Below are 288,358 nucleotides of genomic sequence, written 5' to 3'. Positions count from 1 at the left end.
CATTAAACTGTTCCCACAAACTATGAAGTAATTTCAAGGACCCTTCATCTCAATATTTATTGCTTATTTATTTGTTGTTATTATAATTATTTTCTTTTTGTATTTTCACAGTTTTTGTCTTTTGTACACCCATTGTCATCCCTGTTGGTATGGTTTTTCATTGACCCTATTATGGTTATTGGATTTATTGAGTATGCCTGCAAGAAAATGAACCACAGGGTTGTATATGGTGACATATATGTACTTAGCTAAAAAAAATCATTTTGAACTTTTAAACTTTGAAAACACAAATGATTCTGTGATGTACTCCGGTCTCAGACTATTAAGAACTTTAAAATGATAGATAGATAGATAGATACTTTATTCATCCCCATGGGGAAATTCAACTTTTTTCCAATGTCCCATACACTTGTTGTAGCAAAACTAATTACATACAATACTTAACTCAGTAAAAAATATGATATACATCTAAATCACTATCTCAAAAAGCATTAACAATAGCTTTTAAAAAGTTCTTAAGTCCTGGCGGTAGAATTGTAAAGCCTAATGGCATTGGGGAGTATTGACCTCTTCATCCTGTCTGAGGAGCATTGCATCGATAGTAACCTGTCGCTGAAACTGCTTCTCTGTCTCTGGATGGTGCTATGTAGAGGATGTTCAGAGTTATCCATAATTGACCGTAGCCTACTCAGCGCCCTTCGCTCAGCTACCGATGTTAAACTCTCCAGTACTTTGCCCACGACAGAGCCCGCCTATTACTGAGTTAAGTATTGTATGTAATGAGTTTTTGCTACAACAAGTGTATGGGACATTGGAAAAAAATGTTGAATTTCCCCATGGGGATGAATAAAGTATCTATCTATCTATCTATCTATTAAGACGTGAGGCGTCCCTCTTCTTAATGCTTCCTCCCCAACACGCCACCACAAAGAAGAGGGCGCTCTCCACAACTGACCTATAGAACATCTTCAGCATCTCACTACAGACATTGAATGACGCCAACCTTCTTAGGAAGTACAGTCGACTCTGTGCCTTCCTGCACAAGGCATCTGTGTTGGCAGTCCAGTCTAGCTTCTCGTCTAACTGTACTCCCAGATACTTGTAGGTCTTAACCTGCTCCACACATTCTCCATTAATGATCACTGGCTCCATATGAGGCCTAGATCTCCTAAAGTCCACCACCATCTCCTTGGTCTTGGTGATATTGAGACGCAGGTAGTTTGAGTTGCACCATATCACAAAGTCCTGTATCAGTTTCCTATACTCCTCCTCCTGTCCATTCCTGACACACCCCACTATGGCCGTGTCATCAGCGAACTTCTGCACATGGCAGGACTCCGAGTTATATTGGAAGTCTGATCTGTACAGGGTGAACAGGACCGGAGAGAGTACGGTTCCCTGCGGCGCCCCTGTGCTGCTGACCACCGTGTCAGACCTACAGTCTCCCAACCGCACATACTGAGGTCTATCTGTCAAGTAGTCCACTATCCAATCCACCATGTGAGAGTCTACTCCCATCTCCGTTAGTTTGTGCCTTAAGATCTTGGGCTGGATGGTGTTAAAGGCACTAGAGAAGTCAAGGAATGTAATCCTCACAGCACAACTGACCCCCTCTAGGTGAGAGAGTGATTTGTGCAGCAAATACGTGATAGCATCCTCCACTCCCACCTTCTCCTTATACGCAAACTGAAGAGGATCCTGGGCGTGCCTGGTTTGTGGCCTCAGATTCTGTATTATCAGCCGCTCCATGGTCTTCATCACGTGCGACGTCAAGGCAACAGGTCTGAAGTCATTCAACTCCTTTGGTTGTGGTTTCTTCGGTACCGGGACAATACAGGATGTTTTCCACTGTCTGGGTACTCTTCTCTGCTCCAGGCTCATGTTGAAGATGCGCTGTAGTGGTTCTCCCAGCTCAGTCGCACAGGCCCTCAGTAATCGTGGGGAAACTCCATCCGGTCCAGCCGCCTTGCTAGTACAGATCTTCCTCAGTTGACCTTCCACCTGTGCAGCCGTAATCCTGGGCGTGGGCAAGGTCTCCTGTGAGTGGCTATTTTCCTGTGAGGGAAGTAAGCCTGGTGTGGATTTCTGCGGTGAGGATGAGATTGAGCTGTCGAACCTGTTGAAGAAGTTGTTCAGCTGGTTCGCTTTCTCCACATCTCCACTTATGTTCGCCCCCCGCTTTGCACCGCATCCGGTGATGATCTTCATCCCATCCCACACCTCCTTCATGCTTTTTTTCTGCAGCTTTTGTTCTAGCTTCCTCCTATACTGCTACTTTGCCCCCCTTATCTGTACTCTGAGTTCCTTCTGAACTCTTTTAAGCTCCAACCGATCACCATCTTTAAAGGCCCTCTTCTTCTGGTTTAGGAGGCCTTTGATGTGACTAGTGATCCAGGGCTTATTATTGGGATAGCAGCGAACAGTTCTAACAGGGACAACTACATCCACACAAAAGTTAATATAGTCCGTTGTGCATTCAGTGACCTCCTCAACGCCCCCACAGAGCCCCCCTTGCAGTACATCCCAGTTAGTAGTACCGAAGCAGTCTCTCAGGGCCTGTTCAGCTTCAGGAGTCCACTTCCTAAAAGAGCGTGTGGTAGTGGGATGCCTCATCACAATTGATTTATATCTGGGCTGTAACAAAACCAGGTTGTGATCAGCTTTCCCCAATGAAGGCAGTGGGGATGCACTATATGCCTCCTCTACGTTTGCATACAGAAGGTCAATAGTCCTATTACCCCTGGTGTAGCAATCCACGTACTGGGAGAAAGCAGGTAGTGTCTTGTCCAAAGTCACATGGTTGAAGTCCCCTGTAATTATCACCAGTGCCTCAGGGTGCTGTGTCTGAAGCCTAGCAACAGCGGAGCTGATGACGTCGCACGCTACCGTTGCGTCGGCACGCGGCGGGACATACACATTCACCACAATGACGCTTGCGAATTCTCGAGGCAGGTAATATGGCCTCATACTCACGGCGATCAGCTCAATATCTCTTTCACAAACGGAGATCTTTGTACTCACATGCCCAGGGTTACACCATCTTTCGTTAATGTAGACAGCGAGTCCCCCTCCTTTCTTCTTCCCACACTTTTTGGCATCTCTGTCAAATCTTACCGTAGTAAAACCAGGTAATTCTACATTTACATCCGGGATGTTAGCCGTCAGCCATGTTTCGGAAATCTGATACCTGATTCACCAGAGTCTGGATTGATTGCTGAAGCTGGAGCATATATGCCTGTGTGAAGCCCAGTGGGCCTTCTTTACCAGAACACAGAAGAGCCAACACTGGAAGAGGCCCTTCCAGGCCGACCATGACGTCAATCCATTCTAACCCAATCTGCCGTACATGGCCACAACTTGCCATTCACCTCTTGTCCATGTGCCTGTCTAAACACCTCTTAAATGGTTGTAGTAATATGTCATTGCAGAAGTCATTTTCCTTCCCTACAGAAAATGGCAATTATCACCTTTTTGCACCTCTGCTGCCTATATGTGTTGTTAGGGAGGGAACTACTGGATTGTGATTCAGGGACAGTGACTGACTGATGATGTTTGGAAGAGGTGGAACCCTTGTTCTATTCTAGTTAACCTTATTCTGGCCACTTTCTACCCCTGCTTTTGGACTATTGAATGGTCCCCTAGTCGGATAAGATGGACTGTTGACCTCATAATCTACCTTGTTATGATCTAGCCCTTAGTGACTATCTGCACTGCACTTTCTTTGTAGCTGTTACACTTTATTCTGCAATACGCTTAAGGAAAGTGGAGGAAAGTACAGGGATGGATGTCAGAAATAAACTCTTTAAACACAGAGTGGTGGACGCATGGGATGCCCTGCCAGGGGTGGTGGTGGAGGCAAATACATTAGGGGTATTTAAGAGACTCTCAGATAGGCACACAGATGATAGAAGAATGCAGGGTTATGTAGGGGCGAAGGATTTGTTTGATCTTAGAGTAGGTTAGAAGATCAGCACAACATGGTGTGCTGTAAAAGGACCATAAAACCAAAAGACATAGGAGCAGAATTAGGCCATTCAGCCCATCAGGTCTGCTCCACCATTCCATCATGACTGACTTGTTATTCCTCCCAACTCCATTCTTCTGCCTTCTCACCATAGCCTTTGATACCCTGACAAGTGTTCTGTGTTCTTTGTTCTATCGTGTACTATCTCAATGCACTCTGTAATTTCTTCTGTTTTTTATTATTTTATTGAGATAGAGTGCGGAACAGGCCTGCCAGCCCTTCGAGCCATGCTCCCAACGTTCTCTCAAGCTAATCCTAGCCAAATCACAGGACAATTTACAAGGACCAATTAACCTACCAACTGGTTCGTCTTTGAACTGTGGGAGGAAACCGGAGGACCCAGAGGAAACACACACGGTCACAAGGAGAGTAGATAAACTCCTTACAGGCAGCAGTGGGAATTGAACCTGGGCCGCCATTCTGTAAAGCGTTGTGCTAGCCACTGTGCTATCATGCCTCCTTATAATGATGTCAAATGTCAAATTGTGCAATGTCAAAGGCAGGGATTTGAGCTGAGATGTTGGCCATCTCTCTGCCTCTACTGATGCTGTATGAACTGTTATATTCTTCCAATAGTTCTGTTTCTTGTAACACAATGGCTGCCAGTTACAAGGAGCAAGGTGATAGAGCCAGACAGAATTACAACCTTTAAAAGGAACACACACAAAATGCTGGTGGAACGCAGCAGGCTAGGCAGCATCTATAGAAAGGAGTACAGTCAACGTTTCAGGCCGAGACCCTTCATCAGGACTGGCCTGCTGCGTTCCACCAGTATTTTGTGTGTGGTGCTTGAACTTACAGCATCTGCAGATTTCCTCATGTGAACCTTTAAAAGGAGTCTGGATAGGGAAAAAAGTGGGTGGGTATGGACCTAATGTGTGCAAATGGGATGGGTGTGGACAGCTATCTTGGCCGGCGTAAACAAGTTGGGCTGAATGGCCCATTTCTTTAACGTACACAAAATGTTAGAGGAACTCAGCAGGCCAGGAAACATCTATGGAAAAGAGATGACACTTTCGTCTGAGGACCTTCATCGGAACTGGGAAAAAGGATGAGAAGTCAGATTAAGAAGGTGGGGGGGGAGGGGAGGAAGAAATACAAGGTAGTAGGTGATAGGTGAAACCAGGAGACAGGGGAGGGGGAAGTAAAGAGCTGTCAAATTAACAATAGGAGAGGAAAGAAGGCCATAGAAGAAAGGGAAGGGGGAGGAGCATCAAAGGGAAGTAATGGGCAGGTAAGAAGAGAATGTGAGAGAGGGAAACTGGAATGGAAAATAGTGAAGGAGCAAGGTGGGGGGCTATTACCAGAAGTTCGAGAAAGCAATGTTCATGCCATCTAATTTCACTTATCACCTACCACCTTGTACATCTTCCTTCCTTCCCTCTACCTTCCTACTCTGACTTCTCATCTTCTTTTCCAGTCCTGATGAAGGGTCTCAGCCCGAAACGTCGACTGTTTATTCACTTCCATAGATGCTCCAGCATTTTTTTTGCGTGTTGCTTTGGATTTCCAGCATCTGCAGATTTTCTTGTGTCGTGGTTCATTTCTGTGCTCTGCAATCCTATGAAAATCACTCTCAGAGAGCAGGAAGAAAGAGAACCTTTAATGGATCAACCTCAAAGTTAAAGATACTTTTGAATGATAACTTTTAGGTGATTGATGGAATTGTAATTTTAAGGTGTTTGTGGGTGATGTCAGAGGTAGGTATTGTACACAAAGAGTGGTGGGTGCAAAGAACACCCTGCCAAGGGTGGTGGTAGAGGAAGATACATAGAAACATTTGAGAAACTCTTAGTTAGGCAAATGGATGATAGAACAATGGAGGTGTATGTGGGCGTAAAGGGTTGTATCATGTGCCTGTGCTGTGCTGTGGTGTTTTCAGTTCTATATTCTATGAACGAAAGAGCCAAACAGGTGTTAAAAGCACAAAAGAATTTTGAGAAAGGTCAGGACATATTTAATGTTGAGACAAAATCTATTCAAACTTTTGGAATTGGGTTAAGAACTCAAGGAAACGACCACATGTATCGAGCAAGGCAAAATTCTCTAATTGGTAAGTTGGTTTATTATTATTAATGAAGGGTGGCAGGTTGGAAATGTGTCTCTACCAAAAGAGGTGTAAGTAACTCCTTCCCTCCGCTGGACTGCAGGTCACCCTTGGGCAAAGTGTAGCACCTGCTTAGCCCCTCTGGTCAGAGTCACGTATAGCCATGGGAACAGTTGGTGGATGGTCGTATGAGCAGCCGGTGCATATCACAAGTCCTGGTTATGCCACCACTGATACCAGGCAGACAATGTCTGAAGAGTATAGATAATGACTGGGGTTACCCATCTTGCCCAGAGAAGGCAATGGCAAACCACTTCTGTGGAAAAATTTGCCAAGGGCATGATTGCCTGTGTCCTACAACACAACACATTATGTTGGTGATGATGATTACCAATGTACTGAGGTGCAGTGAAAATTATTTTTTGCCTTCCATCCATACAGGTCATTTCAATACCACAGTGCACTGAGGTAATACAAGGCAAACAATAACAGAATGCAGAATTAAGAACAGATATGAGAAAATCTGCCTTTTTAATTGGCTCATGAGGTATCTAGAGGAATGCACATGGCTTTGACTGCATTTGTCGTACACAAGTCTCAGAAAAGAACAGTTCACTTCCTGTGTACGTTGTGGTCATTTCTTGGAAAGCAGAGCACGGGAGCTTGCTACTGTTGTAACTTCCCCTGGAATTCACACACCATCCTCATCCTCTTGCCCAAGGTGCCATTTCAAATCACACAACCGGACTGAGAAAGCAAAAAATCCAGTGTGTTTTAGGCTGATCTAGCTTGCACTTTGCTCCTCATCCTGTGACCCAACTCCATTCCCACATTCCTGTCATCCCTGAGCTACCCATCCAACCTCCATTTGGCTTAGGAACTGACCTCCGGTTGCTTTGGTTTCAAGTTCGAGTTTATTGTCATCTGGCAATATACAAACAAATGAAATAACGTTCCTCTGGACCACAGCGCACCTACAAAAAAAACTATATCATGCAGAGCATCTGAAAGAAAATATTGCCACAAATAATTTAATAAAATATAACTCAAAGTGTATGCAGTGCGCAGCACAGGTAAACAGTAAACAATTTGCTGTCCTGCCGATGAGACCTTGGAGGTGGAAGTTTCACAGCCAGAGGGAAGAAGCTATTACAGTCCTAGTCCCACATCTCAACGTTTTATGATTAGGGCTAGCGAGTTGTGGGCATGCTACTCTTGCACTGAAAGCATGGTGTCAATTGCGTGTTATTCCCATCACATTGTAAAGAGCATGATGACACAATTAAAGCATTTCCCTGTACATGGGTGACAACTATTGTTAAGCTTTATCTCTTCATCTGTGTGATGACGCACTCTCTTGAATAGTTGCAGACTGTGTGGTCATGTTGCTCCCACTGCCCAGTCCATGGAACAAAGAACATTACTGCAAAAGAACAGACCCCTCGTCCCGAGCATGTGCCGAATGGCCAGTACAAGATCCATATCTCTCCATTCCCCGCATCTTCATGTGCCTATCTGGAAGCCTTTTGAACATTATTGTATCTGCCTCCACCACTCTGTTTAAAAAAAAGGCCCTGCATATCTCCTTTGACTTACCCCTCTCACCTTAATACCCTCTATATTATAAACACAAGGGATTCTGCACATGCTGGAAATCTTGACCAACGCAGGCAAAATGCTAGAGGAACTCAGCAGGTCAGGCAGCATCTATGGAGAGGAATAAAGAGCTAACATTTCGGGCCAAAACCCTTTCTTTCCATAGATGCTGCTTGACCTGCTGAGTTGCTCTAACATTTTGTGTGTGTTGTCCTCTGTATTAGACATTTCGACCCTGGGGGAAAAGACACCAGCTGCCTACCAAATCCATGCTTCTCGTTATCTTATGTACTTCAATCAGGTATTCCCTTAACCTCCACCATACCAGAGGAAACGAAACACATTTTTGTCCAACCTCTCACTATAGCTCATATCCTCTAATCCAGGCAGCACCCTAGTACACCTGCCCTGCACCCTCTCCAAAGCCTCCATATTCTTCCTGTGATTGCGATGGCAACAATAACCTCAAATCTCTCTTTCTTTTCCTGTTCTCTCTCTCTCTCTCTCTCACACACACACACACACACACACACACACACACACACACACACACACACACACACACACACACACACACACACACACACACACACACACACACACACACACACACACACACACACACACACACACACACACACACACACAATTCCCTGTCAGGAAGGTCACATCCCTTAAAATGTTGAAAAATTGGAAAGATGAACTTGTCACACGTACATTCGATACAATAACTGAAATGCGTTGCTTCCATCTGGGGTAGCCCTCAGGTGTCACCATGTTTCTAGCATCAACATAGCATGCCCACAAGTTACTAACCCCAGCCCTAACCAGTACTTCTGTAGAACATGGGAGCACCCTGTGAAACCCATTCGGTCATAGGGAGATACTTAAAGGAAGCGGTGGAAAATGAACCCTGATCTTACGCTGGCTCTCTGTAAAACATTGTGCTAACCACTACCCTACTGTAGAACCCTCCTTCTTAACTAACCACATACCTGGAGCAACTGATATATCATTACAAACTTATTACACGCAACAACTAAATTCCACACTAAATTCATTTGCAGAAAACTGTGGTGGGAAAATTCCACTTTATGACCACCTTAAGCTTAGAGAATTTTCTTTCATTTGACACCTCAGCTAAGGCTCAGAGAGTCACTTCCACTTTTATTTCAGAGGTCTGTGGTTTTGAGTTCTGTGTCAGCACTGATCACCAAGAAGAAGCTAATCTGACATTTTACTCAAGTACAACAAGCAGATGGAGCTCAATCCAGAGAGGTTTCTGACTCTGATTCTGCTTCTGAAGCATTCTGATTCACTTTAATCAAAAGTCAGTCCTGAAGGCAGTACAAGATTAAAGGATTCTTAGCAGTGTGGAGGAACAGAGGGATCTTATGGTATAGGTCCATAGATCCCTCGAAGTAAGATTGTTAAAATGGGCGTATGGTGCATTGGCCTTCATTAGTCGGGAGGGTAGGGGAGATAGAGTTCAAGAGCCATGAGGTAATCTTGCAGCTCAATACAACTCTGGTTAGACTACACTTGGGTCATTGTGTCAGTTTTGTTCGCCTCAGTATCGGAAGGATGTGGAAGCTTTAGAGAAGGTGCCCAGGAGATCTACTAGGACTCTGCATGGATTAGAGAGCATGCCTTATGAGTAAACCCATGCGATCACAGGGAGAACATACAGATGACATTGGAATTGAACTCAGGACTCGGAGACCCCGAGCTGTAATAGTATCACGCTGCTATTTCACCCCAGGTTCTTCATTCTAATTCTTTGCATCTTGCCCATTAACTTTTTCTTCATCTTTACACTTGTAATGTTTTCCAGCTGATCTGCACTAATCATTGCTGCTTCTGTGTTAGCTTATAATAGGCTCTTAAAAATCAATATAAGCTGCATCCAATATATTCCTCATGTACTCTACAATTACTTCCCTGCCTCAACTTGACCATGCCAGCAAGACGCCTGTCTGCATTATTCCTGTGTGCCTGCAGGTTACACATATAGGCAGGAGATACGGGCTGGGAGGAAAACGGATGAGCCATGATGAAATGGCAATGGGCCAAATCGCCTAATTTCCACTCCTATATCTTATGGCCTTATGGTCTTATATCCCCCTAAATTTTCCCTATCCATCTACCTGTCCAAATATCTCTTAAGTATTGTAATTGTCCCTTCCTCTACACCTCCTCTGGCAACTCATTTCATAGAACCTCCATCTTCTATATGAAAAAAATTTGACCTTCAAATCCAATTGAATCTCACCTCGATTTTTTGACTTCCCTATGCTGGGAAACAGTCTGCAGATAAGCATCTTATTGATCCCCCTCATAATCTTATAAACCTCTGATGATTGCAATATTTAGAGAGTATTGCTCTGTGCAAAAGATAGCACATATTTACATATATGTATGTATAGCTAGGGTGTTGAAGACTTTTGAACAGTACTGTAGTAATTTTAGGCATTGCACCGTATAGCTGCCACAAAAATAACAAATTTCATAACATATGTGAGTGATGATAAGTCTGATTCTGATATGGGTCTGTGGTGGACTGAGAGTGGGAAGGGGCAGGGAGAGGGGAATCATGGTTGGGAAAAGGGGAAGAGAGAGGGAAGGGAGACCAAAGTACCAGAGAGTTAGACCATAAGACAAAGGAGCAGAATTAGGCCATTCAGCCCATTGAGTCCGCTCCACCATTGCATCATCTCTGATCCTGGATCCCACTCAAACTCATACACCTGCCCTCTTGCTATATCCTTTGATGCCCTGACTGATTAGGAAACGATCAACTTTCACCTTAAATATACACACGGACTTGGCCTCCACCGCAGTCTGTGGCAGAGCATTCCACAGATTTAAGACTCTCTGGCTAAAAAAAATTCCTCCTTACCTCTGTTCTAAAGGGTTGCCCCTCAAATTGAGGCTGTGCCCTCTAGTTCTGGATAGCCCCCACCATAGGAAACAACCTCTCCGCATCCACCCTCTCTAGTCCTTTCAACACAGAGACATTCTATAATGATGAATAAACCAATTGTTTGGGATCAAATTACCTTACCTGGTGTCTCAGGGCTGGGTGTGTTTGTACCTGTAGCACCACTCCCCCCTGCCCAATTCTGGCACTCCTTCTCTGCCACCTATCCGCAGCGCTCCTGAGGCACTCCAACCCAATATCCTATGCTCCCGCCAGATTTACAAACAGGCTCTACGTTGATAAATACAGTACTGCGTAAATCTCTGCGTCACCCTAGCTATATATATGTGCCTAAGACTCTGGCACAGTACTGTTCATGGATGGGAGGTGTACAGAGGGCTATCTTTCAGGTGCAGATTGACGGGATTAAGCAGAGTGACAGTTCGGCACAGCCTACCATGAAGGCCCCATTTCTGTGCTGCAGTGTTCTACCACTCTGAGTCTCTGTAAAGTCACCACCTCAATCTGCTTCACTTCCTGAGCTTAATCACATCACACCGGTAGTGAGCTGACAAGAATTGCACACCATGATCTGAGAGCAGCCTAACCAACGACTTGTACTACTGTAACATGTTGTCACAGTTCCCATATTCAGTGCTCGAGTTAATAAAAGCAAGCACACCATGTACCTTATTCAATACTCTGTTTACCTGCATCAGTACTTTCAAGGAACTATGAACTTGCACTCCAGGTCCCACTATTCAATAACACTCCAGGATCCTGATATTCACTCTATATGTTCTGCCCTAGTTTAGCTTTCCAAAGTACATCACTTCACACTTGTCAGAGTTAAATTCCGTCAGCCATTCCTGTTTAAATAAACTGATGTTCTGATGTCCACTGTTTATTCCTCTCCATTGATGCTGCCTGTCCTGCTGAGTTCCTCCAGCATTTTCTGTGTGTGTTAGGTATGATTTGTAAACTGCATAGAACAGAAAAGGTCCCTTTGGCCCATCTAGTCCATGCCAAAGTGCCATTGTGCCGAGTCCCAAGTCCCATGGAGAGCACCTTGACCATAGTATGCCATACCCCTCTCTGTCATCCATGTACTTATCCAAACTATTGGTGTAGTAGACAGTGAAGAAGGTGTTTGAGGTTACAAGAGGACCAAGAGCAACTGGAACAGTGGAAAGCACACCATTGTCTGAATTAAACTCTATCAGCCATTCCGATTTATATAAAGTGATGTCCTAATGAAGGGTCTTGGCTGGAAATGTCAACTATTTTCTCCTCTTCATAAATGCTGCCTAACCTGCTGAGTTCCTCCAGCATTTTCTATGTGTGTATTGCCCTATTCCACTAGAGCTCAATTCCAGTTGAGCTCAAAGCTCAAATACCGTCTTCACTCTTCACTACACCAATAGTTTGGGTAAGTACATGGATGAGAGGGAGGGGTATGGAGATCTATGGCACAGGTACGGGTGGATGGGACTGGGCACCATGACATTTCGGCACAGACTAGATGGGCCAAAGGGCCTGTTTCTGTTCTGTGCAGATTTGGGGTTATCTACAAGCTCACAAATTATACTCAACACACAGAAAATGTTGGAGGAACTCAGCTAGTCAGGCAGCATCTATTGGAGAGGAATAAACAGTTGACGTTTCAGGTCAAAACCCTTCATCAGCACGTGGAAAGAAGGAAGCAGAAACTGGAAGAAGGGTAAAGAATAAGGAACCTTTATTCTGGCTTCTTACCCCTTCCTTTCCATTCCTGAAACAATCATTTACATCCCTCCAAAGATGCTGCCTGACTTGCTGAATTGCTCCGGCATTTTGTGCACATTGCTCAAGAGTTCCAGCAACTACAGAATCTCTTGTGTTTACAAATAGACCCACCTTCAGTGACATCTGAAACACTAATATACAATCAGTAGCCACTTTATTAGGTACACCTGTACAGCTGCTTATCAATGCAAATATCTAGCTAGCCAATTGCGTGGTAGCAATTCAATGAATAAAAGCATACAGATATGGTCATGAGGTTTAATTGTTGCTCAGACCAAACATCAGAATGGGGCAGAAATGTGATCCTAAGTGACTCTGGCCGAGAAATGATTGTTGGTGCAAGATGGGGTGGTTCGAGTATCTCAGAAACTGATGATCTCCTGAGAGATCATATAGTCTCTAGAGTTTAAAAAGAATGGTGTGAAAAACAAAAAAATTCTGTTGAGCAACAGTACTGTGGCCAAAAAAGCCTGGTCAATATTAGAGGTCGGGGAGAATCACCAGACAGGTTCAAGCTGACGGGAAGGTGACAGTAACTCAACTAACCATAAGTTTAAAAAGTAGTGTGCAGAAGAGCATCTCTGAATGCACAACATTTTGATCTTTGAAGTGGATGGGCTACAACAGCAGAAGACCACACTTGGTTGTACTCCTGTACCTAATAAAGTGGCCGCTGAGTGTATCTGACAAGTAATAAAGGACCCAGTACCAATCCTTGCAACATGCCATTGGTTTCTATTCCTCCATCCAGTGACACTGACCTTACCCCTCACCACGTTCATGGGGGTGGGTTTGGGGGCAGAGAGGAGAGTTAGGGGATAGGTTAGGGTTTAGGGACAAGGATGTAGGTGAATTAAAGGGCAGGTCAGAGTCTAAAACTCCATTTCATATTCAGGGGTGATGGGACATCCATGGTCAATTGTTCATTCAGCAGACCAGCATGGATGAGGGTTATTGGCACCTTCTCCCGCCATCATCAGTGAGACATTAAAATTAGAGATTGTCGCAATAGGTGTGGCAGGAGTTTGAGGTCTTATGTTTGGGTCCTGTATTTGGCAAGTCCTGCATTTGAGGCCTGGAGTTTAGGTCCTTATTCATTGTCACCAGCAGGTCCTGGGGTCAATACTGAAGATCAAAGCCCGATGAACAATGGAAGTCCTTAGCTCAAGGCCTGATGACCAGAACCCCAAGTTTTCAAATCTCTGCAAGTATGGTGGGGAATTCGAAGGCCCAGTGTCTGTGAGTCTAAGTCCACTGGAGGCTGGAGGAAGTCCAGAAGCTGGAGCCTAGAGGCCAATGGAAGTTTAGAGGTCAAGGCCTGATGACCAGAGTCCCAAGCCTGAGAATCTCTGCAAGTACCCCGGGGAGGCCAAAGACCCAATGCCTGTGAGTTCGAGTCCACTGGAAGCAGGAGGCCAAAGATGGTCTACCCGGGGTTTGGAGGACAGTGTAGGTGTGTGATTGGGGATTAAGAAGAGCTTGTTTTTCCTTGAAATTCGGCGTGAAATGGGTGACATCCTTCTATCCCTAGTTTTTATTGACTGCAAATCTTGATCTCTCTTTGGGTGCTTTGCTATTGTTTGCTGGGTGGTGGGCACTGGCAGTTTTTTGCTGAAATGAGTGTTGGGGAGGGTGAGGGTTTATGCTTTGCTGCTGCTTGTGCAGGGAGGGGGGAGAGGAGAGAGGGGGGCTTTGGCATTCTAACAGTTTTCTGTCGTTCATTCTTGTGAGGTTCTTCTGTTTTTCATGGGTGTCTGCAAAGACCAAGTATTTAATGTGGTATACCGTATACATTCTCTGATCAGAAACGAAACCATTTGAACCATTTGTTTTGTTTCTGCTTCCTCAGTTTCTTTGTGTTCTCTTTGTTGTGTTCTGTGTTGTTCTGCCGAGTATTGTGGGTGTGCTATGTGGGGCAGAATGTGTGGGCTGCCCCCAGTCTACCCTTGACACATTTCACTCTATGTTTCGAACTACATGTGATAAGTACAATAATAACAAAAATAAAGCTATTAGTGCAAATGAGGTGGTACTCATCCATTCATGGACCTTTCAGAAATCTGACGGGAAGAAGGAGTTCCTAAAAGATTGAGTGTGGGCCATCATCAGGCTCCTGTACCTCCGCCCTGATGATAATAATAAGAGGCCATGTCCTGGGTGATGAGACTCTGTAATGATTGACGCTGCATTCCTGAGGAACTACCTATTCAAGGTGTTCTCAGTGGTAAGGAGAAGCCTGTGTCTACCACCCTCTGAAACCTCTTATGATCCTGTGTATTGGTGCCTCATAGCAGTTGGTGATGAAACTAGACAGATTGTTCTCTTATATACAGGTACTCCTGCACCTCGTGTCATTTCATGCACTGAGTTAGTTAGGCCCATCATGCCTACAGGGGCATTGGCCACCATCAGAGTCCTCGGTCCTGGGCCAAACTTTCGAGCTGTCCGCAAGTGTACCCCAGCTTACATCTTCTAGGCGAAGATCCTTCCTCTCACAGGGATGAGGTCTTTGCAGCCTTGATTGGTGTTTCTGTAGCTCTGGGTTTTTAACGGGATGGGGGTGTTGCTAGCCCCCTGCCCAGCTCTCCTCCTTTCACAACTGGGCTTGGGACCATCATGGAGGAGTTCACTTTACATACGTTCAATCAATCTATGTACATAAGCTATTTTAAGTATTTATATTCATTGCGATTTTTAAAAAAATATTGTGTTCTTTATCTTATTGTGTTTTATGTGCTGCATCAGATCCAGATTTGCAATTATTTCAAACATGAGAAGATCTGCAGATGCTGCAAATCCAAACAACAGACACAAAATGCTGGAGGAGCTCAGCAGGCCAGACAGCATCTATGGAAAAGAATAAACAGTTCACGTTTTGGGCTGAGATGTCTGAAAGAAGGATCTACTGAGTTCCTCCACTATTCTGTATGTGTTGCTAACAACTATTTTGCTCTCCTTTTCACTTGTGTCCTGGAAAGGACATTAAACAATCTTAAATCTTGAATCTTGAATCATGGTATATCATAGGAGTTCGCTAATCTTTGTGACTTACTAAATTTTGTTAAAATTCTGAAGTATATCTACCGGCGTTCCTTCATCATGATTGTACCAATCAACTCTCCCCTGATTCTACTGCTGGTCCACACATTAGAGACAATTCACAAAGGCCCAATCTCACAACTTTCAGATGCAGGAAGAATCTGGAGTACCCAGAATAAGATCACATAAAAATTCCACACAGACAGATCCCGAGGTCAGGATTGAACCTCAGTCTCTGATGTTGTGAGGCCACAGCTCTACCAATTACACCTCTATGCCTCCCTGGAATTAACTTAGTTTAAATCTGTATTTGAACAGAGGGATTTGAATTTGAGACTTCCCATCAATAGACCTGCTTCAGGCTCCAGAAATTTACCCAGGTATGTAACATCTCTTTTCCTTTTTCCACTTAATCCTGAGGTTAAATCCCACAAATTACTACAAACCTGAGTGAGCACATTGCAAAATGTAATAATTGAAGGAATTTTAGGTTTTTTTTGCTAAAATTTCTTCTTTATTTTCAACCACTCTCAGTTAATATTCCCCAGAAAATGTAGTGTACAATCTTCCCACCCTGGATTTTTCATACATCAAAACTTTAAAAAAATTCCAAACTTAGACTGTAACAGCATTCCTTTCTTTAAGTGTCTCCATGTTCATTAAGATTTACTAAACAATATTGGGTGGGCGGGGGGTGGGGGCGAGGCTTTTCTCATACTGAAGAAAGCAGTTTTGACTGAAAGACATAGATTTTAAAAAACAATGAGGGGTAATTATTTTTGAGATTCTGAGGGGCTTGATTACCTGCTACTGAACAGATCTGAAACTCATGGGAGTATGTAGAATCGGGATTAGAATTGGAATTGGTTTATTATTGTGACAAGCTTGTTTTTCATACTGTTCATATAGATCAAATCATTGGACAGTGCACTGAGGTAGTACAAAGTAAAACAATAACAGAATGCAGAATAATGTGTAACAGCTGTGGAGAAAGTGTACTGTAAGTAAACAAAAAGATTCAGGATCAGAACACAGTAGACTGTGAGGTCAAGAGCCTATCTTATAGCAGGTTAAGGTTTTATAGCAGTGGCATCGAAGCTTTCCTTGAGCATGGTGGTACGTGCTTTCACGTTTTTGTTTCGGCTGCCTGTTGGGAGAACAGAGACGAGAGGATATCCAGGATGGGTGGGGTCTTCGATTATGCTGGCAGCTTTACTGAGCCAGTGACAACCGTGGACAGAGACTAAAGGGACACTGGTTCCTCTGTTGCTCCAATATGGACATCCACTCTCTGCCGTTTCTTGCATTCACGTCCAGCGTAATTGCCATACCAGGCAGTTATGCATCTAAGTAGGATACTTACAAGCTGCTGTGTATTGATAAACATTGTTAAGGACTAATGAGAATATATCAAACTTCTTTTGCCTCATAAGGAAGCAGAGGTATTGGTGAGCTTTCTTGGCCATGGCACCAATGTAGTTGAACCAGGACGGGCTATTGGTGAGGTTCACTAACAGGATCTTGAAGCTTTCAGTCCTCAGAATCTCAATATACCGTCCTGTGCACAAGTCTTAGGCATATATATATATAGCTAGGGTGCCCAAGGCTTTTGCACAGTACTGTAGTAATTTTATGTATTGCACTGTACTGCACCACAAAAAAAACAAATTTCATGATGTACATGAGTGATGATAACCGTGATTCTGGTATGGGTCTCTATTGTGGACTGAGAGTGGGAAGGGGGCAGGGAGAGGAGAATCATGGTTGGAAAAAGGGGAAGGGAGAGGGGAGGGAGTGGGAAGCACCAGAGAGACAATCTGTAATGATCAATAAACCAGTTGTTTGGAATCAAATGACCTTGCCTGGTGTCTCAGGGATGGGTGTGTCTGCACCCATGACATACCCCCCCACCTCTGACACTCCTTTTCTGCCACCTGTCCCACATCCCTCCCACGGCTCTCCACCCTCACCATTCCCAACCTCTTTTGCTCCCACCAGATTTACAAACTCACTCTGCTTCACGTTGACAAATAGAGTACTGTGAAAATGTCTTAGGCACCTAAGCTATATATATGTGGGTAAGACTTTTGTACAGTACTGTAGTTGATGCAGACAGAAGCATGTGACCTGCCCACTGCCATCCTGAAGTCAATGACCAGCTGTTTTACTTTGTTGACATTAATGGAAAGGTCATTATCATTGGAAAGGTCGTTACTAAACTCTCTATCTCCTTCTGCACTCTGAAGCTTCATTATCTGACATAGGGGCCCACTCCAGTAATACCATCTGCAAACTTGTAGACAGAGTTAAAGCAGAATTTGGCCAAGCAGACATGAGTGTACAGGGAATAGAGGAGGGGGCTGGCACTGTGCAGTGCCAGTATTCAGAATAATTGTGACAGAGGTCTTGAAGCCCATTCTTACTGAAGAGGGTCTGTTGTTCAGGAAGTATCTAGTTGCAGAGGGAGGGTCTGGAGTTTGGAGGTGACTTTGGACTTTAGAATAGGAGATGGAGTCATTCAGAAGATCACAAAGTTTCAGAATTAGCCTAAGGCAGCTGTGGATGTTGAGCGGGGTTGGAGCTTAGACCACAGCAAGAGAGGAAGTAAATCCAAGAAACATCCACAAAATGCTGGAGGAACTCAGCAGGTCAGGCAGTTGACTTTTTGGGCCGAGACCTTCATTGATACTGGAGAATAAAAGATCAGAAGTTTGGAGTTGAAACCAAGGGTCAGGTGCAATTGAAATGTAGTGCAGATTCAAGGGATTTTATGGTCAAGTTTGGCTCCTTCTTCTTATTTCTTAGAGTGGGAATTCCAGAGGAGACTGCTGAGTGAGTGCTGTGTGCAATTGAATAGGCAGCTCACCACAGATAAAAGGAATCTCCAACATTAAACAATAACCTTTCCTTTTGATGCAGACTTGACCTTTCTGAGAGAAATCTCTCAAGATTTCATCCTGAGACAATGCACAGGAAGTAATGTAATGAGCAATTCAGATGATGCTCAGATTTCTGCTTGACCAGATCTGTGAACTAATGTGAGGGAATTTTTGTGGGTTGAGGTTGGCTGAAGTTTCAGAAGCAATGGCAAGATTGAAGCAATCGATAGGCATCCATTGCTGATAAAGTTACCAGCATCTGGTTGCCCCATTATAGAAATTGGAGAGGATTTGGAAGGAATCCAGAAGAGCATTGTAGCTAATACTGCCTAAAGCAGGATGTTGAACCGTAAGACTATAAGACATAAGAGCAGAATGGCAGAATGGCCATTCAGGCCATTAGGTCTACTCTACCACTTGACCATGGCCAATTTATTTTCCTTCTCAACACCATTCTCCTGCCTTCTCCCCGTAATCTTTGATGCCCTTTTTAATTATGTTGCTAAAATCCAACAAAGCTGCTGGCATAGATGGGATTCTTAATGAATTCCTTAAACATCTTGGACCTAAAGCACTCCACTGGCTTCTGTCCCTTTTTAACTATTGCCTAAGATCATTAAAATTACCTAAAAAGTGGAGAAGAGCCAAAATTGTTGCTCTCCTAAAACCCAATAAAGACCCCAAACATTCCTAAAAATTACAGACCGATTTCCTTGCTCTGCACCCTCTACAAACTCTACGAGAGACTCATACGGAAAAGAATATCCCCCTTAGTCGAAGATCTTTTGACACCAGATCAAGCCGGGTTCAGGCCAGGCCACTCTTGCTGCGGTCAACCCAGTATATTGAGGATGGCTTTGAAATGCGACAAATTACGGGGCAGTATTCATTGACTTAACAGCAGCATACGACACTGTGAATCACAGAGGCCTTCTACTGAAATTATCTAAAATGTTAAAGAACGAAACCATAGTCAAAGTAATAATGAGCCTCCTAGAAAATCATAGATTTTATGTAGAAATGAATGGAATTAAGAGTAGGTGGCACCCACAAAAGAACGGACTACCACAGGGATCAGTCCTGGTACCTCTACTATTTAATGTTTACACAAATGACCAACCAACCTTTCCTAACACACGCAGGTTTATCTATGCAGACGACCTATGCATAGCAACACAAACTAACACCTTCCAAGAAGTTGAAGTACGACTTACAGCAGTCCTCGAAGCAATGAAGCAGTATTATGAAAAATGGTCTCTGAACCCAAATCCATCAAAAACTCAATTGTGTGCATTCCACCTGAGGAATCGAGAAGCAGCTCGGAAACTCAAGATTTTCTGGTGTGGGAAGGAGCTTGAACACCATCTGACTCCAAGTTACCTGGGCGTGACACTAGATAGGATGCTCTCATTTGCCACCCACAACCAAAAACTCCGAAGGAAAGTTGGCCCTTGCAATTCTCTCTTGAAAAAATTAGCAGGCACAAAATGGGGAGCTAATGCTCACACACTTAGATCAACTGCCCTAGCACTCTGATATGCACCTGCAGAATACTGTACACCTGTGTGGGGCAGATCAGCCCACTCAAAGAAAATAGGCCCGTTGCTTAACGAAGCCTGCCGAATAATCACGGGCACACTGAGCCCCACACCCACTATCATCATTTACAGACTTGCAGGCGTTGCTCCCCCAGAGATCCGAAGACACACTACAACAAAAATTGAAAAAGGTAAACAGAACTCATTTCCACAGCAGCCACTACATCATCATGTGCCAGTTTCCAACTGTCTAAAATCAAGGAAAAGCTTTGCTACAGTGGAGGAACTACCGGACGGAACATCCCCCCCAAACATACAGGATTGACCTCTGGCAACAAACAGAAGCCACAACCCCACCCACAATACAGTGCAAGACCCGATAGAAATGTTGCCAGACATGGCACTGCTTGACGGACGGAAGGGGTGCACTCTCAACAGAGCGAGAGCGGGAGTTTGTAGGACGGGAGACAATATGGTGAAGTGGGGTTTAAAGACCGGCGAATCCTGTGAGTGTGGCGAAAGGGTGCAGAACATTGAACTCGTTCTGCGCAACTGCCCACTCTCACCTGATTTAGCTGACACTGACCTGCTCAATGTCAACCAAACAGCACTGGAGTGGCTGGCCGTCTGGTGTGACAAGCTGTGATGATGATGATTATGTTGCCTGGTTTGGAGATTTTGGCTATAAGTTGGACAAATGTAGATTTCTTTTTCTGGTGCATTTTAGACTAAGGAGCGATCTGATGGAAATATATAAAATTATGAGGGAAGTAGATAGGGTAGATACTCAGAAACTATTTCCCAGGATGGAAATGTAAACATTCAAAGTAAATTTATTATCAAAGTATGTATATGTCAGCATATACTATCTGGAGATTCATTTTCTTGCAGGCATTCACAGTAGAACAAAGAAATACCACAGAATCAATGAAAAATTACACACAAAGATGGGCAAAAAATGTGCAAAAGAAGTCAAACTGCAAATACAAAAAATACAAAAGAACAATAAATAAACAAACAAATAAGTAAATAGATAAATAACAACACACACAAAATGCTGGTCGAACACAGCAGGCTAGGCAGCATCTATAGGGAGAAGCGCTGTCGACGTTTCGGGCCGAGACGAAGGGTCTAGTCTGCCTAGCCTGCTGTGTTCTACCAGCATTTTGTGTGTGTTGTTGTTTGAATTTCCAGCATCTGCAGATTTCCTCGTGTTTGTTAAATAGATAAATACCTTTGTTTATTCATGCATTATGTGCCGTGTCATACGACATGGGGGATCATGGTCTTTCCATGACCATGATTGTTCTTGGCAAATTTTTCTACAGAAGTTGTTTGCCATTGCCTTCTTCTGGGCAGTGTCTTTACAAGACGGGTGGCCCCAGTCATTATCTATACTCTTCAGAGATTGTCTGCCTGGCATCAGTGGTTGCATAAGCAGGGCTTGTGATATACACTAGCTGCTCCCATGGCTTCACCTGACCCTGATCGGGGGGGCTAAGCAGGTGCTACACCTTGCCCAAGGGTGACCTGCAGGCTAGCGGAGACAAGAAGCACCTTACACCTCCTTTGGTAGAGACAGATCTCCATCCCATCACCCAAAGATAACTACATAAACACATAATAGACTGAGTAATAAACAAATAAACAAACAACTACACAAATGAATAAGTAATACTGAGAATGTGAGTTACAGAGCCCATGAAAGTGAGTCCGTCCATAGGTTGTGGAATTAGTTCAGTGTTGAGTGAAGCTATTCACACTGGTCCAGGAGCCTGATGGTTGAAGGATAATAACTGCTCTAGAGTGAAATGCCAGAAGATGTTGATTCAAGGTGAAAGAGGGAAAATTTGAGGGAAACTTGTATGTGATTAGTGTTTTACATCCAGGGTGAAAGGTGCCATGGAAAGTGGTGGATGCAGATAGCAACATTTAAGGTGCACTTAGACAGACAGGTAATGGAGGATATAAAGCACATGCAGGCAGATGTACTGTTTAAAGTGGTATCAATGTTTGGCACAGACATTATAGGCCACGTAACCTGTTCCTGTGCTATACTATTCAATGTTCTCATGCAGTAGATCAAAGATAGTCTCTGAATTTGTCATTTGCACAGACATTTCTCCAGAGAGGTAAACTTTCTGAGGTGCTGGTATTTTTATTTCTCTGTAGGTTATTCCCCCAATCTTGGCTTGGGATGCACTGAGAAATCTCTTGGGATTTATTGACTAAACCTATGAAAACTTCATGACACCATAAGGATGAGATCATTGATAGGACAGTAGAAAATGTACTATGCTGGAGGTGATTTTAAACATTGTGCCAATGCATGTTATAAATGAGCTTGCCTGCACAATCCTACTATTTATACAATCCTACTGTTGGTTTAGTATCATTGCCACATGTACCAAGAAACAGTGCAAATCTTGTTTTGCATACCATTCATACAGATCAGACCATTACACAGTGCATTGAGGAAGAACAAGGTAAAACAATAACAGTGCAGAATAAATTGTAACTTCTACAAAACAGTGCACTGCTGGTTAAACAGCCAGATGCAAGTTCATTACAAGGTAGGTTGTGAGGCCTAGGGTCCATTTTATCGAACAAGATGTCCAATCAAAAGTCTAATAACAGTGGGGTAGAAGCTGTCCTTGAGCCTTGAGGTACGTGCTTTCAGGCTTTTGAACAGGAACATGGAAACATAGAAAACCTACAGCACAATACAGGCCCTTCAGCCCACAAAGCTGTGCCGAACATGTCCTTACCTGAGAAATTGCCTAGGGTTGCCCATAGCCTTCTATATTTCTGAGCTCCATGTACCTGTCCAGGAGTCTCTTAAAATATCCTATCATATCCTCCTCCACCACCATCGCCGGCAGCCCATTCCACGCACTCACCACTCTCTGTGTAAAAACCTTACCCTTGACATCTCCTCTGTACTTACTCCCAAGCACCTTAAAACTGTGCCTTCTTATGCTAGCCATTTCAGCCCTGGGAAAAAACCTCCGACTATCCACACGATCAATGCCCGTCACCATCTTATACACCTATCTTCAGCAACACACACAAAATGCTGGAGGAACTCAGCAGTTCAGGCAGCATCTATGGAGACGAATAAACTGTCAACAGTTTGGGCTGAAACCCTTCTTCAGGACTGGAAAGGAAGCGTAAAGAACAGCTGTCACCTTCTAGCTGTCCTCCTCCCCCCATCTTTTTATTTTGGTGGCTTCCCCCTTCCTTTCTAGCCCTGAACGAGCGTCTCAGCCTGAAACATCGGCTGATTACTCATTTCCATAGATGCTTCCTGGCCTGCTGACTTCCACCATTATTTTGTGTGTGTTGCTCTGGATTTCCAGTATCTGCAGATTTTCTCATGTTCATGTTTTGTATCATCTCCTCGATGGGAGAGAGGAAGAGAGAGGATGTCTGGGTTTACTGGGGTGGTGAGATGTACAGACAGGGTCCATAGATGGGGAGGCTGGTTCCTGTAATGTGTTGAGCTGTGTCCACAACTCTCTGCAGTTTCTTGCAATCAGGTGCAGAGCAGTGGCCATACCAAGCCATTATGCACCCAGATCAAATGCTTTCTATGGTGCATTAATAAAAAGTGGTAACAGTCGGCAGGGACATGCTGAATTGCTTTAGCCTCCTGAAGATGTAGAGCCAGCGCTGAGCCTTTCGTACGTGACACCTGCTTGCTTCTACAGACCCACTCATTCAATCATACTAGCATGTTCGAAGCTTAAAGACCACATCTCTTCAAACACGCATTCAAGTACAGTATAAATGCGTGAAAAGCTTCTGGCTCCATAGCCTCCCTAGAAATGATTTCCAGACCTCCATCAGCCTCCAGGCTAGAACTGCTTTTCTGATGCTTGCAATGATTGCTCCAAATATATTCTACCCGGTTTTATTATTTGTTGAATATTTAACATTTCAGTTATATTTGAGTAAACTTGTATATATGTACAGTAGGTTGATTAAGCATTCTTATTCTCTAAATCATTCATTGTGGGATAGACGTACAAATATGCGAACTGCATGTGCCATCATGTTACCACGCGATGCGTGCACGCCGCACTTAAAGTAAACCCGAAGTTAAACTCATACCTCAGACTCCTGTGTCTTCCTTTGAATTAGTTTAATATTTTGAAAGCTTCATCCCTAACCTGGGAGAATTTCATGCTTCTGGCAAGAACCTTCAGACTCACCGAGTCATGTCATATGGAAACAGGCTCTTGGGCCCAACTGACTCATGCTGGCCATGATTTCCATCAAAGCTAGTTCCATTTGGCCACATTTGCCCCATCTTCCTCTGAACCTTTCATATCCTAGTACAAGTTTACAAGCTTTTTACTTGTCCAAGTACCTTTTAAATGTTATTAATGAGCCTGCCTCAACCACTTCCTGTACAGCTTATTCCACTGTCCACTGACCACTCTCTGGATGAAAAAGTTGACCCTCAGGTTCCTACTAAATCTCTCTTCTTTCTACCTAATCCTGTGCCCCAACCCTGGGTAAAGACTGTGTGCATTGACCCTATCTATGCCCCTCATGATTTTATACACCTCTGCAAGATCGTCTCCCATTCTGCTACGGTCTAATGAATAAAGTTAAAACCTGTTCAACCTCTCCCCATAATTCAGTGCCTCGAGTCCTGGCAACATCCCCTAAAAATCTCCTGTACACTCTTTCCAGCTTAATGGCATCTTAAGCATCTTTCAGAACTTTATGTACTTCAATTAAATCTTACGTTAGCCCTCTCTTCCAATGAAAATCATTATAGACTATCCAATCCTTACTCAGAAGTAATCTTTGCGTTCAGTTTTTCCACAATCATTGGCATCTTTAACATTGTCTATGCACAGTAGAAAGGGACTATGGGACACCTTCTCTGTCAGAAAATTAGCTTTTCAAGAGCTGTACCGAGTAGAGGGTAATAACACAAATCTTGAGTGGAGATTCAAAAGTGATCTGTGTGTAGCCTCCAAAGGCTTTAACCTTCAATACACTTCTCACTTATAGAGGAGCACCATGCTACCTCCCACCTCCCATCCTGCATCAACATCCACTTCTCCAGATTAATTTCTAAGTTCAAAGTTCAAAGTGAATTTATTATTAAAGTATATATATGTCACTATATACTATCCTGAGATTCATTTTCTTGAGGGCTTTCACTATAAATAGAAAGAAACACAGTGGAATGAATAAAAAACACACACACAACAGAGACGAACGAGCAACTAATGTGCAAAAGGCAACAAGCTGAGCAAATACAAAAATAAAAGAAAAAGAATTAAATAAAAATAAAATAATAAATAAATCAAATAAGCAATAAATATTAATAACATCAGTCATAGAATCCTTAAGAGTCCATACCATGCAACAGGCCAGGCAACATCTATGGAAAAGAGTACAGTCAACGTTTCGGGCTGAAACCCTTCAGTGGGACTGGAGAAAAAGAGCTGAGGAGTAGATTGAAAAGGTGGGGGGAAGGAGAGAGAAACACCAGGTGATAGGTGAAACCTGAAGGTGGAGGGATGAAGTAAAGAGCAGGGAAGCTGATTAATAAAAGAGACAGATGGTCAAGGAGGAAAGAAAAAGGGAAGAGAGGAGCACCAGAGGGAGGAGATGGGCGGGAAAGGATATAAGATGAGAGAGGGAAAAGGGAATGGGAAATGGTGAAGGGGGATGGGGGCCATTAACCGAAAGTTCGAAAAATCAACGTTCATGCCATCAGGTTGGAAGCTACTCAAATGAAATATAAGGTGTTCTTCCTCCAACCTAAGTAGGGAATCATTTCAGTGTTGGGGCGAGTGAAGTTATCCCTTCTAGTTCAAGAGCCTGATGGTTGAGTGACAAAACTGTTCCTGAACACGGTGGTATGGGATTTGAGGCTCCTGTACCTCCTTCCTGCTGACAGTCTTGATCAACTGCCAGCCTCTCAATCACTCCTTCCTTGGATTCACTCTTTTATACAGCACATTCGTGGCCCCATGGATTAAACGCCTCAGAGAATAATCCATACAGGAAGAAAGAGTGGGTATGAAAGTCCAAGAGACCCTTCCACCATCTGGTTTAATGTTTTCTTTAAACTGGAGGTCAAATTGAACTTCAGCTACGCAGTAGCTTAATCACTTTGAACCTTTGATTCTGAGGAATTAAAGCAGGTTTAATTACTGCAAACAGACAGTAGCCTTGTCAGAATGACATCACTTCAACCGGTAGAGCGTCCAAGTTACGAAGGAATGTGGATGAGTGGAGGGATGTTGGGATTCAAGTTCATGGTTGTCTGTAAGTGCCAGTACAGGCGGATAGGTTGGAGAAGAAAGCGTAAGGCAAAAATAAGGTCAAGTTCAAGTTCAAGTTTATTGTCATTCAAAATTCGTAGTTCAAAGTAAACTTAATATCAAAGTACATATATCACACATATACACCCCTGAGATTCATGAGATTCATTTTCTTGTGAGCATACTCAATAGATCTATATGATAATAACCATAACAGGATCAATGAGAGACCGTACCAACTTGCATGTTCATCCAGTACTCAAAAGACATCAAACTTCGCAAGTGAATAAAGAATCATAAGAAGAAACAAATAAGCAATAAATATCAATGATGAATCCTTGAATGTGAGTCCATTGGTTGTGGGAATATGTTAATGATGGGGCAAGTGAGGTTGAGTGAAGTTATCCCCTTTGGTTTCAAGAACCTGATAGATGAGGGGTAGTAACTGTTCCTGAAACGGATGGTATAAGTCCTGAGACTCCTATACCTTCTTTCTGATGGCAGCAGTGAGAAGAGAGCATGACCTGGGTGGTAGGTGTCGTTGATGATGAATACTGCTTTCCTGCGACAACACTCCATGTAGATGTGCTCAAAGGTGGAGAGGACTTTACTGGTGATGGACAGGGCCGTATCCACTACTTTTTGTAGGATTTTTCATTCAGGAGCATTGGTGTTTCCATACCAGGCTGTGATACAGCCTGTCAATATACTCTCCACCATACTTCTATAGAAAGTGAATCTCAGGGTTGTATGTGGTGACATATTTATATTTGATAATAAGTTTACTTTAAAGTTGAACATTCTCCTCCTGACTGCATGGGCTTCCTCAAGGTGCTCTGTTTTCCTCGCACATTCCAAACGCACCCAGGTTTGGATTAGTAAGTTGTGGGCAAGCAGTGTTAGCACCAGCATCATAGCAAAATGCAACACATCTTTGCAATGTGTTGGTCATTGATGCAAATGATAAATTTGTGGGGCTCCACGGTGACTTGCTGGTCCATTGCCCAACTCTCCTCCTTTCACAACTGAACATGGTCCTGATCATGGCTGAGTTATATGGGACCGTAAGCCCATAAGGCACAGCAGCAGAATTAGGCCAATTAGCACATCCAGGCTGCTCCACAGTTTCAACATGAATGATCCAATTTTCCTCCTGCCTTCTCTCTGTATCCAATCTTGCCCCAACCAATCAAGAATCTATCAACCACTGCTTAAATATAGGTAGAGACTTGGCCTTCACAGCTGCCTGTGGCAAACATCTCCACAGATTCTGTTTTTCCCAGTTTGAATCAAATTGTTCCAGCTTATGATTAACAGATCACCACTCTCTGGCTAAAGAAATTCCTCCTCATCTCCATTCTAAAACAACACCCCTCTATTCTGAGCTCTGTCCTCTGGTCTTAGACTCCTCCACCATAGGAAACATCCTCTCCACATCCACTCTATCGAGGTCTTTTAACATTTGATAGGTTTCAATTAGGTCGCCGCTGATTCTTCTGAATTCTACTGAATATTTGACCAGAACCATCAAATGATTTTTATATGATAAGGCATTCACTCCTGAAATCATTTTCATAAACCTCCTTTGAAAGCTCTCTAGTTTCAGCACATCCTTTCTAAGATAAGGGGCCTGAAACTGCTCACAATACTCCAAATGAGGCTTCATCGGTGCTTTATAAAGTTTCAACATTACTTTTCAACATTTGCTTTTATATTCTAGTCCTCTTGAAATGAATGCTAACATTGCATTTGCCTTCCTCACCACAGTCTCAATCTGCAAATTAACCTTTAGGGAATCCTGCACAAGGACTCTCAAGTCCCGTGTGCCTCAGTATTTTTGTATTTTCTCTCCATTTAGAAAACAGCCAACCCATTCATTTCTTCTACCAAGGTGCATGACCATACACTTCCCGACTCTGTGTTCTATTTGCAATTCTTTGCCCATTCTCCTAATCTAATTCCTTCTGTAGCTTCTTTACTTCCTCAAAACTAACTGTCCCTCCACCTATCTTCATATCATCTGCAAACTTAGCAACAAATCCATCAATTCCATAATCCAAATCATTGATGTATAACATTAAAAAATCATTCCCAAACACAGACCCTTGTGGAACCCCACTAGTCACTGACAGCCAGCCAGAAAAGGCTCCCTTTATTCCCACACTTTGCCTACTTCCAATCAGCCACTGCTTTATCCATGCTAGAATCTTTCTTGCAATACCAAGGGCTCATAGCTTGCTAAGTAGTCTCATGTGTGGCACCTTGACAAAGGCCTTCTGAAAATCCAAGTACATAACATCAACCAATTCTCTATCTTGCTTGTTATTTCTTCAAAGAATTCCAACAGATTTGTCAGGCAAGATTTTTCCTTGAGGAAATCATGCTGACTATGGCCTATTTTATCATGTGCCTCCAAGTACCCTGAGACCCTACCTTTAATAATCGACTCCAACACCTTCCCAACCACTGAGGTCAGACTGACTGACCTATCATTTCTTCTCTTCTGCCTCTCTACCTTTTTTAAGAGTGGAGTGACATTTGTAATTTTCCAGTCTTCCAGACCCATTCCAGAATCTAGTGATTATTGAAAGATCATTACTAATGCCTCCACAATCTCCTCAGCCACCTCTTTCAAAACTCTGGAGTGTACACCACCTGGTCTGGGTAACTTATCTACCTTCAGACCTTTCAGTTTCCTCTAGTTATAGTAACTTTATACACACACTTCATGAGCCTTGACATCTGGAACTTCCACAATAAATACTTACTCAGTTCATCTGACATTTCATGTCCCCCATTACTACCTCTCCAGCATCACTGTCCAGTGGTCCGATATCCATTCTTGTCTCTCTTTTACATTTTATGTACCTGAAGAAACTTTAGGAATCCCCTCTTTAATATTCTGGCAATCTTACTTTCGTATTCCATTTTAATAACGTAATAACTTTTCTTAATAACTTTTTAGTGGCTTTTTGTTGATTTTTAAAAGCTTCCCAATCCTCCAACTTACCACTAATTTTCACTCTATTATATATCCTCTCTTTGGCTTTTATGTTGGCTTTGACTTCTCTTGTTAGCCACAATTGTGTCATCTTTCCTTTAGAATAGTTTGTTCTTTTTGAGATGTATCTATCATGTGCCTTCCGAATTGCTTCCGGAAATTCCAGCTTTTGCTGCTCTACCATCATCCCTACCAGTGTTCTTTTCCAATCAATTCTGGCCAACTCCTCTCTCATGCCTCTGTAATTCTCTTTGCTCCTCTGCAATACCAATACATCTGACTTTAGCCTCTCTTTAACACTGGTGGCCAGTGCTATCATGTTTGCTGATGTGTGCTGGGGCAGCAGGCTGAGGGTAGCAGACACCAACAGAATCAACAAACTCATTCGTAAGGCCAGTGATGTTGTGGGGGTGGAACTGGATTCTCTGACGGTGGTGTCTGAAAAGAGGATGCTGTTCAAGTTGCATGCCATTTTGGACAATGACTCCCATCCACTCCATAATGTATTGGTTAGGCACAGTAGTACATTCAGCCAGAGACTCATTCCACCGAGATGCAACACTGAGCGTCATAGGAAGTCATTCCTACCTGTGGTCATCAAACTTTACAACTCCTCCCTCGGAGTGTCAGACACTCTGAGCCTATAGGCTGGTCCTGGACTTATTTCCACTTGGCATAATTAACTTATTATTATTTAATTATTTATGGTTTTATATTGCTATATTTCTTCACCATTCTTGGTGCGGCTGTAATGAAACCCAATTTCCCTCGGGATCAATAATGTATGTCTGTCTGTCTGTCTTTCTCAAATTTTCTAGGTGAATTTGATCATATTATGATCACTTGTCCCTTTGTGTTCTTTTACCTTCAGTTCTCTGATCAATTCTGGTTCATTGCAAAACACCCAATCCAGAATAGCTGATCCTCTAGTGGGCTTAACCACGAGCTGCTCTAAAAAGCCATCTTGTAGGCATTCTAGAAATTCCCCTTTCTGTATTCCAGCACCAACCTGATTTTCCAAATCTACCAGCATATTGAAGTCCCTCATGACTATTGTAATATTTCCTTTTGGCACATATTTTCTATCTCCTGTTGCAATTTGTAGGCCACATCCTTACTACTGTTTGGATGTCTGTATACAACTCCCATCTGGGTCTTTTTACCCTCGCAGTTTCTTAGCTCTATCCACAGTGATTCAACTCCCTCCACCATATATCACCTCTTTCTAATGATTTGATTTCATTTTTTACCAAATAAAGCAATGTGGCCCCCTCCGCCTTCCTTCCTATCCTTTGAAAACAATGCGTATCTTTGGACATTGAGCTCCCAGCTATACTCGTTCAGCCGTGATTCAGTGATGCCTACAACATCGTACCTGCCCATCTGCAACTATACTGCAAGTTCATCTACCTTCGTCCTTCTCCTGAGTGCATTCAGATACAACACCTTCTGTCCTGTATTCACCCTGTTTGATTTTGTTCGCCTTTTACGTTGCAACTCATCCTGCTGACTGCAATTTTGGCTTATCAGCAGCCCCTCCTCACTACACGTTCCCTCTGTTGTAAAGCAGTAACCTCAGCTTCATCACTATTATCCACCTTTCCTGCAATACTTCTTGCGATGAAATACAGACAGCTCTGGACACTAGTCACACCATGCTCAACTTTTTGATTCCTGACTTTGTCTGCAGTCTTACCAACAGCTGCTGCCACAATCTCTCCACTAACTGTTCTGGCATTCTGGTTCCCATCCCCTGCAACTCTAGTTTAAACCCCACCGTGCAGCATTAACAACCTCCCTGCTGGGATATTAGTCCCCCTCCAGTTCAGGTGCAAACCGTCCGTTCTATACAAGCCCCACCTTCCCTGGAAGAGAGCCCAATGTTCCAAAAATCTTATACCCTCCCTCCTATACCATCCTTAGCCATGTACTAAACTGTATAACCTTCCTAGTTCTAACCTGACTACCACAAGGCACGGGTGGCAATCCTGAGATCACAACCCTGGAAGTCCTGCCCTTTAACTTAGCACCTAACTCCCTGAACTCCCTACACAGAACCTCATCACTCATCCTACCCATGTCATTGGCACAGACATGGACCACAACTTCGAGCTGTTCACCCTCCCACTTAAGAATGCTGAGGACTCGATCCAAGATATCCCAGGCCCTGGCGCCCAAGGAGCAATATACCATTCGGTGACATGCATACATAGATAACTTAGGTGTAACTACCTCTCTATATGTCCTATCTATCACGCCTTCAGCCTCCCGAATGATCTGGAGTTTATCCAGTTCCAGCTCCAACTCCTTAACGTGGTTTGGTAGAAGCTGCAGCTGAATGCATTTCTCACAGTTGTGGTCGTCAGGGACACTGGCGGTCTCTCTGCCTTCCCACGTCTCAGTTTCTCTACTGGGGCTAGCGTGGATCGAGTGGCAACTCCCTGTGATGTATTGAGAACCTCTGTTGGTCAAGGAAGACTATGGATCCTGGGTCCTAGCTATCTACGTGATATGTAAGCCAGGACAGTATGATATGGAGAGCAAGGTGTTGCCTATGCACGCAGACTCCCCCTCTCCACACAGTTGATGAATCTAAAGACTTTAAATGGCGGAGACTGATGCAGTTCGGCAGCAGTGGCAACACAGGAGTTGCCATTCAGTGCTGAACTGAATGTAGGACTGTCCTAGGGACTCCAGCTCCGGATTTTTCTTTGGGCTTTACTCCCAAAGCCTTCCCCATGAGTGGTAATAGACACAAGACAGCAGAGGTTTGAGATCAGAGTTTTCCTTCTCCTAGATAAGCTGCCAACCACGGCTGATGAGCCCCGTCTGCCCGAAGCGACTGGTTTTAAGGTATCAGTAACCCACCTTTGCCCCTTCTCCTGTCAGTGGAAACAATTCTGCCAGGCTCAGTAGCTAAGCCACTCATGAAGGCCAGGAGCTGGACTTGGTTGTCAGAAGTTAACAGAGACGTGCATCCTTGGGAATATTTAATAGGTATTGGGAGCTTATCCCCACTACCAACCCAAGGCTATGACAACCTTAATGAACCCCGTAATGTTTACGTTCTGTGATTCTTTGTGGACATCATTGAGTAATAATTAAGGGTGACACGGTAGCGTAGCAATTTGCGCCATCACTTTACAGCGCCAGTGATCACCAATCAGGGTTTGATTCCATGCGCTGTAGGTAAGGTATTTATACATTCTCACCATGACCACATGGGTTTCCACCAGGTGCTCCAGTTTCCTCCCACATTCCAAGGATGTACTTCTACGGTTCATTGTGTGCATGCTGTGTCAGTGATGGAAGTGTGGCAATATTGGCAGGCTGCCCACAGCACATCCTCACTGGTTTGATTTTAGGACAATGACAAATTTCACTGTATGTTTTGATGTTTCAAAGTACAATTAAAGCTAATCTCTCTATTGTTTTTTTCAATCTTGTGGGAACATTCCACAACCCACAGATGCAGCAGCTTGTCCAGCTCACTGGAAGTTGATTAACGTAGAAAAATGAATTTCTAAATGATGATCTCATCCTTTTGCCTCTGTCATCATTAAAATGGGTTGACTCATAAGATTTCTCAGTACATTTTCAGGCAGCCTGAGACATGCAGTATAGGAAGAAAAAATATCATTGCATCAGAGATCTCCGCAGAAACATATACTCAGAAATTTTATGAGGGCGTGAGAAAATGTCAAGGGTTAATCGTGGACAGGAGAAGCTATGGGTCTTGGTAGAAGGGCACTGTAAGGTGCAGTGTAAAATTAGAGGTGGTGTTCAAAGTTCAAAGTAAATTTACTATCAAAGTACATATATATCACCATGTACTATCCTGAGATCCGTTTGCTTACAGGCTGTCACAGTAAATAGGAAGAAACACAATGACAAACCTCAGACGACAGAGATGGACAAACAACCAAAACGCATAAGGCATAAAAGTGTGGAAACAGGAGAAAAAGAAAATAATACTAATAATAATAATAATTAAAATAAACGAGAATTAACGAGAAGAAGTTGTAGAGTCCTTAAAAGGGAGTCCATAGTTTGAGGAATTAGCACAATGTTGGGGTAATTATAGAGAAACTTGGAGGTGTATTGCAATAATTCACAACATTGAACTGCTTCCATAACCTGTGGGCTCATTTTCAATAATTCTACAACCATGTTCTCAATATTATTTATTTATTATAACCATTTGTTTTTTGCACATTTTATCGTCTTTTTCATTTGCCTTTGAATTTGTGTACTGGAAATGACATTAAGCCACCTTAAATCTTGTATTTGGACTTTTGAATCTTCCAAGTCAGGATGGTGTGTGGTTTGAAGGGCAACTTCCAGCTGGTGCTGTTCCTCGTACTTTTGCTACCCTTGTCCTTCCAGCTGATAGAAGTGGTAGGTTTTGAAGGTGCTGTCTAAGAAGCCTTGGTGATCTGCTGCAAGGCTCCCTATACATGGTACAAACTGCTGCTACTGTATGTCAGAGGTGGATTGAGTGAATGGTTGTGGAAGGGCTGACTATCAAGTGGGCTGCTGTATCCTATATGGTGGAGTTTCTTGAAGCTGCACTCACCTAGGCAAGCGGAGAGTGGTCCAACACACCTCTGACTTGAGCCACGTCAATGGTGGACAGGCCTTGGGGAGTTTGGAGCTGAGTTACTGCCTGAGGGAGTTGCTCTGAGAGTTCACACATCAGCTGCCAGATTCCAACCCTCCACTGGGTGAAGAACTCGTCCTCAAATCCACTCATGCTCACTCCACCCAGGCACTGCTCAAAGTCAGGACAGAATGAGTGGGATTTTTCATGATATTGCTGGCCTTTTTGTATACATGTCCTTGCAGGCAGGCTCCAGTGATTCTATGGGAAGGATTGATCCCACAGGTCAGGCAGCTTCTAAGGAAAGGAATGAAGAGTCAGCATTTGGGTCAAGACCCTTTACCTATATATCCATAGATGCTACCTGACCTGATGGGTTCCTTCAACATTTTGTCTGTGTTCCTCTTGATTTCCAGCATCAGCCGATCTCGTATCTCGAAAGGTCGATTCATCCACTTCACACTAACTGTACACACATTGCTCAGTCAGCTCCTGGTATTCCTGACATGTATCGGCTGGTTATCAAGTTGCTCTCATGAAAGTGATCACAATACTTCATCCGTGTTACACGTGTGCATCATTTCAACTCTGATAGCCCTTCCAGCTACTCAGGGTAGGCTGTGTGACTGGAAAAGTACATCTCGAAGGAGGCTTGTAACCTGAGTTGCACAAGTATGAAGAAGAATGTTACACAGCTTTCACTCTCTCTGGCAGATCTAACTGAATGAAGAGGCGTACGTAAGGAGTGGGGGGGATATGGAAAGAACAAAGAACAATACAGCACAGTACAGGCCATTCGGCCCACAATGTTGTGCCGACCCTTAAACCCTGCCTCCCACATAACCCTCCACCTTAAATTCCTCCATATACCTGGTGAGATGAGAAAGCCACTCACCTCTCCAGCTTTATGCCACTTTTGTGCGACTCTGCACTGGAATCATGGCTAATCTTCATAAGTAGCAGAGTTGTTTGTGAGTAAGATGGCAGAGAGGAGCTTTGGTATTTTATTTCTTTATTGAGATACAGACGGAATAGGCTCTTGCAGCCTTTTCAGCCCTGTAAGCCATGCCATACAGCAATACCCTCACATTTTCCTAGTCTAACCACGGGACAATTTACAATGACCAATTAACCTACCAACCGGTACAACCCATACTGTGGGAGGGAACCGGAGCATCCGGAGGAAACCCACGCAGGCACAGGGAGAACGTACAAACTCCTTACGGGCAGTGGAGGGAGTTGAAGCCAGGTTGCCTGTACTGGAAAGTGTTGTGCTCACTTCTATGCTACCGTGCCGCCCCTAAGTCACCAAAGACTGTTGCAAATTTCTACCCATCGCATCACCATTTTGCTTGGAGGTGCCACTGCACAGGACCATTAAAACCTTCACAGGTTTGTCGATGCAGCCAGCTCCAACACGGACACAAGCTTTAACACTATTGAGTACATCTTCAACAGGTGGTCATTCAAGAAGGCAGCATCCATCATTAAAGACCCTCACCATCCAGGATATGCCCTCTTCTCGTAACTACTGTCAATACGGAGATTCAGGAATCTAAAAACCATGCTCAATGTTTCAGGAGCAGCTTCTTCTGCTCTGCCATCAGATTTCAGACAGAACAATAAATCCGCAAACACTATTGTACTACTGAACATTCTTTTCCACTATTTATTTACTTTTGTTAATTGTAACTTGAAGTAACTTGTTATGCCCGGCTGATACAAATCTCATAGCTATACACACAGTGGCCACTTTATTAGGAACCTCCTGGACCTGATAAAGTGGCCACTGATTGCATGTCTGTGGTTTTCTGCCGCTGTAGTCCATCCACTTTAAGGTTCAACGTGTTGTACATTCAGAGATGCTCTTCTGCACACCGCTATTGCGACGCACGGTTATTCGAGTTACTGTCACCTTCCTGCCAGCTGAACCAGTCTGCCCATTCTCCTCTCACCTCAATCATTAACAAGGCATTTTCACTCACAGAAATGTTGCACACTAGATTTTTTTTTGTTTCTCTCATGATTCTCTGTAAACTCTTGAGGCTGTTGTGCATGAAAGTCCCAGGAGTTTCTGAGATACTCAAACCACCCTGTCTGGCACCAACAATCATGCCACATCAAAGTCACTTAGATCACATTTCTTTCCCATTCTGATGTTTGGTCCGAACTACAAATAAATCTCTTGACCAGTGCAGAAAAAAGAGTATACACCCCCTTGGAAATTTTCCTGCTTTATTGTCTTACAACATTGAATCACAGTGGATTTAATTTGGCCTTTATGACACTGATCAACAGAAAAAGACTCTTTCATGTCAAAGTGAAAACAGAGTGATCTAAATTAATTACAAATATCAAACACAAAATAATAATTGCATAAGTATTTACCCCCTTTAATGTTGTGTGAAGGAAGAGAAGTGGGTGCAGTTACTGTTACAAGAGAGAAGGTGCTCAAAAAGCTGAAAGACCTAAAGGTATATAAGTCGCCCGGAGCAGAGCAACTGCACCCTAGGGTTCTGAAAGAGGTAGCATTAGAGGTTGTGGTGGCATTAGAAATGATCTTTCAAAAATCATTGGACTCTAGCAAGGTACCGGAGGACTGGAAAATTGCAAATGTTACTCCCCTCTTTAAGAAAGGAGGAAGGCAGCAGAAAGGAAATTATAGACCAGGTAGCCTGACCTCAGTGCCTGGGAAGATGTTGGAGTTAATTGTAAAGGATGAGGTGATGGAGTACTTGGTGACACAGAACAAGATAGTACGAAGTCAGCATGGTTTCCTTCAGGGAAAATCCTGCCTGACAAACCTGTTGGAATTCTTTGAGGAGATTACAAGTAGGATAGATAAAGGGGATGCAGTGGATGTTGTATATTTGGACTTTCATTAGGCCTTTGACAAGGTCCCACACATGAGGCTGCTTGCCAAGTTAAGAGCCCACGGTATTATAGTAGAGTTACTAACATGGTTAGAGCATTAGCTGATTGGTTGGAGGGAGCGAGTGGGAATAAAGGGATCCTTTTCTGATTGGCTGCCAATGACTAGTGATGTTCCACAGGAGTCGGTGTTGGGACCACTTCTTTTTATGCTGTACATAAATGATTTAGATGATGGAGCAGATGGCTTTGCTGCCAAGTTTACAGATGATACAAAGACTTATAGAAGGGCAGGTAGTGTTAAGGAAACAGGTAGGGTGCAGAAGGATTTAGATTAGGAAAATGGGCAAGAAAGTGGCAAATGAAATACAATGTTAGAAAATGCATGGTCATGCACTTTGATAGTAGAAATAAATGTGTGGACTATTTTCTAAACAGGGAGAAAATCCAGGAATCTGAGATGCAGAGGGACTTGGGAATCCTTTTTCAGAACACCCAGAAGGTTAACTTGCAGGTTGAGTCAATGTTATGTTAGCATTCATTTCACGAGGTCTGAGATACAAGAGAAGGGATGTGATGCTGAGGCTTTATAAGCCACTGGTGAGGCCTCACTTTGAGTATTGTGAACAGTTTTGGGCCCCTCATCTTAGAAAAGTTGTGCTGGCATTGTAGAGGGTCCAGAGGAGGTTCACAAGCATGATTCCAGGATTGAAGGAGTCATCATGCGAGGAACATTTGATGGTTCTGGGTCTGTACTCACAACCTTTGACTTGGGAGCAGATTTGTTTTCCAGTAAGACAATGACCCCAAGCATAAAGCCAAAGCTACATAGGAGTGGCTTAAAAACAACAATGTTAATATCCTGGAGTAACCAAGTCAGAGTCCAGACCACAATCCAGCTGAGAATTTGTGGCTGGACTTGGAAAGGTCTATTCACTCATATAACCTGACAGAGCTTGAGCAGTTTTCTGATGAAGAACAGGAGAAATCTCCATGTCCAGATGTGCAAAGCTGATAGAGACCTGTCCACACAGACTCACGGCTGTAATTGCTGCCAAAGGTGCATCTACTAAATTCTGACTTGAAGGGGGTGAATACTTATGCAATCAATGATATTGTGTTTTATATTTGTAATTAATTTAGATCACTTTGTAGAGATCTGTTTTCACTTTGACGTAAAAGAATCTTTTTCTGTTGATCAGAGTCAAAAAAGCCAAATTAAATCCACTGTGATACAATGTTTAAAAACAATAAAACATGAAAACTTCCAAAGGTGGGGGGGGGGTGAATTCATTTTAAGCGTGCTGCATTGGCATGCTTTTATGCACTGTGTTGCTGCCTTATGTTTGACTGGTTAGATTTATTTACATTACCAAGCAGGTGCATGGGTGTTTGTTCATTATACGCTGTGTTGTATGACGTGGGCAATCATGGCATGGTCTTCCGTGACAATGATCAATTTTTTCTACAGTAGTGCTTTGTGATTGCCTTCTTCTGGACAACGGCTTTGCAAGACGGGTGAACCCAGCCATTATCAATACTCTTCAGAGATTGTCTGCCTGGCATCTGTGGTCACATAACCAGGGCTTGTGATATGCACCAGCTGCTCATACAGCCATCCACCACCTGCTCCCATGGCTCCACGTGACCCTGATCAGGGGAAGGGAGGCTAATCAGGTGCTACACCTTGCTCAAGGGTGTCCTACAGGGTAGCAGAAGGAAGGAGCACATTTCACCTCCTTTGGTAAAGATGCATCCCCACCCAATGTGCCTAATGAATTGACAATGGGTAATTTTCAGTCCTGAAGCAGGTCTCGGCCCAAAACGTCAACTGTTTATTCATTTCCATAGATTCTGCTGACCTGCTGATTTCCTCCACGATTTTGTGTGCGTTGCTCTGAATTTCCAGTATCTGTGGAATCTCTTGAGTCAGTGATAACAAACCCGATTCTGAAACTGATTCTGATTCTGAGTGCTTAAGTGACTGGTTTGAATAATGCTGAGGCTTCCTTAGTTCACAAGCTGAAATTCCACTCTGGCAGCTGTGAAACGTAGATTCAGTTAATAAAGAGAGCAGTTACACTGAAATTTGAGGCCTGTTCTTGTTCACAAAGGACCAGAAAGCAGACATGTAGTCCTTCCTGTCAGGCCTGTGTCTAATCTGATCCCTGGATACATCCACACTTCATGATGAAAGAATTCGGGAACTGGCCAATTGAAGAAAATCTAACTGGGTACAGTACATCAGTAGACTACCAGATAAGATTATGACTCCAGCCAGGGCATGTCATCCCTGCATATACCCTGTCAAGATTCAAAACAATTTTGTATGTTCCAACAAGGCTAGCTGTCATTCTTCGAAACAGCCCCTCGTAGAGCACCATGGTAGAGTAGCAGCTCGCATGATAGTATTACAGCTTGGGGCATTCCGGAATTTGGAGTTCAATTCCGGCGCCGTTCTGTGAGGAATCTTGTACGTCTTCCCTGTGGACTGCTCGTGTTTTCTCTGGGTGCTCCGGTTTCCTCCCACAATGCAAAAACGTACTGGTTAGGTTAATTGGTCATCGTAAATTGTCGCGTGATTCAATAGTCTGGGGAAGGGAGGACCTGCATTTGGACTCAGAGATGATGGGACAGATAAATTTCCAGATCAGGATGGAGTGCAAACTGGGGGAGAAATTAGTGATTCCGGCTACAGGAGCATGCAGACTCACACTCAATGTCTTAGGAGGTTTTGTTCCATAAGACATTGCAGCAGAATTATGCCATTCAGCCCATCAAGTCAATGATAAAGTACTGGAAATATGCTTTCCCTTTATACTGCAAACTAGTTTACGATAGATAGGTAAGGTAGTCTTCTCTTATAAGAACAGTCTATGAATGTCAAGGACAGTCTTTAAACAAGTATTAGTTGATTTACACTGCCGTGACATTTTAGGCTTATAGACAAAGAAACTTGAAAAACTACTTAAAAGTATAAGAAAAGTTAAACACCAGAAAAATTTAAAAAAATTAAATAGTAACTTAGTCCTAAATCCAAAGACCTGGTACTTGACCAGAACATATTGTATGTTACCTACTACGTATATTGGCTCAAGGCTTAGAAGTTAACCATGTTTTGTTCCACATGGACGTCAACTGCTTCATTGAAGTTCAACTAAATTTTATTATCAAAGTACATATACTGTATGTCACCACTTACAACCCTGAAATTTTCTTGTTACCATTCACAATAAATACTAGAAACACAATAGAATGAATGAAAGACTACACCCAGATAGATAACCGATCAAAGTGCAAAAGACAAAAGAAACTGTGCACAAAAAACAGAAGAAAAAAGAAATAATAATAATGATACTAAACAAACAAGAAATAAATATTGAGAAAATGAGATGAAGAGTCCTTGAAAGTGAGTCCATAGGTTGTAGGAAGAGTTCAATGATAGGGTGAGTGAAGTTATCCCCTCCGGTTTAACAATGACTGGGCAAGTGAAGTTGAGTAAACTTATCCCCTTTGGTTCAAGAGCCTGATGGGTGAGGGGTAATAACTGTTCCTGAACCTGGTGGTGTGGGTCCTGAGGCTCCTGTACCTTCTTCCTGATGGCAGCAGCAAGAAGAGAGCATGGCCTGGGTGATGGGAGTCCCTGATGATGGGTGCTGCTTTCCTGTGACAGTGCTCCATGTAGATTTGCTCAGTGGTGGGGAGAGCTTTACTAGTGATGGCCTGGGCTGTACTCACTACTTTTTGTAGGCTTTTCCATTCAAGAATATGGGTATTTCGATAGCAGGCCATGATACAACCAATGAATATACTCCCCACCACACATCTTCAGAAGATTGTCGCGTCTTCACAAACTCCTGAGGAAGTAGAGGTGCTGCTGTATTTTTGTCATAATTTCACTTACGTGCTGCAACCAGGCCAGATCCTCTGGAATGATAACATCAAGGAATTTATAGTTGTTGGTCCGCTCCACCTCTGATCCCCCGATGAGGACTGGCTCTTGGACCTCTGGTTTCCTCCTCCTGGTCAATAACCAGCTCCTTTGTCTTGCTGACATTGAGTGAGAGGTTGTTGTTGTGGTACCACTCAGCCAGATTTTCAATCTCCCTCCTAAATGCTGATTTGTCACCAGTTCTGATTCAACCAATGACAGTGTGTCATCAGCAAACTTAAATATGGCATTGGAGCTGTGCTTAGCCACACAGTCATAAGTGTAAAGCGAGTAGGGCGGGGGGGGGCTAATCACAGAGACTTGTGATGTACCTGTGCTGATGGAGATTGTGGAGGAGATATCGTTGCCAATCTGAACTGACTGAGGTCTGCAAGTGAGAAAATCAAGGATCCAGTTGCACAAGGAGGTACTTAATTGAGGCTAATTGATTAGTCTTGAGGGGATGGTATTATTGATTGCTGAGCTGTAGTTGTTGTGGATTTAATATATCGGTAATATTGTAAAGATATTGTTTGATTAGGCATTCTGTGGTGTTTAAGTAATTCATTATTGTTATATGTAAAAGTATGTAAATAGCAAACATCCTCACACCAGTTCGTTATATGTGCTGACCTCAATAAAGAAAAACTAAGTAGACAAAACCTATCCCAGCCTCTGTGTTTTCATTTTGATTAGTGTTTGCAGTTACAAAATGTAACAGTAGTCATTGAAGAGCATCCTGAATTATTTCTTTTCACTGTCCAAATGATCATAATTAAAGAGGGATACATTTTCAAAGTTCCAGATTTATTTACTTAACTGAATAAAATTCACAGCGGTAGACGGAGATTTGAACTCATGTCTCAGGCCCAGTGAATCAGACACTTGCTGTTCAAAGTAAATTTATTATCAAAGTACATACAATCAGTAGCCACTTTATTAGATACACCAGTACCCCTGTTCACTAATGCAAATATCTAATCAGCCAATCAAGTGGCAGCAACTTGTTGCATAAAGGCCTATAGATATGGTCAAGAGGTTCATTTGTTGTTCAGACCAAACATCAGAATGGAGAAGAAATGAAAGCTAAGTGACTTTGACCGTAGGATGAGTTTTGGTGTCAGAAGGGGTAGTCTGAGCGTCACAGAAACTGCTGATCATCTGGGATTTTCATGCACAATATACTCTCAAGTTTGCAGAAAATGGTGAGAAAGATTTAAAAAAATCCTGTGAGTGGTAGTTCTACGGGAAAAATGACCTGTTAATGAGAGAGGACAAAGGGGAATGGCCAGACTGGGTGATTCCACTTTGTTTGTGGACAACTCACAACCTGAACATTGTCTCAACATAAGTATTTCTGATTTGGAAACATATCAAAGTTGTTTCTCCATTGTTTGGTCATTATGGCCCATAGCACCAGAACAGCAGCAAGTCAGAAAGCTCATTGCCTCCTTCTCAAGAGTAATTAGGCTTTGGGTAATAAATGGGTTAGAAATGATTATCCTCCAGCACTTTGTGTGTGTTGCTCCTATATTCAATATTTTTGATTTATGAAAGCCAAAGCTTTCTTTACGCCCCTTCAACCTGTGACACCACTTTCAATGAATTATAGACCTGTATTCCCAGATCCCTTTGTTCTTCCACACACCTCAGTGCTCTACCATTCACTGTGTAAGACCTACCCTGGTTTGTCATACTGACACGCAACACCTTGTACTTCCCGGCATTAAATTCCATCTGCTGTTTTTCAGCCTGTTTTTCCAGATGGTCCGGACCCCATTGCAAGCCATGATAATCTTCCTCGCTGTCCACTACACCCCCAATCTCAGTTTTATCTGGAAATTTGCTGATTCAGTTATCCGCATTATCATCCAGATCATTGATATAGGTGACAAAAAAAATGGACCCCAGCATCAATCCCTACGGCACTCCACCAGTCACAGACATCCAATCAGAGAGGCAACCATTTACTATCACTCTTTGACTTCTCCTACAAAGCCAATGTCTAATTCAATTTACACACACAAAATGCTGAAAGAACTCAGCAGGCCAGGCAGCATCTATAAAAAAAAGTACAATCTATGCTTCAGGCAAAACCCTTTGGCAAGAGTGGAGAAAAAAAATATTTGTCAGGAAATTTGGGCAGTGGGCGAATCAGCCCTCTTGTGCTTTTTGATCTAGTCACTTGAGATTCGGTGTCACGCAACCCTGCCACTTTGATTTGGCCCACGCCTTCATTGACCAGGTCCAACACTTGCCTTTCTTGGATCTTGCCCCTCCTGACTCAGGACATTGTGTTTGTGGGGGTATGGCCTGGGTTAATCAGGATGTGCCTGGGGTTAGTGGGGGTGTGTGCCCCCTTGGACCTTAGGATTAGGTTTGAGTGCAGGGCCGATGGATGTATATGTGTGGCTGGGAGAGATAAGGCTGTGGAGTTTTGGGTGGTGAGGTATGAGGTTAGGTTGAGATTATTCAGGCAGTGGGTGAATCAGCCCTCTTGGGCTTTTTGATCTCGTCACTTGAGATTCAGCGTCACACAACCCTGCCACTTTGATTTGGCCCACGCCTTCATTAACCAGGTCTAACACTTGCCTTTCTTGGATCTGGTCCCCCCTTACACAAGGTTTGTGGGGGTGTGCCCCCTTCGACTTTAGAATTCGGTTTGAGGGTAGGGCTGGTGGACGTATATGTTGGGTTAGGAGAGATCAGGTTGTGCCCCTTTTGGATCTTAGGTTTAGGTTGCAGGTAGGAATGGCGGTTGTATATGGGGGGCTGGGAGAGGTAAGATTGTGGAGATTTGTGTGGTGAGGTACGAGGTGCTATGGCAGATAGGGTAGTGTCGTGGAGCCAGTTTAATCTGGCCCATGCCCTTCATTATTGAGTTCCAACATCACTAATGAACCAGGTGTGCACCGGGACACATCATCAGTAATGCAACCTCAGGGTCATAAAAGAGTTGTCAGGAAACATGCAGAAAGTTTGACCCAAAAGCAGAGCAGCAGAGACGATTCAGTGGTGAACAGTAATTTAATAGTAGACCGCAAAATAACAAGCCACAAGGGGCCACGGAACAAGGAAGAACAGAAACTAAACACAACAGGCAGCAAAGTAAATTTTAGGCAGGGAGAGTAAAAGTTCAGAGCAATTGGTTGAGGCCAGCTGATTTGAAGAGTGAACAAAGACTGTGGTGATCCTAATTGGAGTTCTATACAGACCCCCAAAGAGTGGTAAGGATGTGGCCTACAAGTTACAAAGGGGGCTGGAAAATGCATGCCAAAAGGGCAATGTTACAATAGTCATGGGCGCTTTCAATGTGCAGGTAGATTGGGAAAATCAGGTTGGTCCTGGATTCCAGGAGAGGCCTACGAGAAGGCTTTTTAGAGCAGCTCGTGGTTGAGCCCAATAGCAGATCAGCTATTCTGGACTGTGTGTTTTGCAATGAACCAGAATTGATTAGAGAGCTGGAGGTAAAAGAACTCTTAGAGGCAAGTGATCATAACATGATCAAATTCATCCTGAAATTTGAGAAGGAGAGGCTAAAGTCAGCTGTATCAGTATTACAATGGAGTAAAGGGAATTACAGAGACATGAGAGAGGAGTTGGCCAGAATTGATTGGAAAAGAACACTGGCAGGGATGATGGTAGAGCCGCAATGGCTAGAATTTCTGGGAGCAATTCAGAAAGCACAAGATACATACGTCCCAAAGAGCAAGAAAAATTCTAAAGGGAAGATGACACAACCATGGCTAACAAGAGAAGTCAAAGCCAACAATAAAGCCAAAGAGAGGGCAGATAATAGACCAAAAATTAGTCAGAAGTTAGAGGATCAGGAAGCTTTTAAAAACCAACAGAAGGTAACTACAAAAGTTATTAAGAAGGTAAAATGGAATACAAAAGTAAGCAGGCCAATAATATTAAAGTGGATACCAAAAGTTTCTTCAGATACATAAAATGTAAATAGAGGTGAGAGTGGATACTGGAAAACAATGCTGCAAAGGTACTAATAGACCATAAAACCATAAGATATAGGAGCAGAATTAGACCATTTGGCCCATCGAGTCTGCTCCACCATCTCATCATGGCTGATCCAATTTTCTTCTCTTGCCTTCTCCCCTTATCTTTTCATGCCTTGACCAATCAAGAATCTTTCAATCTCTGCCTTACATACTTGGCCTCCACAGCTGCTTGTTGCACATAATTCCATAGATTTACCACTGTCTGGCTAAAAAAATTCCTCTTCATCTCTGTTTAAAAAGGTTATCCATCAATTGTGAGACTGTATCCTCTGATCTTAGACTCTTCCACCATAGGCAACATTCTCTCCACATCCACTCTGTCAAGGCCTTTCACTATTTGATAGGTTTCAATGAGGTCACCCCTCATTCTTCTGAATTCTAGTGAATACAGGCCCAGGCTCTTCATATGACGAGCCATTCAATCCTGGAATAACTTTTGTGAACCTCCTTTGAATCCTCTCCACTTCCAGCACATCCTTTCTAAGATAAAAGGTCCAAACCTGCCCATAATATTCCAAGTGAGGCCTCACCAGTGCTTTATAAAGTATCAATATTACACACAGACTCAACCTGTAAATTAACCTTAAGGAAATCCTGCTCAAGAACCCCCAAGTCCCTTTGCACCTCAGTTTTTTTGTATTTTCTCTCCATTTAGGAAATAGTCAACCCTTTCATTTCTTCTACCAGAGTGTATGACCATACACTTCCAGACACTATATTCCAACGGCTATTTTTTTGCCCATTCTCCTAATCTGTCTAAATCCTTTTGGAGCCTCTCTATTTCCTCAAAATGACCTTCCCTCCACCTATCTTCATATTGTCTGCAAACTTTTCAACAAACTCATCAATTCCATCATCCAAATCATTGGTATATAATGCAAAAATAATCGCTCTTAACACAGACTCCTGTGGAATACTACTAATCACTGATAGCCAGCCAGGAAAGGCTTCCTTTAATCCCACTCTTTGCCTCTTGTCAATCAGCCACTGCTTTATCCATGCTAGAATCTTCTATGTAACACTATGGGCTCATAGCTTGTTACGCAGCCTCATATGAGGCACCTTGTCAAAGGACTTATGAAAAATCTAGTGCACGACATCAAACAGTTCTCCTTTCTCTAACCTGCTTGTTGAAGAATTCCAACAGATTTGTCAGGCAAGATTTTCCCTTGAGGAAACCATGCTGACTGCTACCTATTTTATCTTGTGCTTCGAAGTACCCTAACACCTCATCCTTAATAATCGACTCCAACATCTTCCCAACCACTGAGGTCAGACTAATTGGCTTATAGTTTCCCTTCTTCTGCCTCTCTCCCTTCTTGAAAAGAGGAGTGACGTTAGCAATTTTCCAGTATTCCAGAACCATTCCAGAATCTAGTGTTTCTTCAAAGATCATTATAATGCCTCGCTGATTTCTTCAACCACCTCTTTCAGAACTCTGTGGTGTACACCATCTGATCCAGGAGACTTATCTACCTTCAGACCTTTCAGTTTCCCAAGACCTTCTCTATAGTTATGGTAACTTCACACAATTCATGACTTCTGACACCTGAAAATACCACCATACTGCCAGTGTCCTTGACAGTGAAGACTGATGCAAAGTACTTATCCAGATTGTCCACCATTTCATTGGAGAGGCTGAGGAAGCAGATGTTGATAAGACCTCAGACAAAGTCAGGAATCAAAAGATTAAATGCCACCCATAAATTTTCTCTTGATACAGCTATTGTTGGCAAAATTTCAGACGGTGGTGAGAGGGCATGCAGGTGCAAAATATATCAGCTAGTTGGGCGGTACCGCAGCAACAACCTTGCACTCAACATCATCAAGATCCAAGAACTGATTGTGGATTTCAGGAAGGGTAAGACAAAGGAACACACTTCATGGAGGGACCAGGAGTGGAGAGAGGGAGGAATTTCAAGTTCCTGGGTGTCAATATCTCTGAGGACCTAACCTGGACTGAACATATTGATGCAGCTACAAAGAAGGCACAACAGCGGCTATATGGCATTGGGATTTTGGGGTCATGGTGTAGAATTCCCTTAAGGGTAACTTGAAAGTTGTACTATTCTCATGGCTTGTTATTGGACTAAAGGACCAGTAGAATCAGAATCAGGTTTAATATCACCAGCATATGTCGTGAAATTTGTTAACTTTGTGGTAGCAGTATAATGCAATACATAACAGAGAGGGGGGAAAAACTATGAATTATATAATAATTATAATTATAATATATTATTATAATATATAATATAATATATATTATATTATAATATTATATAATATATTATTATAATAAACATATAATAATTAAATTAAATAAGTAGTACAAAAAATAGAAATAAAGAAGTAGTGAGGTAGTGTTCATAGGTTCCTTGTCAATACCAAAATCGGATGGCAGAGGGGAAGAATCTGTTCCTGAATCGTTGAGTGTGTGCTTTCATGCTTCTGTACCTCCTTCCTGATGGTAGCAATAAGAACAAGGCATGTCCTGGGTGACTGGGGTCCTTAATGATGGACACTGCCTTTTTAAGGCATTGCTCTTTGACGATGTCCTGGATACAACTCAGATGGAAACTAATTTAAAAAATAGTAAAAATTTTTGACAGCAAGCACAATTGCAAATATTTCCTCCTTAGTTTATGGGTAATTATGTTCAGTCTTTGTGATATTGTGAGTGTTAGAAGGGGTATTCTTTCTTGCCCATTATCTATCAAGAGGATAATCTCAGCACCTAAAACATAAATTAGCAAATTGGTTTATTATTGTCACATGTACCAAGGTGGAAAGCTTGGCTGTTCATACAGATCATTTCATTACGTCAGGGAGCTGAAGAAGTACAAGGGAAAACAATAACAAAATGCAGAATAAAGTGTTAAAGTTTCAGAGAAAGAAACATAGAAAACCTACAGCACAATACAGGCCCCTCAGCCCACAAACTTGTGCCAAACATGTCCTAACCTTAGAAATTACTAGGCGTACCCATAGCCCTCTATTTTTCTAAGTTCCATCTACCTATTCAAAAGTCTCTTAAAAGACCCTATCGTATCCGTCTTCATCACCTTTGCCAGCAGCCCATTCCACGCACTCACCACTCTCTGAGTAAAAAGCTTACCCCTGACCTCTCCTCTGTACCTACTCCCCAGCACCTTAAAACTGTGTCCTCTTGTGGCAGCCATTTCAGCCCTGGGAAAAAACCTCTGACTATCCACACGATCAATGCCTCTCATCATCTTATGCACCTCTATCAGGTCACTTCTCATCCTGAGTCGCTCCAAGGAGAAAAGGCCAAGTTCACTCAACCTGTTTTCATAAGGTATGCTCCCCAATCCAGGCAACATCCTTGTAAATCTCCTCTGCACCCTTTCTATGGTTTCCATATCCTTTCTGTAGTGAGACAACCAGAACTGAGCACAGTACTCCAAGTCAGGTCTGACCAGGGTCCTATATAGCTGCAACATTACCTCTTGGTTCCTAAATTCAATTCCACAATTGATGAAGGCCAATACACCGTATGCCTTCATAACCACAGAGGCAACCTGCGCAGCTGTTTTGAGCGTCCTATGGACTTGGACCCCAAGATCCCTCTGATCCTTCACACAGCAAGAGTCTTACCATTAATACTATATTCTGTCATCATATTTGACCTACCAAAATGAAATACTTATCTGGGTTGAACTCCATCTGCCACTTCTCAGCCCAGTTTTGCATCCTATCAATGTTCCATTGTAACCTCTGATAGCCCTCCACACTATCCACAACACCTCCAACCTTTGTGTCATCAACAAACTTTCTAACCCATCCCTCCACTTCCTCATCCAGGACATTTATAAAAATCACGAAGAGTAAGGGTCCCAGATCAGATCCCTGAGGCACCTCACTGGTGACCGACCTCCATGCAGAATATGACCTGTCTACAACCACTCTTTGCCTTCTGTGGACAAGCCAGTTCTGGATCCACAATACAATCTCCCCTTGGATCCCATGCCTCCTTACTTTCTCAATAAGCCTTCAATTGGGTACCTTATCAAAGGCCTTGCTGAAATCCATATACACTACATCTACTGCTCTTCCCTCATCAATGTGTTTAATCACATCCTCAAAAAATTCAATCAGGCTCGTAAGGCAAGACCTGCCCTTGACAAAGCCATGCTGACTATTCCTAATCATATTATACCTCTCCAAATGTTCATAAATCCTGCCTCTCAGGATCTTCTCCATCAACTTACCAACCACTGAAGTAAGACTCACTGGCCTATAATTTCCTGGGCTATCTCTACTCCCTCTCTTGAATAAGGGAAAAACATCTGCAACTCTCCAATCCTCCAGAACCTCTCCTGTCCCCATTGATGATTCAAGAATCATCGTCAGAGGCTCAGCAATTTCCTCCCTCGCCTCCCACAGTAGCCTGGGGTACATCTCATGTGTAGTGAAGTGAAGGTAGACATTAAAGGTCAAGGGTCATGGTGAGATCAATTTTGAGGTGAAGGATCCACCTTATCATCCTAGGAAATTATTTAATACTCTTATAACAGTGAGATAGGAGATATCTTTGAGTCTGGTGTCACACTCATGGACTCTCCTGTGGGGGCTGTGCACCTTTGCACTCAGGCTGCAGAATGGGTTCAGCAATGCTTGTGAGCATGCATGTTCCAACTAATCAGTGTTTAATTGTGGTGATATTTAACTCGCTTCTTCTTGTTTCAGTCTTGTCGAGATTTGACCAAAAGCACAGTACCGTCTACTCTCCCTGTTTACCTTCATCTTTGTTCCAGGATTGAAGACTACCACTTCGATTGCAATGGAGTGGTATTCATTTAGTATTAAGTTACTGTTTCCAATCCACAGTGTTAGCATTAGCTTTCAGTTCGAAAGTTTTATTTAACACCCCTGTTGGCCTAGTATTTATTGTTTTCACTTTAAGTCTGCCCATCTAAAAGTTGTTAAACTGTTCACCGTCTACAGTGTCTCTGCATTTGGGCCGTAACCGTACACTTGGAAGAACTGATGCTACAGGATTTCAGCTGGGAGGAGGAGAAGGGGGACTGTTCAGTGTCACATGAGTAACATCATAATGAGCAAGGAGTGCTCAATTTGCATTCATGATTTGCATTTTGTTGCTCGATAGTTCATTTCACACATTTTTTTGACAAGTGGTACAATGTACGTAAGGCATGATAGTGCAGCCGATTGTACAATCCCTGTACAGTACCTGTGATCACCCATCGGGCGTCCATTTAGACAATAGACAATAGACAATAGGTGCAGAAGTAGACCATTCGGCCCTTCGAGCCTGCACCGCCATTCTGAGATCATGGCTGATCATCTACTATCAATACCCAGTTCCTGCTTTGTCCCCATATCCCTTGATTCCCCTATCCATAAGATACCTATCTAGCTCCTTCTTGAAAGCATCCAGAGAATTGGCCTCCACTGCCTTCCGAGGCAGTGCATTCCAGACCCCCACAACTCTCTGGAGAAGAAGTATTTCCTTAACTCTGTCCTAAATGACCTACCCCTTATTCTCAAACCATGCCTTCTGGTACTGGATTCTCCCAGCATCTGGAACATATTTCCTGCCTCTATTTTGTCCAATCCCTTAATAATCTTATATATTGCAATCAGATCCCCTCTCAATCTCCTTAATTCCAACGTGTACAAGCCCAGTCTCTCTAACCTCTCTGGGTAAGACAGTCCGGACATCCCAGGAATTAACCTTGTGAACCTATGCTGCACTTCCTCTACAGCCAGGATGTCCTTCCTTAACCCTGGAGACCAAAACTGTACACAATACTCCAGGTGTGGTCTCACCAGGGCCCTGTACAAATGCAGATTTCCTTGCTCTTGTACTCAATTCCCTTTGTAATAAAGGCCAACATTCCATTAGCCTTCTTCACTGCCTGCTGCACTTGCTCATTCACCTTCAGTGACTGATGAATAAGGACTCCTAGATCTCTTTATATTTCTCCCTTATCTAACTCAACACCATTCAGATAATAATCTGCCTTCCTGTTCTTACTCCCAAAGTGGATAACCTCACACTTATTCACATTAAACGTCATCTGCCAAGTATCTGCCCACTCACCCAGCCTATCCAAGTCACCCTGAATTCTCCTAACATCCTCATCACATATCACACTGCCACCCAGCTTAGTATCATCAGCAAACTTGCTGATGTTATTCTCAATGCCTTCATCTAAATCGTTGATATAAATCGTAAACAGCTGTGGTCCTAATACCGAGCCCTGTGGCACCCCACTAGTCACCACCTGTCATTCCGAGAAACACCCATTCACCGTTACCCTTTGCTTTCTATCTGCCAACCAGTTTTCTATCCATTTCAATATCTTCCCCCCAATGCCATGAGCTCTGATTTTACCTACCAATCTCCTATGTGGGACCTTATCAAATGCCTTCTGAAAATCAAGGTACACTACATCCACTGGATCTCCCTTGTCTAACTTCCTGGTTACATCCTAGAAAAACTCCAATAGATTAGTCAAGCATGATTTGCCCTTGGTAAATCCATGCTGGCTCGGCCCAATCCTATCACTGCTATCTAGATATGCCATTATTTCATCTTTAGTAATGGACTCTAGCATCTTCCCCACTTCTGATGTTAGGCTGACAGGACGATAGTTCTCTGTTTTCTCCCTCCCTCCTTTCTTAAAAAGTGGGATAACATTAGCCATTCTCCAATCCTCAGGAACTGAACCTGAATCTAAGGAACACTGGAAAATGATTACCAATGCATCCGCAATTTCCAGAGCCACCTCCTTTAGTACCCTAGGGTGCAGACCATCTGGACCTGGGGATTTGGCAGCCTTCAGTCCCATCAGTCTACTCATCACCGTTTCCTTCCTAATGTCAATCTGTTTCATTTCCTCTGTTACCCTATGTCCTTGGCCCATCCATACATCTGGGAGATTGCTTGTGTCTTCCCTAGTGAAGACAGATCTAAAGTACTTATTAAATTCTTCTGCCATTTCTCTGTTTCCCATAACAATTTCACCCAATTCATTCTTCAAGGGCCCAACATTGTTCTTAACTATCTTCTTTCTCTTCACATACCTAAAAAAGCTTTTGCTATCCTCCTTTATATTCCTGGCTAGCTTGCGTTCGTACCTCATTTTTTCTCCCCGTATTGCCTTTTTAGTTAAGTTCTGTTGTTCCTTAAAAATTTCCCAATCATCTGTCCTCCCACTCACCTTAGCTATATCATACTTCCTTTTTTTTTAATGCTATGCAATCTCTGACTTCCTTTGTCAACCACTGTGGCCCCTTTCCCCCCTTTGAATCCTTCCTTCTCTGGGGGATGAACTGATTTTGCACCTTGTGCATTATTCCCAAGAATACCTGCCATTGCTGTTCCACTGTCTTTTCTGCTAGGATATCCATCCAGTTAACTTTGGCCAGCTCCTCCCTCATAGCTCCACATTTCCACTGCTGTCTCTGAGGAGTTTGTACATTCTCCCTGTAACCACATGGATTTCCTCCAGGTGCTCTGGTTTCCTCCCACATTCCAAAGAGACATGGGTTAGGGTCAGTAAACTGTGGGCATGCTATGTTGGCGACGCTTGCCAGCTGCCCCCAGGACAATACTCGCTGATTTGATGCAAATTGACACACTGAGCTGCATGCTTTGATGTCTTAATGTACATGTGACTAATAAAGCTAACCTTTCAGCCCAGTACATCACAGGTAAAGTCCACTCAACCATTGAGGATACCTACATGAAATGCTGTCGCAGGAAAGCAAAATCCATCATGAAAGATCCTCACCACCCAGGCCATGCTCTTTCCTCGCTGCTGCCATCAGGTAGAAGGTACAAGAGCCTCAGGACTTGTACCACCGGGTTCAAGAACAGTTACTACCCCTCAACCATCAGGCTCCTGAACAAAAGGAGATAATTACACTCACTTGCCCATCCACTTAGATGTTCCCACAATCAATTATCTCGCTTTAACTCATTATCTCATGTTCTCGTTATTTATCAGAATTTATTTTAGTATATATATTTTTATTTGCACAGTTTGTTGTCTTCTGCAATTTGGTTGATCTTTCATTGATCCTTTTATAGTTATTATTCTATAGATTCGCTGAGTATGTCCACAGGAAATGAATCGCAGGGCTGTATGTGGTGACATATACGTACTTTAACAATAACATTTACTTTTACTTTAATCTGTTCTGTGTGCTGGTAAGGGATCTCAAGTTATCAGCACCATCTCTCGGAAGTGAGCTTCCCTTCATTACCAGCATCAGAGATTGTCAGATTGTTGATACATCACTTCCTGTTGCATTGATGTGCTGTGAAATTTCATACAATTTCATACTCTATAATCATTCCAACACCTCCTCAAAGATCAGATTTCCTTCTGCGCTCATTACAGTTGACTGATTATCCTTAAGATAAGATAAAGATCACTGTTATTTATTGTGAACGGCAAAACATTGAAACTGAAATGTGTCAGTTGAGCCAACTAACAGAGTCCAAGGATAAGCTGGAGCAGCCCATAAGCATCAGTACCTTTCTGCGCCAATATAGCATGCACACAACTTACTAACTCCAACCTATACATCTTTGGAGTGTGGGAGGAAATTGGAGCTCTGCCCTCTGCCCACACCCCTCCCACAGCTCGCCACCCTCGCGCTTCCCAATATCCTCTCTCGCAACCAAATTTACAAACTTGCTCTCCGCTCCACATTGACAAATACAAATGTGCAAAAGTTTTAGGCAGCCCAGCCATATACGTATTTGTGCCTAAGACATTTGCACAGTACTGTATGCGTGTGCCGACGTGGGAGAGTTTGCATCATATGAACATCTTTAATCTGCTAAATGTACGTTGTGAAAGGGGTGGTTCCTCCCTGTGCCTTGGTTGAGGCATCAGGTGGCAAACCTGCTGTTTCTTTAGTATTTGTCTGTTTTATGAGGCCAAGTTACAAGATGTTACAACCCAACACGAATGCAACATGTGCAAGGAGCCAGCTGGATTTGAACGAGGGACCTCTTGTTCTGAAGTCCGGGTGCAGGTACCACTACACCACTGGCATTGATGGAAGGGGTAGTAGACATGGTTTACTGTTGAAAGTTCATTTTAATGTAATCTCATTGTCTCCTCAGAGCTTTGGACACATCCTAGAGTTATATATCTTTCTTGTAGCTAAAATGGGTAAGATGTATAAGATTTTTAGTGTATCACAGCTGGACTGGCCATTATCTCATCCAGAATTCCATCTCAGGACACACAAAACAGTGCAGTTGCTGGAATCTGGAGCAAAAAGAACAAGGAGCTGGAAGAACTCAATGAGTCAGGCAGCATCTGTGGAGAGAAATGAACAGTTGATGTGTCATGTTGAGACCTTTCATTTGGACTATTTCTCAAATTGATCCTTAAGTCACCTGGTGTGACGTTCCAGCCATTGTCATGAGAATGTTGTCAGAATCAGAAACAGGTTTAATACCATCGGCATATGTCGTGAAATTTGTTGTCCTTGCGGCAGCACTACAATGAAATGCATAATAATAGAAAAAACTGTGGATTACAGTAAGTACTTTTTCTCACCACTTTTGGGTGGTGTGTATGTGTATTTTTCCTTCGATCTTGGGTCCTCTACCAGGGGCCTGGGAGCTTGAGGTTTCAGCACAGTATCCCCGCTGTTCCTAGTAGTATACTCTTCTGCACAGAGATCTCAGAGGCTGTTCCCGGGATTTGTTGGAGCCACTCTCCCAGTCCAGGTGTCCTAGCTCCACCGGGATTCCTCTGGCTTTAACCTTCCACATCCTTTCTGTCTGCTCCTCCAAGCCCTGGTTTCTCTCCAGCTTCTCATATTCTTTCTTCCTGATGTTACTGTCATTCGGGATTGCCACATCTATTACTATTGCTTTCTTCTGTTCCTTGTCCAGTATTACTGTGTCTAGTTGGTTGGCCAGTAACTACTTATCAGTCTGTATCTGAGTCCCACGGGATCTTAGCTCGACCTTCTCGGGTGATTCCCATTTGGACTTGGGAGTGTCCAATCCATGCTCAACACAGATGTTCCTGTGCACAATTCCTACAACTTGGTTGTGCCGTTCAGTGTATGCTGTCCCAGCCTGCATCTTGCACCTTGCTACTGTGTGCTGGCTGGTTTCAGCAGATTCCTTGTGCAGTCTGTATCTTGGGTCTTGTCTGGTGTGACAGACCCCTGCTTCTATTGCTCCTGTGCAGCCATGATCAGTGCCTCTGTGCCGTCCCTCAGCCCTGCCATTTCCAGCCGTTGGCAGGACTTTCTTATAGTTAATATTTAACAGTTAAATTAAATAATTAATGCCAAAATAGAAATAAAAGAAGTAGTGGGGTACTTGTCCATTCAGAAATTGGATGGCAGCAGGGAAGAAGCTACTCCTGAATTACTGAGTGACTGCCTTTAGGCTGCTCCTTCCTGATGGTAAAAGTGAGAACAAGGCATGACCTGTGTGATGGGGGTCCTTAATGATGGATGCCGCCTTTTTGAGGCATCGCTCCTTGAAGGTACCCCAGATACTATGTAGGCGAATGCCCATGATGGAGCTGACCAAGTTTACAACTCTCTGCAGCTTATTTCAATCCTGTGCAGTGGCCCCCCCCCCCCACCCCCATAGCAGACGATGATGTAGCCAGTTAGAATGCTCACCATGGTACATCTGTTGAAATTTGCAAGTGTCTTTGGTGACACACCAAATCTCCAAAAACTCTTAATGAAATATAGCAGCTGTCTTGCCTTCTTTGTAGCTGCAGCAATATGCTGCGACCAGGTTAGGTCCTCGGATATTGTCACTCAGTAACTTCACTCTCCCCACTTCTGATCCCTCTGTGAGGATTAGTTTGTGTTCCTTCAAGATTGGTTTTCTAATCACTAATACCCCCCTTACCCCTCCTCTCCTCCTCACCTGCCCATCACTTCTCTCCTTCTTTCTCCCATGATCAATTCTCCTTCGTCATCAGCCCTTTACCACTTGCACCTATCACCCCCATCTTCTTAAGTCATCTACCCACCTTCCTACCTATCACCTGTCAGCTTGTGCTCTTTCCCCTTCTCTCCCCACCTACTTATTCTGGCTTCTTCCCCTTCCTTTCCATTCCTAATGAAGGCCAGAGACCCTTCAGAAACATCATCTGTTTACCCCTCTCCACAGGTGCTGTCTGACTTGCTGAGTTTCTCCAGCATTTTGTATTTCTTGATCCAACATAAGATTAAAAATATATTATGAATGACAGCACTTGCAAAGGTTCCATTCCAACTTTGTTGCATCTCGTAATAATGTCTAACAAAACGTTATCGAGTCTTGATCTTTAACTTGTGAAATCTAACACTGTTGCAATCTTGTCCAATAACATAATTGGCCTCAACAGAGCCTCTCATGCTTTAAGGTTAAGCTCTTGCATAATTCAATATTTTCAGCTAAAGTCATTGTGATGATATTTAACAGAAAGTCACCCCTGACCAAAACACATTCTTTCCTCTTTTTGGTTTCTGTCCAACATTTCCTGGCACAAAATTGGGGAATCAGAACCAGTGAGAACCAAACGTGATGAGCAAATTCACTCTGTGGGATTTCTCCTTCCTTTGAAGAGATATCTGATAGTTAAAAGAAAAGCAGTCACAAGAGACAAGAAATGCTGAAATCTGGACTAAAATTAAATAAAAACCTCTAGAGGAACTCCAAGGGTCCATAAGACCATGAGATACAGTAGTAGAATTAGGCTATTCGGCCATTCGAGTTGGTTCCATTATTCATTCATGAGTGATTTTTTAAATAATTCCATTATTCTGCCTTCTGGTTTATTCCATAACCAATCAAGAATCTATTGTTCTCGTGCCCTAAATATACTCATTCATTTGGCCTCCACAGCACTCTGAGACAACAAATACCACACATTCAGCTGAAAAATTCCTCCTCATTTCAGTATTAAAGAGATGTCCCTTTATTCTGAGGCTGTGCCCTCAGATGGTAGACTGTCCTACTAATGGAATCGTTCTCTCCACGTCTGCTCAATCCAGGCATTTCTGTATTCGACCAGATCCCTCAACTTCATTTATTTACTGATTCAGGTATAATACAGAACAGGCCTTTCTGACCCTTCGGGCTATGTTGCCCGGCAAACACTGATTTAACCCTAACTTAAATCAGTACACAGAACAATTTACAATGACTGATTAACCTACCAACCGGTACATCTTTGGATTTTGGGAGGAAACCAGAGCACCCAGAGGAAACCCATGCGGTCAAGGGGAGAACGTACAAACTCCTTACAGACAGTGACAGGAATTGAACTCAGGTCACTGATACTGTAAACCACTGCGCTACCATCAGTCCTGATGAAGGATCTCGGTCCGAAACGTTAGCTCTTTATTCCTTTCAATAGATGCAGCCTGACCTGCGGAGTTCCACCAACATTTTGTGAGTGTTACTCAATGATAGTACACCTGGCTCTGACTGCTGAGTTCTTCCAGCAAATTGCTTCTTGCATTAGGTGTCATCAGCATAATTACTTTGGCATAATGTTGTGGTCCCAAGGGCCCATTCGTAAGATTCACTTTTCTATATTCTATGTCAGTAACCAATACTCTGCAGTGTTGGCACATGGCCAGGTGGTTAAGGCATTCATCTAGTGATCTGAAGGTTGTTAGTTTGAGCCTTGGCTGAGACTGCGTGTGTGTCCTTGAGCAAGGCACTTAACCACACATTACTCTGCGACGACACCGGTGCCAAGCTGCATGGGTCTTAATGCCCTTCCCTTGGACAACATCGGTGGTGTGGAGAGGGGAGACTTGCAGCATGGGCAACTGCCGGTCTTCCATACAACCTTCCCCAGACTTATGCCCTGGAAACTTTCCAAGGCGCAAATCCATGGTCTATCGAGACTAACGGAGGCCTACTTACGCACATACTCTGTGGTGTTACAACACAAAACACAGACGTGGGAGAAACCATCAGAAATTATCCAGCGTAATGCACACAAAATATTGGAGGAACTCAGGCAGCATCTATGAAAAAGAATAAACAGTTGACATTTTGTGCCAAGACCCTTTATATTCAGGACTGGAAAGATAAGGGGCAGGAGGGGAAGGGGGATAGCTAGGAGGCAATAGGTGAAGACAGGTAGTTGGGAAAGATAAATGGCTGGAGAAGAAGGGATCTGATAGGAAAGGAGAGTGTATCATAGGAGAAAGGGAAGGAGAAGGGTTACTCAAAGGGAAGTAATAGGCAGGTGAGAAGAGGTTAAAGGTCAGTGGGGAATAGAGGAAGAGTGAAGAGGGAGGGTGGGAAAAAATTACTGGAAGGTGAAATCAATATTCATGCCATCAGGTTGGAGGCTACTCAGACGGAATATAAGGTGTTGCTCCACCACCTCATCTTGGCACAAGAGGAGGCCACGGACCAACATGTCGGAATAGAAATGGGAATCAGAATTAAAATACTGTACTTGACCACTGGGAAGTTCCGCTTGTGGCGGATGGAGTGGAGATGCTCAACGAAATGGTTCCCCAATTTATGGCAGGTCCAGTTTGGATCCTTCATTGCTCTACTAAAAGCAGGAATTCAGTCCATGTGTGATACAGCAGCTCTTTGAAGCCACCAAGCTGTCCCTACAAGGGTGACCTATCCAACATCGCTCTCATCCAGAGTGTGAGTGCAAAACAACAAAAACAAACCTTGTCACTGAAACTGTTATCAGTCATTTTACTCAGCTGACCTCTCAAGTCTGACATCAGTGATACTATCACTCCCATCCTCCACAATCAACAGCTGGGGCTAACCACAGACTGGAAACTCGATTATATATCTCTACAATTACTGGTCCACGTCAGAAGCAGCGTATGCAGTGGTAGGTCACTGATGTCTTGACACTACAAAATCAATTAAAGACTATACCTCTCAATCCCATTTTCCCTGTAACCTTTGACACACTGACTAATGAAGAACTTATCAAACTCTGCTTTAAATATACCCAATGAATTGGCTTCCACAGCCATCTATGGCACTGAATTCCACAGATTTATCACCCTCTTGCTAAAGAAATTCTGTCTTATCTCTGTTCTAAATGAACTTCCCTCTATTCTGAGGCTGTACCCTTTGGTCCTAGACTCTCCCACTATAGGAAACATCCTCTCCATATCCACTCTATCGAGGCCTTTCAATATGCAATAGTTTTGTTGAGATTCTCCCACATTCTTCAAAACTCAAGCAAGCATAGGCCCAGAGCCAACAAACACTCCTCATATGTTAACCCTTTTGTTCCTGGAATTGTTTTTGTGAACTTTTTCAAGACCCTCTCCAGTGCCAGCACATCTTTTCGTTAATAAGGGGCCAAAAAGAACTACTCACAGTACTCCAAGAGCGGTCTGGCCAAAGCCTTATAAGCCCTCATCATTACATCCTTGTTTTTATATCCTAGACCTCTTTAAATGAATGCTAACATTACATTTGCCTTCCTTACCACTGATTCAACCTGGAAGTTAATCTTTATGGAATCCTGCACGAGAACTCCAAGGTCCCTTTGAACCTGACATGTGAGTATTTTCCCTGTTTAGAATGTAGTCTTCCTTCTACCAAATTGCATGACTATTCTCTTCCCTACATTATATTACATCTGCCACTTCTTTGCCCATTTCCAAATCTGTCTAAATCTTTCTGCAGACTTCCTGCTTCCTCAACGCTACATGCCCCACCCCCACCTATCTTTGTATCATCTGCAAACTTGAGCACAAAGCCATCAATTCCATCATCCAAGTCATCGATATACTTTGTATAATGTGAAAAGAAGTGGTCCCAATACTGTATGGAAAACCACAAATCACAAGCAGCCAACCAGAAAAGGCCCCCTTTATTCCTACTCTTTGCCTCTTGCCAGTCAGCAAATCTTCTATCCACTTTATTTTCTGTAATACCATGGGTGTTGGCCAAGTGGTTAAGGTGTTTGTTTGGTGATCTGAAGGTCGCTAATTCGAGCCTTGGCTGAGGTTGCGTGTGTGTCCTTGAGCAAGGCACTTAACCACACATTGCTCTGCGATGACACCAAGCTGTATGGGTCTTAATGCCCTTCCCTTGGACAACATCGGTGGCGTGGAGAGGGGAGACTTGCAGCTTGGCAACTGCCAGTCTTCCATTAAAAAAAGCTTGCCCAGGCTTGCGCCCTGGAAACTTTCCAAGGTGCAAATCCATGGTCTATCGAGACTAATGGAGGTCTACCCACACAATACCATGGGCTCTTACCTTGTTGAGCAGACTCATGTGCAGCATCTTTTCCAAGGCCTTCTGAAAATTAAAGTAAACAATGTCCATTTATTCTTCTTTGTCTATCCTACCTGCTTTTTCCTCAAAGAATTCCAACAGATCTGTCAGGTAAAATTTCCCCTTAAGAAAACCATGCCATCTTTGGCTTGATTTATCATGTGCCTCCAAATACCCCAACACTTCACCTTTAATAATGGACTCCAAAATCTTCCCAACCAGTGAATTCCAGCTATCTGGGCTATAATTTCCTTTCTTCTGTCTTCCTCCCTTCTTTAAGAGTGGAGTGACATTTGCGGTTTTCCAGTCCTACAAAACCAATCCAGAATCTAGTGATTCTTGAAGATCTTCATTAACGCCTCCACAATCTCTTCAGTCACCTCTTTCAGAACACTGAGGTGTAGTCCATCTAGTCCAGGTGACCTATCTATCTTCAGACCTTTCAGCTTCCCAAGCACCTTCTCCTCGGTAAAGGAACTAGGCTCACCTCTGCCCCCTGACATGGGAGTGTGGGGAAAAGAAAAAATAATGGGATTAATGTACAAATATGTAAATAAGCAGTCAATGGTTGGTATGTAAACAGCAGTCTAAAAATTTTGTTTCCATGCTATATATCTCTGATTCCAAGATCATGGCCAAATTCAAGACACTCCAACGCCAGCTCCAAACCTGCGGCCTCCACCATCAAGAATAGTAGACCCATTAGGACATGTCCACCTCCAAGTTCCCCTTCATGTTCTCTGACATTGAAGAAGGACATTCAGCCCATCAACTTTATGTCAGCTCCCAGAGAATTCCCATTAATCCCATTCCCCTTCATTAGCTCATCACCTCCTCACTCCCAGATGTCCTTGTTGCTATTTTGGGCGACTTGGAATTGAGGTAGCCTACACATAATGAACACTGAGCTGAACGGAATATGCCTGCACACTTCCATTTTTGTGTTTTATATTCTGTGTTTCTTCACTTGTTCTTTTTTGTTGCTGGTTGCCCGATTTGTGTTTTTTTTTGTGCGTGGGGTAGAGGGATTTGCTGATTTTTTTTTAACTGAATCCATGGCTTTCTTTGTTTCATGGCTGTCTGCGGGATACAAATCTCAGGGTTGTAAAATGCATACATACTTTGGTAATAAATTTACTTTGAATCTTTGAATAATCTCCCAGTTCTCCTGTTGTTCCTTCGCTGCCTTACCAATCAACCTGGCATCACTTACAGGATAACACACACAAAATGCTGGAGGAATCCAGCAGGTCAGGCAGCACCTCTTGAAATGAACATCTCAGACTGGGACCCTTCATCAGTCCATCATACATCTGTATTTGGTGACAGACTAAATCTTCTCAAATAAAATAGAGTTCCAGCAGTGCCTTCTTCATGATCACATCAATATGTTGAGCCCAAGACAGATCGTCTGAGATGCTGAGACTGCGGAACTTGGAACTGCTCACCCTTTCCACTACTGATCTCTCAGCGAGGACTGCAGTGGGGGAGGGGGGGTCCTCCCGACTTCCTCATTCTGAAGTTCAATTTCAATTCCTTGGTCTCGCTGACGTTGACTGTTGTGGTGACGCTACTCAACCTGCTAATCTATCTCACTCCTGTGAGCCTCCTCGAGACCTGCTGAGATTCTACCAGTAACTGGTGTCATCTGCAAATCTGTAGATGGTATTTGACTATGAAAAAAAATTACTGGTGTACCATTTACACAGATCATGCTCTGCATAAGTCCTTTGAGGTAGTTAAAAGAAAACAGAATGCAGAATGTGGTTTTGCAGCTACAGAGAAAGTGCAGTGCAGACAGACAAAGTACAAGGGTCACAATGGGGGAGATCAAGAGTTCATCTTTTAATGTATGAGAGATCCATTCAAAAGTTTGCTAACTATGGGATAGAAGCAGTCCTTGAGCCTGGTGGTACATGCTTTCAGGCTTTTGTATCTTCTACCTTATGAGAGAGTATGATCGGAATGGGTGATGACACACACCGGTCCTCAGTAAGGGGACAGCGATGGAAAGGGTGAGCAGTTTCAGGTTCCTGAGTTTCAACATCTCCGAGGATCTATTTTGGGCTCAACATATTGATGCAATCATGAAAAGGCACACCATTAGCTCTATTTTCTTGGAGTCTGAGTCGGCTTTAAAGGTCAAAAGTTCAAAGTAAATTTATCGTCAAAGTACATTTATGTTACCATACACAACTCTGTGATTCATTTCCTTGCCAGCATACTCAATAAATTCATAATAAAATAATAACAATAATAGAGTCAATGAAAGACCGCACCAACTTGGGCATTCTTGTGCAAAAGACAACAGTTCAAATTGAAAAAGAAAGAAATAACAATAATAACCAAGTAAGCAATAAATATTGAGAACATGAGATGAAGAGTCTTTGAAAGTGACCCATGAATTGTGGGAGCATTTCAATGATGGGTCAAGTAAAGCTGAGTTAAGTTATCCTCTTTGGTTCAAGAGTCTGATGGTTGTGGGGTAATAACTGTACCTGAACCTGGTGGTGGGAGCCTTGTACCTTCTTCCTGATGGCAGCAGGTAGAAGAGAGCATGTCCTGGATGGTAGGGGTCCCTGATGATGGATGCTGCTTTCCTGTGACAATGCTTCGTGTAGATGTGCTCAATGGTGGAGAGGGTTTAACCTGTGACGAGTGTGTCACCAAAGACCAATCTCTATAGATGCACAGTGGAGAATATTCTGACTGGTTGCGTCACAGCCTGTAATGGAGCCTCCAATGCACAGGATCTCAGGAGGAAAGTCAGCCAGCTCCATTATGGGTACATGCCTCCTTCCAATTTCAGTGCCTCTAAGAAGGCAACATCCATCACCAAGGACCCTCACCTTCTAGGTCATGCCATCTTGGAAGTGGAATTGAAATTGGAGTTGGCTTATTATTGTCACATGTACCACGATGCAGTGAAAAACTTGACTTGCATACGGTTTATACAGATCAGACCATCACACAGTGCATTGATGTTGAACGGCGTAAATCAATAATAATGCAGAATGAAGAGTAAAATCTACAGAAAAAGCATAGTGCAAGTAGATAATAAGGTGCAAAATCATAACTTTGTAGGTTGTGAAATTAAGAATCCAACTTATCTTACTGGGGAGCTAATTTGTAGCCTTATAATTGTAGAAGCGGACCCTAAGCCTGGTGGTACGTAGTTCCAGGCCAATCTTCTGCCTATTGGAAGGGGGAAGAAGAGCCAATATCCAGGATGGCCAAGGTCTTTGATTATGCTGGCTGCTCACTACTATCAGAGAGAAGGTACTGGAGATTGAAAACCCACATTGAAACAGCTTCTTTCCCTCCGCCATCAGATTTCTGTATGGTCTATGCCAATCAACTCTACCTCAGTATTCCGTTTTTTTGCAGTATTCCTTTATTTTTAGTCATTTATAAGCCAGACATAAGGCCAGACATGGTCCTGTGGTCCACAACAGCCAAGCTGTCATATGTTGTGGAAGTGACAGTACCATGGGAAGATGGTGTTGAAGAGGCTTATGAAAGGAAAAAGACCAAGTACTCTGAACTGGCAACTGAAGCTGCTCAGAACGGCTGGAAGACCAAGATTTTCCCTGTAGAAGTGGGATGCAGGGGATTCGTTGCTATCCAGTCCTATTAGCTCTACTTTTGTACCAACATAGAACATTATAGCACCACATAGGCCCTACAACCCATGGTGTCATGCCAACCTTTTAACCTACTCCAAGATCAATCTAACCCTTCCTTTCCATACAAAGCCCTCTGTTTTTTTTCTTTCATTCATGTGGCTAAGAGTCTCTATGTGTCCCTAATTTATCTGATTCTACCGCCACCCCTGGCAGTGCATTCTGTAAGACATAGGAGTAGAATTAGGCCATCTGGCCCATCGAATCTGCTCTGGTTGATCCTTTTTTTCTGCCTTCTCCTCAATCCCAGTTCCCGGCCTTCTCCCCATGACCTTCGATGTCATGTCCAATCAAGAACCTATTAATTTCTGCCTTAAATACAGTCAACAACATGACCTCCACAGCTGCATGTGGCAACAAATTCCACACTCTCTGACCAAAGAAATTTCTTTGCATCTCTGTTTTAAATGGATGCCCCTCTATCCTGAGGCTGTACCCTCTTGTCCTAACTCTTTACACATCCTTTCCGCATCTACTCTGTCTAGGCCTTTCAACATTCAAAAAGTTTCAATGAGATCCCCCCCTCATTCTTCTAAATTCCAGTGAGTACAGACCCAAAGCCATCAAACATTCCTCGTATGATAACCCTTTCATTCCTGGAATCATCCTTGTGAACCTCCTCTGGACCCTCTCCAATGTCAGCACATCTTTTCTAAGATGAGGGGCCCCAAACTGTTCACAATACTCAATGTGAGGACACACCAGTGCCTTATAAAGCTTCAGTATCACATCCTTGCTCTTGTATTCTAGACCTCTTGAAATGAATGCTAACATGACATTTGCTTTCCTCACCGCTGACTCAACCTGCAAGTTAACCTTCAGGGTTTTCTACACAAGGACTCCCAAAGCCCTCTGCATCTGAGATTCCTGGATTATCTCTCCATTTGGAAACTAGTCTGTACAGTTATTTCTACTACCAAAGTACATGACCATGCATTTTCCAACATTGTATTTTATTTGCCACTTTCTTGCCCATCTCCTAATCTGTCTAACTCCTTCTGCATCCTACCTGTTTCCTCAACTCTACCTAGTCCTCCATCAACCTTCATATCATCTGTAAATTTGGCAACAAAGCCATCTGTTCCATTATCTAAATCATTTATATACAGCATAAAAAGAAGTGGTCCCAATACTGACCCCTGTGGAACACCACTAGTCACTGGCAGCCAACCAGAAATGGATCCTTTTATTCCCACTCGCTGCCTCATACCAATCAGCCAATGCTCTAACCATGTTGGTAACTTTACTGTAATACCATGGTCTCTTATCTTGGCAAGCAGCCTCATGTGTGGTACCTTGTCAAAGGTCTTCTATAAAGTCCAAATATACAACATATTGCATCCCCTTTCCATGTACCCACCATTCTCTGTGTAAAAATCCCACCTCCGACATCCTCCCTATACTTTGCTCCAAACATCTTAAAATTATGTCCTCTCATATTAGCTACTTCTGCCTTGGGGAAAAGGGTCTATCCATATCACTTATTACTTCTATCAAGTTACCTCTCATTCTCCTTCACTCATATGACTGCTTGTGCAAATCAACAAATTTGATGAGAGGCCACTTGTTTTGGTACAGGAGAGGAATCCAGTGTTGCCTTCTGCAGATGTAGCCCATCCACTTCAAGGTTCAAGATGTTGAGCATTGGGAAATGCTCTTCACACCACTGTTGTAATGCGTGATTATTTGAGTTACTGTCGCCGTTCTGCAGCTTGAACCAGTCTGGCCGTTCTCCTCTGACCTCTCACATTAACAAAGCATTTTCACCCACAGAACTGCCACTCAAGTCGTCAAGTCAAGTCGGGTCACTTTTATTGTCATTTCCACCATAACTGCTGGTATAGTACATAGTACCATGGTGTTACAAAACTAGACTGAACTACGTAAAAAAACAACACGGAAAAAAACTAGACTACAGACCTACCCAGGACTGCATAAACTCACTAGATCTCTTTGAAAATCCCAAGAGATCAGCATTATCTAAGATACCCAAACCATCCCATCTGGCACCAACACTCATTCCACTTAGACCACCTTTCTTCCCCATTCTGCTGTTCGGTCTGAACAACAACTGAACCTCTTGACCATGTCTGCATGCTTTTATTCATTGAGTTGCTGCCACGTGATTGGGTAAGCACGACGATAATGTAGTGATTAGCACGATGTTATTACAACCTGGGCATCAAAGTTCATAGTTCAATTCTGGGATCTTCTGTAAGAAAGTCTACAGGTTCTTCCCGTGAGAGTGTAGGTTTCCTCCAGGTGCTCTAGATTCCTCCCACATTCCAAAGACGTACTGGTTATGAGTATAATTGATCATTGTAAAACGTCTTGTAATTAGGTTTGGGTTAAATGGTAAGATGCTGGGCAGTGCAGCTTGTTGGGCTGGTGGGGTCCGTTTCACACTATATCGCTAAATAAAATTGACGAGCAAGTACACAGATGTACCTGCTAAAGTGACTACTGTGTGTAAGTCATTGGTAACAAGCCAGATTCTTTTTCTGAGCTGGCTCTAATTTTCACTGTATCTTGGTTCACGTGACAACCCCTTCCATTGGAAGCATTAAGCATTACAGTCAGCAGTCCTAGTGCCTTTGAGGTGCAGGAAACTCATTGGTGTAGGAGGGAAGCTTTGTCAAACTTCTACAGGTGTGTAGTGGAGAGAGTATTGACTGGCTACATCATGGCCTGGTATGGAAATACCAATGCCTTTGAATGGAAAATCTTTCAATAGGTAGCGGACTCGGCCCAGAATACCACAGGTAAAGCCTTCCCAACCATTGACCACATCTACATGAAAAGCTGTCGTAGGAAAGCAGCATCCACCATCAGAGATCCCCACCACCCAGGCCATTGCGTAGAAGGTAGAAGAGTCTCAGGACTCACACTACCAGGTTCAAGAACAGTTATTACCCCTCAACCATCAGGCTCTTAAACAAAAGGGGATAACTTGCCCATCTATTCAGATGATCCATTGAGACCAAAGATCTCACTTTAAGGACACTTTATCTTGTTATTTCATGTTCTACTTATTTATTTATATTTGCATTTGCACTATTTATTACCTTCCTTACTCTGGCTAATCTTTCATTGATCCTGGCATAGTTACTATTTTATAGTTATATTTGCTGAGTATGACCAGAGGAAAACGAATCACAGGGTTGTACATGGTGACATTTCTGTACTTTGATAATAAAATTTATTTTGAACACTAAAGCTGAAGTCGTTGTTTCCAGAAGGATTATTCCTGGCAACCTGTGGCTCGTCGCCCTCAAGTGCTGAGCTGTCCAGTTTTGCATGGAGTTGTCATACGCTTTCCCATTCAACCCCATGAAACAGGATGCACGTCTTCAGGCTTACAGTAAGATCGAAACCAAGAGGCGCTTCTCCAAATGCATCGGTGTTGCACTTTGAAGGGCTTGTGGATTTTTCTTCTGATATTCAATGGAAACCTCTTTTGATTAAAGCAATGTACACATACTATGCAGATCGCTTCCCTGTAAAGCAGAAGTCATGAAAAAATTCCTGATCAAATTCTCAAAGGCATCAAGAACTTTTTAATGAATCAATGAACGACACATTAGTGATTCCCTCCACCTCAGCTGCATCACTCAAGTCCCCTGCAGTGGTCTAAAATGTGGTCAGCAGAATTGTCGTTGAACTGAAACATCTGCTCTTTCTCTCTGCAGCTAGCACTCGATATGCCAAGAACTTTCACACTTTGCAGCTGTAACTTTGGTTTCCAAGATAGACTGGATTTTGATCATTATGACCACTGGGTTAAAGGTTTTAAAACATGAGGACGTGCTGTACAAACTCAGCTTGTGGGAAATTAAAGTGAATCTTTAAAGTAAACCTTTCCCAGGTGGCTGCCCCAACCATTTCCTCTCACTACTAGCATCAGGCAGGCAATACAGGAGCCTTAGATCCCACACCACTAGGTTCAGAGACATTTATTACCCCTCAACTATCAGGCTCTTGAACCAACGTAAATAACTTCACTCACCACAATACTGAACTATAGACTCACTTTCAATGACACTATAACTCATGTTCTCAGTATTATTTATTCACTTCTTTTTATTATTTGCATAGATTCTCTTTTTTTTTGGCACACTGGCTGTTTGTCAAACTTTGTTTATGTATAGTTCTCATAAATTCCATTGAATTTCTTTATTTTCCTGTAACTGCCTGCAAGAAAATGAATATAGTGACATATATGTGCTTTGATAATGAATTTACTTTGAACTTTGTTTCACATATGCTCTACCCTAATCATGGGACAATTTACAATGACCAATTAACCCTACCTAGGACATCCTTGGATTGTGGGAAAAAACTAGAGCACCCGGAGGAAATCCATGCATTCCACAGGGACTCCTTACAGAACAGCACTGAAATGCCACAAACTGTGACACCGACACAATAACCGTGATTGAGCTTCCTCATCCAAATAGTAAATAAGAAAATTAATTGGAGACGTAAAGTTTGAATTTTGTCATTAGAGGGACGAAATTGTGAGGGTAGCTTCTCTGGAAGGGCAGCAGTGACTCAAGAAAGAAGTCCACCTTGGAATCACACACGACAAGCTGGAATTTCTGCGTTGCTTTGCATTCCCAACAGCTGCGGAATCTCTTATGTTTAACATCTCGGAATCAACCAATCAGCATGTGGTCCCCAATCAGAGCACTGAGCACAAAATTTGGGACGTCACATCAAGGTGGTGATGAGACCGCCCTGGGAATATTGTGCTGGAAAAGGAACTGGAAATAGTTTGTTATTTAATTACTTATTTAGCGATACCACGCGGAACAGACCCTTCCAGCCCACCAAACTGCGTCCCCAGCAATCCACTCATTTAACCCTAGCCTAACCACAGGACAATTTACAATGACCAATTCACCTACTAACTGGTACACCTTTGCACTGTGGGAGGAAACCAGATCACCCGGAGGAAACACACCCACGCACACGGGAAAAACGTAAACTTTCTTACTGAGAAACACCAGAATTAAACTCCGAACCCTGACACCCCAAGCTGTAGTAGCATCGTGCTAACAGTTACAGCAGTGAAAAGCTTGTCTTACAGACTGTTCATGCAGATCAAATCATCACACAGTGCACTGAGGGAGAACAAGGGGAAACAGCAACAGAATGCAGAATGAAGTGTAACAGTACAGATTCCATGGTTCCTGTGATGTCCTGAGCTGTGTCCACAACTCTCTGCAGTTTCTTGGGGTTATGTGTGGAGTGGTTGCCGTACCAAGCTGTTCAGCATCCAGACTGAATATTTTCTCTGCTGCATTGATAAAAATTGGTCAGAGTCAATGGCAGCATGACAAAGAAATGTGGGACTGGAGCAGGATGCGTTTGGTAAAAGTAAACTCGCAGAGGAACATGAATAAATTTTAAAATTAAGAATTTGTTGGATCACAGGCTAATATGCTTTTGAGAGAATAGGAGTGATGGGTACATAGGATCTTACTGACTGTTATGCCGCTGGTGTTTAGGGCAGCAATTAAGGTCCTCCTTCTCTGTCTGTCCACCGCATCGCACACAGATAGAGAAAGATTCTTCATTGCTGTTTTTGTAACAACTTCTTGACCAATCAGTGTTGTTAGCCCAGAGGTGAGCCCCTAAGCCAGGAAGACTGGTGGACCACTCTTACTCTGACCTCTAACCTTTGAACTGTTCGGCATTGGTGACCCTACAAAGAGCCAAAGAACAAGGCTCTAACTCTAGCCAACATAGCTCTCCGGGTCATTGAGGCAGGCAAGCCTCCAAACCCTACCACAAGGTTATGGTCCTCTTGGAGGATACAGGATCTGAGACAAGGCAACATTCGGACAAGAGAGTTCTGAGTAGACTCTACAATATTTTACAACATGAGAGGCATTGATCATGTGGATAGTCAGAGGCTTTTTCCCAGGGCTGAAATGGCTGCCACAAGAGGACACAGGTTTAAGGTGCTGGGGAATAGGTACAGAGGAGATGTCAGGGGTAAGTTTTTTTACGCAGAGAGTGGTGAGTGCGTGGAATGGGCTGCCGGCAACGGTGGTGGAGGCAGATACGATAGGATCTTTTAAGAGACTTTTGGATAGGTACATGGAGCTTAGCAAAATAAAGGGCTATAGGTAAGCCTAGTAATTTCTAAGGTAGGGACATGTTCGGCACAACTTTGTGGGCCAAAGGGCCTGTATTGTGCTATAGGTTTTCTATGTTTCTAACATCCTGTAGAAGACACTACCATGTATATTGGTTTAGAGCAGCTGATCCTTCAGTTTACAAATGGGATTTTTTGAAGAGCTGAAATTACGGTAAATGGGAGATATTACTGAATTTTTACCAAAATTAACACTCCTCCCTGCATATTTTCTTGAATGAAATACCTAGAAATGAATTAGTCAGCTTTTAGAGGTGTCATGACAGAAACTGAAATAAATCTTGTGGTCAGAGATAGCCAATATAAAAAGGAAGTTCTTTTACTGTGACTTTGCAACATGTAAATTTTTCTAAATCTGTGCCACTTGGCAGCAGTTTCTTTAGGATCTGATTAATTAGTGCTTTCCCCCAGGAGAAACACACCTCATTGCAAGATCTTATTAATGTGGTCAAATATTCCTCAATGATTAGCTCAAAAGCTTTGGACTTTACAGATTCATATCAATGAAATGGATGACAGAACTGAAGGCTTTCTGGGCGTGTTTGTGTATGATACAAAGATAGGTGGAGGGACAGATAGCAGGGAGCTGCAGAGGAACTTGAACAGATTGGGAGAATGGGCGATGAAGTGGCAGATGGAATAGAGTGTGGGGAAGTGTATGGCCATGCATTTTGGTAGAAGGAATAAAGGCACAGATTATTTTCTAAATGGAGAACAAATTCCCAAATCACAGGTGCCAAGAAACTTGGGAGTCCTCATGTAGGATTCCCTAAAGAGTAATTTATACAGGTTGAGTCAGCAGTAAGGAAGGCAAATGAAATGTCAGCTTTGATTTCGAGGGGACTAGAATATTGAATCAAGGATGTGATGTTGAGGCTTTAAGAGGCACTAAACAGACCATATTTAGAGTATTGTGAGCAGTTTTGGGCCCCATATCTAAGAAAGGAAGTGCTGGCATCTTAGAGTGTCCAGAGGATCGTGGAAATGAAAGGTTTAATATATGAGGAGAATTTGATGGTTCTGGGGCCTGTACACTCTGGAGTTTAGTATATGGGGGGGGGGGGGTAATCTCCTTGAAACCTACCAAACAAGGCCTAGTTAGAATGGACATGGAGAGGATGTTCCCAGTAGAGTGAGAGTCTGGGACCAGAGGGCACAGCGTCAGAATAGAAGAACGTCCTTTTAAATGGGCAGAAGGTAAAAAAGCCACCTAGCTCAAGGGCAGCTTCTACCCCACTGTTACCAGATTCTTGATCAGATCTCTTGTACGATAAGATGGACTCTTGACCTCACAATCTCCCTCATTACGATCTTGTACTTTATTGTTCAGCTGCACTGCACGTTCTCTTTTTCTCTGTATCTTTTACATTTCAGCCTGCTTTGCTATTGTTTTATCTTGATCTGCACACAACAGCAGCCACACCCTGGTACACCTCTTCTACAGGTGGGCTAAACCATGTGAGGGTAGCCAACAGCCTCACATCCCAGTGATGCAGAGACATGAAGTCAGCTCCGGCAGACTGGGCAGATGAGATGTGCAGTGAGATACAAAGTCCAGAAAAACAAGAGAGTGAGAGATTGAGGGGCATGGCAGGGCACAGAAGATGTCGTGGTCATCCACTGCAGCCAAGGAAGACCACAGTTTGTGATGCCAGTTCATACCACTGGACCCAGACGACAAGAGTTTCAGAAAGTGAAATTGCCCCAGTGTAACAGCTTTTCCACTTTAAAAATTCTCCTGCATAGGTCTCCTGTCACCGTTGGAGATGACAAACAACCACCACTCCCTCAATGCATTGATTTCACTGTGCACGGTATGCAAGGCAAGCTTTTCACTGTATCTTGGTACATGTCATAGAGTCATAGAGAAGTACAGAACAGAAGCAGACCCTCCAGCCCATCTAATTTATGCCAAACCATTTAAGCTGCCTACTCTCATTGAACTGTACTGGTACCACAGTTCTCCATACCCCTACCACCCATGTACCAATCCAAACTTCACTTAATGGTTGAAATCGAGCTCGCATGCACCCCTTGTGCTGGCAGCTCATTCCACTCTCTCACAACCCTCCGAGGGAAGAAGTTTCCCCTCGTGTTTCCCCTTAAACTTTTCACCTTTCACCTTTCATCCTTAACCCATGACTTCTGGTTGTCATCCCACACAACCTCTGTGGAAAAAGTCTGCTTGCATTTATCCTATCTATACCCTTCATAATTTTGTATTCCTCTATTGAATCTCCTCTCAATCTTCTATGTTCTAAGGTATAAATGGATTTATGTGGCAATGATGAACCCATACCAATACCAGCCATGGGCTAGAAGACTTGTTCCTGTCCTGTTCTATACTTCCCCTTGGTCATAATGTTCCCCAGTGGTATTCCCATAGGCCACAGCCCAAAGAAATGCTACCTAATTATTACAAAAATGATTAATGCTTTCATATTTCACAATTTTAATCCAAAGAGGAAACACAAAACAACATTCGGATTTTTAATGAAACCATCACTTCCTCAGAAGTTACCTCAATCCCACCTTACACTAATTCACAGAACAGGAACCATCTTGTGCAGGTCTCTGAATGAAACGAGGAAAAGAGAAGGAGGGAAAAAAAGTACAGAGTGTAAAATATCTCAGAATAAACAAGTGAAAATGCTTTACAAATCCATTTACAGGATGTAGATGTCGATAATGTGCATTATACCACTAGGTTACTGTCCTTACTATCCTTAAGGAGTTTATATGCTCTCTCCATGACTGCATGGGTTTCTTCTGAATGTTCTGGTTTACTCCAACATTCCCAAGACACACGGATTAGGGTTAGTAAATGTGGGCATGCTATTTTGGCACCAGAAGCGCATCTTTTGTGGGCTGCCTCCAGAACAATCCTCGGAGTGTTGGGCATCATGACAAAACAACGCATTTCACTGTACGTTTCAATGTGACAAATAAAGTTACTAAGACCATGAGACATGGGAGCAAAACGAGACCATTTGGCCCATCAAGTATGCTCTGTCATTCCATCATGGCTGATTTATTATCTCTCTCAAACCCATTTCCCTGCCTTCATCCAATAACCTTTGAAGGCATAACTAATTAAGAACCTATCAAACTCAGCTTTAAATATACCCAGTGTCGACCCCCACAGCTGTCTGTGGCAATGAATTCCACAGATTCAACACCCAATAGTCTTTCTCTTCAGGGCCCAAAACATTAAGGGGAGAAGACAGGAGATTGGGTGTTAAGAGGGAAATGAATCGGACATGGTCAAATGGTGGAGCAGACTTAATGGACTGAATGATCTAATCCTGCTCCTATATCTTATGGTTCTCACTGTTCTAAATGGATGTCCCTCTAGTCCGAGGCTGTGTCCACTGGTCCTAGACTCCCCATCATAGGAAATTTCCTTTCCACATCCACTCTATCAAGGCCTTTCAATATTCCACAGGCTTCAATGAGATACCTCTTTATTCTTCTAAACTCTGGTGAGTACAGGCCCAGAGTCATCAAACGCTCTTACACGTTAACACTTGAAGATCATGGGTGAACTATACGGTTTGAGCCACAGTAGTTTCACCATCATGATTTCAGTTTTTTTTTCCCAGATTATTTAACTAATTAAAGATTTGAAATTGCCTTGTGTAATATGTCAGTGGAGTGACAGGTAATTCCAGAATAGCCCACATTGCTGGTAAACTCTAGACTGTAAACCATGTCTTACAGACAAGAGTTACATCACCGAGTTAACCTCAACCCAATTTCTAAGCGTGTTTTGGAAAAGCAAACAGGAGGAAATCTGCAGATGCCGGAAATTCAAGCAACACACACAAAATGCTGGTGGAAAGCAGCAGGCCAGGCAGCATCTATAGGGAGAAGCACTGTCGACGCTTCAGGCCGAGACCCTTCGTCAGGTCTGTTTTCCAGTGTGTTTTCCAGTTTCTTAACCCCTTTCACCCAAAGTACCTTCCAATGATAGAAAATTATTTTAAATAGCTTTCTATTTGATCAGCAAACAAGATGCAGAAGGAACTCGAAAGATCAGATAGATGGCATCCACCGAGGGAAATGCATGCTGGTGTTTCGGGTCGAGATTCTTTATCATTTGATTGTCCATTTCCCTCTACAGATGCTGACTGAGCTGCTGAGTTCGTGCTTGGAACAATTCCTGCTGTGTGCCACTTGGATTCCCAGCATCTGCAGATTTTCTCATGCTGCTGGGTTCCTGCTCCAAATTCCATCATCTGCACTCTCTTGTGTCCATCTCCCGCTTTCCACTTAAGGTTAAATAAAATCAGATTTCATTCGTGCATGTCAGTCCACGGCCTCCTCTACTGTTGCGATGAGGCCACGCTCAGGCTGGAGGAGCAATACCTTATATTCCGTCTTGATAGCCTCCGATCTGAAGGTATGAAGATCAATTTCTCAGTCTTCTGGTAATTGCACCCTCCCTCACCATTCCCATTCCCGTTTCCCTCTCTCACCTTAGCTCCTTTCCTACCCATTACCTCCCTCTGGTGTTCCTCCTCCTTCCCTTTCTCTCATGGTCTTCTACCCTCTGCTATCAGATTCCTCTTTTTCCAGCCCTTTATCTCTTTCACCAATCAACTTCCCAGCTCTTTACTTCACCCCCTCCTCCTCTCCTGGATTTACCTATCTCCTACTGCCTTGTAATTCTTCCTCCCCTCCCCCCACCTTCTTTCACTAACTTCTCATCTTTTTTTTTGCAGTCCTGATGAAGGGTCTCGGCCCGAAATGTCCAATCTTCACTCTTTTCCATGATGCTGTCTGCTCTGCTGAGTTGCTCCAGCATTCTGAGTGTGTTGGTAAAATCAGATTATTTTCTTCGAACAGGCGAAGGCTGAGGAAAAATTATAAAAATTATGAAGTGCAGACACTGAAAACACTGGAGGAACTCTTCACCAGGACTGGAAAGGAAGGGAGAAGAAACTAGAGTCAAAAGGTGAGGGGAGGAGAGCTAAAAAAAACAAGTGGGGAGGCAATACATCCCAGATTTTCAAACCCTCAGTCTATACCCAGAGCACAGTGGTCAGTCTTGGCAGCTCATGCAAAATGCTGGAGGAACTCAGCAAGTCAGGCAGCATCTATGGAAGGGAATAAACAGTTGACGTTTCGGGCCGACACTCTTCTTGATTCGGCCTGAAATGCTGACTGTTTATAGACGCTGCCTGACTTGCTGTGCTCCTACACAATTTAGAGGGTAGAGATATTCAACAATTCAGGCAGTGTCTACGGAAGGGGAGTAGACAGTCGATGTTTGAGAGAGCCTTCAAATGTCAACTGTTTATTACCCTCCATAGACGTTGTCTGATTTGCAGAATTCCTCCAGCATTTTATGCATGTCACTCAAGATTTCCAGCATCTGCAGAATCTCTTGTGTCAGGGCGTGAAGGGATATGGGGAGAAGGCAGGAGATTTGGGGCTGAGAGGGAAAATGGATCAGTTCATGATGAAACAGCAGAGTGGATTCGATGGGCCAGATGGCCTAATTCTGCTCCTATTACTTATTATCTTATGAGAGGCACAAATAGGATAAGTAGTCAGAGTTTCTTCCCAAGGTAAAAATGTCAAACACTATTGGGCGTTCTTTTAAGGTGCGAGGGGAAAAGTTTTTTTTTAAAAATCTACAAAAAAAGTTATAAACACAAGAAATTTTGCAGATCTAGAAATCCTGAACAACACAGAATAAAAGATGGCGGGGGAACTCAGCAATTCAGACAGTGTCCTGAAGTAGAAGGTCTTGACAGGAAACTTCCAATTGTGCATTCCTCTCCACAGACGCTGCCTGACTTGCTGAGTATCTCCCACATTTTGTGTGTGTTATAAGGAGAGTGATGCGTGCCTGGAGAACTTTGCCAGGGGTAATGGTGGGAGAATATCAATAGTGGCATCTAAAAGGCATTTAGACAGGCAGATCGAGACACAGGGAACGGAGGGATATGGATCACATGCAGGCAGATAGAAAGGCATCATGGTCAGCAAAGACATGATGGGTTGAAGGGTCCATTCCTGAGCTGTATTGTCATCCACTCAGTGGGCACTTTATTAGGCACACCTATACACCTGCTGAATAATGCAAATATCTAATCAGACAATCATGTGGCAGCAACTCGATGCATAAAAACATGCAGTCATGGTCAAGAGGTTCAGACCAAATATCAAAATAGGGAAGTAATGTGATCTAAGTGAGTTTGACTGAGAAATGATCATTAATGCCAGACTGGGGGTGGGTGGTTGAGTATCTCAGAAACTGCTGTTCTTGGATTTTCATGGACAGCAGTCTCGAGTTTACAGAGAATAGTGCAAAAAGCAATAAAAAAAAATAATTACAGTGAGCTACAAACTTGAGAAAAATGTGCAGCTTCTGGAAATCCAAAGCAACACACACAAAATGCTGGAAGAACTCAGCAAGTCAGGCAACATCAGCAGGGGCTAGACCCCTCCCTTCAGTGCTGCCCTCCAGTGTTCATGATGAGGAACTGCTGTGTATATTTTTTTCTTACAGAAATCTGGCTCCAGGCAATATCCCATGCACCATCAATCTACAGGCCATGATACTCATGGGGTCAGGCTGCAACTATGGACAGTTAATGTTTCAGGTTGAGACCCTTCATCTGGGCTGGACTTGGAGAGGACTCTCCTATAGTGGGGAAGTCTCAGACCAGAGGGCACAACCTCAGAACAACAAGATATCCCTTCAGAAAAGAGATGAGGAGGTATTTCTTTAGCTGGGGGGTGCTTAATCAGTGGAATCTATTGCCACAGATGGTTGTGGAACCAAGTATATTTCAAGCAAGTATATTTCAGGTTCTTGATCAGAATCAGAATCAATATCATCGGCTTATGTCCTGAAATTTGATAACATTATGGCAGCGGTGCACTGAACTACATGATAAATAAATATAGACCAAAAAAGTTACGATATATGTCTATTAAGTAGTAAAGTTAAAATAGATAAAGCAAAAAAAGAAATAGAAATAAAAAAATAGTGAGGTAGTGTTCATGGGTTCAATGTCCATTGAGAAATCGGATTGCAGAAGGAAACAGCTGCTTCTGTACCTCCTTCCCAATGGTAACCGTGTGAAGCAGGCATGGCCTGGGTGGTGAGGGTTCTTAATGATGGATGCCTCCTTCCTAAGGAACAACTCCTTGAAGATGTCTTGGATGCTAACCAGGTTAATACCCATGATGGAGCTGGTCAAGCACTTCGGTAGTAGAAATAAAGGTGCAGCCTATTTTCTAAACGGGGAGAAAATCCAACCATCTGTGATGCAAAGGAACTTGGGAGTTCTTGTGCAGAACACCCAAAAGATCGACTTGCAGGCTGAGTCAGTGATGAGGAAAGCAAATGCAATGTTAGCATTCATTTCAAGAGGTCTGGCATACAAGAGCAGGGATGTGGTGCTGAGGCTTTATAAGGCACTGGTGAGGCCTCACCTCGTGAATTGAATTGACTTTATTTCTTACATCCTTCACATACATGAGTAAAAATCTTTACGTCTCCGTCTAAATGTGCAATGTGTAATTTATAGCATCGTGAACAGTATTGGGCTCCTCATCTAAGGTGCGCTGGGCGATTCATGAGGTCCAGAGGCGGGTCACAAGGATGATTCCAGGAATGAAAGGGTTATCATATGAGGAATGTTTGATGGCTCTGGGTCTGTACTCACTGTAATTTAGTAGGAGGGAGGGGATCTCATTGAAACCTTTTGAAAGTTGAAAGACCTAAACAGAGTAGATGTGGAAAGGATGTTTCCCATGGTGGGGGAGTCTAGGAAAAGAGGGCACAGCCTCGGGATAGAGGGTGCCCACTTTAAATAGAGAGCAGAGAAACTTCTTTAGCCAGAGGGTGGTGGGTTTGTTGAATTTGTTACACAGGCAGTTGTGGAGGCCAGGGTGTATTTAAGGCAGGGATTAGTAGGTTCTTGATTGAACACGGCATCATAAGTTATGGAGAGAAGGCCGGGGAATGGGGTTGAGGAGGGGAGAAAAGGATCAGCCATGATTGAATGGTGGATCAGACTCCATGGACTAAATGGCCTAATTCCTGTTTTATGGTCTATAATTTGACAACTACTTGCAACTTACTTTGATCTTGTACAGCAGCCCCCACCCCCCGCCACACACATACCAGATGGTGATGCAGTCTTTCAGAATGCTTTCCATGATATATTTGCATTAGTTTTTGAGTGTTTTAGTTGAAAAACCAACTCTCCTCAATCTCCCAATGAAATATAGCTGCCATCTTGCCTTCTTTATAGCTGCATCAATATGTTGGGACCAGGTTAGGTCCTCAGAAATGTTGACACCCAGGAACTTAAATTTGCTCACTCTCTCCACTTCTGATCCCTCTATCAGGATTAGATTGTGTTCCTTCGTCTTACCCTTCCTGAAGTCCACAATCAACACTTTGGTCTTGCTGAAGTTGAGTGCAAGGCAGTTGCTGCGACTCCACTCAACTAACTAGTAAATCTTGCTCCTATATGCCTTTTTAGGGTGACGAGGCAAGGGCCAAACTGTCCCGGACCATCAGAGAAGCAAAGCGTGCACACGCCCAGCAAATCCACAGCCACCTCCAGGACAGTGGCGCATGTGGAAGGGCATTCAGGACATCACCAACTACAGGACAACATCACCTGACTGTGTGGGTGATACCTCCCCCCCAGATGCGCCGAACAACTTCTACGATCATTTTGAGGCGGAAAATGACATGGCGGCGAGGAAGTCCACCCCTCCTCCAAATGAACAGGTGCTGTGTCTCACCATAGCCGATGTGAGAAGAACCCTGTGCAGGGTCAACCCACGGAAGGCTGCTGGACCAGACAATATTCCTGGTACTGTTGTTAGAGGATGTGCAGACCAGCTAGCAGATGTTCTCACTGACATCTTCAACATCTCTCTGAGCAGCGGCATCATTCCAACGTGCTTCAAGGCCACCACCATCGTCCCTGTGCTGAAGAAATCTTCAGTGTCATGCCTCAATGACTACTGTCCCATTGCACTCACATCCATCATCATGAAGTGTTTCGAGAGGCTCATCATGAGGAACATCAAGACCCTGCTGCCCCCCTCACAGGACCCCCTGCAGTTCGCGTACCATCCTAACCATTCAATAGACGACACTATTGCCATCACCCTCTACCTGGCCCTAACCCACCTGGACAAAAAAGACACGTACGTTCGGATGCTGTTCATAGACTTCAGCTCCGCATTCAACACAATCATCCCTCAGAAACTGATTGGAAAGCTGAGCCTATTGGGCCTGAACACCTCCCTCTGCAACTGGATACTAGACTTCCTGACTGGGAGACCTCAGTCAGTCCGGATCGGGAGCAGCATCTCCAATACCATCACACTGAGCACGGGGGCTCCCCAGGGCCGTGTGCTCAGTCTACTGCTGTTCACCCTGCTGACCCGCGACTGTACTGCAACACACAGCTCGAACCACATCATCAAGTTCGCCGATGAAATGACCGTGGTGGGTCTCATCAGCAAGAATGATGAATCAGCATACAGAGAGGAGTTGCAGTGGCTAACGGACTGGTGCAGAGCCAACAAACTGTCTCTGAATGTGAACAAAACAAAACAAATGGTTTGACTCCAGGAGGGCACGGAGTGACCACTCCCTGCTGAACATCGACGGCTCCTTGGTAGAGATCATTAAGAGCACCAAATTTCTTGGTGTTCACCTGGCGGAGAATCTCACCTGGTCCCTCAACACCAGGTCCATAGCAAAGAAAGCCCAGCAGCATCTCTACTTTCTGTGAAGGCTGAGGAAAGTCCATCTCCCACCTCCCATCCTCATCACATTCTACAGGGGTTGTATTGAGAGTATCCTGAGCAACTGCATCACTGCCTGGTTCGGAAATTGCACCATCTCGGATCGCAAGACCCTGCAGCCGATAGTGAGGTCAGCTGAGATCATCGGGGTCTCTCTTCCCACCATTACAGACATTTACACCACACGCTGCATCTGCAAAGCAAACAGCATTATGAAGGACCCCACGCACCCCTCATACATACTCTTCTCCCTCCTGCCATTTGGGAAAAGGCACCAAAGTATTTGGGCTCTCACGACCAGACTATGTACCAGTTTCTTCCCCCAAGCCATCAGACTCCTCAATACCCAGAGTCTGGATTTACACCAATTTATTGCCCTCTATTGTGCCTATTGTCTTGTTTATTATTTATTGTAATGCCTACACTGTTCTGTGCACTTTATGTAGTCATGGGTAGGTCTGTAGTCTAGTGTCATTTTTATCTGTGTTGTTTTTACAAGGTTCAGTGTAGTTTTTGTACTGTGTCATGTAACACCATGGTCCTGAAAAACACTCTCATTTTTACTATGTACTGTACCAGCAGTTATAGTCGAAATGACAATAAAAAGTGATTTGACTTGACTTGAAATGGCGGTGCAGACTCGATGGGCCGAATGGCCAACTTCTGCTCCTTTGTCTTATGGACTTTCATCACTATCTGAAATTCTGGTTGTATCATCAGCAAACTTATAGATGACATTTGAGCTATGCCTCGCCACACAGTCATGGGTACAGATAGAGTAGAGCAGTGAACTAAGGACAGATCCTTGCGGTGTGCCGGTGTTGATAGTCATGGCATCAAAAGTTACAGTAAAAAGGCAGGAGAATGGGGCTGAGAGGGACCATAAATCAGCCATGATGAAATGGCAGAGTAGATGTAATGGGCAGAATGGCCTAATTCAGCTCCTATGATTTATGGTTTTATGGGCTGAAACGAACAGTAAGATGAGGGATGAGATGTGTGGGGCAAAGGGAATACTGTAACAAGGCAAACTGAAATGGTTTAATAGTATTAATTAACATTACATTAAGCTTCTTGTTCTGTGTAATGAGCTGTTAATGGTGTGATAGCAAGGCACTTGCAAAAAGTCAAGATAATCATGTTTGACAAATTTATCATACAATTAGATTTCATGAGGAAATCTGCAGATGCTGGAAATTCAAACAACACACCCAAAATGTTGGTGGAACACAGCAGGCTAGGCAGCATCTATAAGGAGAGCCAGTGCTTCTCCTTATAAATGCTGCCTGGCCTGCTGTGTTCCACCAGCATTTTTTTGTGTGTTGATAAAATTAGACTTAGTATTTTACCAGCTGAAGTCATCATCTTGATGTGCAGTGGCTATACCCTGGGGCACAATTAAATCCATGTGCAATGCTCACATAATGCTGGAGGACCACAGCAAGTCAAGCAATGTCAATGAAGAGGAATAATCAGTCAACTGTTTCTTGATAAAAGAGCACTGATGAAGGGTCTCAGCCCAAAACGTCGACTGTGTATTTCCCTCCATAGATGGTGTCTATCTTGCTGAGCTCCTTCAGCATTGTGTGTGTTGTTCAAGATTTCCAGCATCTGCTGTCTATTCAATCCACATGCCTGTCGAATTGTCTTTTAAACGTTGTTATCGTGTCATTCTTTTGCATTGCCAATGGCAATTCATTTCAAATATCCACCACCCTCTGCTGACAGTAAGGTGGTGTGCCGAACAGCATCTTTGAATGTACACGTTGAATCTTGATGTGGATGGTCTACAGCACCAGAAGACTACACCAGGTTCCATTCCTTAAAGTGGCCAATGAGTGTATCTTTAGAGGTCATAATAGGGAAAATGTTGAGTTTTTTTGTTGGTGGATGTCTTAAAAAAAAATCACTAACTAATTAGAGGGGCAGTCATGTTCAGAAAGTGATGAATCTCTGGAATCACCTTGACCAAACAGCTGTAGAGGCCACATTTTTGGAATTAGTTATGGAGGCTATAGATCCAGTTTACAATGGTGGGATTACTGACAGCTGGGGATGGAGGTGAGGCCTGGGACAGCTCAACCATGATCAGACAAAACAGCAGAAGCTCTTGGGGAGGCCAGTGGTCTCCTTTTGTGACTATTGTGTATTGCTAACATTCAGTCTCTTCTACAGTGAAGACAGTGCCCTAAGCAATTCTTGCACCAATGACCAGGTACCTGTGAAAATTGGTCCTACACAAGTTTATTTTGTACCAGGATAACATGTCAGTTCCAATTCCCCTTTCTTTCAGTCAAAACGTTGAAGGTTTATTATATTCACAGTTGAAATTACAAGGAAGGAGGTACAAGTGCAGCGAGGTTTGTTAGTACTATGGGGGGGGGGGGGGTTTAAACTAGATTTGTTTAAAATCCAGTGCCAGAGTAGATAGTGGAGCAGGAGTGAAAATAAATGATGTTAAAGGTTCATGCGGAGTCACAAATAGAAGGGTTGTGTGTGGTGGTAATAATCTTCTGAGGTGTGTCTATTTCAATGCGAGGAGTATTGTGGGGAAAGATGACGACCTGAGGGTATGGATTGACACGTGGAATTATGACATTGTAGCCATTGGTGAAATTTGGCTACAGGAGGGGCAGGACTGGCAGCTTAATGTTCCAGGGTTCTGATGTTTCAGACGTGATAGAGGCAAAGGAATGATGGGTGGCTGGAGAGTGGGGGGTTGGCATTGCTAGTCAGGGAAAATGTTTCAGCAGTGCTCAGACAGGACAGATTAGAGGGCTTGTCTACTGAGGTGGAGCTGAGAAACAGGAAAGGTATGACCACATTAATGGGGTTGTATTATAGACCATCCAATAGTCAGCGAGAATTAGAGGAACAAATCTGCAGAGATAGCAGATAACTGCAAGAAACAAAGTTGTGATAGTAGGGGATTTTAATTTTCTACACATTGATTGGGACTCCCAAATTGTTAAAGGTCTTGACCGGTTAGAGTTTATAAAATGTGTTCAGGAAAGTTTTCTAAATCAATATACAGAGGTACCAACTAGAAAGGATGCAACATTAGTTCTCCTATTAGGAAACGAGTTAGGGCAGGTGACAGAAGTGTGTGTAGGGGAACACTTTGGTTCCAGTGATCATAATACCATTAATTTTAACTTGATCACGGATAAAGATAGATCTGGTCCTCGGGTTGAGGTACTAAACTGGAAAAAGGCCAACTTTGAAGAAATGAGAAAGGATCTAAAAAGCGTGGATTAGGACAGGTTGTTCTCTGGCAAGGACGTTGTTGGTAAGTGGGAGGCCTTCAAAGGAGAAATTTTGAGAGTGCAGAGTTTGTATGTTCCTGTCAGGATTAAAGGCAATAAGAATAAGAAACCTTGGTTCTCGAGGGATTCTGACAAAGGAGAGATGTATGACATTTATAGGAAATAGGGAGCAAATAAGGTGCTTGAGGAGTATAAAAAGTTCAAGGAAATACTTAAGAAATCAGGAGGGCTAAAAGGGGACATGAGATAGCTTTGGCAGTCAAGGTGAAGGATAATCCTAAGAGCTTCTACAGATATATTAAGAGCAAAAGGATAGTAAGGCCTAAAATTGAACCTCTTGAAGATCAGAGTGGTCAGTATGGAACCAAAAGAAATAGGGGAGATCTTACATGGGTATTTTGCATCTGTATTTACTAAGGAAACTGGCATGGAGTCAATGGAAATAAGGCAAACAAGTAGTGAGGTCATGGAACCTATACAGATTGAAGAGGAGGAGGTGCTTGCTATGTTGAGGCAAATCAGAGTAGAAAAATCCCCAGGACCTGACAGGATATTCCCTTGGACCCTGAAGGAAACTAGTGTTGAAATTGCAGGGGCCCTGGCAGATATATTTAAAATGTCCGTATCTATAGGTGAGGTGCCGGAGGATTGGAGGATAGCTCATGTAGTTCCGTTGTTTAAAAAAGACTCTAAAAGTAATCCGGGAAATTAAAGTCAGTAGTAGGTAAATTATTTGAAGGAGTACTAAGAGATAGGATCTACAAGTATTTAGAAAGACAGGGACTTATTAGGGAGAGTCAACATGGCTTTGTGCGTGGTAGGTCATGTTTCACACATCTATTAGAGTTTTTTGAGGAGGTTACAAGGAAAGTAGATGAAGGGAAGGCAGTGGATGTTGTCTACATGGACTTCAGTAAGGCCTTTGACAAGGTCCTGCATGGGAGGTTAGTTAGGAAGATTCAGTTGCTAGGTATACATGGTGAGGTAGTAAATTGGATTAGACATTGGCTTAATGGGAGAAGCCAGAGAGTGGTAGTGGAGGATTGCTTCTCTGAGTGGAGGCCTGTGACTAGTGGTGTGGCCCAGGGATCAGTGCTGGGTCCATTGTTATTTGTCATCTATATCAATGATCTGGATGATAATGTGGTAAATTGGATCAGCAAATTTGCTAATGATATAAATATTGGAGGTGTAGTGGACAGTGAGGAAGGTTTTCAATGCTTGCAAAGGGATTTGGACCAGTTGGAGGAATGGGCTGAAAAATGGCAGATGGAGTTTAATACAGACAAGTGTGAGGTATTGCACATTGGAAGGAAAAACCAAGGTAGAACATACAAGGTAAATGGTAGGACACTGATGAGGCCAAATTTGGAGTATTGTGTGCAGTTTTGATCACTGGATTACAGGAAGGTTATTAATAAGGTTGAAAGAGTGCAGAGGTTTACAAGGATGTTGCCGGGACTTGAGAAACTGTTAGAGAAAGGTTGAATAGGTTAGGACTTTATTCCCTGGAGCGTAGAAGAATGAGGGGAGATTTGATAGAGGTGTATAAAATTATGATGGGTATAGATAGAGTGAATGCAAACAGGCTTTTCCCACTGAGGCCAGGGGACAAAAAAAAATCAGAGGACATGGGTTAAGGGTGAAGGGGGAAAAGTTTAAAGGGAACATTAGGGGGAGCTTCTTCACACAGAGAGTAGTGGGAGTGTGGAATGAGCTGCCAGTTGAAGTGGTGAATGCAGGCTCACTTCTAACATTTAAGAAAAACTTGGACAGGTATATGGATGAGAGGGGTATGGAGGGATATGGGCCAGGTGCAGGTCAGTGGGACTAGGCAGAAAAATGGTTCGGCACAGCCAAGAAGGGCCAAAAGGCCTGTTTCTGTGCTGTAATGTTCTATGGTTCTATGGGTGAGGTTTCCGTGTACTTGGAAGCACATGATAAAATAGGCCGCTTTACATCAGTGACACAGCAATAGAAACTGCGAACAGTTTCAAACTTCTGGGAATGCACATCTTGTACAACCTCACATGATCCCAGAAAGCACTCTACACACTCAAGAAAGCTCACCAATGCCTCTGCTTTCTGAGGAGGCAGAAGAGCGCTGGACTATGTACCTCTACTCCCATCATTCTACAGATGCGCAGTATACAGCATCCTAGCAAGCTGTGTCACTGCATGGTATGGAAAGTAAACTGCGGCGGACAGGAAGGCTTTTAAAATCTGTAGCCAAAACTGCCAAGCACCTCACCAGCACCAGCCTATCCACCATCAAGAGCTTATCTACAGAAAAGTACTAGAAAAGAGCCAGTAAGATTATGAAGGATCCCACCCATCCTGCTCATGGACTGTTTGTCCCACTCCCATCAGCGAGGAGACTACATCACATCAGGATCATCAGACTCAAAAACAGATACTTTCCCCAAGGAGTGAGACTAGTCAGTACTTCCACCCCTCCACACCCCCAACCACCTCTACTTCATTATTTCCTGTCAGTTGCCTTATGTATAGGCACTCCTGTATCCAGCATCATTTTATGGATATACAATCAATGTATATAAGCTTTCCTATGTATTTATACTTATTGTGCTTTTTAAAATTATTATTGTGTTCTTTATCTCATTGTGTTCATTTTTTCATGCTCAGAACCAGAGTAACAATTATTTTGTCTCCTTTACCCTTGTGTACTGGAAATTACTTCAGTCTTGAGTAAGATCAGTCAGATGACAATAAACTTGAACTTGACTGTTACAGTCCAAGACTATGTCACTGTTGAAGCACATGAGCACAATTCAACAACTAAGAGACAAATCCATTTACAGTAATGAGATGCCACAGTAAAGACATTAGTTGTGGCCATGTGATATTCTAGTATGCATTCTTTTCAAAGAAAAATACAACAAAAAGGGCTTTATTTCATTTTGTAATCATTAAAATTGACATTACCGCCACCACTGAAAGGTATTATTTAATTTTACATGTCTACATGACATTCTTGAAAGTACAATAACTTTACAATAGACTAAAGTTTACAGCAAAATTCTTCCTTGATTCAAAGGAAATATCCATGAGTACTTATAGGACCTGTATTCTCGATAGAAAGAGAATAAACCAAAATAAATACAGCAGCAATGCCTAATATTTTCAGTTAGTTCCAAATTCATTCATAGCACAGCAGAAACCACCTTCTGTGCAATTGGCACATGTAGAAAATAAATTACATAAAGGACAGTCCCAAAATTGTGTGAAGAGAACCATGATGCCCTTTCAAGTAAATTATATAAAGCTTTCACCTGGAAACATTGTTGGAGTTTTACTCCGAGTTACTCCTAACATTTCCTTAGATTTCAATGCATGGGCCCGGCTGTTGACTGCTAAGTCACTGCTTGCTAATTACCAAGTTTCACCATACATTTATATGCCACTCCCCCATCAAATCCACAGTGATATGCTGATGACCTTGCACAGGAGACATATTAATTTGTTTTCTACTTCACTCCGGCATTAGGATGCTACATTGAAGTTGTATTGGTGAGGCCTAATTTCTCAGGGCTAACAACCCTGACTGGTAAAAACAATCGTTACAGAAACAGCAAAGAAGAATACTTATACACCTGTGTGTGATAGTATTCCAAAGTCTCCATGCAGGACGTTCATGACCGACAGTAGTGAAAATCAAGAGGACATGATGAAGGAAGACCTGAACACTGCAAGAGATGAAGGACCTTCATGCTGCCCTAAAAGCTAGCAGTGTAACAGGCAGTAAGAGGCCTACTTTTGAGTATTGTGTGCAGTTCTGATTATCTATCTAAAGGAAAGATGTCAATAAGATTGAAAGAATACAGTGGAAATTTGCAAAGATAAGGACTTCAGGACCTGAATGACAGAGAACCATCGACAAGGAAATCTGCAGATGCTGGAAATTCAAGCACAACACACAAAATGCTGGTGGAACACAGCAGGCCTGGCAGCATCTATAAGCTTCATCAGGACTGACGAAGGGTCTCAGCCCGAAACGTCGACAGTGCTTCTCCTTATAGATGCTGCCTGGCCTGCTGTGTTCCACCAGCATTTTGTGTATGGTGACAGAGAAGCGTCGTTGGGAGAGTAGGAGAATGAGGGGAGATTGCATGGAGATATATAGAATTATGAATGGTATAGATAGGGTAAATACAAGTAGGCTTTTTCCACTGTGGTTGGGTGAGATGAGAACTAGAGGTCATGGGTTAAGGGTAAAAGCTAAAATATTTTAGGTGAACTTGAGGGGGAACTTCTTTACTCAGAGTGTGCTGAGAGTGTGGAATTGGTGGATGTGGGTTTGATTTCAACATTAAGTGAAGTTTGGGTAAGTATTTGGATGGGGGGCTGGTAGGGAGGGCTATGGTGCAGGTGGAGGTCAATGGGACTAGGCAGAATAAATAATAGTTTGACATGGTGGATGGGGTGAAGAGCCTGTTTCTCTGACGTAGTGCTCTGTTACTCTTTTCAGACCATTAACTTTTCTCCATCCACAAGGCATGAGAGTTTTAAAACCAGAGGATGATTTGGCAATCGAGAGAATAATGTCCATGCATTTAAAGGATCCTGTAATGAGCAAGAACAATTCATCATGTGGATGTAAATTATGCTGCAAGCTGGCTAAAACATGAAGCTCAATACAAATGTCTATTTTGCAATCTGCTCTCTGCTGATCTACTCGTTAATATACCAATTTGCATTTTTAACCACAGTTACAAAGAGTTATCTGGAATAAATGATCATTCTTTGCAAAGGAAATTATAAAGTTACTTTAATTTGATTCCTTTTCTTGATGGCCAAAGTTCTTTTGCCAAGACATAAAGCAGCACATTCTGCCTTAATGTTAAAATGAAAGCCAATCTTGAAACATATGCCTAATGTTATAATTATCTAAATCACTTCTGACTAGAAATTGTTATCACCATTTACAACCCTATCTCCACTGGCTTCAATAGATGAGGAGCAATTCAGATGTTCAGAGCTGAAGTCTGCCTCGGGTCATCTCCTTTCGTCCAGAGCAGGAGACCTGCCAGTTTCACTAAGTCCTGAGCTTGGCTTTGTGTATCAGCTGCCTTGACACTGGGTCTGAAAGAGACTGCTCTACAACTTTTTCCAGCAGCAGTTCAAGAGGACTAGAATGTAAAGGTGAGGATGTAATGCTGAGGCAGTGTTGGTCAGAATCCACTTGGAGTATTGAGTGCAGTTTTGGGCCTCATATCTAATGAAGAATGTCCTGGTGATAGAGAGGACCCAGAGATTTATGAGAATAGTCCCAGGAATGAAAGGGTTAACACAGAAGTGTTTGATGGCTCTGCGCCTGTACTCATTGGAATTTAGAAGAATTGGGGGGGGGGGGGGGGAAGAATCTAGTTGCATCTTATTGAAAGGCTTAGATAGAGTGGATGTGCAGAGGATTTTCCCCAGTAGTGGGGAAGTCAAGGATCAGAGGGCATAGTCTCAAAAAGGAAGGGCATCCTATGAGAACAGAGATGTAGAAGAATTCTTTTAACCACAGGGTGGCAAATCTGTGGAATTCATTGCCATAGATGGCTGTGTAGGTCAAATCATTTGGTATACTTAAAGCATAAGATACTAGGTTCTTTATTAGTTAGGGTGTCAAATGTTAGGGAAGAGACAGGAGAATAGGGTTGAGGGGGTAATAAATTAGCCATGATGGAATGGTGAAGCAGAATTGATGGGCCAAATGTCCTAATTTGGTCCCCATGTCTTATGACTTACAAATTAGGCTGCAGATTAATTGAGGAGCTTCTCCTGACCCCACTCCTCAAGATGAAATAATTGAGAACTGGTGTTCAAACACTAAAAAAAAGTCCTATTCAGAGCTGCCTCAATTGGACTTTGTTAAAATATTGATTTTAAAGCTATCATTAACAGTGGATAGACTACAGTGCTGACATTTGTGGCTGAGAAACATTGGCTCAACATACCGATTTATTTTAAAATCATATTATACAACAATTCACATTTATTCATATCTTGTGATAATAAAAGTTTGGCTGTAATCATTACTAAAAGGTGCAGATGTGACTTTGCAAAAGGTAATTTTATACTTCTTGCTCTGATTCTCCCTGAAGCCTAAATTGTGTCAAGTTCTTCAGATGATACTCTAACACCCAACTAATGGGAGCTCAGATGATGCTGTTTAATTCAGGAGTTGGTAACTCACTCAACACCTCATTAACATTCCTCATTACAGCCTGGTGCAGAGTAACCAAGCATGAGAACTCAACATGATCATTCCCCTCCTGTTTAAAGAAATTGCAAGCAGTTAACCCAATATAGTGCACAGAATCTAGTCTTATCAGCAAAACTGTGCATTTAATTTCCAAGGAAGACAGGGTTGGTCACTTTGCTATAAGGTTACAAACTGTGGTCTGCTTTTTAGCAACAGCCCAGAATGTACAAGTTTCAAAGTCCCAGTGAAGGCTTCTGACAGGAAAATAAAAGACTATTGTAGGGGTTTAGTTCTGAAATTTAGAGCTGTAAGGTAATATCGCAGCTCTATTGGAAAGCTGTATTCTGTTCTGGTCACCTTATTGTATGGAAGCTTTGGAGAGTGTGCAGAGGAGATTTACCAGGATGCTGTCTGGACTAGAAGGCATGTCTTGTGGTGAGATAGGATGAGTGAGATAGGGTTTTTCCCCTTTGGAGCAAAGAAGGATAAGAGGTATGCATGATAGGAAAAGCATAGATTGAGTAAACAGTCAAAGACTTTTTCCCAGGATGAAAATGCCTAATAAAGAGGGGGTATTATTTTAAAGTGATTAGAGGAATGTATGGGGGGGGGGGGGAGATGTCAAACATAGGTTTTCATTTACACAGAGTGGTGGGTACATGGAATGCACTGCCAGGGGTGGTCGTAGAGGCAGATACATAGGGACATTTAAGAAACTCTTAGATAGGCAAATATATGAAAGAAAAACAGAGGGGTTAGATTGATCTTAGAGAAGGTTAAAAGGTCACACATCATGGGCTGAAGGGCTTATAGTGTGCTGTAATGTTCTATGTTCTTCGAGATAAATAGTACAATTACGGCACTGTTCAAAGCAAAGGTTCCGCAGATCAACTATTAAAAGCATCTAAAGAATATACTCTATGGGTGTCAAGGTGCTCTGATAATTCATTCACATCCTCAGAATGGAACACTCCCTCTGGCTATTTCCCTCCAAGTAAACTGTGTTGGGTGAGCATGAAGAGAATAATTCAGTAAGGCAGTAGTCTACTGTCCTCTTGAATAATCATGACTGTCAGTGCAAGTATGCATCACACTGAAGCAAATTACTAACTGGTGGAGGATCTCAGCAGTTCAGGCAGCATCTGTGGAGGGAAATGGACAGCTAACATTTCTGCAATCTAGATTGAAGAGTCGTAACCCGAAGCGTTGACAGTCCACATCCCTCCACAGATGCTGCCTGACCTACAGAGATATTCCAGCAGATTGGTTTTCTGATTCAGGTTCAAGCACTTGCAGTGCCTTCTGTCACCTTGTACTTGGATTTAAGAGGAACAGATTGAGTGGACAGAGACAACAAGGGGACATAATTTTACAGTGATTAGAGGAAAGTACAGTGAGGATGTCAGAGGTAAGCTCTTGAAACAGTGATTGGTGAGCGCATGGAACGAAAGTGGAGGTAGAGGCAAATATATTCGGGGTATTTAGGAAACTCAGATAGACATATGGATCATAGAAAAGTGGAGGACTATGTAGGAGGGAAGGGTTAGATTGATCTCAAAGTAGGTTTAAAGGTCAGTACAACATTATGGGCTGATAGGCCTGTACTGTGCTGTGATGCTCTACAGTATGTTCTATGTTCTACTTTCAGAAGCTAACAACTTAAACCCTGTCACAAACATGCTTGCAAGTTGGCCGCTCTACCGCTTCAGTCAGTTCTGTAATATTCCCAAAGGAAATGTGCTGTTCAGATTGTGATATAAAAACTGAGATAACCACCAAACTATTTACAAAGACTAAAGGAGAGAGTCACAAATCCAGCTGTAATTCCTAATAACTATACAATCAATTTAGTGTCCAACGTCTTCAAAAGTCAAATAGTGCATCGGACTCTTGTATTGCTACACTACCTCTGTCCAGTTATGCTTGTCTCATGTGCAAAGTGCAAGGGACATTTTTATTTGTACTGATTTACAGGTACCCATACAGACACAGATGAACACACACACACACAAAATAGAAACAAAGACAAACAGAAACACATCCGCACACGATCTCCCCCATGGTAAAGGTGAGGTTTCAAGGCCAGCAGTACTGTTTACTTATCAAAAAATAGTAAAATAGCCATTGAAGCTTTAAGCGTTATACACCAGAGGGAGGCCATTTGGTACAACAAACTTCTTCATCAGGCGTTTTATCTAATCATTGTACACAGTTCATTTCAAGCAACCAGCAGGTTTTTTTCTTTTTAAGAGCATTTATGCTGAGATCAGCAGATTAAAAAAAATCATAAGCCTCTCACTTTAATTCTTAAGGACAGGAAAAGAATGGAGGGTTATGGGCTGAGTGTAGGTCGGTGGGACTAGGTGAGAGTAAGTGTTCGGCACGGACTAGAAGGGCCGAGATGGCCTGTTTCTGTGCTGTAATTGTTATATGGTTACATTTTAAGGAAATTGGGTTTTGTGTTCTAAGGGAGGCAAAGAAGAGTGTATTCTTCCACACTGCCTAGGCAGAACTAAGGTAAAAATCCTACTGATAAAATAACTAAAACTTGCCTCAGCAGCAATCTCAGTAGCAGGATACCCCGCATATCTATGAGGAATTTCAGTATTTCCTGGGCAGTACTGACACAATTACATTAAAAAAAAACTCATTTCCATGCTACACGCCACTAATGAAAATAGATTACGGTTGCCCCATTCATTTCATGAGGGATCTTTACACGGACTTCGCAGTGAGCTCCAGTAAGGCAGTGTACCTAACCTCAGGTTTCTAGCTGGAATAGGCAAAAGATAGGTCAGGGGGAATCCTTTCAACTGAAAATGACTCACGGTTCTTTTGAACTAAAATATCTTCTGACTATCTGACTAGAATCTCAAAATCAAACAGCATTGGACAAAGTCATTCAGCCCAAATTATCTGTCCTTTGAAAGTGCTAACCAATTAGTTCTATTCTCCAACTCTTACCCCAGAGTATTCATTCCAGTCTTTATTAATCTCCCTTCAAAAAGTTAGTTATTACTAACCTTAATCCCTTTACTTGGGAGAGCAAAATAAAAATTCTCTTTATTGGTTGATTTTTAATAAGGAAGCAAGATGGTGAGGGAAGAATTCCTATGCTGGTTCCATGTAGTGTGTATGTTGAGTTGATGGTCAGCTGTCTTTAGCAACTGGTCGCATGGGGGGGGTGGGGGCAGAGGGTATTATCTTTCTTTCCATTCACTGAAGGAGGCAGAGTTCCTCATTTTCGACTGCTTCAAAGTTTTCTTCTTCCTTCACAGCTTCCTCTGCCTCTTGGTCAGGTAGTGGTTCAGTCCTGTTCACCTTCTCCCGAAGTTCCATGAGCAGGTCACGGCTCTCGCTGGCTGGCAGGTTGCTCAGGTAGTACTGTGGTGCAAACTCAATCAGCCTACAGGAAGGAAATAGAGAAAATAAAACTCGACATAGGTAGGGGCATCAGAAATTCCCAGATAGGTGCAACGTATGTTCCACACATAAAAATCTCAAACCAATCTTGGATGTCGAGGCTTTAGAGAGGGCGCAGAAGTGCTGCTGCTGGGATTAGAGAGAGTCTGAGGCTGGACAAATTTGGGTTGTTGTCTCTGGAGTGTCGGAGGCTGAAGGGAGATCTGATAGAGATTTATGAGATTGAGAGGCATAAAGTAGACAGATAACATTTTTCTTCCCCCCCCCCAGGGTTAAAATGTCTAATACCAGAGGACATGCATTTAAGGTAAGAGAGGGTAATTTCAACGTTACTATGAGGCAAGTTTTGTTGTTATACATGGGGAGTGGTAGATGCCTGGAATGCACTGCATAGGGTGATGGCAGAAGCAGAAATATTAGATACCTCAACAGACGTTTAGATAGGCACATGAATGTGAGGAAGATGGAAGAATATGAACATTGTGTAAACAGAGGGGATTATTTAGGTAGCCCATTTGATTATTAATTTAATTGGATCGGCACAAAATTGTGGGCCAAAGGGCCTGTTGCTGTTCTATGTATATCAGTTGACCTATTCATTTGGTATTTCAGCAAATCCTGGCTAGAACTTGATAAATTAAAGAAAAAAATACTTCATTATTGGGAGTAAGAGACTTCTTAGACTTTTTCCATCAAACTCTAATGGAATAATAAGATACGGGTTAGATCATTGACCTTGCAGCTCCTAGAGTAAATTTAGACACAAAATTTAAATTTAAGTAATTGTACATAGAATATAGAATAGTCACCATCCTCACCATCATGTGTTATATCATATGATGTGGGCAATAATGGTCTAAGGACCATGGTTGTTCTTGGCAAATTTTCTGACAGAAGTGGTTTGCCATTGCCTTCTTCTGGGCAGTGTCTTTACAAGATGGGTGACCCCAGCCATTATCAATACTCTTCAGAGATTGTCTGCCAGGCATCAGTGGCCGCATAACCAGGACTTGTGATATGCACTAGCTGCTCTTATAACCATCCACTGCCTGTTCCCATGGCTTCATGTGATCCTGATCAGGGGAAAGGGGGGCTAAGCAGGTGCTATACCTTGCCTAAGGGTGGCCATACACCTCTTTTGGTAGGGACATATCTTCACCCCACTACGCACATCAAACGGTATGCAGCTGAAGGATCAGGATCCAAGACAGTTAAAAAGAGACAACAAAACTACCTTGAGAAGAAGGAGGACATTTCTCGAGCCAAAGTCACGATAAGGAAGTACTCGCTGTAAACATCAGTTAAAGTAATTAACTGAATACAGCAGTTAATCTAAGAGGCTCTCAGATAAGCACATGAATGTGCAAGAAATGGAAGCATATGGCATAGAGATTAATTTAGTTGGGCATTTAATTAACAAATTAATTAGTTCAGCATACAATATTGTGTGCTGAAGGGCTGTATTATCCCATGTTCGTGCTCTAATATTAAGCTAATTACTTAGGTCTGAAAATTGTGTGCTCTATAAACGAAACATCACTCAAGTAGCATTGACAAATGATCAAGATCCTAAACAGCTAAAAATGGACAAGGAAATTATCTTGAGGTTAAATAGAATGAAAGAAGAAATGGATCTTGGGCAGACAGGAAAGAGTTAACAGTCACCATGAGGAAGCGGATGCAGATATCTTCCTAGTGGTTCAAGTATTACAAAAACGCAAATCATATTATTTGAGCAACATCTTAATAATCTACGGAAGAAACACAGATTCTCTGTACGATTACAAAGCAGGGAAAGAGCAGCTAACACACACTCAGAATGGGGAAGACCCTGTCTGACCCAGTCAATTAACAGTTTTCAGGAAGTGATACCCCAGTGAATTTTGGAAAACCCAATGATGTGGCATACCTACAACTGCAAAATCCCTTTATATAAATTTCACATACAAAAAAAAACTTCCAGAAGCTTAGGGCTGTGGGTTGAAGGTGAACATTAGCAGCAATTGCGAAAAGGTATGACTTTAATATATGATGCAAAAGTGAAAAACTAGTGAACGTCCAAAAAGTCGAGGGAGTTATGTGCACAGATCTAAATGTATAGCAGAATAATCAATAAAATTATTCATGACTTTACAGAAAACACGAAAGGAGGTAATTCAGTGCAAGTTCTATACACAATCCTGATAATCCCAATCTTCTGCACTCTTGCTTTTGAGTACTTTCATGTACTTATGCAGTTACCTTACAAAAGCCACAACAAATCTGCTTCACTAACCCCAAACTACCCAATCCCCAGCAGTATATTCTCTACAGTCTAATCTTAAGCTGCAAAACAAGATTGCTCTGCCACCTTTGATTCTTTTGCCAGTCTTTCTATGTTCTGTTCTCTCTACAGTACTGTGCAAGAGTCCCGTGTGTGTGTGTGTGTGTGTGTGTGTGTGTATACACACACCCCTCCCCCCCCCCCAAGACTTTGCACAGTGCTGTCTTTGTTAACATAGAGAGGAAAGCATGTTTCTAAATCTGGCGGGAGCAAAATAATGGCGAGGGTGGGCTGCCACAGGTGGAGTGTGGTGAAAGAGAGGGGAGGGGCATGGCCTTCTCCACCTTCTCCGTCTTGATGAGGCCACACTCAGGTTGGAGGAACAACTCCTTATATTCTGTCTGGTAGCCTCCAACCTGATGGCATGAACATCAATTTCTCGAACTTTTGATAATGCCTCCCCACACCCCGTCTTCTTCACCATTCCCCATCCCCTTTTCCCTCTCTCACCCTATCTCCTTACCTGCCCATCGCCCCCCCCCCCCCCCGGAGCCTCTCCCCCATTTTCTTTCTTCCACAGCCTTCTGCCCTCTTCTATCACACTCATTCTTCTGCAGCCTTGTATCTTTTTCATGAATCAACTTCACCGCTCTTTATTTCATCCCTCCCCCTTCGGGTTTCACCTATCACCCGATGGTTCTCTTTCCCCTCCCCCCACCTTTTAAACCCACTCCTCAGCTTTCTTTCTCCAGTCCTGCCGCAGGATCTCAGCCTGAAACGTCAACTGTACTCTTTTCCATAGATGCTGAGTTCATCCAGCATTTTGTGTGGGTTGCTCAGATTTCCAGCATCTGCAGATTTTCTCTTGTTTGTGCTTTAATTTATTATTTTTAACATCTACAGTTTTTTTGTTCTTCTAATATTGTCCTGTCTCATTCTTTCTGCTGAAAGGAATGAAAACTTATCTCCTATGAATCCACCCAGTCCACCAACCTGTCTGTTTCTTTTCTGGTTTCAAAGCACATTTATTATCAAAGTACACAAGTCTGAGATCCATTCTCCCGCAGGCAGTCACAAAACAAACACCATTCAAAGAAATGCATCAACGTCCAACCCGCGGAAAAAGAAAAAATTGCGCAAATGGCAAAAGTGAGCGAACATCATGTAGAATATGAAACATCAAACCAGGAGTATTCAGTTTAGTCACAAGCAAGAGAAAATCTGCAGATGCTAGAAATCCCAGCAACACCAAATGCTAGAGGAACTCAGCAGACCAGGCAGCATCTATGGAGAAAATATACGTAGTCTATATTCTCCAGCATTTTGCATGTATTCAGTTTAGTGTAATGTTTTCAGTTTTTTTGTAGTTCATGTTATCATTGTTGTTAGTGAGATTGCTAATGCTGTTCTTATTTCTATTGTTATGGTATTATTATTACAGCTTTTTAAAAGTGACTTTGTTCTCACTGTCATTTTACATTTGATTTTATTGGTGTTATTATTCCTATTCTGTCAGTACTGTATTCTTAAGTTCTCTAGATAAAACAAGTGGTTGAAGTTAAGCTGTAACTTTTCAAATCTCTAGTTAAGTCAGCTTCCTTAAGGTTGCCTAGCTGGCTGGTGATAAGCTGCCATTACTCATGAAATGTTCCCAATGGCATGCGACTCAAATATTGTCTTTCCCTGGTAGTGTATGAGGTTGCAGGATGACCTAATAGAGATTTATAAGATCATGAGAGGCTTAGATAAGGTGAATAGTCAGTCTTTTTTTCCAGGGTACGCAAGGCTAAAACTATAGGGCAAAGGTTTAAGGTGAGATGGGAAAGATTTAAAAGGAAATTCATAAATCAAAATACTGAGTATAGGAGTTGCGGTGCTATGTTGAAATTCTACAAGACGTTGGTGAGACCTAATTGGAGTATTGTGTGCAGTTCTAGCCACCTACCTCGGGAAAGATACCAATAAGCTTGAGAGAGTGCAGAGAAAATTTACAAGGATGCTACTGGTGTCAGCATGCTTCCGGCACCAACTTCGCACACCCACAGCTCACCAACTTTAACCCTAACCCATATGCCTTTGGAATGTAGGAAGAAACCAGAGCACCTGAAGGAAGCTCATGGAGTCATGGGGAGAAGGAACAAACAGTGGTGAGAATCGAACCCCAATTGTTGATCGTTGGTGCTGTAAAACCATTTGCCATTTCATTAACATTCATCTTTGACCATCGTTGTCCCTGTAACTAAGAAAACCAAGGTAGCATGCCTGAACGATTGACACCCTGTCACACTCACCTCAATTATAAACAAATACTTTGAAAGGCTGGTTAAAGTCTACATCTGCAGTATTCTACCACCTACACTGGGCCCTCTACAATTTCCCTACCGAAAGAACTGGTCTACCAATGACACCATAACCACAGCTCTAGACACCTTCCTCACTTACCTGGGATGCTTAAGTTCGAATGCTGTTCTTGGACTACAGTTCAGCATTCACCACCATAAATCCCTCCAGAATCGACAAGAAGCTCAAAGACCTCGGCTTGCACCCTACCTTGTGCAGCTGGACCCTGAACTTCCTATCAGTTCGCTAAGGATGTAAGGTGGTAAGGATGGGCTCCCTCATCTTTGTCCCTCTGAGCCTCAACACAGGTGCCCCCCACAGGGTTGTGTCCCAAGTCCCCTCCTCTACTTCTTTACACTCATGACTGTGCTGCCACACACAGCTCCAATCTGCTGATCAAATTTGCAGATGACGTGGCATTGATTGGCCTTATTGGCGGTTACGAGACAGCCTACAGAGGAGAGGTTAACACGTTGACATAATGGTGCCAAGTTAACAACCTCTCCTTCAATGTCCAAAACACAAAAGAGCTGACCGTGGATTACAGCAGGAACAAAAACAGGTGCGCCCCAATCAACAGCCTCCAAATCCTTGAGACCTTCTAAATGGGCACCATTGAGAGCATCCTGACTGGCTGTATCATGGCCTGGTACGAGAACTGCACCAAGCCTGAACACTGGGCACCACAGAGGGCAGTACAGACAGCCCAGCGGACCTGTGGATGTGAACTCTCCTCCACTGAGGACATTTATAGAAGCAGGTGCATAAAAGAGGACTGGAAGATCATCAGGGACATGATCACCCCAGCCATAAACTGTTTCAGCTGCTTCCATCTGGTAAACTCTACTGCAGCATTAAATCCAGGAAACAACAGGCTATGGGACAGCTTCTTTCCACAACCTATTAGACTTATAAATTCACATACCTGTTCATTGCAACAGAGTCATAATGCAAAGATTTTTACTCCCTCACGCTGTGGGAAGGATGTAAGATTTAAATTTATCTAAATTCTTACTCTGGTTAAGTATTAAATGTTCTCCTAACTTCATGTAATTCCAGGATCTGACAAAAAAGATGCTTCTTGACGACGTTCTCCTTAACCCATGTTAATATTTGTGGTTTTGAGTTATTTTACTTTGCTTATTTAAAAAAACTCAAGATTTTGTGACATAAAATCATGCTTTGAGAATAGATTCAGTAGTTTGCTGAGAACATCAAGTATTCGCAGTGTTTCCTAACCCCTGCTCGCTTCCCCATGAGCATACAGTGCCGAATAAACCCATTTTGCAATAGTCCTTACATCTCAGGCTGAATCTCAGAGACAACGCTGATGCAGTTGTCTAGGAAGATGGTAAATTCATGATACAGGACCCAGGAGGGAGGTCGTGGCTGAGGTTTTCTGGTGAGATAACACGACATAGGATGAAGGTGAGCCACGTGCTTGTGATTCAGCATCAAGTAATTTCCAGACCCATCGACATCTCTGGCTACCTGGAAGCAGGATTTTTTTTAAAAAGGTGTGGTAATAGGAGGAAGGTTGTAGAGAGAAGAGGAAAAAGTAGTGTTATTAATCCAATAAAACAAATCAAGACCCTAAAATTTCCACAACTATGTACATAGTCACCATACATTAAGGATGCAATCACAGGATTATCCTATACCTTGCTATCAAAATGATGTTTTCTGTCCAGCTCTAGTTCAAGCTTATGTTACATATATACTGTACATAACACCAAAACACTACGAACAATCCATTTCTTTGCAGCAGCACAGTGCACAAACATGAAGTTAATTCTCTGAATTCCACATCAACAAAAAGCTTCAGCCGGTATAGGCAATCTTGATGGCTTTCATAACCAAACCCAGAGACAGGGCACTAACTGAAAATAGCTTCAATTTTGTTTTGGAGGATTTGGCCAAAGTACTTCACTCACTGATAATGGCCAGCTTTGGGAACATTTCAAAGATTTTCACTCTGATTGTAAAAACTACTGTTCAATCTGGTGTTCCACTCTCCTCCCACTATTTTACGACGTACTGGTCGATAGGTTAATTGGTCATTATAAATTGTACCCTGATTATTAGAGAATAAAATTGAGGGTTGCTGGGCAGTGCTGCTTGAAGACCAAGAGGGCCTATTCCGCACTGTATCTCTATCAATCAATCAATGAATAAATAAATAGTTACAAATGAATTTGACTATTACAATATTTCTAGAGATGCCAAGAGATCTGTTCCCTTGGCTGAAGGACCTCAAAACAGGGAGCATATCCTCAAAGTAATTGAAAGGCCTAGAAAAAGAGGACATGCAGAGCATGCTTCCAACAGTGGGAGAGTCTAGGACTAGAGGGCACAGCCTCGGAGTACAAGGAACAGAGACAAGCAGGAATTTCTTTATCTGGATGATAGAGAATCGGTGGATTTCATTGCCACAGGTAGCTTGCAGGCCAGCTCATGGTATATTTCAAGCAGAGGTTGATAGGTTCTTGATTAGTAAGGGCATCAAAGATTTCAAGGGGAAAGCAAGAGGATGGAGTTGAGAAAGATAATTCAGTAAATTAACCATGATGAAATGGTGGAACAGATTTTTATGGGCCAAATTGTCTAATTTTGCTCTGATGACTTATGGCAATGGGTCAGTTAACTATATCCAAGAGGTACACTTCAACTAAATCTCAGAGGATATTATAGAGGTAGTTATTTCTCTGTTTAACCTGATATTGACCCTAATGAACTGTGCAGCATCTGTGGGAGTAAGTGAATTTTCAATGTTTTTGCTCAAAATACTGCAAAAGGACTAAGAAACAAGACGGCCAGTTTAGAGAGCAGAAGGGAAGTGGTGAGATAGGGGTCTGAGGTTGATTGGTGGACTGAGGAGGGGTGTAAGATGGCAGGCAGGTTGTGCCCCGTAGAGAAGAGGAGCAAGGTGGATGTAGGTGGAGGCAGACAAAGAGGGATAAAAATATTTGAAGAGGTAGATGGAGTAAAGAGAAGGAAGGGGAATGTGAAGACTAGAGACAGATGCTGGAAGAGATAAGCAGGAACACAAAGGGCTACCACTGCTGGAGTCTGATAAGTAAAGGAGGAACTCTAGTAAAGTGTCTTGGCCTGAAACGTTGACTGTTTATTCCCCCCCACAGATGCTGCCTGACCCACTAAACTCTTCTAGCATTTTGTGGGTGTTACTCAAGATTTCTCATGTGCATGTGTATGCAGTGTTTGTGTGTAGGGGGCGAGTAGTGGGCGTGTAAAAAATGGACAGAAAAAGGAGGGGAAGCGGACAAAAATAGGAGGGCTGGAGATGAGGTAGAGTGGGAGAGTGGGACAAACAACTACCAAAGAAACAAATTACCTAAAATTAGGAAACTCAAATGTTCATGTCATTGTGGATTACCCTAGTGGAATTTAAGACCTTATTCAAAGTACTGTGACATAGTTATTAGAATAGCCCTTCACAGCACCAATGAACCAGGTTCAATTCCTGTCATTACCTATAAGGAGTTCATATGTTCTGCCCATGACTGCACGAGTTTCCTCCCACTTTCCAAAAGACATACCAATTGGGAGGTTAATTGGTCACTGTAAATTGTCCCATGGTTAAGATAGGGTTAAGTTGGGGGTTGCTGGGTGGTGCGGCTTGAAGAGTTGTAAGGGCCTATTCCACACTATATCACAATAAATAAATATAAGCAACACACCCAAAATGCTGGTGGGACGCAGCAGGCCAGGCATCATCTACAGGGAGAAGTACTGTCGACGTTTCGGGCCGAGACCCTTCGTCAGGTTATAATATAATATAATATAATACATATAATATAAGTTATGGCATGCAATTTTGTTGTACACAGCTAATTAAATATTTTCTGTTAACATTTGGTATGTGGTTCACAGATATCAGCTAATCAACTTTGCTTCCTTTCAGATATCTAGGATCCACAGTTTTTAAAGAATCAAAATGATGTACACTCAGCAGAATACAAGATCATAACCCAGATAATAGACTAGCGATCATTTGCAAACCAGAAAGGTGCTCACACAAATACGAATGGGTACTAATGGACATTATAGGAGGAATTAAGTGCACCATGGTCACGCACCTTGAGGAAGTAACCTGAGATCAGAGCTCTTTTGATGTTGAGCACATTTTCATCCATTCCAAAATTTGGTGGGGAAATTGGCAGCTCAATTCTCTGCATCAGCTCCAAAAGCTCATATCGAATTATATCGGCCAACTTCAGAGCAGAGTAACTCAGATAATTCTTCAGGCACCACGTTTCATCTTCATTATCTGCAAGGAGATTTCACAGAGACAATATGAAGGCACTATCCTCTCATGGTAGACAAATTGAAATGCACCACGTGTAATACAGGCTATAGGAGATATGGGATATCAATTTCTTTTACTTAGACATACAGCACAGTAACAGGCCCTTCTGGTCTAACAAGCCATGTAACCAATTAACCTACTAACCCACAAGTCACTATGTTTCTGGCACCATCATAGCAAGCCCAAAACTTACTAGCCCTCACCTACGCGTCTGGGGTGTTGAAAGAAACCAGAGCACCCAGTGGAAACCCACGTGGTCACGGCTAGGACATACAAACCCCTTACAGACAACAATGGAATTGAACCAGATCACTGATACTGTAATAGCATTACACTATCCTCTACACTGGCACAGTGCTGTAAAGAGTTTAAATTAGAGAAAGTTGTTGTATCATTGCACCTTTGATCTACAGATATTTTGGGTGTAATTGGGTATATTTAAAGTGGAGGTTGAGAGGTTCACCACCTTCTTCCTGGTGACCACACCTGCAGCAAGTGTTGGCTGCTCGAGGAACTCAGGCTCAAATTTGATGACCTAGAATCAGAGCTTCAAACTCTGCGGCACATCAGGGAGGGGTACAGCTACCTGGATTCTCTGTTTCAAGAGGGAGTCACACCCATTACATTAGCGGCCTCGAATTCTGTCTGTGGTCAGGGACTGTGAGTGAGGTGGGTAGTGGGATCCAAGAGACAGTGCTGGAGGAACCTCAGCCCTTGAGCTTGTCCAACAGGCCTGAGATTCTTGCCTCCTGTGTGGATGAGAGTGGGGGCTGTAGGAAGGATGGGCAACTTAACTGTGGCACAGTAGTTCAGGGTACCATTCGTGGGGGGTGGGAAGAGAAAAAACGTAGTGGTAATTGGGGATAGTATATTCAGGGGAATAGACAAAGTTCTCTGTTGCGAGGATCGAGCGTTCTGAAGGCTGTGTTGCCTGCCTGCTGCCCGGGTTCAGGACATCTTATCTCATCTGCAGAGTAATCTGCAGCAGGAAGGGAAAAATCTGGTTGTTGTAGCCCATGTGGTTACCAATGACATGGGTAGAAGAGGAAAGAGGTTCAGCTGAGGGAATTTGAGCAGCTAGGGACTAAATTAAAAAGCAGAACCAAGAAGGCAGAGATCTCCGGATTACTACCTGAGCCACCTGCAAATTGGCATAGGGTCAAGATGATTCGAGAGTTAAATGCATGGCTCAAGGATTGGTGTGGGAGAAGTGGGTTTGAATTCATAGGAAATTGGCACCAGTACTGGGGAAGAAGGGAGCTATACCAATGGGACTGGCTCCACCTGAACTGTGATGGGAGCTGCATCCTAGCAAATTGTGTAACTAGGGCGGTGGATAGGGCTTGAAATTAAATAATAGGGAGGTGGGTTCAACTGATTGGAGAAGGATGGAAAAAGTAAAAAAGAAAAGTGTGGATAAAGCTAAAGAAAAAGCAAAAGATTAAAAAAGAGAAAAGTAGGAGTGGAGTGAAGAAACATCAAGTGCAAAAGATTAAAAGATTACAAAATTTAAAAAAGCACAATGAGCGTAAGGGCACTTTATCTGAAAGCCCGTAGTATAAACAAGGTCAGTGAATTTATGGCACCAATCAGTACAAAGAGGTATGATTTAGTGACAACTACAGAAATGTGGTTGCAAGGTGGAGAGGATTGGGAATTAAATATCCAAGGATATCAGGTAAAATGTAAGGATAGGCAGAAAGGTAAGGGAGGTGGTGTAGAACTCTTAGTTAAAGATGAGATCAGGGCGATAGTGAGAGATGATATAAGATCCAAGGAGCAGAATGTTAAACTGTCTGGGTAGAGATTAGGAATAGTAAAGGGAAAAAATAAATCACTGGTGGGAGTTGTCCTTCAGCCACCGAATAATAACATTACATTAAGTGGCATTGGCAATAAACAGAGAAATATCTGAGGCATGTAAGAATGGAACAGCAATTATCACAGGGACTTTGGCTTGCACGTAGATTGGGTGAACCAAGTTGGTCAGCCTTGAAGAGGACTTCATAGAATGCATCCATGATGGCTTTCTTGAATAACATGTTACTGAACCTACAAAGGAATATGCCATCTTAGATCTGGGCTTGTGCAATGAGACAGGTAAAATTAGTGATCTTGTAATTAGGGTTCCTTTGGAATGAGTGATCACGGTATGATTCAGTTTCACATACAAATGGAGGGTGCAAGGTATATTCAGTGAATTTGAAATTTATTGCATCCACCTCCAGACTTGTGTTTTTCAATAACCTTTTTGTGGAATTGCTTGCAGTGTTCCTTTTCCTTAGGGTGTAGTTTTTGCCAGGATACTGACTCAACAGCAGTTGGACCTTCCAGACACAGGGGTATTTTTACTACAACCAAATGAAACACCTTGACTGCACATGGTGATCTCCATTTAACAAATTATGTGACTTGTAAACTTAATGAAGGGGCCAGTGATGATTTGGTGCATCAAGGGAGTGAATACTTAAGAAATCAATTATTTTGAGTTTCATATTTGCAATTAATTTAGATCACTTTGCAGAGATCTGTTTTCACTTTCCCACTTCCCATCTCTCTCTAAATCTCCTCTTTGTCCATATCTCTCTCCACATCACTCCTCCTGTCACACCACATCACTCTCCAATTCTCCCCCTCTTTTCCTCACTCTCCATCTCTCACCCCCATATCTCCAATTCTCTCTCTTGCCCTCCATAATCCCCCTCTTTCCCTCCATATCTTCCTTCCTCTCCCCCTCACTATCTGTATCTCCATTATTCTCCCCCATCTTTCTCTCCACCCCTCTTCCTCTCCAGCCCTTCTCGCTCTCCCTCTCTCTACCTCTCTCTCATCTCTTCCCCTCCCTCTCTCCATACATCTCCCACTGTACATCTCTCTCCCTCCACTTCTGTCCTCCTCCCTCCCTCACCCCACCATCTCTCCACTTTCCCCTCTCTCTACATTCCTCTTTCCCTCTCCACTTTCCCCTCTCTCTAGATTCCTCTTTCCCTCTCCACATTTCCTCCTCTCTCTCCCTCCTAATCTTGGACACTCTTCCTCTCTCCAAACCCCCACACTCCATATTCACCCCTCTCCCCCCTCTCCATGTTCCCCTCTTCACCACATTCCCCTCCCCCTCCCCTCCATGTGCTACTCCCCTCCCACTCTCCACATTCCCCTCCGTCCCTGCCTCTCTCTCTCTCCCCCCCCCCCCCACCTGTGTGTCTCTCTCTCCCCCCCCCACCTCTCTCTCTCTGTCTCCCAGTCTCTCCCTGGCCCCTCTCTCTCCCTCTGTCTCTCCCCCCCCCAGTCTTTCCCCGGCCCCCCTCGCTCTCTCTGTCACTCCCCGCCTCTTTCTCTCTGTCTCTCCCCACCTCTCTGTCTCTCACCCCCACCCCACTGTCTCTGTCTGTCTCTCTGTCTCTCACTCTCTCCCCCCCACTCTCTCTCTCTCTGCCTGTCTCTCTCTCTCTCGCTCTGTCTCTCCCCACCCCTCTTTCTGTCTCTCCCCGCCCCTTTTCTGTCTCTCCCCACCCTCTCTCTCTGTCTCTTTCCGCCCCCCTCTGTCTCTCCCTGCGCCCCTCTCTCTGTCTCTCCCTGCCTCTTTCTCTGTCTCTCCCCACCCCCCTGTCTCTCACCCCACCCCTCCTTCTGTCTCTCTCTCCCCCCACCTCTCTCTCTTTCTCTCTGTCACGCTCTGTCTCTCCCCACCCCCTCTGTCTCTCTCCCTCTCCCTGCCTCTCCCCACCCCGTCTCTCTCTCCCCCACCTCTCTCTCTGTCTCTCCCTGCGCCCCTCTCTCTCTCTCTCTGCCCTCCTCTCTGTCTCTCACCCCACCCCTCCTTCTGTCTCTCTCTCTCTGTCCCTCTCTCGCACGCTATCTCTCCCCACCCCCTCTCTGTGTCTCTCTCCCCACCCCGTCTCTCTCTCCCCCACCTCTCTCTCTGTCTCTCCCTGCGCCCCTCTCTGTCTGTCTGTCTCTCTACCTCTCTCTCTCTCTCCGTCCCCATCTCTCCCTGCACCCCTCTCTCTGTCTCTCTCTCTGTCTCTCCCCACCCCTCCCTCTCTCTCTCCCCCACCTCTCTCCCCATATCTTTATCTCCCATTTCTCCCTCCCTTCCCCATCTATCTCTCTCCCTCTCCTCCTCCCGTCACACTCTCTCTCCCCACGTCTCTCTCCCTCTCCCCGTCTGCCCCCTCTCTCCGTTCACCTCCCACCCTCTCCCTCTCACCCGTCCGCCTCCCTCCTTCTCTCTCCCACTCCCTCTTCCCCCTCCGACCCTCTCTCCCTCTCCCTCCCACCCTCTCTCTCCCCTCCCTTCCACCCTCTCTCTCCCTGTCACTCTCTCTCTCGCCCCCTGCCATTTCTCTTCCTCTCTTCCCCCGCTGTCTCTCTCTTACTCTCCCTCCATCCCTTTCTCTATACCTCTCTCTAGCTCTATTTATTTATATCTATCTCTGCATATATTCTATCTACCTATAGATATCTATCAATGTAAAAAAACAAACAATATATGTTCTTTTTTTTCCAAAGTTGGAGATTTCCAATTGAATGCCCAGAGAGTTGCAATACTGGATTGTGCTGTTTTTGCAATAAGCACTATTTTCTCTGCAGATTAACAGTGAGTTGCTTGATGACTTTGATGCACAAGACTAAGAAACACTAAGGATTAAAACACATCCTGTGCTGGGCAAATAGAAGTGCAATTGGCAGGAACAATGCTGATAAACTTGACGACATGGTAAAATTAGGAATCGGAGAGCAAAGCGAGAGGAGAAGAAGCAATGCAGTGTGTAGGAATAATGTGAACAGAGGTGGATAGGATCAAGAGGGAGACAGAGGGGGCAGATTCATACAAATTTACACATTCCAATGGAAAATGCAATTACAAAATACAAGCTTCTTTCTTCCCCCTCACAGACATCAGCTGATCAACTACACTTCCCTCCAGATACAGGATCTGCAGTTTATTTATAATTTATTGCTGTCCAAGTTGCATGCCATCTTGGACAATGTCTCCCATCCACTCCATAATGTACTGGTTAGGCACAGGAGTACATTCAGCCAGAGACTCATTCCACCGAGATGCAACACTGAGCATCATAGGAAGTTATTTCTACCTGTGGCCATCAAACTTTACAACTCCTCCCTTGGAGGGTCAGACACCCTGAGCCAATAGGCTGGTCCTGGACTTATTTCCACTTGTCATAATTTACTTCTTCTTATTATTATTATTTATGGTTTTATATTGCTATATCTCTACACTATTCTTGGTTGGAGCGACTGTAACGAAACCCAATTTCCCTCGGGATCAATAAAGTATGTCTGTCTGTCTGTCATTTACGGGAGGTGGGCATCGCCAACTAAGCCAGCATTTATTGCCCATCCCTAGTTGCCCTTGACAAGGTGGTGATGAGCTGCCTTCCTGAGGTGTAGGTACACCTTCAGTGCATCTACAAGTTTTTATTGAATCAATATGCCTTCTCTGATGTTGGTTAGTGGTATATAAAACCATAACCCAGATAATGGAATACTCCTCACCTGCAAATCAGGAAAGAGTTCCCTTTCGCTCAAGCACGAATGGGTAATTATCCAGAATCACCATGGACAAAAATATGCACAGTGATTGTAACTTAAATATAAAGACAGTGTAAAAGCTTTGGAAGCAAAAAGAAATAGCCAGATAAATTAGACAATGTAACATTATCCATAATTCATTTTATGAGCGGTGAAAAATGGGAAAACAGTAGCTATTTGATAAACTTACAATTGCTTAATTACAGCACTGCCATGGACAGTCCCAAAGCACGGTTGCAGAAGGAAGGGTACTGGGCTTGGGGCGAGCAACCACATCCTGTAAAAACGCACAGCTACAGAAATGCCAACAGAAGCTCCAGAGGCCTCATCCCTGGGAGGGGAACAAGCTTCAAAGGCTACACCCGGGGACGGCTTGAAAGACTGGCCCAGGACAGAGACCCTGGTGAGTTTTGTTGTTGGATGATGCTTCAATAGGGGTGATGGCTTAAGAAAGAAAGTTGATTCAGACTCACGCTGTTTGAAGGCATTATAGACATTGATGAGCGTAAAGTGATCACCCTCGGGATGCAGCAGAACCCTTCTGCGAATCGCTGCAGACTCCTCCAAATGCTTCGGTGGTACAACAAAACACGGTGACGCTGAAGAGAAATATTCAGGCGATAAGCATCTCTGAGATACTTGCACTTACTTTCACAATCTCATATCATCATAAATGCTTCACAGATAATAGTGTATTCCAGTTAACTGGGACACCAAGACCAGTACATTTTGGCCCAATTAAGCGGCTCCCCAATTAGCCAAAGGTTCCTTCAAAAACATGGATGCTTGACCTCACAATCTTACTCATTGTGCCCTTGCACCTTACTGTCTGACTGCATAACTTTAACCCTTTATTCTGCATTCTATTATTGTTTTCAGTTTTACAAAACTGAATGCATACAAAACAAAGATTTTCACTGTACTCGGTACATGACACAATAATAAAGTGATTAGGTGGCATCCATCATTAAGGACCACATCACCCATATCATGCCTTGTTCTCATTGTCACCATCAGGGAGGAGGGACACGAGTCTGAAGGCACACACTCAACGATTCAGGAACAGGTTTCTGACATCTGATTTCTGAATGGACATTGACTACTACTTTATTATTTCTATTTTTTGCACAAATAATTTAATTACATTATTTAATATTTACACATATATACATATACAAAGAGTATATATTATTTATTTATTTTCTTCACCAAACCCCCCCCCTCCCCCATAGGTGGTGCGTACGTGAGTTTTTCCCTCAATCTCTAGTCCTGTACCAGAGGCCTGGGAACCTGAGAGTTTGGCACATTTTCCTTGTAGTGTGCTCTTCTGGACAGAGATCTCAGATAGTGTCCCCGGGATTTATTGGAGCCACTCTCCCAGTCCAGATGTCTCAGCTCCAAGTGCTCCTATCACCACTGGGGTTACTCTGGTTTTAACCTTCCACATCCTTTCTATCTGCTCTTTCAAGACCTGGTATTTCTCCACCTTCTCATATTCTTTCTTTCTGATGTTACTGTCATCCGGGATTGCCACATCTATTGTTATTGGTTTCTTCTATTCCTCCACTACCTTCTCGGGTACTTCCCATTTGGGCTAAGGATCGAGGCACAACTACATAGGCATGTGGATGTCAGCGAGTTAGACCGGTGGGAAGAATTTAAAAGGAGATAAGTTTTTTCTTCAGTGGTTTGATTGAGGCATGACTGCACAGGTGTGTGGTCTTCAGAGAGTTACACTGGCAGAAAGAACTTAAAGACAGCTTTATAGAGTGGACTTCAGAGTACAGGTGCCAGGCTTTAGATGTTTCAGAAAGGACAGGGACAAAGGCAAAAGAGGTGGGGGTGTGACACTGCTGATCAGAGCTAGTGTCACAGCTGCAGAAAAGGAGGAAGTCATGGAGGGATTGTCTACCAAATCTCTGGGTGGAAACTAGAAACAGGAAGGGGCCAATAACTCTACTGGGTGTTTTTTTTTTATATAGACCACCCAATTGTAACAGGGACATCCCCGAACAGATAGCAAGACAGATTCTGGAACGGTGCAATAATAACAGGGTTGTCGTGAGACAGGAGATTTTAATTTCCCCAATATTGATTGGCATCTACCTACAGCAAGGGGTTTAGGTGGGATGGAGTTTGTTAGGTGTGTTCAGGAAGATTATCTGACACAGTATTTAGATAAGCCTACAAGAGGAGAGGCTGCACTTGATCTGGTATTGGGAAATGAACCTGGTCAGGTGTCAGGTCTCTCAGTGGGAGAGCATTTTGCAGATAGTGATCACAATTCTATCTCCTTTACCATAGCATTGGAGAGAGATAGGAACAGACAAGTTAGGAAAGTGTTTAATTGGAGTAAGGGCAAATATGAAGCTAGCAGGCAGGAACTTGGAAGCATAAATTGGAAACAGGTTTTCTCAGGGAAATGTACAGCAGAAATGTGGCAAATTTTCAGGGAATATCTGCATGGCATTCTGCATATGTACATTCCAATGAGACAGGGAAAGAATGGTAGAGTACAGGAACCATGGTGTACAAAGGCTGCAGAAAATCTCGATCTAGAAGAAAAGCTTAGGAAGGGTTCAAAAAACTAGGTAATGATAGAGATCGAGAAAATTATAAGGCTAACAGGAAGAAGCTTAAGAATGAAATTAGGAGAGCCAGAAGAGGCTTTGGTGAGCAGAATTAAGGAAAAACCCAAAGCATTCTACAAGTTTGTGAAGAGCAAGAGGGTAAGATGTAAGAGAATAGGACCAATCAATTGTGAAAGTGAAAAAGTGTGTATGGAACTGGAGGAGATAGCGGAGGTACTTAATGAATACTTTGCTTCAGTATTCACTACTGAAAACGACTTTAGCAATTGTAGGGATGACTTACAGCAGACCGAAAAGCTTAAGCATACAGACATTAAGAGGATATGCTGGAGCTTCTGGAAAGCATGAATTTGGATAAGTCACTGGGACCGGACAAGATGTACCCCAGGCTACTGTGGTAGGCGAGGGAAGAGATTGCTGAGCCTCTGGCAATAATCTTTGCATCATCAGTGGGGACGGGGAGGTTGAAGAGGATTAGAGGGTTGTAGATGTTGTTCCCTTATTCAAGAAAAGGAGCCCAGGAAATTATAGAGCATTGAGTCTTACTTCAGTGGTAGGTAAGTTCATGGAGAAGATCCTGAAAGGCAGGATTATGAACATTTGGAGAGGCATAATATGATTAAGAATAGTCAGCATGGCTTTGTCAAAGGTAGGTCATGCCTTACGAGCCAGATTGAATTTTTTGAGAATGACTAACCATATTGATGAAGGTACAGCAGTAGATGTAGTGTATATGGATTTCAGCAAGCATTTGATAAGATACCCCATGCAAGGCTTATTGAGAAAGTAAGGAGGCATGGGATCCAAGAGGACATTGCTTTGTGGATCTAGAATTGGATTGCCCACAGAAGGTAAAGAGTGGTTGTAGACGGGTCATTGCTGCATGGAGGTCGGTGGTCAGTGGTGTGCCTCAGGGATCTGTTCTGGGACCCCTTCTCTTCATGATTTTTATAGATGACCTGGATGAGGGAGTGGAGTGTTGGGTTAGTAAATCTGCTGATGATACAAAGGTTGGAGGTGTTGTGGATAGTGTGGAGGATTGTCAGAGGTTACAACGGGACAGCAATAGGATGCAAAACTGGGCTGAGAAGTGGCAGATGGAGTTCAAGCCAGATAAGTTTGAGGTGGTTCATTTTGGTAGGCCAAATATGATAGCAGGACACAGTATTAACGGTAAGACTCTTGGCAGTGCGGAAGATCAGAGGGATCTTGGGGTCCAAGACCATAGGACACTCAAAGCTGCTGCGCAAGTTGACTGTGTGGTTAAGAAGGCATATGGTGTATTGGCCTTCATTAATCATGGGATTGAGTTCAAGAGCCGAGAGGTAAGGTTACAGCAATATAGGACCCTGGTCAGACCCCACTTGGAGTACAGTGTTCGGTTCTGGTTTCCTCACTACAGGAAGGATGTGGAAGCCATAGAAAAGGGTGCAGAGGAGACTTACAAGGATGTTGCCCGGGGAGCATACCTTATGAGAATAGATTGAGTGAACTTGGCCTTTTTCCTTGGAGCAATGGAGGATGAGAGGTGACCTGAGAGAGGTGCATAAGATGATGAGAGGCATTGATCATGTAGATAGCCAGAGGCTTTTTCCCAGGGCTGAAATGGCTAACACGAGAGGGCATAGTTCTAATGTGATTGGAAGTAGGTACAGAGGAGAGGAAAGGGGTAAGTTTTTAATGCAGAGAGTGGTGAGTGCACGGAATGGGCTGCCGGCAATGGTGGTAGTGGTGGATACGATAGGGTCTTTTAAGAGACTCCTGGATAGGTACATGGAGCGTAGAAAAATAGAGGGTAATTTCTAATGCAAGTATATGTTTGGCACACCATTGGGGCAGAAGGGCTTGTATTGTACTGTAGGTTTTCTAAGTTCTATGAGTATCCGATCCATTCTTGGTGTAGATGATCCTGTACACAATTCCTGCAACTTGGTGGTGCCATTCTGTGTATGTTGTCCCTGCCTGCACATTGAACCCTACCGGATGGTTTCATCAGATTCCGTGCACAGTGAACTGAACTTTGGATGGAACCCTCCATGTATTTGCTAGCACACTATTGTAGCTAGGTATCTGATGACTGGTAGGGCGAATGTGTTGATGGCTCTGATGTTGTTCTTCCCACTCAGCTGGCTTTCTAGGACATGTCTCATTCTTTGAAGGTACTTGGATGTTGAGAGGGGGGTGAGGGGAGAGGGAGAGAGGGAGTCTGGGGGAGGGTGAGGGGGAGTCTGGGGAGGGCGAGGTTGGGGGGGGCACAAAGAGGAAGAGAGAGCCGGGGGGAGGGCGAAGGGAAGAGAGACTGGGGGTGGGGGAAGGGAAGAGGGAGTGGGAAGGGGGAAGGGGGAAAGGGAGGGTAAGAGAGTGGGGGAGGGGGAAGGGAAGCAGGGAAGAGGGAAGAGGGAGGGGAGGGAAGAGGAAGGGGAGGGAAGAGGGAGGGAAGAGAGTGGGGGAGGGAAGAGAGTGAGGGGAAGAGAGAGGGATGAGAGAAAGGGGAAGGAGAGGGGACAGAGAGAGGGTGAGTGGAAGCTGAGGCTTATACACAAGGGATAATTCACAGACTCTTAGATAGGCACATGGATGAAACAAAAATCAAGGAGGGAAGGGTTAGATTGATCTTAGAGCATATTAAAAGGTTGGCACATCATGGACCATTAGGTCTGTACTGTGCTGTAGGGTTCTACGTTTGAGGAGGAGTCAGTTAACAAGGTATATGGGGAAGAGGTGGAAACTATGTAACAGGTGGATGACAGCACGGTGGTTTTGATTGGAATTATCTACTCTTTTCAGCGACTTGGGTTCAATTCCTGCTGTCGCCTGCAAGGAGTCTGTATATTCTCACTCGTGGACTTTGAAATTATCAGGCAAGGGCTAATTCAAGGAATTGCTGAGCGGTGCAGATCGAAGGTCCAGAAGGCTTACTCCACACTGTATCTTATTGAAAAGGTACCTGACAAATTCTGCAGCCTGGCACTTTATATGAAGAAAAAACAAATCTTTTATTCTTGAATTATGCCTATATTTTTATAGTTCAGGATCCCATATGGCTTTTTAATCACTTCATCAATATACCCAGTATCTTAAATGAATCATGTCCAGAAACATTTATGATATCCTGTTCTTGTAATCCTTATGATGAGGCCTTAAGCATCCTGGGTAGAAGACATTTTGTGCCTCAAACCAGGTGACCTCATTGAATATATGTACAAGGATATGTAACACCCTGGGAAAGGTTTCACTGCTAACGTAATGGTCTTTCTGTAGAAGCAGTGTTTGGGTTATGATTAGAGATAACGGCAGCTTTGGAATGTGAACCATCCAATGAAGGGAGTGTGTCTTTGTGCTGTGGGCCTGACACTGGTGTGATTTGGGTCTTTTGGTACAGTGGGAGATAAATGGAGAAGGTGCTGGACAGAAGAGGTCACAGGACTCATCCGGAGTGGGGCCATGATTTGACAAAGCTCGGGGAGATCGAAGGAGGATCGGTGAAGGGGAAACCGTGAGCACCAACTTGAGCACATTAGACTGCTCATTAAAATGGGCCCCTTTTTTTTGGCTTTTTCTTTACTAAACCTTTAGACAAAGGGTTATAAATTATAAAGCTAAATCATTTAAGTGTATGCGGTGAACTGTTATTTTGTAGTCCTTCTTTGTAACAGGGTAGCGAATTACGCAGCATCCACACAAACACTGGGGGGCACAAAAGCTGGGGGGGGGGGGGGGGGGGCTTGCGATTCAATCTCCCATGTTTGGCAGCGCCAGAGGTAGTCTTCCTTAGACCTACACAGCCGACCGAACCAGAGCGTTTCATCTATTTTCTGACATTTATTCCATCGCATTGGTAATTCAAGTGCTTTTCTACTTGCTTTGTAAGTGATGCTAGAGCACTTTTACCTCTTGTTACCTATCTTCCATATTGTGAATGGGCCTGTGCTTCAATCAGTGGATGGATTCCGAACCCTACCTCAGCAATGGAACACTACAGACCACTCCTTGCACTCCCATTGACTTGACAATGACTGAATAACGTAGAACCCAGGGAAAAGCCCATATGTTAATAAAAATAAATAACAAGGGGCTCGCATTATTTACACATAAGGCTTAATACTGAGGTTGGGGAAGAACTTCTTGGTCACAACGCATGTGGAATCTTTGAGCTGGTTTTATTCTAATATTGTACAAACTCTGCTACTCTCAGCAGAGGTTTCTCACATTGACTTTACATCCTGTAGAAAGGAGAAATGCTGAGGAGGAAAGGTTCAAAAAGACATTCAGTATTTTTTTTTTAATCTCCCCTCCAGGCCACATTGGTGATCAAAAATGAAACTCAGGCCATGCTGTTTCTTCAATCCGTGTGCACATTCAAAACATGAACGCTGTTAACCTTTTGAATTTTCTTCCCAATTTAGACTACGTTTTGGTTCCCTACCGAACACTGCACTGAACTTAAAATAGCAAGGCAAGGTTCCGCATGGGAAGTTAGTCCTTAAGTTGTTCTTGGCCCCTGTCCAAATTTACAATGTTTATTCAAAGTTCAAAATTCTTCATTAATTTTATTATCAAACTAAATATGTCACCAAATACTACCCTGAAATCAATTTTCTTGCAGACATTCACAGTAGAACAAAGAAATACTAGACACTAGAAGACTACAGCACAGTAGTCCCTTCAGCCCTCGATGTTGTGCTGACCCATATATTCCTTAAGAAAAAAGTACTAAACACACACTACCCCATAACTCTCCATTTTTCTTTCATCCATGTGCCTGTCCAAGAGGCTCTTAAATACCCCTAAAGTTTTAGCCTCCGCCACCATCCCTGGCAAGTCATTCCAGGCACCCACAACCCTCTGTGTAAAAAACTTAACCCTGATGTCTCCCCTAAACTTCCCTCACTTAACTTTGTACATATGCCCTCTGGTGTTTGCTATTTATGCTCTGGGAAACAGGTACTGGCTATCCACCCTATCTATGCCTCTCAAAATCTGGTAGACCTCTATCAAGTCCCCTCTCATCCTCTACACTCCAAAGAGAAAAGTCCCAGCTCTGCTAACCTTGCCTCACAAGACTTGTTTTCCAATCCAGGCAACATCCTGGTAAATCTCCTCTGCACCTTCTCCATAGCTTCCACATCCTTCCGATGAAGTGACCAGAACTGAACATAATACTCTAAATGTGGTCTCACCAGAGATTTGTAGAGTTGCAACATGACCTTTCTACTCTTGAACTCAATCCCCCTATTAATGAAGCCTAGCATCCCATAGGCCTTCTGAACTACACTATCAACCTGCGCAGCGACCTTGAGGGATGTATGGATTTGAACCCCAAGGTCCCTTTGTTCATCCACACTCTTAAGTAACTGACCATTAATCCTGTACTCAGTCTTCTGGTTTGTCCTTCCAAAATGCATCACCTCACACTTGTCCGGATTGAACTCTATCTGCCATTTTTCTGCCCAACTCTGCATCCTGTCTAAATCCTCTTCACAACCTACAGCTCCATCCACAACTCCTCCAATCTTCGTGTCATCCGCTAACTTACTCACCCATCCTTCTGCCTCTACATCCAGGTCATTTATAAAAATCACAAACAACAGGGGTCCCAGGACAGATCCTTGCGGCACTCCACTAGTCACCGACCTCCAGGTAGAATACTTTCCTTCCACAACTACCCTCTGCTTTCTTCCTGTAAGCCAATTTTTTATCCAAACAGCCAAGGTTCCACTGATCCCATGCCTCATGACTCTTGTGGGGGACCTTGTCAAATGCTTTGCTAAAATCCATGTAGACCACATCTACCGCCCTAACCTCATCAATTTCTTTTATTACCTCTTCAAAAAACTCAATTAGGCTCGTGAGGCATGACCTTCCCTTCACAAAGCTATGTTGACTATCCTTGAGTAGACTGTACTTCTCCAAATGCTTGTAGATCCTATCCTTAAGCATCCTTTCCAATAGTTTGCAGACCACTGACGTAAGACTCACTGGTCTATAGTTCCCAGGATTCTCCCTATTACCTTTTTTAAACAAGGGAGCTAAATTTGCCATTCTCCAATCCTCCGGCAACTCCAATGCAGCTAAAGAGGATTCAAAGATCATAGCTACTGCTCCAGTGATCTCTTCTCTCACTTCCCACAGCAACCTGGGGCATATCACATCCAGTCCTGGAGACTTATCAATCTTGATGTTTTTTATAAGATCTAACACTTCTTCTTCATTAATCTCCACATCATCCAGCACACAGGCCTGTTCTATTTCGACCTCACCCTGATCAAGTCCTTTTCACTTGTGAATACTGAAGCAAGGTATTCACTTAGGACCTCCCCAACCTCCTCCACCTCCAGGCACATGTTGCCTTCTTCATCCGTTAGTGGCCCCACCTTCATTCTTGTCATCCTTCTGTTCTTCACATACGCATATAACGCCTTCAGGTTCTTCTGAACCCTACATGCCAAGGCCTTCTCATGCCCCCTTCAAGCTCTCATAAGTCCTTTCTTAAGCTCCTTCCTAGCTACCCAATATTTCTCATGAGCCTCTCCTGCTTCCTTCTTCCTCTTGACGAGTTCCCTCACATGTTTCGTCAGCCGCGGTTCCCTTTACCTACCATTTTTTCCTCGTCTCAGTGGGACAAACCTATCCTGAACCCAGCACAGGTGGTCCCTAAACTTCCTCCACATTACTTCTGTGCTTTCACTCTTGAACATCCGTTTCCAATTTACTCCCGCTAGTTCCTGCCTCATCCCTTCATAGTTAGCCCTTCCCCACTTAAGCACTTTCCCATTTTGTCCATTTTTAATCCTTTTCATAGCTATGCTGAAGCTAAGGGAGTTGTGGTCACTCTCACCAAAATGCTCCCCCACCAAGAGGTCTGTCACCTGACCAGGTTCATTACCCAGAACTAGATCCAGTTTGGCCTCTCTTCTCGTCGGCCAGTCTACATACTGTATCAGGAATCCTTCTTGAACACACCTGACAAATTCAATCCCATCTATTCCCCCTGCAGTCAGGAGGTGCCAGTCAATATGAGGGAAGTTGAAATCACCCATAACTACAACCCTGTATTTCCTGCACCATTCTAAAATCTGCCTGCTTATCTGCTCTTCGGTGTCCCGAGGGCTATTTGGGGGCCTATAGACTACTCCCCTCACAGTGATTGATCCCTTCCCTATTTCTGACTTGTACCCAGACCGACTCAGTGGACACTCCCTCTGCAGCATCATCCCTTTCTATATCTGTTATACTATCCCTGACTAGTAATGCTACTCCCCCACCTTTTCTACCTCCCATTCTATTCCTTTTAAAACACTTAAACCCTGATACCTGCATCAGACAATTCTGCCCTTCCTACAGCCAAGTTTCAGTAACAGCCACAACATCATAATACCACATACTGATCAATGCTCTAAGTTCATCTCCTTTATTCATAATAATCCTAGCATTGAAATAGACAGATTTCAACCCCTCTAACTGGCTATATTTATGTTTTGTCCCCTGCCTGTCCTTCCTCACCAATTCAGAACACATAGCATCATGCCCTTGGCCTTCTACCCTAACCTCTGCACTCACATTCTGATTCCCACCCCCCGCCAATCTAGTTTAAACCCTCCCAAACAGCTCTACAACAGTCAATGAAAAACTACAAAAACACTGACAAATTGTGCAAATACAAAAAGATATGAGTAATGACAATAAATAAATAAAATTGAGAACATTAGTTGTACAGTCCTTGAAAGTGAGTTCAACGGTTCTGTACAATGATCAGTTCAGTGTTGTGGTGAGTGAAGATTTCACGCTGGTTCGGAAGCCTGATGGTTGAGAGGTAAAATCTTTTCCTGAAATCTTTTCCTAAAGTAAATCTTTTCCTGAACCTGTATAACTCTTCTTGTTCATCACCACATGCTACCCACCTTCATTCTCGAAACCAGTCGCCAAGGCCTTATTCTATACGTCCATTCTGTCACTTCTTTTAACCAGATATCAAAGTCAAAAAGCATATCAGAGGGACAAAATACTTCAATTCTTAGAATAAGAATTTCAGTGTCAAAGAGTTCTACAGTGGCACAGTAGCGCATTGCTTTAGAGCTCTAGAAATCACCAATTTCAACTCCTCATCAGGTTTCAATTCCTGCGGCCACCTGGAAGGAACTGCATGGCTGAGGGACTGGAGCAGGGGGCAGGGATTCAAATTTTTGGATCATTGGGACCTCTTCTGGGGCAGGTATGACTTGTACAAAAAGGACAGATTGCACTTGAATCCGAGGGGGACCGATAGAGCAGTTAAACATATAAAATTCTAAAGGGATTGGACAGGCTAGATGCAGGAAGATTGTTCCCGATGTTGGGGAAGTCCATAATGAGGGGTCACAGTTTAAGGATAAAGGGGAAGCCTTTTAGGACTGAGATGTGGAGAAGCTTCTTCACACAGAGAGTGGTGAATCTGTGGAATTCTCTGCTACAGGAAACAGTTGAGGCCAGTTCATTGGCTATATTTATATATGGCCCTTGTGGCTAAAGGGATCAGTGGGTATAGAGAGAAGGCAGGTACAGGGTTCTGAGTAGGATGATCAACCATGATCATACTGAATGGTGGTGCAGGCTCGAAGGGCCGAATGGCCTACTCCTGCACCTATTGTCTATGTTTCTATGATATCCTGGTGGGAAGGATTGCTAAGGCTGTTGGGGAGAGTTTAAACTAGAATTGCCAGGGGGTGGGAACCAAACTGAAGTGACAGAGGAAAGGGAGGTTGGCTCACAAATAGAAAAAGTTTGGAGACAGTGTGAAAGGGAGGATAGGCAATTATTAGAGGAGGGACGCGCTCAGTCCGATGGTTTGAGATGCATCTATTTTAATGCGAGGAGTATCATGAATAAAGCAGATGAGCCTAGAGCGTGGATCAGCACTTGCAGCTATGATGTTGTGACCATTACAGAGACTTGGATGGTCAGGGGCAGAAATGGCCACTTCAAGTGCCAGGCTTTAGATGTTTCAGAAAGGATAGGGAGGGAGGTAAAAGAGGTGGGGGCGTGGCACTGTCGATCAGAGATAGTGTCACAGCTGCAGATAAGGAGGAAGTCATGGATGGGCTGTCTACGGAGTCTCCGTGGGTGGAAGTTAGGGATAGCAAGGGGTCAATAACTCGACTGGGTGGCCTTTATAGACCACCCAATAGTAACAGGGACATCAAGGAGCAGGTAGGGAGACAGATTCTGGAATGGACTAATAATAACAGGGTTGTTATGGTGGGTGATTTTAATTTCCCAAATATTGATTGGCATCTCCCTAGAGTGAGGGGTTTAGATGGGGGGGGGGGGGGAGTTTCTTAGGTGTGTTCAAGAAGGTTTCTTTACACAATATATAGATAAGCCTACAAGAGGAGAGGCTGTACTTGATCTGGTATTGGGAAATGAACCTGGTCAGGTGTCAGGTCTCTCAGTGAGAGTGGAAAGCGATGTTCTCAGGGAAACGTACCGAAGAAATGTGGCAAATGTTCAGGGGATATTTGCGTGGGGTTGTGAGTAGGTACGTTCCAATGAGGCATGGAAAGGATGGTAGGGTACAGGAACCCTGGTGTACAAAGGCTGTTGTAAATCTAGTCAAGAAGAAAAGAAGAGCTTACGAAAAGTTCAAAAAACTAGGTAATGATAGGAATCTAGAGGATTATAAGGCTAGCAGGAAAGAGTTTAAGATTGAAATTAGGAGAGCCAGAAGTAGCCATGAGAAGGCCTTGGCAGACAGGATTAAGGAAAACCCCAAGGCCTTCTACAAGTATGTGAAGAGCAAGCAGATAAGATGTGAGAGAATAGGACCAATCAAGTGTGACAATGGAAAAATGTGTATGGAACTGGAGGAAATAGTGGAGGTACTTAATGAATACTTTGCTTCAGTATTCACTATGAAAAAGGAACTTGACGATTCTAGGGATGACTTGCAGTGGACTGAAAAGCTTGAGAATGTAGATATTAAGGAAGAGGATGTGCTGGAGCTTTTAGAAAGCATCATGTTGGATAAGTCACTGGGACTAGACAGGATGTACCTGCAGGCTACAGTGGGAAGCAAGGGAGGAGATTGCTGAGCCTCTGGCGATGAACTTTGCATCATCAATGAGGATGGAAGAGGCTCCTGAGGATTGGAGGGTTGCGGATGTTGTTCCCTTATTCAAGAAAGGGAATAGGGATAGCCCAGGAAATTATAGGCCAGAGAGTCTTACTTCGGTGGTTGGTAAGTTGATGGAGAAGGTCCTGAGAGGCAGGATTTATGAACATTTAGAGAGGTATAATATGATTAGGAATATTCAGCATGGCTTTGTCGAGCCAGATTGAATTTTTTGAGGATGTGACTAAACACGTTGATGAAGGTAGAGCCGTAGATGTAGGGTATATGGATTTTAGCAAGGCATTTGATAAGGTACTCTATTGCAAAGCTTATTGAGGAAGTAAGGAAGCATGGGATCCAAGGGGACATTGCTTTACGGATCCAGAACTGGCTTGCCCACAGAAGGCAAAGAGTGGTTGGAGACAGGTCATATTCTGCATGGAAGCCGGTGACCAGTGGTGTGCCTCAGGGATCTGTTCTGGGACCCCTACTCTTTGTGATTTTTATAAATGACCTGGATGAGGAAGTGGAGGGATGGATTAGTAAATTTGCTGATGACACAAAGGTTCGGTGTGTTGTGGATAGTGTGGAGGACTGCCAGAGGTTACAACAGGACATTAATAGGATGCAAAACTGGGCTGAGAAGTGGCAGATGGAGTTCAATCCAGATAACTGTGAGGTGGTTCATTTTGGTAGATCAAATATGATGGCAGAATATAGTATTAATGGTAAGACTCTTGGCGGTGTGGAGGATCAGAGTGATCTTGAGGTCCGAGTCTGTAGGACACTCAAAGCTGTTGCGTAGGTTGACTCTGTGGTTAAGGCGGCATACGGTGCATTGGCCTTCATCATCGGATCATGGGATTGAGTTTAAGAGTTCAGAGGTAATGTTGCAACTATATAGGACCCTGGTCAGACCCCACTTGGCATACTATGCTCAGTTCTAGTCGCCTCACTATAGGAAGGACGTGGAAACCATAGAAAGGGTGCAGAGGAGATTTACAAGGATGTTGCCTGGATTCGGGAGCATGCCTTATGAGAATAGGTTGAGGGAACTTGGCCTTTTCTCCTTGGAGCGACGGAGGATGAGAGGTGACTTGATAAGAGTTGTACAAGATAATGAGAGGCATCGATTGTGTGGATAGTCAGAGGCTTTTCCCCAGGTCTGAAATGGCTAGTACGAGAGGGCATAGTTTTAAGGTGCTTAGAAGTAGGTACAGAGGAGATATCAGGGTTTTTTTTTTAAATAAACGCAGAGAGTGGTGAGTGCGTGGAATGGACTGCCGGCAGCGGTGGTGGGGGGCGTAAACAATAGGGTCTTTTAAGAGATTTCTGGATGGCTACATGGAGCTTAGAAAAATAGAGGGCTACGAGTAAAACCTATGTACTTCTAAGGTAGGGACATGTTCGGCACAGCTTTGTGGGCCGAAGCGCCTGTATTGTGCTGTATGTTTTCTATGTTTCTATGAATCTATAGACCATTGCAGCAAAGAAACAAGCCCTTTGTTACTTTAGTTACTCTAGTTACTTTCAGATCTCTGTTTTCCTCTAACTTGCGTGTAGTGGGTATGACTGCAAGGCCAGTTTTCTGCTCTGGGTGTCAGATGTGGGATTTCCAGGAGAATTCCAGCCTCTCTGATGGCTACATCTGCACCAGGTGCATTCAGCTGCAATTCCTTAGAGACCAAGTTAGGGAAAGTGAGGAGGTGATTGATAGGAGTTATAGGCAGGTAGTCACGCCGGGGCCACCAGAGGCAGTTAAGTGGGTGACTCCCAGGAGAGGGAAGGGAGAGTGTCACATAGTGGCTATCCGCTTAACAATAAGTTCTCCATTTTGAGTACTGCTGGGGTGGAAACGACCTACCTGGGGGGAGCAACAGTGACCGTGTCTCTGGCACTGAATCTGGCTCAATAGGGTCGAGAACTGAAGAGCACGGCGGCAGTAATAGTGGACTCCACCATTGGGGGACAGAGGCGCAATTCCGTGGGCGTGATGAAGAAGCACGGATGGTAATTTGCCTCCCAAATACTGGGGTTCGTGATGTTTCTGAATGCATCCACAATCTCCTGAAATGGGAGGATGAGCAGCCAGAGGTTATGGTACATATTGGTACCTATGACATAGGTAAAAAGCGGGAGCAGGCCCTGAAAGCAGAGTACAGGGAGTTAGGAAGGAAGCTGAGAAGCAGGACCTCAAGGGTAGTAATCTTGGGATTGCTGCCAGTGCCACGCAGCAGTGAGGATAGGAACAGAATGAGGTGGTGGATAAATGTGCGGCTACAGAATTGGGAGCAGGTGGCAGGGATTCAGATCTCTGGATCATTGGAACATCTTCTGGGGCAGGTGTGACCTGTACAAAAAGGACAGGTTGCACTTGAATCCGAGGGGGATCAATATCCTAGTGGAGAGGTTTGCTAAGGCTATTGGGGAGGGTTTAAACTAGGTTTGCAGGGGGGTGGGAACCGAAGTGAAGAGGCAGAGGATGGGGCATTTGATGCACAAGTAGAGACAACTTGTAGGGAGTTTGTGAAGAAGGATAGCAGATGATAGAGCAGATGATACACTCAGCCTGATGGTTTGAGATGTGCCTATTTTAATGCAAGGAGTATCATAAAATAATGGAGAGCGTGGATAAATACATGGAACTATGATGCTGTGACCATTACAGAGACTCGGATGTTTCAGGGGCAAGAATGGCTGCTGAGTGTGCCAGGCTTTAGATGTTTCAAAAAGGACAGGGAGGGAAGCAAAAGAGGTGGAGGTGAGGCATTGCTAATCAGGGATAGGGTCATGGCAGCAGCAAATGAGGAAGCCATGGAGAGATATCTACTGAGTCAATGTGGATGGAAGTTAGAAACAGGAAAGGGGCAATAACTCTCCTGGGTATTGTTGTTTTTATAGACCCCCCAATCGGAATAGGGACATCAATGAGCAGATAAGGAAGGCAGATTCTGGAATGGTGCAATAATAATAAGGTTGTTGTGAAGGGAGATTTTAACTTTCCTAATATTGACTGGCATCTCCTTAGAGCAAAGGGTTTAGATGGGGTGGAGGTTGTTAGGTGTGTTCAGGAAGGTTTCCTGACATAATATGTGGATAAGCCAACTAGAGGAGAAGCTGTACTTGATCTTGTATTGGGAAATGAACCTGGTCAGGTGTCAGATTTCTCTCTGTGAGAGAGCATTTTGGAGGTAGTGATCACAACTCTACCTCCTTCACTACAGCACTGGGGAGGGACAGGTACAGACAATTTGGTAAAAATTTAATTGGGGTAGGGGGAAATATGATACTATTAAGCAGGAGCTTGGAACTTGAAATGTGGCAAATGTTCAGGGAACTTTTGCATGGCATTCTGCATAGGTATGTTCCATTGAGGCAGGGAAAGGAGGGTAGTGTAAAAGAACCATGGTGTACAAAGTATGTAGAAAGTCTAGTTAAGAAGAAAAGTCGACAAAAGGTTCAAGAAACTAGGTACTGATAGAATTCTAGAAAATTTGAAGGTTGCCAGGAAGGAGCTTAAGAAAGCCCCAAAGCATTTTACAAGTATGTGAAGAACAAGAGGATGCACCCTGTGAGAATAGAACCTATCAGGTGTGATACTGGAAACGTGCATGGAGTCAGAGGAGGTAGCGGAGATACTTAATGAGTATTTTGCTTCAGTTTCCATCAGGGAAAAGGACCTTGTCAATTGTGGCGATGACTTACAGTGGACTGAAATGCTTGAACATATAGACTTTAAGAAAAAGGATGCGCTGGAGCTTTTGAAAAACATTAAGTTAGATAAGTCACTGCATTCCTTATACTCAAGTACCTCATTTGTTCCTGTCTGTTATGCACTTCCTTCTTAATCAAGGCCTTAATACTCTTGAAAATCAAATTTCCTTAAACCTGTTATCCTTGCCTTTTATTCTGACAGGAACATACAAACTCTATACTCTCAAAATTTCACTTTTAAAGGTCTTGTAGCGATGTGCTGCACACAGCGCTGAAATAACGACACGCAGTTGGTAAGTTGTTTGGACACTAGTTTATTCAAACTTCGCGGCGCTGGCGTTTAATCCCTAGCGTCCGCCCTCTCTGGGTGGAAATAACGTCAGAGGTGCATTACCAAAGTCTCCCCCCGCGCGCTGGCTATTTGTGAGCTGGATCGCCTGCGCAGAAAGTGGGTCGCCACATAACCCCCCCCCCCCACCACCCCAGAACCGGTGATACACCCCCCAATGTCCACAGTCTGGATCAGCCTCTGTTTGGGAGGTCTGCCTCTGTGCCGCGGTCCCTGAACCTCGACCGGCTGCGCCAAGTCCACAAGGGCTGGTTTGAGTTGGTCCACCGTGAAAACCTCCTCTCTCCCCCCAATGTCCAGAACGTACATGGACCTGTTGTTGTTGATCACCTTGAATGGCCCCTCGTACGGCCGCTGTAGCGGTGCCCGGTGTCCGCCCTTTCGTACAAACACAAACTTACAGTTCTGCAGGTCTTTGGGTACATGGGTCGGGGTCTGTCCGTGCTGTGAAGTTGGTACAGGGGCCAGGTTGCTGAGCCTTTCACGTAGCCTGTCCAGGACTGCTGTGGGTTCTTCCTCTTGCCCCCTTGGGGCTGGTATGAACTCTCCCGGGATGGCCAGGGGTGCGCCGTACACCAACTCGGCCAACAGATCCTCTTTGGGCGCTGTACGAATTCCAAGCAGGACCCAGGGAAGCTCGTCCACCCAGTTAGGTCCTCTCAGGCGGGCCATGAGAGCCGACTTCAAGTGACGGTGGAAGCATTCCACCAGTCCGTTCGACTGTGGGTGGTAGGCAGTTGTGTGGTGTAGCTGCGTTCCCAACAGGCTGGATGTGAACTGGGCGCCTGTCAGAGGTAATGTGGGCCAGTACCCCGAAGCGTGCTACCCAGGTTGCAATCAGTGCTTGGGCGCAGGAATCGGCAGATGTGTCGGTGAGCGGGACTGCCTCTGGCCACCTCGTGAACCGGTCTACCATAGTTAGGAGGTACCGCGCTCCTCAGGACACTGGTAGGGGGCCCACGATATCCACATGAATGTGGTCGAACCTCCGGTGGGTGGGTTCAAACTGCTGCGGCGGGGCTTTAGCGTGCCACTGCACTTTGGCTGTTTGGCACTGCACGCACGTTCTGGCCCATTCACTGACCTGCTTGCGAAGTCCGTGCCACGCGAACTTGCTGGAGACCAGCTGGACGGTTGCCCTGATAGATGGGTGCGCCAAACTGTGTATGGAGTCGAAAACTCGCCACCTCCAGGCTGCTGGGACGATGGGGCGAGGTTGGCCGGCAGCCACGTCACACAGGAGGGTCCTCTCACCTGGGCCTATGAGAAACTCCTGCAGCTGCAGACCTGAGACTGCGGTCCTGTAGCTGGGCATCTCGTCGTCTGCCTGCTGTGCCTCCACCAGTGCTGCATAGTCCACCCCCAGGGACAGGGCCTGGACAGCTGGTCTGGAGAGTGCGTCCGCCACGACGTTGTCCTTTCCCGAGACATGCTGGATGTCCGTCGTGTACTCCGAGATGTAGGACAGATGTCGCTGCTGGCGAGCCGACCAGGGATCGGACACCTTCGTGAACGCGAAGGTCAACGGTTTGTGGTCTGTGAACACGGCGAACGGCCTGCCTTCTAAGAAGTACCTGAAATGCCAGATTGCCAGATACAGTGCCAACAGCTCCTGGTCGAAAGCACTGTACTTGTGTTCGGGTGGTCGTAGGTGCTTGCTGAAGAATGCCAGGGGTTGCCAGCGCCCCTCGATGAGCTGCTCCAGCACCCCACCGACTGCTGTGTCGGATGCGTCCACCGTGAGGGCGGTCGGAACATCCGTTCTGGGGTGCACCAGCATCGCGGCATCTGCCAAGGCTTCCTTGGCTTTAACGAAAGCGGCCGCAGCCTCCTCGTCCCAAGTAATGTCCTTGCCTTTACCCGACATCAGGGTGTACAAAGGGCGCGTGATACAGGCTGCTGAGGGGAGGAAACGGTGGTAGAAGTTCACCATACCAACGAACTCCTGCAGGCCTTTGACTGTGTTGGGCCGGGCAAAGTGGCGGATTGCATTTACCTTGGCGGGCAGAGGTGTTGCCCCGTCTTTGGTAATCCTGTGGCCCAGGAAGTCGATGGTATCGAGACCGAACTGGCATTTGGCCGGGTTGATCGTGAGGCCGAAATCACTCAGGCGGGAGTAGAGCTGGCGGAGGTAGGACAGATGCTCCTGACGACAACTGCTGGCTATAAGGATGTCATCCAAATAGATGAACGCAAAGTCCAGGTCTCGTCCCACCGCATCCATTAGCCGTTGGAACGTCTGTGCGGCATTCTTCAGGCCGAATGGCATTCGGCGGATCTCGAACAGGCCGAATGGTGTGATGAGTGCTGTTTTGGGGATGTCTTCAGAGTGCACCGGGATTTGATGGTATCCTCGGACGAGGTCTACTTTGGAAAAGATTCTTGCCCCATGCAGGTTTGCTGCAAAGTCCTGTATGTGCGGCACGGGGTAGCGGTCTGGTGTTGTAGCCTCGTTCAGTCTGCGGTAGTCGCTGCATGGTCTCCAACCCCCGGCTGCTTTGGGCACCATGTGCAGGGGGGAGGCCCATGGGCTGTCGGACCTCCGTACGATCCCCAATTCCTCCATCCTCTTGAACTCCTCCTTCGCCAGGCGGAGCTTTTCCGGGGGGAGCCTTCGTGTGCGGGCGTGGAGGGGTGGTCCCTGGGTCGGAATGTGGTGCCGTACCCTGTGTCTGGGCATGGCTGCCGTGAACTGCGGTGCCAGAATCGATGGGAAGTCCGCCAGGATTCTGGTGAATTCGTTGTCCGACAGCGTGATGGAGTCCAGGTGTGGGGCCGGCAACTTGGCTTCACCCAGGGAGAACGTCTGGAAAGTCTCAGCATGTACCAGTCTTTTCCCTTGCAAGTCAACCAGCAGGCTGTGAGCTCGCAAGAAGTCCGCCCCTAGGAGTGATTGGCCACGGCGGCCAGTGTGAAGTTCCACGTGAACCGGCTGGCGCCGAACTGCAGTTGCACTGTGCGGGTGCCGTAGGTTCGTATCGTGCTGCCGTTTGCGGCCCTCGGTGGGTCCTGGCTTCCTGTTGCGGGTGTCGTACCCCGTTGGGGGAAAGACGCTGATCTCCGCTCCGGTGTCGACCAAGAAGCGGCGTCCCGACTGTTTGTCCCAGACGTACAAGAGGCTGTCCTGGTGGCCAGCCACCATAGTCATTAGCAGCAGCTGGCCCTGGCCCTTGCAGGGCGGGTGACAACGGCGGGCTTTTGTGCCCCACCGCTGATGGTAGAAACACCACTGTTCACTGGACTCCTTACTCCTGCCTCTGTGTTGCGTGCGCCTCCCTGCCGGGCCTGGTCTGGTCTGCTGTTGGGCACGTGGCCTGGCAATCTGACCGACGGACACTACGCTCTCCCTCTTGGCTTTCCACAGCACGTCTGCCCGGGCCACCACCTTCCGGGGGTCGCTGAAATTTGCGTCGGCCAGCAGCAGATGTATGTCCTTGGGCAGTCGCTCTAGGATCGCTTGCTCGAACATGAGGCAGGGCTTGTGTCCGTCAGCCAGGGACAGCATCTCGTTCATCAATGCTGACGGCAGTCTGTCTCCCAAACTGTCCAGGTGAAGCAGGCGGGCACGCCGCTCACGCCATGAGAGGCCAAAGGTCCCAATGAGCAGCGCTTTGAATGCTTCATATATTTGCCTTCTTCCGGGGGCGACTGTATGAAATCCGCAACCTGGGCGGCCATCTCCTGGTCAAGGGCGCTCACCACGTGATAGTAACGCGTGGAATCAGAGGATATCTGCCGAATCTGGAACTGGGCTTCTGCTTGGCTAAACCACACGCGTGGTCGCAGTGTCCAGAAAGTCGGCAGTTTTAGCGAAACTGCGTGAACAGATCTTTGGTCCAAATCCCCTTTGGACAATCCGGGTCACCAATGTAGCGATGTGCTACACACAGCGTTGAAATAACAACACGCAGTCGGTATGTCGTTTGGAGATTAGTTTATTCAAACTTCGCGGCGCTGGCATTTAATCCCTAGCGCCCGCCCTCTCCGGGCAGAAATGACGTCAGAGGTGCATTACCAAAGTCTCCCCCCGCGCGCTGGCTATTTGTGAGCCAGTTCGTTTGAGCAGAAAGTGGGTTGCCACAGTCTCTCACTTACCAAGTACACCTTTGCCAGAAAACAGCCTGTCCCGATCCACACTTGCCAGATCCTTTCCAATATGAGCAAAGTTAGCCTTTCTCCAATTCAGAATCTCAACCCGAGGGCTAGACCAATCCCCTTCCATAATTACCTTGGCATTATGATCACTAGATGCAAAGTGTTCCCCCTACATAAACTTCTGTCACCTGCCCTGTCTCATTCCCTAACAGGAGATCAAGTATCACACTCTCTCCAGTTGGGACTTCCTTATATTAATTAAGGAAACTTTCTGAATACATTTACAAACCCTTTCCCATCCTGTCCTTTTATAGTAAATAAATCTCAGTCATTATGTGCAAAGTTAAAATCATATACTGTCATAACTTTGTGTTTCTTGCAACACTCTACGATCTCTCTACAAATTTGTTTCTCTAAATCCTGCGGACTGTTGGGTGATTTATAATGTAGCCCCATTAATGTGGTCATCCCTTTAATATTCCTTAGTTCTATCTTAAAGCCTAACCTAATAAGCTCTCCAGTATGTCCAATATGTACTGCCACACCGTTTTCCTTGACTAGTAATACTGCCTTTCCCTCTTTAATCCCTCCTGCTCTGTCATGGGGATGAATAAAGTATCTATCTATGTTCAAAATAATGGAACTTTGAGCCACCAGTCCTACCCCTCCTGTCTCACTCATGGCTAAAATGTCATAATTTCACATGCTGATCCTCGGCTCACCCCCGGAGCACCAGCAAAATTTTCCACTGGGATATTACCCCCCCCTCCCCTCCACTGTTCCAACTGTGATAAGACTGCTGAACGGATCCTGACCTGGATCTGGGCCGTACCTTCCAAATATCCGGACATGACTTGCACTACCTTACTTCCCATTTTCTATTTTCTAATTATGATTTATAATTTAATTTTTTAAATTATATTTACTTTGATTTGTATTTCAGGGAGCGCGAAGCACAGAATCAAATATCGCTGTGATGATTGTACACTCTAGTATCAATTGTTTGGTGACAATGAAGTAAAAGTAAAGTGTAAACCATTCCTTCAGTACAGTCCCACCTTTGCTGGAAGAGAGCACAAGCACAATGATCAAAATATCTGAAGCCCTCCTGCTGGTTCCAACTCCTTGGCTATATGTTAAACTGCATGATCTTTCTATTTCTAGCCTCACTGGCACATGGTACAGGTAGCACCCCTAAGATCACAACCCTGGGGGTCCTGTCCTTTAACTTAGTACCTAACTCCCTGAACCCACTTTACGGGACCTCGACATCGTTAACCTTGACCTCAGGCTGCTCACCATCCCACTTAAGAATGCTGTGGACTCGATCAGAGACATCCCAGACCCTGGCACCTGGGAGGCAACAAACCATCTAGGAATCTCATTCTCATCAACAGAATCTCCCTTCTGTTCTTCTAACCAATGATCCCCTATTACTTCAGCTCACTTCTTCTCCCCCCTTTCCTTCTGAGCTGCAGAGCCAGACTCAGCGCCAGAGACCTGTTCACTGCAGCACCTCCCTGAAATGTCATCCTTGGAACAGTATCCAAAGTTGTATACTTACGTAGCATTGATGGGAACAGCAAAGGGATACTCTGCACTGGTACTTTCTCCAGAGTCACCCAGGTACCATAGGGGTGACTACCTCACTGTAGTTCCTATCTCCTCATTCTTCCATATGAGCCAAAGGTCATCGAGCTGCTGCTCCCGTTCCTTAACACGGTCTCTCAAGAACGGCAAATGCAGTTATCAGGGAGACTGGAGGTCTCCCAAAGTATCCCATTCACAAAATGGCCGCTCCGCTTACACCTCCTTTCTTTTTGTTGCTCAAACAGTGACTCACAACAGATGAGACTTGAGGTTTTCAAACGGCAAGTTGTCACTTTCTCACTCACTGCAAACACTCAGCTTCTTATGAGACCTTTCCATCTGGGTTCTCTGTTCTCTTTACACATTCCAAAGATGTACGGTTAGGGATAGTAAGTCATGAGCGTCAGAAACTTGTCGATACTTGTGTGGTGCCCAGAACAATCCTCAATGATTTGAATTGATACAAATGGCACATTTCACTCTATGTTTAATATGTATGTGACAAATGAAGCTAACCTTTATACATTATGGACCCAATTGGTCCAAGCCAAAAAAGATGTCTCATCTAAGCTAGTCCAATTTGATGTTCTGGCCCATAACCCTCCAAGCCCTTCCAATCCACAGACCTCTCCAACTGTCTTTCAAAAGATTCTATTTGTCAGCTCATTTCATACAGATAGCATCCTTGTGTAAAGTTCCCCTCAAGTTCTCCAGTAGCACAACTTGTAGACAGAGACAGAAGTATAGAAATAAAAAGTCCAAATGTGCCTATAACTTTTGAAGCACATTGGTTTAACACAAATTAATGAGCTGGTAGAATGAGTTTCATACACAGTTAATGCACTGAAAGAATGGTTTTGGTGGGGATAATCATTATTACATCATTTATAAGCTTTCACAATTCCATTCTTTCACTTCTCCCTTCCCTCTCTCCAAACAATACGATGAGTAAAAACATTGCGAAGCATGGTACTGTAGCGGTTAGTGCAGTGCAATTACAGAGCCAGCAACCTGGGTTCAGTCCCGGGCCACTGTGCGCAAGGAGTTTGTATGTTCTCCCCATGACTGCATGGGTTTCCTCTGGGTGTGTCACATTCCTCCCACTGTCCAGAAGTGCTAGTTAGTAGGTTAATTGGTCATGGTAAACAGCAGATTGCTGGGCAGCCTGACTCATTCTCCCAGAAGAGCTTATTCCGCGCTGTGTCTCTAAAACTCTGAAATGAAAACAAAATGCTGTTTCTGGCATTCTTCATCTCAAGAACACAATATAATTTTTCAATGGTGGATGGTCGTATGAGCAGCCGGTGCATGTCACAAGCCCTGGTTATGCAGCCACTGATGCCAGGCAGATAATCTCTGAAGAGTATTAATAATATTAATAATGACTGAGTCTTGTAAAGACACTGCTCAGAAGGCGGCAATGGCAAACCACTCCTATGGAAAAACTTGCCAAGAACAATCATGGTCAGAGACCCATGATTGCCTACATCATACGACACGGCACATGATGATGATGATGGTCCTTTCTACCGCCTTATTTTTTAAAAAGAGCTACAATATAAATGAGTACCCTACCCACCATGAAAACAGCAAACCCCATGCGTTATTCTTTTCAATTTACCTCCAGGTCTGCTCTGACAGAAAAATATGAGGCAAAGTTGGAGAAAGGCAGAACAATAATTAATATTTCCTTTATTTTATAAATAAATGATTCTCACCTATTACCATTGCAGCTATTGTTAGCATCTCATTCACACAGTCAAATTCACAAGATGCAAGAAGCGCTTTGGCAAGCTGGGGATCCAGGGGGAATTCCGACATAATGATTCCAACTTCTGACAAGTTCCCATCATCATCCAGAGCAGCTAAATAGTCCAGGTCTTCCAGTGCCTGCATTAGTGCCTCGGGAGCTGAGGAAAGAAAGACAGTTCAAAGTAATTTATGATCAAAGTACGTATATGCACAATTTTCAACTCCAAGATTAGTTTTCTTGCAGGCATACTCAATAAATCTAAGAACCATAATAGAATCAATGAAAGACTGCACCCCACAGGGCAGACACACAATGTGTAAAAGACTGCAAATTGCAAATGCAAAAAGAAAAAACAATAATAATAAGTAAATAAATAAGCAATAAATATCAAGAACATGAGATGAAGAGTCCTTGAAAGTGAATCCATAGGTTGTGGGAACAGTTCAGTGATGGGGCAAGTGAAGTTGAGTGAAGTTATCCCCTCTGGTTCAAGAGTCTGATGGTTGTGGGGTAATAACTGTTTCTGAGACCTGGTAGTATGAGTCCTGAGGCTCTTGTACCTTCTTCCTGATGGCAGCAGCAAGAAGAGAGCATTAATGGCATAGGCGATGGAATTACCTGGAGGAACGCTGCCTTCCTCTGATGGCACTCCATGTAGATGTGCTCAGTGGAGAGAAGGGGTTAATCTATGAAATATTGGGCCATATCCACTACTTTTAAAAGCGTTTTCCATTCAAGAGCATTGGTGTTTCTATTCTGGGCTGTGATGCCACTAGTCAATATACTCTTCACCACACATCCATAAGAGTTTGTCAAAGTATTAGCCATCATGCCAAATCTTCAGAAACTTCTAAGGAATTGGACTCATTGCTGTGCTTTGTAATTGCACTTATGTGACTCTGAAATGATAATATTGAGGAATTTAAAGCTGCTGACCGCATTCCACCTCTGATCCTCCAAAGAGGACCAGTTCATTGACCTTGGCAATTGTGGGGATGACTTACAGCAGACCGCAACATTTGAACATACAGACATTATGAAAGAGGATGTGCTGGAGCTTTTGAAAGGTATTAAGTTAGATAAGTCACCAGGACCAGACTATTGTGGGAAGTGAGTGAGGTAGGTCAATTTTGAAGACAGAATATATTACTGGTAAGACTCTTGGTAATGTGGAGGATCAGCTAAATCTTGGGGTCCATGTACATAGGACACTCAAAACTGCTGCGCTGGCTGACAGTGTTGTTAAGAAGACGCATGGTGTGATGGCCTTAATCAACCGTAGGATTGAGTTCAAGAGCCGTGAGGTCATGTTAAAGCTATACAAGTTCGATCCCACTTGGAGTACTGTGTTCAGTTCTGGCCACCTCACTACAGGAAGGATGTGGATATTATAGAGAGTGGGAGTGGAAACTTGCAATGATGTTGTCTAGATTGGAGAGCATGCTTTATGGGAATAGCTGAGTGAACTTAGCCTTTTCTCCTTGGAGTGGCGGAGGATGAGAGATGACCTGATAAGATGATGAGAGGTATTGATCGTGTGGATAGCCAGAGGCTTTTTCGCAGGGCTGAAATGGCTAACACGGGGGACATAGTTTTAAAGTGCTTGGAAGTAGATACAAGGGTGATGTCAGAGATAAGTTTTTCCACACAGAGAGTGATGGGTGCGTGGAATGCACTGCCAGTGACGGTGGTGGAGGTGGATACAATATGGTCTTTTAATAGACTCTTAGATAGGTACACGGAGCTTCGAAAAATAGAGGGCTGTAGTAGGGAAATCCTAGGCAGTTTCTAGAGTAGGTTACATGGTCAGCGCAACATTGTGGGCCGAAGGGTCTGTAATGTGCTGTAGATTTCTATGTTCTATGTTCATATAGATCTCTGGTTTCCTCCTCCTGAAGTCAGTAATCAGTTCCCTGGCTTGCTAACATTGAATAAAAGGTTGCTGTTTGTGTGTCACCATTCAACCAGATTTTGTCAGAATCGGAATCAAGTTTATTATCACTGGCATGTGTCTTGAAATTTGTTAACTTAGCAGCAGCAGTTCAAAGCAATACATAATATTGAAGAAAAAGAGAATAATAATAATAATAATAATAATAATATGTAAATAAATCAATTGCAATGTACGTATATTGAATAGATTAAAAATCATGCAAAAAACCAGAACAATATATATTTAAAAAGTGAGGTAGTGTTCACACGATCAATGTTCATTTAGGAATCCGATGGCAGAGGGGAAGAAGCTGTTCCTGAATCGCTGAGTGTGTGCCTTCAGGCTTCTGTACCTCCTACCTGATGGTAACAGTGAGAAAAGGGCATGCCCTGGGTGCTGGAGGTCCTTAATAATGGATGCTACCTTTCTGAGACACTACTCCTTGAAGATGTCCTGGGTACTTTGTAGGCTAGTGCCTCAGATGGAGCTGACTAGATTTATAACCTTTTGCAGCTTCTTTCGGTCCTGTGCAGTAGCCCCTCCACACCAGACAGTGATGCAGCCTGTCAGAATGCTCTCCACGGTACAACTATAGAAGTTCTTGAGTGTATTTGTTGACATGCCAAATCTCTTCAAACCCCTGATAGCGTATAGCTGCTGTCTTGCCTTCTTTACAGCTGCATTGATATGTTGGGAACAGATTAGGTCCTCAGAGATCTTGACAACCAGGAACTTGAAACTGCTCACTCCCTCCACTTCTGATCCCTCTAAGAGGTTACCACCTTTGATTCGGCCGCTGAAGCAGCAAACTTAAATATGGCATTGTAGCTGTGCTTAGCCACACAGTCATAAGTGTAAAGCATGTGGAGCAGGGGTCTAAGCACCCAGCCTTGTGGTGAATCTTGCTGATGGAAATCGTTGAGGAGACGTTGTTCTCAATCTGAACTGACTGTAGTCTGCAAGTGAGGAAATTGAAGATCCAATTGACCAAGGAGGTATTGAGGTAACAAGGAAGTAACAAGGCCTTGAAATGTATTGATTAGTTATGAGGGGATCATTGTATTGAGTCATAGTATTGCATCTTGATGTATGCATCTTTGCTGTCCAGATGTTCCAGGGTTGAGCTAAGAGCCAATGAGATGGCACCTGCTGTGCATCTGTTGTGCCAGTTGGCAAACTGGAGAGGATCCAGGAATGTGGACTCTGTCCAATGACAACACACCTTTGGGCAAGGTGTAGCACCTGCTTAGCCACCAATCAGAGTCACGCGAAGCCATGGAAGTAGGTGGTGGTCATACGAGCAGCTGGTGCATATCAAAAGACCTGGTTATGCGACCACTGACGACAGGCAGACAATCTCTGAGGAGTATTGATAATAGCTGGGGTCACCCGTCTTGTAAGGACACTGCCCAGAATGCAATGGCAAACTACTCTGTAGAAAAATATGCCAAGAACAGTCATGGTCAAAGACCATGACCGCCCACATCATACAACACAGCACATAATGAATGAATGAATACAACAGTTCCTGCAGAAGAAAACCATACAGATTAGCCCTCTCCCTGATTGAATACACAGTCCAGCCATTCTGCTCAAAATGGCTATACCCTCTGATAGATGTCACTTCTATCCTGATAAAAAAAAATAACTCAGACCATCTACCCAATCTATGTCTTCTATCAGGTCTTTCCTCAGCCTCTGACACAATGGGAAACAACCCAAGTTTGTCCAACCTCACCTTATATCTCATACTGTCTAATCTAGGCAACATCCTGGTGAACTTCTTTCCAAAGCCTCCACACCTTTTCTGTAATGTGGCAGCCATAAAATGCACACGATACAACGTTATGCTGCAGGAGACCAACCAACATGAAGATAACCAGTTGGACCACAAGATTAAGGAGCAGAATTAGTCCATTTGGTCCAACAAATCTGCTCCGCCATTCCATCGTGGCTGATTAATTATCCCTCTCAACCCCATTCTCCTACCTTCTCCCTGTAACCTTTGACACCCTTATTAATCAAGAACCCATCAACCTCTGCCTTAAATATACCCAATGACTTGGCCTGCACAGCCGTCTCTGGCAAAGAATTCCACAGATACACCACCCTAAAAAAAACTTTCCTCATCTTTGTTTTAAATGGATGTCCCTAAATTCTAAGGCAGTGCCCTCTGGTCCTAGACTTTGTCACTCTAGGATATTTCCTCTCTACATCCACTCTATACAGACCTTTCAATATTCAGTAGGTTTCAATGAGATCCCCCATCATTCTTCTAAAGTCCAGTGAGTACAGGCCCAGAGTCATCAAACACTCCTCCTATGTTATGCCTTCATTCCTGGGATCATTCTCGTGAACCTCAGTTAATCGCATTTATTTGCTTGTTTCCAGAATCTATTTTAAAGCTGCAGTAAGAGTCTCCCTACACCAAGTGTAGGTGTTTATGAATTGCAACCTGCACATAAAGCTGCCATGCTTCCCTTACCTGGTCTGTCCAGAAAGTCACACTGTCCCATGTCCGCAATATCCAGCCTCTTCAGCAAAAGTACCAGATGACTTAGATTTGTTTCAGAAACACGAGGTGGTGGAACCTCCACCATTTCATTATGCAATGTTTCTGAGTACAAGCGGAAGCACTTCCCTGGAAGAGGAAAGTACATAATATTAAAAGTTTAAAAAACCCCCGAGGATGCTGGAATTCTGAAATAAAAACAGAATGCTGGAAATTGTCCCAATTAAATAATGTCATCTTTAAAGCCCAAGTTTTTCTCATTTTGGCGCAAAATACCCAGCAACAAACACATGAATGGGCGGCCACGGTTGTGTAGCATGCAACATTTTATAGTACCAGTGAATACTGATTGGGGGTTAAATCCACTGCTGGCTGAGAAGAATTTGTACGGTTCTCCATGTGACTGTGAGAGTTTCCCTTCAGTGCTTTGGTTTCCTCCCACATCCCAAAGATACTAATTTGGGGTTAGGGTTAGTTAGTTGTGGGCATGCTATATTAGCGTGGAAGCATAGCAACATTTGTGGGCCGCCCCCCGCACAGTATTGATTGTTGGTGCAAATATGGCATTTCACTGTATGTTTCAATACACACGTGACAAACAAAGGTGATCTTTAAAATCCTTTTACGGCAATTCAAAAAGATTTGCAGCACCAGATGAACAGAAAGCAGGTCACCTATTTGGGAAGATTCCTTTGGTTGAAATACATAATCGAAACACAGACTAAAATGTGTCATTTACATTAATAAACAACACACCAAAGGATGCACTGGGAACAGTCAATGTTTGGCAGAATATTAGTTTCTCGTCTTTTGCACATTGTCCGTTCTGTTAGATGTGGTGTTTCATTGATTCTATTATGTTTCTTGTATGTATTATGAATCCCCGCAAGAAAATGAATCTCAGGGTTGCAAATGGTGACATATATGTACATTGATAATAAATTTACTTTGAACTTTGATAAAGCAACTGAACAGCAACATCAAAACCAAGTCCCTTTCTGCTTAACAAGAGCCATGGTATTACAAGAAAGGCACTACCATGTATAGAACACTGGCTGATTGGCAGGAGGCAAAGTGTTGGAATAAAGAAGGCCTTTTCTGGTTCGCTGTTGGTAACTAGTGGTGTGACACAGTATTGGGACTACTTCTTTTCATTTATATGTCAATGACTTGGATGAGGGAGCTAATAGCTTTGCAGCCAAGGTTGAGGATGATATGAAGATAGGTGGAAGGGCAGATGGTGTTGAAGAAGCAAGGTGTCTGCAGAAGGACTTAGACAGGTAGAATACAGTGTAGGGAAATATACAGAAAAACATAGAAAACCTACAGCACAATACAGGCCCTTCGGCCCACAAAGTTGTGCCAAACACATCCCTACCTTAGAAATTACTAGACTTTCCCATACCCCTCTATTTTTCTAAGCTCTGTGTACCTATCCAAAAGTCTCTTAAAAGACCCTATCGTATATGGTCATGCACTTTGGCAGAAGGAATAAAGATGTGGACTATTCGCCTCAGTTGTGTCCACTCATGCCTTCCAATCAACACAAGGTACGATGAGACAGATCCCCTCCTTGTTGTCAATGATGTTATCTCCCTGCAGTGCAGTGGCCAAACTGTAGCAATACATACAAAATACTGTTGGAACTCAGGAAGTCAGGGAACATCTAGGAGTGATGAAGGGTCTTGGCCCACAACAGTGCCTGTTCATTTCCTTCCATAGATGCTGCCCGACTTGCTGAGTTCCTCCAGCCTTTTTTGTGTGTATTGCTCCAGATTAGCATTTGCAATCTCGTGTCTCCAGTTACCGAACCGTCCATGGCCCCAATAGTGTTTTGCACAGTTTAAGCACGACCTCTCTTGCTATTATATTCTATGCCAGGGTCAAGATGAAAGTTCATTTGTCACATGTACATCAAAACATATAGTGAAACGTGTCATTAGTGTTAACAACCAACACACCCAAAGGTGTGTTGGGAGCAGCTTGCAAGTGTTGCCAACAAAGCATGCCCACTGTGCTCAGCAGAACAACACAAATCACAACAATCAACAAACAACAACAAAACAAGACCTGTTCCTCCATCCCACCCACGGACATACACTGCCCTTTAACCCCCAGACAAGACTCGGACCGGGCTTCGACCTCCCCAACTGAACAGAGATTCTCAGGTGGTTCTGGCCAACAGGCCTCGACTTCTAGACTTCTGATTCATCCTCTGGCCTCAATCCTCGGCAATGATCCCAGGACACGTTGATCACCAAACCAAGCCTGAAACTCGCTGATGGGGGGAATCCAAGCACTAGGCATCGAACACTGGTCTCACCAATTCGCGAATCCAGGGGTTATTGGACCTCTTTCCTCCTGCCTGCATGGAACTCTGACTCCAGAACCATATCGGCAGCTTCATCACCCACCATAAAGTCTCAAGACTTTATGTAACTGTTCTACTACTTTCAGTATCTGTATTCAAAAACCCCCATTCCTGTACACTTCTCAATTTCCTACCATTTACTACACGTCCCCTTGGCTTTTTATTTATTATTATTGAGCCGCACTGCCCAGCAATCTCCTGGTTTAACCCTAGCCTAATTACGGGACAATCTGCAATGAGCAATTAACCTACCAACTGGTACATCTTTGGACTGCGAGAGGAAACCGGAGCACCCAAAGGAAACCCTCATGGTAACGGAGAGAACATACAAACTCCTTACTGGCAGTGACGGAAATTGAACCCAGGTCACCTGTAATGTAAAGTGCTGTGCTAACCACTACCCCACTGTGGCTTGTTTGTACTCCCCAAATGAACTGCCACACACTTCTTTATTTTTTATTTTAAAATACAGCACAGTAACAGGTCTTTCCAGCCCAATTAACCTACTAACCTGTACGTCTTTGGAATGGGGGAGGAAACCGGAGCATATGGAGGAAATCCATGAGAAGAATGTACAAACTTCTTACAGACAGCAGCAGGAATTGAACCTGGATCACTGGCACTGTAATAATGTTATGCTAACTGCTATGCTATCGTGCTGGCCCTTCTTAGATTTGAGTTTATTTGTTGCTTCTTTTTGTCCCCCAAAATGTGGAGAACAATTTTTTGACTACTTTGACCATTATTACTATCTAAAGCCTAGGACTCCAATGGGGACAGATCTCTATTGTATATTTCTCAAAACCTTCTTGCATTCTCATTTTAATTGTGGGCACTTTGGAAGCTAATGTGATTTGTATTGAAATTCTAATGGCATTTCCACTTTGGCACTCCCCGACTTCAAAGGAACCTCTTTCGGAAAGAAAAGAATTAGCCTCAACAGGATGTGGGTCACGCCATGAAGGTTGCACTTGAAGTACATCCAAGCTGTGCTGACTGCATGGTTCAGTCAGAAAGCGTAAAGAACCACTTTTACAGTGAGTGACTGCGGTTACAAACAAGGAAGAATGAATGTGAACTGTGAATCTCCAGCTGGGAACCTGGCCGACTTCACCATCCTAGCCACAGTTTTAGAGCAGACAGAAAAATTTATTCAATCTAGTTTACAACATTGAACTATGAAAATCCAGCAGTTTATTAACATAATCCCATGTCAGTCCAACTTCCTTTGCTTTTCTTCCCTTTTCTTCTTCCAACTGAGTATCTATCATGATTCAATGCCTTGAAAAGAGCCACTCCCCTCACTATTTATTTGTTTTAGAGACACAGCACAGAACAGGCTCTTCCAACCCAGCAACCCACCTATTTAACACCAACCTAATTGCAGGATAATTTAAATGACCAATTAACTTAACCAACCGGTATGTGTTGGGAACATGGGAGGAAACCGGAGCACCCGGAGGAAGCTCACACAGTCATGGAGGAGAATGTGCAAATTCCCTATGGATGGCACCAGAATTGAACTCTGAACTCTGGAACACCCTGAGCAGTAACAACTGCTACCCCACCATGGTGCCCAATAAACAAGTGCCTCAGTTAAACAGTACTGTGCAAAAGAGCTAGGGTGCCTAAGGTTTTTACACAGTACTGCATTTGTCAACATGGAGCGGAAAGAGTTTGTAAATCTGGCAGGAGCAAAGGATGTTGGGAATGGGGAGGGTAGATCGCCACGGGATGGATTTGGGACAAGTGGCAGAGAAGCAGTGCGGGGGCAAGGGGTGGTGTGGGTGCAGACACATTCATCCCAAAGATACCAAGAAAGGTCATTCAATTCCAATTGATCTTTATAGAATGCCTTTCTTGTGCTTTCCGCTCCGTGTTCTCCCTGTCCCCTTTCCACTCTCAGTCCACAATAGAGACCCATATCAGAGTCAAGTTTATCATCACTCACAAATGTCATGACATTTTTTTGCAGCAGCAGTACAATGCAATATATAAAATTACAACAGTATTGTGCAAAAGTCTTTGGGACACTAGATCTTTTGCACTGTACTATATCCGATGTCATGAACAAAGTAATTTCTAAATCCAGTGCACCGAGTCACTGCTGACATTAAGAACGGATAGGGTATTAAAGTTACTGAATTAATAAATCACAGGCAAATTTTACTGCAAATTAGATTTCAGATTAAATGTAACTTCTCTTTACATTCCAGATATGACTGGATACGAATCATATAGCCTCAGAGCTGAAAATCATAAACACAAGAGATTCTGTAGGTGCTGGAAATCCAACGCAACACCCAAAAAACAGTGGAGGAATTGAGCAAAGTGGGCAGCATCTATAGAGAAGGAATAAATAGTCAACAATTCAGGCCAAGGCCCTTCGTCAAGAATGGAAAGGAAGGGTGATAAAGCCAGAATAAGAAGGTGGGAGGAAGGGGAGGACTACTATCTGGAAGATTATAGGGGAAGCCAAGTAAGGGGGATGGTGAGTGGGCAGGAGAGGGGGTGAAATGTGAAGCACAGGTGGAAAAGGCGAAGGGTTGAAGAAGGACAGCCCAAAACACTGACTTTTTATTCCTCTCCATAAATGCTGCCTGACCTGCTGAGTTCCTGTGTTCATGAGACTCATTGAGCACCAAAAGAGGCTGTTTAACCCACCGATCTATTTGCCCATCTACAGAAATCCAATATGCCTCGCTTGTATAACTCCTTATCTGAATGTCTCTCAAATATAATAATTGTATCTGATTTCATCAACTCCTTTGCAGTACTTTAAGATATCCAATGCTCTCAATGAAAATAAAATTCTCAAACTCCTCTTTAAAGTTCATGCATCTCATCTTAATCCTCTGCCTTCTTGGTTTTGACACATATACCAAAGGGAAAAAGTTTCTGACAATATTTATGAGTTTTATAGGTGGCTTGACTCTCCTTGCTCTGGCAATGAACAGTACATTATACTGCTGTTGCTTGATTCAGAGGATTCGATTTTGGCTAATGGTTTGAGACAGATTGTAATTAAAATTACGTATTTTTACTTGATTGCATCAGCTGAGAAGTGAAATGTCATCAAGCCTGATACGTGCTTTCCTAAGATCAGCTGGAGTGAATATTATACTACCCAGCAGAGAATTCAAAATACAGCAGAAGGGGAATGGGGTTCAAAAGAAATCAGACGTGTCTGAATAGCAGACCACACTTGATGGGCCAAGTGGCCTAATTCGTTTCTTATATCTTATGGTATTTTTGGTCTAGAGGTGCATTTTCAGTGCTTATAGCTTTTGCACACAAGAATGTTCAGCTACATTATACATATATGTTTATAACATAGGGTATATTTTGTTGGTTTAAGATGACAATGGTGAAGCTCATCAACTACTTGCTGGTGACAAATAAAACAAATTAGATTATTAATAACACTTTTTCTGGTAAACGGTTACTGCAGACTATAGTCTGCAACTTCCCTGCTGGAGTCAAGCTTTTGAACAACCTGTAGGACCTGGCATTTTTACAGCTCAAGATGAAATCTTGAAGGTGCAAGATGGTTGTGGCTTGGTGTGTATGGGACAAATCAAGCCTGTGGGGTCCGGGACAGACAGCGGGGAATGAGCCAATATACAGCCATTGCTGGAACGGACTTGGAGGCAGTTCAATGCAACAGAACGAGGTGAGCAGAGATGAAGAATAATCGAGGTGTAGTCCGGGCCCCAGAGCAAGGGAAGATCAGATATTTGATAGCACCCTGTCAAGGTCAGGTACGGGCTGAATCAAAGCCGTACGGTTCAGGCCCAAGAATAAATCGAAGCGGCAGGGCAAAGATCCAAGAGCAAGGAATAAACCAAGGTTCAGACGATATAAACACTGGGCCAGATTGAACAGGTCAGGGTGTCAGGGCCAGAGGCAAGGGACAGGCTGGTTCAGCTCGCTGCTCCATAAGGCTTACATGTCTCTGCACTGAACTAAGGTTGTAGCCTGCAACTAATAAGCTTCAGAACTGGTTGCAGTGATGCCTGGTTGTGGAATCACTTCTGTGAACTTCAATTCTGAATGCTATTTGCTTATTTTTATTGTTCGCACGATTTGTTGTTTTCTCTCTGCACATTAGATGTTTGATGGTCTTCTTTTGTTTTGTGGCTGCCTGTAAGGAGACAAATCTCAAGGGTGCATAAAGTACATACTTAAAGAATAAGTGTACTTCGAACTTTAATATTTGTTACTATATGTAGTATCTGCACATGTACATCAACATTTCCAGTGAAATCCATAATTTTGCATCAATGACCAGCAGTCTGAGCATGTGTTGGAGGCAGCTTGCAAATGTTGCTATGCTTCCAGCACCAACAAAGTATGCCCACAATTTACTAATCCTTACTACTGTACGTCATTGGAAAGTGCAAGCAAACCAGGGCACCCAGAGGAAAGCCAGGTGGCCACAGGCAGAGAATGACTAGCTCCTTACAAACAGTAGAGAGAACTGAACCCCAATCACTAGCACTAAACATTACCCTGCTGCCCACTCAATACCCAAACAACTTACAGTAATAGTAGATTTGTGTTAATTGGGCTATTGCTTATTTGGGACAATTCTTAATGAACAAAACTAATTGTGAAAATTACCGGGACTCCCTTTGTTTATTTGGGACAGTATGCCACTTAATTAGGGTAGGAGATTTTGCACAACAGGTTCTAACTAGCATCCATCACTTGCATTAGAAGCTAAACCATGCTTAGAGGGAACAGTTTTTAAATAGCATCAATTGTGCATGTTTGTGTTCAAAAAGCAGTGATTTTTGCCATTGACAGTTGGTGAGAAATAAGCAGCAGGACAGTTCCAAACTGTTTTGCTCACTGCGGTTTCAAGTACTCAGCTTGGAGATGCCAGAAACAGACAGGAGTGAAAATGAAATGAGTACACAGCTTCAACAAATTAGGAATTACAAGGAATTTGAAGATATCAACAATCATCTTGAACGTTGCAATGAAAATGAAGATTTAGACGATGGAATTGTCAAAAACATTGTATGAAGGTAGTCTATTATCTATACTTGGTATCTGTTCAGATTTTGTTCATTGTCTGCATACTGACTGATTGTATCATTGGCTGGTATGGGAACTGCACCCAACCTTGATTGCTGGGCACTGTAGACAGTGGTACAGACAGCCCAGCATCTGTGGATGTGAACTTCCCTCCACTGAGGGCATATATCGCAGCAGGTGCGGAAAGAAGGCCTGGAAGATCTTTGGGGACACCAGTCACATCAACCATAAACTGTTTCTATACATTGCAAGAGTTATGATGCAAAGATTTTTACTCTGTCACGTTGTGGGATGGATGTAAGATTTAAATAAATTCAAATTCTAATTCTAATTAGATGAACCCCTCTGTCGATAACAATTAGGAACTAATACACAGTTCTGTAGTACTGTAGTACTATTGGTAGTGTTATAATTTATTCTGTATTTCATTTAAATATATAATTTATTACTCAGTTAAACGGTCCTTTGTCTTTTTTAAAAAATATCTTTTTAGCTATTTCCATGAAACTTCGACTAATTAGGGCAGCTGCTTAATTAGGCCAAAATGTATTGATCACAATATGTTCCAATTAACAGGAATCCTCTGGATTCGTAGTTCAAGAAACTCATTCACAACACTAATCAATAGTAATTGTGAATGCCATGACAACCTTAAAAAAAACTTTTATCTTAAAAAATATATTTCACAGTCCTGAACCTGTCTTAACATTTCCAACTGTGGTTTGATTCACTTATATAGATAATACAATCAACAGAAAATTCATGCATTCATTGCCATTTTATTTGTGTGTGCAATCTTACCTGGGCAGGTGTGACCTAATCTTTGCCTCCTCAGCTCAGCCTGGCTCTTACTAATGGGTTGAATTACCTGAGAATCAGCCCGAATGCGAGGATTATATACCTGGGAGGAAAGGACACATATTTGTAACAGAGACAAAAGGGGTGTGGATACCTCTCTCAAAACCCCATGCCTACTTTCTATTGAAAATCGTCCACACGTCCAGTTTTCCTGCTTATTACATACAAACCCAAATTACAACCATTCAGCATGTAGAAATTCACCCAAACAGAATTCACAAAACACTGCAAAAATTTGAGGCACTGAGTTAAATTTTGTCTTTGAGAATTTATGTGAATAATATAGATGATAAACTTCTTTTTCCAACTCCCATTTCTTAATGTGCACATGGACAACAGTTTCCCATCTTGGAGAATTCCCAGATGTTGCTTTTAGGAAGACCACACCAGTGTGGAGAACTAATTCAAACTAAACAAACAACCTGTACAACATTTTGAATATAATACTGGTAAACATGTTATAATGCAAGATTTCAGAGACTCACACTTTCCTTAAAACTGAATAAATTAGGCTAGGTTCTGAACGCTAAGCTAACATCTTAACTGGAATAATCCTGAACAATGAACCGAGGGCTATGTAGTAGATACCCAGAGGCCACTTTATTAGGTACAGGAGCAGAACCCAGTGCAGCCTTCTGCTGCTATAGCCCATCCACATCAAGGCGCAAAATGTTGCACATTCAGAGGTGCTCTTCTGCACACCACTGCTGTAATGCATGGTTATTTGAGCTCCTCTTGCCTTCCTGTCAGCTCAAAAAAGTCTGGCCATTCTCCTCTGACCTCTCTCATTAACAAGGCATTTTCACCCACAGAATTGTTGCATACAGAATTAGCTGGATTTTTTTTTGTATTTTTTGAATTATTATTTGTTAACTTTAGAGGCTGTTGAAAGTGAAAGATCCCAGGAGATCAGCAGTTTCTGAGATAATCGAACCACCCCATCTGGCACCAACAATCATTCCACAGTCAAAGTCACTGAGATCATATTTCCTCTCCATTCTGACACTTGGGCTGAACAACGACTGAATGCCATAACCGTGTCTGCATGCCTTTTATGCATTGAGTTACTACCACATGATTGACTGATTAGAAATGTGCATTAATTAGCAGGTGTACAGATGTACCTAATAAAGCTGTCACTATGTATATATGAACAACACAATAAATCACAAAGTGAGCAAACAGATCAATGAACACAAGATCATCAAATTCAAAGTGCATTCATTATCAAAGTATCTATGCAGGATACAACCACAGACAGCCATGAAACAAAGAAAACCATGGAAATCATTGAAAGAAAAATCATCAAACCCTCCCAATGTGCCAAATGGCCAAAAAAACAAGCAAAAAACACAAATACTAAAACATCACCCCACAAAGTCATCAGAAGAGTCCAGGCGTATTCAGTTCAGCTCCATGTCGTTCATTATCTGCAGGCCGCCCCAATCAAAATCACCCAAAATAGCAAAATAAAAGCAACCAGAAACTAGAAACACAACATTGTAATGTGAACTACAGAGTTCAATCCACAAACAGTGTCGATTAAACCTTGCCCAGGACCCAGGACTCCAAACCAATCCTCCAGCAGCATCGAACGAGATACAGACCATTTGAACACAGGGACCTTCTTCTGGGAGCATCAAGCGAGAGAGAGAGAGAGGCTGTCACATGCCTCTGGCAGTAGTGAGTGAGTGGCTGGTAGGTGGTGCTGAACACTGGCCCACTTTCCACTCTCGTCCCTGATGACTTCTACCTTCCTTGACACTTTAAACTGCGAGATTAGCGCAAAATGGAATCATCACGGGCTCACGCCCCATCTCCAGGTTTTTTGGCCTCGAGGCCGCACACTTTGCTCAAAACATCAACAAATCTCTCCAGAGACAGCAAAGCACTAGATTGCTCACTTGCCCAAAAACACATCACCAAAATGTAGATCACAGGCTCCAACAGTAGCAGAACCACATTTGAAAGATGTAAAAGAAGTAGTTTTATGAACTGTCTGAAGGATGTCACCCTTGGTCGCAGGTGCCATCTTCTTCTGGAATTTTTAAAATGCAGATGGGAAATTGAGCAGGTTTTGGGGCACTTCATTACAACTAAGGTATTGGAGTGAGAGAACTCTGCAAAAGAATGACTTAACAAGGAGAGATCAGGCATAAAATAAAACACTTGATAAGATCAAAACAAAGTTACTAAGAACACTTCAAGCTGTGACACAAATTCAGGAGGGATATAGATAGGATAAATGCAGGATTAGAGTGAAATGTGAAAAGTTTAAGGGGAACATGAAGGTGAACTTCTTCACTCCGAGAGTGGTGTGTGAAATGAGCTACCAGTGTAAGTGGTAGATTTGGGTTCAATTTCAACATTTAAGAGAAATTTGAATGGGTACATGGATGGGAGGGAAATGGAGGGCTGCAGTTGATGGGACCAGACAGATTGACAGTTCGGCACAGAGTAGATGGGCCAAAGGGTATGTTTCTGTGGTGCAGTGTTCTTTGAGTATGACCATGACTCTAAATTCAAGACTAATTAAATAACAAAATAACTTGATTAGTGGTTAGCAAAATGCCTTTTAGAAAAGTGATTACTGAAGCTGAGAAAGAATGAAAATCAAAACTTGAAATAAGAACATGCAAGTGGTTGGACCTGGAAAACTGCAATACATGGAATGATTTTATTGAACCGCAGTTGTACTACTTTCCTCACCACATACTACCGCTTTCAATAATTAAATCGTTGATATAGAGAGTAGAAATTTGAAGAACTGGTCAATACCACTGAATCTGTGGTCAAGAACAATCTGCATATATAGGCATCTGCTAAACATGGTGGGCATGCTGGAATGTTCAGTGACACTTGTGGGCTGTCCCCAGCACAGCCATAGGTTGTGTTGGTTGTGAATACAAATGACACATTTCACTGTATGTTTGGATGTACGTGTGATAGATAAATGAATCTGAATCTGAGAATTTTTACACAGGCTCACTGAATAGGATCGACTCTGACAGAGTCAAGCTTGTTGTTTTGATGCAGGATTTCAACCAGAAAGGTCAACAATTTCTCCCCCCTCCCCCCCCACCACCACCATCAGATGCTGCTCGACACACAGGTAGATGGTTTGCTGCTCTAGATTCCAGCATCCGCATTGTCGTCTCATTATTCAATTTGTTTTAATAGATAGCAAGAACATTGGGACAGCATGTTGCCTCAAGTTTCTTTGCCATATGTTACCTTATCTAATGACCAATGTTTCGAGAAAATAATCAGGACTAGGCAGATAAAGCCTCTGGAGTGGGTCTTCAAGGCCGCATTTTGTGCTGTATCATTGTGCTTCTTTTGTCAACGTACAAATTTAATTGAGTAAGAATGAAGACACGTGAACAATATAAGAGGGGAGAGATTCAAAAGAAACCATACACGTAGGAGCAGAATTAGGCCATTTGGCCCATCAATCTTCTCCACCATTCAATCATGCTGTTTTATTAGTCTCTCAACCTCATTCTTCTCCTTTCTCCCTGAAACACTTGATGTCCTGACTAATCAAGAACCTATCAACCTCCACTTTAAATATACCTTGAGAGAAAACTTCTTCGCACAGAAGATAGTGAGTACATGGAATAACCTGCCAGAGAAATAGTCGAGGTGGGTACAACTGCAGAATTTTAGAGGAATTTGGATAGGTATTTGAAGGGGAAGGACTTGGGAAAAACACAAGTACCTGGAACTAACAGTGAAGATGCTGTGGTCAGCATGGAACCGCTGGGCTGAACAGCCTGTTTTTCTGCTGTATTATTCTAACAATTATCTCCTCATCAAATTGCCAGACAGGCTCAAAGCAAGTTTTTTTTTGATCCGATGCTCCCAAAGCAGGGTGATTTGAGTTGGTGTGATCATTAAGGTGTCCATTTCTCTTGGTTGGCTTAAAAAGAGAAGAGTTCACATTGAAAAAGCAAGAGGCTGGGATTTGTATCTACTGTGGATTGCAGTAGTACTGTGGATAATGCAGTGACTTAAAGCCAGGCACTTTATATCTAACCTGGCAAATTGAACTATGACAGGCAAGGATTAGTTTTATTTAATACACCCAGGGGGATACAGTAGGACTGACTGATACACTACTTTTTTCATTGAAAACAAAGTACAAAACTGAGCAGCAAAAATACAAAATTATGAGGGGTAATGATAAGGAAAATGCAAGCAGGCTTTTTTCCCCCACCGAGCTTAGGTGAACTAGAAGTAGAGATCATAGGTTAAGGGTGAAAGGTGAAATACTCAAGTGGAACATGAGGGGGTTCTTCTTCTCTTAGAGCAGTGATCCCAACAGAGGTGGTACCACCCATCCAAGGGGGGCAGTTAAGTGTCTTAGGGGGACATTAGGAAAAATACAAGTCGTCAGGAGGTGCTCAAGATTCTTCGAGGGGGTTGGGGGTGGTAAGTGGCACCCTACCTTGACGCACGAGACCTGGCCGACCATGACAACTCGCTGTTGTCGTCAAAATCAAATAGGCATGTTAATTTTTGTTAAAAGTTGGTGTTTTTTAAAAAATTTTAATTTAGCCCCATTAAGGATGGATAAGTGCATACAGCGCAATCTCTGAGTCTGAAGGTGGTGAAGCCTTTAATTCTAATCCTGCTAAGAAACAGAAACTACAAAAAGTGCATTGATACAATGTTACATCCTGGAGTATGGTTCTATTCTGTTCCCCTCAGATCAGCGACACCCCATGTGTCTTATTTGTAATACTGTAGTGTCTAATGAAGCCATGGAACCATCAAGATTGCAGGAATACTTCTGTAAAAGACACACTGAAAAGGCTACTTATGGTATCAGTTCCAGAAGATGAAAGCAGCATTTGAAAAGCGTTGCACACTCATTTGCCAAGAAAGCTAAAAATGACCTTGATAGTGGTCTCATTGCTTCTTATAACATTTCCAAATTGATAGCAAAGTGTAGAAAATCTCATACAAGTGAAAGATTAATAATGCCTTCTGTATCCAAAGTGCTAACTACTGTTCTCAAAATGAATACCAGTATTTTAAAATTAATTCCTGAGTAATAACACTGTAGCTCATTGTACTGACGAAAAGTGTTAAGACACTGAGTATCAACTATGCACAGAGCTACGAAAAAAACAGAAATTGGGATACAACTGGATGAGTCAACTGTGCAAGACAACAAGACATTGCTAATGGCATATGTATGGTTAAAGTGGAAAAGCTTAAGAGATTCTCTTTTGTAAAAAGTTAAAAATAAATATCAACAGAGAATCAATCTACGATGAGCTCAAAATATACACTGAGGATGGAAGTATTCTGATTAGGAACATGATTTCTTGTGCAACAGATGGAGCACCATATATGGCAGGTCACCATGCAGGTTTAGTGGCAAAGAAGAAATTCAAAGTCTGTTTGCAATCCACTGTGTAACTCATTGTCAACATTTCTCAGCCAAAAAACTCAGCCAGCCATTTTTTTTTTTAGGCATGACTCTTATAATATCTTGTCAACAAAACAGCAGAATATTTTTCCTGCCAAGCCAAGATAACAATGAAGAGTTTAGCACTTGCTTCTTCACACTGAAGTGCGTTGGCTGTCAAGGGGCTGCTGCTTAAAACATTTCTTTGATCTTTTTGAGACTGTGGTTGAATGTTTGCTCCAAGTTGACAAGAGCTTGGGAAAGAAGATTGAACTTCTGTGTGGAGATGTGCATACCTAGCCAATCTGTATGACAAATTGAACATTCTAAATATCAAACTACAGGCAGAGAATTTCAATTTAATCCAGGCAACAAGTGCAATGTCCCCCTTTTATCAGAAAATTGGAAATATACAAGTAAAACATTAGGAGAAATAAGTTCTCACAGTTGGAAAACATGGCACTCTTTTTCAGAGATGGTAATTTGCAAGATGACTGCTTACACCTGCAGTCACTGAAGAAGGATTTTCAGAATCAATTCAAGAATCTGAACAATCCAGAAATTTCGGACTCGGTAATTAACCCATTTCTTTGCAAGGTGGAAGAACAGGAAGAGAGCTTGCAAAAAGAAATTATTGAAATTCAGAATGATGAAGCAGCAAAAATGCTTTCCAAAAATGTCGGTTTTAGTGGTATGTGGCTACACTTTCATACAAAGTTTCCTTGTCCTTGGAGAAGAGCCAAACTGCTCTTCATTGCATTTCCATCCTCCTACTTTGGTGAAAGAGGCTTCAGGGCAATGAACCATATACTCACAAAAAACACTTGGACATTGTTACACGTGGGGACTTAAGGCTTTTGCTGTCACAACTTGAACCAGATATTTCAACTCTTGCTGAAAACCACTGAGCTCAAGGATCACATAAATATCGAAGCTGCTGTACAGTACACAGGTACTGTGTAAGCTGGGTTTAAAGACAAATCAAAATTTAATGCAGAATCATTTTTCTCATATTAGCAGATGGTAGACATGTTTTAACATTCTGGGGCACCAGAAAGGATATTGTATGAAAGCACTTTGGTTGGGGGGGGGGGGTGTTGGGATAAAAAAAGGTTGAGAAACTTTGACTTAGTGGATGATAAGAGTGTGGAACAAGCTCCCAGCAAAAGAGGAAAATGTGAGTTTAATTTCAGCCTTTAAGAGAAGTTTGGATAAGTACATGGATGGGAGGTCTATGGAGGGCTATGATGGGACAGGACCAAATTACAGTTTGGTATAGATGTACTGTAGTGTTCTATGACTCTAGAAAAACTTCAGCATAAGATTCACAACTATTGAACAACAATATGATGGAGTTCAGTGATTTGCCCCTACCAATGGATCTGGAGCTCTTCTTGTGAACTTCCTCTAGACAAATTAAACTTATGGATAAGAACATGGATGGGAGGGATATGGACAGCTATGGTCAACGAGACTAGGCATGATAATATTTGGCTGTTTCTGTGCTGTAGCTCTTCATTGCTCTAATTCTGAATGCATCACTCCTGAATGGTGAAAATAATGCTCCAAAGACTCAGAGGAACCAAAATTATTTACAACAATAAACCATAGGTCAAAAACTGAGAGGTTTTGTTTCATATAAAGGCAGTATAATGTGTAGAAGAACACAAAAGTTCACTTACAGTTTTTTGTTCCATTCCAGAGTCGATTACATAAGAAACACCAATGGAAAATGAAGAATCAGCTAAAGTGTCTGCAATGATGATTTTCCTGTGGCGATCTCTGAAGTTCTGGTTGCAGTTTTCATAAACTTTTTGGAAGTTGCTTCCCATGCCTGAATATAATGGAATGGGGATCAGCTCCCCCAATTGAGACCCTAGAGCTCCCCCTTCTGTGCGTATAGCTCGACAGCAGTCAGTTATCTCCTGCCAGAGAGACAGCAAAAAGCAGCATTCACTCATTATTGTCCTTTATGAAATACACTCATTATTGTCCTTTATGAAATAGCCTCATTTAAACAGAGTAGCTAAAAATTATAGGCACTAACTTTCAGCAAGCATTTATTCAGCAATTATTTATTTATTTAGAAATATAGTGCAGAACAGGCCCTTCCAGCTGTTCCCCAAGTTGCAACACCATTGCACTAACAGCTACAATACCATGGTAACCAATATATAATATCACCTCCCATAGTTGTTGAGCAAACAAAAATAAACATTTGATTGTGGTGGTGTCAGACTACCAGATTCTTTGGATTGCTAGTTGCAACTCCTATTAATACCACATCACACTTCACCAACACGGAGGTTGTGCACAAGAAGGGCCAGAGTCACCTCTACTTCCTGAGGAGGTCAAGGTCCTTTGGAGTAAGCAGGCTTCTCCTTCACACGTTCTATCAGTCTGTTGTTGCTAGTACAATCTTCTATGTGGTGGTGTGCTGGGGCAATGGCATTAACATGAGTAATGCCAACAGGCTCAATAAACTGATTAGAAAGGCTGGCTCTATCAGGAGTCAAACTGGACACACTGGAGGCTGTGGTAGAACAAAGGACCCAGTGGAAGATCCTGGCAATTCTGGACAATGTTTCTCACCCTCTACATGCCACCTTGGCTGTACAGAGAAGCACTTTTAGTAATAGACTATGGAAACTGTGCTGCTCCAAAGAGTGCTATATGACGTCATTCTTACCCTCAGCCATTATGCTCTATAATGAAGCAATCTATAGCCAGGGAAGTGATGACACCCTCCTGTTAGACTGTTTGTGCTAACTTATTTTTATTCTTTCTACTTCTCTTCTAATATTTATACCTGTGCACTGGCAATGCTACTGTGGCACTACAACTTTCTTTGGGATCAATAAAGTATCCATCTATCTAATTTCATGATTGATAAATATACACACCAGCAGCATACACATCCTAATTCCTTTTGTTTTAGAGATACAACACAGTAACAGGCCCTTCCCTTCCAGCCCAATTACCCCACTAAATTGCACATCTTTGGAACATGGGAGGAAACCCACACTGCCATGGGGAGAACGCACAAACTCCTTACAGACAGTGGCGGAACTTAACCCGGGTCATTGCTGTTGTAATAGCATTATGCTAACCACTATGCTACTGTGCAGCCCCTGTTCCCGATGGAAGCACCAGAATCAGAATCATTGGTTCAGAACAATATTGTGGTCTGAAGGGCCTATTCTATGCTCTTATCACTGACTTATGTGATGCAAAATTTATTGTTTTGCTGTAGCAGTGGAAAGACATACGTAATATTACTACCATCTGTAGGTGCAGTGCTGTTTGACATGGGCAATCATAGTCTAATGACCATAATTTTTCTTGGCAATTTTTTTTTATAGAAGTGGTTTCCCGTTCTCTTCTTCTGGATAATGTCTTTACAAAATGGGCGATCCTGTGAAACAGATACTCTCCGCCCACTCTACCTATGCCTCTCATAATCTTCCCAGGATTTTCTCTTGCTCCCTTCTTAGAGATACAACGTTAGCCACTCACCAGTCCTCTGAGACCTCGCCTGTGGTTGGAGAGGACACAACGATACTGGTCAAGGGCCCATTAATCTTGTCTCTTGCATCCTTCAGTAACCTGGGGTAAATCCCATCAAACCTTGGGGACTTATCCACCTTAATACTCATTAGCAGGCCCAATCCTTCCCCCTCCTTGAACTTATTACCTCATAATCTTATAACTCCTTAACATATTATACAATCTGCACTGATCTCCTGATCCACCATATCCTTTACATTAGGAAATACTGAAGCAAAGTTCTCATTGAGTACCTCACTCACATTCTCTGCATCCAAGCAAACATTCTTCCCTCCTCTTTTTCCTTGAGTCATCCCACCCTTCCCTAGTTATCCTCCTGCTCTTCATGTATGTATAGAATGCCTTGATATTCACCTTAATCCTGCATACCATGGACTTTTCATGGCCCCTCCTGGTTTTCTTAATTGTCTTCTTTAACTATTTTCTGCTTCTTTATTCTTCTCGTGTGCTCTGTTTGATCCTAACTTCCGAAACTATACAAATGTTTTGCTTTTTCTTCTTAACTAATCACTTCTCTGGACATCCAAAGTTTTCCCATCTTTCCACTCCCATCCTTCCTTCTAACAGGAACATACCTTTCCTATAATCTATACAATTGATCTTTAAACATCTTCCATGTGTCTGATGTGGACTTGCCAGAGAAAAGGTGTTCCCAATTAAAGCTTCTTAGTTCCTACTTAACGCCCTCATAATTTGCTCTACTCCAACTTGAAACTCTTGCACAAGGGCCATACCAATCCTTACCTTTAGCTATACTGAAAGTTAAGAGTTGTGGTCACTGTTCACTGATTGTTCATCCACCCTCTTAGTGAACTTTTAAGAGGATTCAGAAACACAAATTATTGCAAGGATGTGAGGGGATGTAGTTATTAGAGAATCATGTGGATTAATCTTTGACTTAAGAAAATGTCAGAATGAATGTAACTGTACAGAATGACAGTTTGGCAAAGGCAGCGTACAGTACAAGAGGAAGATGGAGAGCAGGCAAGGAATGATTGTGAGGGGGATAGAGAGAGAAAACACACAGAAAAAGGGGGAAAACAATAAATAAATAAACAAGTAAATAAATAAATGGTGGGGTAAGAAGGGGAGGAGGGGCATTAACGGAAGTTAGAGAAATCAATGTTCATGCCATCAGGTTGGAGGCTACCCAGATGGTATACAAGGTGTTGTTCCTCCAACCTGAGGATGCTGTCCAAGTTGCATGCAATCTTGGACAATGACTCCTATCCACTCCATAATGTACTGGTTAGGCACAGGAGTACATTCAGCCAGAGACTCATTCCACCGAGATGTAACACTGAGTGTCATAGGAAGTCATTCCTACCTGTGGCCATCAAACTTTACAACTCCTCCCTAGGAGTGTCAGACACCCTGAGCCAATAGGCTGGTCCTGGACTTATTTCCACTTGGAATGATTAACTTATTATTATTTAATCATTTATGGTTTTATATTGCTATATTTCTTCACTATTCTTGGTTGGTGCGGCTGTAACGAAACCCAATTTCCCTTGGGATCAATAAAGTATGTCTGTCTATCTATCTGTCTGTCTTCATCTTGACAGTAGAGGAGGCCAGGGATAGACATATCAGAATGGGAATGGGACGTGGAATTGAAATGTGTGGCCACTGGGAGATCCTGCTCAATCTGGCGCAGGTGTTCAGCGAAATGGTCTCACAGTCTGTGTCAGGTCTCACCAATATATAGAAGGCCATACTGGGAGCACCAGACGCAGTATATCAAACCAGCCAACTCACAGGTTAAGTATCGCCTTACCTGGAAGGACTGTCTGGAGCCCTGAATGGTGGTGAGGGAGGAAGTGTAAGGGCAGGTGTAGCACTTGTTCTGCTTAGAAGGATAAGTGCCGGGAGGGAGATCGGTGGGAAGGGATTGGGGGGGGAGACGAATAGACAAGGGAGTCGCGTAGGGAGCGATCCCTGAGGAAAGCAGAAGGGGGGGAGGGAAAGATGTGCTTGCTGGTGGGATTCCGTTGGAGGTGGCAGAAGTTACAGAGAATTATACGTTGGACCTGGAGGCTGGTGGGGTGGTAGGTGAGGACAAGGGGAACCCTATCCTAAGTGGGGTGGCAGGAGGATGGGGTGAGGACAGATGTGCAGGAAATGGGAGAGCGGTGTTTGAGAGCAGAGTTGATGGTGGAGGAAGGGAAGCCTCTTTCTTTAAAAAAGGAAGACATCTCCTTCGTACTGGAATGGAAAACTTCATCCTGAGAGCAAATGCGGCGGAGATGGAGGAATTGCGAGAAGGGGATGGCATTTTTGCAAGAGACGGGGTGGAAAGAGGAATAGTCCAGGTAGCTGTGAGAGTCCGTAGGCTTATAGTAGATATCAGTAGATAAGCTGTCTCCAGTGATAGAGAAAGAAAGATCAAGAAAGGGGAGGGAGGTGTCAGAAATGGACCAGGTAAATTTGAGGGCAGGGTGAAAGTTGGAGGCGAAGTTAATGAAGTCAACATGCTCAGCATGCGTGCAGGAAGCAGCGCCAATGCAGTCGTTGATGTAGTGAAGGAAAAGTGGGACGGATACCAGTATAGGCTTGGAACATGGACTGCTCCACAAAGCCAACAAAAAGGCAGGCATAGCTGGGATCCATATGGGTGCCCATGGGTACACCTTTAGTTTGGAGGAAGTGAGAGGAGCCAAAGGAGGTATTATTAAGAGTAAGGACTAATTCCACTAGATGGAGGAGAGTGGTGGTAGAGGGCAACTGGTTAGGTCTGGAATCCAAAAAGAAGCGGACAGCTTTGAGACCTTCCTGGTGGGGGATGGAGGTATATAGGGACTGGACATCCATGGTGAAAATAAGGCAGTGGGAGCCAGGGAACTTAAAATCATTGAAAAAATTCAGAGCGTGAGAAGTGTCACGAACATAGGTGGGAAGGGATTGAATAAGGGGGGATAAAACAGTGTCAAGGTATGCAGAAATGAGTTTGGTGGGGCAGGAGCAAGCTGAGACAATGGGTCTACCTGGACAGGCAGGTTTGTGGATCTTAGGTAGGAGGAGAAGTGTGGGGTGTGGGAACTATGAGGTTGATGGCAGTGGATGGGAGATCCCCAGAGCTGATAAGGTTGGTGATGGTGTGGGAGACAATGGCCTGCTGCTCCTTAGTGGAGGAACCTCACCTTGTATTCCATCTGAGTAGCCTCCAACCTGATGGCATGAACATTGACTTTTCTAACTTCTGTTAATGCCCCTCCGCCCCTTCTTACCCCATCCCTTATTTATTAATTACTTTCCCCTTTTTTTCCTCTCTTCGTTTTTCTCTCTGCCCCTCTCACAATCACTCCTTGCCTGCTCTCCATCTTCCTCTGGTGCTCCCCTCCCCCTCCCATCCCATGATCCTCTCCCTTCTCCAGCTGTGTATCCCTTTTGCCAATCAACTTTCCAGCTCTTAGCTTCATCCCTCCCCATCCTGTCTTCTCCTATCATTTCAGATCTCCCCCTCCCACTTTCAAATCTCTTACTATCTCTTCTTTCAGTTAGTCCTGACAAAGGGTCTCAGCCCAAAACATTGACTGTACTTCTCCCTATAGATGCTACCTGGCCTGCTGCGTTCCACCAGCATTTTGTGGGTGTTGCTTGAATTCCCAGCATCTGAAGATTTCCTCGTGTATACAGTACAAGAACTGAGTTCAAGAGTGGGAAGTTGTGTTGCAGTTTTACAGAACTTTAGTTAGCCCACATCTGAAATATTGCTTTCACTTGAGGTCACATGATTATAAGAACAATGTGGAGAGGCTTTACCAGAATGCTGCCTGGATTCAACATTATGAGGTGTAAGGAGAGGTTAGACAAACTTGAATTGTTTTCTCTGGAGCATCAGAGGCTGAGGAGAGAACTGATGGAGATTTATAAGATTGTGAGATGCATAGAAAGAGTAGATATTTCCCAGGGTTGAAATGTCTAATATTGGAGAGTATGTATTTAAGATGAAAGGGGTAAGTTCAAAACAGAAGTGCATGGCAATTTATTTTACACAATGAGTGGTGGATGTCTGGAAGGTATTGCCTGCAATGGTAGAGGAGGTAAATACAATAGATGTGTTTAAGAAACTCTTAGATAGGTACATGAATATGCAAGAAATGGAAGCATATGGACATTGTGTAGACAGAAGTGTTTATTTTGTTGGAGATTTCAATGTAAATTTATTATCAAAGTATATATCTGTCACCATATACAACCCCGAGATTCATTTTCTCATGGGCATACACAGTAAATCAAAGAGACACAACAGAATCAATGGAAGATTGTACCCAGCAGGGCGGGCAAACAACCAGCATGCAAAGGACAACAAGCTGTGCAAACTTAATTAGCTCAACACGACACCGTGGGCCGAAAGTCCTGTTCATGTGTTGTGCTGTTCTATGTCCTATGAAGTCACCATGAATTTTTTCCAGTTAATGGTTAACCACAGCTAGAATACATTGTATTCGATTCTAGGTGCCATGCTTTAGGACAGAAGGAACTTAGGCATAAAAGACTTAAAGTATACAAAAACCTCCCAAAACAGCAGGGATCTCCCTCCTCAAAGGGAAATTTATTAGAGATTTGAAGATTACGCAGATGAGGACACTCACTGAAGATAATTGCCAAAAAATCCAAGGGAAAGCAAGGAAAAAACATTTTACTTACAGTGTTCCAGAGTATTTTAGCTCTCTGAAAGTGTGATGGAGAAGGTTTCTAAAAGGCCAGATTAATCACGACTTGGTCAATGAATTTTACTTGTACCCCTCCCAATGCACAGCCATATTAATCACACCAATGCGCAGGAATAAAAAAAACCTATAAATGGACTGGACACAGACCAGTCCATTGCAGGAAAAGCCCTCTCCACCACTGAGCACTTCTACAAGGATCAATAAAGACACCCATCATCCAGGCCATGCTCTCTTCTCGCTGCTGACATCAACAAGGACGTACAGAACCATAGACCCCACACCACCATGTTCAGGAACAGTTATTACCAGTCAGCCATCCGGCTCCTGAACCAGCATGGATAACTTCACTCAGCTCAATACTGAATTGATTTCACAACCTATAGATGCACTTTCAAGGACTGAGTGTATTTTGAGTGTACAAACAATTGAAAAAAGTTATTAAAACAATGAAAAATAAGTAAATACTACTTTACGTGCCACTCTTTCTCTCCCATGTGCCCATTATCTCCACCCAGTCTTGCTACCAATTGTACTCAGGGTAATTATTAGCAATTGATCAAACCTCCAGCATGTAGGAGGTTTGAGGTTTTTTGAGGAAACTGAGCATGTTGCCACTGATGCCATGAGTCAGTCCCTCTACTAGGTGCACCACCGGGCCTCAATGAAAGCTTTGTTTAATGGGATCCAACTTAGGTCACAGTCAACAGATGGGTGATAGTGAATGGGACAAAATGCCAAGAATGAACAGAGGCAAAACTGGAATTATTTGGGGGATGATCCCTGCAGGCCGGCTCTCTTTTGGGGGCTGCTCTCCAGTGTTCATTCCCTGCCAGACAAGCAGGGTTGCCTTTGTTTGCAACTGACCCAGCGCGAGGTGAGGAACTGCTCCACAGAAGTATGCTCCATGACAACATCTCACGTACCATCAATCTTCAGGCCATGCCACTCAGCAACCTGTGCTAACATTTTTTGTGACTGGATGTGGTATTTAACTATATGTGTTGAGCACTGTGCGACTGTAGGAATTGTGTTTTGCAACTTGGCCACAGAGGAGCACTGTTTTGTTCAGCTGCATACATGTGTGGATCCATAATGTTGTTATACCCGGGAATGGTAATTGGGATAAAGTCCCACTACCTATTCATAGTGTGCTTTTTTAATAGCCTCTGACAACCAAGTCTAGCACCTGGCCTTCTTGTGTGGCTTAGCTACTAAGCCATGCAGAACCATTTCTACTGACAGAAGAGGCAAAGGTGTGTTACTGTTGCCTTAAAACCAATCACTTCAGGCAGACGGGGCTCATCAGGGGTGGTTGGCAGCTCATCTAGAGGGAAAGCTCTGACCTCAAAGCTCTACTGCCTTATGGCTATACCCACTCATGGGGAATGCTTCAGACATAAACCCTGAGGAAAAGTCCAAAGCTGGGGTCCCTAAGGCAGTCCTACATTAGGTTCAACACTGACTGACAACTCCTGCAATGCCACTGGTGCCAAATTCTATTGGCCTCGGACACTCCTTTGGAACCAACAGCTTTCATGAGATGGGGAGACTGCCACACCGGCAACAGCTTGCTCTCCACATCGTACTGCCTTGGCTGGGGTGCAATGTCCATGGTCGACCCTGACCATTAGACAGACAGACATACTTTATTGATCCCGAGGGAAATTGGGTATCGTTACAGTCGCACCAACCAAGAATAGTGTAGAAATATAGCAACACAAAACCATAAATAATTAAATAATAATAAGTAAATTATTCCAAGTGGAAATAAGTCCAGGACCAGCCTATTGGCTCAGGGTGTCTGACACTCTGAGGGAGAAGTAGTAAAGTTTGATGGCCACAGGTAGGAGTGACTTCCTATGACGCTCAGTGTTGCATCTCAGTGGAATGAGTCTCAAATAAGAGTACAGATTAGAACTTCAAAGCAAATAAGAAAGGCAAGGGAGAATTAGATTAACAAAGGTTAAGTATCATTATTAAGCAATTTTAGGTGGTCAGAAACTCAGCTCAAGGTCAAATATAACATTAAGTTTCTGAATAGTTTGGTTCGGCTTTAGCATTGACAGAAATATCAGATATAATTTTGAGAGATAGATTAAGATAGAGAGGGGATAGAGGGAGAAATGAGGGGTCAGGTTAAAGTTTACAGATGAGGATGAGGGGAGTTAGAAGTCAGGGGTAGTAAATGAACTCCTGTTTAAGGCCAGGAGTTCGATTCTGTGGTCGAACATCAGCAATCCCTGAAGCTATACTACAGCTGCTGAGGAGACCAGCAATCTCCAGTTTGGAGACTGCTCTCAGACTGATAGTCTATATGGGCAGTGAGTCCTGGGTGTGAATGGGAGTCACAAGAGTCAATAACTTTCCAGCCTCCCCCACCCAGTCACTGCAGTTGGACATCCATGCAAGTAAAGAAGTAGAGGCCCAAAGGTCAAACCTATTGAAGCCCGGAGGACAAAAAGATCCGAAGGTCAAAAACCGATGGTAGAAGATGAGGATCGTGAGCGTCTGGTTCACCAGAGTAGGAGGTCCATAAAAGTCTGCAAGTTGAATCCCCAAGGTCAAACCTGCATTTGACATCCTGGGCTGAAGTCCAAAGTTGGAAGACCAGTATCTCTGAGTCTTAAGATCTGGGAACAAGGAATGTAGGCTCAGAGGCAGCATGTCCTGGGGTTGAAGGCCTATGTGGGTAAGTGGGTGGGCAGGAGGGATGGGAATCTGGCTGTTGGTTCAGTTTTGTTCCTTGTGTTGTTCTCTGGAATAGTGTGGACACACTATGATGGCACCAGAATGTGTGGCAACACCAGCGGTATTCCCCCAGCATATTCTTGGGTATGCTGATCGTTAATGCAAGCGACGCATTTCACTGCATGTTTCAATGTATACTTGTAATAAGTCTGAATCGAAGGTCAGCAGAACGTTTTTCACTGAAGCACCAATTAATGTATTGTTATAACCCCAAAAGGCTAATACAACTGCTTATTAAATAAGATGTTTAGAGATAAAAGACAGAAAGTGACAGAGAAGTTAAGTCAGTATTGTGCTTGGTGCAAGGTTTTTCTCTACATTGTTCTTTTTACATCGTTATCATATTGCAATGGTTCAGTGGGTTAATGGCACATTACTCCAATGCATACATTGCAATTCACACAACAATATCATGTGCAAACTCTGATAGAGCTTGTGTAAATAGCAGGTTAAAAATAATGTACTTCATCTCCACACAAGTCCAGGAAATGATTCACATTTAGCAAGAACTTTAAAGATACTATATGTTTTTTATAAAATTCATCTCCCTCCCATAAGGTGATGCATTAAATGAATTTTAGTAATGGCTTTTCATTTTGAGATTACACCAAAATGTTATTGCAAAGTTGGCTAAAGAGGGTGGATGTGAAATGTATGGAAAATATACCATACAGGATTAAAATAATAGACTTGGATTAGCATGATACACTAGTCACTCAGCAAAGGCAAGTTTAAAACTAAAGGTCTCAATTAAAGTATCAGTGATCATTTCTATATCTATCAGTGTCATGGGCAGTGTAGCCGTTTGTTCATTACTTTACAGAGACAGACCACCATTTGGGGTTCAATTCCCACTGCTGTAAGGAGTTTCTCTCTGTGATAGTGTGGGTTTCTTCCCGATGAACAGATTTCCCCCAACATCCCAAAGTAGTACTGGGTTATGGGTGTGCTATGAAGCGTGGTGATGCTTGTAGGCTGTCGCCAGCAGAATCTTCAGATTGTGTTGGTCATCGATGCAAATGAAGCATTTCACTATGTTTCGATGCTTGTTCTTCTGGCAAGATGGTGCCAGTGACCAATGGGCGACCTCTTGCAGAGAGCTTACAAAATTGCTGTATTTTTTTTTCCTTTTTCTAAATGTACTTCTTTTCCTTTTCAACTGGGATCCTGAAATTTCCCTCTAACTATTTTTGGGCCGATTGAACAATCAGGCGCTTCTGCGATCACCCGGGGAATTCAGCATGGAGTGCACCTATGGCCATCACTGGGGGGTGTACACTCCATTGATTCCTAATGGTGAAATACAAACCTGTGGTTGGCGCTATTACTTCATGCCAATTAACGTGTCAAGCAAAATTAAAATCGATGAGGATGAGCACGGAAAATGAATGTGTGTTCAGTGCCATCTGTCAGCGTTTGACCGGTCTCTCTTTGGCTGCTGCCAGCAGAAGGTGGAAGAGTCTTGGGTCCAATGTTCCCTCTAATTGGTAATGATCAGTGTGCACAAAAATCTTGTGCTGTGCAATTTTTTTGTCCAGGGACTACAACATGTGTGCACTGAATAATTTCTTCAATAAAAACAGTACAAATAAGCTTGTTCTGAAATTTGCAGACAAATCATCGCAAACTCCAAGTTGACAGCACCATCTGCATTAGATACCGGAAAAGGAAATGTGATTGTGTATGATTATGAAATATACTTAACATGCCAACGAGGAAGAAGGTGACTACCTTTTGTGCACAATTTAAATTCCTTTGTGTGCTGGTAGCAAAAACACAAACCTTAGAGGGAACATGGCTCTTGGTTCATCTTGCAGTTCATTATCTACCTCTACTGCACTCTATTTGTAGCTGTTACACTATATTCTGCATTCTGTTATTGTTTTACCATGTTCTAGCTGGTTCCTCCATCACTTTCACCACTGAGTGTGTTCCTCTGATTTGCAGAATCTCTCATGTTGGTAAATTGGTTTATCATTGTCACATGTACCGAGGTACAGTGAGAAACTTGTACATTTGCTGGAAATCCAGAGCAACGCGCACAGAATGCTGGAGAAATTCAGCAGATCACTCATCGTCTATGGAAATGAATAAACAGTTGATGTTTCAGCCCTTCATTTGGACTGGAGAAGAAGGCTCAAGAAGCCAAAATTACGGCTTCCCTCCCCTTTCCTTTCCAGTCCTAATTTAGTGGAAAACTTCAGCATGTCATACATACAGATCATATACAACAGTATATTAAGCTAGAACATGGTAAAACAGCAACAGAATGCAGAATAAAGTGTAACAGCTACAGAGAGAGGTCAGCTGAGAAGATCATCGGGGTCTCTCTTCCCACCATTACAGACATTTACAATACATGCTGCATCTGCAAAGCAAACAGCATTATGAAGGACCCCACGCATCCCTCATACAAACTCTTCTCCCTCCTGCCATCTAGGAAAAGGCACTGAAGCATTCAGGCTCTCACGAACAGACTATGTAACAGCTTCTTCCCCCAAGCTATCAGACTCCTCAATACCCAGAGCCTGGACTGATACCAACTTACTGCCCTCTACTGTGCCCCGGACAGTCCTTCCAGGTGAGCCGACACTTCACCTGTGAGTTGGCTGGTGTGGTATACTGCGTCCAGTGCTCCCGGTGTGGTCTTTTATATATTGGTGAGACCCGACGCAAACTGGGAGACCGTTTCACTGAACACCTACGCTCGGTCTGCCAGAGAAAGCAGGATCTCCCAGTGGCCACACATTTTAATTCCACGTCCCATTCCCATTCTGATATGTCTATCCATGGCCTCCTCTACTGTCAAGATGAAGCCACACTCGGGTTGGAGGAACAACACCTTATATACCGGCTGGGTAGCCTCCAACCTGATGGCATGAACATTGACTTCTCTAACTTCCGTTAATGCCCCTCCTCCCCTTCTTACCCCATCCCTGACATATTTAGGTTTTTTTTCTCTCTCTGCCCATTACTCTGCCTGTTCTCTATCTCCCTCTGGTGCTCCCCACCCACTTTCTTTTTCCCTAGGCCTCCCGTCCTATGATCCTTTCCCTTCTCTAGCTCTGTATCCCTTTTGCCAATCATCTGTCTAGTTCTCAGCTTCACCCCACCCTCTCCGGTCTTCTCCTATCATTTCGCATTTTCCCCTCCCCCTTTCAAATCTCTTACTATCTTTCCTTTCAGTTAGTCCTGACGAAGGGTCTCGGCCCAAAACGTCGACAGCGCTTCTCCCTATAGATGCTGCCTGGCCTGCTGTGTTGCACCAGCATTTTATGTGTACTGTGCCTATTGTCTTGTTTATTATTTATTATAATGCCTGCACTGTTTTGTGCACTTTATGCAGTCCTGGTTAGGTCTGTAGTCTAGTGTAGTATTTTTTTCTGTGTTGTTTTTACATAGTTCAGTGTAGTTTTTGTACTGTTTCATGTAGCACCATGGTCCTGAAAAACCAGCAGTTATGGTCAAATGACAATAAAAAGTGACTTGACTTGAGTAAAGGTAGACAATGAACTGCACGATGATCCAAGAGCAATGTTCCCTCTAAAGGTGTGAATAGAGAAAGCAGGTACAGGGTTCTGAGTTGGATGATCAGCCATGATCATACTGAATGGCGGTGCAGGCTCGAAGAGCCGAATGGCCTACTCCTGCACCTATTTTCTATGTTTTCTATGTTTCTATGTGTGTGCGCATGCATGCGGACATGTCTTTTGCTACTAGCACACAAAGGAAAAAAGGTTGTCACCCTCTACTTTCCCGGAATGTATATTTCACACCACAAGATTTGATCGCCTCAGTAGATTATGGTTGTGGACTCACTTTCAGCTGCGGTCCGCAATGCTGAATGCGTTTTACTAGCTACATGATTTGATCAAGGTTTGCAATCTTCACCACAGCGCTAAACTGACTGACTTGGCAGCTGTGGCCTTGGGGATCAGCTCTTGGACTGTCTTTACCTGCCTCAGCAGCTCATGGCTGTGCACTCACTTTTGGAGACTTACAACTTGATCTTTAATGTTTTGTGTTATTTTTTCACTTTGTGCTGTTTGCTCGATGTTTTTTTTCCCGCACACCTGAGAGAGGAGAGAAGACACACACACACTTTTTTTTGCCTGACTGTATGCTTGCTATCTTGAATGTGCTGTATGTTGTTCTGCATACGTCTTACACCTTCGCCCCAGAGAAACACTTTTGTTCAGCTGTAATAATGTATGGTTGAATGGTAGTTGAACTTGAACTTGAAGACTTGGTATGACTCCTTCAAATTTTTGCAGATGCACCCTGAAACACTGGTGAGAATTTTGATTTGTTGAATCGCAGCAGCCTGTCATGGAGCATACAATGCCATGCACAGCAGTGGTGGCCAATTCATGGAGTATATTTAAAGCTGAGGTTGATAGGTCTTGGCTAGTCAGAGCATCAAAGGTTACAGGGAGAAGGCAGGAGAATTAGATTGAGAGTGTTAATAAATCAGCCATCATGAAATGACGGAGCAGAGTCAATGAGCCAAATGGCCCAATCTGCTCATACGTCTTTTAGTTTTATGGGTTTAATCAGCCTGTGTTAGTCTGTAAAGAGCCACATGGCATAATCTCACCTTCCAGTACAATGTCTACTGTACCAGAAATCACAATGTCTCAAGAATTTTAAGTGGAGAGACGCAAGAGGCTACAGATGCCAGAATCTGGAGCAAAGAAAAGCAAACTGCTGGAGGAACTCAGCGGGTCAGGCAACATCAATGGAGACAAAGAGACATTCAACGCTTTGGATCGAAACTCTGAGTGACAAAGTGACAAATTCGAAACATTGAATATCAACTGGCCTCCACAGACTGCAATTCCGAATACCTCCCCTACTTCCCCCAACAGATGTTGCTCGACCCATTGGGTTACTCCAGCGTATAGATCATTGTTTCTCATACTCCAGCATCTCAATGTTATGAGGCCTTCGGGCTCCATCATCCTTTCCGGTAGTGAGTTCCAGATCTTCCGTCATGCTCCAGTACAAATATTGTTCCTTTTTTTAAACCTTCTAACACACACAACCTCACCAAAATTACATTAAATCTACAAATTCTGATTTATCACCTGCCTACCCAGGAATACATTCTTCCTCTTCACCTGTTCTGGTCCCTCATAACTTAAGTGCTTCTCAGCCTCCATGACTTCATAGAATCAACCCTAGCTCATCCAATCTTTCATCATTCTCAAAATTTCTCAGTCCTGGCAACATCTTACATCTGCTCTGCATATTCTTCAGTGTAACTGTAGCTTATCTATAATGAGAGAAGAGTTCACCTACACTCCTGCATTCAAGTGCATGTACACTTCAGTTTCCTTTGACTATTATTCCTAAATGCACCAACATACTCTTCTCTGGATTAAATTTCATTTGACATTTTTGGATTCAACTCAACCAGGCCATTTAGTCACAAGCACAAGAGATTCTGCAGGTGCCAGAAATCCAGAGCAACACTGGCTCACAATTCTAGCTCCCTTACTTACCCCTTCTCTTCTCCTCACCTGCCTATCACCACCTCTCTTCCTTCCCTTTCTCCCATGGTCCACTCTCCTCTCCTACCAGATTCCTCCTTCTTCAGCCATTTATCTCTTCCATCTACCATCTTCCAGATTCCCATATCACTTCCACTTGCCCACCCACCCACTTTTACGCTCACCTAGTCCCATCTATTACCTGTCAACTTGTACTGCTCCTCCTCCTCTTCCCCCCACCTTCTCATTCTGGCTTCATTTCCTTTCCGTACCAGTCCTGATGAAACATAGAAAACCTACAGCACAATACAGACTCTTCAGCCCACAAAGTTGTGCCAAACATGTCCCTACCTTAGAAATTACTAGGCTTACCTATAGCCCTCTATTTTTCTAAGCTCCATGTACCTATCCAAAAGTCTCTTAAAAAACCCTATTGTATCTGCCTCCACCACCGTTGCCGGCAGCCCATTCCACACACTCACCACTCTCTGAGTAAAAAAGTTACCCCCGACATCTCCTCTGTACCTACTCCCCAGCACCTTAAACCTGTGTCTTCTTGTAGCAACCATTTCAGCCCTGGGAAAAAGCCTCTGACTATCCACACGATCAATGCCTCTCATAATCTTATACACCTCTATCAGGTCACCTCTCGTCTTCCGTCACTCCAAGAAGAAAAGGCCGAGTTCACTCAACCTCTTCTCATAAGGCATGCTCCCCAATCCAGGCAACATCCTTGTAAATCTCCTCTGCACATTGAATTGAATTGACTTTATTTCTTATATCCTTCACATACATGAGGAGTAAAATTCTTTATGTTATGTCTCCGTCTAAATGTGCAGTATGCAATTTATCGACAGGAGATACAACAGGACAGTCAGAAAAGCATAGAAATACAATTGTATCAACGTGAATTAATCAGTCTGATGGCCTGGTGGAGGAAGCTGCCCTGGAGCTTTTTGGTCCTGGCTGTTATGATGCGATACTGTTTTCCAGATGGTTGCATCTGGAACAGTTTAAGGTTGGGGTGACTCTGGTCCCCAATAATTCCTTTTTACACATCTGTCTCTGTAAATGTCCTGAATAGTAGGAAGTTCACACCTACAGATGCACTGGGCTGTTTGAAGCACGCTCTGCAGAGTCCTGCGATAGAAGGAAGTACAGTTCCCATACTAAACAGTGAGGCAGCCAGTCAGGATGCTCGTAATTGTTCCCCTGTAGAAAGCTTTTAGGATTTGAGAGCCCATACCAAACTTCTTCAACCGTCTAAGTAGAAAGAGGCAATGTTGTGCCTTTTTCACCACACAGCCGGTATGTACAGACCACATGAGACACCCTCCACCCCAGATCCAATGACGTCAATAGGGGTTAGCCTGTCCCCATTCCTCCTGTAGTCCACAACCAGCTACTTTGTTTTTGCGACGTTGAGGGAGAGGTTGTTTTCTTGACATCACTGTGTCAGGGTGATGATTTCTTCTCTGTAGGCTGCCTTGTTATTATTTAAGGCCAATCAATGTATCATTAGCAAATTTAATTAGTATATTGGAGCTGTGGGTGGAGACACAGCCATGGGTGAAAGGTCTTGGCCTAAAATTTGGCCTCCGTATATGCTGCCCGACCTGCTGAGTTCCTCCATGATTTTCTGTGTGTTACTCTGGATTTTCAGCATCAGCAGAATCTCTTGTGTTAAGTACTGGAATACTGACAATACTGAGATTTTGATCAATTTAACAAGTACATTTGTTCTATATTATCTCGAACTATATAAATTGGAGAACATAAATTTCAGGTTAACCTTGTCACTGAAATGTAAATCACTTTACCATAGTTTTCCAGCCATTCTTTATCAAACATTGTCACATGCAGGAATACAAGGGAATCAGCTGGCTTGGATAAACTTCTAGGGTGAATGCTTTCACATAGTCTGGTTTGATCCTTCTCCCAGACAACAGGGATGAAAATCAAATCCCCTCAAACCAGTTTCACAATACCCAAGTTAATTGTTTTACAAGTAAGAACACCTACCTTTTCATTGGCCAGGAAGACAATGATGTTGCCCTCTTCTCCCTTCCTGTGGATATCCAGTACCGTTTGTGAAGCAGCTGAGACACTATCCTTGAACTGTCCATCTCTGTATCTGACATCCACGGGAAACAAATTTTCTGCGACATCCTCTACTTTAACAAAAGGCACACCAGGATAGTAACTTCCCAGCCTGTCTGCCAGGTATGGTGCTGTGATGATGACAACCTTCAGCTCTGGCCTCTGCTTTGGCAAGTCTTTCAATAAACCAAGGAGCACGTCACTTGCCACGGTTCGTTCATGGGCTTCATCAATAATTATAACTCCATAGTGATGCAACAAGGGATCAGACATCATTTCACAGAGCAATATATCATCTGTACAGTACCTGTCGAAGAGAGAAAGGCTTTGATTTTAAAACATATCCCATGCTGAATACATTCAATAACTTATCGCAGTATTCTAACATAGAGGCCAGAATCAGATTTATTTTAAGACCATAAGACATATTATCACTGACATAGGTCATGAAATCTGGAAAAAAATTTTGAAAAATGTAAGTTACAGCTATATAGGACCCTGGTCAGACCCCACTTGGAATACTGTGCTCAGTTCCGGTCACCTCACTGCAGGAAGGATGTGGAAGCCATAGAAAAGGTGCAGAGGAGATTTACAAGGATGTTGCCTGGATTGGGGAGCATGCCTTATGAGAATAGGTTGAGTGAACTTGGCCTTTTTTCCTTGGAGGAACGGAGGATGAGAGGTGACCTGATAGAGGTGTATAAGATGATGAGAGGCACTGACTGTGTGGATAGTCAGAGGTTTTTTCCCAGGGCTGAAATGGCTGACACGAGAAAACACAGTTTCAAGGTGCTTGAAAGTAGGTACAGAGGAGATGTCAGGGGTAAGTTTTTTTTATATAGACACAGAGAATGGTGAGTACACGTAATAGGCTGCTGGCGACAGTGGTGGAGGCGGATACGATAGGGTCTTTTAAGAGACTCCTGGATAGGTACATGGAGCTTAGAAAAATAGAGGGCTATGGGTAACCATAGGTAATTTCTAAAGTACATACATGTTTGGCACAGCATTGTGGGCCAGAGGGCCTGTATTGTGCTGTAGGTTTTCTATGTTTCTATGGATATAGATGTGACAATCTCGAATGACAGTAATATCAGGAAGAAAGAATGAGAAACTGGAGAAATACCAGGGCTAGAAAGAGCAGAGTGAAAGGATGTGGAAGGTTAAAGCCACAGTAATCCCAGTGGTGACAGAAGCACTTGGAGCCGTGACAGCTGAGAGAGTGGCTCAAACAAATCCCGGGAACATCAACTGAGATCTCGGTCCAGAACAGCAAGGATACTGCACTGAAACCTCAAGCTCCCAGGCCTCTGATAGAGGACCCATGATTGAAGGAAAAATACACATACACACCACCCACAAAGGTGAGAACACGCACAAGGCACCTGTGTGCGAGCGCATGTGGAAAATTTCATAAACTAGAATAAAAAATATCCTACAAATCTGGGAATGCTGCAAAACAATAATGAAGTGCTGAGTTAATAATAAACAGAAGAGATTCTGCAGATGCTGGAAATCCACAGCATCACAAAGTGCTGGAGGAACTCAGCAGGTCTATGGAGAGGAATAAACAGTCTGGGCTGAGAACCTTCACCAGGACTGAAAAGGAAGGGAAGAGAAGCTGGAATGAGAAGAAGGGAGGGAGGGAAAAGAGTACAAGCAGGCAGTGATGGGTGAGGGTATAAGATGGGTGGGTCAGGGAGGAGACGGGAGGTGATAGGTGAAAGAGGTAGAGGGTTGAAGGAAGAATCATCTGACAGGACCAGGACAGTGGACCATGGGAGAAAAGGAAGGAGGGGGGCACCAGCGGGAGGCGATAAGCAGGTGTGGAGAAGAGAAGGGGTGAGAGGGGAGCCAGAATAAGGAATTGAAAATGAGCTAAGAGAGAGGGGGGAGAAATTACTGAAAGTCAGAGAAATCTAACTTGAGTTAATAAAGTAAGATAAGCAAGCAAGCACTTTTAAATTAAAAACTTACAGATAACAGACTTAGGGAGCTGTTCCTATCCTGACATCACAGAAATCTTGTTTTAAAGATGTGCCCCAAGAAAAAGTTAAACATGAAACTAGTGAATACCAGGAAATCCCATCCCCAATCAATACATAGACAGTGATGTCAAAGGGAATGCTTTGCATAAGACCAATACACAGTCTGGAGTTCATGCCTCAGGCAGGTGGCAAACCTCCCCAAAGACCCTTACTACCCATGATGGACCTTCTTCTTATTAATACTGTCAGAGAGAAAGGTACAGGAGCCTGAACACTCAAACTCAATGAGTTGGGAACAGCTTCTTCCCCTTCATCATCAGATTTCCAAACTGTCCATCAGTCTGTGAACAATACTTTATTATCCCATTTGTTTTAGTTATTTGTATTTGTTTTATAATTTACAGCAACTTATGACTGCACTGTACTGCTGTCACAAAATAACACATTTTGTGTATTAAACCTGAGACAATAATTTTCTGATCATAAACCTGAGAATCAGTTGTCATGGCATTTGTTGTTTTAGGCCACAGCTTCATCAAAAATCCGGTCGCAATTAAGAACTTATGCTCAACAATTAAAATTATGCAGTATTCAACTTGCTGACTAATGATGCTACCCAAGCAAGGCCAAAGTAAGTAGGGGCCAACAACATCTAGAAGGCTGACTTTGGTCAGCTCCAAAATACTTAAGTTATGTCACTACTTCCTACAATCTAGACCAAGCCGCTGTGTTCCTTTATTAACATTGGGAAGGGAAGAGATGTACTACAAAAATAAAAAAAAAATTGAATTAACAGCATCAATGACTACGATGATTGCAGAGACCAATAATTTTGCCTAGAAGAATGGTCATCAACATCAACACAAACAAATTCTTAAACAAGAGAAAATCTGCAGATGCTGGAAATCGGACCAACACACACAAACTGCTAGAGGAACTCAGCAGGGCAGACAACATCTATGGAGAGAAATAAACAGACAATGTTTCAGGCAGAGATCCTTCATCGGGACTAGAGAGGAAGGGAGAAGATGCTAGAATAAGAAGGCGGGGAGGGGGTTGGAAAGAGGGAAGGAGTACAAGCCAGCAAGTGATAGGTGAAGCCAGGTTGGGGGTAGGTCAATAGGTGGGGGAGGGACGGATGAAGTGAGGAGCTGGTAAATGATAGGTGGAAAAGGTAAAGGACTGAAGATGGAGGAACCTGGTAAGAGAGTGGACCATGTAAGAAAGGGAAGGAGGAGAGGAACCAGAGGTATTGGGAAGGCAAAGAGAAGAGAATGAGTAAGAGGGGAGCCAGAATAGGGAATGAAAAAGAGAAGGGGGAGGGTAAAAATTACTGGAAGATAGAAACATTGATGCTCATTTCATCACGTTGGGTGTTGCTCTTCCAACCTGAGAATGGCCTTTATCATGGCAACAGAAAAGGCTACGGACCAAAATGTCGGAATGGGAATAAGGAGAATTAAAACCAGAGGCCATCAGGAAAACCCAACTCTTGTCAGGACGGAGCAAAGATGTACAACAAAGCGGTTCCCAATCCAAATCGGGTCTTGTCTACATGGAGGAAACCTCGCCAGGAGTACTGGATACAGTAGACCATCCGAAGTTTCACAGGTGAAGTGTCGCCTCACCTGGAAGGACAGTTTGGGGCATTGAATGATGGTAAGGAAGGAGCTGTAAGGGCAGGTATAGCACTAGTCTTGTTTCCAGAAGAAGCAAGCGCCAGAAGGGAGATCAGCGGGAAAGGTTTGAGTGGTCAAGGGGCTCAAGTTATCAGGGACTATATCAGGAATATAACTCAGATAACTCAGAACAGACAACATTTTATTTTAAGCCAGAAATATAGCTTGTCATCAAAAAGCTTGGAATCTCGGTTAAGGTTAGACAAGTAAAACTTGTACAATTTTATTTAAGGCATCATAAGCATTTCTTGAAATGGAAAGTAAGTTGTAAAATTAAGAGAATGGAAGGACCAAAAGAATTAATGGATAAGATTCCTCAAAATCTTTTTCCACCTCTGTACTGCTCTGTCCTCTCCTACTTGATTTATTTTCAATCAGGTGCAGTGCTTGAACATAAATAGGCCAGTTACATGAAAGGAAACAGCAAAGAAACAGCTGAATCAATAAATACACAGAATAAATAAACTATAAATAGCCATAAAATACAAACTTACATTTCAAAGTAAATTACAAGACAATGCACATATCGCAGTATATTACTTCAGGATCCATTCTCTTGCAGGCATTCACAGTAGAACAAAGAAATACAATAGAATCAATGAAAAACTACACACAAAGACTGACAAACAACCAATGCACAAGAGAAGACAAACGACCGGACAGGGACCGAATACTGAGAACATGAGTTGTAGAATACTTGAAAGTATCCATGGTTGAAGGATTATAACTATTCCTGAACTTTAATACCTCTCACCAACTTCATTACCAAATGGCACAATTGAGAAGTTGTATACCCTCTTCCTTTCATCTCTCTGAATTAAAACAAAAGATTTTGCTATCAAAATAAGAGGACAAATTGAATAAAATCACCTGAGCAAAAAAAAACCTTATAGCATTACAGACTCCCAGCAAGAAGCCAAGTAAAATTAATTCAGAGCACTGTAGAGAAGGAGGGTGTGTACGGCATGGACTGTAAACATTAATCTTTACAGATGAAGTAATTTCACAATTGATGACTTGAGCTTAGCATATTGAAACAGGAACCGAGAGCAATAAACATTCAGAGAACCATTATTTTCTCAGCATGTTTTACATAATAAATTTGAGGCTGATATTTTGCGCTGAGATTTCAGAAAGGTTTGCATCGTTCAAGTGCAAAGGTTAACTGTTCACAGCCTGGTCTTATTAATAATTAGACTTGGAACCTCATGACTATCAACACACCCATTACCTCATCTGAGAGAACAATGATAAACAGTCTCAGTTTTGCTCTTGGCTTAAGTAAACCTTAAAGGAGAGTATGATAATTGCAATGAAATACAGTACTGTGCAAAGGTCTTAGGCACTATACATCTAGGGAGCTGGTGTGGGTGCAGACTCACTCTGTCCTGAGACACCAGGAAAGGTCCTTTGATTCAAAACAGTTGATTTAATGATCATTATACTATGTGTCTCTGATGCTTCCAACTCCCTCCCCTCTTCCTGACCATGATTCCCTTCTCTCTGCCGCTTTCCCACTCTCCACAATAGAGATCCATATCAGAATCAGGTTTATCATCACTCACACACATCATGAAATTTATTTTTCTTTTGGCTGAAGCAGTACAGTGCAATACATAAATTTGCTACAGTATTGTGCAAAAGTCTTAGACACCCTAGCTACATACATGTGCCCAAGAGTTTTGCACAGTACTGTAGAGAGTAAAATAAAATAAACCACTGATGCATAAATAAATTGGTTATAAATGCACTTTGCTACAATTCCTGAACAAAAAAGATTTTCTTTTGTTTTTATTTAGACATACAGCACAGTAACAGGCACATCGGGCCCAATGAGCCTGCATCATCCAATTACATCCATGTGACCAATTAACCTACTAACCCGTATGTCTTCAGAATGTGAAAGCACCTGAAGGAAATGCAAGCAGTCATGGGGAGAACATACAAACTCCTTACAGAAGAGGCAGAATCAAACACAGGTCGCTGGTGCTGTAGTAATATTACCATTATAATAAAGTGCTTTCTCAATTAGGGAGTGCTTTGGCAGCTGGGGGAATTACAGAAGGACACCAGCAAATGAGGTAAGTTACAGGAGTGCATCAGCAAATGATGGGTGGGATTTAGAAGAGGGCATTTCTAATTTAGAAGAAATTAAAGGAAGTCACCAAGAAATAGGGGAACATGGATGTTAAATTATCGTAATTACAATTGTCTCCTATGACCCTGGTCAGACCCCACTTGGAGTATTCTGCTCAGTTCTGGTCGCCTCACTACAGGAAGGATGTGGAAGCCATAGAAAGGGTGCAGAGGAGATTTACAAGGATGTTGCCTGGATTGGGGAACATGCCTTATGAAAACAGGTTCAGTAAACTTGGCCTTTTCTCCTTAGAAGGACGGAGGATGAGAGGTGACCTGATTGAGGTGTATAAGATGATGAGAGGCATTGATCATGTGGATAATCAGAGACATTTTCCCAGGGCTGAAATGGTTGCCACAAGAGGACACAGGTTTAAGGTGTTGGGGAGTAGGTACAGAGGAGATGTCAGGGGTAAGTTTTTTTTTACTCAGAGAGTGGTGAGTACGTGGAATGGGCTGCCGGCAACGGTAGTGGAGGCAGATACGATAGGGTCTTTTAAGAGACTTTTGGATAGGTACATAGAGCTTAGAAAAATAGAGGGCTATGGGGAAGTCTAGTAATTTCTAAGGTAGGGACATACTCAGCACAACTTTGTGGGCTGAAGGGCCTGTATTGTGCTGTAGGTTTTCTATGTCCTGTGTTCTAAGTGCTACACCATCCTGACAATAACATAGCAACCAATGCCTCTGCTTCCTCAGCAGGCTGAAGAGAGCTAGTCTATGCACAGCAATACTTATGACCTTCTCCAAATGCGCAATGAAGAGCTTCCAAACATGTTGCATCACTGTGTGGTATGAAACTGCACTGCGGTGGACAGGAGGGATCTTAAACAGGTAGTTAAAACTGCCCAATGCATCACCAGCACCAGCCTAGCTGTCATCAAGGAGATATATACAGAAAGGTGGCAGAAAAATGGCAGCAATAATATGAAGGATCCCACTCACCCACTTGCGGACTGTTAGGTTTACTCCCATCAGGGAAGAGCCTATATAGCATTCACGCCAATATCATTGGGCTCAAAAACAGTTGTCTCCCAAGTCATCGCCTAGTCAACACGTCCACCCATTAATGCATCCACTAGCCCCCACCACAACATACACATCACTTAGCATCACTTTATGCATATACAATCTACATATACAAGTAACTTCTTGATTTTATATTTATAGCTTTATTTTATTCTGTTCATTATGTTTGTTGTGTTTTTTATGCAGCATCAAATCCAGAGTAATGATACTTTGTTCTCCTTTACACTAATAAATAAATATATGGATTATAATCGCACTTTGCTACAACTCCTGAACAATGAATTCAGGGAGTGCCTTGACAGCTATGGGAATTACAGCAGTGCACCAGCAAGTGAGGGAGGTTGCAAGAGTGCACCAATAAGTGGTGGGAAGGACTTAGAGGAGAGCACTGAAGAAATTATGGCAGATCACCATGAAATGAGGGAATATGAGTTATCTAATTATCATAACTGCAAATGTTCTCATTTGAAATGCTACACTATTCCACTGACAACAGAGCAACTTGGAGAAAGCTTAAACCGGATTAACCAGTGTGGAAGGCAAATGATTTTCCCCTGTAACTAGTATCTGTTTGAAAGGATTCAAACCCAGTTATAAACTGATACAGCCCATGTTAAATCTGTGGAACTGAGAGTATTCGGCAGTGACAGAAGAGCCATCCTGTTGATCAAGCATGTGAATTTGGGGATCTGGTGCCAAGAACTTGTGTACTTGCTTAGCATGAATCACCTTCTCTACCGTGGAGGTTTTGACTTCATTAGATTCCATCACTTTGTTTGGCATTTGTCATTTACATTTTGGTTATTAATTGAAGCAGGAATCTTGGACAATACACCATGAGAACTGTTTGCTCTGCTTTGAAAGTGCAATTGGATCTTAATGCCCAAAGAAGCAACAGATTAATGTCTGATCTATAGGATGTCACTTCCGTCATGGGGCCAATCAGGCTTCAGCTGATCGGTGCAGAACCACATTTTCAGAGATTTCAGAACACCAATGGCTGAAATGATCCCCAATTAAATTCAATTCATTGTGTGCAATTATGGTCACTCCAGGAAGAATGTGACAGCTCTGGAGAAGGTATAGTAGAGGTGCAGGATGCAGGGATGCAGCCTGGATTACAGGGTATGAGCAGGGGCAGCACAGTAGTGTATTGTTAAACTCAATCGCTTTACAGTACCAGCAATGACCAACTAGGTTTCAATTCCACTTCAACTCACTTCACCTGCAAACCTGTTGGGGTCGTATACTATCCAGTGCCCTAGATGAAGTCTCCTCTACATTGGTGAGACCAAATATATACCAGGGGAGCGCTTTGACAAGTGTCTTCTCTCCATCTGCAACAAGCTACTTTCAGGTTGGAGGGGCAACATCTCATTTTCCATCTGATCAACCTCCAAACTGATGGCATGAACATCAATCTCTCCAACTTCCAATAATTTTTCCCATTCCCCCTTCCACTCTCCACTCTGCCTCCCCTCTTAGCTTTTCTCTTCTCCTTAGCTGCCTATTACCTCCTCAATGCCCCTCTCCTTCCCTTTCTCCTACGGTTCACTCTCCTCTCCTGACAGATTCCTTTTTCTTCAACCCTTTACATTTTCCACCTATCATTTTTGCAGCTTCTTATTTCAACCTGCCCCCCCCCCCACCCCCAGTTCCCACCACCTTCCTGGCTTCACCTATCATCTCCGAGCTTCCCTCCTCTTTTTATTCTGGCTTCTTCCCTTTTCCTTTCCAGTTCTGAAGAGTCTTCGCCCAAAACATCAACTGCTTGTTCCTGCCTGACTTGCCGAGTTCCTCCAGTATGTGTTATTCTGGATTTCCAGCATCTGCAGAATCTTGTGTTTTTGATTCTCATTGCTGTCTGTAACAAGCTTGTATGTTGTATTCATCACTACATGGATTTCCTCTGAGTCCTCCAGTATCCTCCCACATTCCAAAGACGAAGAGTTCAGGACAGAATATGCTAGATAGATAGATAGATACTTTATTCATCCCCATGGGGAAATTCAACTTTTTTTCCAATGTCCCATACACTTGTTGTAGCAAAACTAATTACATACAATACTTAACTCAGTAAAAAATATGATATGCATCTAAATCACTATCTCAAAAAGCATTAATAATAGCTTTTAAAAAGTTCTTAAGTCCTGGCGGTAGAATTGTAAAGCCTAATGGCATTGGGGAGTATTGACCTCTTCATCCTGTCTGAGGAGCATTGCATCGATAGTAACCTGTCACTGAAACTGCTTCTCTGTCTCTGGATGGTGCTATGTAGAGGATGTTCAGAGTTATCCATAATTGACCGTAGCCTACTCAGCGCCCTTCGCTCAGCTACCGATGTTAAACCCTCCAGTACTTTGCCCACGACTGAGCCCGCCTTCCTTACCAGCTTATTAAGACGTGAGGCGTCCCTCTTCTTAATGCTTCCTCCCCAACATGCCACCACAAAGAAGAGGGCGCTCTCCACAACTGACCTATAGAACATCTTCAGCATCTCACTGCAGACATTGAATGACGCCAACCTTCTTAGGAAGTACAGTCGACTCTGTGCCTTCCTGCACAAGGCATCTGTGTTGGCAGTCCAGTCTAGCTTCTCGTCTAACTGTACTCCCAGATACTTGTAGGTCTTAACCTGCTCCACACATTCTCCATTAATGATCACTGGCTCCATATGAGGCCTAGATCTCCTAAAGTCCACCACCATCTCCTTGGTCTTGGTGATATTGAGACGCAGGTAGTTTGAGTTGCACCATATCACAAAGTCCTGTATCAGTTTCCTATACTCCTCCTCCTGTCCATTCCTGACACACCCCACTATGGCCGTGTCATCAGCGAACTTCTGCACATGGCAGGACTCCGAGTTATATTGGAAGTCTGATGTGTACTACGCTACGCTGGTGCCAGAAGCTTGGTGACACTTGTGGGCTACCAAGCACAATCCTTGCTGATCTGATTTGATGCAAGCAACGCATTTCACTATATGTGACAAATAAAGCTAACTTAACAAACTTAAGAGTGTCAGAAACTGAAGGGAAGAGATGTTTAAAAAATTGAGATACACTGTTAAGGTTGGCAGTGACAATATTTTTCTCAGTGTACAAATCTATTTAAGGTGAGAACGGGAAAGTTTAAAAGGAGATGTGCAGGCATGTTTTATTTCTTCAGAGAGTGATATATGCTTGGAAAGGGCTGCCAGGAGAAGTATATTGATCAAAGTAGAGATGATAGTGGTGCTCAGAAGGCTTTTTTTATTGACACACTTGTGAAGCACTTTGAGGCACTCGACATGTAAAATAATGTGATAAAACCACAGATTGCTTGGAGTCTATTTTTTTTTGTGTGTGTGTGCCATACTCTGCCAGAGCCTCGGCGACCACTTATTTTTTCCAAGTGGTTGTCTTGGAGGAAAGATTCTGTGAGTGGTCCCCCACGTCCTTCTCACAGCGCAGTGTTTTTTTTTTATACGAGGCCGAGTTGCGAGCTTGACGCTCAACCCAGCCAGGATGGAAAGTGTGTCCAGGAGCGGCCCGACTGGATCGAACTCCGGAGTCTGGCGCTGGTGTCACTGTGCCACCAGCCGGCTTGGAGTCTATTAGGTGTTAAATTTTATTTTAATTTTTGCCTTAAAAAAAAACAAACAGCCAATGCCCTCTGAAGGTCCTGGTGAACTCTTGGTAGCTTTATATTTTTTCCCATATATGCTGTCTGACCTCCTGAGTTCCTTCAGCATTTTATGTGTACGATTCCTCTAAAAGTAATCCACTTTAACCATTCAAAGTCCATTAATTCTCAAAATATGTATGCAGCATACAGCCCTGAGATTAATCCTCCCCACAGACAGCCACGAAACAAGAACAACCATGGAACCTGTTGAAGGAAAAATAAACCCATCCAAGCACAAAAAAAATTGTACAAAAGGCAACAAAAAAGAGCGATAAACATAGAATATAAAACTCAAAATCAAAAGGCATATTTCAGTTCAGCTCAGTATTCCTTATCAGCATTACTTTCAGTATCAGTGTTCCTTATTGTACGTATTGTGGAGGATTCTGAGAAATTTCAAGGTAGAATTATGCTTTATCTTTTGAGACACGAGATATTGTGGATACTGGGACACGGAGCAATACAAAATGCTAGAGGAAGTCAGTGGATCAGGTAGCAGCTATGGAGAAAAAAGAACAAGATGAAGGATCTTGGCCCAAAACGTCAACCTCTTATTCCTTTTCATAGATGCTGCCTAACCTGCTGAGTCCTCCAGCATTTTGAATGCTATATTTTTCCTCAGCCATCTGAGTTTCCAGTTCTAATATGATAGATCATAATGATATAATTCACCCTGCAGTTTGAAAGGGAGAAGCTAAAGTCAGACGTAACAGTACGTAGAGAAAAGGGAATTACAGAGACACGCAAGAGGAGCTGGCCAAAACTGATTGGAAGGGGACACTAGCACAGATAACGGCATCACAACAGTGGCTGGAGTTTCTGGGGGCAATTTGGAAGGTGCAGGATACATATATATTCCTAAATATGAATATTCTAAAGAGAGGATGAGACAACCATGGGTGACAAGGTTAGTCAAAGACAGCATAAAAGCAAGAGAGGGCATATAATATTGCAAAAGTTAGTGGGAAAGCTAAAAAGGTGGGATGCTTTTAAAAATCAACAGAAAGCAACTAACAAAAAAGCATAAGGAGAGAAAATACAAAATATGAAGGTAAACTAGTCAAAAGTATTAAAGAGGATACTGAAAGTATTTTTCAGATATATAAAGAGTAAAAGAGATGCGAAGGTGGATATTGGACTGCTGAAAAATGATGCTGGAGAGGAAGTAATGGGCAACAAAGAAATGCCGGCTGAACTTAATAAGTATTTTGCATCAATCTTCACTGTGGAAGACACCAGCAGTATGCCATAAATTCAAGAGCCCCAGGGGGTAGGAGGGAGTATAATAGTTTTTACTAAAGAGAAGATGCTTGGAAAGCTGAAAGGTCTGAAGACAGATAAATCACCAAGATAATATGGACTGTACCAGAGGGTTCTAAAAGAGGTAGCTGGAAATATTGTGGAGGCATTAGTAATGGTATTTCAAGACTCACTGGATTATGGAATGGTTCTGGAGGACTAGAAATTTGCAAATGTCAGGAGAGAGTGAGGGAGAAGAAAGGAAATTATAAAGGCTTCGGCCTGAAACATCAACTGTACTTTTTTTTTCCATAGATGCTGCCTGGCCTGCCGAGTTCCTCCAGCAACTTATGTGTGTTACTTGGATTTCTGGTTTCTGCAGATTTTCTCTCTTTTGTGATCAGTGGATGTTGTTTACTTGGATTTACAGAAGGCCTTCGAAAAGATGCCACACACAAGGCTGCATAACAGCGCATGGTACTATAGAAGAGATACTAGCATGAATAGAGCACTGGCTGATTGACTGGAGGCGAACATTCAGAATAAAGGGGCCTATTCTGGTTGATTGTTACTGATCGGGCAGCATCCGTGGAAATGAGCTGTCAATGTTTCGGGCCGAGACTCTTCGTCAGGACTGAAGAAGGAGGGGGCAGGGGCCCTTATAAATAAGGTTGGGGGGGGGGGGGAGGAGAAGGCTGGTGGATGTCAGGTGAAAAACCAATCAGAGGAAAGATCAAGGTGTGGGGGAGGGGAAGCAGGGAGGAGATAGGCAGGAAAAGTGAAGAAGGAATGTAAGGTGAAAGCATTGTGTAGTAGAAGAAGGCACAATCATGAGAGAGGTGATAAGCAGCTGGAGGAGGAGGCAGAGTGAAACTGGGATGGGGGAAGGGAGAGGGAGGGAATTACCGGAAGTTGGAGAATTCAATGTTCAATAGAAAAGGTGTGTCAAAAGGGCAATGCTATGATAGTCATGGGAGATTTTAACATGCAGGTCGATTGGGAAAATCAGGTTGGTAATGGATCTCAAGAGAGTGAGTTTGTTGAATGCCTGCAAAATGGCTTTTTGGAGCAGTTTATTGTTGAGCCTACTTTGGGATCAGCTATATTGGACTGGGTGTTATATAATGAACCGGTGGCGATTAGGGAGCTTAAGGTAAAGGAACCCTTAAGAGTTAGTGATCACAATATGATTGAGTTCAACTTGAAATTTGCTAGGGACAAAGTAAAGTCTAACATAGTACTTCAGTGAAGTAAAGGAAATTACAGTGGTGTGAGAGAGGCATTGGCCAAAGTAAATTGGAAGGAGATGCTGGCAGGGATGACAGCAGAGCAGAAATGGTGTGAGTTTCTGGAAAAATGAGGAAGGTGCAGGATAGATGTATTCAAAAAACAAAAAAAACTCAAATGGCAAAATAGTACAACCATAGCTAACAAGGAAAGTAAAAGCAAAGAGAGGGCATACAATAAAGCAAAAATTATCAGGAAGAGAGAGGATTGGGAAACTTTAAAAAACCTACAGACAGTAACTAAAACAATCATTAGGAGCAAAAAGATGAAAAATGAAAGCAAGCTAGCAAGCAATATCAAAGTGAATAGTAAAAGCTTTTTCAAATGTGTAAAAAGAGATGATAGTGGATATAGGACTGCTAGAATACGAGGCTGAAGAAAAAATAGTGCGCGACAAGGAGATGGCAGATGAACTAAATGAGTAGTTTTCATTAGTCTTCACTGTGGAAAACACTAGCAGTGTGAGGTGTTGAAGGGTGTGAGGGAAGAGAAGTGAGTGCAGTTACGATTACAAGGGAGAAGGTGCTCGAAAAGCTGAAAGACCTAAGTGTACATAAGTCTCCCTGGCCAGATGAACTGCACCCTAGAGTTCTGAAAGAGCAGTAGAGATTGTGGAGGCATTAGTAATGATCTTTCAAGAATCACTGGCACTATGCCAGAGTCCAGAGGACTGGAAAATTGCAAATGTCACTTCACTCTTTAAGAAAAATGGAAGGCAGCAGAAAGGAAATTATAGACCAGCTAACCTGACCTCAGTGGTTGGGAAGATGTTAAGAGTCAATTGCTAAGGATGAGATCATGGAGTACTTGGTGACACAGGACAAAATAGGCCAATGTCAGCATGGTTTCCTCAAGGGAAAATCTTGCCTGATGAACCTGTTGGAATTCTTTGAGGAAATTACAAGTAGGATAGATAAAGGGGATGCAGTGAATGTTGTATATTTTGACTTTCAGAAGGCCTTTGACAAGGTAGAGGCTGCTTACCATGTTAGAGCCCATGGTATTATAGGAAGGTGACTGACATGGTTAGAGAATTGGCTGATTGGTAGGAGGCAGTGAGTAGGAATAAAAGGATACTTTTATGGTTGTGACTAGCAGTGTTCTGCAGGGATTGATGTTGGGACCGCTTCTTTTTATGTTGTATGTCAATTACTTAGATGATGGAATAGATGGCTTGTTGACAAGTTTGCAGATGATATGAAGATTGATGGAGGAGCAGGTAGTGTTGAGGAAACAGGTAGGCTGCAGAAGGACTTAGACAGATTAGGAGAATGGGCAAGAGAGTGGCAAATGAAATAGAATGTTCGAAAATGCATGGTCATGCACTTTGGTAATAGAAATAAATGTGCAAACTAGTTTCTGAATGGGGAGAAAATCCAAAAATCTGAAATGTAAAGGGACTTGGGAGTCCTTATTCAAAACACCATAAAGGTTAACATGTAGTAGAGTCAGTGGTAAGGAAGGCAAATACAAAGTTAGCATTCATTCCAAGAGGTCTGGCATACAAGAGCAGGGATGTGATGCTGAAACTTTATAAGGCACTGGTGAGGGCTCACCTTGAGTATTGTTTTGGGTTCCTCATCCAAGAAAAGTTGTGCTGGCATTGGAGAGGGTTCAGAGGAGGTTCACAAGGATGATTCTGGGAATGAAAGGCTTATGATACGAAGAATGTTTGATAGCTCTAAGACTGTACTTACTGGATTTTAGAAGGATGAGGGGGCATCTCATTGAAACTTATCGAATGTTGAAAGGCCTAGACGCAGTAGATGTGGAAACAATGTTTCCTATGGTGGGTGTCTAGGACAAGAGAGCACGGCCTCAGGATAGAGAAGCGTCCATTTAAAACAGATGCGTAAGCATTTCTTTAATCAGAGGGTGGCAAATTTGTGAAATTTGTTAATACAGGCAGCTGTGGAGGCCAGGTCATTGAGTGTATTTAAGGCAGAGAGTGAAAGATTCTTGATTGGACATGGCATTAAAGGGAGTGGGGCTCAGTGGGGGGAAAGGGATCAGCTATGATTGAATGGCGCAGCAGACTCAATGGGCCAAATGGCCTAATTCTGCTCCTATGTCTTATGGTCTAATGAAACAACAAATTTTGAAAGCTCTAGATAGTGTGGTTCTGAAGAAGATATTTCCTATTGTGGGTGTGTCTAAGACCAGAAGGCACAGCCTCAGAATAGAGGGATGTCCATTTAGCTGCATGGTGGTCTATCTGTGAAATTCATCGCCATGGATGGTTGTGAAGGCCATGTCAATGAGTGTATTTAAAGAAGAGGTCGATAGATTCTTGCTTCGTCAGAGCATTAAAGGTTATGGAGAGAAGGTAGGAGAATAGAGTTGAGAGGGATAATAAATCAGCCATGATGGAATGACGGAGGAGATTCAATGGGCCAAGTGACCTAATTCTGCTCTCATGTCTTGTAGTTTTCTGTGTTAAGTAAATTAAATAAAACATTCTGACCTGAGAACAGTTTCGGTGGTGCAGCAGTCTTCATAAGGAACACGGTACCCAACTTCATGACCTACATTCAAGTCCAATTCATCTGCTACACGTTGTGCTAAACACATGGCAGACAGACTGTGGGGCTGTGTGCAGACCACCATTCCATGTTGATACTGGACCGATAGGGCATACTCAGCACACCACTGGGAAATCTAATAAGGGAAAACAATGACAACATCAACCACATCATATTGTTTAATTTTGTTTAACTTGCTGGTCCCACTTTAGAGCACTAACAAGAAAAACTTAATACTTTTTCTATAACTTGCTATGGAAAAATACTATGAACCAGATCTCACTAGTCTTGACCTATAGCTCAGAATTGATGCCCATGGCCCACAACCAATATTTATTTGTGCCAGGTACAGTGGGGATACGGGGGAAGATTTGTGGGGGTGGAAGCAGTTCGGGGTTGTTGATCTTCACTACACGAGGTTCAGGAAGAGAAGTCCGAACTGCTTTTTGTGGAATTATCCGGATGTCCTCACCCCAGAACCTCACTTAATTTGACAAGGAAAAGATGAGTAGAACTTCTCCTATCAATGTTTCTAACATTCACACAATTAGAATCTAGACAATAACACACAGGAGCAGAACTATGTCATTTAGCCAATTGAGTCTACTTCACCATTTGACCATAGCTCATTAATATTCCCTCTCAATCCCATCTCATGCCTTCCTCCCGTAACCTTTGACGCCATTATTAATCACTTTAAATCAGCCCAGTGACTTAAACTCCACAGCAGTTAGTGGAAATGTATTCCATAGATTCACCATCCTTTAGCCAAAGAAAGCCCTGCTCATCTGTTTCAAAGGGATGTCCTTCTATTTAGAGCAGGGGTTTTCAGCCTTTTTATGCCATGGACCAATGCCATTAAGCAAAGGGTCTGTCAACCCCAGGTTGGCAACCCCTGATTTAGAGGCTGTGTCCTCTGGTCCTAGATCCTCGCACTATTGCGAACAATCTCTGTGGCTCCACTCTATCTCGGCCTTAGGTAGGTTATTGAAATCAATGTAAATCATTTTAAAAATTCAGAGATCAACCACATTAAAACAAAAGAATTACAAAAAACTAGGAGACAAGTGAATCCGGTCTGACATTTGGCATAGTTAGTGAGGTAATTCTTATTGTGACACTAAGGAACTCAATCCAGACCAGGTACCACATAGAGTCCAGCATCAGGTCACAAGTCCACAATCAGAAATATTTGGCACAAAAATATTTTTGCTAATTTGCAATCGTTAGATTTGAAACATCTCCCCTATTTTATGGTTTTGCTTTCAGGATGCTCTCAAAGATCTATAAAGATGTGATATGACCAGGCTGGTCCTTCACAGCCCAACACACAATTCACACCTGATTTTCAGTGCTGCTATCTAAGGCTACATCCACACTAGACCGGATAATTTTGAAAACGCCGGTTTCACGTAAAAACGATAGGTGTCCATACTATGCGTTTTAAAAAATATCTCTATCCACATTTAAACGGAGATTTCGGCGAATCTCCTCCTACTGGGCATGCGCAGAACACATCTACCGAAAACAAGCAACATGTTTGGTGTCGAATCTTGCTGTGAAAGTGCACGTTTGTGTAGTTACAGACTAGAAAAACTTAAAACGACGGACAGCTGTTGGCTCTCGCGCAGGAGAACTTAAAGATTTTTTTAAAAACAAATACTGGAGTGTACGGAGGCAACCGACAGGGAGTTCACGGACAGATTGACCCGGCTTACGACGAACATTGAAAAACTGACTAACTCTGTTGCAATAATAAAGCACCTTGTTAAATGTATAAATGTTTTAATGTCTGCATCAGTGTTATCTTGTATTTCCATACAATGTTACATTAGGCTGTTACACATCTATTGTCAGAGAAGTACTTGCATAAATAGGTAAACCACCTTCAAACGAGCAAGGACAGAAAATAGGGCGATGTGAGTATAATTATTTATTCAGTAAGTTATGGATCAAAGTACTTGGTGAGTACATTTCTAACTCTTCTGACTTCAGTCTCATTGCCGTCTGTTCTGAAACGGTTAGGTTGCGTTCAAGAAAACAATGAAATAGTGCGCTGCCGACTGATAGCACTTTCAGAAGTCTCCGGTTACCCCATCCACACTGATCTGCCCGAGCTTTCAAAAAGTGTTTTCAAAAATACTCACCCTGGAAAGTGTTTCTGATAAGCTCCGGTTTTGTGGGACGAAAACACCGTTTTAGTGTGGACAAAGGATAAAGACGAAGAGAAAAAGCTTCGGTTACGGATTTATCCAGTGTAGTGTGGATGTAGCCTAAGTGGAGTATGCACATACTGTAATTATGTGGACTTCCCTTAAATGCTCGCTTCACCCACAGGCCAAACGTATGGATTGGTAGGTTAATTGGCCACTGTCAATTGACATTACTATGGGAAAGCTGATGGCTCTGCAACAAGTGGGAACAGTGCATATGGATGTTTGATGGTTAGCAAAGATGTGAGGGGCTGAAGGGATAGGTGGCAGAGTAATCTGTGAGAAGGTTCCAAAAAACTTGCAAAGATACGGATACCATGATCAAGTGAAAATCCTGGCAGAGAATATTTTGTGGCCTGATATGAAACTATCTAGGTTGGAATGCTAAAATCTTTTATTTAAATTAAGAGAAATTAGTAATTATTATATTCCAAAGAGATTTGAGTCCTTGATATACATTTTAAAAAGTTAACATGAGAATTAAAGAATTATCTGGACATCATTTCATTGGACCACTTAAGGACAGGTGAAATGTGGGAGACCAAAGACAACTTGGCGCCATACTGTAGAGGCAGAAATGAGGACTCTGAACCACAAAAGAGAAGACCACTAAGAACAGATAGAGATGAAAGAAATGCATTGCTGCCCTAAATGCCAACAGTATAACATGCAGAAAGTAAGATTAAAGAATTACAAAAGTAAAGTTCAATGGTCAAAGTAAATTTATTATTAAAAGAATATATATGTCACCATATACTTCCTGGAGATTCATTTACTTTCAATCATTCATAATAAAAGAAAGAAATACAACAGAATAATGACAGTCTACACACAAAGACTGACAAACAACCAAACTGCAAAATAAGATAAAGTCTTCAAATACATCAAAACACAAGTACCGTAGATTCCGGATTTTAAGCCGCTACTTTTTTCCCACATTTTGAACAGCTTTGAACTTTGCGGCCAATAATCCGGAGCGGCTAATGCATTTTTTTTTTCATGCCGCCTCGTAAACATTTTGCCTCGTAACAGTAGACCAATAAAATTGATGAGTAGTTCACAGAGGTCCAATGAAATTGTACGATAAATCAAGCGCACTTTCACAATTAAATTATTGTAAATCAGTCATTTGTACTCACCCTCATCAACATGGAAAACACTCGAAGCATTGTGCTACCTACCCTCTTAGTTTAAACTATATTTGTTTTCTGTACTACATCGCGGGATGCTATGACGACACACCCGGTTTCGCGGCGTCTTGTGGGAAAATGCCGTTTGCGATGAAACGGAAAGGAGGGGGTCGAGCGGCGGAGCGGCTTTGGATCCGAGCGAAATCTGCTTTTAAATGCCGTTTGCGATGAAACGGAAAGGAGGGGGGAGCGGATTCCGCGAGCGGCTTTGGATCCGAGCGAACTCTGCTTTTAAGTTAAAGGTATCAATAACTTTTCCTGGTAGGCTGCAGTATATATATTTTTTACCAGTCGTTAGGAGATATTGGAATGTTGTTCAGTAAAGAAGTATACGCAACGTATATTTAAAAGTAGCCGCGTACGGGCACGGTTCGAAAAAAAGCATTTGCAATATGTATTTGTTTTTGTTACCATATGGATTTAATTAAAAGTTAAAAAAAATCCTCACGTGTAATATCTTTCTGTGTAAATATCTCATATTACAACGTGGGACACCTGCGGCCTAAAATCCGGTGCGGCCTTTACATTTAAAAAAATGATTTTATTTCTAAAATTAGTGCCAGCGGCTAAAAATCAGGTGCGCTCTGTAGTCCGGAATCTACGGTAAATAAATAATACTGAGAACACGAGTTGTCGAGTCCTTGAAAGTGAGTGCTGAGGTGAGTAAGGTTCACCTTTACAACAAGATGATTTAAACACATTTGGTAAGGCTTGTTGTTATTGGAAAGTATTTTAATAAAATCACACCCTTGGTAATATATAATTTTTTCTCAATGAATTATTAAAGAATATAGATTATCTACCCTTAGAAAGGGAGCAGTGACACGTCATTATATTACTGACATGAGAGATCTAGAAGGAGAGATAGTTTAGAATAAATCCACTTTCTCCACTTAAGAAATGGGATATCATTCCCTTCATTTAAAAAGTGGCCACAATTTTTGAGCTGCTCTGCATTCTCTATGTTCTAAAATGGCCTCAAATATTGTAACCCCAGCTGTTAGAACAAGGAGAAGAAAAAAATGGAACAGGTAAAAATAAAAAGCATGAAATTCTTTGTGGTATTGACAGACATATGTTAAAAAGGCTGCTACTGGTCCACACTGAATTTATAATAGGTATTAATTTTTCATCCTTCTGCATTAAGTATAGACATCATGAACTTTTGGTGGACACACGGTTCCTCATGTACAACGTCCAACATAAAAGTAAATAATTCCCTTCACACTCCTGTTTCTGCGCAGGGCAACAAAAGATTTTCCAAATATATCATTATCTACAAAGTAAATTACTTTCATATACCCTGGTTCCCAATTTCTCCTCATGGTGTACCCAAAGTAAAATTACATTTCATGAAGTGCCAAAACTTACAAGTTGACTTTTAAATTGCTGACATCTTTTTGCCAAAAGGCTCAATATTTAAATAATTTATCCCTTTCAACCTACAAACAAGTTTAATCCAATCTTTACGCTATATTATCATGTACTGCCTCAGCACTTTCTCTCCAGAATCTCTGAAACATGACAAACAGAGATGTTGCATGAGTAATCTCAAATGATAAGGCTTTCTCCATACAATGAAAAGAACTACAAGGAATTGGGTATCATCCAAATCAGGCATATTTAGCATATAGAACACAAAACAGACCCTTCAGCCCACAATGCTGTGCCAACTTTTTAAACTTACTCTAAGATCGATCAACCTTCCCTCCCCCATAGCCTTCCCTTTTAATTTCATCCACACAGAGCAATGGTTCCCAACCATTTTTCTGCCATGGACCTCTACCATTAATGGAGGGACCCATGAACCCTAGGTTGGGAACCCCTGACGTAGATGAAAGTCAGATGAAATTTTCACTATTTTAGAAAATAGGAGCAGGAAGTGGGTACTAATACTGACAATAATTTGGCACAGGTTTAACTCTGGGTATGACTCATCGTATCCTTCGTGCTTTATTGTCTAACCGCACTGCACTTTCTCGGTAACTGTAACAATCTGTTCTCATTTTTACTGCATCAATATGATTATGCATGGAATGATCTGTCTGGATGGCATGTAAACAAAATTTTTCACTTTATTATTACAGTACAGATGAAAATAGTCATAGAGAAATGCATCACAGAAACGGGCCTTTGGCTCATTCAGCCCATGCCGAATCATTTAATCTGCCTACTTCCATCGACCTGCACCGGAACCACAGCCCTCCATACCCCTAACATTTATGCATCTTGTATCTATCCAAATTTCTCTTCAATGTTGAAATTGAGCTCGCATGCACCACTTGTGCTGGCAGCTCATTCCAGACTCTCACAACCCACTGAATGAAGAAGTTACCCCTCATGTTCCCCTTAAATTTTTCAAGTTTCACCCTGAACTCGTGACATCTGGTTGGAGACCCACCGAAGCTCAGTAGAAAAAGCCTGCTTGCATTTACCCTATCCATAGCCCTCATAATTTTGTATAACTCTGTCAAATCTCCCCTCAATCTTCTAAGTTCCAAGGAATAAAGTTCTTGGAATGAAGAGAAAATAATAAACAAAAACAAACAAAACAAAAATACAGAATTTGGTTCTGATGTCAATATAAGATGGCGCTGGCATACACTGGCGACTGTAGGCTGCAGAAAATTATACCCATTTTCCTCTTAAATATACTTCTTTTGATTTACTTTTGCTGCAATCTACAGCATGTCAATTTCCTCTTAACAATGGACTCTGAAATTACATCAATGATTTTCTGATCTCATGACTGATGATTGAATGCAAAGCAGAAGGCATGAGCTCCAGCAGAGCAGTTAAGTTTGGCGCCTTTAATGTCAACGCTGTGGCTGGAAACATGGCTGGAGAGGGGGTACTCAAACCAGGCTGAAGCACAGAGGGATGAGTCCTCCTCTACCCAGCATCTTGTTGGCGAACGTGCAGTCGCTAGAAAATAAGATTGACGATCTCAGGGTAAGGCTGTGGTATCAGAGGTACATTTCAATAGCTTGTTGCATTGAAACTTGGTTAACAACGAATACACCAGAAGTAGCTCTCCGACCAGGTTTTACGATTTTCAGAATGGATCGAACCATGATCTCTCGCAAGGAAAAGTGGTACATGTGCTTCTTAGTCACTTTTTGTTGGTATACAGACACTGGGGATACGTCAACCTCTTGTTCCCCTGACTTACAACACCCAACAATTAAATGTAAACCATTCTATTTACCTCAGAAATTCTCATTCACGATCCTGACCGCAGTTTATATACCACCAGCGGCCGATTATAAGAAAGCACTCGTGAAACTGCACAATGACGTCTGCTGGCAAAAATCTGCCCAACCCAATGCATTTCAAATTATGGTCAATGATTTTAACCAGGCCAGGCTGAAGAAAACCCTGCCCAATTATCACCAGCATGAAACATATTGCATCAGAGGTCCCAATACACTAGACCACTGTAAGACTACAATAAGGAATGCTTATCGTTCCTTCCCGAGACGGCATTTTGGCAAATCGGACTAGTTGGCTGTACCCCTACTACCTGCATACAGAACCAAAAAAGCAAGGTTCCGGAGATCAAAAAATTAAGAGGTGGTCGCGGAGGCAGAGGATTGCCTTGAGTCAGTGGACTGGGCTGCGTTCAAAAGCTCATCTGAGGACCTTAATGGCTACACCGTGGTCATAACAGACTTTATTAAAACAGCTGTGGATGAGTGCGTCAGCACAAAATCGTTCAGGATTTACCCCAATCAGAAGCTCTGGATGAACACTGAAATCCAGAATTTGCTGACAGCCAGATCAGAGGCATTCAAGACTAGAGATCAAGAATGCTACAAGAGGTGCAGATATGATCTCTGGAAAGCCATTTCATGGGGGAAGTGGAGATTCTGGACTGGAATGGAATCAACAAGGGATGCTCGACAGCTGTGGCAGGGTTTGAATACCATAAACTCCTACAGGGTTAAATCCTGCAACATCAGAGCTTCACTTCCAGGTGAACTCAATGCCATCTATGCTCCCTTTGACCACCAGAACAGGGAGGAACCATCGCGCACCCTGATGTCTTCCAATGAACCTTTGGTCTCAGAACCTGAAGATGACCTAAGTACTACCTTCAAGAGTAAACCCAAGGAAAGCAGTTGGTCCTGACGGAGTACCTGGCCGAGTACTGAAGACATGGGCTGACCAACTGGCTGGTGTGTTCACAGATATCTTCAACTTCTCACTCTGGCAGTGTGTGGTACCCACCTGCTTCAAACAGGCTTCAATCATATCAGTGCCCAAGAAGAGCACGGTAACCTGCCTTAATGACTATCGCACAGTGGCACTGATTTTCACAGTGATGAAGTGTTTTGGGAGGCTGGTATTGTAGCATATCAGCTCCTGTCTGAGTGGCAACTTGGATCCACTCCAATTTGTCAACTGAATCAACAGGTCTCCAGCAGACACCATCTCATGGACTCTTCATACAACCCTGGAACATTTGGACAGCAAAAATGCATGCATCAGCATCAGGATGTTCTTTATCAATAACAGTTCAGCATTCAACAATATCATCTCCTCAATATCGCTTTGTGGAACTGGATCTTGGATTTCCTCACTTGCAGACCCCAGTCAGTTCAGATCGGAAAAATCATCTCCACAATCTCCATCAGCACAGGAGCACCGGAGGGATGTGTACTTAGCCTCCCTGTGCTAATCGCTTTACACCTATAACTGTGTGACTAAGTACAGCTCCAAAACCATATCCAAGTTAGCTGACGACACCACTGTTGTGGCTGTATCAAAAATGGTGATGAATCATCTTACCAGAGGGAGATTGAAAATTTGGCTAAGTGGTGCAATAATAACATCTCACTCTATGTTAATAAGACCAAGGAATTGATTGGAGAGGTAAACCAGCAGTCCATGAGCCAGTACTCATTGGAGGATCAGAGGTAGAGAGAGTCAGTAACATTAAATTCCTGGGTGTCACTATCTCAGAGGATCTGTTCTGGACAAATCATACAGATATAATTGCAAAGACAGCACAACAGCAGACTTCCTCATGAGTCTGCAGAGGCACGGCAAGTCATCAAAAACACTGGTAAACTTCTATAGACTAGTGGTGGAAAGTGTGCTAACTGGCTGCATTACGGCCTGGTACAGGAACGCCAAAGTCTTTGAGCGGAAAAATCCTACAAAAGCTAGTGAATTTGGCCCAGTACTTCAGAGGTAAAACCCTCCCATCTACTGAGTAGATCTACATGAAATGTTGCCATAGAAAAGCAGCATCCATCTTCAAAGATCCTCAACACCCCGGTTATATTCTTTTCTCAGTGCTGCCATCAGGTAGAAGGTACAAGTGTCTCAGGACTCACACCACCAAATTCAGGAACAGTTACTCCCCCCTCAACCATCAGCCTCTTGAAGAAAAGGGAGTAACTACAGTCATTTAAGAGACTCTTATCTTATTTCATGCTCTCATTATTTATTACCATTTATTTATATTTGCATTTGCAGTCCGAAGTTCATTGCTCCTGTTTACAGTTACTGTTCTACTTGCTAAATATGCCCACAGGAAAAGGAATCTCTGGGTTGTATATGGTGACATATATATATGTCTCACACACACACACACACACAGACTCAGACACAGACAGACACATATATATATACATATACACACACATATATACGTATAATATATACACACACACAATAATAAATGTTATTTTGAACTTTGATCTTTTGAAAAATACAAGTAAATGCTGAAAGATTATAGAAATAAGATATAAACAACAGCAGATCTTTGTAGTCTGATTGCAATCTTAACTGCTCCCTCAATTCAGGGGCAATTGGAGATGGACATTAAATGTGCAACACATTGGAGGAGCTCAGCAGATCAGGCAGCTGATGTACCTTTGGAACCTGATAAGGTCTGTACCTGGGACCTGAACAATAAGTAGTGCTGTTGCTGGCAACATCCAATCCATGGGAAGGAACAAGACAAAGGAAGTATGAAAAGTGAGTTCAAAATGTCTGCTCACAAACAAGAGAAAATTTGCAGATGCTAGAAATCCAATCAGCACACATAAAATGCTAGAAGAATTCAGCAGGCCAGGCAGCATCTGCGGATAAGAGTACAGTCGGTGCTTCAGGCCAAAATCTTTCAGCAGGACTGGAGAAAAAGAGATGGAGTACGGTACATTTAAAACCTGGGGGGGGGGAGGGGAGGGAGAAACACAAGCTGATAGGTTAAAATGGGAGGGGAGGGGAAGTAAAGAGCTGGGAAGTTGATTGGTGAAAGAGATACAGGCCTAGAGAAGGGGGAATATAATAGGTGAGGACAGAAAGCCATGGAAGGCCTCTTTCCATCTCTCACCTTTTCTCTCTGGTGCTCCTCCCCCCTTTTTCTTTCTGTGTGTGTTGCTGAGATATGTCAATTAATTCCCCTTATTATGTTCAAAGTACATGCCTATAAGGAGACGAATTTCAAAGTTATATATAGTATACAGGCACATATACATAGCTGGGATGCCTAGGACTTTTGCACAGTACTGTAGTAATTTTATGTATGCTGCGAAAAAAAAGTTTCATGACATGTGAGTGATGATAATCCTGATTCTGATATGGGTCTCTATTGTGGACTGAGAGTGGGAAAGAGGCAGGGAGATGGGAATCATAGTTGGGAAAAGGGGAATGAGAGGGAAGAACCAGAATGATCAATAATCCATTTGGAACCTTGCCTGGTGTCTCAGGGTGTGTCTGCACCAACACCACACCTACCCCTGGCACACGTTCTGTCACTTGCCCCACGCCCCCACCCCCACCCTGCAGCACTCCCCGCTCACCATTCCCAACATCCTTTGCTCCTGACAGATTTACAAACTAGTTCTCTGCTCCACGTTGACAAATACAGTACTGGCACTCAGTCTTAAGCACTCTAGCTATATAGTAGCTAAGACCTCTGACCAATACTGTACATACTTTGATAATAAATGTACTTTGAACATTGAAATTAGTCTTCTTACAGTCAGCCACATAAACAAAGAAACCCAATAGAACCATTAAAAAAAAGACCGAAAGATGAACAAATAACATTCAGAACTAAAGTTCACGAAAGTGAGTCCACAGCCACAAAGTCAGTTCATCACTGCAGTCCATCCAGGAGCCTGTTAATTGCAGATCATATCGTCAGTTCTGCACAGACAAGTAAACCTTGTAGAGCAGCGAATTGAACACCTCTGGCGCTGATACCCCAATCGTTTCAATTAGGCTTTATGCTTTAATCAATCAAACATTGGCTTACACATTCCTTGGATTTAGATTTTGCTGATATTTATGGTCGACTGTCCTTCCAAAGGAATTTGAGTGAGCAGTGAACCTGCATTGTTAAAGAGTAGTTTCACACTCCCCACCAAACTCCCATCCATGGACTGTGCACATCTTACTGCCTCGCTAAAGCAGCCAAAATAATCAGACCCTATCCACACTGAACATTCATTCTCCCTCCTTCCATCAGACAGAAGATACAAGGTCAGAAACCACTAACTATTGGACTCAAAGACAGCTTTAATCCACGGAGTTGTAGTGATTAGCGTACTACTATTACAGCTTGGGGCATTGGAGTTTGGAGTTCAATTCCAGAACCGTCTGTCAGGAGTTTGACCAAATGTGTTTCTTCTGGGTGCTCTGTTTTGTTCCTACATTCCAAATACATACCAGTTAGTAGGTTAATTGTTCATTGTAATTTGTCCTCTGGTTAAGCTAAGGTTAAATATGTGGGCTGATGGGCAGCATGACTCATTGGGCTGGAAGGGCCTGTCCTCTAAATAAATAAGACTCTTGTATGATAAGATGGAATCTTGACCTGACAGTGTATTTTGTTATGGTCTTGCACTTAATGTCTATTTGGACTGCATTCTCTGTAACTGTAACACTTTATTCTGCATTCTGTAATTGTTTTCCCTTGTACAACCTCAATGCACTGAAGTGATGAAATGCAAAACAAAAGGTACAAAGGTTTTCACTGAATCTCGTACCTGTGACAATAATAAACCAATTGCCAGCCAGGCTAGAATACACTTAATCTGTTTACCTGAATTTTACATTCCAAGCTTTTTTTTTGGGATTCAAACTCGTATCTCTAGACTCTAATCCACAAATTGTACGCCAAGTCCAACTAACAATCCCAGTAATCTGTTTAGTAAATTAAGATCATATGACATAGGAGCAGAATTAGGCCATTTGGTCTATCAATTCTGCTCTGTCATTCTATCATGTCATAATCTAATTAAAAATTTATCAATCTCTGCTTCAAATACACCCAATGATTTGGCCTCCACAGCCATTTGTGGCAATGAGCTCCACAGATTCAATACCCTCTAGCTAAAGAAATTCCTCTTCATCTCTACATTCTGAGGTTATGCCACTGGTCCTAGATTCCCTACTAAAAGGAAACATTCTTTGTATTACCACTCTATCCAGACCGTACAATATTCAATAGATTTCAATGAGATCCCTACCCCTTATTCTTCTAAGCTCCAGCGAGTACAGGCCCAGAGCCAAACTCTCCTCATACGTTAGCCTTTCATTCCTGGAACCATTCTTGTGAACTTCCTCAGGACTTAACTTAAACTTATGGACAGGTACATGGATAGGAGGAGAATGGAAGGCTATGATCCAGGTGCAGGTCGACGGGACTGGACTGAATACTCGTTCAGCATGGACTAGATGGGCTGAAGGGGCTGAAGGGCCTGTTTCTGTGCTGTACTGCTTTATGACTCTATGGCTTAAACTCTGCATATACATCCTGGTCCAATATATCCTACCTCATATATTAAAAAAAAATTCAATTCACTTGCTCAAAATATTCACAAAACAATTCCCTACAGTTACTGCTGAAACATACTGCAGTCAACATACCAGAAGATGTCCCAAGGCACATTGTGGTCAAAATGTCTATATGTGATTCAATTTTGCTCTTAAAATTTGGAACATGATCTCAATTGCAAAATATGTGTCTCATGACACATTGAAATGATCTGATATTTTACAGTCAGTGAGTCGATTTAATTAAAGCAGTTCCTGAACTACTTTTTTAATGGACAGTAATCTCTTCTAAATGAAAAGACGAAATTCAGTTTTAGAAAGATAATTTACCTATTCACCTCTTCTGAATTACCTCATCCCTCTGGTACACATCACCTGCTCCAGAACTATACCAAATATTATTCTGAACAGGCTCTCTGGGAGCAAGCCTCAGCATGTGACTCCTGTAAAAAAAATTGAGCTCTTAATTTCCAAGGTGCCACACTAAGACAAGTTTGCTGATATTAGGTAAATAAAACCATCATATACCTTTCTGTCTGTTGCAAAGAGTTATAAGGAAACTCATCCAAGCACAATTACGGTTCATGATCAATTACCTCTCAAACAAGGGTTGTTTTGTGGGCCATTTCAAGTTTGTGAATGGAAAGATTTAATTCTTGTACTAAAACTCAGAATAATACCAGTAACCTTCATCACAAACTGAAACTAATAATACTTCAATTCAAATTACATACAGAGGGCCTGACTAAGGGAGAGGTTGGGCAGACTATGACTTCATTTCTTGGAATGTAGGAGGCACAGGTATGACATTACAACATAATCATGAGGGGCATGAATAGGGTAAATGGACACAAGGAGAACCAAAAACGAGTCAAGGTGAGAGGAGAAATAATTTAAAGAGAGATCATTTATATGTAGAGCGAGCTACCAGAGAAAGTAGCTTTAGCAGACACAATAACATAATTTGGATAAGTATGTAGACAGAAAAGGTTTAGAATGGCATCAACCTTTTTATGCCATGGACCCCTACCATGAACTGAGGGGTCCATGGACCCCAGGTCGGGGACCCCCAGTTTAGAGTGATACAGCAACAAAGGGAAATGGGATTAGATTAGCTGGGCACCTTGGTTGGCAAAGGGCCTGTTACTGGTCTAGCATCTATGACACTGATCTCCTACAACTAATGAGCTCTGTGATGGAGATTAATAACGTACTTTGCCCTTGCAATTCGGCACAAGTTTGCGATGTGTCAACCCTGCCAACAGCAGCTCCTTGGCAGTTTAAGGAAAAGTTATGGTGAACTAGGACAAACTAATGAATTTTAACTTTGAAAATAAATTGATGTAAATAAAGGCAGATTGAGAATGTTAGCCTGCGGGGATGGATGACTGTGAAAATTTTGATACTTCTACTAATCAGATGGGCATTTAGCAACCAAAGTAACAGCACATATAAACACAAAGACAGGAGATGCCTGAAATCCAAAGCAACATACACATACTCCTGGAGGAACAGATTCAGGCAGCATCTATGGAACTTAATAAAAAGTTGGAGTTTTTAGCCGGGAAATTATAGGCCAGTAAGTTTGACACCGGTAGTAGGTAAATTATTGGAAGGAATAGTAAGAGATAGGATCTACAGGTATTTGGATAGACAGGGACTTATTAGAAAAAGTCAGGATGGCTTTGTGCGTGGTAGGTCATGTTTAACCAATCTATTAGAGTTTTTCGAGGAAGTTACTAGGAAAGTGGATGAAGGGAAGGCAGTGGATGTTGTATACGTGGACTTCAGTAAGGCCTTTGACAAGGTCCCACATGGAAGGTTAGTTAGGAAGATTCAGTCGCTAGGTATACATGGAGAGGTAGTAAATTGAATTAGACATTGGCTCAATGGAAGAAGCCAGTGGAGTGGTAGTGGAGGATTGCTACTCTGATTGGAGGCCTGTGACGAGTGGTGTGCCACAGGGATCAGTGCTGGGTCCATTGTTACTTGTCATCTATATCAATGATCTGGATGATAATGTGGCAAATTGGATCAGCAAATTTGCTGATGATACAAAGATTGGAGGCGTAGTGGACAGTGAGGAAGGTTTTCAAAGCTTGCAGAGGGATTTGGACCAGTTGGAGGAATGGGCTGAAAAATGGCAGATGGAATTTAATGCGGACAAGTGTGAGGTTTTGCACTTCGGAAGGTCAAACCAAGGTAGAACATACAAGGTAAATGGTAGGACACTGAGGAGTGTAGTAGAACAGAGGGATCTGGGAGTACAGATACACAATTCCCTAGAAGTGGCGTCACAAATAGATAGGGTTGTAAAGAGAGCTTTTGGTACATTGGCCTTTTTAAATCAAAGTATTGAGTATAAGAGTTGGAATGTAATGATGAGGTTGTACAAGACATTGGTGAGACCAAATTTGGAGTATTGTGTGCAGTTTTGGTCACCTAATTACAGGAAGGATATTAATAAGGTTGAAAGAGTGCAGAGAAGGTTTACAAGGATGTTGCCGGGACTTGAGAAACCGAGTTACAGAGAAAGGTTGAATAGGTTAGAACTTTATTCCCTGGAGCGTATTAGAATGAGGGGTGGTTTGATAGAGGTGTATAAAATTAAGATGGGTATAGATAGAGTGAATGCAAGCAGGCTTTTTCCACTGAGGCCAGGGGAGGAAAAAAAAGGTCATGGGTTAAGGGTGAAGGGGGGGGAAGTTTAAAAGGAACATGGGGGGGGGGCTTCTTCACGCAGATAGTAGTGGGAGTGTGGAATGAGCTGCCAGATGAAGTGGTGAATGCTGGCTCAGTTTTACCATTTAAGAAAAACCTGGACAGGAATATGGATGAGAGGGGTTTGGAGGGATATGGCCCAGGTGCAGGTCAGTGGGACTAGGCAGAAAAATGGTTCGGCACAGTCAATAAGGGCCAAAAGGCCTGTTTCTGTGCTGTAATGTTTTATGGTCCTATGGTTTTGAGTCAAGAAGTTTATTCAGGACTGGAAAGGAAGGAGGAAGACGCCAAAATAAAAAGGTGGGGGGGGGGTTCAGAAGCAGGGCAAGCTTGAAGGTGATAGGTGAAGCCAGGTGGGTAGGAAAGGTAAAGGGCTGGAGAGGAGAGTGGATCATAGGAGAAAGGGAAGGAGGGGCACCAGAGGGAAGTAACAAGCAGGTGAAAAGAGGTAATAGAAGAGAGAAGGTGTCATGGTTTCTCGTGCCCCAAACATGAAGAGGTAATAGAAGAGAGAAGGTGTCGTGGTTTCTCGTGCCCCAAACACGACCTTCTTGAAGATTCTTCAAGAAGGGTTAAACTTTAATTTGCAAATCAAAGCTGAGACAGTCATTGAGCTAGTCGCTGATTGCCCACCGATCCTTGTACATAGCATTTTTTTATAGCAATCTCCTGGTTTAGTTGCATTAGCATATCCAATCGGTCTATAGTTGCGTATCACAAGTACATTCGCCACTATTGTTTCTACCTATTGACTTAATCATGTTCTAATCTACATCTCTTAGCTACCTCTCATTAACACACCATTGTCTTCTACATTCAATTGGATACATGCATAGCAAATAGCAAACTCAGACTACATAATCCACATCTCTTAGCTACCTCTTATTAACACACCATTGTCTTCTACATTCTTAAGATTTCATTCTCCTACCAAATTGGATACATGCATAGCAAATTCAGACTACATAATCTACATCAAAGCTGACTACATAGTTTTGGTTACACAGCAAACAATGCAACTTTTATACTCCAATAAAGGATGAGGGGGAAAAAATTACATCAGGTTGGAGGCTACTTAGAGGTGTTGCTTCTCCACCCTGAGAGTAGGCCACTGTGACAAAAGAGGACAGCGTCGACCAACATGTCAGAATGGGAATGGGGATAGGAATTGAAATGGTTGATCACTGGGAAATTCTGTTTTTGGTGAATGGAGCAGAGAAGCTCGACAAAATGTTCCCCCAATTTACAACGGATCTCACCAATATAGAGTAGGTCATGTCAGAAGCACCTAATACAATAAAAGTAATGTATGCCTAAATAAATAAGGCACATATAAATATAAAGTTGAGGCAGGATGGAAGTTCATTGACCTGCAGAATGCAGTAAATTTGATGCACTTGAGCTTTCAAATAGCACATGCTGACCAGCTGCAAAGCTAGGCTGCAGAGCTGCTGTGGATAGTTTCAAACATCATGTTTCTACAAGAATAGGAGCTTAGAAATAACATTACATCTGTTTATTAGAACATTACCAATGAAGGAAGAATATAATTATAGCGCAATAATAGGCTCCTTAAGTAATCAAAAAAACTGCAGATAAAAACAGTTTTTAAAATTGCTCATAATAAGGGAAGAAATTACAGCAGTTTATTTGAATTGATTACTGATGCCAGTAATTTTCATTCAGTGTCAGCAAAACCAAAGAGCTGATTGTTGACTATAGAAGGAAGAAACAGGAGGCCCATAAGCCAGTCCTCATTAAGGCATCAGAGATGCCGAGCGTAGGTGACTTTAAATTCCTTGGTATTATCATATCCAAGGATCTATCCTGCAATCAGCATGTAAGTGACATTACAAAAAAATGCACAATAGTACCTCTAATTTCTTAGAAGTTTGTGCAGATTCAGTACATCATCTAAGACTTTGACAAACTTTATAGATGCACAGTGGGGAATATCCTGACAGGTTGCATCACGGCCTGGTAAGGAAACAGCAATGCCAAAGAACAGAAAAACCTACAACATGTGGTGAGATACAACCCAGTCCGTCACAGGCCAACACCACCACAACACCCCCCAACCACCACTGAGCACATCTACAAGGAGCACTGCCACAAGAAAGCAGCAGACATCATCAGGGATCCCCACCGTGCAGGCCAAGCTCCCTTCTCACTACCGCCATCAGGAAGGAGGCACAGGAGCCTTAGGTCCCACACCACCAGGTTCAGGAACTGTTATTACCCTTTAACCATTAGGCTTCTGAACCAGCGTCAATAACTTCAGTCATGTCAACTCTGAACTGATTTGACCACTTGTGTTCTCACTTTATTCATTCATTTATTCATTTATTTATTTAGTACTGCACAGATTGTCTTCTTTTACATATTGTTTGTTTGTCAGCCTGTGAGTGTAGATTTTCATACATTCTATTGTATTTCTTTATTCTCTAATGAAACTCAGGGCAATATATGGTGACATAGACATAGTTTGAATATTAATTTGGCATTATGGACACCAACACTCTGAGTTACAAGTATTTATTATTTCTTTAAATTTGATTTTCAGACTCACCACCAGCACTCAAGCTCTATTTCCTCCCATGCCCACTATTGATTAAAGGAGGTACAGCATCTCAGTCTACAAGTTACAGCTGGACTTTCCATACCCCACTATTCTCCAAGACTCTATATTCTTCATAACATTTCTGTAATTGATTCTTGGCTCAACCCATAACCACCTCAAAGTCCTTTGTCTAATTCTTTTATTCATGCACATTCTGGTCAATATCAGACGCACTTATATCAGAATGAAGTTTCTGGATTTCAGTTCAGGACTGTTATCCCACAGGCTTTGGTGAATAAACTCCTATACCTCAGTCTAAATACACCACAGTACAACTGGGTTTTGGACTCCCTAACCACAAAACCTCAGTCAGGATGAACAACAGTTCCTCCCACCCCATCACCCTCAACATGGCTGACATCCAGGACTGTGCACTGAGCCCAATGCTGTACAATTTGCTCACAAATGACTACACGACCAAACACCCAAGTAATCATATCGCCAAGTTTGCCAATGACACAACAGTGGTGGGGCTCATCACCAACAAGGATGTGACCGACTACAAAGCAGAGGTGGAAGAGCTCAAGACCTGGAGCCAGAGAAGTAACTACTTTCTCAATATCAACAAGATGAAGGAGGTGATAATTTACTTTAGGAGAACTTGCACCACTCACACCCCTCTTTACATCAGCAGCACAGCAGTGAAACTGCGAGCAGTTGTACACTCCTGGGAGTGCATATCTCACACAATGGCTCATGGCCCCAGAACACGTGTGGATAGTCAGAAGCTTTTTCCCCAGGGCTGAAATAGCTTACATGAGAGGGCACAGTTTTAAGATGCTTGGAAGTAGGTACAGAGGAGATGTCAGAGATAGGTTTCATTTTTTATGCAGAAAGTGGTGAGTGGATGGAATAGGCCACTGGCGATGGTGGTAGAGACAGATAAGATAGGGTCTTTTAAGAGATTCCTGGATAGGTACATGGGTAACCCTAGGTAATTTCTAAAGTAAGTACATACTTTCTGAAGATGAAGGCAGCTGGACCATGCACATAAATACTCACGTCATTCTGCAGATGTGCAGTAGAGAGCATACTAACATGCTGCATCACTGCATGGTATGAAAACTGTACTGCGACAGTCAGCAAGACTCTACAATGTGTTATCAAAACTGCCAGTGTATCACTGGCACCAGGTCACCCGTCACCATGGACATGTACACAGAAAGGTGTAAGTAACATCATGAAGGATCACACCCAACTTGCTCATGGACTGTTTCTCCCACTCCCGTCCATCGGGGAAGAAGCCACGTAGTATCACATTAGGACCACCAGACTCAAAAACAGTTACTTACCCTAAGCAGTAACGGCAGATCAACACCCCCACTCATTAACTTACCCCACTACACTCCAACCACCACTATTTTAGCATTTCCTGTCAGTCACTTTATATACCTGTGCCTAGTATCACATCATGGTCCTACAATCAAGATACAAGCTATCTTAAGTATTTATATTTTTGTTTATTATTATTGTTTGTTACTTTTCTTTGTGCTGCATGGGATCCATAGTAACAATTATTTTGATCTCCTTCACAATTGTGCACTGGGAATGACATTAAAACAATTTTGAATCTTAAGTATATCCAACTTGTAACTGTTAGATCAGCCAGGACCACATCATATAGAAATAAATTTTACTGCCACTCTGTACATTATCATTACACTCAAGTTTCACTCCAAGTCACATATCATCTCAACTATCATTCATTCACTGTTAATGGAACAAAATTCTGAAAATCTCAGCTCAGCACTATGAGAGTAATTGCACTGCAGCAGTCCAAGGCGATGACTCTCCATGAGCAATCAGGAATAGATAATAAATCCTAATTCATGACCAAAGAAATCCCATATATAGGAAAGAAAAACATGATCAGGAATTGGCCATTTGTGCATTGTCCACCATTTATGGCCAATCATCTATCTCAATGTCATATTCATTATCTCTCTCCATACTCCTTGAAGTATTTTGCATTGAGAAATTTTATCCATAATCCTCCTTCAATCTATTCTGCAAATTGCCCTCTACAGCTTTCTGATGTAGAGAATCCTACGTGTTCACCACACTCCGAGTGAGGAAACCCTTTCACTCTGAGCAAAAATGCTTAACATCTCAGTCGCCAATGCCTTATAGCATATCCAATGAAACTCTTGATTCCAGCCAAGTGAAACATTTTCCTAGCACAGTGGTGTATGGCTGTGTAGGAGTTGGAATTTGGTGAGGGAAGAGGTCTTGGAGAGCTTATTCCTTGAGTCAGAAGAAAGGACCAGCAGAGGTTCTGAAATGGAATAATGTGCCGGAGGGAAATGCTTAAGTAGTGGATATCAAAAGTATCCATTAGCGATGTTAGCTGATTAAAAGATGTCATCAGAACCTCAAGATCAAGAAGTGGTGCTGAGAGACTGGGGAAAAGAAAAATGTGCAATGTTGGAGATGCTGCCTGGCCTGCTGAGTTCCTCCTGCATTTTGTGTGTGTTTCAGTGGACATATTAGACCTGGTTATACCAATGTTCGTAGAACCTACAAGGCTCTCACAGCCCCCACCTACCTTCATCTTTGAAAACTCAGACCACTAATATATTTTCCTAATCTCGGCATACAGACCACTAGTTAAATAAGTCAAGCCAGCTTATAGGAACATCAGAACCTGGGCTACAGCAGTAGACCACAAACCTATACTCAGTGGCCAATTTATTAGGACTTGGAGGTAACGGGGCTACCAAGTGTATATAAAATTAACTATATAAAAACTATGCAACATTTGTAATTGGAATTGTAGACAATCATATTAAAGACTACATGAATACTAAGCAATCAGAAATTAAATTTTACTGACAAATTACAAATGGAACCCATTCCTAATATTCTGTAGCAGCATACATTCATCAGAATTATAAATCACTGAATTAATACTACTCACCAGTGAGTTCTCACTTTCTGTATTTCCCATTAACAATGTACTTTGCATCGGTTTCCACAATTGGAATTAATTCAAATTAGACTCTTTTAAGATATATGAAGTCTGTCATGCATTATTTTTTCTGGTAGGCTAGTTTTGCTTGCACTGTAAAGCACATTCATAAACATTGATTACAGTAAAGGTAATAAATGGAGCTCAGTAATTGTACTTGTAACCCTCAGGCTTGACCAGTTGCGTTAATCTAGGGGGAGAAAGCCTCAGGCCCAACTTGAGAAATCTGTTTCGGGTGGATGCCGCGTGATGTGTTCCTGTTACAAATCAGTACCACAAAATAATAAACAATACAGAATATGCAATTAAACAATTTGAGCTTCATAATTCTTATTTTGACTATGGGGTTAGTAAAGAAAACAAAAAGAAAAAGGGCTCATTTTAATGAAACAGTCTAATGCACATGTTGGAGCTCACTGTTTCCCCTCTGTTCGTTCTCCGTCGACTCCTGACCCCATTCCAAGTCCACTCAGCCCTGCAGTCTACGACCTTCCCGTTCTGGCATCTTCTCTCTCTATCTTCTCCTGAGCCAAAAGACCACAAAATCCCTTCTCTCGGGCACATAAGAAAGAAAAACGCCTCCCCTCATTGGCCAGCGCACATTCCAAAGCCCCCGTTATCTCCAGTCATAACCCAAACACCGCAGCTACAGAGAAACCATTACTGTAGTGTTCTCGCTCAGGTGTAAGAGAACGCTGAACTAAACACCGAGGTAAACCGTAGTCAATGAAGACAGGATCGCAGTAAGATTAACCGTTTACCGTTCACTCTTCCACATTAACGTATGGTGAAAACTGTTGATAAAACAATACAAAATGTATACAGTATTTGTTTCCTTCTTGATATCACATTTACATCGTAAATACTTGCAAAAGTAAAACTACAACAACTACATTACATTAAAGTGCAACATACAGTCAGAATCTACCTACGCCATTGACTGCTTTAAATACACTTCAACACAAACTATCCGCAACTCTTTAACTAACGAAAACATAAACCTTATCAACCGTCATTACTTTTAACAGAATCAGCATTAACATTTTTAATTCAACATATCGATTATCTCATGAACTTACGCCGTTGCTTCACTGATGTTTCTAGTGCGTAGAAAGAAAACTTTTCTTGCGCTGATCCTGCACATGTGAGCCCCCTCCTTCCCATTTCTCCAAACCAGTATTTTCCCACAAGACGCAGCGAAACTGGGTGTGACATCATCGCATGCCGCGATATATCACAGACAACGAATTTACTTTAAACAATCCTAACTTTAACTAAAAAATGCTAACAAACGAATTACTAAAGCGAAAATATTATAAACTAAACAAATGCCATAAAGGCAACACAATTACATTAGCAGTGAATCCTTTCCCAGGGTGTTAGATACTGATTATTTTAAACTAGCTTTATCAGGTATCTGGTCAAAATTGAACCCAGTGTTAGGACATATTCTGGAATTTGAGTAATAGCAGATAGTAACTTCAGCAACCAATCTTTAGACCTGAATGTAGATTGTAGATTAAATTTTAAATGCAGCCCCGTACAATAGGTTCCCAGAGCTGTGGAGAGCAGGTAACTGGAAAATCAGACAATGCTGATGAACATTCATTTTGGGTGTTCATTTTGGTAATTCAAAGGAAGCATTGTAGATACATTGTAAATATAGAATCGTCCTTCGACCTTTAGCATATAAAATGTCGTGTTATATTGGGTCGAGCAGGCCTCTTCCTCCAAAAGGGTCTCAATATGATGCCTGCTGCTCATTTTTGTTGAATGAACCACTTCTGCATCCATTAGCTTCAGTTTCTCTCTAGTGACTTTGCTTACATTATAACACTAGTTCCAAGAGCTCTGGGGCCATCTGTATGGAGTTACACAATCTCTTACTCTCCACCATCTGCATGGAACCTTCCAGATCCCCCTCCTCCTCCTCCTCAGTGCTTTGGTAAATCAGTGGCTACTGTAAATTACATCTAGTTTCAATGTTTAGTAGGAATCAGCACTGAGGATACCTTGAAAAGGTGATGCCCCAAAAATGCAGCACCCATCATTAAGGACCCTCCCCCCCATCACCCAGGATATGCCCTCTTCTCATTGCTACCATCAGGGAGGAGGTATAGGAACCTGAAGACACACACCCAATGATTCAGGAACAGCTTCTTCCCTTCTGCCATCAGATTTCTGAATGGACAATTAATCCATGTACCCAACGCCAATTTTTATTGCCATCTTTTGTGTTACTCATTTAGTTTAATCTTCATAGATATTTATTTTAATTTTTAGTCTTTTTAATTCTGATATATTGCAATGTTCGGGTAGCAGGGTGAGGATACATCTCTACCAAAGGAGGTGCAAGATGATCTTTCCCTCCACTAGCCTGCAGGTCACCAGGACACCCTTGGGCAAGGTATAGCACCTGCTGAGCACACCCCCATCCCATGGGAGCAGGTGGTGGATGATCATATGAGCAACTGGTGAATATCACAAGTACTGGTTATGTGACCACTGAAGCCAGGCAGACAACCTCTGAAGAGTATTAATAATGGCTGGGGTCAGCCGTCTTATAACGACATATGAAAATGTGCAGATGCTAGAAATCCAAAGCAATACACACAAAATTCTGGAGGAACTCGGCAGGTCAGGAAGCATTCATGGAAATGAATAAACGGTTAACCTATCAGGCTAAAACCTTGCTTCAAGGACTGCCCAGTAGTTGGCAATGACAAACCACTTCTGGAAAAACAATCGTCCACATCATAAGACACAAAATGATGCTGACAATAATTATAATGTACTGCAGCCACAAAATAACAAATTTCATGACATGTCAAAGATACTAAACCTGATTCTGATATTCCTGAGTAAAAACATAGAAAACCTAGAGCATAATACAGGCCCTTCGGCCCACAATGCTGAGCCAAACATGTACTTACTTTAGAAATCACCTAGGGTTACCCATAGCCTTCTATTTTTCTAAGTTCCACGTACCTATCCAAAAGTCCCTTAAAAGACCCTAACGTATCTGTCTCTACCACCGTCATCAGCAGCCCATTCTACGCTCACCACTCTGCGTAAAAAAACATACCCGACATCTTCTCTGTACCTACTTCTAAGCACCTTAAAACTGTTCCCTCTTGTGTTAGCCATTTCTGCCCTGAGAAAAAGCTTCTGACTATCCACACGATCAAAGCCTCTCATCATCTTACACACCTCTATCAGGTCACCTCTCATCCACCGTCACTCCAAAGAGAAAAGGCCGAGTTCACTCAACTTATTCTCATAAGGCATGCTCCCCAAATCCAGGCAACATCCTTGTAAATCTCTGCACCATTTCTATAGGTTCGACATCCTTCCTTTAGTGAGGTGACCAGACCAGGGTCCTATAAAGCTTTAACATTACCTCTTGGCTCCTAAACTCAATCCCACAATTGATGAAGGCCAATGCATCGTATGCTTTCTTAACCACAGAGTCAACCTGAGCAGCAGTTTTGAGTGTTCTATGGACTCAGACCCAAGATCCCTCTGATCCTCTACACTGCCAAGAGTCTTACCATTAATACTATATTTTGCCATCATATTTGATCTACCAAAATGAACTACCTCACACTTATCTGGGTTGAACTCCATCTGCCACTTCTCAGCCTAGTTTTGCATCCTATCAATGTCCCCCTGTAACCTAGTTGATGGGCATACAAGAAAGAACAAGTTACAAGAAAATATGGGGGAATGGGACTGCTGTGAGAGGCAGTCTACACTCAGTGGTACAATTGATCTCCTGGGTTGTAGAAAATAACAAAGACAAGAGAAGAGGTGGACGAGGAAGCTACTGTGGGTTCTAATAAAGCACATCCTGAAATCCTAAGACTTAGCAATTAGACAAAACATGTGGTTTCCTGTTAAGTACGAATCTAGCAAAGACTAGTACAACAAAACACTAAAAAAACCTAACACAGAAACTGAAATAATATACATGTTTAAATATGAATTCCCTGTAGATTGCAGGGGAAAAGTGATAATAATGAATTGAAATTTTGTGTCAGAACTGGAGCAGAATCTCACTTTCCCTTCCAAAGAAGAGAGCAATTGAATAGCATTACTGATCATACATGCAAACTTTGAGACCAGAGAGGAATTACTTGCAGAACAAATTTTTACTTGAAGGGGATGTCTAAAAATTGCCAAACAATACACTAATATAATTTCAGCTAAATACCTATGATAGACAACAGCTTAACCAAACTATTTTCCCTAGCAGATTTCATTGCTATTTTTTGCTCTCTTTTTACACAACTTATTTTTTAATATTTATACTTATTATTATAATTCACAGTTCTTTTATTATGTATCGCAACATACTGCTGCAGCAATCCAAAAAAATTCATGATATATGCCAGTAATACAGTGCCTTGAAAAGTACAAAATATTTTTATATTTTACTGCCTCCATTTAAATTTTAAAAATATTAAAGTAGGAATTTTTGAGCTAATCTAAAAAAAATTGTGCATTATGCCAAATGAAAAGAAAAATTTCTAAACCTGTCAACAATTTACTAAAACTAAAAAACAAATTTGTGAGGCTGAAAAAGTATTCATCCCATAAGACCATAAGATATAGGAGCAGAGGTATGCCATTCAGCCCATCAAGTCTGTTCCACCATACTATCATGGGCTGATCCAATACTTCCAGTCATCCCCACTCCCCTGCCTTCTCCCTATACCCTTTGATGCTCTGGCTAATCGAGAACCTATCTATCTCTACCTTAAATGCACCCAATGATCTGGCCTCCACAGACGCTCGTGGCAACAAATTCCACAGATTTACCACCTTCTAACTAAAGTAATTTCTCCGCACCTCAGTTCTAAAAGGGCGTCCTTCAATCATGAAGTCATGCTCTCTTGTCTTAGAATCCCCTACCATAGGAAATAACTTTGCCATATCTAATCTGTTCAGGCCTTTTAACATTCAGAATGTTTCTATGAGATTCCCCCCCCTCCCCCCCAAACTCCAGGGAATACAGCCCAAGAGCTCCCAGACGTTCCTAATATGGTAACCCTTTCATTCCTGGAATCATTCTTCTGAATCTTCTCTGAACCCTCTCCAATGTCAGTATATCCCTTCTAAAATAAGGAGCCCAAAACTGCACACAATACTCCAAGTGTGGTCTCATGAGTGCCTTATAGAACCTCAGCATCACATCCCTGCTCTATATATTCTATACCTCTAGAAATGAATGCCAACATTACATTTGCCTTCTTTGTCACCAACTCAACCTGAAGGTTAACCTTGAGGACATCCTGCACAAGGACTCCCAAGACCCTTTGCATCTCTGCATTTTGAATTCTCTCCCCATCTAAATAATACTCTGCCCATTTATACTTCCACCAAAGTGCATGACCATACACTTTCCCAACATTGTATTTCATTTGCCACTTCTTTGCCCATTGCCCTAAATTATTCATGTCTCTCTGCAGGCGCTCTGTTTCCAGAACACTACCTGCTCCCTCCACCTATCTTTGTATCATCAGCAAACTTAGCCACAAGTCCATTAATCCCATAATCCAAATGATTGACATACATCATAAAAAGCAGCGGTCCCAACACCGACCCCTGTGGAACTCCACTGGTAACCAGCAGCCAGCCAGAATGGGATCCCTTTATTCCCACTCTCTGTTTTCTGCCAATCAGCCAATGCTCCACCCATACTGGTAACTCCCCTGTAATTCCATGGGCTCTTATCTTGCTAAGCAGCCTCATGTGCGGCACCTTGTCAAAGACCTTCTGAAAATCCAAGTACACCACATCTACAGCATCTGCTTTGTCTACCCTGCTTGTAATTTCATCAAAAAATTGCAGTATGTTAGTCAGGCAGGATTTTCCTTGCAGGAAACCATGCTGGCTTTGGCCTATCTTGTCTTGTGCCTCCAGGCACTCCGTAATCTCATTCATAACAATCGATTCCAACAACTTCCCAACCACTGATGTCAGGCTAACAGGTCTATAGTTTCCTTTCTGCTGCCTCACACTCTTAAACAGCAGAATAACCAGCAGAATAACATTTGCAATTTTCCAGTCAGTCGGCACAATGCCAGAACCTATTGATTCTTGAAAGATCATTATTAATGCCTCCGCAATCTGTCCAGCTACTTCCTTCAGAACCCGAGAGTGTATTCCATCAGGTCCAGGAGATTTATCCACCCTCAGACCATTACGCTTCCTGAGCACCCTCTCAGTCGTAATTACTACAAGAACTTTCCTCAGGTGTATTATTTTACCAACTCACCCAATTTGTTGCTGTAGAAAATTTGAGGATAAAGTGTTTTCAATAAATTCATAAGAATAAATACCCCTTCACTCTGTGAGGTCCAACAGTATGAGAGATTTACAATAGACCAAAACAAAATTAAGGTAAAAAAGCATTCAAGACAGGTCATGGAAATGATAACAGAAGCACAAATCTGGAGAAGGGTACAAGACCATCTCAAAAGACCTGAACAAACCTCAGAGATCAGTGCAGTGAATCGTGAAAAAGTGGATAAAATATGAAACTTAGTTACCGCAGAAGAATGACAATGCAAGAGAGGCTATGTGACTCTAACAGTCACTCTGAATGAGCTGCAGAAGTCAGTGGCTGCAACTGGAGATGAATTTCATAGCTCCACACCTTCTAAGGCCTTGCACAAAAAGGGTATTTATGGAAGAGTGGCAAGGAAGAAGCTCAGACTAAAAATAAAGCATACCCATGTCCATGAGATTTTGCAAAGCATTGCTTAGAAGATACCGTAAAGATGTGGAACATTTTGTGGTCGGATGACGATAAAGTGGAGGAACGTCTTAGCCTCGACATGAAACAGTACATGTGACATAAAACTAATAAACATTGCGCATCAACCAGGTAACACCATCCCTACTTAAAGTATGGTGTGGGTAGCATCATGTTATTCAGCAGCAATGACTGGAAATCTGGTCAGGATTGATGGGAAGGTGAATGCTGCTAAATAGAGAGAATCTGGATAAAAACCTGCTAGCCTAGAGTCTAAGAGAAGTACAGCACAGAAACAGGTGCTTTGGCCCATTTACCCACCACTTATAAGGAGCGCTGTCGCAGGAATGCAGCATCCATCAAGGACCCCACCATCTCGGTCATGCTCTCTTCTCATTGCTGCCATCAGGAAGGGTATATAGGAGCTTTAGGTTGCAAAACACCAGGTTCAGGAACAGCTATGACCCCTCAACCATCAGGCTCTTGAACCAGAGTAAATAACTTCACCCACCCGATGCTGAACTGTTCCCCACACCTATGGACACACTTTCAAGAACTCTTCACCTCATGTTCTCAATATTTATTATTTATTTATTATTATTTAGGGGTTTTTTGGTACTTTTACAACTGACTGTCTTTTGCGCACTGGTTGTTTGCCATCATAAGAATTAGGCCATTTAGCCCATCGAGTCTGCTCTGCCATTTCATCATGGCTGATCCATTTTCCCTCAGCATTCTCTTCATGTCCTTTCATACACTGTCTAATCAAGAACCTATCAATCTCTGTCTTAAATGTATCAAATGACTTGGCCTCAACAGCCACCTGTGCAATGAATTCTACAGATTCACCACTCTCTGGCAAAATAAATTCCTCCTCATCTCCATTCTAAATGGACGTCCTTCTATTCTGAGGCTGTGTCCTCTGGTCTTAGACTCCACCACCATCCTCTTCACGTCCACTTTATCAAGGCCTTTCAGCATACAATAGGTTTCAATGAAATCCCCTCTCATTCTTCTGAATTCCAGGGAATACAGGCCCACAGCCATTAAACGCTCCTCATATGACAAGCCTTTCAATCCCGGAATCATTTTTGTGTACCTTCTTTGAAGTATCTCCAATGTCAGCACATCCTTTCTTAGACAAGGGGTGCAAAACTACTCAGAATACTCCAAGTGAAGCCTCACCGATGCTTTATATAGCCTCAAAATTACGTCCTTGCTTTTATATTCTAATCCTCACAAAATGTTAACATTGCATTTGCCTTCCTCACCACTGAGTCAACCACTGAGCAAATTAATCTTTAGGGAATCCTGCATGAGGACTCCCAAGTCCCATTGCACCTCAGATTTCTGAATTTTTCTCTCCATTTAGAAAAAAAGTCTATGATTTAATTTATGACCATACACTTCCCAACACTGTACTCCATCTGCTACTTCTTATTGTAAGTACAACGTTTGTAATCGGTCATTGCTTTACCAATGTTATGTGCACCGAGATACAGTGAAAAACATTTTTCATGCCATCTCTACAGTTCACTTCACAACATAACCACATCGAGGTAGTACAAAGAAAAAACAAGGAAGAATGGGATTAAAATTAAGGAGGGGCATGGCATAACACTTTACAGCACCAATGACCTGAGTTCATTTTCTGCTGCTGTCTGCAAGGAGCCCACAAACCCTCCCACATCCCAAAGATATATGGGTTAATTTACATGGGTGTAATTGGGCGGCGCAGACTCATTGGGCGGAAAGGCCTGTAACCATGCTGTATCTCTAACTAAATAAATAAAGTTAGCAAGGCTGCAGAAAAGATTCACAAGAACGCTGCTGCTGAAAATAAGAACGAGAATCAGGATTATTATCACTGACATAGTCCATTTCTTTGTGTTCCTTTGTTTTTACTGTTAATGCCCACAAGAAAATGAATCTCAGAGTAGAATATGACATTCGTGCACATGACATTAGTAAATGAGAGTTAAGGGGCAAAAGTTTGGAGGTAACATGAGGGGGAACTTCTTTACGCAGAGAGTGGTAGCTGTGTGGAACAAGCTTCCAGTAGAAGTGGTAGAGGCAGGTTCGATATTGTCATTTAAAAGAAAATTGGATAGGTATATGGACGGGAAAGGAATGGAGGGTTATGGGCTGAGTGCAGGTAGGTGGGACTATGTGAGAGTAAGCATTCGGCAAGGACTGGAAGGGCCGAGATGGCCTTGTTTCCGTACTGTAATTGTTATATGGTTATATAATATGGTGACATATACGCACTTTGATAACAAAACCTACTTTGAAGTTGAAGTTGAGAGGGGTGGGGGGGGGGGGGGGAAACTGCACAGATTGCTGAACCTACATAGAATAAGCCAGATGAGATCATGACCCACATTGACAGAGCAGAAAAGAGTAAACAGAACTGATCATGAATCTGTACTGCAGTGCAGGATGGCTGTAAGCTGATGACCCCGAGCATCTTGTTTTGCTATTTCTCATCAAAATCATTAAGAGTCTGATCTTCCTCAAAAAAAAGGGCTCAGAATCCTTTACATCTGCACATAGGAAGAGGCAACAGTACACAGAACATGGTACCACTGACACTGTAGCTGAAAGGCAATCTGCATTTAGTTTTTGTCTCCGAATGGTACCTACTTTTGCCAGGGAAAAGGAAAGACTGCTCCTTAGTTTCAGCAAAAATTTGATTTCCGATTTATTTACCACATCTACGTCAAAACATACAGTGAACTGCTTCTTCTACATTAACGACCGACACACTTAATGGCGTGCTGGGGGAAGTATGATAAGTGTCACCACACATTCTAGAGCCATTGTGGTATGCCCACAATGCTCAGCAGAACAGCACAGAGCACAACAAAACAGAATATACCAAGCAACAAACCCACAACAGCAAGACAAGCTCCATTCCTCTCTCCTTACCACACACACAGTCCTCTAACCCCAGGACAGTGGCCTTGGCATTGAATGTACTGTGAACTCTGCTCACAAGCATTATTCATTGACTCCATCTAAAAAATGTACATCTTGTAGAACGAATGGGCACAGGTCTTATACACAGATGAACAAAGAATAAGAACACAAAAAACACAGCCATTAATACAACATCAATACTAATTTCTAACACAAGTGAAAATAAAAGGCAGCAAAACTAAGGCACCTATAGAGACACAAGAGAGTGATGATGCTGGAATCTGGAGCAAAAATAAAACTGTTGGGAGGAACATCAGGAATATCCGCCACTTAGCTGAAAAAATATGTGCTGATGCTGTAGAGGGTTTAAAGTAGGTTTGTGAAAATGATCCTAGAATCAAAACGCTTGTCACATGAAGAACATTTGATGGCTCTGGGCCTGTATTCACTGAATTCAGAAGAATGAGGGATGACCTCATTGAAACCTATTGAATGTTGAAAGGCCTTGATAAAGTGGATGTGGAGAGCAAAGGACACAGCCTCAAAATAGAGGGGCGTCCTTTTAGAATGGAGGTGAGGAAGAATTTCTTTAGCCATAGAGTGGTGAATCTGTGGAATTTATTACCACAGGTGGCTGTGGAGGACAAGTCACTGGGTATATTTAAGGCAGAGATTGATAGATTCTTGATCAGTCAGGGCATGAAGGGATATGGAGAAAAGGCAGAAGTTTGGGGCTGAGAGGGAAATGGATCAGCCATAATGAAATGGCAGAACAGACTCAATGGGCCAAATGGCCTAATTCCATTCCTATATCCTTTGAGGAAACAAAATGTTGGTCAACATTTCAGGCTGATATTGTACTGCACAAATGAGGTTCTCAAGCCAAAACACAGTCTATCCCTCTGCCTCTACGAAATAAGGCAGGAGAGAAAGAGGGAAGAAATTTTTAATAACCAAGGTATTACTTCAATTATTTTAGAATAACATGCAAACTATTGATTTTGATTGGTCTAATTATAGTTATATCACACTAAATTGGAAGAGCAAATCATGAAAATGTACTGAATTAAAATACACATCATCTTACAATTAAGAATAAAATTTTAAATGCTCAAAAACAGTTTGACTTTAATTTTTGCATTTCAAGAACAAAACCTCTAGTAGACCACTGACCTGAGTACTTTTGCCACATCCTAGCTTGCCAGACACGAGTACCATATTATTGTTGACAAGGCTTTCCATGAAGTGGTATTTGACATTCCATACTGGCAAAGTTTTTCTCCATTTTAGTAGCTCATAGTACCGAGAGGAAAAAGGGAGTCCATCGAAAGGATTGACTTCCAAATCACCACCCTCAGAATTTAGTTCCTCATCTTCATCATCACTTAACTGTGCGCAAACGCCATTCAACTTCAAGGAGGAAACTGAGATGGAGTCAACAGACAGTCCACTGGCATCAGCCTCTGTGTCCATCGTGCCACTTTCCATTCTGGTGAGACAGCTTTAAAATCCAAACACTGGCACCAAAGCTACATGCTGAAAAAAAATTTAAGAGATTAGAAATTAAAGACAGTCAGCAGAAGAGCCACATTACGTAATCCCACTGCAGTGGTTCATTCTGAAACATTGACAATTCATTCCCCCGCTCAGCCCAGAGTTGCTCCAAGAGATCTACACTTAATTACAGTGGTGGCCACAAATGGACTACCACAAGAGTAATGAGCAGAAAATGTTACCAAAGTTTAAGGGGAACATGAGGGAAAACATCTTCACTCAGAGGGTCAAGAAAATGGAATGAGCTGCCAATACAAGTGGTCCATGCAAGTCAGAATCAGGATCAGGTTTATTATCACCAGCTTAGGGTGCGTTCTCCAGATACCTTATGAGGTAACCATAGCCTTCAGCCAGGAGCAGATGTCATCAGGTGGTTCCCAACCTTTACAGAGTGCTTCGACTCTTAATCACGACACTCTCTAGTTGGTGGGCCGGCAGTGGTGGCCAAATCACTGCCCATCTGCTCCTGGCTTCCAGCTTCCCTCCTCTCTCCTACTCCAAATCCAACAAGAGGCTCGTTCTGCCTCTTCCCCCATCCTACGAACTGCTTGTTTTTTGCTCCTTTCGTCCAGGCCCAGAGCTGACATCAACCACCATGCTGATTTGGCTGGGAAACCTCTGCAGCTGATCTCCACAGGGAACAACCATGCCTACCATCCCTTGTCTTTGCACTCCTGCACTAAGCGCTGGTACTTTAAGGCCTTTCTCTCATGGGCCTCTTCCCATCCTTCCTCCCACGGCACTGTCAGCTCAACCAGAATTATTTTCCGGTCTTCAGTTGACCACAATACAATGTCTGGGCAGAGGGTTGTGCGCATCACCTCCGGGAACTGTAGCCTCCTTCCCACATCGACCTTCATCTCCCAGGACCTGGCCATTAGCAGCAGATTTGGCTTTAGTTGTTTGGTTCCGAAAGGCCTGGCTCCCTCTTTGATGAAGGTGATGGCCTTCCTCAAATCTGAGCCAGCCGTCCTCTTCTTGCATCTCTCTTGCTCTAGTGTGTCAGCAAGAGCTAGCAGCACCTTATCATTTCATTTCATTTTTCAATCTTTTTATTGATATTCAAATAAAGAATATACAAATCAGAGGAGTTTAGCAAACAGATAATATAAAAGACATCTAAACAGCAGTAATAAAAACAGAAAGTATATAATGTCAAAATCAAATAAGTAAAATATTACGCTGTTATATATACAATGGTCAAAAAAAACTACAACTCCTCATAACAATCATAAAGAAAGATTGGAAATTTTATTGATAAAGAAAAAAAACCCACTAACTAACCTGAAACAAAAAAAAAGAAAAAAAAAAGAAAAAGAAAAATTGGGCAGTCCAATTGAGGATAAAATTAAGAGAGGAGAAAAAACATCCTTCCAGTCATCTCTGAACCCTCACGGATAAGGATTTTCCCCAAAGAGAATAAAGAAAAATAAATAAAAATAAATTAAATCATGTGAAAATATTGAATAAAGGGTCACCAGACTTGTTCAAAATTAAAGGATGTATCAAATGTCCGGCTTCTAATTTTCTCCAAGCTTAGACATGACATAATGGAGGAGAGCCAATAAAAAACAGTGGGTAGGTTAGATTCTTTCCAGTGTAGCAAAATAGCTCTCCTGCAGCAGCACCTTATCATGGCGCCACCTATACTGTCCTTGAATTAGAGCTGTTTTACACCCGGACAGTATATGAGCCAGTGTCCCCTTCTGACCACAGAGCTTACAGTTCGGGTCCTCTCTCATCCCCCACGTGTACAGATGTAATGGTGAAGGAAGGGTGTCATACACGGATCGCAAGAGGAAGGAAATACGGAAGGGCTCCAGTCTCCATATCTCTGCCCATGAGATCTTGCGCTTGGGCAGATCCCATTTTGTCCAGGCACCCTGGGACACTTGTTCCACTGCCTTTGACATCCACTTCTCTTCCTCACGGATCCATACTTCTGCCTGTACCATGGGAGGACACGAATGGACTACCACAAGAGTAATGAGCAGAAAATGTTACCAAAGGTGAGAAGTTTAAGGGGAACATGAGGGGAACATCTTCACTCAGAGGATCATGAGAATGGAATGAGCTGCCAATACAAGTAGTCCATGCGAGTTCAGAATCAGGTTTATTATCACCAGCAGGTGATGTGAAAGTTGTGAACTTAGCAGCAACAGTTCAATGCAATACATAATCTAGCAAAATAATAAAAATAATAATAAACAAACAAGTAAATCAATTACATATATTGAATAAATTACAAAAAAATGTGCAAAAACAGAAATACTGTATATTAAAAAAAAGCGAGGTAGCATCCAATATCCATTCAGGAATTGGATGGCAGAGGGTAAGAAGCTGTTCCTGAATTGCTGAGTGTGTGCCTTCAGGCTTCTGCACCAACTACCTGATGGTAACAGTGAAAAAAGCATGCCCTGGGTGCTGGAGGTCCTTTAATAATGGACACTGTCTTTCTGAGACACTACTCCCTAAAGATGTCCTGGGTACTTTGTAGGTTAGTGCCCAAGATGGAGCTGACTAGATTTACAACCTTCTGCAGCTTCTTTTGGTCCTGTGCAGTAGCCCCCCCCCCCCTACCAGACAGTGATACAGCCTGTTAGAATGCTCTTCATGGTACAACTATTGAAGTTTCTGAGAGTATTTGTTGACATGCCAAGTCTCTTCAAACTCCTAATAAAGTATAGCTGCTGCCTTTCTTTCTTTCTTTCTTTATAACTACATCTATATGTTGGGACCAGGTTAGATCCTCAGAGATCTTGACACCCAGAAACTTAAAGCTTCTCACTCTCTCTACTTCTGATCCCTCTATGAGGATTGGTATGTGTTCCTTCGTCTTACCCTTCCTGAAGTCCACAATCAGTTCTTTCATCTTACTGATGTTGACTGAGTGCCAGGTTGTTGCTGCGGCACCACTCCACTAGTTGGCATATCTCATTTCTGTATGCCCTCTTGTCACCACCTGAGATTCTACCAACAATGGTTGTATCATCAGCAAATTTATAGATGGTATTTGAGCAATGTCTACCCACACAGTCATGTGTATACAGACAGTAGAGCAGTGGGCTAAACACACACCTGAGGTGCCCCAGTGTCGATTGTCAGCGAGGAGAATATGTTATCACCAATCTGCACTGATTGTGGTCTTTCAGTTAGGAAGTCAAGGATCCAATTGCAGAGAGAGGTACAGATGCCTAGGTTCTTCAACTTCTCGATCAAGATTGTGGGAATGATGGTATTAAATGCTGAGCTATAGTTGTTGAACAGCATCCTGACGTAGGTGTTTGTGTTGTCCAGGTGGTCTAAAGCCGTGTGAAGAGCCATTAAGACTGAGTCTGCCATTGACCTATTGTGGCGATAGGCAAATTGCAATGGGTCCAGGTCCTTGCTGAGGCAGGAGTTCAGTCTAGTTGTAACCAACCTCTCAAAGTATTTCATCACTATTGACGTGAGTGCTACCGGGCAATAGTCATTTCAACTCGATTTCAATGTTTAAGAGAAGTTTGGGTAGGTACATGGATAGTAGGGATATGGAGGGCTATGGTCCCAGTGCAGGTGATGGGAGTGGGCAGCTTATATGGCTTTGCCATTGACTAGATGGATTGAAAGGCCTGTTTCTGTGCTGTACTCTATGACTCAATAACTCTAAGGCTTCCCTAATATTCTTGGTAGACTTTATAGATTGGATTAGCTTTCTCAGTCACATGCAGGCTAGCTTTATTAGTCACATGTACATTGAAACATAACATGAAGTGCGTTGTTTGAATTTAGAGGATTATGATGAGCAGCTCGCAAATGTTGCGATGCTTCCGGTGCCAAAATAGCTAACCCTAACCGTACGTCTTTGAAATGGGGAAAGGAAATCCACATGATCACAGGGTAAATGTACAAACTCTTTTCAAGACAGTGGTGGTAATGGAAACCCGACTACTGGAACTGCAATAATATATATATTTCCTTCTCGTGACTGTATGTTTGTTTGCTATCTTGAATGCACTGTATATGTTTTGCATCTTGGCCCCAGAGGAACACTGTTTTGTTCGGCTCTATTCACATATGGTTGAATGATAATTAAACTTGAACTTACACCAATTACTACACTACTATATTGTCCATGCAAAAACACTTCAAATACAGGAAGTATCAAATTGCTTCTCACATTTAAGAATAATGAAACAATGTTCCAGAATACATTGAAATTAATTTCTGGTTTTAAAATTAAACTGGTAAAAGTTAATTTATAAAAATCCAAATGTGTCTGGTAGATGTTACAAGTCTTCATCAGGTTGACTGGAATGCAAGCTTGTATCAAATAGTGGTAAATGTGATTCTGCAGATGCTGAAAATCTTAAGCAATCCAATCAAAACTGGCATTTTTGTAGGTCCAGGATATGGAAATGTCAAATGTAGTACAATGTTAATACAAAGAGCCATAATCTTCAACATGTACAGTACTGTAAAGATATAGCAAGGGTGCCCAAGACACTCACACAGTACTGCAGTAATTTTATGCATTGCACTGTACTGCTGCCACACAAAAAAAAACAAATTTAATGATGTGTGAGTAATGATAAACATGATTTTGATATGAGTCTCTATTGTGGACTGACAGTGGGAAGGGGACAGGGAAAGGGAAATCATGGCTGGGAAAAGGGGAAAGGAGAGGGGAGGGAGCAGGAAGCAGCAGAGAGACATTCTGAAATGATCAGTAAACAATGTTTAGAATTAAATCACCATGCCTGGTGTCTCAGGTCTGGGAGTGACTACACCAATGTCATTCCCCTCCCCTGGTACTCCTTCTCTGCCATCTGTCCCACACCCCTCCTGTGGCGCTCCACCTTCACCATTTCCAACATCCTTTGCTCCCAACAGATTTACAAACTGGTTCTCCACTCCACATTGACAACTACAGTACTATGCAGAAGTCTCAGGCACCATAGCTCTTTATATGTACCCAAGACTTCTGCGCAGTACCGTAAATAATCTGGACTGTGCCTAACATCATCACAACAGAATGGATTACACTGACAACAAAACAAAGAAAGCAGCCACATCAACCTCAAGCACAACCAGGTCAGATGAAGAGTTTTGACCTGAAATTCTGACTGTTCATTTACCTCCACAGATACTGCCTGGCCAGTTGAGCTCCTCCAGCAGTTCAATTTTTTTTCCTCCATATTCTTGCTTTTGCTGTCTCCCATCTCCCCTCCCACATAAAGGCACCTCTCAGGGACAACCACATTGGAGAAGGCAAATCTATGCAGGCTGATAACCTAATAGTCCTGTGATCCAAAAGGCAACGGAGGACAAGAAAATATTCCATTTGGGCTCAGAAAGGATTTTCACTGATTCCATTAAAAGACTTGACAGGCCTACGACAAAGAGGAACTAATTATAAGGATACAGAATACAGTCGATTCTGGTTACTTGGTTAATCAGGGCAGCAGCTTGTTTGGGACAACTCTTAAAGAACAAAAACTAATCAAGAAAAAGCCAGGATTCCCTTTATTTGGGACACTATGCTACTTAATTGGGACAGGAGACTTTTGCCCAATAGTTTCTTACCAGCATCAATCACATGAACTTGTGTGGCCATTGGACACTACACCGTGCTTTGATCATGCAGCTTTTAAAATAGCATCAGTTGCATGTGTTTCTGTTTAAAAAGCAGTTATTTTTGTCACTGATAGTTGGTGAGATATAAGCAATAAGATAATTTAGAATTGTCTTGCACAGTGTGGTTTCAAGCAATCAGGCCTGGAGACAACAGAAATGGTCAGGAGTGAAAATGAAACGATTTCACTACTTCAAGTTAGAAACAATGAAGAGTTTGAAAGTATCAACAATCATCTTGATTGTTATAATGAAAATTAAGATTTGAAGAATGCAATCATCAAAAGCATTGTACGAAGGCAGTCAATCATCTGCACTAGGTGTCTACGCTAATTTTGTTCATTTACAATCAACCCAAAAAACAGTTGCAGTCAACCCAAATTCTGCTCCAATATCTTATGGTCCATCATGGCAGTATGTTGGTTGTCCATCACATCTGACGATGACAGTGAAACCTGTGTGGGAGAGTTTTTAAAGTGGAAGAGCTGTTGCACTGGGTCAGTTCCACTCACTCAACCTCGGAAGTCCGGGTCCAGTGATAAGAACAGTCATCACAATCAGGGGTCTTCTTTTGTTGCAGTGGGTTACCATGACTTCTTCTGTGCCGTCACATGCCCTTTGCTCTCCGGGAAGCACTGCAGAACCATCTTCTTGGCCATTTGATCTCACTGTTCTTTCAACTTCCCAGTCCGCCGAAGCTGACTTCACATGCAAGAGACAGGCATGTTCGCATTTCACCAGGGTATGAGACCTACCGGCTACCCTCACCTGCCTGAGCCCATCTGTCAAAGTGGTATGGCCGCTGTTGGAGCCACAGGTGAGAGCTGAGTGCCCAGTGGGGACTAAAGGTGACTGAGAATGACCATGGCAAGCCCCTTCACCAGATGTTACTCCGTCCTGGACAACCAATACAAGGCAGCATGCACCAGATGAATTCCTCTAACAGCAATTATTAGAAACTAATACATAATTTTATATAATTGTAATAGCATTCATAGTATCCCAATTCATGTTTCATTTAAAAACATGAACTTACTATTCAGTTAAACAGTAGTTGTCTTTTTTATTCCTTTTTAACTACTTTCATGAAACTTTGGCTAGTTGGGGCAGCCACCAGATTAAAAAAAATGTACTGATCCTGATGTGTCACACTTAACAGGAATTCACTGTACCGATAATGGTAGCCTCTTGAAGACAAATGTTTTGTCAACAAATGCTAATTACTGTAATAATTCAAGAACATTATACATTGAAAGCAGGATCCTGCAGTATTATTGGAACCATTAACAATTATTATCCATAATTATAAAGGTAATTGGGGGAGAGGGAAGGAGAGGGAGGGGGTGAGCAAGTGCTAAAAAAAATGGATAAAAATCTGGAGCAAATATCTTTCTTACTTTATTTAAAACAAAAGCTGTATCAAGAGAAGAACTTACATAGTACCCACAACAAAAACTGAACATAAAACAAACACTTCTTCACTTTTCCTGTATACTATCTTCCAAGCTGAAAGTAAATTATCAAAATACATATATGTCATCATATACTACCCTGAGATTCATTTTCTTACAGCCATTCACAGCAAATACAAACACACAATAGAATCAGTGAAATTCTGCACACAAAGACAGACTAACAACCGATGTGCAAACAACAACAAATTGTTCCAAAACAAAACAAAATGATAAACAAATAATAAATATTGAGAACACACGAGCTGTAGAGTCCTTGAAAGTGAGTGCATAAGTTGTGGAATGAGTTCAGTATTGGGGTGAGTGAAGTTATCCACTCTAGTTTGACATAATATTCAGCAGTGAAGAGATATACCAGGGAACACGCACAAAATGCTGGTGGAACACAGCAGGTCAGGCAGCATCTATAAGGAGAAGCACTGTCGACGTTTCGGGCCGAGACCCTTCGTCAGGAGTTGACAGTGCTTCTCCTTATAGATGCTGCCTGACCTGCTGTGTTCCACCAGCATTTTGTGTGTGTTATTTGAATATCCAGCATCTGCAGATTTCCTCGTGTTTGCTCTTTAGATATACCACGGAGTATTTTTATGTGCCACTAAGGAGGAAGAGATGCATTCCTGGGAGCAGAGGGGGTGGGGAGGGTGGGTATATGTACCAATTATTTTGTGCCCAAGAGTAGATGTCCCATTTCTCATCTATTTTCCCCGAGTGTGATGTGCCCAATGCATTACTGTGGATAGTACTCAATGATGGAATTACCACCAGTCCCCATGAATGCCTCTTTGCTCCAATCAAAAACAACCCAAGGAAACTAGCTGAGAACAAGTGTTGAGGTCAGACTAGTGCAAACATATAAAACAGATCCATTTCAGCAGCAAGGCCAGCAGAAGCAAACTTAAAACATCATAAACAGAGGAGATCCGGCAGATGCTAGAAATCCAGATTAACACACATTAAGTGCAGGAGGAACTCAGCAGGCCAGGCAACAGGTACTGTTAACAGTCAACGTTTCAGGCCAAGTCTTGAAAGGAAGGTGGAAGAAGCCAGGATAAAAAGGTGGGGGAGAGGAAAGAGTACAAGTTCCTTAAGCTTAAGAGCCATCATTCTCCATAACCTTCCCTTAAAAGGGCTTGGATGCTTTTTTTTAAATTTTCAAGGACAGGTGTGATTGCAATGAAGGACTCAAGCTATGCAGAGAACAATCCCACCAACAGCCCACAGAACAAAAGCACAGAAAATTGGACAGCAATGTGATGGGACCAGACTCACTACCTGCAGTGCACTCCCATACTTAACTCAAGAGTCAAATAATCAGACATGCCTTACTTGTGAAATGGGGCAACTGAGGCACAAGTAAGCTTCAGGCAGCATACCACCCAAGAAGCACCCCTGAAATATCCTCTAAACACCCTGATGGCTCAATCAAACAGAGATAAGAGCACAAAATGGGCTATTCACTGTGATAAGTATCAACTGCTTCAGTTTCAGGTTCATTTATCACATGTACATCAAAACATACAGTGAAATGCATCGTTTGCCTTAACAACCAACACACCTGAGGATGTGCTGGGGGCAGCACACAAGTATTGCCACATAGTCTGGTGCCAACATAGCATGCTCACCATGTTCAGCAGGACAACGGCAACAAAACACACCCCTTTTCTCCCTCCCACTTACACATGCACACGCACATACACACAACCCTCAGACAGACTACCTCCAACCCCATCCAACTGCTACTGGAGATCCATCAACTTGATCAAAGATGTCTTTTAATTCAGCTCGAGGCTCGTGATCTTCTGGCATCAGTTGTCGTTCATGACCAAGATCTGTAAACCTGAACACTCAAAAGTTCCACACAATGAGGGGCAAGATGAAGTTTTCTCTGGGGAAGGGCAATAGCCCAAGGAACACCTATCATTCCATATTAAGTAACTGGACTCTGGTGAATAAATGGTATATAATTTCATGCTAGCATAAGCAATTGGAATAATGATTTGTGGTATTGTGTATGTAGCGCATTGGTTAGCGTAATGCTGTACAGTAAAGGCAAGCTGGGATCAATTCCCACCACTGCCTGTAAGGGTTAAATCAGGGGATTGCTTGTCAGTGTGGCTTGAAGGGCCAACTCTGCACTATATCTCAATAAATAAATACATCCATCTCCAGTATATCTATATATGCAGTACACGGGCGGCACAGTAGTGTAGCAGTTAGCATAACACTATTTTAATACCATCATCCCCTCATAACTAATCAATTAGCTTCAAGGTCTTGGCCTCAATACCTCCTTTTCCAACTAGATCTTCGATTTCCTCACTTGCAGACCCCAATCAGTTCGAATAGGCAACATCTCCTCCACAATCTTCACCAGCACAGATGCACCACAAAACTGTGTGCTTAGCCCCTTGCTCTACTCACTTTACACTCATGACCATGTGACTAAGGACAACTCAAATATCATATTCAAGCCTGCTGACGACGTCACTGTCATAGGCCAAATCAAAGGCGGTGACAAATCAGCATACAGAAAGGAGATTGAAAATCTGGCTGTGTGGTACCATAACAACAACAACCTCTTACTCAAGCAACACACACAAAATGTTGGAGGAACTCAGTTGGCCAAGCAACATCTATGGAAAAGAGTAAACAGCCAATATTTTGGGACCTGATGAAGGGTCTCAGCCCAAAACATCAACTGTTTACTCCTTTCCATAGATGCTGCCTGGCCAGCTGAGTTCAAGCATTTTATGTGCCCTGCTGAAGGGTCTCAGCTCGTCAACTGTTTCCATAGATGCTGCCTGGCCTCCAACATATCGTGTGCGTTGCTTGGATTTCCAGCATCTGCAGATTATTGGCTTCAGGAGGAGGAACCCAGAGCCAGTCCTCATTGGGAGGATTAGCAACTTTAAATTCTTCAATGTTATTATTTCGAAGGACCTCTCCTGGGCCCAGCACACAAGTGCAATTATGTAGAAAGGACAGCAGAGCCTCTACTGCTTAGGAGTTTGAGAAGTTTTGGCATGAGATCTAAAACTGACAAACTTCTATAAGTGTGTACTAGAGAGTGTATTGACTAGCTTCATCGCAGCCTGGTGTGGACACCCCAGTGCCCTTGAATGGAAAATCCTACAAAAAGTAGTGGGTATGGCCCATTCCATCACAGGAAAAACCATCCCACCATTGAGCACACCTACATGAAACAATGTCACAGTAAAGCAGCATCCATCATCAGGATAATAAACCTGATTCTGAGGGGCCCCCAACACCCAAGTCATGCTTTCTTCTCACTGCTGCCATCAGGAAGGTGGTACAGGTGCCTCATGACACACACCACTAAGTTCAGAAACAGTTATTACTCCTCAACGTGAGGCTCTTGAACCAAAAGGAATAACTTCACTCAATTTTACTTGCTCCATTATTTAAATGCTCTCACAACCTATGAACTCACCTTCAAGGACTCTTCATTTCATGTTCTCAATATTGGTTGCGTATTTATTTATTATTACTTTCTTTTTGTATTTGCAGTTTGCCGTCTTTTGCACACTAGTAGAATGCCCAAGTTGGTGTGGTTTTTCACTGATTCCATTATGGTTATTATTCTACGATGGACTTATTGAGTATGCCCACAAGAAAATTAATCTCAGGGTAGTATATGGCAACGTATATATAACTTGATAATGAAATTCACTTTGGGCTCGATTCCGATGCTGTCTGTAAGGAGTTTGTACGTTTTCCCTGTGATTATGTGGGCTTCCTCCGTGTGTTCTGCTTTCCTCCCACATTTCAAAGATTTACAAGTTAGTAGGTTATTTGGTCACATGGGCATAATTGAGTTGTTCTCTGACCTTGACAATCCATTTGCAAATGTTCCATCACCATACAAGGAGACACCATCAGTGCACTGCTGCCTTGTGGTGCGTCCTCCAAATTCTTGCCCTTTACATTCTTATCAATCAGCTGATTGGTCGTCATTACAGGAACTCAGTTGTGATGTTGACGATCATGGATCCTTGTGGATAGTTCTGTACACCTAAAGAACATACCAAGCTATTGGACAAGACTAGTGTGGTCTACAAAATACAATGCAGGGACTGGGAGAAAACCATCCCCGAGGATCCATGAACATCAACTGGCTGTTAAGTGGCATGACCAACTCCCCCTAGTCTCTATCCCTGAAAATCTAGAGGGACACAAATTCGACTTGTCAGTGGAAGTCATGATGCAAGAGAATTCCTAGAAGTTCTTCACAAACAATTCTATAGACAGACATATAGACCTTGATCCTATTTATAAGGCAACGTGGGCAAAATTTCAAACAATGCACAGAATGCCACGCCACCACCCTTTCTTTATTAATTAATTATCAGCAATAAGACCCCCCTCCCTACATTACAATTGAGTTTCCGTAATGACAACTAATCAACTGATTGATAAGTATATAAAGGCCAAGCATTTGGAGGACACACAAGTGAACAGCTCACTTATGATGTCTCCTCATATGGTGACGAAACGTTTGCTAATGTATTGCCAAAATCAGGGAATGATGTTTCATTTAGCTGTACACGTGTATGGTTGAATGACAATAAACTTGAATTTGAGCTTGGAAGTTCAAAATAAGTTCTGCCCTATTAAATTACCAGCTGTTATGCAGCTTGTTTAGCCATACTATTACCAAATTACTTAGAGAGGCAAGATAATAATAAAAAAAACATTGGGCTAATTTTAAACCTCACAGAGAACACTAACCAGGCAACTAGGTCAGCAAAATCTTTGTCAAGTTATTTTTGTCATAGGCAAGAAATTGTTCTATTTATTGTGCATGCTTGACCTATAAAAGAAGATAAGTTTATAAGTTAAAATAAGTTTAACTTATATTATCAACTTTTTAAAATCAAAAATATATACTTTTAAATTTGAAATAAAAAACTTTAAACTTTGTTTATAAAATATAAAAATCTATTAAAATAAAGTTCAATTTCATAAACTTCATAGCTTTAATAGCTTATTTTTATACAGAAATAAAGACGATATTCACAACCAATACATGAACACAGCTCACAAATTTATCTCAAATAAATCAGTATAACTATGACTGCCCATGAAGCCCAAGATCACATTGCAGTCAACTTCAAATGAGGCTTGTAAAAGAAGAAGCTTAATACAAATATTACAAACCCACATCTATATTCATCTTAACTGGCACTATTATTTTGATAAAGAATAATTCATGCAACAACATTAGGAGTATATCTAATGGATTTCTTTTAAACCCAAAACTTAATTGTATAAACCACTGCCTTGTTTTAAGGCAATTTTGGTTTTAATCAACAAAAACAACAAAATCACAAAAAATGTTTTCCCTTGATAAAACTTAATTTTTGCAACAAATACTAACTACAAAATATTTACTTGTTTAAAACCTGTTTTGCTTCAGAATACAGAATCGTACAGTAGTGAGATGTATCACCTGGTTGAGTCAAGTCACAGAAACAGCTTTGCACTCAGCGTCAGTAAGACCGAAGAACTGATTGTGTACTTCAGAAGTGGTGGGACGAGTGAACACACACCAGTCCTCAGAGGGATCAGAGGAGAGATGAATGGCAATTTCAAGTTCCTGGGTGTCAACAGCTCTGAGGATTTATCCTGGACCCAACATACCAAGACATCACAGCATCCATATTTCATTAGGAGTTTGAGGAGATTTGGTATGTCACCAAAGATACTCACAATTTTCTACAGATGTAGCATGGACAGCATTTTAACTGGCTGCATCACTGTTTGATATGGCGGAGAGCCACTGCACAGGTTTAAAAGAAGCTGCAGAAAGTTGTAAACTCAGTTAGTTCCATCATGGGCATTAGCTTCCCCAGAATCCAGGATATCTTCAAGAAGTGATGCCTCAAAAAGGCGGCATCCATCATTAAGCATCCACCTCCACACACACCCCCCCCCCCCCACCCCAGCCATTCACCCAGGACATGCCCTCTTTTCATTGCTACCCTGAGGGAAGAGGTGCAGGAGCCTGAAAACGCACATTCAACATTTCAGGAACAGCTTCTTCCCCCCACCATCAGATTTCTGAACAGACACTAAACCCACGAACACTACTTCACTTTTTTTTTGCACTACTTATTTAACTGTTTACTTTAATTCAGGTTTTATTATTATGTATTCACATAAATTTCACAACATGTGCCAGTGATATTAAAATTTGATTCTGATTCTAAGATGATACAGCATGGGTCTTCAGCCCAACAACACCTTGCAGACTCCAAACTATCCATCTACATGAATCTGACATGAATCCAATTTTATTTTTAGTTCTTCACATATTCGTCCCTCTCCCCACCCAGGTTCTACCATTTACCTCCAAACTCCAGAAATAACAACCAATAAAATTTCAAGCCTTTGTCACTACACACTATACTTCAATTTCTTCTCACTTTGTATACCCACATATTTCCAGGGTCACTACGCCATACAAATCGATAAATATAGTGACTACTTAAAGATCTTATACAATCTGCCATAATCTTCCATTCATGGCAATGATTCAGGAACAGCTTCTTCCCTTCAGCCATCAGATTTCTGAATGGACAATGAACCCATCAACAATACCCCAGTATTTCTTTGCTCTCTTTTTGCTTGTGTTCCTATATAGTTTTTATTATCTCTTGCATCTACCGCAAAACCGCACTTCAGGACATATGGCACTGATATTAAACCTGATTCTTACCATTTTGAAGCAAATATTTTACACCATTTTAACCCCAAGAAACATCACATCGTCCATATGTAACTAAATGATTGCCAAGAATTAAGGAAAATATTCTTGGCAGAAGAGTGGGTGAAATGAAGCAAATAGGAACAACTTTGCAACACCATCATACTACGGTGAGAGGGAGCTTACAATGAATTTTATGGCATTGTAACATACACTGTTCTGCCAATCTTTGGTTGCTACTGAGCAAAGAAGTACTGAACAGTGTGTTCCTTCTGAAGAACTCTTGACATGTGTCCTTAAAAAGTAACACAAAACAGCCACTAGGTCAAAAGCACTCAGAAACAACTCTATTGTCATATAGTCAATGACCACTTTATTAGGTACCTCCTGTATCTAAAAGTGGTCGTTGAGTGTAGTTTCATGGTCTTTTGCCACTGCAGCCCATCCACTTCAAGTTACTGTCACCTTCCTGTCAACATGAACACATCTGACCATTCTTCTCTGACCTTTCTCATTAACAGGACATTTTCTCCTACAGAACTACCGCTCACTGGATGTCTTTTTTTGTTTTTCACATCATTCTCTGCAAACTCTAAAGGCATGTGTGTAAAAATACCAGATCAACAGTTTCTGAGATACTCAAACCACCCTGTTTGGCACCAACAATCATTCCACAGTCAAAGTCACTTAGATCACCTTTCTTCCCCATTCTGATGCTTAGTTTGAAAAGCAACTGAACCTCTTGACCGTGTCTGCATACTTTTATGCATTGAGTTACAGCCACATGATTGGCTGATTAGATACTCGAGTTAACAGGTGTACAGATGTACCTAATAATGTGTCTACTGAGTGTAAGATTGTATAATAGGTTTATCCACATCTTGCTCATCTTTGAATATTAAGGAGTGATTCAATTTTGTTACGAATCAGAAAACAAACTATATATAAATCATAAACACAAGAGATTCTGCAGATACTGGAAATCCAGAGCAAGAAACATACACAATGCTGGAGGAACTCAGCAGATCAGGCCACATCTAAGGAAAGGAATAAGCAATCAAAGTTTTGGACCAAGACCCTTCTTCAAGACTCTTAATAGGCCACCAGTTACAAGCCTTGTTGGGTTTCCTCTTTGCAATGAGTGTCTGCACTACCAGCAGCAAGATTTCTGTCTGCTAGTGAAATTTATAGTTGAGCTTGGACTCTACTTCCTAAAATTATCTCAAAAGATCTCAAAGCCAGGTAGAAAATTAGCAATGCAACTCCTACCAGAGCAACGGATGAGATCAGGACGAGTACATTGCTGTTCATGGGAATCTGCTGTGAACAAATTGGCTACTGCTCTTTCTGCAGCAGAAACCACACTTTAAAAGAGGTTCAGAGGTAAGATCAGCAGGTGCCTGGAATGCGTTGCCTGAGTTGGTGGTAGAGAAAGGAACATGAGGGGCATTTTAAAGAGATGTTTAGGTAGGCACATAAACGTGAGGAAAATGTAAGGATATGGACATCTTATATGCAGAAGGGATTAGCTTAGTTGGCCATTTGGTTACTAATTTATTTGCTTCAGCACTACAGTGTTGACCGAAGGGCCTGTTCCTGTGCTGTAATGTTACATGTTCTAAGCATTTAAATAGCTTTGTGATAAAAAGCGATACAATCTGCAAATGTCACCAAATCAATTTCTTACAGATACTCTAACATACAAAATTATGAGGAGTGTGGATAGGGTATGTGGAAGAAGGACTTTTCCCACTGAGGCTGGATGGCACTATAACCAGAGGTCATGGGTTAAGGGTGAAAGGTGAAAAGTTTAAGCAGAACATGAGGGGAAACCTTCTTCAAAAGAGAGTTGTGAGAGTGTGTAATGAGCTGCCAGTGCAAGTGTGCATGCGGGCCCGATTTCAACATTGAAGAGAAGTTTGGATAGGTACATGGATGGTAGGGGTATGAAGAGCTTTGATCCCAGTGCAGGTGGAAGACAGTAGGTAGATTAAATGGTTTTGGCATGGACTAGATGGGCCAAAGGGCCTGTTTCTGTGCTGTACTTTTCCATGACTTGATATTATAGATCTTTTCTTCGCTGTATACTGCATATAGGGTGTCGCCACAGATACACGTCTCTACCAAAAGAGGTGAAAGTCGCTACTTCCCTCCGCTAGCCTGCAGGTCACCACTGGGCACCTGCTTAGCCCCACACCTTCCCCATCACCCCCTCTCCGCCCACGATCAGGGTCACGTGAGGCCATGGGAGCAGATGGTGCAGATCACAAATCCTGGTTGCATGATCATTTGCGTTAGGCAGACAATCTCTGAGGAGTACTGATGACTGGAGTTACTCAGTTTGTCAAGGCACTGCCCAGAAGGCAGCAAGGCCAAACCACTTCTGTGGAAAAATGTGCCAAGGACCACGACTGCCCACTTCACATGGCACATCACATAACGAACAAATGATACTACAATTAATGGATTTTACGACAGATTTTTATTCAGTTTAAAATAAAGACCAGATAGCTTCTTCAATGACCTAGCATAAAGCTAAAATGGAATGTCATGTACATAAAATATTAAATTCTTCTCTCCTTCAATGGATGCTTCCTGACCAGAGGGCTATTTCCAGCTTTCTCCGTTTTTGTTTCAGATTACTGACATCTGCAGCTTTTACTAGACTCCCAAGTTGATAAGTACAGTATGTTAAATAATTACCAAAAGGGCAAAGTGGGAGTGGATGGTAAGGAAGGATGAGGTTCATTAAACAAACACAGGATTTGAATGTGTTGTGTATAAAGGCATTTTTTTCTTGTTATTTTTAAGCTTTGTTTTATTATTGTCACATGTACCAAGACGCAGTGAAAAGCTTGCCTTACATTCAGTTCATACGGATCAATTCATTGCACAGTGCATTGAGCTAGAATACAGTAAAACAATAAGAATGTTGAATAAAGTGTAAAAGCTACCAAAACGTACAGTGCAAGTAAACAATAAAGAGCTAGATTATAACATCAAGAGATTGTTACTGAACACAATAATAACAAAATAAATATAAATACATACATTAGCTCATATACAAGGACTGACTCGATATAAAGTGATGCTAGGGCCAGGGGCTCCCAATCCTTCGGTCAATGGTAGGGGGTCCATGGCACAAAAAAGGTTGACAACTCCTGTGCTAGGTACAGGAGTGTCTGTACATAAGGTTAAATGATGGCGTAGTGGTGGCTGAGGGTGTGGAAGAGTGGGTTTGTCGGTGCAGGTGTTGATCAGCCTTACTGAAAAGAAACTTTTTTTTTTTGAGTCTGGTGGTCCAAGCATGGGTGCCAAGTAGCTTCCTCCCTGATGGGAGTAGACAAATAATCCATGAGCAGGGTGTATGGGATCCTGCATGATGTTATTGGCCCTTTTCCCGCACCTTTCTGTACGTCAGTCTTAGGTGGCAGTTAGGCTGGAGCCAGTGATGCATTGGGCAGTTTTGACCACCCACTGAAGAGACTTCCTGACCACCACAGTGCAGTTTCCATACCACGCTGTGATGAATTGTTGTGATGCTCTCTACTGCATACCTGTAAAATGACATTGTATTGCCACACTTGGAATATTGTAATAGTTCAGTCCAGAGGAGGTTCACAAAGATGATTCTGGGAATGAAGGGGTTTAAAAATGAGGAGCATTTGGCAGCTTTGGGCCTGTACTCACTGGAATTTAGAAGAATGCAGGGGGATCTCATTGAAACTTACCGAATGTCGAAAGGACTAGATAAGGTGGATTGAGAGAGATGTTTCCTATGGTGGGGGCATACAGAACTAGAGGGCACAGCCTCAAAATTGAGGGATGACCTTTTAGGATGGAGGTAAGAAGGAATACTTTTAGCCAGAGTGGTGAATCCGTGGAATGCTCTAAAACTGACTGTGTTGGAGGCCAAGTCCATGGGTATATTTAAGATGGAAGCTGATAGTTTCTTAATCAGTCAGGACATCAATGGATATGGCGAGAAGGCACGTGTACGAAATTGAGTAGGATCCAGGATCAGCCGTAACGAAAAGGCAAAGTGAATTTTGCACCTATGTCTTATGTGCATAGGCCAGCTCTCTTCAGCCTCCTCAGAAAGTAGAGGCGTTGGTGAGCCGACTGTGTAGAATCTGTTCTGGAACCATGAGAGGTTGTACGAAATGAGCACTCCGAGGAATATGAAACTGCTCGCAGTTTCCACTGCTGTGCCACTAATGTACAGAGGGCTGTGAGTGGGGCAAGTTCTTCTGAAGTCAATAATCATCTCCTTTATCTTATTGATGACAAGATATCCAACTGGAATAGAAGCTCTCCCTGAGCCTCGTGGTACATAGTTTGAGGCATTTGCTTCTTCTGCCCAATGGGAGAGAGAAGACAGAACGTTAGGGACGAGTAGGGTCTTTGATTGTGCTGGCGGCTTTGCCAAGGCAGCAAGGTATAGACAGAGTCGAATAAAGGGGAAGCTGGTTCCTGTTGTGTCCAAACTCTCTGTAGTTTCTTGCAGAGTAGTTGCCAAACCAAGCCATCATGCTTCCAGAGAGAATTCTTTCTACGGTGCGGCATCAATAAAGATTGCTTCTGCCCTGCTGTTATCAGATTAGTAAATGGTTTCCTCGTTCAATAGAATCTTGACTTCACCAACCATGTACCTAGTTATGACCTTACACCTTACTGTCTACCTGCACTGCACTTTCCCTGTAGTACTTTATTCCACATTGTGGTTGCTTTACCTTGTTCTACCTCAATACACGGTATAATCATTTGATCTGCATAAACTGCATGCAAGACAAGCTTTCCAATGCATCATGGTGCATATGACAATAATAAACCAATTCTTTTCCACCTTTGAAACTTACTTATCAGTGATCAAGTATTATACTTTATGCACACAATGACCAAATTTAAAGAGGATCTTCACAAGTCTGAATTCACACACAACCTGCACCTCACGGGAGGCCATTGGGCCCATCAATACATCACAGAAACAGACTGCAGGAGCTCATTTGGCCCATCAATACATGATGGAGATGGATTGCGCAGGAGGCCATTGGGTCCATAAGTATGATAGATACTGAGATTGGTGGCTATTGGGCCATCGATGCATCACAGAAACTAACAATACAGGAGACCATTGGGCCCATCGCACTAATGCTAATCAAGATACAATCCAATGCCGAACTTCATATGAGACATTAGACAATAAACGAAATATCGAATACAAAACGTAAGCCAACACACCCTGGCACAGACTCACCTGCAGCTCTGCTTGGGCTTGGAGTATTCTTCTCACCCTCTCCACCTGATGCCTGGGAGGCAGAATCCAGCTCCTTCACACTTTATAATGATTATTATACAATACAATTATTCACGAACTCCCCCCCCCACCTGCAGACTTTAAACTGACCCCGCCCAATTCAGCGCCGACTACTTCTCTCCTGTTTCGAATTAAATCCAGAGAGTGATGACAATAACTATCAACAGTTAACAATATTTGGTATTTTCGGTCATCCCACCCTCCCCACGACGCGTCCTGCAAGATCCTCCGTCTCCCGCTATTGTCTTTCACTTTGTTATCTTTTTCCCCTTTTCTTCGTGCCGCTTGATTTTCATTTACATATTTTAAAGGGTTAATTGTCCTTTTCCCCTCTCTATCCGTGTTTGAACTTGGCCCTGAAACCTGGAGCCGCGACCCCAAACGGCGGCGCCATGTTGATCCGCGGCGGCTGCAATTAAAGGGCGAGGCTCAATGGGCGGGGCTTAACACACAGCCGTCTGCCGACAGGAGATTTCCTTAAAGGGGAAGGGGACAATCGAGGATTGATTCAGGTGGACGCCGGAACAACGCAAAAAGCGCTAGACTCTAAAAACAGCTGTACTGCTGATTTGCCCTTGCAGCAGGACAGGCAGTATCTCCCGTTGCTCCCATCCGTGCTGCTTTCCAGTGTTCACTTGAAGACCCTCGTCTGAGAACTGCTGGGAGCATGAACTCAGGGACTTGGGCTATATTATATATATTTTTTGTGCCTGTACGTTTCCTGCTATCTTACATGTGCTATGTTTGCCTTGTGCTGTGTCTGATTGTTGGTACTGTGTCTTGCACCTTAGCCCCAGAGAAATGCTGTTTCATTTCAGGCTGTAGTCATGGGTATTCATGTATGGTTGGATGACATTTAAACTTGAAATTGAACTTGATCTGTGGGTAAATGGATGATTGACATTTGAGGTCAAGACCCTTCATTTGGACTGGGCGATCTCAACCCAAAGTGTCGTCTGCCCATTTCCCCCTACAGCTGCTGCCTGACCAGCTGAATTCCACCAACAGTTTGTGGATGATGTGTCTCTCTGTCTGGAAAAGTATGTATTCATTTCCTAGACAAAATTTCATGCATTTATGCATCAAGTATTTGAATTTATTTTATTTTCCAACATCTGTATGTGTTTCAGAACAGAATCAGATTTATTAGCACTGACATATGACATGAAAGTTATTGCTTTGCGTCACCAGTACAATGCAAAATCATAAAGTTCTCTCCACCATATATCTATAGAGTTTGTGTTCATATATGTATTTATATGTGCCTTCTATCTTTTTGTGTATTTGAGATATTTTTCAGTGTATTTTTATGTTTATGCATTTAAGCGCACACACCCCCCCCCCAAGATTCACCACAGAGCAGGTTGAAGATAGAGAAGTTAAAATTGGAGTGGGCCAGAAAAGCAAACTGACATAACAACACTAACATAAGAAATAGGAGCAGTAGGTCATCTGGCTTGTGGAGCCTGCTCCACCATTCAATAAGATCATTCCTGATCTGGCCATGGACTCATCTCCACCTACCTGCCTTTTCCCCATAACCCTTAATTCCCCTACTATGCAAAAATCTATTCAACCTTGTTGTAAATATACTTACTGAGGTGGATTACACTGCTTCGTTGGGCAGAGAATTCCACAGATTCACCATCATCTGGGAAAAGCAGTTCCTCCTCATCTCTATCCTAAATCTACTCCCCCGAATCTTGAGGCTCTGTTCCCTGGTTCTAGTCTCACCTACCAGTGGAAACCACTTTCCTGCCTCTATCTTATCTATCCCTTTCATCATTTTATATAACCCTCTTTCTTCTGAATTCCAGAGAGTGCAGTCCCAGGCAACTCAATCTCCCCTCACAGTCTAACACCCTCATCTCTGGAATCAACCTGGTGAATCTCCTCTGTACCGTCTCCAAAGCCAGTATATCCTTCCTCAAGTAAGGAGACCAGAACTGCACACAGTACTCCAGGTGCGGCCTCACCAGTGCCCTGTACAGTTGCAGCATAACCTCCCTGCTCTTAAATTCAACCCCTCTAGCAATGAAGACTAACATTCCATTTGCCTTCTTGATAGCCTGTTGCACCTGCAAACCAACCTTTTGTGATTCATGCACAAGCACTCCCAAGTCCCTCTGCACAGCAGCATGCTGCAATCTTTTACCGTTTAAGTAATAATCTGCTCTTTCATTTTTCCATCCAAATTGGATGACCTGTCATTTATCAACATTGTATTCCATCTACCAGACCCTTGCCAATTCACTTAACCTATATATATATATCTCTGCAGACTTTCCGTATCTTCTGCACATTTTGCTTTTTTACTCAATTTAGTATCATCAGCAAACTTAGATACACTACACTCGGGCTCCTCTTCCAGATCATTAATATATATCATGAACAGTAGCAGGCCCAGCACCAACCCCTGTTGCACACCATTCACCACTAATTGCCAACTAGAGTACCACCCATGTATCCCAACTCTCTGCTTTCTATTAGTTAACCAATCCTCTATCCACGCTAATACATCACCCCAACTCTATGCATCCTTATCTTATGGATAAGTCATTTATGAGGCACCTTATCGAATGCCTTCTGGAAATCCAAGTGAATAACATCCATCTGTTCCCCTCTATCCACTACCGTCATTATATCCTCAAAGAACTCCAGTAAGTTTGTCAAACAGGACCTGCCTTTACTGAATCCATGCTGCATCTGCTTGATAGATCCATTCTTTCCAGATGCCTCATTGTTTCTTCTTTAATGATAGCTTCAAGCATTTTCCCAAATACAGATGTTAAACTAACTAGCCTATAATTACATGCACTTTGCCTACATCCTTCTTCGAACAGTGGCATGACATTCACCATCTTCCAATCCACCAGGACCTGCCCAGAGTCCAGAGAATTTGGTAAATTATCACCAAAACCCCAATTTTGATCTTAATACTGAGTTCTGAATGGAAAATCATGGTCATGCTTCTGGACAGAATGAAGATCACAGAGCCATACAGCATGGAAACAGATCCTTCAGCGCTACTTATCCATACCAACCAAGATGTTTATCTAAGCTTGTCCCATTGTTGAAGATGTTGTACAAAACAGTGGGACCACTTTTGTTTAGCACCTAGAAGAAATTGGCAAATTAGTTTATTATTGTCACGTGTACCAAAACACATATTGTTCATACAGATCAAAATATTTCATAAGGCATTGAAGTAGAACAACGTAAAACAATAGCAATTCAGAATAGAGTGTAACAGCTACAGAGAAAGTGACAAATGGAAAATCAGAATGAAGTACATTGTGAGGTAGAAACATAGAAATATAGAAAACCTACAGCACAATCCAGGCCCTTCGGCCCACAAAGCTATGCCGAACATGTCCTGAACTTAGAACTACCTAGGCTGACCCATAGCCCTCTATTTTTCCAAGCTCCATGTATCCATCCAGGAGTCTCTTAAAAGACCTTATCAGTTCCACCTCCACCACCACCGTCAGCAGCCCATTCCACGCACTCACCACTCTCTGTCTAAAAAACTTACCCCTAACATCTCCTCTGTATCCACTTCCAAGCACCTTAAAAAATATGCCCTCTCATGCTAGCCATTTCAACCCTGGGAAAAAGCCTCTGACTATCCACACAATCAATGCCTCTCATGATCTTGTACACTTCTATCAGGTCACCTCTCATCCTCTGTTGCTCCAAGGAGAAAAGGCCGAGTTCAATCAAGCTATTCTCATAAGGCATGCTCCCCAATCCAGGCAACATCCTTGTAAATCTCCTTTGCACCCTTTCTATAGTTACCACATCCTTCTTGTAGTGAGGTGAGCAGAACTGAGCACAGTACTCCAAGTGGGGTCTGACCAGGGTCCTATAAAGCTGCAACATTACCTCTCAACTCCTAAACTCAATTCCATGATTAATGAAGGCCAATGCACCATATGCTTTCTTAACAACAGAGTCAACCTGCGCAGTAGCTTTGGGTGTCTTATGGACTCGGACCCCAAGATCCCTCTGATCTTCCACACTGCCAAGTGTATTGCCATTAATACTATATTCTGACTTAATATTTGACCTACCAAAATGAACCACCTCACACTTATCTGGGTTGGACTCCATCTGCCACTTCTCAGCCCAGTTTTGCATCTTATCAATGTCCCGTTGTAACCTCTAACAGCCCTCCACACTATCCACAACACCCCCAACCTTTGTGTCATCAGCAAATTTACTAACACATCACTCCACTTCCTCATCCAGGTCATTTATAAAAATCTCAAAGACTAGGGGTCCCAGAACAGATCCCTGAGGCACACCACTGGTCACCGCCCTCCATACAGAATATGACCTGTCTACAGCTACTCTTTGCCTTCTGTGGGCAAGTCAATTCTGGATCCACAAAGCAATGTCCCCTTGGATCCCATGCCTCCTTACTTTCTCAATAAGCCTTGCATGGGGTACCTTATCAAATGCCTTGCTAAAATCCATGTACACTACATCTACTGCTCTACCTTCATCAATGTGTTTAGTCACATTCTCAAAAAATTCAATCAGGCTCTTAAGGCACGACCTGCCTTTGACAAAGCCATGCTGACTATTCCTAATCATATTGTGCCTCTCCAAATGTTCATAAATCCTTCCTTTCAGGATCTTCTCCATCAACTTACCAACCACTGAAGTAAGACTCACTGGTCTATAACTTCCTGGGCTATATCTAGGGTGGGGAACATCATAAAGGACTCCTCCCATCCTGCGCACGGACTGTTTGATCTGCTTCCGTCTGGTAGGCGCTTCAGATCCCTCCAGACTAAGACTAATAGGCACTGGAGAAGTTTTTTCCCTACTGTGGTCACTTTGCTGAACAGTTAACTGCTGGTTAACTGTCGGCTAACTATTACTTGGATTGCACTACCTGTATGTATAATCTATATTTTCATTTATATTTATCATTATTATTGTTATGAGCAGAGACAACATCTGCCGGAAGTAAATTCCTTGTTTGTGCATAGGTACTTGGCGATTAAAGTCTGATTCTGATTCTGATTGTGATTCTTGAATAAGGGAACAACATCCGCAACCCTCCAATCCTCCGGAACCTATCCCATCCTCATTGATAATGCAAAGATCATCGCCAGAGGCTCAGCAATTTCCTCCCTCACTTCTCATAGTAGCCTGGGGTACATCTCGTCCAGTCCCGGTGACTTATCCAACTTGATGCTTTCCAAAAGTTCCAGCACATCCTCTTTCTTAATATCTACATGTTCAAGCTTTTCAGTCCACTGCAAGTCATCCCTGGAAAAATCGAGGAGAGCAAATCTAGAGGAAGACTTCGGCTTGTGTACATCAAAAACCTAGCCAGGTGGCTGCACAACAAGGAAATGGAAGTCATCCAAAGAACGAGAGATAGATCTGTATGGAAAACATGGCTCACCATCGTCCACACTGGATACGGTACCTAGACAGACAGGCAGCAAGTCATCCCTACAATCGCCAAGATCCTTTTTCATAGTGAATACTGAAGTGAAGTAATCATTAGGTATACTTGAAGTATTCATGAAGAATCCATCTTACATACTATGGAACCATTTATTAGTGGGATAGAAGTTGTCCTTGATCCTTCTGCTACATGCTTTCAGGCTTTTGTATCTTCTGCCCGATGGGAGGGGAGAGAAGAGAGACTATCTGGATTGGTCTTTGATTAGGCTGGATGCTTTTTACACCTCATTTCAACCTTAAATGGCCTACTCCTTATTGCAAGACAGTAAACATTAATTCCATAGAAGCAGGATATTCTCACCATTGAGCCCTCTACAATTTAATATTTTGTATTTTTATAGGATTTTTACAATATTTTATAGCAATTTTACATTTTTCGCTGAAGTTGTTTCTCAGAGCGCGTTGACTCAGTCTCTCCTTTAAGCCAGACCTGCCATCACGAGCCAGTCTAGTGAGCATTTACTGTGCTCCTGCTTTCCATTTCATTTCAGGTTTATTACCACTGATATATGATTTGAACTTGAAGTCCTGATGAAGAGTCGCAGCCCAAAACGTCGACTGTTTACTCGTTTCCATAGACACTGCCTGACCTGCAGAATTCTTCCAGCATTTTGTGTGTGTTGCTTTGAATCTCCAGTATCTGCAGATTATCTCACGTTCATGATTTGAAATTTGTTGCTTTGTAGAAGCAGTACAGAGCAAGACTTAAAAATTAATAGAAGCTACAAATGAATTGATACATGCAGTTAATAGATAAGTAGATGGATAGATAATTGGATGATAGAGGAATGATAGAGATAGATAAATAGTGCAAAAGAGGAACAGTGAGATAGTTTTCATGGAAAATTAAGAAATCTGATGGCAGTCAACATTTCAGGTTTGTCATGAACCCTTTGGGTTATATCTACAGGAGGCCCCCAAGCACCCCAGACCTCAGCGCTCTACTTCACCTAAATATCATTAATTTACCTCATTGTGGCCAGTTTTACCTTTTCATTGTTCCCTGAAGTTTTGTCATGTTATTTATTAATAACTGCGTGTTTCTCGTATGACCTACTATTTAAGGTATGCGTGCTGGACACTCACCGCTCAGCCTTGAGCTAGCCTTTCCACAGTGATATTCATTCCAAGTGACCTGTGCATTTTCATTGATTCTGCTGTGAATAAATTCTCGTCGATTTTTAACTTGAGTCTCCAGTTACTCCGTGCCTAGCCTGAGTTCATCACTACAAGGCAGAGATCCCTCAGCAGAACTAGAAAGGGAGGGGACAGAGGCCTAAAGAATAAGGAGCGGGAGTGGAAGGAGGACAAGCTGGAAGGTGAGGGGATAGATGGTGGGGGAGGTGGGTGGATGAAGCAAGAAGCCAGGAGGTGACAGAAGGAAGAGGTAAAAAGCTGAAGATGCAGGAATCTCCTTAGAGAGGATGGTGGAGAAAGGGGCAAAACAGAGAGAGAGATGGTGAGGAGAAGATGATAATTGGAATGGGGAAAGTAAAAAGAGAGAAGGGACGAGAGAGTAATGAATAAGTTATGGAAATTGATATCTTTCCCTCAGGTCAGACAGAATATGAAGTGTGGTTTCTCCAATCTGAGTTGGCCTCAGTAAGAGGAAGCCAGTTTTCTTGAAAAAGGAGGACCTAGTAGATGTTCTGCATTAGAAAGTTACATGACAGATCCTGCCTGACCCATTCGGTTCTCCAGCAACTTGCTTTGAGAGTTACTTAGTGGTCTGTAGAGACATGATGGGCCAAAGGGTCTGTTCTTTCTTAGAAATACATCACAATAAAAAGCCCTTCCGGCCCATCGAGTCCGCGCCACCCAATTACACCCATGTGACCAATTACCCGAATGTCTTTGGACTGTCGGAGGAAACTGGAGCACCCGGAGGAAACCCACGCGGTCACGAGGAGAATGTGCAAACTCCTCACAGACAGCAGCAGATTTTGTGCTGTAAGACCTGCATTGCTTCAACATTAATGCAAAAAGGTTGAAACAAGTATTGCATTTTTAATTCCTGCAGATTTTAGCAGAACAGGCTGTGAAGTTCTAAGTGCCTGCTATCAGTGTTCTTGCAGTGCTTTACAGTGAAACAATGTGTGACATTGTTTTAGCAGCAAGGAAGGGCCAAGGAGTTACAGAGGAAAGAAGATACACATTTCAGTGCTAAATGCTGTGAATGCTCACCAGTTCTGTGAAGCGATTCAATGGTGTAGTGAGTAAATTACCTGATTTTGTAACCCAGAAGCTTGGAGTTACAATGCAGAGAACCGAGTTCAAATCTCACATGGCAACTGCCGATAGTAAATTCGGTTTGGAACATAACAGGGAATGTAGAACAGTACAGCTCAGAACATGCCCCTTTGGCCCAAAATGTTGTGCTGAGTTCTTATCCAACTCCAGGATCAATCTAACCCTTCCTTCCCACATAATGCCCTATTTTTCTTTCATCCACGTGCTTATCTAAATTATCCTAATGTATTTGCCTCTTCCACCACCCCTGGTTGTGCATTCCACACACCCACCTGGTGACATCCGTTAGTCTCACGAGACCATGGATCTGCACCTGGAAAGGTTTCCAGGGTGCAGGCCTGGGCAAGGTTGTATGGAAGGCCAGCAGTTGCCCATGCAGCAAGTCTCCCCTCTCCACGACACCGATGCTGTCCAAGGGAAAGGCAACCACGCTCCATGTAGAAAGCCTACCACCGACATCCCTCTGTTTCCTGCAATCACCTTAAATTTAAGCCCTCTCATATTAGCCATTTCCAATCTGAGAGACTGGCGCTGGCTGTCCACTCTATCAATGCCTCTTATCATTTTATACACCTCTGTCAAATTAATAAAAGAGTGGACAAAAGAGTAAAGTCCTATCTCCAAAGAGAGGAGTCCTAGCTCGTTCACCCTTTCCTCATAAGATGCCCTCTATTCCAGGCAACATCCCTGTAAATCTCCTCTGCACCCTCACTAAAGCTTACACATCCTTCCCATAATGAGGCAACTGGACTGAAGACAATGCAGTTTAGGATCTGGAACTTCAAACTAAAACAAATCTAGGAAATAGCAATGAAATCTCTGAGTTATGCTGAAACCTGCCTCACTGCACTTCAAAATGGTGGACTGATGCACAGTCAAGGACTAAAGTGGCCAGTCTACTATCACTTTACCATCAACTGTGGTGAGAACTACGTACCCAAAGCAGTCAATCCGGGTGCTCCAAAATCAATGGGTGAATCAAGCAATCAGCTCACTAATGAAGTGCAGGTGTAAGCCATTTGTATCAGGTGACCCTGACCTTCAGAGGAAATCTGGCTACTTTCATAAAGCCGTCAGGTGTGGCATGACATAACACCAGGCAATCTGGAGTCCCAGACCAGCCATCAGTTGAGGCAAAGCTTGCATGTTCTAACAGGCTACAAAAAAAACATTGGGCAGTATTGTTGGCAACAACACATCCCTCCCCCAATGAGCTCAATGCATTACATGTACATTTGGAGCAGAAGAGCAATGAAATTACACCACCAACCCCGATGCACCTCTGCCCACTGTTACTGTCAAAGACGTCAGGTCAGTCTCTGATTGTTATGAATCTTGCACTTTACTTGTCTTCAGCTCAAGGGATTCTGCAGATGCTAAAAGTCTTCAGATTCTTTCCTCTTCAGTTCCAATCCTAAGGAAGAGTCGCTGCATGAAACATCAACTGTTTATTCCTCTTCATAGATGCTGCCTGATCTCTGGGTTTCTCCAGCATTTTGTGTGTGTCTCATTTTGTCTGCCTGCCTTTACGCTGCACTTTCTCAGCAGCTGTAACACTATAGTCTGCATTCTGTTTTCATTTCCTCTTGCACTACCTCGCTGAATTTATGCATACAATTATTTGTGTAGATGACACACAAACATATGAACCACATCTTTTTATTTACTTTGTTTATTTATTGAGAGACAGGAGGGAATAGGCCCTTCCAGCCTTTCGAGCCGTGCTGCCTAGCAACTCTCGATTTAACCCTAGCCTTATCGTGGGACAACTTACAAAGACCAATTAACCAGCATATCTTTGGACTGTAGGAGGAAACCCATATGGACATAGGGAGAACGAATAAACTCCTTACAGAGAGCTCACAGTGTGTGTAAAAGAAAACAAACCAATGACCAATTGCTTTAGTGCATCAAAGGAAGAAATCTGTTCTGACCTACATATGACCACAGATCCATAGCAAGGTGCTCTTAATGTCCTCTCAAATGGCCCAACCAACCTGGAGCAATTAGGAAGAACCAATATATATTGGCTTTGCCCATGATGTTAGCCTGAAAAATAAAAAAATCTCTTCTTCTTCTTCTTAAGCCCATCATCCCTGCTGGGGGACAGGACACCAACAGCAGCTCATCATCGTCCTCAGTCCTGGGCCAATAGAATGTTGACTGACCCTGTGGCTTCTGCTTTCACTACATGGCTTCACGCATCTTCCAGGTGAAGATCCTTCCTCTCCCAGGGATGAGGTCTCTGGATAAAAAACACAAAATTCTGGCAGAACTCAGCAGGCCAGACAGCATCTATGGCAGGAGGTAGTGACGACGTTTCGGGCCGAAACCCTTCATCAGGAGTGAAGTAACATGGGATGGTCGAGGGGGGATAAGAAGTGGGGGGAGGGATAAAGTAGAGAGCTGGGAAGTGATAGGCTGGAGGGAAATGGGCTAGGGGGAAGGTGGAGAATTATGGGAAATAAAAGAGAAAGAAAGGTAGGGCTGGGGGGAGATTATAGTGAGGGGGGAAAAAGAGAGAGAAAGAGAACCAGGCTAAAATTATAGATATGGATGGGGTAAGGGGGGGCAGGGGTATCAACGGAGGTCTATGAGTTGAATGTTCATGCCGGCAGGTAGGAGGCTACCTAGGCGGGAGATAAGGTATTGCTCCATCGACCTGCGTGTGGCCTCATCTTGACGGTAGAGGAGGCCATGGACAGACATATCGGAGTGGGAGTGGTCTGTGGAATTGAAGTGTGTGGCCACAGGGAGATCCCGCCACTGCTGGAGGACTGAGCGCCGGTGTTCGGTGAAACGGTCTCCCAGTCTGCGGTGGGTCTCCCCAATGTATAAATGATCTGTGGAATTGAAGTGTGTGGCCACAGAGAGATCCTGCCACTGTGATCATACCAAGAGCCAAAGCTGTCCGGGTCATTGAGGCACACAAACCTCCAAACCATGACAAGGTTGTGGCCCCTTTGAAGCTTGAACTATAAGCCACTGACATATTGAATATACCAGTGAATTGAGCATCTTCTTATAACTTATTGACCAAAATAACACACATAACCTATGTGGCTTAACCAAGATTTAATGTAAGTTTAGCTTACCTTATTGAATTTTCGATTTCATTCTTCCATTATGAAAGTTTATTGCTGTGCCTGCCTGCTTTTATGATCTCAGTAAACTGTTTTCTGTTACTGTCAGAAAAGCAATGGTAGAGAAGTATGTCTGATGTAAACTTGTGACTTCTGCTTCCTCCTGTGTGAACAGGAGAGCTCACTGGAGGTCACAGAGATAGAGTGATACCACATGGAAATGGGTCAATGAGACCTGAGGAAGGTTTTCTTCTGATTCCTCTCTATAAGTGCTATCTGACCTGCTGAGTTCCTCCAGAATTTGGTGTGTCCCCTGGATTTCCAGCATCTGCAGAACCTCTTGTGATTTTAGGATCAGGTTCTTTGGCCCATCATGCCTAACTCAACTAATCTCACTGGCCTGCACGGTTCCATTTCCTTCTACATGTTGCTTATTCTAGTACTTGTCCAGATGCCCCTTAACATAATGTTGGCCAGAAAGAATGACAATCTTCAAATCAGTGAATTCAAATGAATCAAGGACAGTGGAAGCAGTCTTTGTTCTTGCCGTGTGCTTGGGGGATGGAGGTTGCCATTTTGTGAAGACACTCTATTCTTAATTTTGTGAGCTTGACATGCTGGACTTGATTAGTGTTTTAAAGAAGGCACAAAGACTCTTCAGGTAATCTGCTGGACTGGAGGTCATTTCCAAATAAGGAGTTATTTGTGAGGTGTTCTTTGGTTGGCTATAACATGCAGGATTGTGAATGCCTGAGGTGATTCGAGCTCATTGCTGACCAAGAACAAAGAGCCATGAGTCAGCAACTGTCCCTTGATGGGAAGAGGACAATAGATGGATGCTGCTTTGGACCAGAGCCAATGACCAGGTGTTAAAGGCCAGACACATGACCTGAGGCCAATGACACAGGAATGCAACCTTTGAATTGATTAGAAATGGCTATAAAAGTGGATGCTTTGTGTGCGTTGGTGGCGGTAACTTCGAAGAATAACCATCGCAGATACAAGTGAGAAGAACCCTGCGTGAAGCACGTGGAGAGTGAATCGGGACCATGAGGAACAAGGAGCGCCTGGCCAGCGTAAATTCCTCCGCCCGGGTAATACCTTTGCTATTATTTGACTATCCAGGAGAGTCAAGGATACTTAGCAGGTGTGCGCACAAGGTATTTAGTGTATGAATTCACGTACTTGTTAGTTTGAACAATAAAGGTAATTGTCAGTAAATACAGATCTCTCTGTGCCTCACTCAGAATCGTTGGAGGAGGTAGAAGCGGTCTCTCTCTCTCTCTCTCTCTCTCTCTCTCTCTCTCTCTCTCTCTCTCTCTCTCTCGCTCTCTCTCGCTCTCTCTCTCTCTCTCTCTCTCTCTCTCTCTCTCTCTCTCTCTCTCCCCCTCTCTCTTTTGTTTCCAACAATAAGAACATAAGAAATAGGAGCAGGAGTAGGCCATCTGCCCCTTCGAGCCTGCTCTGCCATTCAATAAGATCATGGCTGACCTGGCCATGGACTCATCCTCACCTACCTGCCTTTTCCCCATAACACTTAATTGTCTTACTATGTCTTAAACATATTTACTGAGGCAGCCTCCACTGCTTCATTGGGCAGAGAATTCCAGAGACTCATCACTCTCCAGGAAAAGCAGTTCCTCCTCATCTATATCTATGTCCTAAATCTACTCCCCAGAATCTTCAGGCTATGTCCTCTCGTTCTAGCTCATCTACCAGTGGAAACAACTTTCCTGCCTCTATCTTATCTATCGCTTTCATAATTTTACATGTTTCTGTAATTTTATATGTTTAAACATCATTACTGTTTCTGCCTCCTCCACCTTCTCATTCCTAATTTCAACTGCTCTGTGTGAAAGAATTAATTCAGCAGACCTCTTTTGAACCTCGTTCCTCTTTGCTGTGGTTCAGAAAAATGAGGGGAAATCTCATTCTTTGCAGGATTGTGACTCAGGAGGGTAACTGTTCATCCAGCACATTACAGCTCCAGCGATCACCGACCCAGCTTGAATTCTCTCTGCTGTCTGTAAGGAGTTTGTACTGTATGTTCTTCCCATGACTGTGTAGGTTTCCTCCAAGTGCTCTGGTTTCCTCCTACAGTCCATTATGTAACACTTGGTAGGTTACTTGGTCATTGTAAATTGTCCTGTGGTTAGGCTAGGATTCAATTGAGGGTTGCTGTGAGATGCAGTTCGTAGGGCTGGAAGTGCCTGTTCTGCACACTATCTCAATTATTATGTAAATAAATATACATCAGTTTTAGACTCCCCTACCTTGGAACAAGAAATTGGCAATTTACCCTATCTCATAATTTTATAAACCTCTATCATTTCTCCTTTCGACCTCCTTCACTCCAGGGAAAACAAACTATTCCATCCGCCTTTCCCTGACAACTCAAATCTCCATCCTTGTGAACCTTGTGCACCCTCTCTCTGGTTCCTATTGTGGGGAAGTCTGGCACCAGAGGGCATAGCCTCAGAAAAGAGGGACATCCATCTAGAATGAAGATGAAGAGAAATTGTTTTAGACAGATGGTGATGTATCTGCGGAATTTGTTGCCACATATGGATGTGGAGGTCAGGTCATTGGCAGTATTGAAGGCAGGTTCTTGATTAGTCAGGTTAAGGGGAGAAAGCAGGAGAATGGGGTTGAGAGGGCAAATGGATCAACCATGATGAAATAGCAGAGCGGGCTTGTTTGGCCTATTTCTGCTTCTGTTCCTTATGGCTTTATAGCCTCTAGCTTAATCGGATCCTTCCATTAGTGTGTTAACCAGAACTCCACACAATGCCCAAGTGTGGCTTAACCGACGTTTTGTAGAGTTGTCACATGATGTTGTAAATCTTTTCCTCAGCACATCAGTTGATGAAGGTAAGCATTCCCACGTCTTCCTCAACACCCTACCTGCCTGTTTCCAAATCTTCAGGAACTACACTTAGTTCCACTTTCTCCTGAACCCAATAATGTAATCACTGAGTGTATGTTCATGGTCTTCTGCTGCAGTAGCCCATCCTCTTAAAGGGTCAATGTGTTGTGTGTTCGGAGATGCTCTTCTGCACATCATTGTGGTATTTTGAGTTACTGTCACCCTCCTGTTAGCTTGAACCAGCGTGGCCTTTCTCCCTCTGACCTCTCTCATTAACAAGGCATTTTCACCCACAGAACTCTAGTTCTCCAGATGTTTTTTGTTTATCGCACCACCCTCTATAAACTCTACAGACTATTGTGTGTGAAACTCTGAGGAGATTAGTTCCTGAGATACTCAAACCACCCCATCTGGCACCAACAATCAATCCACACTTAAAGTCACCTTTCTTCCTCCTTCTAATGTTTGGTTTGACAACAGCGGAACCTCTTGACCATGTCTGCATGCTTTTATGCATCAAGTTGCTGCCACATAAGTAGATGATTGGTTATTTGCATTAACGATTTGCAGGTGTACATAGGCATCCATTAGTCTCGAGAGACCATGGATTTGCATCCTGGAAAGTTTTCCAGACTGCAGGTCTGGGCAGGGTTGTATGGCAGACTGGCAGTTGCCCATGCTGCAAGTCTCCCCTCTCCACACCACTGATGTTGTCCAAGGGAAGGGCAAGGGCCGATACAGCTTGGCACTGGTGTCGTCGCAGAGCAATGTGTGGTTAAGTGCCTTGCTCAAGGACACAACACACTGCCTTAGCTGAGGCTCGAACTAGCGACCTTCAGATCACTAGACCAACGCCTTAACCACTTGGCCATGTGCCAACACAGCAGGTGTATAGGTGTACTGAATAAAGTGGCCACCAAGTGTTTATATGTGTAACCCCAGCTAACTAGTAATTGCTTTATTAAGGTCACATGTACTAAGATACAGTAAAAGGTTTTGTATCCAGACAGATCTTTTCATATGCAAAAACACTGAGGTCGTACAGAAGGAGAACAATATCATAATGCAGAATCTAGTGCACCAATATTGGATAAAGTGAATTTACGTTGACAACTAAGGTGCAAGGGCTATGATGAGGTAAGATGAGAAATCAATATTTCATCTTTATCATTAAGGGTTTCCCTAGTGCTCTGCCATTCTCTGTGTATGTCCTGTCCTGGTTTGAAAGATCAAAGTTCAAAGTAAACCTATTATCAAAGTACATATATATCACCACATACAACCCTGAGATTAATTTTCTTGAGGGCATATTCAATAATTCCCTAACTGAATAATAACCATAATAAAATCAATGAAAGGCTACCCCAGCTGGATGTTCAACCAGTGAGCAAAATGCAATAAACTGTGCAAATACAAAATTAAATTAAATACAATAATAATAATAATGAATATCTAGAACATGAGGTGAAGAGTTCTTGAATGTGAGCCCATGGATTGTGGGAAAATGAAGTTGATTGAAGTTATCGCCTTACATTCAAGAGCCTGAGGATTGAGGGGTAGTAGCTTCCCAAAAGGCATTACTTGTCTGAGTGTTTCTATCCACCATCGCTTTTTCATTTTCCCAGTTGTTCAATGTACTGTTATAACTCCTTCATTGTCCACTCCACGGCCAATTTTGGTACCAATTGCAAACTTACTCATACTGATTTCTACATTCTCATCCAAATCATGAATATGCATGTAATGCAAAAGAGGATGCAGCATTTATTCCTGAGGTCCACTGACCATAGACGTCCAGTCTGAAGATTAACCCTGTTGGTGAACTCACTCCATGTGCTCTAACCTCCCAGACTAGCCTACCACGCAGGACCTTTTCAAAGGCCTTGCTAAAGTCCACGTAGATCACATCTACTCTCATCAGTCCTATTAGTCCCCACTTCAGGAACAGACTAAAGACTTCCCTTCCTGTCCAGTTCAGAGAGATTCAGGACCATTCAGCCCTCTGAGTCCACACTGCCCCTCAGCCTCCCATTTACACTAACTCAACATTACTCCTCACAGATTCTGCCTTTCACCTACACATTTGGGGCAAATCACCAAAATCAGGAGCAGAACTGCAGGGGAAACAAGTCTTCCTCAATCCTAAGGGAAAGCTTCAGAAGAAATAGATAGATCTCTGCATTTGTAATCCTACATCCTCTCCCTTTCCCCCTAAAGTGCCCTAGAGTTACGCTGGAACGTTGACTGTTTATTCTCCTGCATAGATGCTTCCTAACCTGCTGAGTTCTTCCAGCATTTTCTGTGTGTTACATTTTACAAGAATTTGGCTTATCTCCAGATAACTCAAAGTATTGGGAAGCGGAAGTGACATGGTTTAGAAGCCTCTGTCATTCACAGAGACTCAAGGCACACTGGCAGGATTGTGATGGGGATGTGGGGAGTGGCTGTCAGAAATAGGGCCAAGCTTCCCATACAAAATATAGGGAATAGCTTCGACTAATTCACACAAAATGCTGGTGGAACTCAACAGGTCAGGCAGCATCAATGGAAAGGAATAAAGAGATGATATTTCATGGTGAGACCCTTCATCTAGAGTTTCATTAGCTTCTAGTAATCCAAGATCAAAGTTCAAAGTAAATTTATTATCAAAGTACATATATGTAACCAAATAAGATGAAGATTAATTTTCTTTGAGCATATTCGTAGGGTATCTAAACAAGGCAAAATAATTTTCCTTCCTGCTCATCTCAGGGAGATGCAAGACTGAAGCAGGCCCTTTGGACCACTGTTCATGCTGACCATCAACCAAGTTACACTAATCCTACGTTGCTCCGCTCAGATTCTGCCATTTGTCCATGCTCTGGGGGCAATCCATGGCATCCAATTCCCCTAGCAAACTGCATACCTTTGGGGTATACGAGGAAGCTGAAGGATCCGGAGAAAGCCTATGCAGTCACAAGGAGAACATGAAGACTCATCAGAAACACCATTCAAGGTCAGGATTGGCACCATGTCTCCAGCAGCTCTACCAGCTGCACCAGCGACCCACCCCATCAGCAATAACACAGAATATTCTCCACAAAACCATAGTACATAGGAGCAGGACCCATAAACATTCTCCATTGAAAGAGAACCCATAAGCCTTCTCCATAAGTGCAGAACCTATAATGTTCTCCATAAGACCACAAGACAGAGGAGCAGAACCCATAAACCTTCTCCATAGGAGTAGAACTATAGGAACATAACCTGTAACATTCTCCATAAGACATAGGAGCAGAATTACACCATTTGACCTACCGTATCTGTTCCAGCATTCCATCATGTCTGATTTATTATCTCTTTCAACCCCATTTTCCTGCCTTCTTCCCATTATCTTTAATGCCCTTACTTATCAAGAAAGGTTCTCTTAAGTTAAAGCAGATGAGGGTTCGAAAGGTTGTCCATGATCTTCCTGTAGGGATGCCTATTCTCCGAGTCAAAATGCAAATATACTCTCACAAATTTCTTCTTGTTGAATGCTGCATCTCTTTGGAGCACTCAATCCAAGAAAATAATGGACAGAGCCTTGACAGGCAAGACATGGAAAGGCTAGGTTTGAATTATGAGGGAGAAGTAACAAGGTGGGATTGCGGCCAAGATCATATCAGCAGTGAACACAAAGCAGACTCAGGTAACCATATGTCCTCTTTTTGCTCCTGTTCGTTATGCTCTTGCATTGTTGAGCTCCCAGGGTTTAATTAATATCATGTGTTTTATGGTCTGTGAGCAGCACACTTCATTAATCAGGAGTGACTTAGCATCTGCCTGCCCTGCTTCCATGCAACATTGTAGTTAGACCTATTGTGTGTGTTCATGAAGGGTCATTTGGCTGTGATGCACCATCAATAACTCTCAGAGACGTGAGGTGAGATATAGGATTTTATTCGCTGGAAGAGAGCAGTCAGCAGCAAGAGATCACCATACGACATCCTGGAGACTGAGGAAGGAGCAGTGCCTCCAATCGCCTTTATACAGGGGTCTGTGGGAGAAGCCACAGGAGCAGTCAGCGGGGGGGGGGGGGGGGGGCGTGTCCAGCCAGGTATATGTAGTTCACCACAGGCTGAGAGGGTGCCCAGAGGTGGAAATAAGTCAGATGCCATTGCATTTGTGTATTGTATGGCTAAGAATTATGGGGTGCACCTAAGAGGTCATGGGGATGATTATTAATATGACCTATGATCCAAATGTGTCTTTATCCATTATTCCTCTCTGGGTATCTCCTTTACCCAGGGTAGATTTGACTCTTCAGGAGAAGCTGTAAGAACATGACCAATGTACATCTGAAGAAATAGTACATACTTGCTGATTACACCACTGGCGCTTAGGGCAGCAATGAACGTCCTCCATCTCAGACCATCCTTCATCATATCGGTAGCTTCTTCTCAGATTTCACTACTGTCAGCCGTGAAAGTCCCAGATGGAGACCCAGGAATACCGTCACACTCAGATATGGAAGAATTCTTCATTGCTGTTTCCGTAACTATTTTGTTTTACCAGTCAGGGTTGCTAGCCATGAGCTGAACTCCTGAACCTGGGGGACCAGTGGACCACTCTTAGTCTGGCCTCAAAGCATTTACCTGTTTCGCATGGGTGACCCAACCAAGGGCCAAAACAGAAAGCCCAGTCCAGCCAACATATCTCTCTGGGACATTGAAGCTTGCAAGCCTCCAAATCCAAAGACAAGATTGTGGTTCTCTTGGAGGTGAAGATGTAGTGGTGACCAAATATATGCATCATCAAGACTATGGGATGGTTCCAGTGTTCACAGATGGCTCTGAAGACCCAGTGTCTTACCGGTGCTGCAGTCTATATCACAGAATTTCAGGTGTCAATTAGAAAAAGGTAATCTAATAAACTTTAAGTTTATACCATTGAAATGGTGACAATCCTTCTTGCATTGCGTGGATCAATGCCTAGCTGTGGTGTTGTCTGTTATGATTCTTTCTCTGTATTGTGTAGTCTTAAGGTGCATACATCCAATAGTCATCCAGACCTTTTGTTGGAAGTTCAACAAACATTAATACGCCTGCAGCATTTAAAAGAGTATGCCTGCTTTTTGTCGATCCCAGCTCGTGTGGAGGTGGAAGCAGTCAATAGGATGGCTACACAATCTATGAAGGTCAGTGCTGTTGATATTGATATTCCTCACAGTAAGGGGGAGGCAAAGGTTTTAATTAAGGACCATGTTCACTCAATCTGGCAGGGACTGGGCACAAAATTGAAGGGGAGACATTTATATGGAATTTAGAAAGACGTTACTTCACTTTGGAGGAGAGGATGGCCCCAGAAGGGAGGAAGTTATAATTATTCTCCTTAGACTTGGCCATACTGGTTTGAACTTGTCAGGTGAATGTAGATGGAGTGAACTACCAGAGGTAGGTCTCACATATGTCATTGAATTGTAGGACAGATGAGCGGGAGAGAGAGCAAACATCGGGAACCAAGATGTTACTTTGGAGAGTTTGGCAGGCTATGAGCAAGAAGCGCAAGAGACATATAAGCAAATATTTAAATTCTAGAAACTTGTTGGGTTGTTTAATACAATTTAAGTCAATAGCATTGGGTGTTCATCTATTTATTTAGTTAGCTATTATTATTTTTAAATTTTTTTATTTCAGATCAAGTTGGTAAAACTTGAGGTATGGGCATAGCCAAGCACACTCATTTGACAATTGCTAGGAATGTTTGGACTATTCTAGTGGTATTTAGTATTGTGGCTTTCTGAACATCTACATAAATATTGCTGAGGCACTAATTGTTTAAAGCTATTGTGTAGTGACTTTGAGATGACACCAGTTGCAGATATTACTATCAGGACAATGTGTACCCTGTTCATGTTCCAAAGTCTCTCAATTTCCTCTTTTAATTCAGCATATCTCTGGTGTTCTTCACTTATTGATGTCTGTAAGTTATGTGTGTTTGGAATGGCTATATCTATTAAATAAGTTGTTCTTGTTTGTTTAATGTATCATTGTTATGATCCTTATTATTTGTATTATTTCTTCTTGGGGGTGGTGGTAGGTGTTAAAATCACTCTCCTGAAACCTCCTCACACTCGAGTTCGGTAGGTGGCGGTAATTGACGTTTTTAGTTGGGCTGCCAACTGCCAATAAAAAGCATAGAAGACAAGAGTGGGTAGGAACACGTACAAAATGCTGGAGGAACTCAGCAGACCAGGCAGCATCTATGGAAAAGAGTACAGTCGATGTTTCCGGCCAAAATCCTTTGGCAGGACTGGAGAAAAAAAGCTGAGGAGTAGATTTAAAAGGCGGGGGGAGGGGATAGAGAACCACCAGGTGATAGGTGAAACCTGAAAAGGGAGAGATTTTAAATCTACTCCTCAGTCCTGCTGAAGGGTTTTGGCCCAAAACATCAACTCTACTCTTTTCCATAGATGCTGCTTGGCTTGCTGAGTTCCTGCAGCAGTTTGTGTGTGTTGTTTGGATTTCCAGTATCTGCAGATTTTCTCTTGTTTGAGGGTAGTTAGGAGACCAGATCTGTGATCAACTCAGCAGTCTGAGGAAATCATGAGGCCCCAGGAACCTGCTGAAACCCTCACTGTACATGGTGGTTCAGAAGAATGAGGGCCGATCTCGTTCTTTGTCGGAGAGTGGCACAGTAGTGCAATGGTTCATATAAGGCTTCACAACGCCAGTGATCACCGATTGGGCTTCCATTCCCACCATGGTCTGTAAGGAGTTTGTACGACTGTGTGGGTTCTGCCCGGGTGCTCCAGTTTTCTCCCACATTCCAAAGAGGTACAGATTGGGGTTAGTAAGCCGTGGGCATGCTATGTTGGAGTCGGAAGCGCAGTGAAACTTGTGGGTCACAAGCAGACTGTGTTGGTCTTTGCCACGAACATGCATTGCACTGTATGTACATTTCAATGTACAGTACATGTGATAAATAAAGCTAACGGGCGGCAGACTGTGCTCTGCTCTTCCATTGCTGCTATTCTGAGTTGTGTCCTGAGGCGAGCTGTGACAGTGGCCAGGCCTTTCCAAATGGAACTCTACTTGGACACTTCCGGCGGTGACGCAAACCTCTCTCTGGGGCAGTTCCGAGGTGCCCAGAGGCCTTTGAGGGACCACCTCAGTGGTTCTCACCAGTATGCTCAGGATATGCCTCAGGCAATCACAGGAATAGCTCAGTGGTCACAGTTTTCCAGTAAACCACTCACTCCACAATTCAGATTAGAATTTCCGCTTGTGTTTCATCAACTGACATTAAAGAAGGACTCTGGGTACCCGAATGGAGGCATGATTGGGTCATTGGCTTGAACTGTATTTTCTATTGCACTCTGAACTTCTTAAAGTAATATTTCTCATTTTATAAATACATACAAAATGCAGGAGGGTATCAACAGGTCAGGCAACGTCTACGGAGATGAATAAACAGTCGACATTTCGGGTGGTAAATTGGATTAGTAAGTATGCAGATGATACTAAGATAGGTGGAGTTGTGGATAATGAAGTAGGTTTTCAAAGATTGCAGAGAGTTTTAGGCCAGCTAGAAGAGTGGGCTGAAAGATGGCAGATGGAGTTTAATGCTGATAAGTGTGAGGTGCTACATTTTGGTAGGACTAATCAAAATAGGACGTACATGGTAAATGGTAGGGCATTGAAGAATGCAGTAGAACAGGGTGATCTAGGAATAATGGTGCATAGTTCCCTAAGGGTGGAATCTCATGTGGGTAAGTTGGTGAAGAAAGCTTTTGGTATGCTGGCCTTTATAGATCAGAGCATTGAGTATAGGAGTTGAATGTAATGTTAAAATTATACAAGGCATTGGTGAGGCCAAATTTGGAGTATTGTGTATAGTTCTGGTCACTGAATTATAGGAAAGATGTCAACAAAATGGAGAGAGTACAGAGGAGATTTACTAGAATGTTACCTGGGTTTCAGCACCTAAGTTACAGAGAAAGGTTGAACATCTTTATTCTTTGGAGTGTAGAAGATTGAGGGGGGACTTGATAGAGGTATTTAAAATTATGAGGGTGATAGATAGAGTTGACATGGGTAGGCTTTTTCCATTGAGAGTAGGGCAGATTCAAACAAGAGGACATGAGTTGAGAGTTAAGGGGCAAAAGTTTAGGGGTAACATGAGGGGGAACTTCTTTACTCAGAGAGTGGTAGCTGTGTGGGACAAGCTTCCAGTAGTGCTAGAGGCAGGTTTGATTTTGTCATTTAAAAGAAAATTGGATAGGTATATGGATAGGAAAGGAATGGAAGGTTATGGGTTCAGTGCAGGTCGGTGGGACTAGGTGAGAGTAGGCATTCGGCACAGACTAGAAGGGCCGAGATGGCCTGTTTCCATGCTGTAGTTGTTATATGGTTATATATAGACCCTTCACCAGGACTGGAAAGGAAGGGGCAGAAGCCAGAACAAAAAGGTGCGAGAAGGGGAATGAGTACAAACTGGCAGGTGATAGGTGAAACCAGCCAAGGGGGAAGGTAGGAGGGTGGGAGAAGGGGTAAGAAGCTGGCAGGTGATAGGTGGAAGGGGTGAAGAGCTGAAGACAAAGGAATCTGATAAGAGGCGAGAGGGGAGAAAAGGAAGGAGGAAGGGACCAGAGGACAGGTGAAAAGGGAGGTAGTGAGATGGTAGTCAGAATGGGAAAGAGAAATAAAGAGGAGGGGTAGTGGGTGGAGAAATTACCAGAATTTAGAGAAACCAGTGTTCATGCTGTCAGTTTGCAGCATGTCCGGGCTGGAGTTGCTGGAACGGACTTGGAGGCAATTTGAGGCAGAGCAGAGGCGAGGCAAGCTGAGGAAAGATCCGAGCCGAATTGGAAAGATTGGATACTTGCTATATCGAGGTGGCAGAGCCCGAGCCTGTGGGTGAGCAATGACCTGGTTCAAGCGCCAGGCAGATTGAAATCATCGGGGTGTTGGGGTCAGAGGCAAGAGATGGGCTGGTTCGGCTCGCTGCTCCGCGGGTTTACTAGTCTCTGAGCTGCACTGAAGCCATGGCCTGCAATCAGTGGACTTCAGGATCAGCTGCAGTGAGGCCTGGCGTTGTGAACTTCAGCTCGGAATGCCATTTGCTCAGGCTTTTGTTATTTGCATTTATTAGTTTATTATTTTCTCTCTCTCTCTCGCTGCAGACTGACTGTTCGGACAATCCTTCTTTTGTTTTAATGGGTTCTATTGGGGTTCTTTGTTTTGCAGCTGCCTGTAAGGAGATGAATCTCAAAGTTGCATAAAGAACAGATGCTTTGATAAAAAAACTGTACTTTGAACTTTAATTCTAACCCATATGTCTTCTGGAATGTGGGAGGAAACCAGAGCACATGGAGGAAATCCATGTGGTCATGGGGAGAACGTACTAAGTCCTTACAGACAGCAGAGGGAATTGAACCCTAATCATACGATTGCTGATGTAAAACGTTATGCTAAACATTATGCTACCATGTTAGTCACATGGTGTAAATGGGTAGTGTGGGATCATTTGGCCTGAAGGGCATGTTATTGGGCTATATCTCTAAATTTAAAAAAAAATAATTATCTCACAGAGTCATGGAAAAGTACAGCACAGAAACAGGCCCTTTGGCCCATCTAGACATGCCAAACCATTTGAAGTGACTAGTACCATCAACCTACACCTAGACCATAGCCCCCCATACCCCTGTCACACAGGTGCCTGTCCAAACTTCCCTTAAACGTTGAAATTGAGCTCAAATGAACTACTTGTGCCGGCAGCTCGTTCCATACTCTCACCACTCTCTGAGTGAAGAAGTTCCCCCTCATGTTCTCTTTAAATTTTTCACATTTTGCCCTTAACCCATGACCTCAGTGGAAAAACCCTGCTTACATTTACCCTATCTATACCCCTCATAATTTGTATACCTCTATCAAATCTCCCCTCGGTCTTCTACGTTCCAAGAAATAAAGTCCTAACCTATTCAATCTTTCCTTATAATTCAGATCCTCCAGACCCAGCAACACCTTGTAAATTTCTGTTGCACTCTTTCAACCTTATTTACATCTTTCCAGCGGGTATGTGATCAAAACTACACACAATACTCCAAATTAGGTCTCACTAACATCTTTTACATTTTCAACATAACATCCCATCTCCTGAAGTCAATACTTTAATTAAAGAAGGCCAATGCCCCAAAAGCTTTCTTTATAATCCTGTCTACCTGTACCACCACTTTCAATGCATTATGGACCTGTATTTCCAAATCCCTTTGTTCTTCCACACTCCCCAGTGCTCCACAGTTCACTGTGTAAGACCTACCCTGGTTGTTCCTACACAAGTGCTAAACCTCGCACTTGTCTGCATGAAATTCCATCAGCCAATTTTCAGCTCAATTTCCCAACTGGTCCCGATCCTGCTACAGGCTCTGATAGCCCATGGGTATCTGTAAAACCAGAGCCCATTTGTTACCCGGGAACAGCTGTATTTTTGATGTTTATTTTCAAATTTTGCAGCAGAGGGAGACATTGCACAGCATAATTACCTGCAGCGACAAGTAGAGTGAAAAAGATTTGGCAGATGCTTGAAATCCAGGTTAACACACACAAAAAGCTGGAGGAATTCAGCAGTTCAGGCAGCATCAGGGAATAAACAGTCAGCATTTGAGACTCCTCATCAGGACGAGAAGACGGGGAAAGTAAGATTCAAAGTTCAAAGTAAATTTATTATCAAAGTACATATTTGTCACCATACACAATCCTCAGATTAATTTTTTTGCTGACATATTCAACTTTATTCCTGTATGGTGTTGGGAAGAAGGAGGACACCTCAGATGTCCTGGAATGCAGCCTCATGTTGAGAACAGATGTGGCAAACCAGTGTTTGGAGTCCGTTCCAGGCAAATAGCACTCTCTGTGGAAACAAAAACTTTACCCATGTATATCTTTTTAAACTTTCACTCCCCCATCTCAAAGTTATGCCCTCAAATACATGACACTTCTACCCAAGGAAAAAGATTGATTGTCTACTCTATCGATACCTCTCATAACCTCATAAAATTCCATCATGGTGCCAGAGCATGATGACTCAGAACAAGATGCTCCCTGCCAATTTACTTGTACTTCATTTGTTCCACTCTTATAAGTCTAAATTCTTCCTCTCTAAGAATTTCAAAAAATGTTCTTTTAAATCTATTTACATGTCTGTTGATCTTCTGTTCTCCAGGAGCTACTGGTCTACTAAAGTGACTCTTGGGCAACATTCCCTGTTGTTTGTAACAACCAGGGTGCACAAATATCTTGTGCTGTGCAATTTTTTTGCCCAGTGACTACAACATGTGTGAACTGCATAACTTCTTCAATAAAAACAGTATTGATCAGCCAGTTCTAAAATCTGCAGACAAATCATTGCAAGCTCCACGCTGTGAGCACCATGTGCATCAGAAAATGGAAAAGGAAAGGTGATTGTGTACGATCGTGAAAAACGTGCCAGCGAGGTAGAGGGTGATAACCTGTTGTGTGCAGTTTAAGTTCCTTTGTGAGCTAGTAGCAAAAGATGTGTGCGCGCACTCAGGCGTACACCTTAGAGCAGGGGTGTCAAACTCATTTTAGGTCACGGGCCGGATTGAGCAAAATGCAGCTTCATGCGGGCCGGATCAGTCGGACGCGTGCGAACGCAGCTTTCGTTGCCTCCGTTTTTTCAGCCTGCTCTCATGTGTCTCAGTCTCTGCTATAACTACAAAGTGTTTCACTTTACAAATTCCGTTTCTTATGAAGAAGACTGCCGAATAAACACTAAAAACCCTGAAAACCTGGTACCTGAATAAACTCAGCATTAGCCATATCATACGCCATAGGCGCTTCGATTACTGGGGCCAGCTTTAATAGTAATTAGATATTATCTCGCGGGCCAAAGATAATTCCACCGCGGATTTGGCCTGCGGGCCTTGAGTTTGACATATATGCCTTAGAGGGAACATTGCTCTTGGATCATCTTGCAGTTCATTGTCTACCTTCACTGCACTCTCTCTGCAGCTGTTACTCTTTATTCTGCATTCTGTCGCTGTTTTATCACATTCTAGCTCAATACACCGTTGAATATGATCTGTATGGATGACATACTGAAGTTTTCCACTAAATTAGGACTGGAAAGGAAGAGGGAAAGAATCCATCATTCTGGCTTCTTCACCCTTCTTTTCCAGTCTGAATGAAGGGTTGAAACATCAACTGTTTATTCATTTAATAAGGTACTAAATGACTTGCTGAATTTCTCCAGCATTCCACGTGCGTTGCTCTGGATTTCCAGCAAGTGTACAAGTTTCTCCCTGTACTTCGCTACATGTGACAATCATAAACCAATTTACCAACATGAGAGGTTCGGCAGATCTTGAGGAACACAGCCAAAGTGATGGAGGAACCAGCAGGCCAGGCAGCATTTATGAGGGAAAATAAACCGTTGACGTTTTGGACTGAGAGGACTGGAGAGGAAGGGAAGAAGCCAGAATAAGAAGGTGGGGGTGTGGGTGTTTGGGGTGGGGCAAAAGTACATACAGGCAGGTGATAGGCGACTAGCAATGTACCAAATTACCAGTTCTTCTCTCAGCTTCCAATAAAAAGTAATGGATACAGCCTAGTCCATCATTGGTAAAGCCTTCCCCAGCACTGAGCACATCTACATGAAACACTGTCGCAGGAAAGCTGCATGATAATCAGGGATCCCCACCACCCAGGACTTGCACTTTTCTCACTGCTGCCATCAGGAAGCCTCAGGACTCACACCACCAGGTTCAGGAGCAGTTATTACCCCTCAACCATCAGTCCTTTGAACCAAAGGAGGTTACTTCACTCAACTTCACTTGCCCCATCATTGAAATGTTCCCACAACCTATGGACTCACTCTCAAGAACTCTTCATCTCATGTTCTTGATATTTATTGCTTATTTATATTATTTCTTTCTTTTTGCATTTGCACAGTTTGTTGTCTTTTGCATACAAAGGTTCAACACCCAAGTTGGTACGGTCCTTCACTGATTGTTACGGTTATTATTCTATTATAACTTTTCTGAGTATGCCTGCTAGACAATAAATCTCAGGGTTGTATATGGTGATGTACAGTATATATACTTTGATAATAAATTTACTTTGAACTTTGAACATTGAACCAAAGATGATGCCAGCAAACAACACTACCAATGGCGACATCTTCAATACAGTCCATGAAACAATTCCTTTCACTTCTTTTGCATCTTCCTTTTACTTCAGATGTGGCTCTGCTACTGTTAGGGCCCGCTATTGACATTCTGGCGGTGTGACTTCGGGCTGATTGGATGATCTGGCGCTTTGCTGGCTCTCAGAGAGTTCCACAAGGCTGCAACCAAAAGCTGCAGCACGGGGACCAGGAAGCCAGGAGACGACGCACGAACCCATGGCCCACTCCATTTCTTGCCGATCCCGCGGATTAAAGCGCAGAGGACGTTTGAAACCATCGAGGCAGGTGCGGAGGCGAGTGAGGGTTCAGTGCAGTCTAACCAGCCTTTTGCTCACTGCTGCCAGAGAAGGTGCCAGTGTGTGGCAGTCTCTCGCTCTCTCTTTGCTCGTTGCTCCCGAGGGAAGGTCCTTGCATCTGAGTGATCTCTCTCTGTCCCTTGATGCTGTCAGAGGAAGATGCTGGCACAAGGTTTAATTGATGCAGCTTGTAGAACTGGACACTAATTCAGTTTTTATGATGTTTTAGTTCTGCTTGCTCTTTTTTTGTTACTACCATTGGGCCTTTTTGAATTGGCCAGCAGATAATGAACACAGGGCTGAATTGTACTGAATTAAGTCTTCTGATTTTGTGTTTTATAATCTGTGTTTTCACTCTTTTTTTGCTGCCATTTGTGTAAGGGGCAGGGATGTTTGATGGTTTTTTTTTTAACTGGTTCCATGGTTCTTTGTTTCGTAACTGTCTGAGGGAAGATGAGTTTCAGGGTTGTAGACTGCACACATACTTTGATGACAGATGTACTGTACTTTGAGTCTTTGAACAACCAGAGTCTGATCAGCATCTCCTCAAGTCACATATTCTGTAATTCCAGCAGAGCATCCTGCTGAACACCTTCACAAAACATCATGATTGTGAAAAGCAATTGATATATCATCATAATCTTGAACTATTTTCTGCAAATTCCCAAAGTTCTTGATCTGATACGTTCTCACGCCTCACCAGTGAATTTGTCAAGAATGGAGCAGTCATTGGATTTGATGTTCACTGTTAACACACAAAGGCCTTTTGGTGGAGAGAAGCTCATCAGCCTTTGAAAGGTGGATCAATGGGGTTTACTCTGATGCGAACATCACTAAAAGTTCAAAGTTGGAAATAAATTTATTATTAATGGGGGGGGGGGGGAGCAGTATGGAGATACATCTCTACCAAAGGAAATGTAAGGCATTCTTTCCCTCAGCAAGCCTGCAAGTCACGCTTGGGCAAAGTGTAGCACCTGCTTAGTCTCCCCTGATCAGGGTCATGTGAAGCCATGGGAGCAGCTGGTGCAGATCACAAGTCCTGGTTATGCGACCACTGACGCCAGGCAGACAATCTCCGAAGAGTATTGATAATGGCTGGGCTCACCTGTCTTGTAAAGACACTGCCCAGAAGAAGGTAATGGCTAACTATTTCTGTAGAAAAATTTGCCAAGAACAATCATGGTCATGGAAAGAGAAAAAGAAGAAGAGCTGTCTTAGATTAAAGACAGATGAAAAAGCATAATCGTCCATGTCGTACGACACAGCACATAATGATGATGACTCCTTTATATCAGATTTTAGCCACTCTAGAATCTCAATTATATCTCACTTGGCTTATATCCCAGCATACACATCTGCTGGTGAAAACTGTTGTGAAATAATTATTTCTCACCTCAGACATGCCTTCTGTCTCTATGCGTATGCGTTGGATTAGTTCCACCCTTATATTGCAATCCTTTTCCTATTCACATGCCCATATCATTTTTCAATTTCCTTTTAACCAGTGGATCCCAACAATTTGTACACCATAGACCCTTACCATTGACCGAGGGATTCAAAGTACCGCACAGCTTTCAGGACATCACTGTATCACTGTTGTGCCCCCTGTGATCAACAAATCAAATGATCTTCAACACAAGAGATTCTGCAGATGCTGGAAATCCTGAACAACACACACAAAATGCTGGAGGAGCTCAGCATCTATAGAGAGGAATAAATTTTGTTCCATATTCGTTATTTTCCCTCTTAATGTCAGAAGAGGATGGAAATATATCTCTGCTGAAGGAGTTATAAGGCATTCCTTCCCTCTGATAGTCTGCAGGTGCACCTTGGGCAAATTGTCGCACCTGCTTAGCTCCCCCGATCAGGGTCACCTGAAGCTATGGGAGCAGGTGGTGGATGGTCGTACGAGCGGCTGATGCATGTCACAAGTCCTGGTTATGCCACCACTGCTGCCAAGCAGACAATTTCGAATGAGTATTGATAATGCCTGGGGTCATCTGTCTTGTGAAAGCACTGCAAGAAGAAGGCAATGGCAAACCACTTCTGCAGAAAAATTTGCCATGAACAATCATGGTCATGAGGCCATTGTTCCCTACATCATACGACAACACATATATTGATGAAGATCAACATTGCTAAAAGTTAAAAGTTCAAAATAATTCTTTTATTAAATTAGTCACAAAAACCGACCCTGAGATTCATTTACTTGCAGGCATTCACAGCAGAACAAAGAAATCCTATAGAATTCATGCACACAAACAAGGCTGAAAAACTGTGCAGATACAAAAATGTAATAATCATAAGACCATAAGACATTGGAGCAGAATTAGGCCATTCAGCCCATCGGGTCTGCTCCACCATTCCATCATAGCTGATCCCAGATCCCACTTAACCCCACACATCTGCCTTCTCGCCCCTTCATTCCCAGAATTTTCCTTGTGAACCTCCTCTGGACTCTCTCCAATGCCAGCACATCCTTTCTGAGCTACAGGGCTCAAAACTGTTGACAATACTCCAAGTATGGCTAACTCGTGTCTTATAAAGGCACAGCATTATCTCCTTGTTTTTATATTCTATTCTCCTTGAAACAAATGCTAACATTGCATTTGCCTTCTTCACCTCAGATTCAACCTGCAAATTAACCTTCTGGGTGAGGAATCTTGCATGGGAGTCCCTCTGATGTTTGAACCTTCTCCCCATTTAGATAATAGTTAAGTTAAAGTTAAAGTCTGTTCAGTGGCGTGAAGCAACTGAGAGTACGAGACTCCCTGAAAGGACACCAGTCTATCGTGAGGTTAACCCCCAGCATTTTGCCGGTACCCATTTTCAGCTGGGTCGACTGGAGCAGTGTGTGGTCAAGTGCCTTGCTCAAGGACACAACACGCTGCCTCGGCTGCGGCTCGAACTCACGACCTTCAGATCGCTAGTCCAATGCTTCAACCACTTGGCCACATGCCACATTTAGATAATAGTCCGTGCTATTGTTCCTTTTACCAAAATGCCTTATCATAAATTTCCTAACACTGTAATCCATCTACCACTTTTTTGCCCATTCTTCCAATTTGTCTAAGACCTGCTGCAATCACATTGCTTCCTCAGCCCTACCTACCACCTATCTTTGTATCATCCGCAAACTTTGCCACAAAGCCGTCAATTCCATTATCTAAGACATTGACAAACAATGTGAAAAGTTGTGGTCCCAGTTCTGATCCTAGAGGAACACCTCTAGTCACTGTTAGCCAACCAGAAAAGGCCCTTTTATTCCCATTCACTGCCTCCTGCCTGTCAGCCATTCCTCTGTCCATGCCAGTATCTTTCCTGTAACACCATAGGATTTAATCTTGTTGAGCAGCCTCATGTGTGGCACCTTATCAAATGCCTTCTGAAAATCCAAGTAAATGACATCCACTACCTCTCCTTTGTCCACCCCACCTGTTACTCCTTGAAGATTTGTCAGGCAAGATTTCCCTTGACAGAAACTGACTTATTTTACCATTAGTCTCCAAGTACCTCAAAACCTCATCCTTAATAATAGACTCCAATGCTTTCCCAGCCACTGAGGTTAGACTAACTGGCCTATAATTTCTTTTCTTTTTGCCTTCCTCCCTTCTTAAAGAGTGGAGTGACATTTGCAATTTTCCAGTCCTCCAGAGCCATGCCAGATTCTTGAAAGATCATGACCAATATATCTGTTATCTCTTCAGCAACATCTCTCAGGACTCTGGAATGTAGTCCATCTGGTCCAGGTGACTTACGCATCTTAAGACCTTTCAGATTGCCCAGCAATTTTTCCTTTGTAATAGCAATGACACTCACGGACCTCTGGCACGCTTCTGGTGTCTTCCACAGTGAAGACGGGGGCAAAGTACTCATTAAATTCATCTGCCATTTGTTTATGTGGACAGGTCTCTATCAGCTTTGCTCATCTGGCCACAGCAATTTTTCCCCATTCTTCCTTACAAAACTGCTCAAGCTCTTTCAGATTGCAAGGGGATCGTGAGTGGACAGCCCGTTTCAATTGGATTGAGGTCTGGACTCTGACCTTGTCACTCCAGGACATTAGTTTTGTTGTTTTTAAGCCATTCTTATGTCACAGTTCTCTTGCAGACTGCATCAGGTTTTCCTCCAGGATTTCCCTGTATTTTGCTGCATTCATTTTGCCCTCTACCTTCACAAATCTTCCAGGGCTGGCTGCAGTGAACCATCCCCACAGTATAATGCAGTCACTACCATGCTTCACAGTAGGGATGGTGTGTTTTTGATGATCTGCGGTGTGTGGCTTATGGTGTTTAGTCTGATAGCCAAAAAATTAAATTTTAGTTTTATCAGACCATAGAAACCTTCTTCCATCTGACTTCAGAGTCTCCCGCATGCCTATGGTAAACTCTAGTCAGGATTTCATGTGAGTTTTTTTCATTAGTGGCTTTCTCTTTGCCACTCTCCCATAAAGCTGTGACTGGTGAAGCACCCGGCAACAGCTGTTGTATGCGCAGTCTCTCCCATCTCAGCCAGTGAAGCTTGTAACTCCTCCAGAGTTGTCACAGGTCTCTTGGTGGCCTCCCTCACTAGTCCCCTTCTTGCATGGTCACTCAGTTTTTCAGGGTGACCTGCTCTAGGCAGACTTACAGCTGTGCCACATTCTTTCCATTTCTTGATGGTTGACTTAACTGAGATATTCAGTAACTTGGAAATTTTCCTGAATCCATCTCCTGACTTGTGCATTTCAATAACCTTTTTGTAGAACAACACACAAAATGCTGGTGGAACACAGCAGGCCAGGCAGCATCTATAAGGAGAAGCACAGCCGACGTTTCGGGCCGAGACCCTTCGTCCTGACAGTGCTTCTCCTTATAGATGCTGCCTGGCCTGCTGTGTTCCACCAGCGTTTTGTGAGTGTTGTTTGAATTTCCAGCACCTGCAGATCTCCTCGTGTTTAACCTTCTCGTGGAGTTGCCTGGAGTGTTCTTCTGCTTCATGGTGCAGTTTTTGACAGGATACTGACTCACCAGCAGCTTCTTTTTCTTCTTCTTCCTCTGACTTTTAATGGCAGTTGGCAGTCCAACTTAAAGCTGTATTTCTGCCACCAAATGGACTAGAGTGTGGTGTAGAGAGTTGGGAAATAAAACCCTTTCAAACTGAAAACCAAACTACCCCAAAAGCCCAATAGTTTTTAGGTAGTGAAAGACAATATTTTGAATTAAATTAAAGTCACTTCCATAACTTTAAATGAAATCAATTAACCCCCCAAAATAGAGGGGTAGCCTGCATTTTCTTTCCTTCAACCTTACATGCTTCACATTGTAAAAGAATGTGTTCAACTGTTTCATAATCAGAACAAGTCCTACACATCCCAGAGTGATGTTTCCAACAAGATATGAGGAATAATTAAGCATAGTGTGCCCAATTCTGTCAATATAATTCTTTCCTTTCTTGTTTTACCCCATTCTTCTATCAATCAAAATTTTTTTGTTTTCTGAAAAGGTGTCTCTATGCCCATTATCCACAAGTCTTGTCCTAATCACTAAATTCTTAGCCCCAGCAACCCTTAACTTCTGATTTGCTAAGTGGAAGGTCTATATCAACAGTTGAACTTTTAATAGCTTTTTTTGTCCGAACAATCAATTAGTTCTTTCCCCTCAGCACCTTCATGTGCAGGGACCCATAAGAAATGGACATGTAAACCAATACTAGATATGGATATTGAGTTATTTTTATGTTGCTACGCTTTGGGAAAAAATTGAGGATCCAGGAGAGGTTAAATCATTGAATTATGGAAACATCCATGCTGACTGTAATGCTGGTTAGATAGCGACTTCTATGGGGTCTACTATTGGTGTTATTGTCCTTTTTTAAGCCCATTTTTTTAATGATCCCTGCTGAAAGTACCGCAGGTCTACCCCATCAGTGAGTTGCTCGTTGGCGGAGAAACTGAAGTAGCTGGACTTGGTGCAGATCGTGCCTGCGTCCAGGGGGTGTTGGTGTGCGAAGGAGGTGTGCAGTCTAACAGCAAATGATCATCTTAGTCGCTTTTCTTGTGATCGCAGAACCCTGCTGGACATTGTTCACGTGGAATTCTGTAAGTCCGATTCATTGATTTATTGGCAGGCGGCAGGGAAGCTGCGCGGCCTTGGTCTTAGCAAGGACTTGGCCCCAAGCTGTGGTGTCGACTGCATACAACCGCCCAGGAAAGAGGCGTCAGAGCCAGTGCGGTAAGGAATCCAAGCTGGAGTTGGTGCTGCCCCCCAGTGTTCACTCAGCAGAAGACAAGTTGTATTGTGTTCAACTGCAGACTGCTGCAACATTCATGGAGTCAGGGTCTTGGACTATATTTTTTTGTGTGACAGTATTAAACTGATATCTTTTATGTACTTTTTATCTTATACATTCTTTGTGCTGCGTGTGACTGTTGGTACTGTATTTAGCAAATTGGTTCTGGAGTAATGCTATCGGTATATTCATGTGTATTCATGTATGGCTGAATGACAATTAAACTTGAACTATGAACTATGTTGCATCCAGTTGACTATATTGGTACAAAACCCTCTCTAATCCTTTCCTGTCCAGAAGCCTTTTAAATGTTGCATTTGTGTCTGTTTCTGCTATCACCATTGTCATCTCGTGGCAGATATTTATTAGCCTCTGTGTGAAAAACATACCCTTCAGATCTGTTCACCATTCTCACCTTAAACTTGTGCCCACTAGTATTAGACTGCCCTGGGGAAAAGATTCTTATCATCCATCCTTTCAAGCCCATCATAATGTTGTTGTGACGCGAACAAAGTCTCCAGAGAGAGAGACTGAAACTCATGGATAGAGAAGTGTTTTATTCAACAACAATGAACAGCGGGCATCGGACTGAGACACTCTCGGAAGAAGAGGCCTCCTAGCCCAACGTTACACAGCATTTTTATGTGCTAAAGATCAAAGGTAAAAGCAGGACAATTCTGTAGTTACAATGTATTTACAATGCTTCCTTTGAATTACATATAGTTTTCACACACCTCCTTCATTGCACCCACACTCCTGAAACCCAAAATAAGTGTTACTTCCCATTGACCCTAGGACACATTCATGCATGTGCAGCTGTCTGAGGTCTAACTGTTCTGTGATGTGTTTTCAATCCAATCTGCAATTCACATTTAAATCTGATTGCTGGAGAAATTTATATTTGCCTTATACCCTAATTCCAGAATATGCCCTGACAATGTTATAATAATATTAATAAAAATAATAACAACATTATTTATATAGCACCTTGCATCCATTAAGATGCAAGCTCAAAGTGGTTTACCTAGATTGTAAAGATAAATTAATATAGTCATAAAAATACAGGACAAAATTGAAAATCATAAGTAAAGACAAACATTATATTGAATAAAATGTAATTGAATATACCAAATTGTATAAATTTAAACCTCCATAAAGTCACCCTCCATGTCCATCTTGAAAAAGAGTCTCGGTCTGAAACATTGACATTTTATTCCTCTCCATAGATGCTGGCTGACCTTCTGAGTTCCTCCAGCATTTTGTGTGTGTTGCTCTGGATTCCCAGCATCCGCAGATTCTCACCCTCCATCTCCTGTGTTCCACAAACTCTTGTTTATGTTTTTTTTCCCCACATGGTAGTGTAGCGATTCGCACGACACAATTACAGCGCACAGCGTCAGAGTTTGGAGTTCATTTCCGGCGCCATCTGTAAGGAGTTTGTATATTCTCCCTGTGACCGTGTGGGCTTCCTCCGTGTGCTCCGGTTTCCTCCATAGGCAGACAGGTTAGTAGGTTGATCGGTCATTGTAAATTATCCTGTGATTAGGCTAGTGTTTGCTGGGTGGTGCAGCTCGTTGGTCTGGAAGGGACTGTTCCACATTGCATCCCTAAATGAAATAAAAAGAAACAAAAATATTCACCATTCTCACCTTGAATCTGTGCCAGCTAGTGTTAGATTGCTTCTGATCATCCAGAATTTCATGCACTGCATTCATATTATAAAACTCAATAAAGTCACCCTGCATCTCCAATGTTCCAAACATTCTTGCTTATGTTATTTCTCCATACCTTACTGTGCTGCGCAAAGGTCTTGGGCACATACTGTTTTATACATATGTGCCCAAGAGAGGGGTGTGGGGCAGTCGGCAGGGAAGGATTGCCAGGGTCAGGGGTGTGGTGTGGGTGCAGACACACCCAGCCCTGAGACACTAGGCGAGATCATTTGATTCCAAAAAATTGGTTTATTGATGCCCTCTCCCTTCCCCTTTTCCCAACCATGATTCCCCTCTCCCTGCCTCCTTCCCACTCTCAGTCCACAACAGAGACCCAGTTCAGAATCAGGGCTAACATCTCTCACATATGTCATGAAACATTATTTTTAGCAACAGTACAGTGCAGTACATAAAATTACTACAGTACTGTATAAAAGTCTTAGGAACCCTGTATTTGTGCCAAACACTATTGCACACACAGCTCTGTAAAACTATTGAAATTTGCTGTGGACCAAGGCTTCCCATTCATCTGCCTTCGCCACTGCAACTCAGCTTCTCAGTTGCACGACCGTCTGAAATTGCCCAACCAATCAGTCACTTGAAACCACTACAAAAAAAAATATTAAAACTTAAGCAGGCAGCTCATCATTCCACTCTCAAGAGCAATTAGGACAGGAATTAAACTCTCATATCTCTGAATACATTAAAAAGCAAAGGTTTATTAAAATAGAATCTGCATAAGAAATGAGATTACGATGTCTCTTCAATGTTTGGCATACAATTTGTTCTTAAAGGCTGATGTGCTTCTTCGGCATGCCTCGCCCATTCACGTCAGGTCTTGCCCAGCATGTGGTTGGTTCAAAGGCTCGTGTTATAATCCTCCCGTGGTTTAACTGTGAGTTTGCTAATGAAACTTGTAGGGAACAACACCAGTTCTGTCTGCCATAGCTTTTTGGGTAAAGAGTCAAGGAAAAAATATCCTAAATTTAACACCCACTCCCTGGACCCTCCCCTTCGGCACCCTCCATCTCTGGTAAATATTTACAAAGTTGGAGGATACAGCCCAGTCCATCAAGACAAATCCTTCCCCATCATTGAGCACATCTACAAAGAGCACTGCCACAAGAAAGCAGCATCCATTATCCAGAACCCCGGGCATCCAGGCCATGCTCTCTCCTCACTGCTGCCATCAGGAAGGAGGTACAGGAGCCTTAGATCACACACACCAGTTTCAGGAACAGTTATTAGTGTTGTGCATTTAATATTTCAGTAATTTTGAGTAATACTATAAATATATTGTTTGATTAAGCATTCTTGTTTGTTTAAATAATAGGTAAAGATGGTGATTTGCCTCCCACATGACAGGATCCAGGATGTTCCTGATCGGGTCCATGATATCTTGAAGTGAGAGGGAGAACAGCCAGAGGTTGTGGTACATATTGGTACCAACGACATAGGTGGGAAAAGGGAGGAGGTCCTGAAAACAGACTACAGGGAGTTAGGAAAGAAGTTGAGAAGCAGGACCTCAAGGATGGTAATCTTGGGATTACTGCCTGTGCCACGTGACAGTGAGTATAGGAATAGAATGAGGTGGAGGATAAATGTGTGGCTGAGGGATTGGAGCAGGGGGCAGGGATTCAGATTTCTGGATCATTGGGACCTCTTCCGGGGCAGGTGTGACCTGCACATAAAGGATGGGTTGTGCTTGAACCCGAGGGAGACCAATATCCTGGTGGGAAGGTTTGCGAAGGCTATTGGTGAGAGCTTAAACTAGAAATGCTGGGCGGTGGGAACTGAACTGAAGTGATGGAGGAAAGGGACGTTGGCTCACAAATAGAGAAAACTTGGAGACAGTGTGAAAGGGAGGATAGGCAGGTGATAGAGAAGGGATGCACTCAGACCAATGGTTTGCAATGTGTCTATTTTAATGCGAGGAGTATTATGAATAAAGCAGATGAACTTAGAGTGTGGATCAGCACTTGGAGCTATGATGTTGTGGCCATTACAGAGACTTGGATGGTGCAGGGGCAGGAATGGCTACTTCAAGTGCCAGGCTTTAGATGTTTCAGAAAGGACAGGGAGGGAGGCAAAAGAAGTGGGCGTGGCACTGTCGATCAGAGATAGTGTCACGGCTGCAGAAAAGGAGGAAGTCATGGAGGGGTTGTCTATGGAGTCTCTGTGGGTGGAAGTTAGGAAGAGGAAGGGGTCAATAACTCTACTGGGTGTTTTTTATAGACTATCCAATAGTAACAGGGACATCGAGGAGCAGACAGGGAGACAGCTTCTGGAAAGGAGTAATAATAACAGGGTTGAGTGGTGAGAGATTTTAATTTCCCAAATATTGATTGGCATCTCCCTAGGGTGAGGGGTTTAGATGGGGTGGAGTTTCTTAGGTGTGTTCAGGAAGGTTTCTTGACACAATATGTAGATAAGCCTACAAGAGGAGAGGCTGTACTTGATCTGGTATTGGGAAATGAACCTGGTCAGGTGTCAGGTCTCTCAGTGGGAGAGCGTTTGGAGATAGTGATCAGAATTTCATCTCCTTTACCAGAGCATTGGAGAGCGATAGGAACAAACAAGTCAGGGAAAAGTTTAATTGGAGTAAGGGGAAATATAAGGCTATCAGGCAGGAACTTGGAAGCATAAATTGGAAACAGATGTTCTCAGGGAAACATATGGAAGAAATGTGGCAAATGTTCAGGGTATATTCACGTGGGGTTCTGAGTAGGTACGTTCCAATGAGACAAGGAAAGGATGGTAGGGTACAAGATCCGTGGTGCACAAAGGCTGTTGTAAATCTAGTCAAGGAGAAAAGAAGAGCTTACGAAAGGTTCAAAAAACTAGGTAATGAGAGGAATCTAGAAGATTAAGGCTAGCAGGAAGGAGTTTAAGATTGAAATTAGGAGAACCAGAAGGGGCCATGAAAAAGCATTGGCAGACAGGATTAAGGAAAATCCCAAGGAATTCTACAAGTATGTGAAGAGCAAGAGGATAAGACGTGAGAGAATAGGACCAATGAAGTGGAAAGTGTGTGTGGAACCAGAGGAAATAGCGGAGGTACTTAATGAATACTTTGCTTCAGAATTCACTACGGAAAAGGATCCTAGTGATTGTAGGGATGACTTGCAGTTGACCAAAAAGCTTGAGCATGTAAATATTAAGGAAGAGGATGTGCTGGAGTTTTTGAAAAGCATCAAGTTTGATAAGTCACCGGGGCCAAATGGAATGCACCCCAGGCTACTGTGGGAAGCGAGCAAGGAGATTGCTGAGCCTCTGGCGATGATCTTTGCATCATCAATGAGGACAGGAGAGGTTCCGGAGGATTGGAGGAATGTGGATGTTGTTCCCTTATTCAAGAAAAGGAGGAGGGTTAGCCCTGGAAATTATAGGCCAGTGAGTCTTACTTCAGTGGTTGGTAAGTTGATGGAGAAGATCTTGAGAGCCAGGATTTATAAACATTTGGAGAGGCATAATATGATTAGGAATAGTCAGCATGGCTTTGTCAAAGGCAGGTTGTGCCTAATTGAATTTTTTGAGGGTGTGACTAAACACATTGATGAAGGTAGAGCTGTAGATGTAGTGTATATGGATTTTAGCAAGGATTTGATAAGGTACCCCGTCCAAGGCTTATTGAGAAAGTAAGGAGGCATGGGATCCAAGGGGACATTGCTTTGTGGATCCAGAACTGGCTTGCCCACAGAAGGCAAAGAGTGGTTGTAGACAGGTCATACTCTGCGTGGAAGCCGGTGACCAGTGGTGTGCCTGAGGGATCTGTTCTGGGACCCCTACTCTTTGTGATTTTTAAAAGTGACCTGGATGAGGAAGTGGAGGGATGGGTTAGTAAATTTGCTAACGACACAAAGGTTGGGGGCGTTATGGACAGTGTGAAGGGCTGTCAGAGATTACAACAGGACATTGATAGGATGCAAAACTGGGCTGTGAAGTGGCAGATGGAGTTCAACCCAGATAAGTGTGAGGTGGTTCATCTTGGCAGGTCAAATATGATGACAGGATATAGCATTAATGGTAAGACTCTTGGCAGTGTGAAGGATCTTGGGGTCCGAGTCCATAGGACACTCAAAGCTGCTGTGCAGGTTGACTCTGTGGCTAAGGTGGCATACGGTGCATTGGCCTTCATCATCGGATCGTGGGATTGAGTTTAAGAGCTGAGAGGTAATGTTGCAGCTATATAGGACCTTGGTCAGACCCCACTTGGAGTACTGTGCTCAGTTCTGGTCACTTCACTACAGGAAGGCCATAGAAATTGTAGAAAGGGTGCAGAGGCGATTTACAAGGATGTTGCCTGGAATGGGGAGCATGCCTTTTGAGAATAGGTTGAGTGAACTCGGCCTTTTCTCCTTGGAGTGATGGAGGATGAGAGGTGACCTGATAGAGGTGTATAAGATGATGAGAGACATTGATCATGTGGATAGTCAGAGGCTTTTCCCCAGGGCTGAAATGGCTAGCATAAGAGGACAGAGTTTTAAGATGCTTGGAAGCAGGTGCAGAGGATATGTCAGGGGTGTTTTTTTTTAAACACAGAGGATGGTGAGTGCGTGGAATGGGCTGCCGCCGGCGGTGGTGGAGGCGGAAACGTTAGGGTGTTTTAAGAGACTCCTGGATGGCTACGTGGAGCTTAGAAAAAACGAGGGCTATGAGTAAAACCTGGGTAATTTCTAAGGTAGGGACATGTTCGGCACAGATTTGTGGGCTGAAGGGCCTGTATTGTGCTGTAGGTTTTCTAGGTTTCTATGTAAAAATACCATGTCTCACTAAAGAACAAACTCAGATGGCTCTCGGCTCTCTTGTTTTCCCTTCTGTAAGTTTTTTATGTTTTGGAGTTACAAAAATATAACAATTTCCCTTCAACCATCAGGCTCTTTATTTCTTCACTTATCTCAACCCTAAACTGATTCCACAACTATGGACCACACACAAAATGCTGGAGGAACTCAGCAGGCCAGGCAGCATCTATGGAGAAGAGTCTAGTCGACGCTTTGGTCCGAGACCCTTCATCGGGACATATTGGACCACCACAACCTCTGGACTGGCTTGCCCACAGAAGGTAAAGACTGGTAATTCTGCATGGAGGTTGTGACCAGTGGTGTGCCTCAGGGATCTGTTCTGAGACCCCTACTGTCCGTGATTTTTATAAATGACCTGGATGAGGAAGCGGAGGGATGGGTAAGTGGAGGGGCTGTATTGTGCTGTAGGTTTTCTATGTTTTCGATGTCTCTAACCCCATTCTCCTGCCTTCTTCTCATAATTTTTGACACCCTTACTAATCAAGAACCTAACAACCTCTGCTTTAAATATACCCAATGACTTGGCCTTCACACCCATCTGTGGCAACGATTTCCACAGATTCACCACCTGAATTCCTCCTGATCTCTGTTTTAAAGGGCTGTCCTTCCTTCTGAGGTAGAGCCCTCTGTTCCTCGACTATAGAAAAGATCCTCTCCTATCTAGACCTTTCAATGTTGGATAAGTTTCAATCATCTACCCCCTCAATATTCCAAACACCAGCGAACACAGGCCAAGAGCCATCATACACTCCTCATACGTTAACCCTTTCATGTCGGGAATAATTTCCGTGAACCTCTCCAATACCAGCACGTCCTTTCTTAGATAAGGAGCCTGAAACTGCTCACAAGTGTGGTCTGACCAATGCCTTATAAATCCTAAGCATTACACCTTTGCTTTAATATTCTCGTCCTTTGGAATTGCATACTATAACAGTGCATTTGCCTTCCTTACTACTGACTCAGCTTGTAAGTTCACCTTTAGAGAATTCTGCACTAAGACTCCCAAGTTCCTTTGCATCTGAGTTTTGAACTTGTTCCCTGTTTAGAAAATAGACTATGCCTTTATTCATTCTCCTGAAGTAATTTCTACCAGAATTAGCCTATACACCTTGATGTGTATATATATATATATATATATCTGCAATGAGACAAGAACCCTTTCTCAGGTTCGGTGCTGCTCCTCCTGTTCCAAACTCTACCTTGTAATGGCACGTGTGTCCATTAGGGGGAATCCAGTTGCAGAGAGCTGGAAAGACTGAGAGAAAATATATATTTCTGTGGCACCATTCACAGTTTTTAATACTGTACTCCAGTGCTTTATAACCTATGAAGTACTTTGCAGTTATCATTGTTATTGATCAGAGGCTCATGGGAAGAGGAGGTTATGTGCTGATTATAGGCTTATTGAGTTATATTGCATGGAATCAGACCCTTTGCCCCCACCTCGGTCGAAGTCGAGTTTATTGTCATATGCACACAAGGTACATATTTGTCTTACTTGCAGTAGCATCACAGGCACATAACATCAAATAAGCAACATTCAAAACCAAACGTAAATTGATCATAAATTATATGCTTTTATTTTAAAGAGAAAGCACAATATTCAAACATTAAAAAAAGCAAAGTCCATTGTAATGCGAAGTGATCAGCTTGCCCATAGTGCTGTCATACTGAGGGAGTGACTAGGGTTGTGCATCTTGGCTCAAGAACAGAATGGTTGAAGAGTCATTCATGTTGAATAAGATGATAGGCCCATTTGCTTGCATTTGGCCCATATGCCTCAACTTTTTCTATGAACGTACCTGTAAGTGTCTTTCAAACATTGTAATGGCACGCACATTTACAGCTTCTTCTAGTGGCTTGCTGCATTTACCCACAACCTCTGTGTGGGAAATGTCCCATATCTTTCTCCTCTCACCTTAAACTTGTGCTCTCCTATGCTGAGGTGGGGGGGGGGCAGTGGGGAAAGGACTCTGGCTCATCCACTTCAAGATTTATTTTAAAACTCTGGATCCACAGCGCGTCAAACACAAGGAGCACTGTCTTGCTATTTTTTGGCTTTATTTTTGCACCATTTAAAAAAATGTTTACATTCATTAACCACCTTATTAGATACAGGAGCTACCTAATAAAGTGGCTGCTGAGCGTATGTTTGTGGTCTTCTGCTGATGAAGCCCATCCACTTCAAGGTTGGATGTGTTGTGCATTCAGAGAGGCTCTTCTGCACACCACTGTTGTAAAGTGTGGTTGTTTGAGTTACTGACGCCTTCCTGTCAGCTTGAGCCAGTTTGGCCATTCTCCTCTGACCTCTCTAATTAGTAAGGTGTTTTTGCTCACAGACCTGCTCCTCACTGGATGTTTCTTGTTTCTTGCACCATCCTCTGTAAACTCTAGGGACGGTTGTGCGTGAAAATCCCAGAGATGAGCAGTTTGTGAGATACTCAAACCACCCCATCTGGCACCGATGATCATTCCGTGGGCAAAGTGACTGAGATCACATTTCTTCCCAATGCTGATGTCTGCTTTCAACATCAACTGAGCATCCTTGACCATTTGACCACGTCGGCACGCTTTTATGCATTAAGATGCTGCAATATGATTGGCTGATTAGATATTTGTATTAACGAGCAGTGTACAGATGTACTGAATAAAGTGATCACTGAGTGTACTTTTCCACAGCAAGTGGCTCGGGTCTGCACTATCATTCTAGGGAGTGTGACGAAAGCGTTTTCAACTGTTGTATGCAGAAGAGAGCTATAGGACTACTGAAAAGAAAGAATTTGTGATTCTGTGGGGAGTGTGTCAATGCCAATGACCGGAATCAGAGATCATGTACATTCACAGCTCAATCATACTTTATATTACTTCAGCACAAGGGGAACAGCATAGCTCTTGTCATCACACTGTTCTGAAACCAGAGAAATGCCACTGTTATACGGTATTGGTGAGCTGTTACAGATATTGATCATTTAGTAAACTGTGTATATCTGAATTCTTTATTTGCAAGGTTTATCTTCATTCACTATAGAATGTTAAATTCAATAGAAACTACAGGATGACAACTGATGATACTTAGAATTCAGTCAAGCAATTGTCCCTCAGTGGTTTGGTGTGTTTCACATTCTTCCATTATTCCTATCTTGTCTGACTCCAGCACCCCTACTGTGTAAAGCGGAGATTCCAAACCTTTTTTATGCTATGGAACCTTACACTTAACCAAGGATTCTGTGGACCTCAGGTTCGGAACCTCTTTTGTTAAAGGAGCTATATTCTTCAAAGACCTTTCTGGAAAAGGTCTCACTTCAGAGTCCCTACTTGTCTAGGTTGGAGTCATCCTTGCCCATCTCGTCTGCAGTAAACAGGCATAGCTCCAGTGGTCTCAGTCCTTGCAAGGAGCTGGCATAGCCTCAAAGGACCAAATAGCCTCTCTCCATGCTGTAACAATTCTGTGACGAGGAGTTCTGATAATGCTCTGCTTCCTTTCACATTCTATCCCAGGGAACGATGTTTGAGGAAAACAAATTGATATCAACTGAACATGAACCTCGTCCCAGGTGGATTTGACTTACATTTTTACATGGGTTTCCTGTGTGCCAGTGAGTATAGATTGATGGGCTTTCTTACCTGAAACCCAATGGCATGAATATTGATTTCTCCTTCCAGTAAAAAAAGCTATTCCCTCCCTCTCCCCTCTTCTTCCATTCCCCATTCTAGCCTCTTGTCTCTTTTCACCTGCCTATCACCTCCACCTGGTCCCCTTCTCCTCCCTTTCGTCTATGGTTCACTCTCCTCTCCGATTCCTTCTTCTTCATCCCACCTGGCTTCCCCCATCACTTTCCAGCTAGCCCCCTTCTCCTCCCTCTACCTTTTTACTTTGTCATCTTCCCCCTTCTTTTCCAGTCCTGAAGACACATCTCAGCCTGAAATGTCAACTGTTTATTCAATTTCTATAGATGCTGCCTGACCTGCTGGGTCTTTTCAATAATTTGTGTGCGTTGCTTTTCTTATCTGAAAACCTATCTTTAGCATGACTGTACTCTGAAAATCTCAAAGGGTTTATTTGACATCTTTGGAGTATTTCAGGCTAAGGAAATTTGATGTCCGCTTTGAAGTGAATTGATTTTTATTGATGCACCATGGAAAGCATCCTATTGGGATGCATCGTTGCCTAGTGTGGCAATTAGCTCTGCCCATGATCAAGTGCAGAGAGTTGTGGACACCAGCCTCCTCTCTATGGATTCCCATCCTCAGTAAAGCAGCCAACATAATCAGAGACTCCACCCATCCCAAACATTCTCTCTTCTCCCCCACCCATCCAAGATGCAAGAGCCTGAAGGCACGTACTGCCAGTCTGGACAGCTTCTATCACATTGCTACGAGACTTTGAATAGTACCCTAGTACAAGATTGTCTCCCAACCTCACAATATACCTTACCATGGTCTTGTACTTGATCAGCTGCCTGCAGTGTAGTTTCTCTGTAAGAGATAGTATTTATAATTATCTGGATAGACAGGATCTGATTAGGAGTAGCCAGCATGGATTTGTGCGTGGAAGGTCATGTTTGACAAACCTTATTGAATTTTTTGAAGACGTTACGAGGAATGTTGACGAGGGTAAGGCAGTGGATGTAGTCTATATGGACTTCAGCAAGGCCTTTGACAAAGTTCCACATGGAAGGTTAGTTAAGAAGGTTCAGTTATTAGGTATTAATGCTGGAGTAATAAAATGGATTCAACAGTGGCTAGATGGGAGATGCCAGAGAGTAGTGGTGGATAATTGTTTATCAGGATGGAGGCCGGTGACTAGCGGGGTGCCTCAGGGATCTGTTTTGGGCCCAATGTTGTTTGTAATATACATAAATGATCTGGATGATGGGGTGGTAAATTGGATTAGTAAGTATGCCGATGATACTAAGGTAGGAGGTGTTGTGGATAATGAGGTGGGTTTTCAAAGCTTGCAGGGAGATTTATGCCGGTTAAAAGAATGGGCTGAACGTTGGCAGATGGAGTTTAATGCTGAGAAGTGTGAGGTTCTACATTTTGGCAGGAATAATCCAAATAGAACATACAGGGTAAATGGTAGGGCATTGAGGAATGCAGTGGAACAGAGAGATCTAGGAATAACAGTGCATAGTTCCCTGAAGGTGGAGTCTCATGTAGATAGGGTGATGAAGAAGGCTTTTGGAACGCTGGCCTTTATAAATCAGAGCATTGAGTACAGAAGTTGGGATGTAATGTTAAAATTGTACAAGGCATTGGTAAGGCCAAATTTGGAATATTGTGTACAGTTCTGGTCACCGAATTATAGGAAAGATATCAATAAATTAGAGAGAGTGCAGAGACGATTTACTAGGATGTTACCTGTTACCTGGGTTTCAGCACTTAAGTTACAGAGAAAGGTTGAACAAGTTAGGTCTCTATTCATTGGAGCGTAGAAGGTTGAGGGGGGATTTGATCAAGGTATTTAAAATTTTGAGAAGGATAGATAGAGTTGACATGAATAGGCTGTTTCCATTGAGAGTAGGGGAGATTCAAACGAGAGGACATGATTTGAGAGTTAGGGGGCAAAAGTTTAAGGGAAACATGAGGAGGTATTTCTTTACTCAGAGAGTGATAGCTGTGTGGAATGAGCTTCCTGTAGGAGTCGTAGAGGCCAGTTCAGTTGTGTCATTTAAGGTAAAATTGGATAGGTATATGGACAGGAGGGTTATGGGCTGAGTGCAGGTAGGTGGGACTAGGTGAGATTAAGAGTTCGGCACGGACTAGGAGAGCTGGAATGGCCTGTTTCCGTGCTGTGATTGTTATATGGTTATATGGTTATAGCACTATATCCTGCATTCTGTTATTGTTTTCCCTCGTACTCTTTGATGTACCGAGATAATGAAATTATTTTTATTTATTTTAGAGATACAGTGTGGAACAGGCCATTCTAGCCCAAGGAGCTGTACCGCCCAGCAAACCACCTATTTAACACCAGCCTCAAAGGACAATTTCCAATGACCAATTAACCTGTTGACTGATATATCTTTGGACTGCGGGAGGAAACCGGAGCACCCAAAGGAAACCCATGCGGTCACGGGGAGAGTGTGCAAGTTTCTCACAGATGGTGCTCAAAATTAACTCTGGAACGTTCCAAGCAGTAGCAGTGTCACACTAATTGCTACCCTACCTAATAAAACATGGTTAGACAATCTGTTTCAATGGTAGGAAACTCAATGTTTCTCACTGTATCTCAGTACATGTAAAGTAACACTATTCAATATATTCAGAAAGATCTTTTGAGGGTGCAATAGGCTCTGTTATTTGGTGCATATTCAGAGATATTTTCTAGACTCAGAAGTACAGCCCAGAAACTGGCCCTTTGGCCCATCTAGTCCATGCCAAAACCATTTAAACTGTTTACTCCCATCAACTGTTGGGTGTTAGTCTCGTTTTAAAAAAAATACATACATGGGGTTTGTTTTTTGGGTTTCTTTGTTTTGTGGCTGCCTGTTAGAAAATGAATGGTGTATAATGGATAAATATTTTGATAATAAATGCAATTTGAGCTTCGACCTGCAACAGGACCGTAGCCGTCCATATCCCTACGATCCAGGTTCCTATCCAAACTTCTCTTAAATCGAGCTCAGATGGACCACTTGTGCTAGCAGCTCATTCCACACACTCATGATCCTCTGAGTGAAGAAGTTTCCCCTCATGTACCCCTTAAACATTTCACCTTTCACTCTTAACATATGACCTCGTCCAGAATTTGCCCAGGTTAATTGGGTTTGGCTTGCAGGAGAGCTGGATTCAATATTTAGGGTCGAAATTTAACCCCGACACCGGCACTACATTTCATTCAGAGTTTGAGGAGATTTAGTACCTCACCAAAAACAATGGAAAATTTCTACAGATGTACTGTGGAGAGCACTAACTGGCTACATCACCGTCTGGTATAGAGAGCTACTGCAGAGGATTGAAGTAAGCTGCAGAGAGTTGTTAACAGTCAGCTCCATCTTGGGCACTAGCCTCCATAGTATCTTGGACATCTTCAAGGAACAATGTCTCAAAGAGGCAGCATCCATCATCAAGGACCCAATAACTTAGGACATGCCTGGTTCTCATTGCTACCATCAAGTGGGGAGGTACAGAAGTGTACACACAGAGTTTCTTTCACTCTCCACCCGATTTCTGAAAGGACAATGAACTCATGAACAACATCTCAATACTTTAATTTTTATTTTCCCACCAATTCAATTTTAAATAATATATTATACACACACACAGTAATTCGTTTTTTTCCTGTTATGTATTGCATTGTACTGTTGTTGCCAAGTACAAATTTCACGACATATGCCAGTGATATTACACCCGATTCTGTTACACTAGCTACAACGTCCAAGGTGCTGCTACATTAGTAATTGGTCAGCATCTTATCCTCATGGTGTGTACTATAATCAAAGCCATAAAGCACACTAACAGGCCCTTCAGCCCATCAAGTACATGTCAACCTGTTTTTCTTCCTCATCCAATTTACCCGCACCCAGACCTTAGTCCTCCATTCCCCTCTCATCCAAATATGTCTAATACAACATAGGACATTACATCTGAGTACAGGCCCTTTCGCCCATGATGTAGTGCCAATATTTTTAAACCTACTCAAAGATCAATCTAACTCTTTCCTCCTACATAGCCTCGTTTGTTTAACCTATACTCACAAGACATGTTCTCTAATCCAGACAACAGCCTGGTACAGTGCCTATCAAAAGTATTCACCCTCCTCCCTCTCCACCCCCGTTGGAAGTTTTCATGTTTGTTTGTTTACAACATTGAATCACAGTTGATTTAATTTGACTTTTTTGAAACTGATCAACAGAAAAAGATTATTTTGTGTCAAACTGAAAACAGATCTTGACAAAGTGATCTAAATTAATTACAAATATAAACACAAAATAATTGATTGCACAAGTATTCACCCCCTTCAAGTCAGTATTTAGTAAATGCACCTTTGGCAGCAATTATAGCCTCACTTCTGTGTGGATAGGTCTCTATCAGATTTGCACATCTGGACACTACAATTTTTCCCCATTCTTCATTTCAAAACTGCTCAAGCTCTGTCAGATTGCATGGGAATCACAAGTGAACAGTTCTTTTCAAATCCAGCCACAAATTCTCAATTAGATTGAGGTCTGGACTCTGACTTGGCCACTCTAGGACATTAACTTTGTTGTTTTTAAGCCATTCCTGTTTAGCTTTGGCTTTATGTTTGGGGCCTTGTCTTGCTGGAAAAGAAATCTTCTCCCAAGTCGCAATTCTCTTGCATCAGGTTGTCCTCCAGGATTTTCCTGTATTTTGCTGTATTCATGGTAACTTCTACCTTCATAAGACTGCTGCAGTGAAGCAACCCCACAGCATAATACAGCCACCACCATGCTTTATGATAGTGATTGTGTGTTTTTGATGATGTGCAGTGTCTGGCTTATGCCAAACATAATGTTTAGTCTGATGGCCAGAAAGCTCGATTTTGGTTTCATCAGATCATAGAAACTTCTTCCAGCTGACATCAGAGTCCCCTCCCCCATGCCTTCTGGCAAACTCTAGCTGAGATTTCATGTGAGGTATTTCAACAGTAGCCTTCTCTTTGCCACTCTCCCATAAAGCTGTGACTGGTGAAGCATCCAGGCAACAGTTGTTGTATGCAGTCTCTCCCATTGCAGCCACTGATGCTTGTAACTCTTTCAGAGTTGTCATAGGTCTCTTAGTGGCCACCCTCACTAATCCCCTTCTTGCATGATCTCTTGGTTTTTGAGGATGGCTTGCTCTAGGCAGAATTACAGCTGTGCCATATTCTCTCAATTTCTTGATGATTGAATTAACTGTACTCCAAGGGATATTCAGTGACTTGGAAATTCATCTCCTAACTTGTGCTTTTCAATAACCTTTTCATGGAGTTGCTTGGAGTGTTCTTTTGTCTTCATGATGTAGACATTGTCAGGATACTGACTCACCAGCAGCTGTACCTATTACTACTTCTGATTTTTAATGGCTGTTGGCAGTCCAACTCAAAGATGCAGTACGGCCACCAAATGGACTGAAGTGTGGTGTAGAGAGTTGGGAAATAAAACCCCTCCTAGTTCTTTATCAAATGAAAACTACACTACCCCAAAAGCCCTATAGATTGCAAATAATGAAAGACAATATTGTGAATTAAATAAATATTTATTTCCAGCATTTGCAGGTTCACTCGCGTTGCCTTTGATTGTGAATTAAATAAAAGTTACTTCCGTAACTTAAAAGTTTTTAAATGAAAACCATCAAATTCCAAAGCTAGTCGTGCAGGCTGCATTTGCTTTCTTTCAACCTTGTAGGCTTCACATTGTAGAAGAAGGTGTTCAACTGTCATAATTAAGTGGTATCCCCAATTCCAATATTCCAATAACTGGAATAATTAAGTGGTATCCCCAATTCCAATATTCCAATAACTGGAATAATTAAGTAGTATCCCCAATTCCAAGTTGAGTCAATATAGTTCCTTCCCTTCTTGTCATACCCCCTTCTCCAATCAACCCAACAGTTTTATGTATTCTATAAAAGGTGTCTGCTTTTATGCCCATTATCCCACAAGTCTTGCCATAATCCCCTAATTCTTAGCCCTATCATCCCTTAGCCTCTGTGGAAGGTCTGTATCCACAGATGAACTCTTAACAGCTTTTTTGGCCAAACAATCAACCGGCTCATTCCCCTCAACAAGTCTCTGTGCAGGAACCCACAAGAAGAGAACATGTAGACCAATACTTTGAATATGAAATAAAATTTGATGAGCTTCCAGCAGTAAATCAGACCTACTGCTGGAACGACCTGTTTTAAGCTGAGTCAAAACCGAAAAAGAATCTGAACAAGTTATAACTTTGCAAGGGCAGATTCCCTGCACCCACTGCAAGCCCAAAACGATGGGCACCAGTTCTGCTGTATATACTGATAAACAGTTAGTAAGGCATTTCTTTATTGTTACCTGCAATTCAGGCACAAAAGCAGCCACACCAACATTTCCTGTTAAATTACCTTTTGATCCATCGGTAAAAATGGATAACTTATCACAATAATTCTCCTTAACATATTGATGAACCAACAGACTCTCAGGCATAGCAGGATCCTTGGATTTCATTAGCTCATTCAATCTAAAATCAACTGAAGCCATTGGAAAAACCATGGGTGGGTTATCCAAAAAGTTACAGTGGAACAAATTACATAATCCAGCAAACCCACATTCCTAGCGGGATGAGAACCCAGCCAGCCAAAACTAAAACCACCCTTCCCAACAGTCTTCCAACACACTTTTAACAGGGTGATCATTCCCTTGCCCCCTCAAGTTAACCCAGTATGTTAACAATAACTTCATCCTCCACAACTGTAAGGGTAATTGTCCCATCTCATCAGCAAAGCTGAAACAGGGGATGACTTTACTGCGCCACAGAATAATCTTAAAGCCTGAGCTTGTATCACATCAAACATTTTAAATTTGAATATGAAGCTGACCCATAAGCCGCACAGCCATATTCAGGTAACGATCTAATTAAACAAATACATAAAGTCAACAGAATTTTTTGTGTAGCACCCCAAGAATACCCACACAGATACCCAGAGATATTTAAAGCCCCTTTACATTTGTAAATTATCTTACTGATATGGTGCTTCCAAGTCAGCTTATTATCCAGACACATGCCAAGACATCTTACCACTGACACTTCAAGAGTGTGACTACACAATTTCAAATTGAGTGCAGGTCTATTGATCTTCTTTGTAAAACATAACTTGTGTTTTAGCTACTGAAAGCTTACAACCCCATCTATTTGCCCACTGTTTGACCTTATTGTTAACTGCATCATATATACAGTTAAATTGAAATTTTTTCCCTCTGATCTATAAAGCTTCATCATCCACAAAAATTCATTTACCCACCCCAGTGCCTATCTCAGAGAAAATATCATTAGACATACTATTAAACAACAAAGGGCTGCAAATACTGCCCTGTGGAGTCCCATTCTCTATTTCATAGAAGCCCAAACACACCTTCCTTATCTGCATAGAGCATCAAAATAAGAAACTCAGAAACAAATTATATAGCCTTCCTCCCACTCCTAATTTCTATAATTTAATCAAAAGACCGTCCCTCCATAACATATCATGCTTTTTCTATATCAAAAACTACTGCTATTACAACTTCTTTATTTATCTGTGCTGTCCTAATATAATCTTTCAAGCATAAAACTGAATCTATTATCATTCTACCCATCCAAATCCACTCTGATAAAACACTATATCACCTCTTTTTTCCCAAATTTAATTCAACTGCTCTAAGCAGTTGGACCTTCTTCTTCTTGTTTTACGGTGGTTAGCACCCAGCTTAATGACGCATTACCACCACCTTCTGCTCTGGGGCGTGGATCAGACGATAGAGTTGCATTCTAAATCCCTTCACCCATTCACACACACATACATACCCTAATCTACTCTTTATCCTTCCTTCTTTGGCCATCTTAGTACCCTATTCCAGATTATCCAAAGTATCCTTTAAAAAACGTGTCCCTTAAGAAAGCTAAAAGTACTCTGACCTGTGCTCTCTCACCCATGCCCAGTAACCCTTTTAATGTGAGTTCCTGCACCCCCAATTCCCTTAGATTAATTCTCATCATAAGTCTCCCATACTTCCTGCAACTTAGAATTACATATTCTACTGACTCCTCTTCCTGACATTCCTCACACAATCCTGTCTGGTGTTTCCCTATCATTTTCAATGTTTTGTTTAGTGCACAGTGCCCCAGCCTTAACCTAGTCCACACAGTTTCCTCTCTTCTGTATCCACTGCCTACCCTAGTACCTGTAACACTTTTTCATATTTGATATAAATGCCCCCTCTCTGTACCACCTTTCTTGTCACATTTGAATGACTTTTTCCCCCAGATTACACATTTAGCCTCTGCTTTACTGATACTAATGTTTGAGTGAAAAGACGTTAAACTTGCTAGAACGGAGGATGAATCTGAGCATATCAACACTTTGACTAGTCTAGCTTTCTCCACTCATTACAACGCAACCAACACTGTCAACGTCTCCAATGTATACACGGCTAATTTATTAGATGTTCTTCTGCTGATTGCAATTTCTTTTGCTGGTATAGCCACCCCAAACCCTGTCACTCCTGTCTCAGGTTCCTTAGCACCATCTGTATAAATCTGAGTATAATCACTATACTTTTCCATCAGGATAGTTAAATGCACTTACCAAATCAGTTTTATATTTTTCTTCCTTTTTACCTCTAACAAATGCCAGTCTACGTAAGGCCATATAATCTCCCATGGAGCTACAACCAGATAAACTACTGAAGGACTTACCCTTCAAACACACCCGCCACATTCTTTAGCAATATTATTCCCTACCCTACTAAAGTTATCCCTCTGAAACTTCCCATTCTCCCAGCACTCTTGCAACACTCGTTTTGTGGGCTGAGAATCACTGTGCCCCTGCAAATTAGCCCAGTAGTTTTCCATCAATTGCATCCTTCTTAGTTCCAAAGGTATTATTCCCAATTCTACCTGTAGGGCTGATACTGGTAATGTTTTAAAAGCCCCACTGCACATGCTCAAAGCCTGAATCACATCCAGTTTCCTTATGGATCAGCAGCTAGGTCCCTTATATGCCACACTTCCATAGTCCAACACAGATCTTACTAAAGCCACATACATTCTCTTCAACACTGAACAAGTTGCTCCATATTCCCTACCAGTCAAACATCTCATCACATTTATTACTTTTTTTATATTTCTCCTTAACTTTCCTGATATGGTCCGCCCATGTTAACCATGAATCAAATATAACTCCCAGAAATTTAAATGATCCAACACATTCTAATTCTATCCCATGCATCCTTAACTTCTTCCCTATCTCAATTCTTTTCTTGGTGAAACATACAGTTTGAGTTTTTTCTACTGAAAATCTACATCCCCAATCATAACGCCACTCCACTACTTCATCAATTGTTCCTTGTAACTTCCTGATTATATGCTCCATGTCCCTCCCTCTTTTCCACAAGACCCCACCATCCACAAACAGTGACTGGTACCTTTGTGAAGACATCATTGATCATTAAGATGAAAAGTAACGGGCTAATCACAATACCCTGAGGTGTGCCATTTCCCACTATGTACTGATTTGATAATTCTGACCCCATCCAAACTTGAATTTTCTTACCAAACAGAAAATCTTTTATCCAACTAAAAACTCTCCCGCCAACCCCCATCTTATGCAGTTTAATTAACAATCCTTCCTTCCACATCAGTTGGACCTTCCAAATACAGGTGTATTTTGAATACAATCAATTGAAACACAGTGCCGGCACACAGTTGATCTCCATTTAACTAATGATGTGATTTATAAAACCAATTAGCTATACCAGTGATGATTTGGTGTGTCATACTAAAGGGAATGAATAATACAATCAATTATTTTGTGTTTCATATTTGTAATTAATTTAGTTCACTTTGAAGAAATCAGTTTTACTTTGACATGAGTCTTTTTGATCAGTGTCAAAAAAGTCCATTGTGATTCAATGTTGTAAAACAATAAAACATGACACCTTCTGAGGGTGGTGAATACTTTTTATAGACACTGTAAATCTCCTCTGCATCCTCTCTAAACCTTCTTCATTGTTACATACGGATACAATAGGGTCTTTTAAGAGCATCTTAGACAGATACATGGAGCTTTGAAAAATAGAGGGCAATGTAGTAGGGAAATTCTAGACAGTTTCTTGAGTAGGTTACGTGGTCGGCACAACATTGTGGGTCGAAGGGCCAGTAATGTTCTGTAAATTTCTATGTTCTATGTTTCTATAATGAGGTGATCAGAACCAAACACAATATTTCAATTGCAGTTTATCTAGGGCCTCTGACTAATGAAGACATCTTCTATAGCAACTTTGGGATATCTATGGATGTGGACCGCAAGATCTTCTGTTCCTCCACACCACCAAGAATCCGGCTATTAACTCTGTATTCTGCTTTCAAATTCCATAAGACTAGAAGAGATAGGAGCAGAATTAGGCTATTTGTCCCATCGAGTCTGCCCTGCCATTTCATAGTGGCTGATCCACCTCCCTCTCAGCTCCAGTCTTCTGCCTTCTCCCCATATCTCTTCATGCCCAGACAAATCAAGAATCTATCAACCTCTCTCTTAAATATACCAAATGTCTTGGCTTCCACAGCAGCCTGTGGTAACACAATCCACAGATTTACTAC

The 288,358-nt window shown here is 42.8% G+C and overlaps 1 protein-coding gene and 1 long non-coding RNA gene across 2 annotated transcripts; both read right to left on the bottom strand.

Moving 5' to 3' along the window:
- Positions 1-85,604: 85,604 nt before the first annotated feature.
- LOC140726142 (uncharacterized) lies at positions 85,605-91,777 on the bottom strand. Its single transcript, XR_012098583.1, has 2 exons — positions 90,166-91,777; positions 85,605-90,065 (listed from the first exon to the last, which is right to left on the bottom strand). It is a non-coding gene; the product is annotated as an uncharacterized lncRNA (long non-coding RNA).
- An 11-nt stretch (positions 91,778-91,788) lies between these two features.
- LOC140726141 (putative pre-mRNA-splicing factor ATP-dependent RNA helicase DHX32) lies at positions 91,789-234,546 on the bottom strand. The gene is made up of 12 exons (XM_073042115.1): positions 234,087-234,546; positions 214,637-214,999; positions 183,219-183,412; positions 167,653-168,037; positions 150,830-151,072; positions 143,672-143,771; positions 135,430-135,585; positions 130,977-131,168; positions 107,306-107,431; positions 101,047-101,237; positions 98,250-98,440; positions 91,789-92,329 (listed from the first exon to the last, which is right to left on the bottom strand). The coding sequence occupies exons 2-12, from the start codon at positions 214,949-214,951 to the stop codon at positions 92,140-92,142; spliced, it is 2,283 nt and encodes a 760-aa protein (XP_072898216.1). The 5' UTR covers positions 214,952-214,999; positions 234,087-234,546; the 3' UTR covers positions 91,789-92,139.
- Between the last annotated feature and the right edge of the window lie 53,812 nt (positions 234,547-288,358).

The sequence above is a fragment of the Hemitrygon akajei genome, chromosome 4 (assembly GCF_048418815.1).
Source record: "Hemitrygon akajei chromosome 4, sHemAka1.3, whole genome shotgun sequence".
Taxonomy (NCBI): Eukaryota; Metazoa; Chordata; class Chondrichthyes; order Myliobatiformes; family Dasyatidae; genus Hemitrygon; species Hemitrygon akajei.
This window is presented reverse-complemented; position numbering and strand designations above follow the sequence as displayed.

What these genes read in the sequence shown, in the direction of transcription:
- LOC140726141 (XM_073042115.1), bottom strand. Translation starts at nt 214,951, where the DNA reads ATGGAAAGTGGCACGATGGACACAGAGGCTGATGCCAGTGGACTGTCT. An exon ending in ACCACCGAAACTGTTCTCAG is followed by an intron (nt 168,038 to 183,218) that starts GTCAGAATGTTT and finishes TCTCTTCGACAG; the next exon opens with GTACTGTACAGATGATATAT. An exon ending in TGACTTTCTGGACAGACCAG is followed by an intron (nt 131,169 to 135,429) that starts GTAAGGGAAGCA and finishes TTCTTTCCTCAG; the next exon opens with CTCCCGAGGCACTAATGCAG.